This window comes from Diceros bicornis, chromosome 15 (genome assembly GCF_020826845.1).
Source record: "Diceros bicornis minor isolate mBicDic1 chromosome 15, mDicBic1.mat.cur, whole genome shotgun sequence".
Lineage (NCBI taxonomy): Eukaryota > Metazoa > Chordata > Mammalia > Perissodactyla > Rhinocerotidae > Diceros > Diceros bicornis.
The window spans coordinates 37,046,214-37,297,831 of NC_080754.1; the positions used below are offsets into that span (position 1 = coordinate 37,046,214).

At 42.7% G+C, this 251,618-nt stretch overlaps 4 protein-coding genes, 5 non-coding genes and 1 pseudogene across 27 annotated transcripts; 2 read left to right on the forward strand and 8 right to left on the reverse strand.

Moving 5' to 3' along the window:
• Nucleotides 1-5,156: 5,156 nt before the first annotated feature.
• Nucleotides 5,157-128,084, reverse strand: ST6GAL1 (ST6 beta-galactoside alpha-2,6-sialyltransferase 1). Of its 14 annotated transcripts, none has more exons than XM_058556148.1 (11): nt 127,649-128,084; nt 101,957-102,083; nt 101,072-101,138; nt 99,981-100,024; nt 99,530-99,640; nt 44,026-44,161; nt 39,584-40,241; nt 32,483-32,580; nt 12,483-12,581; nt 11,096-11,270; nt 5,157-8,423 (listed from the first exon to the last, which is right to left on the reverse strand). In XM_058556148.1, exons 7-11 carry the CDS (start codon nt 40,188-40,190, stop codon nt 8,182-8,184), a joined length of 1,221 nt encoding a protein of 406 aa, XP_058412131.1. In that variant the 5' UTR covers nt 40,191-40,241; nt 44,026-44,161; nt 99,530-99,640; nt 99,981-100,024; nt 101,072-101,138; nt 101,957-102,083; nt 127,649-128,084; the 3' UTR covers nt 5,157-8,181. The 14 variants fall into 14 exon arrangements, with proteins under 14 accessions (XP_058412131.1, XP_058412128.1, XP_058412127.1 ...); XM_058556145.1 differs by having other exon boundaries at nt 99,530-99,838; XM_058556144.1 differs by lacking the exons at nt 99,530-99,640; nt 99,981-100,024; nt 101,072-101,138 and adding an exon at nt 42,590-42,680.
• Nucleotides 128,085-170,510: 42,426 nt separating this feature from the next.
• On the reverse strand, nt 170,511-175,663 carry ADIPOQ (adiponectin, C1Q and collagen domain containing). The gene is made up of 3 exons (XM_058555574.1): nt 175,553-175,663; nt 174,015-174,233; nt 170,511-172,803 (listed from the first exon to the last, which is right to left on the reverse strand). Exons 2-3 carry the CDS (start codon nt 174,223-174,225, stop codon nt 172,283-172,285), a joined length of 732 nt encoding a protein of 243 aa, XP_058411557.1. The 5' UTR covers nt 174,226-174,233; nt 175,553-175,663; the 3' UTR covers nt 170,511-172,282.
• A 28,415-nt stretch (nt 175,664-204,078) lies between these two features.
• RFC4 (replication factor C subunit 4) lies at nt 204,079-217,308 on the forward strand. Of its 2 annotated transcripts, none has more exons than XM_058556157.1 (11): nt 204,079-204,293; nt 205,525-205,667; nt 207,598-207,676; nt 210,895-210,974; nt 212,142-212,261; nt 213,726-213,869; nt 214,051-214,171; nt 215,134-215,259; nt 216,783-216,863; nt 216,939-217,055; nt 217,139-217,308. In XM_058556157.1, the coding sequence occupies exons 2-11, from the start codon at nt 205,537-205,539 to the stop codon at nt 217,232-217,234; spliced, it is 1,095 nt and encodes a 364-aa protein (XP_058412140.1). In that variant the 5' UTR covers nt 204,079-204,293; nt 205,525-205,536; the 3' UTR covers nt 217,235-217,308. The 2 variants fall into 2 exon arrangements, with proteins under 2 accessions (XP_058412140.1, XP_058412141.1); XM_058556158.1 differs by having other exon boundaries at nt 217,143-217,189.
• Nucleotides 217,303-223,625, reverse strand: EIF4A2 (eukaryotic translation initiation factor 4A2). Of its 5 annotated transcripts, none has more exons than XM_058556156.1 (11): nt 223,532-223,625; nt 222,657-222,702; nt 222,438-222,570; nt 222,020-222,159; nt 221,055-221,223; nt 220,831-220,940; nt 220,446-220,589; nt 219,993-220,130; nt 219,655-219,744; nt 219,350-219,429; nt 217,303-218,087 (listed from the first exon to the last, which is right to left on the reverse strand). In XM_058556156.1, the coding sequence occupies exons 1-11, from the start codon at nt 223,558-223,560 to the stop codon at nt 217,943-217,945; spliced, it is 1,224 nt and encodes a 407-aa protein (XP_058412139.1). In that variant the 5' UTR covers nt 223,561-223,625; the 3' UTR covers nt 217,303-217,942. The 5 variants fall into 5 exon arrangements, 3 of the variants coding, with proteins under 3 accessions (XP_058412139.1, XP_058412138.1, XP_058412137.1); XM_058556155.1 differs by having other exon boundaries at nt 222,657-222,705; nt 223,532-223,605; XR_009222253.1 differs by lacking the exon at nt 223,532-223,625 and adding an exon at nt 218,781-218,891 and having other exon boundaries at nt 217,999-218,087; nt 222,657-222,929.
• Nucleotides 219,485-219,628, reverse strand: LOC131415104 (small nucleolar RNA SNORA4). Its single transcript, XR_009222334.1, has one exon. It is a non-coding gene; the product is annotated as a small nucleolar RNA SNORA4 (small nucleolar RNA).
• On the reverse strand, nt 219,807-219,939 carry LOC131415100 (small nucleolar RNA SNORA63). The gene has a single exon (XR_009222330.1). It is a non-coding gene; the product is annotated as a small nucleolar RNA SNORA63 (small nucleolar RNA).
• On the reverse strand, nt 220,225-220,402 carry LOC131415110 (small nucleolar RNA SNORA81). Its single transcript, XR_009222340.1, has one exon. It is a non-coding gene; the product is annotated as a small nucleolar RNA SNORA81 (small nucleolar RNA).
• LOC131415102 (small nucleolar RNA SNORA63) lies at nt 220,659-220,783 on the reverse strand. The gene has a single exon (XR_009222332.1). It is a non-coding gene; the product is annotated as a small nucleolar RNA SNORA63 (small nucleolar RNA).
• Nucleotides 222,261-222,329, reverse strand: LOC131415114 (small nucleolar RNA SNORD2). Its single transcript, XR_009222343.1, has one exon. It is a non-coding gene; the product is annotated as a small nucleolar RNA SNORD2 (small nucleolar RNA).
• Nucleotides 223,626-236,961: 13,336 nt separating the features above from the next.
• LOC131414602 (putative uncharacterized protein MSANTD5) lies at nt 236,962-237,629 on the forward strand (annotated as a pseudogene).
• The last annotated feature ends 13,989 nt before the right edge of the window (nt 237,630-251,618 follow it).

Below are 251,618 nucleotides of genomic sequence, written 5' to 3' on the forward strand. Positions count from 1 at the left end.
GAAAATACTATACCCAGCAAAGCTATCCTTCAGAAATGAAGGAGAGAGGGCCGGCCCCATGGCTTAGCAGTTAAGTGCACGCGCTCCGCTGCTGGTGGCCTGGGTTCAGATCCCAGGAGTGCACCAACGCACCGCTTCTCCGGCCATGCTGAGGCCGAGTCCCACATACAGCAACTAGAAGGATGTGCAACTATGACATACAACTATCTACTGGGGCTTTGGGGGGGGGGGAAGAAATGAAGGAGAGAGAAAGACTGTCCTCAAAAAAAAAAAAAGTTGAAGGAGTTCATCACCACTAGACCAGCCTTGCAAGACATGCTAAAGGGTATTCTTCAAGCTGAAATAAAAGAATGTTAATTAACATCATAAAAACTCATGAATGTGTAAAATTCACTGGTAATGTAAATATATAGTCAAAGTCAGATTCTCTAATATTGTTATGGTGGTGTGTAATTTACTTACAATTCTAATCTAAAAGTTGAGAAACCAATGCATTAAAAATAACCATAACCACAATAATTTATTATTGGATATCTAGTATTTAAAAAAAAAAAAAGATGTAAATTGTAACATCAATAACTAAAATGTGATGGAGGGAGAAGTAAAGTATAAAGTTCTGGTATGATATTGAAACTAAGTTGTTATTAGCTTAAAATAGGATGTTTTAAATATAAGATATTTTATGTAAGCTTCTTGGTAATCACAAAGGAAAAAACCTGTAGTAGACATGCAAAGGATTATGATAAACGAGTCAAAGCATACCACCACAAATCACAAAGGAAGGCAGCAAGAGAAGGAAAAAAGGATATACAAAAGTCAGAAAACAATTAACAAAATAGCAATAGTAAGTCCTTACCTGTCAATAATTACTTTAAATATAAATGGATTAAATTCTCCAATTAAAAGACATAAAATGGCTGAATAGGTATGAAAAAACAGGATCCAATGATATGCTGGCTACAAGACACTAACTTTAGCTTTAAGGGCACACACAGACTGACAGTGAAGGGATGGGAAAAGATATTTCAAACAAATGCTAACCAAAAGAAAGCAGAGGTAGCTATACTTATATCAGAGAAAATAGATTTTAAGCTAAAAATGGTCAAAAGAGACAAAGAAGGTCATTATATAATTATAAAGAGGTCAATTTATCAAGAAGATGTAACAATTGTAAATATTTGTGCACCCAACATCAGAGTACCTAAATATATAAAGCAAATACTAACAGAACTAAAAGGAGAAATAAACAGCAATATAATAATAGTTGGGAACTTTAATACCCCACTCTCCACAATGATGGATAGATCATCCAGACAGAGAATCAATATGGAAATAGTAGATTTGAACAAGAGTATAGACCAAATGGACCTAACAGACATATACAGAACATTCCATCCAACAGCAGCAAAATACACATTCTTCTCAAGTGCACATGGCACATTTTCTAGGAATGCTTATATTTAGGCCACAAAACAAGTCTCAACAAATTCAAGAAAACAGAAATTTTATCAAGTATCTTTTCTGAACACAATGGTATGAAACTAGAAATCAGTAACAGGAGGAAAGCTGGAAAATACACAAATACATGGAAATTAAACAACATACTCCCAGGGGCCGGCCCCGTGGCTTAGCGGTTAAGTGTGTGCCCTCCGCTACTGGCGACCCGGGTTCGGATCCCGGGTGCGCACCGACGCACCGCTTCTCCAGCCATGCTGAGGCCGCGTCCCACATCCAGCAACTAGAAGGATGTGCAATTATGACATACAACTATCTACTGGGGCTTTGGGGGAAAAATAAAAAAAAAAATAAAAAAAAGTAAAACACACACTCCTGAACAACCAATGGATCAAAGAAGAAATCAAAATGATAATAAAAAAATATCTTGAGACAAATGAAAATGTAAACACAACATACCAACAGGGTGCAGCAAAATCAGTTCTAAGAGGGAATTTTATAGCAATAAATGCACACTTCAAGAAAAAAGAAAGAACTCAAATAAAAATCCTCACTTTACATCTAAAGGAACTAGAAAAAGAAAAAATTAAGCCCAAAATTAGCAAAAGGAAGAAAATAATAAAGATTAGAGCAGAAATAAATGGAATAGAGTCTAGAAAGACAACGGAAAATATTAACAAAAGTAAGTTGGTTCTTTGAGAAGATAAACAAAATTGACAGATCTTCAGGTAGACTAACCAAGGAAAAGGGAGAGGATTCAAATAAATAAAATTATAAATGAAAGAGGAGACACTACAACTGATACCACAGAAATATAAAGGATCATAATAAACTACTATGAACAATTATATGCCAACAAATTGAATAATCTAGAAGAAACAGACAAATTCCTAGAAACATACAACCTACCAAGACTGAATCACGAAGAAACAGAAAATCTGAACAGACCGATAATGAGTAAGGAGATTGAATCAGGAATCAAAAACCTCCAAACGAAGAAAAGCCCAGGACCAGATGGTTTCACTGGTGAATTCTACCAAACATTTAAAGAAGAATTAACACCAATCTTTCTCAAACTCTTCCAAAAATCTAAAGAGGAGAGAGTACACTCCCAAACTCATTTTATGAGGCCAGCATTACCCCAATACCAAAGCCAGATAAGGAAACTACAAGAAAACTACAGGCCAATATCCCTAATGAATATAGATGCAAAAATTCTCAACAAAATACTAGCAAAGCAAATTCAATGCCATATTAAAAGGATAATACACCATGATCATTGGGATTTATCCCTTGGATGCAAGGATGGTTCAACATATGCAAATCAATTAATATGATACACCACATTAAGAGAATAAAAGCTAAAAATCATATGATCATCTCAATAGATGCAGAAAAAGCATTTGACAAAATACAGCATCCTTTCATGATTAAAAAATGCTCAACAAATTGGGTATAGGAGGAACATATCTTAACACAATAAAGGCATATATGACAAACCCACAGCCAACACCATACTCAATGGTGAAAGCTTTTCCTCTAAGATCAGGTGCCCACTCTCACCACTCCTATTCAACATATAGTACTGGAAGTCCTAACCAGAGTAATAAGGCAAGAAAAATACAAGGCATCCAAACTGGAAAGGAAGAAGGAAAATTGTCTCTGTTTGCAGATGATATGTTCTTATATAGGAAAAATCCTGAAGACTCCACCAAGAAACTGTTAGACCTAATAAACAAATTCAGTAAAGTTGCAGGATACAAAATCAACATATAAAAATCAGTTGCATTTCTATACATTAACAATGAACTATATGAAAAAGAAATAAAACAATCTCATTTTCAATAGAATCAAAAATGATAAAATACTTAGGAATAAATTTAACCAAAGAGACAAAAGATCTGTACACTGAAAACTATTAAGACATTGATGCAAGAAATTGAAGACACAAATAAATGGAAAGATAGCCCATGTCCATGGTTTGGAAGAATTAATATTGTTAAAATGTCCATACTATCCAAAGCCATCTGTAGAGTCAATGTAATCTTTCCCTTTGTAGCTTGCGTCTTTCCTCTCCCAAAGGGCTGATGAGGTAAAGAAGAGCCAGGGCCCTGTTTTCCTCCCTCTCTCCCAACACATAAACCTTAAAAAAAGCAGCAGATAACAAAGTAGGAACCAGGAGAAAGGCAGCCTGGGGAGGTTGCAGAAGCTCCTCTCCACACCCAGACACAGGGGCCCAGTGCCACCCAAGGCCCAGCCCACCCAGCCCACCAGCTAAAAGGACCTTACAGAGATTTAGGGCCGCTATAAATTTGGCAAGCACAAATCTCAGTTCCCAGATTAATCGAGACCTGTTTTTCTGTCACTTCTATTTTGAGCTCCCATTCCACTGGGATCCAGGCAAAAATCCAATCTCAGTCGATATAAGGCATTACATCTGAGTTCCAGGAAACTCACAACGCTAAAGCATTTGCTGCAAAGGTCAGGTGTTAATCTGACCACTCAGCACTACTTGGGTGTCCCTCAGTCAAGGTCTCGTCAGGAAGGGGCGTTCACTCAGCTGCTTCTGTGCCTCTCCAGGCGTGGGATCTCTTCAAGGCTGCCTAACGTCCCGTGTGCCTGGACTCAAGTCCCCAGGAAGCCTCACCATCCAAGGACTTGCAGGTCCCTCCCAGAGCTTTGGCCAGGGAGCAGGGCAGAGGGCCCTCTCTCCAGGTGCTCAGACAGCCCCATTCCTCTCACTGTTCTTTCCAGCCCCAGTCCAGGGAACTCTGTTGTAGGTGTGGAGTTACAAGTCGGGGTAGGGAAATATTCGTTTGCTAGGGCTGCCATAACCAAGTACAAAACCAGGTGCCGTCAACAACAGAAAGGTATTGTCTCACAGTTCTGGAAGCTAGAAGTCTGAGATCTAGGTTTCAGCGGGGTTGGCTCCTTCTAAGGCTGTGAGGGAGAATCTTCCATGCCTCTCTCCCCTAGCTTCTGGTGGTTTGCTGGCAGTCTTTGGTGTTCCTTGGCTTGTAGATCACTCTGACCTCTGCCTGTGGCATCCTCCCTTTGTGGTTCTATCTCCAAATTTCCCCTTTTTCTAAGGACATCATTCATACTGGATTAGGGGCTCATCCTATTCCAGTGTGACCTCATCTTAACTAATTACCTCTGCAATGACTCTATTTCCAAATAAGTTCACACTCTGAGGTACTAGGACGTCAACATATGAATTTTAGGGGGACGAATTCAACCCCTAATGGGAGGTGGGCAGTTCATAGGGAAAAGGAATTATCCTTTCTTCCCTTATTCCTGCTTCTCCTCAGGATTTTTATCCAAACAGTTTGGCTATTCCCTTGGGACATCATTCCTCTGAGGGTTTTAGGCTTTTGGAAATCAAAGTAAGGACCTTCCTTTCATTCTGCTTTCTGCCCCACTGCATCCCTTCCCTGGGGTATTGGATGAACCACAGCTTAGTTATTTGGATCCAAGCAAGAGCAAAAGGAAGAAAATTCAATAAGCCAGTCAGTATCTCAAAGATGCCATCCTGCCACATAAGTGAGCATTCCTTTCCCTGGAGTATTAAAGAGGGAGGCTAAGGCCAGAGGAGCTAGTGGAGAGGATTTGGGGATTCAGGATTCCATTTGTGTCTTCTTGGAGACAAGAGTTGACAATCAGCAGTCATTCCTTTAGCAAGTAAGGAGAGAGAGACGAGCTTTTTAAAAAACACATTTATTTTAAAATTTTATATAATCTTTGGATAATTCAGAGTTAGCTGAGACATGTTTCAGAAGTTTCTGAGATTGATGTCTTAACTCCAAAACAATATCAATAGCTTACTTGATTGGTGAAAAGACTAGAGGATCTCATGGTATAGGATGAATAGATGGCTACTGAAGACAGGATCCCGTAGAGATAACGAGCTTCCCTGCAGCACTCAGTCATAATTTTTTTTTTTTTTTTGGTGAGGAAGATCGGCCCTAAGCTAACATCTGTTGCCAATCCTCCTCTTTTTGCTTAGGAAGATTGGCCCTAGGCTAACATCCATGCCCATCTTCCTCTACTTTATATGTGAGACGCCACCACAGCATGGTTTGACAAGCAGTGCGTGGGTGCGTGCCCGGGATCTGAACCAGCGAACCCCAGGCCACCGCAGTGGAGTGCACGCACTTAACCACTTGCACCACCAGGCTGGCCCCAGTCATAATTTTTAAATTATCTGTCACAAATATTAAACAGCTCACCAGACCAACAATACCCCTATCTTATATGCATTTTACTGGAGTCTCCATATAGAGAGAATACAGAATTAAAAGCTCCATAGACCTCAGAATCACACTTAAATTAATTTGATCCCTTACATTAACAATAACAATTAAAAGCTAGCATCTACTCAGTGTAGTCTCAGGGTCCACACCAACATCTATCTCCTCCTGATGGAATGCCACTTTCCTCTGCGCTCAGTGTTCATGAGTCAAAGATTGCAATGAATGTGTCAAATCAGAACATAAAGCAAGCCAGGAATTCATGGGCCCAGAAAGGTGGAAAAGGCTAGCTCACACAACAGTAAGCGGCCCAAGTGCTCAGCCCATTCCCAAGCAGATCAGCCTGAGCTGCAGGCAGGGAGGAGGTAGGGAACCACGTTCTGCACCCTCCACCACCTTAGATGGTTTCCTGGGTGCTCCAAGCAGAGTAGCTGCTATCTCCCAATAGGACAGTTAATTACCTGATGACAGGGCCCCTTCTCTGGCCTCCCTCAAAGCAGGGTCCTGCTGGGTGTGAGCACAGAGGAGGTCCTTAGTGAAAGAAGGAAGGACACCACCATGTACTGAGCACCTGCTGTGAGCCAGGTACAGAGCCAGGACAGGTGTTTCATGGAACCCTCACAACAGCCCTGAGAGGTAGACTCATCACTCCCATTTTATAGATGTGGAAACAGAGGCTCACAGAGGAGAATTTGCCCATGGTGGCATAGTTAGTAAATAGAGGAGCAGCATCTTGCAAACCCAGGGCTTCTCACTCCAGGGCTCTTCCTACTGCATATATAAGCCAAAGGTTTGGCAGCAAATGAGTACTCCAGCTCCCACAGGGCTGGTCCGGAGCCCAAACACTGGAGGCCCTTGAGCACGTGGGTTGCTTCAGGAGTCCAGCAACCTGCATCTGGAAGCCCTGGCTCTACAGCATTACTCTGTGACCTTGATCAAGTCCTTCACCTTCTCCACCAGGGGCCCGACCAGTCCGGTGCGGTTCTCTACCAGGGGGAGGGGATTAGCAAAACCTTCGGGGAAGCATGTTTCAGACCGCAGTGGGAGGGCCTCTGCCCCGAGACCCTGACGCTGCTCCCTTGCTGGAGGGCATGGCAATCTGATGCACCTGTGAGAATCAGTAATGCTCTCTAAGGTTCTGACCTCCGAGAGCACCTTTAAATTCTAGGGAACCACATCCCCACTCCCTGAGAGGCCTTCCATGGAAGGCCCATGAGGGTCAGAGAAATGAGGTCAGGATACTTTTAAAGTAGAAAATGCTTAAAAGTAATTTGGGAGGGGGCAGAAAAAACAAGATGGCAATTAGGAGTAGGCTTGGGGGTGGGCATTGAAAAGGAAGAGGTGGACACCGTGTGCAAACCCAGCTGGAAGGACAGTGTCAGGCCAGGCTGAGCCTGGAGAAATCGGGTTGTTGGCATCTGGTTTGCCTGGCATCTACCATGGGGCTGCACTTGCTACCTCAGACATGGACAGAGGTTTTCCTCAAAAAATGATTTGAGGCTATAAGTTTAGGCAGATCTTAAAGAATAAATACGGGTAATAAAGGCAGAAAGAAAAACACCACTCAAATGATGCAGACCAAATCTGCTTGACGTGTTTCATCTCGTCCTCTAAAATCCACTCTACTGCCCCCAGCTCTGTGAAGCTGTCTATGACTCACAGACACAGTAAGCGTGTGGCCCCTTGTGGGAGTGCGGACAGATAGCACAGCCGTCCCACCTGTCTATAAGCCTCCAGTGCCCTGAGTACACTGAACCCTACCTCCCTGTCTCTCCCACTGAAATGTGAGCACCTTGAGGATGGAGACTATACCTTTCTGTACCTCTCATCTCCATATGGAGAGGGCTGTGAGTTCATCAAGACTCTTCCTCATTAGCACACACGCTTGGGACCAGCCAAAACAGCCAATGGATAGAAACATTGCCTCTCCCAGGTGTGTCAATCTTGAGAGCAACTTTGTTCTGGAGAAATCAAGCATGTTTCCTATGCCCCATACCCCTTACTTGCCCCCCAGAGCAATCTTGTACCAGGCACAATCATAATTTGGGAAAAGTTCTCTAAAACATGAAATCAATGTCTAGGTATGGACTTCAAGAACAATAGGGGTACATTTGCCAGGATAACATCATTCAGGTGGGGAGAGCAGCTCAGCTTTGGCAGCCCTGGTGGGAAAAGTGGATCTTGCATTTACCTGTGTCAGAGGAGGGGAGGACTCTGTCTGGAAAGAATGCTAGGTGTGTGTGTACACATGTGTGCAGGAGGCTTTGGGCTCACACACTCTGCAGCTACAGGGCAGGCTGGACCTGGTTCCTTGCCTCCAGGCTCCTGAAGCCCCTGGGCTCTTGCTGACAGAAGTCTTTGAATGCAGGCTGTGATTGTTTGGGAATTTGGTCTTCCCAGGCCCAAGGTGGCCAAGAGACCGGCTATAAAAGGCTCAATGGAGAAGGGTGAGGGGACCTGGCCAGGGAGCCCATGCTCAGCAGCGAATGCTCCGGAAGCCAGGGAGTGTGGCTTTTCCAAACAGGTAAATGTCCTCGTCTGTGCCCTGGTTGAGGTGTTTCACCATATTCTTCTCAAAGAGGAGTGGGTGGTAGGCACCCATCGTGCAGGCCTTGTCAAAGAACTGCTGGTGGTAGTAGCACACATCTGTCTTGCGCTTGGATGGCAGGAACTCGTAAATATCCACCTGGTCACACAGCGTCAGCATGATGATGATACCTGGAGAGGGGAACAGAGGTGAGTCTTGCCCGACAACCCAGCCCAGCACCCCGCAGTTCTGCCCAGTGAGGCCACAGCACAAATTTGGGGACACGTCTACCTGGAGTTCCTCTTTATCACTGTGATTCCCACTCTGAGTTCTTCTGGTCAGCCAATCCAGCAGGCTGTTCCTCAGGGTGCAGAGCCACTGAACGCTATGCATCTTTGCATCCCCAGCTCCTAGGCTAGGGCCTGGTACATGGCAGGTCCTCCCTAAACACTAGCAGATTGAAGGGCTCCATCAATCAGTCAATGAATTTATCAATGTCAATAAGCTATATGATGAGAGAGGACAAGGTGACTGAGGAGACAGAACCATCACACGTAGGCAGTACTTTCCAGCACTTTTACATCCTGGAGGAACCTCTTAGATGGTGCTCAACTGTGGGGAGGGAAGTTGTTCTTCCTTCAGCTGGGAGGAAGGAGAGTTGGAACAAGAGCACACCATGGTCTGTACTGATGGGCTCTGCTCGTTCAGGCAGGATATTGGAGACTTTCACTCACCAATGGTGTGGCCAGGTTGGTGCTCTGAGAGAGGCAGCACAGAACACTCAGATGCAAACCCAACGAAAGGCAGGAGGCTCCTGCTCCACCCATGCATGTCCCCACCAGGCTCAGTCATCTTGTGCAGGACATGTCCCTCTCTGGGCCTCAGGTTCTTCATCTGCCCCAAGGGGTGATCTGTCTACTCCTCTACCACACAGGCCATTGTTAGGATGCAATGAGATCTTGGCTCTAACATCCCTTTTGTCAACAATGAATATAGGGAATTTTTATGAATGAGCAGTTCTCACTAACTGTTTTTTTTTTTTATTTTTTTGTGAGGAGATCAGTCCTGTGCTAACATCTGCCAATCTTCTTTTTTTTTTTTTTTTTTTTTTGCCGAGGAAGACTGAACCTGGGCTAACATCCATGCCCATCTTCCTCCACTTTATATGGGACGCCGTCACAGCATGGCTTGCCAAGCAGTGCGTCGGTGCGCACCCGGGATCTGAACCGGCGAACCCCGGGCCGCTACAGCAGAGCGCGCGCACTTAACCGCTTGCGCCACCGGGCCGGCCCCACACTAACTCTTCTGTTCCAAAAGAGTCAGATATAGGAAAAGCCCTGCCTCAGCCCTCTGGCTGCCCCTCGTCCAACGAGGGAGAAAAGACACCTCTGCAGCTAACTGATGAAGGCACATCAGAAGTGCTTCTAGAAATTGTGGCAGGGAGAGGGCTCAGGTAAACCTCCCGGAAGCACTGGTGTGGGCCTGGCAGGGGCCAGGGCCATGAGGGATGGGCAGGAGGGGAGGATTGGTGGTGGAGAGAAGAGCCTAGGCAGAGGTGGGCAGTAGAGCCATGGAAAGCGTTCTGCAGGATGCTTTCCCATCTACCTCTGCACGGAAGGGCTCCAGGAAGAGCCCCAGTGCACCCATCCAACAACTGAAGAAAAAGGCACAAAGAAGATGTGATGCTGAAAGAGCCTCCGTCTCTTCCTATGAGGAACGCCTCTGATGTTCCTTCACCCAAGGAACATCTAGCACAGGGCCTATCCTGTGCCAGGCCCACAAGGAGGAGTCCAACACAGCGCCCACCCTGAAGGAGTCTGCAGTCTAGTAGTGGAGCAGGCAAGGAACACATTGGGGAGTGGCTGGGGCCGTCCAGTGGGAAAGTGGTCCACTGCGGGGGCCCAGAGGAGGGCGCTTCCCTTCCCACGTGCACACAGAGCCTGGAATCTCATGGCAACTGCCCAGGGTCCAGCCAAACTCAAAGTGAAAGGGAGGGAAAGGCAGATGGACCAGGAGGGCTGAGAAGTGTGGAGAAAGTCCAAGAAGAAAGTTTGTAGGCAGCATTCAGGACCCCCGTACTCTGACCCCAGCCCACCCCACATCAGCTCCCACAGCTCCATTCGTGAGCCGCTAACCCAGTAAAGCTTTACCGCTCACTCTTCTCTCATGGGCACCACTAGGGTGTTCACAAGGTTGAACAAATTTTTGAAACTTCGAGCAATGTATTATCCATTCTTCCTTTTTCCTCAGATTCCAGTATGGCTCAGCATGACATTATTACTGATTCTGTCTTTATTTAAAATTTTGATATTTCATTCATCACAAAATTTGCATTGTGATTTTTTTTTAAAAGATACTATATTAAGATATTATCTTCTCATTGAATTTTTTGGCACTCACTTAAATTTTGCGCCCAAAGCAAGTGCCTCACTTGCCTCACCTGAGCCCCAGCCCTGCTCCTCCTGTTCTCCTGCCTCCCCTCTTGCCTCTGTTCTTTACTCCATCTCCATCTGTCAGATCCGCCCCTCTCCCAGGCCTGGTGCCATGCTACTCCTCCATGAAGCTCTTGGATTGTCCACCTAAAGGGGGTCCTCTCTCCTGTTACGCCAGGTGGTCACTCCCTCCTGGCACAAACTAAATGTCACCTCAGACACCTGACTGAACTCCCTCGCCACACTCCCTAAAGGAGAAGAATTCTATCTTATTGATCTGGGTATCTTAGCTAGAACTTGGCACAGTGTACAAACACAGCAAAACCCTAGCTATTGTTTGGTGAACAAATGAAGAATGAACGAGACCCTAGAAGAAAGCTAATCTCTTCTAGAAACAAACATGAGAGGTCTTTTCCCAGACATGGACTCACCGAGCACCCCAGAGGATGGGGGGTTGGGCTGAATCTCCTCTGGGGAGATTTCCTGAATGATGTCCCACAGCTCCCATGGCATCTGGGGCCTGAGGATGTAAAAGGGCTGATCGGGATGCAGCTTACGGTAGCTCTTGTAGTTATCAAAGAAACTGTAGTCAGGCTTCTGGTACCACTGAAAAAGAAGGAAATAGTCTCCTCAAGGAGAGAAATGTGCCAGTGTCACTGCTGCCCCCAGGCAGTCATCCATATCTGAAGACCTGGGGGCGGGGGAGGACCAAGGCAGGATCCTAAGGAACAGCCCCTTCCTTGGAGCAGATTCCAGACCTCTCCTCCACATCACAGCTCTCACTTGATAGCAGAGGGTACCCAGCACGTAGCCAGTGTTCACAGGGAATTTTGAGCTTGGTGACCCTGGAATAGCTCAGACTTCAAGACCATAGAATGTGGGAATGATATCAGAGCTGAAAGCGGCCCTTGCATCGTCTAACCCCACCTCTCATTTTTAAAGGGGCGAGAAGTGGGGCACAGCTTGCCACATCTGTGGGTTCAGAGTCCTTGTCCTGATCCAGACAAATTTCAGTTCTAAGTGAGATCAGTGCAAAACTGTGGAAACTGAGGTAGCGAGCGTGCGAGGGATCACCAGGGCCTGTCAGCCTTGGTGTGTCCAACTTAAGAATGAAGGGTCCCAAGAACAGTGCTCTCTGTCCTTCCTCCCTAAAGCCATTCTCCAGGGGCCACTGCAGCCCATGTCAGGGAGAGGCCAACTGACATGCACGACAAACAGTGGGAGGGCCATTCCAGAGAGGCTGGGGATCCAGCAGCCCAAGACTCCTTCCCTGACAGAGCAGCTGGTGCAGACCTGGCCCTCTGCTCAGGAAATCAAGTCCTGGGCCCGGCGACCTCCCCTCTCCACATTCCAGTTTCCTCATCTGTAAAATGGTAACAACCATGCTTCTATCTATTTCCTCATGTTGTTATGAGAGAGATATGAGAAGAATTCTGGAAATGGGAACTGTGCAACAAGTGTGGTAATAGTATGTATAGGAATAATAGTAACCACGGTCTATTCCTGCTGATACTGATCAGGAATAATTGTATTAAATGAACATAATCATCCCAGATAGTGAGAAATCCAGCCTCTATTACTCCTGATACATACCATGATTAGGAAACAAATACATGGCAGGGCAGGGCATGGAGGGCACTGGTATAGGACAGGAACACCTCTGAACTGCTAGTCCAGACAAAGTGGATGCCCTAAAACTGAAATAGCCAGTTCTCAGGGATGGCCCAGGTCAGCCATGACTTTAAAAACCCAGGAACTCAGGAAAATCTATAGGCAAACAAGAGACTCAATGCCTCTTTCCCACGGACACCCACTTACCTTTGGGATATCTGCATGGTAAAGAGACGGGTCCCACACAATTAGGATTCCTTCATTGTACAAATCGTCTTTGAAGAAGCGCCTATCTTTGGTGACAAACTGCAGGAAGAAACAGACAGGCTGTCACTTGGACATTTACATGTAAACATTTGGCATGTAAACATTTGTCATAACTGACACATTACAGGTACCACCTGAGGCCCCAGAGCCCCGCGAGGCTTCTGAGTTTTGGTGCGGCACTTAACTTCAGTGAGAAGAAGGCAAAGATGCCAGCTGGAACTGTGTGGACCTAAACAGACATTTCATCATAATCAATCAGCCATAGAGCAGAAAAGGTTCCACTCAGACTTTGAGGTTACTGGGGCGAGGGTACAGTGAAAATGGCTCGGCGTATCGTTCCTGGCAGTCACACCTCGTGTGGGGGCCAGGGAGTGAGGTTTAAAGTCAGAATCTCGTATAATCAAAATGATCTCCAGAAACCCCTTCAATCGCCTACAAAGTCCAGTATGCAGTATTTACACATCATGCATCCAGGACAGCCAGTGTTTTCTGCAGCACTGGAACAGATGGCTGTGTCTATGGTTGAGCACCAAATCCAGTAGTCGGTTTGTGTGTAGGGGCCATTGTATATGCAAAAACATGCATTTTTAAACTAGGCTGGTGAGATGCTCACAGGCGACCTGCTAGGAAACCAGTCACAGATCCTCTCCTCCCCACACTCCCAGGCTGGCCTGCACGAGCTCATTTATTATCATTTATATGTACTCAGGAGGATTAGAGATAACCGGGATTTCAAAAAATGTCTCCTCATGCCACAGCCCCTCTCCAGCAATTTTCTTAGTATACAAAGCAGGAGGCCAGTGGCAGCAACTTCTGGCACCAAGACTTTCCCACGATCTGTGGCTTCACTGTCCCCAGAAATCCCAAGAGAGATGCACAAAGTTTTCTCCTTTACAATAAAGGACAACAACAGATGTTGTTTAATGATGCTTATTCCAGGCCAGGTACTTTCATATATTATCTCAGTTCATCTTTACAACAGCTCTAGGAGGTAATTATTAATATGCCCATTTTATAAATAAGAAAATGGACTCAGAGACACCAAGTAACTTGCCCAAGCCATACAGCTAGTAAGTAGGGGAGTCTGTATTGGAGCCCTTTTGTCTGGCTCCAGAGTCCACAATTCTAATCTACACACTGTACTGCCTCACACAAAGAGGGTAGGGTGGGACAGCCATGGTTCTTGGGAGATGTCAAAGAAAGCACTGGATGAGAGGTACGGAAGTGTCATAAGAATTTTGCTTCTTGTCTGAGCTGTAGCATGTCACAGCTGGAAGATCCTCAAGGGACTAGATCCAAATCCATCATTTTCAGATGGGTAAACTGAAGTCCAGAGAGAAGACAGACTTGTCTGAGGCTTCCAGGTTGAGTTGGAGGCAGAGCCAGGACCAGAGTCCAGAGGTCAGCTCCTACCAGAGTGTTCTTTCTGTTCCCACAGGGCTGCATTCATAAACCACAAGACATTTAAATAAGCCAGCACACTATCAGGATCCGGGCCATCCTCAGTTCTCACCATATACAATGGGAAGAGGGTCATTCACTGGAGTTACATGAAGCAAATGACAAAGTAATCCATGAAACTGAGAAGAGGTGAAGCTAAATTCTGGTTTTATCCAGAGAGGAGGAACAGAAAATGGCCAGGGCTGGGATCTGGTGGAGGCAAAGGGGAGAAGCTGGAAAAGCACTCCTTGACCTTAAATGGACACGGCTATGAACTTACACAGTAACTCTAGTGGCCCTTTATGTGAGATTCAAAGGTTTTCTCAGAAAAAGAACGCCTCAAAACTGCCCAGGAATCCCAATTCCTGCTGTGTCTAACTCACTCTGTGGTCTTAGGTGGGTCATTTCCCCTTTCCAGGCCTCATGTGCTTATTTATAGGATATTACCACCCTGTAAGGCCCTACCTGGGTGACCACCCATGCCTGGACACCTCAGTCTGTCATTTTTCCAACTGCAGCAGAAGGGACTTGGGAGAGAAGCTCTTCTCGAATGCTCCTGTACTCATCCCCAGGCAGAATATGACCTGAGTTCAGGGATCCCTGGGGCCTCATGACGAGGAGCGTAAGTCACTGCCAGAGCAACAGAACCCCAAGGAACACCTGCCAGGAAAAGGCTACTCCAGGGAGAGGGAGTGTTGCTGTTTTAGAAACCTGTTTAAAGTAAACTTTCCAGTCATAAAATAAGAAATGCTCACTGCATAAAGTTAGTAAACATAAGGAAAGAATATACACACACATCTGTCTATCTATCTATCTATCTATCTATATAAAAAGAAAATAATAACCATCCATAATTGCATTCTTCAGATATTACCATCATGAATACGGTGGTCTTCTTTCTTCCCAAATCCTTTTCCCCTTTGTTATGGACTAAATTGTGTCCCCTCCAAATTCGTATATGTTGAAGCCCTAACCCTCAATGTGACTATATTGGAGACAGGACGTGCAGGGAGGTAATTAAGGTTAAACGAGGACATAAAGATGGGACCCTAATCTGTCAAGACTCATGGCCTTATAAGAAGAGGAAGAAACACCAGAGATCTCTCCCTCCACACGCACGCAAAGGAAAGGCCACATGAAGGCGCAGAGAAAAGGTGGCCATCCACAAGCCAGGCAGAGAGTCCTTATCAGAAACCAACATTGATGACACCTTGATCTTGTACTTTTGGCCTCCAGAACTGTGAGAAAATAAATCTCTGTTGTTTAAGCCACTCCATCTGTGGTATTTTGTTATGGCAGGCCCAGGAAACTAACAAACCCTCCCTCTGTGTGTGTGTGTGTGTGTGTGTGTGTGTGTGTGTGTGTGTGTGTGTGTAGATCTCAACTATGCAGTTGAGACTTAGTGGTTTTGTTAAACTCACACAACAATTCAGGTCAATGTCTTCTCATTTATTCATTTATTCCTCACAATATTTCTAAGCCCCAAACAAGGCATGAAAAGGAGGCTCGAAGAAGTTATGTAACTGGCCAAAGATGACACAGCTAGGAAGGGGTGGAGCTGGGATATAAATCAAGGTCTGTCTGATCTTTTCCCACTAGGCAGCCTTCATTCAAAATGTTAAGTGATGATAAAGCAAAGTGTGTGCTTTAGCTGTCAGATTTGCAAAGCTATTTAGCACTACAGGAAGACAAACAAAGGAGTGGTCAGGGTCTTGAGTAGATATGAAAAATGATATGGGGGCTCTGGGCCTTAAGGGAAGGTCTGACCCTTGTAAACTGGACCTGGACAGGAGGAGCTTTAACAGAGAGAAGGGTCCCACAAATTGAAACCACCACAAACCCCAAATCAGAGGGACCTGTAATTCTACCTGGCATCACAGGAAGCCATCAAAAGAACCATCAAGTATTAAGAGAAATAAATGTGGGAAAATACTTAAATGTCTCAGCAAAAGAGATTGATAGAATAAGCTATGAAACTTAGCCACAAAGGAGTACTATGCAGCTATAACAAAGAATGAGGACGATCTCTATGAACTGATATGGAGTGATTTCCAGAAGATAGTGGAGAAAAAGCAGAGTGTAAAAGAGGGTATATAGTCCACTATGTTTGTGTAGGAAACAAGGGGAATTAAGAAAACATATATACATCTATTTGTCTTAACAGATAGAAATACAGAAGAATAAATCAGTAAACAATAAAGTTGCCTACCTACAAAGGGTGGTGGTGGAATGGGGTGGAAGGAATTTAGGAGTAACACTTCTCAAGTATACCTTTTTGGATAGTTTTGAATTTTGGAAGCATATTAATATTCTGCATATTTTAAAAAGAGGAAGGAAAAGAAAAACCTAAAACTGAAACAAAATGACTACAATTGAATTTCAAATTAATTCAGTAGTCTCGGTGAAGAGAAACCGAAGGACCGAGCCAGGTAACTTAGGTACACATTATTTGACTTTAGAACCTCCATCTTTGGCAGGTGTGGAGGAGAGCTGCAAACAAATCCTGAGCTCTCTTCAGTAGGTTTGTTTTATGTAGAGATATGCAAGGCAATTTTCAAACTGTTTTAGATGTATTATAGATTTGAGCAAATCAATAAATGTGCTGATATTGTTAGAAGCAGGATTCTCACTGTGAAAGAAGGTGAATACAAATATAGAATGGGGAAGGCAAGGAATATCTCTATGTGGATAGACTGAATTTGAAGGTATCAGTTTCAGTCTATTACTTTTAAAATAGGCATATCTGCCTGTCTACGCATGTGTCTGTGTAGATGTGTATAGATACACACACAGGTATATGTATGTATATACGTAAACGAATGAATACACGTCTATGTATTGTGTATGTAGAGGTGTACGTGTGTGTGTGTGTGTGTATACACACATATATTTCCTAGCTCTACCTGCTGAAAGGGTCAAGAAGCAAAGACACCTCAGTAGGCATGAACACACCTAGTGCCCCGATCATGGTTTCTAATACCATTTTTTACTTAAAGGAACCAGGGCACCTTGGAAAAAATGACATATCCCACAGCTAGGGTAGGATGGTATGAGGAAATAAAACTTCCCTGGATCTCTCAGTGCTCCTGCAAAAAGCCCTAGACTCCTGGGGCTCTTCATATACCATGAGAATAAAATCTGTAGCTATTTATCTAGTTAACTGCTCTACTCTGAGTCAGAACATAATAAAACCTCTCTTATTTCCCCAAGAAGCCAGTGGTTATAGCCCAGACTACTATAGGTTAATACAGAGGCATTCCAAGAGGCCAGGAACACTGGCGCAGGTGGAAAGAGTCCCAGGAACTTAGAGACATCTCTAGGTGAGTTTATTTATATACCAAAGGGCTGGAGTAAGAAGGGAACCTTTCAGGAGGGGAAGAGGACAGCTACCTCCTGCCTTTTATAGGCAGGGGGAAAAAATCACTTATTTTTTGTCCCTTGCCTATGGAGTATCTGGCTACTCATAGACGATTACTGACCTGGCTCTCATTGCATTGCCCTAGGAGTAAGGACTTTACCAACGAGGGACTAATGCATTTATTATTTACTGTAAGGTATTTAAATAAGAAATCTGTCTCTGATCCAGAACACTTTTTGTGTACATTCCACATAAAATTAATAAAGATGAAACATTAAAAGCCCAATAAATCGGTATAAAATGAACTGGAACATCTTGTTAAGCCAGAAAGCATAGAAGTGTTAAAAGAGAATAAATCGGGCCGGCCCCATGGCTTAGCAGTTAAGTGCGTGTGCTCCGCTACTGGCGGCCCGGGTTCAGATCCTGGGCGCGCACTGACGCACTGCTTCTCTGGCCACGCTGAGGCCGCGTCCCACATACAGCAACTAGAAGGATGTGCAACTGTGACATACAACTATCTACTGGGGCTTTGGGGAACAAAAGGAGGAGGGTTGGCAATAGATGTTAGCTCAGGGCTGATCTTCCTCACAAAAAAAAAAAGAATAAATGATGAGGGCATGCATGTCACAGAGAAACAAGAAACAGCTTGAAGGAACTCCCACTGGCCAAATCTGGGACAATTTGAAGACCAAAGTAACTCAAAACAGTAATGAATTATAAACCATTGAAAAAATAGGAATCCATGAGTTCTTACCAATTATATATAGGTGGGAGGGAGGGAGAAAGGGAGGGAGGGACAGAGGGCAGGAGAGAGAAAGTAAATGGAGGAGAAAGGAAAGTTCTTGCTTATAGTAGAATTCTGAGTGCCAACTGGATGATATGGAGGAGGGAGAGCTGGGATCAAAAGACTATCATTTTGCAACCATCATAGTCAAGATGGTTCAGGCAAAAGTGATCAATGAATATTAAATATAGGAGGAAATTTCGATGAGGAGCTGAATAATGGTACAGTATTAAAATGTTCACCCATAGACAGCGAGGGAAAAAGTCATTATACAGCAGAGAAATCAGACAACACCTTATCCAGGTGATCAAAATTAAAATCAGCTGAGGGGCAGATAGCAGTGGATGCCTCCTGATGTGATGCTCTTAGGAGGACACGACACCATTTATGGAGTTTTCCAGGCAAGAATACATAAACTGAATTTAATATTGAGCAAGCATCAGACAAACCCCAAATATTTTGTTGGTTTTTGGCAACTTTTTTTTTATTGTGAAATTTTTGTTGTACATTATTGTTTATCAGTCACCATATAAGTGCATCCCTCCACCCCTTGTGCCCACCTGCCACACCCCTAGCCCTTGGTAACCACCAAACAGTTCTATCGGTCCATGTGTTGGTTTATCTTCCACATAGGAGTGAAATCATCCACTGTTCGTCTTTATCTTTCTGGCTTATTTCACTTAACATAATACCCACCAGATCCATCCATGTTGTTGCAAATGGGACGATTTTGTCTTTCTTTATGGCTGAGTAGTATTCCATGGTATATATATACCACATCTTCTTTATCCAATCATCAGTCGAGGGACACTTGGGTTGCTTCCATGTCTTGGCTATAGTGAATAATGCTGCGATGAACATAGGGGTGCATAAGCCTCTTTGGACTGTTGATTTCAGGTTCGTTGGGTAGATACCCAGTAGTGGGATAGCTGGATGATAAGGTATTTCTATTTTTAATTTTTTGTGGAATCTCCATACTGTTTTCCATTGAGGCTGCTCCAGTTTGCATTCCCACCAGCAGTAAATTAGGGTTCTCATTTCTCCACAGCCTCTCCAGCATTTGTTGCTTTTTGTCTTTGTGATTATAGCCATTCTAACGGGTGTAAGATGATATGTTAGTGTGGTTTTGATTTGCATTTCCCTGATGATTAGTGATGTTGAGCATCTTTTCATGTGCCTATTGGCTATCTGTATATCTTCTTTGGAGAAATGTCTGTTCATTTCCTCTGCCCATTTTCTGATTGGGTTGTTTGTTTTTTTGTTATTCAGTTGTGTGTGTTCTTTATATATTATGGAGATTAATCCCTTGTCAGATATATGGTTTGCAAATATGTTTTCCCAGCTGGTGGGTTCCCTATTCATTTTGATCCTGGTTTCATTTGCCTTGTAGAAGCTCTTTAACCTGAGGAAGTCCCACTTGTTTATTTTTTCTTTTGTTTCCCTTGTCTGAGTAGACATGGAATTCAAAAAGATCCCTTTATGGCTGACCACAAGTAGTGTACTACCTATATTTTCCTCCAGGAGTTTTATAGTTTCAGGTCTCACCTTCAGGTCTTTGATCCATTTTGAGTTAATTTTTGTGTATGGCGAAAGAAGATGGTCTACTTTCATTCTTTTGCAAGCGGCTATCCAGTTTTCCCAGCACCATTTATTGAAGAGATTTTCCTTTCTCCACTGTATGTCCTTAGCTCCTTTGTCAAAGATTAGGTACCCATAGATATGAGGTTTTATTTTTGGACTTTCAATTCTGTTCCATTGATCTATGTGTCTGTTTTTGTACCAGTACCATGCTGTTTTAATTACTATTGTTTTGTAGTATGTTTTGAAGTCAGGGATTGTGATGCCTCCAACCTTGTTCTTCTTTTTCAGGATTGCTTTAGCTATATGGGATCTTTTGTTGCCCCATATGAATGTTAGTATTCTTTGTTCTATTTCTGTGAAGAATAACCCTGGGGTTCTGATTGGGATTGCATTGAATCTGTAGGTTGCTTTAGGTAGTATGGACATTTTAACTATGTTTATTCTTCCAATCCAAGTGCGTGGAATATTTTTCCATTTCTTTATGTCATCATCAATTTCACTCAATAATGTCGTATAGTTTTCATTCTATAGGTCTTTCACTTCCTTGGTTAAATTTACTCCTAGATATTTTATTCTTTTTGTTGCAATTGTAAATGGGATTGTCTTCTTGAGTTCTCTTTCTATTAGTTCGTTGTTGGTATATAGAAATGCAACTGATTTCTGTAAGTTGATTTTGTACCCTGCCACTTGGCTGTAGTTGTTGACTATTTCTAATAGTTTTCCAATGGATTCTTTAGGGTTTTCTATATATAAGATCACGTCATCTGCAAACAGAGAGAGTTTCACTTCTTCGTTGCCTATTTGGATTCCTTTTATTCCTTTTTCTTGCCTAATTGCTCTGGCCAGCACCTCCAGTACTGTGTTGAATAAGAGTGGCGAGAGTGGGCACTCTTGTCTTGTCCCTGTTTTCAGAGGGATGCCTTTCAGTTTTTCCCCATTGAGTATGATGTTGGCTGTAGGTTTATCATATATGGCGTTTATTATGTTGAGGTACTTTCTTTCTATACCCATTTTGTTGTGAGATTTTATCATAAATGGATGTTGGATCTTGTCAAAAGCCTTCTCTGCATCTAGTGAGATGATCATATGGTTTTTATTCCTCTTTTTGTTAATGTGGTCTATCATATTGATCGATTTGCAGATGTTGAACAATCCCTGTGTCCCTGGTATAAATCCCACTTGATCATGGCATATGATCTTTTTAATGTGTTGCTGTGTTTGGCTTGCCAATATTTTGTTGAGGATTTTGCATCTACATTCATCAGGGATATTGGTCGGTAGTTTTCCTTCTTAGAGTTGTCTTTGCCTGGCTTTGGTATCAGAGTGATGTTGGCCTCATAGAATGTGTTGGGAAGTGTTCCATCTTCCTCTATTTTTTGGAATAGTTTGAGAAGGATAGGTATTATATCTTCTTTGAATGTTTGGTAAAATTCTCCAGAGAAGCCATCTGGTCCTGGACTTTTATTTTTTGGGAGGTTTTTGATTACTGTTTCAATCTCTTTACTTGTGATTGGTCTATTCAAGTTCTCTATTTCTTCTTGATTCAGTTTTGGGAGGTTGTATGAGTCTAAGAATTTATCCATTTCTTCTAGATTGTCCAATTTGTTGGCATATAGTTTTTCATAGTATTCTCTTATAATCTTTTGTATTTCTGTGGTATCTGTTGTAATTTCTCCTTTTTCATTTCTAATTTTATTTATTTGAGCCTTCTCTCTTTTTTTCTTGGTGAGTCTGGCAAAGGATTTGTCAATTTTGTTTATCTTCTCAAAGAAGCAGCTCTTTGTTTCATTGATCCTTTCTACTGTTTTTTAAATTTCAATTTCATTTATTTCTGCTCTTATTTTTATTATTTCCCTCCTTCTGCTGACTTTAGGCTTTGTTTGTTCTTCTTTTTCCCATTCTGTTAGGCGTAGTTTGAGGTTGCTTATTTGGGCTTTTTCTTGTTTGTTAAGGTAGGCCTGTATTGCTATGCGTTTCCCTCTCAGGACCACTTTTGCTGCATCTCATATGAGTTGGTATGGTGTATTTTCATTTTTGCTTGTCTCCAGATATGCTTTGATTTCTCCTTTAATTTCATCAACGATCCATTGGTTATTTAGTAGCTTGTTGTTGAGTCTGCACAGCTTTGTCACTTTCCTGGTTTTTTCCTTGTAGTTGATTTCTAACTTCATGGTATTATGGTCTGAAAAGATGCTTGTTATGATTTCAATCTTCTTAAATTTATATAAGCATGCCTTGTTTCCCAACATGTGGTCTATTCTTGAGAAGGTTCCATGCGCACTTGAGAAGAATGTGTAATCTGCTGTGTTTGGATGGCGTGCTCTGTATATGTCTATTAAGTCCATCTCATCTAGTTTTTCGTTTAGGTCCATTATTTTCTTATTTATTTTCTGTCTGGATGATCTGTCCATTGATGAGAGTGGGGTGTTAAGATCCCCTATTATTGTGTTGTTGTTAATATTTCCTTTTAGGTTTGTTAATAGTTGCTTTATGTACCTTGGTGCTCCTGTATTGGATGCATATATATTTAAAAGTGATATGTCTTCTTGGTGGAGTGTCCCTTTTATCATTATATATTGCCCCTCTTTGTCTCTCATTACCTGTTTTATCTTGAAGTCTACTTTGTGTGATATGAGTATGGCAACACCTGCTTTCTTTTGTTTACCATTAGCTTGGAGTATTGTCTTCCAACCTTTCACTCTGAGCCTGTGTTTGTCTTTAGAGCTGAGATGTGTTTCCTGGAGGCAGCATATTGTTGGGTCTTGTTTTTTAATCCATCCCACCACTCTGTGTCTTTTGATTGGAGAGTTCAGTCCATTTACATTTAGGGTAATTATTGATATATGGGGGCTTCTTGTTATTTTATTGCTCTTTTTCCAGTTCTTTTGCATTTCTTTTGTTTCTCGCCTCATGTGTTTCAGACTACCAATTTAGTTTGGAAGTTCTGTATGGGGGTTCTCTTAGTTTTCTCTTTCTTTATCATGTGTGATTCTGTTCTAATTATTTGGTTAGTGGTTACCATGAGGTTTGTATAAAACATCTCGTGGATGTGATAGTTCATTTTTTGATGGCCTCTTATTCCCTTAGAGTAAGTCGATTCTATCCCTATCCTCTTCCCCTTCTAAGATATTGTTGTCACATCTTATTCCTTCTTGTGTTGTGAGTGTGCATTTAACATGATGAGGTTGTATGTATGCTTGGTGCTTACCTTCCCTTGATCTTTGGTTTTATAATTAAGTGTCTGCTAGTCTATTTTGATAGAGGACTGCAATTTTTCTGGTTTTGTCAACCTATTTTCCTCCTTGTTCAAAACTTTGAATCCCCTTTCTTTTTTTCCTCAGGGATGAGGGCCTTCTTGAGCACTTCTTGTAGTGGGGGTCTTGTGGCAATAAACTCCCTTAGTTTTTGTTTATCTGGGATAGCTATTATTTCTCCATCATATCTGAAGGATATTTTTGCTGGATAGAGTATTCTTGGCTGAAAGTTTTTGTGCTTCAGAATTTTGAATATATTATTCCACTCTCTCCTAGCCTGTAAAGTTTCTGTCAAGAAATCAGCTGAGAGCCTGATAGGAAATTCTTTGTATATTATTTTATTTTGTTGTCTAGCTGCCCTTAATATTTTTTCTTTGTTGGTGACTTTTGCCAGCTTTATTTCTATATGCCTTGGAGAGGGTCTTTTTGTGTTGATATATTTAGGAGATCTATTTATTTAATTCACTGGTATTTCCAGCTCCTTCCCCAGGTTTGGGAAGTTCTCAGATATTATTTCTTTGAACAAGTTCTCTGCTCCTTTTTCCCTCTCTTCTCCCTCTGGAATACCTATAATCCTTATGTTGGATGTCCTAATTGAGTCGGATATTTCTCTGAGAGTTTCTTCATTTCTTTTTAGTCTTAGTTCTCTTTCCTCCTCCATCTAGAGCATTTCTGCATTGCTGTACTCAATATTGTTAATTCTTTCCTCCATATTGTCAGCTCTGATGCTTAAGGCTTCCAGATTTGTCTTTATCTCCTCTATTGTGTTTTTCATCTCTAAGATTTCTGATTGGTTTTTTTTATAGTTTCAATCTCTTTTGTGAAGAAACTCCTGATTTCACTGAATTGTCTGTTTTTCTTGTATTTCATTAGCTTTTTTATGATGGCTATTATGAATTCTCTGTCATTAAGGTTATACATTTCTGTGCTTTCTGGGTTGACTTCTTGGTGCTTGTCATTTTCCTTTTGGTCTGGCGATTTAATATATTTTTGCATGGTGCTTGTCGATGTTGGCTTACTTTTCCTCATAGTGAAAATATATGGTTGCAGTTTCCTCTTGCTCCTGCTGGGTGTGGGTCAAGGGCTGTGTATTCTGGCCCGTCTCAATCCGCAGGCACTCTCGTTGACCCCTGGCTGATCTGAGGCGTGGCTGAGTGGAGGCTGCTGGGGGGTAAGCGTGGAAACAGCTGGAGCTGGAGCGTGGGAACAGCTGAGACTGGAGCACAGCTAGGCCAAAGCAGCTGGGGTTCAGGTGCGGGTGGGTTGAAGCAGCAGCAGCTGAAGTGACACTGGGCCAAAGAAGCAGGGGCTGAAGCACCACTGAGCCGAAGAAGCTGGAACTGGAGTGCACTGGGCCAAAGAAGGAAGAGCTGGAGCGCCACTGGGCCAAAGAAGCTGGAACTGGAGTGCACTGGACCAAAGAAACTGGAACTGGAGTGCGCTGGGCTGCAGAAGGAGGACCTGGAGTGCCTCTGGGCCAAAGAAGCTGGAACTGGAGTGCAGTGGGCCGAAGTTGCTGGCACCAAGTCAGCTGGAGCCTGAGCACAGGCCAAGCCAAAGCCGCTGGAGCTGCTGGGGCAGGGCAGTCAAGCCGAAGGAGCTGGGGCCGTGGCACAGTAGATCCAGGGAAGCTGGGACTGTCGCTTGGTCTAGCTGGAGCAGCTGGGGCTGTGGCATGGTGGGGCCTGAGCTGCCGCTGCCTCTGGTGCGGGGGCACAGGCTCGCCCCACTGCTGGTTGGGCCCAGGTGACTGGGGGCCGCTGTCTGTGGGGTTGGGGCATGGTCATGCTCCCCCTGCTGGTGGGGCCCAGGCGCCTGGGGGCCACTGCCTCTGGGGATGGGGCTGAGCTGAAGCGCCAGTCAGGCAGGCTGGGTGGGGGAAGGGCACTTACTTTCACCTCCCCAATCTCAGAGGTTTCTCACCTCGCTGTCGCTCTTTGCTCTCCTGAGGGGCTAGCTTGTTGAAACTATCCTTGCAACAGTTCCGCTCACTCTGTAGTGGGATCCCCTTGGGCTGTGAGGGGTCTTGGAGAGCGCTGGTTTTCATGTGACGAGCCGCAACCCCCGCCCCGGAGAGCCACGTGGTCTCAGTCTCTGGGTCGCAGTCCTTGGGGAAGGAAGGGAGCTCCTTTAACTTCCTTCCACTCACTCTGGGGATTCCAGCACCTCAGTCCTTGGGTGTACAGTTGCCTGGGTGTCTCAGACATCCCCTGAGTTGTGTGAATAGATTCTGCTGGAATATGAATATTCTTTTTGTTACGTCTTAGAGCGAGAGAGTTCAATGGGGGAAGCTCACTCTGCCATGATGTTGACATCACTCTTTTTTTTTTGTTTTTTTTAAAGAAGAACTTTATTCTTCAAAAACGTCAATGTCTTAAACGATAAAGAAAGGCTACGGAAATATTCCAGATTAAAAGAGATTAAGATGCATAAGAACTAAATGCAATACCAGCTTCTGAACTGGATTTTCTACTAGAATAAAAAAAATGCCATAAAAGACATTATCAGGTCAATTAAAACTGGAATGCAGACAGATTCAAGTATGGTTTCAACATAAATGTATGGAAGTGATAACGGTACTTTGGTTACATAAGACACAGTATTCTTATTCTTAGGAAATACACACTAAAATATTATCTTAGTCAGTTCCAGCTGTTATAACAAAATACCATAGATGGAGTGGCTTAAACAACAGACGTTTATTCCTCACAGTTCTGGAGGCTGGGAAGTCCCAAAATCAAAATACCAGTAGATTCAGTTCCCCAGTGAGGGCCCACTTCCTGGCTTGCAGATGGCTGCCTTCTCCCTGTGTCCTCACAAGGTGAAAGGAAAGGGAGTTCTGGTCTCTCTCCCCCCTTCCTCTTCTTATGAGGATCTTAATCCCTTCATCTTGGGGGCCTCACCCTCAAAAACCTCATCTAAACCTAATTATCTCCAAAAGTACCATCACATTGGAGGTTAGGGCTTCAACATATGAATTTGCGGGGTGGGTGTAAACTGCCTTTGTCGGGGGGGGGCTCTTTCCTCTTCAACTCAACTGAAGCCCTTGCAGGGAGGAGAACATTGCATTCTCCCACTTTTCCCCCATACCAGGCAAGGTCTTGTGGGAGCTTATTTGCTTGGTTGAATGGAATCTGGGCAGCTGGTTGCACACCAGATGGGTGGGCCACACAAGGGAAAAAAGACTGAAAGCAGCTCTGACATGTTAAAAACCACTTATGACCCAGAGCTTTGGAATAAGAAGGCAAGCTGAGGCAATATCAAGTCACAGCTCCCTCTCTGGTTCTGAAAAATATCAGTGACCCAGATTGTGTCTGCTGGTCAAAATCAAGAAGTCCTAGAACTCAGGATATCTTTCATGTCTAAATTGCAGCTCCCAATCATGATGCTAAAATACTATATCAAAAGGGTTCCATCAAAATCACCCAGCTCACCTTAGCAATTTTTAGATCTTCTTTTAATGGAAAGTGTCCCCACCTATCTAGACACCAGTCTGTCAGCATCTTGAGAAGAAAAATTGGAGCTTAAAGAAAGCATAGGGGATTTAAAACGCTGCTGGCAAACAAGCTTAGATCCAAATCCCACCTCCATCACTTACTTTCTGTACTACCCTGAGCAACTCAAACTCTGTGAGCTTAAGTGTCCTCATGTAAAATAGTGGTTGCTGATCACACCTCATAGGGTTGTCATAAAGATCAAATGAGATAAGCAATGTATGGCCCTTAGACAGTAGAAGTATTTAATAAGTATACTAGCTATTATCTCAGGATAAGCCTCACTAAGTAACCTTGGAATGCCCTCTTTGTAGTCCAGTCAGCACGTGTGCGTGTGCTATGCACAGGACGTAGGTCCTCTCTCCCCAGCCCATACAAGAGCTTCTGAGGAAGGCACCAGGCCATCTTGTCCCATTGTCTCCTCCCTCGGACCCGCTGAACACAGCAGGGACTCAGCTGACTCACATGAAACTTTCTGACTCTTAGAGTCAGAACTGAACTTACTTAAAGACACACATTTAGCTATATGGTTTTCCTGTCAGATCTCATAACAACACCTGGCACATGCATGCCTGAATAGATCTGCTGAGCTGAAACTTCACGGTATGACACAGTTGTCTATAAAAAGCCATTTTCTCAATAAGAAAACCACCTTTTTGTTTTCCATGGCTTGGTCACAGCCCAGATGCACAAAATGTTGTCTCGTGCCACGTGAGGGGAAGGGGAAACTGAACAAACATGTGCCCAGCTACCCTCAGAAGACAGCTGCTGTCAGGAGGGGCTCTCCATCTGGGAAAAGAATGAGCTTCTCAAAGGCAGAATTCTACCAAAGCCACAGCTATTCCCTCAGCAACTGCTGGGTGCTGGGGGCGGGGGGACTCAGTTTGCTCATCCAAAGAAACAGACGCAAAATAGCTAGGATAACCAACCAGGACAAGAGAGAGAGAAGACGGACTGCCAGCTTCCTAGGATATCAAGATGCGAAAGGGCAATGATGGAACGGTGTTGGTCACAGTTCAGTATCACAAGAAGCACTGTCATGGAGCTGCCCGTGATGCAAGTCTTCGAGGAACAGCCCAGATGTTTAGTGCCACTTATGGAAGGAGAGCAAGGAGGATCAGTGTGACCTGAGGAAAACTGGGAAAGGCTTTCTTGAGAGTGGACAGTGTACCCTGGGAAGTGGGCGACCCTCATTTTAGCCCTGGTAATCAGGAAGCAGAGGGAAAAATGTGCTTCATTGGAAAACTATGCCTTGTCTACAGCACTTCCTTTCTCTTTATCAGATTTTGATTCTGTGGGAGCTGTTCTGCAACTCTGTAAACTGTAGCTAACTACAGACATGCTTACTCAATCTCGCCCAGTAGAGTTTCGATTGACTTCCCTCCTCCTCCTTCCCACCTCACGGAAAAAACAGTTTCATTCCTTTATTCAAAACTTGTGCTGTTTTGACTTTTCCTCTGAACAGGTTATAACATCTGCCTGGTTCCTTCAGATAAATAAAATAGACTCTTTAACACGTGTTCATTTGTATATCTGTATGAGAGTCGTGATCTTACTTTTTTTCTGAAAATCATCCTTTGATGGAAGTCTTACCTTGCTTCTGCTAGTGGCCCCAAGCCGCATCCTTGCAGGGAAACAAGTGGCCCATTTGCCTGGGATTTGGGAAGGCACAGCGATTCCTCAACAGACAGAGGCAGGCCTTCAAGCTTCCTTAGAGACCATCGCCACCATTTACAGAGCCCTTGCTGCCTACCAGGCTCTGGGTGAAATGCTCCACACTTAGTAATCTCACTTGATCATACAAAGACCCTGCATGGTAACTTTTCTTATTCCCCTTTTACAAATAAGGGAATTGAGGTTCAGAAAGATAAAGCAACTTGCTCAAGTCACTCACATGGAGGAATTTGATACAAGTCTGTCTCTTCATTCCCAGGCAACCTTACCTTGGCTTTAAATAAAGTTCTAGAATCTTTGCAGGATTGGGATTTAGTTCTTCACTAAACACCATGAAGAGATGCCCAAGAACGGAGTGGCCTCCCCAGTCCAAGAGAATTTTCAGGGCTCTTCCATGCTCTCTCTCTCTATTGCTGTTGCCTACTGATCCGCAGATCATACCACCCCTGATGGAACAGAGCTTGATTTCTCTCTGAATTCATGCTCTCCAGCCTCAAAGTGGCCAGTGTGGCCTGGAAATCCTACTCCATTCTTCTGGGTTACTCTGTCCTCCACTCTCCTCAAAGACAATTTCAAACCTTCTTTGCTTAAACCTCCTCTACTAAAACCTCTCTCCGCCTCAGCCTCCCTCCAACACGACCTTGCTGCATCCTACTTTGCAGAGAAAATAGAGGCCCTTTCATTCATCCACTACAAACGGCCTCCAGCTACACCTCTCCCGTTCTTCCTCCTGCTGATTCCCTCCTGCTGAGGTTAATCCTCAGCTGGGCTTTGGATCAACACTCCCCCCCATCACTTACTTATTATCTCCTCTTGTTAGTAGACTCAGTTTCTCCCTCTATTAACTGATTTCTCCTCACTGACTTAAAAAAATTTTTTTTATTGTGGTAAAATATACATAACATAAAATGTACCATTTTCACCATTTTTAAGTGTATGGCTCAGTGGCATTAAGTACATTCACCCGCTTGTACAACCATCACGAGCATCCATCTCCAGAACTTTTCCACCTTCCCAAACTGAAACTCTGTCCCCATTAAACAATAATTCTTCCCTCCTCCCAGGCCCTGGCAAGCACCATTCTACTTTCTGTCTCTATGAATTTGACTCACTCCAGGTACTTTATATAAGTAGAATCATATAGTGTTTGCCCTTTTTTGACTGTCTTCCCATCGACTTTTAAACATATTCAACTCTTTCCAGTCTAAAAAATGAAAAGAACAAAAACTGGCCCTGGAACCCTCAACTCTTTATAGCTATTGCCCTGTTTCTCTCCTGCCCTTCAGAGCCAGACGTCTTGAAAGAACCATCCACATTTGCCTTCCCCACTCACTCCTCCATACTCTCCAGTCTGGCTTCTGGCTTCATCACTCTCCCACACAGCTGTTGTTAAGGTCACCAGTGGCCTCCACTTTGCTAACAAGAGTCTATGATTTTCAGTCTTCATCTAAACTTGCCTCTTAGAAGCATCTGACAGGGCTGACTACTCGCTTTCTCTCTACCCAAAACTCCTCTGTAGGTCTTCTCTCCTCTCTACACACTCTCTCTCTAGTGTTCTCCTTCAGTCCCCCTGTCTCATTGCCACACAGGTATAGACAATTCACAAATTCTCATCTCCAGTCCAGACCTTTCCACTCAACTCCAGCCCCAATGGTGCAACTGTCTACCTGACATCTCTTCATACGTTATCTAAAAGGTAGCTCGGATCAACCACATCCAGAACCACGTTTTTCTCTCTTCCTTGCTCTCTGACCCTAGGCCTTACAACACAAAACATCTTCAAGTACTTCCAATCTCAGTGACTTCTAGTCGGCCAGTTACATAAGCCAGAAACTCAGCTGCACCTTTGGCCTCTCTCCCTTCACCTCTCACATCCAGTTCAACATAAAGCCGTTGACCGCACGTACCAAATAGCTCTCAAATCCATTCTTTCTCACATTCACCTTCATTTCCACGCTGGTGCAACCACCAGCATTTCTAGTACAGATGACTGCAAAAGCCTCCAACTGTGTCTCTCCATCTACTCAGTGCCTCTGATCAGATGGAAGCCAGGAGGTTTACAAAATGCAACTCTGGTCACGCCACAAAGAATAAAACTTGATGCAGCCCCACGACTTGCTCCTTCTTACCTTCAGCCTCATCTCTCCCTACAACCCCTGCACATACCTTCACCTCTTCCTAGGTCCTTGCACTATGGCCTTCCCTACGCTGTTGCCTCTTCCTGAAAAGCTCTTATGCCACCCTTCTCATCATCTACTCCTACTTCTCCTACACAGCTAAGTATCACCTCCTTGCTTTTGCTGACTTCTCTGACTAGGGAAATTTCCCTTTTACAGGCTCTGGTAGCACCTTGACCCTCTCCTTTGAGTTATCTGTTGCAACTCCATATTTCTTTGTATGACTATTGATTGTACCTGTAAGCAATAGGAGAATAGGGGCTGGGTTCATCAGCAGCCTCTGCACCCAGCTCAGTGTTTGCACACATAAATATAACTGTAGCCAACAGTTATTGACACAAGTGCCAGGTACAAAGTGCTTTGCATAGATTTTCTCACTTATTCCTCCCAACAACCCTGTGAGGTAGGTACTACTATTCTGTCTTCTCTACAGATGAGTAAACGGAGGTATAAGTAACTTATGCATGATCATTTAGCTAACGAAGCAGAGCTGCATTTCAACCCTAGGCAGGCTAACTGCCAAGCCTATGTACTGACTACTACACTCTCTTCAGTACTGTCCGTATTTGTGGAAGGAAGGAAGGAAGGGCAAATAAAATCTCTCCAGGATATTTAGGAACCATCTTACACAGAAGCAGAGGTAAGCATTTGCACTCCCTCAGATGCCCTCCAGCTCCAGGATTTCTGTGCCTGGGGCATGAGAAGGGAAAAGAGAAAGAAGAGGAAGCTTGTCCCAACTCCTTTACCTGATTTTCTAAACTTTCCAGAGTCTGAGCAGCCAGAGGGTCCATCCTCATCTCCTTCTATAGGGCAACATGAATCCACACCCACACCCCCACGCCAGCCAGGCCTGCTTGACTGTCTCCTTCATTCCTATGAGTCTCGGTCCTGCCAATCCCACTTTCTGGAATGCCCCCCTACTGCTATTTCTCCAAATCCTGCCCATCTTTCAAAGTCTAGCTCAAGAGTCTCTTGCTGACCAATCTATTTCTTTTAACCTTCCCTCTTATAATTTATAATAAAAGTAATATAAAAACACAAAATATAAGATTGAACAATAAACAGGTATTAGAAGCACCTAGAGGCTACTAGAAGATAATACAGTGACAGAAAGTGACTTTCTAATGATAATAATAGTATTTGAGGAAGAACAGAAAACAAGATGGTGGCTGCTTGTAAAAAAGTTGAGTTCCTCAATCCCTGTCCCTGTCATAAAAAGGTTCCCATGACTGTGGACCTCAAGTGGAAAGCAGTCCATGCAGGAAGCAGCTTCTGCCCAGCTAGTAAGTTCCCGAAGGTCAGGGAGTGCAGAGATCACTGTCTGAGAGAAACAGAAGTAGAGGCCTGGCAGAGGTGAGGAGAAATGTATATTCTACTGGGACAGTGCTGGAAGGGCACTTATGATGCCCTCCAGGATTCATTCCACACCCAGGAGTCCTAGGCAAGTGTAGGGTCTAAACACTGACATAACAATAGCCAAGGCTCAAGTGTTTACTCAGAAAGGACAAACATCAATGGTTGTGAGTGAGGTGAATGGGTTTGCAGCCCTAACACGCTATTTTTGAAATGTGAGTAACCCATTTGTTCACACTAATTAAATCTATTAACAGAACTTTGTGGCAGGAGTATTTCTCAAGTTTCCATTAGTATTGAGAAATCAGCATGTGCTGCCTGGAAATACTTCATGAGACTAATTATCTAGGGGAATTCATGAGGTCATACATGAATTCAAATGCCATATTACACATAATCCTAATGGTGATGATGTCTTATAATACTTGTGTAACATTTTACAGCTTATAAAGCACTCCCACATGTATTGCGTCATTTACTTTTTCTAACACTTCTCACTCCCCCTGGATATTCTCTGTTCTGTTGTTCCTCATACAACAGTCTGGATATGACCTGGCAGCTGCAGGGATAGCAGAAGTCTGCTTTCTCTGGGCACTGGACACCTCTATTAGTGCAGACTAATGCCACCGGGGCTTTCTCATGAACACATCACCAGGTTGGGTCACGGAATCACGGTCTTCTCCTTCTCCAGTGAGGAATCCGAGACTCAGGAAAGTCAGGGGACTTAATTAAGCTGGCAGCTTTGATGTGCTTCTAGTAGATACATTCTACTTTAGAGCCCATACTGTGGCCCTTCTCTCCATATCTGCACAGAAGAAATTTTACCTGAGAGTTCATCAGGCGAATGGTGGTTTTCGTGCCCACGTCTTGTTGGAAGTTGGCTGTGGGTGCCCCATTAAACCTCATGACTGCATCATGATCATCTATAAACCACAAGGAAACAGAAAAGAGGTGATGAGCACCAGCAATACGCAGAAAGAGAGAAGGTCTGGAGGAGTGAGAGCAGGAAGAAGGGGAGGGGCAAGAGAATAATGCTTCCTAATCTTTATCCCATCATGGTACACAGGGGAAAATCACCATATTTAAATGGTGCAATCAGGTAAAGTTCATAGACAGAGATGACCACCTGTCTGCCCAGCCATTGCAAGGGCTAATGATTTTGATATCATCGAAATCCATTCAATGATATCAGTGTGCCTCAGCACAGCAGAAAAGTGAACAGGGCCAGTGGAATCACTATTCTGGTTACCAAAGAAGCAAACCAAATATTCCCTTGGTATCACCAAGCAAACCAAATATTCCCTTGGTATCACCAGTAGGTCACATTTCTATCCCTGTCAGAAAAATGAAGACACTTCCATAAGCTCAGTCTAACCCACAAGTGCAAAGTACCCCGTAGCACTCGGAAAAGCTTGCAGTGCTCAGCAATTGGAAGGAATTCATCGTGGCATCCAGGACTACTCCCTAAGCGTTCCATTTAGGAACCTGAGGCCTAGGATAGGTCACAAACCTGGGTGGTAGAAGAGATGGGACAGAAGGTCACAGAGCTAAACTAAACCCTATATTTTCTATTAAAAAAAAGAGAGAGAGAAGAAGCTCTTTGTCAGAAACAATGTCCTAAATCCAGCCAAGATCAAACAGACCACCTTGTTAAAAAATCTACTCTCTCCCTGGCTCTAGTTCCCTGCCATTGTAGCTGTTTAAGCAGAGTTTGGAAGACTTGGAGAAGTTTCTCTACCCAGCATTGACCAATCTGATGGGGAAGGGAACTGATGACTTTTAAGACCCATCCCAACCCTAGGCCTCTATGATCCTATGACAACTCATCCCAGCCTTACTTGTTCAAGCAAGTTTGGGGTTCACCACTGAAATATGCATGAGATTTGAGGGTAGCCGAATCCTCCATTGTTCTATTTCTCTCCATGTGGGTTGATTTTTGGTGGTTCTTCATCCTCAAACGTGGGATCAGGAGGAAGGGGGGGTGCTTTTGGCTCAATAAGATGATCTGAAGGGAACATACCCACAGAATTAAGAGATGAAAGCCACCCTCTTTATTTCAATTCTAATATATGTACAAAACCTCAGGAATCTAGACCTGTCACTCACAAAAACAACCCTGTCTGCAATCCTAGGACAAAATATCATTGAACTGGATTGAAAATTACATGAGATGTACATAGTCCAAACTTTATGAGCTTACAGGGCAGGCACACTGAGCTGCAAATAGGGAGGAGGTGCATCTTTATACAACTCAGATTGCAACAAGTTTTGTCAGAATCAGTCACTGGTTTCAAAAGTGACCAGTAGTAATCACACTGGGCCATCAGATCCATCAGAAACTCCACTTAGTCAGCTTCCTCATTTCACAGATGAAAAAATTATTAATCTGAGGGTCCTAGTAGAAAAGAGAAGACAAGCTCAAATGGAGTAATTGAGAGTTGAATAAAAGGACTACTTACAAAGTTGTAGGCACGGTTTAAGGAAATCAACAAGGAATGGGTTGATATCCCAGGGTTGGCTGCAGCAGGGAGCTGTTACTACCCTTGCACCTAATGTGGCAAGAGGAGCAGAGACCCTTGGCTGAAGAAGGCCAGCTACCAGAACTGTGGCCTTTAGGAGAATCCAGCTACTGCTAATGTCCAGCTGGCGAGAAAGGAATCAATACTCCCTACTCTCTTTCCTCCTTCCCTCTGACTTCTAGGCCTGAAGGGACAAAAGAGAGAGCAGACTCAGAGACAGAGAGCCTCTGCTTGAAAGGGGCTGAGACTTTCAGTCAAAGGAGAAAAGCAGCCTGTGGTCACTCTGCAAGGAGAGATCTAAAGGGACAGATACCCTGACCTCACTCTCCTTCTTCTCAGATTCACACCAGGGCTTCCATTGTCTCACCCCAAATAAAAGCCAGAGGGTGAGGAAGCCCAGCTGACAAGTCTAAGATTTCAATTTCCCAGGGCACAGAGTCAGGTAGACAAGGGTGGAAAGAGGACTTGGACGGGCAAAAGGAGAAGACCAGCACAGGAGGCTCAGGCTAGGCCTGGTGTTGACCATAAGAAGGGGGACTATTTTTGTTCATTCAACAAGTACTGATTAAGCACCTACTCTTTGCCAGGCACAGCTCTAGGTGCTAGAGACACTGACTGTGAGCAAGAAAGGGCCTTGCCCTCAGAGATCTCACAATCTACTTGCAAGGAGAGAGACAATAAAGAAGCACAACCACTTATACTCCAGGTATTACAGATTGTGATTAATACTATGACACAAATAAATTGAGCTGGGTAACAGAGACCCTGAGGGAATCTCCTTTAGCTAGAGTGATGACTCAGGAAATGCCTCTGAGCTGAGACCCAAAGCACGGCCGGGCATGGGAAAGGTCCATGGGCAGGGTCCAGCCAGAGGATGCAGCAGCGCCAAGACCCCAAGGTAGATAAGGATTTAGCTGGAGACAAGTGAGTGAGAAGAAGAAAAATAAAAGATGCATTTAAAGAGGCCAGCAGGAACCACATCACGCAGGCTGTGGGGCCAGGTATAAAGTGTAGGTTTTATTGTAAGAAAAGAAAAATTCAATCAAAGAAGAAAACCTTAAAACAGGCCAATGAATTGGGCTCATAAAGAAAGGGGATAGAATCCTTGTTTGCCAAATCGCCCTTGGCTACTGAAGGCTGAAGAACTTTTGAACTCAAATAAGCCTCTAGGAAATCAGCAGGAGAAATCCACAGTCACCGGGATCCCAGCAAACAAGACTTACAAGGAGGAAAGCTGAGAAAACAGGGGACACTCCTTCTCTTTTACTTAGAATTAGAGTGCAGAAAAAGATGCAAATTAGAAAAGGAAGAGATAAATGCACCAATGTGCAGATGATATAATTACATGCCTAGAAAATTCAACAAAATCAGCTCGTTAGTCAATTCATAAATACATCAAAACCCAGTGCCCCCACATAGTGAGTAACTCCAAACAGCTAGAAAGTACAGTGAAAGAAATTTTATCACAATTTGGGCCAAACGTTTTTTATATTTTCAACTTAGCTTAATGAATCATGTAACCATTTATGGAAGACTACATTTTGATTCTGGTTGGAGAAATTAGATATAAAATAGATCAAGGTCATCCAACTATGGCCCGCAGGCCAAATCTGGCCCCTCCTCTGTTTCTATAAATAAAGTTTTACTGGGACACAGCCAGGCCCATTCACTTACTACTGTCTATGGCTGCTTTGGCACCACAACAGCAGAGCTGAGTAGTTGTGAGAGACACTGTATGGCCTCAAAACCAAAAATATTTCCCACCTGGCCCTTTATAGGAAAAGTTTGCTGACCCCTGATATACACAATCATGCTCTCTGAGCTGCTCATTCCAAGGGTGTCTTCTCCTTCCTCACTCTACCCAAGAACTTGTCCCACCTCCCCCAAGCTCCATCCCCCTTTGCCTTCCATTGTATAATATGCTCCTGATTCTCCTCCAGCCCTTCTCGCCGGCCCTTCTGAACTTTTTTTGCTTTTTCCTATTCTTTCTCTGTTCTTTAAACTTTCTGCAGGTTTTCTCATCAGTCTCTTTCCTGGATTACAACTATCACCTCGATACAAATGACTCCTAAGTCTGATCTCCTGCCCTGACTCTTCTCCAGAATCAAATACCCAACTGCATAGATACCTACCCAGGGAAATCCACAAACACTTCAGACTCAGCACATCTAAGATGAAACCTGTCCCCCTCCAGAAGCCTGCTCCCTGTGATACGATATAGCCTGTTCCCAGGCTACAAACTCTGGCTCTCGCCTCTCGCTCAGTCATTTCTACTGAGATACCAAGTTCTGTCTCTTCTACCTCAAGATGTCTCTCAGATCAGACCTTTTCTTTCCATCACCACTACCACTACTCAGACAGGACTGGCACTTCTCACCTGGCTGTGGCAATAATCCCTAATAATAAAGAGATTATATAGTAGTCCCCATAGAGAAGGCAACTCAGAGGGAAACGAGAAAATGTCTCCAAAATGCGTATGATCCCATTGCTTCCTTGCTCAAAAGCCTTCTAGGGCTCTCTGTGGCTGAAATAATGAAACCCAAAGTCCTTCAACATTCTCTAAGAGCTGACTCCTGGCTACTTTTCTGGCCTCATTCCTCAGCCCTCTTCACCCACAGGGCCCCATATCCCAGCCAAACAGGATTATTAGTGATGTCCAAATGCACTCTGCACTTTTTCCCAGGAAGCCTTTGCTTCTTGCTTTTGCCTCAACTCAGACTGCTCTTCTCCTTTCCTCTAGGAGAGCAAGTAAGCAAGTATATCACGGGATTTCGGGTTTTTTTTTTTTTTTTGGGGGGGGGGGTGAGAAAGATTGGCCCTGAGCTAACATCTGTTGCCAAGCTTCCTCTTTTTGCTTGAGGAAGATTGTTGCTAAGCTAACATCTGTGCCCATCTTCCTCTATTTGGTATGTGGGACACCACCACAGCATGGCTTGATGAGCAGTGTGTAGGTCCACGCCCGGGATCCAAACCCCGTGAACCACAGGCCGCGGAAGCGGAGCGTGCGAACTTAACCACTATGTCACCGGGCCAGCCCCTAAAGGGATTTTTAATCTGACAAGGAATTCATCATACTAAATTTTATTATAAAGCTACAATCACTATGAGGCATGAGAGCAGAAGGGCTAAGTATGGGGGCCTTTGAGTCAAAGGACCCAGTTTCAAGTCCACATCTGCTATTAACCAGCTATATAACCTCTTTGAGCCTCAATACTTAGCTTATCAGTAAAATGGGAACAATTATCATACCCACCTCACAGGATTGCTGGAGGGATTAAAAGGGCAAGACCTGCTAGGCACACAGCAGGTGCACAATGAGCATTCCCCCTATTGGTTATAATGTTTTAAATTATGCTATTGTTTGAAATGAAAATTCAAGCAAATCTAAGATACTTTACATGTATACATATCAAAAATCATTGAAAATGACTGAGCCCACCATTAGCTTGTTTGTGGGACTGCTGGAGACCATTTTGCAATAGACAAAAAAAGAACCATAAAACTTATCTTACTTTGGCCCTCTAGCCCGACTCCTGAGGATATTTCCCTTTTTGAAGGACAGTGGTAGTCACTTAAGTTATCTGCACAAAAACCCTGTTAGCAGTACTATTTTTAAGAGCAAACAGTTTGAAACCATCTGATACATTCGATAGTCGGGAAGAGGCTGGACAAATTCCAGGTGTCCTGAGAAGGCTCTGGACCTGGCATGCTGCCTAATGCTCAGAGGCCTTCAACAGAGGGCCTCTCCTTTCCCTTTTCTCTTTGTATTCTAAGTTCTTGTTTTGTATTGTTGATGCATCCATGAATGAATGCCTTAAAATACCTGTTAGACTAATTCCTTGCCCAGAGGAAATATTCTACAAAAGGAAGAACATTTTAAGTCTCACATGCAATTTTTGTTACATCTCAGGATCCACATCCTTCCGTGGAAATACATATTTGAAATTATAACTGCAGTCTATAGAAAAATATTATCTTAACTAATGTTTATTTAAATCACTCCAAACTTTTATGGAGGGCATGAAAATAAAGATTAGAGTTCCAATTCATAGAAGTATTAGGCTCTGCCTCAAACTTCAATACAAGTCCAGCCAGGCAGACAATGATAATTCCACATGGAGAAGAGGATCAGCTAACACCAGGGATGTTCTATACATCACCATTATAGAGCAAAAATGGGGAAGAAAGAAAGAAATTTAGTGCCATTATAGATGGACAAAAACCAATCACATTTAGTTTCTAGGAAATGAAGTCCAAAAGAAATGAAAAAAGAAAAAGCAAAAGTTAGAGTGGGCTGATTATCTTGGCAGCTTTTATTAGTAAGTGCTGCCTATTTGTGGAGGCACAAACTGTGATCTCATCACTTCTTTCTGCTCCAGAGAAGCCAATTTGGGTATACCTTTCTTCTTTTGAGAGCCTGTGCTTGGTTTCAGGCCATTTTTCCTGGCAGTCATACAAAGGAAATAAAAAAGGAGACATATGACCTCACCTGCTCCGGTACCTTCCAGAGCCTGACAGAAGAGCAAGGCTTCCTGTGCCTCAATGCTTTCCATTGTGAAATGCATCAGAATAAAGAAAACACATGTTCTCAAAATAAGGGAATGAAGGAGCCTTAAGCAAATCCATAGTTCTGTATTGTACACGTTTACAAATATAGATAGACTTTCTATCTTTACGAACCACAAAGAATTGCAAGAAAAGCAAATTGATATATTCTAACCAGGTGGCTTTTAATTTTTTGGGTCACAGACTCCTCTGAAAATCAACTGAAAGCTATGGACTCTCTGGAAAAATGCATACTGATTTACACACTTACACATTATACACATATTACACACACACTTTACACACATCTAATCCACAGATATTTTTGCATGCTATTTTAGGGATTCATGAATCCCCTGAACTTGGCCCACAGCCCCCAAGTTAAGAATTCCTGCTGTAATTAATTCTTTTCAAACAGAAAAGCTGAAAATTACCCAAATAGTTGAGGCCAGAAGAGAAAATTAGTCTCTAATTAATCAGTAAAATTACAAAATGTCAGGACCTGAAGATAAAGTAGAGATCTGTGCTTCACGTAGTTTTAAATGTCAGTTATAGTGTTTGCTTACTGGTAGCGGTGGAACTCTCTTTTCTAACGAAATCTTATAGAACACCAATATCTAAGACAGATAAAAATAAAGCTATTCTAATTGATAAACATGCTGGGAACCTGGATCCCCACCCTTTCAGCTGCCCCTGTGGCACCTCTGACTCATGAAGGAAAGTTGAAAAACACTGATCTGGGCATGCTCCACTAGTCCACGGAGCCACGCTGGAGCCCCTTGTCTCCAGTCCTGTCCGTATGCCCAGCTACTCCAAAGAGCACTGGCTATTCAGATAACAACCTTAATACCCCAGAACCCACCTATTTCTCGGCCCAGTCGGGAGGACTTCAGAGATCCCGCTGATGAGACGACAGCACACCTGCCCCATGGCCCAGCCTTGGTCCTAATGTTCTCCTCAGGCAGGTAACCCTCCCACTCAGAGGTGTTGAAGGGAAAATCTGTGGCCTCTATCATGGATACGTTCACATGGTCCCGGAGGCGGCAGCGCAAGACCTCTGCACTCAACTTGACACCTGGCCCTGGCCCCTTGTAGGACACTTTGTACTTGTTCATGCTCAGATAATTCTTCCAGATCTTCTGCAGCCTGGGGATAAGGTTTTTGGAAGAGCTGTCCTTGTTCCACACCTGGAAGGTACCCTTTGGCTTAGCCTTGGCTGGGCCCCTGGGATTGCTGAGGTCCTGGCTGTTCGTGTGGGGGTCTTGGGCACTGCTTGAAGATGCAGACGGGGAACCAGACCCCGGGGCCGGAGTCCCCAGACTCCTCAACACCTGGAATCCTTTGGTTTGCAATTCAAGGGATTCATAGTAACTCCCTTTCTTCTTCTCCTTCCACACACAGATGACCACAAACAGGAGAAAGGCCAGCACACAGCAGCTGAATTTTTTCTTCAAGCTGGAGTGAATCATAATGAAAGATGTGTTCAAGGAAGCCACTCTGTGCTGAGCAGGAAAACGAGCCTAAAAACAGTGAGACAAAGCAAAAAATGATATAAAGAAAATCTAAAAGTCGTGACTGGCAAAAGGGCTGAGCAATGGATTTAGAGTGACGAAACTTGAATTCCAGCCCTCGTCTATTTCCCACCAGGTCTGCAAACTTCAGCAACTCTCAAAAAAATTCACCGTCTGCTTGGGTGAATGTTCTCAGAGAGCAGTCCTCAGATGCTCCCTTCTTCCTCTCTGAGCCCTGTTTCCCCTACTCTCTCCGGAGAATACTTGATGTATTCTCCGCCCTGAATCTTAGTTTCATGTATTCTTGGTCTAGCTTCCTGACTGCATGCTGAGTTTCTTCAGGTCAGAAACCACATCTTTTGGTTCCTAGGGTCTTACACTATCTGTTAAATGAAGGCACGCATGCTTGAAGAACTAGAAGAAAAGGAAGAACAGGCTGGCTGGTCTATATCACAAGAACCCAAACTCCCTAAAACCCTAGGGGGCCCAACATCCTTTTAAAATTGCCAGAAAAAGACCTCTTGCAATAGACAATGCCATAGATTTGTGATGCATCTCTCTAAGGGCTGTGGTGTTGGACTCCTGTGTGTGAAAAAGACCAAAGGCCAGCTTCACGACATCACATTTAGGTTTACAGAGTGCCCAGCAAGAGTGTTATCAAGTGACAGGAAGGTGCTTCACCTCACAATAAAGTTAAGAAGTCTCAATAAGATAGCAGACATGTGACCAAGTAAGGCAATGAAAAAAAAAGAAGATGCATTGAGCACACAAGAGGTTATTTCATTTAATTTTACCATAACAAGGCCACTGTGAAGCACAACTCCAGCGAGCACCATGCATATGATAGTCTAATACGAAGGGCATCTCCTGAGCTGTGCAGAGAGGTCCTGACCATCACTAGCCATGAAAGTGTTATAATCTCCATTTCATAGATTAGTAACCTGAGGATCTGAGAGGTTAAGAGAAGTGCCTAAGATCACAGAGCTGAGTAAATGGTAGCACTGAGGTTCACATCCAAGTGCACTTGATTCCATAATCCATGTTCTTTTCATGCACAGAATTGCTGAAAGTTCTGGAAAATGGATTTCACTAAGTAAATAGAGCCTGAATAGTCCCTTTTGTATCTGGGTAAAGATCTACTTCGTTTTCCCAGAATTTATTGTGTAACTGAATGGAAGGTGGAAGTACTTTGAACTCAAACAATGTCTGTATCTTTTGGAAAACATTAAACATTAAATTCTTTCCTAAATAACCGGATTTATTTACATAATGAGTCTAAGCAATCACCCCAGGGTTTGCTAGCTCACTAGGGATCTATAGTCCCTTCCCATGGAGCTCGCTCTTACAGATATCAGGGATAAGGTGGTACGAGTAGTGGACTGGGTAGTCACGAAACCTGGGTTCTCGTCCCCATTCGTGGTGACCTTGGCAAGTCACTTAACCTCTCTGCACCTAAGTTCCTGTAGAGTAATCATTTCTGCCCTGTCTCGTTCACAGAGTGCTGGGAGGACCAAACGAGGATGGTGTCAATGGGCTTTGAATGAGCTAAATGTAAAGGCCCGGGGGGTATTCTGCACAGAGACCAGAGAGCAGCCCTCGGCATGAGGGCCCTCCCTGTGGAGGTGACGCGGGACAGTGACCAATGGCAGAGTGGAGCACTGGCCATGACTCATCAACTTGAGCTTCAGGTTCTTCATCTGAGCCTCTTTAATTTAAGTGACATCCAGATTATTCTTAGAATCCACTGGCAGTACCAACCAAACCGTGCTTCTCACCATCCCAGAACTCAGGAACCAGTGGCTCTGGGAGGATGGGTTCCTACCTTGAGCTGCTGAAGTTTTCGAAGTGATGAAACATACCCAGAGGGAAAATTCAAACATGAGATCATGAAATGGGGGAGGGGGCTTGTTGCATCATCAGAAAACTAAGAAATTCAATTTCTTCAGTTACCCAACACAGCCAATCACATGACACTATGACAGCTGAAGAAGAACTAGAAAAGAAGGGAAAGCAGCATTTAAGAAGCACCAACTATATAGTAGAGTGTTTACCTGCAATACCTCATTTAATCTTTACTATAATGCTATGGGATAGACAGTAACAACCCCATTTGAGAAAATGAAGAAACTGAGGCTTAGCAAGGTTCCAGGGCTTCTCTGAAGTCAACGGCTAATCAGTACTAGAACCAGGATTCCAACCCAGGTCTGTCTGACTCTAAAAGTTCATGGTCTTTGCACTAAAGGACAGGCATCTGTGATAAGACAGTGAAAAGTCAGTGTTGACCAACAGGACTCAGAAATCAGAGTCTCTAGAGAGATATCTCAACCTACCAGAAAATCACAGAAAACGCCCCTCACCGTCAGCGCCACACCATCATTGCCCGTGTGCACTCTCTACCACTCAGGCAGCTCTTTCACAGTAATTAGGTTTATGAGACCCAGTATAACCCTGTGAGGTAAACAGAGCAAAGTTTATTAGCTCCATTTATAGCTGAAGAAACTGAGGAAAACCTCAGTAAACGTAAAAAATTTTCAAAGTTGCATGAGTGATTTAGAAATGGTGGAATTTGGACTTAACTTTTCTGTGTATGAGTGAAAGAAGACAGGAGGTACGGAGGTGGGACCTGATTCACTGTCTCATGAGCTGAGGCTCAGAAGGGACTGGTGTTCGGCCTCCTGCCAGCAGCTACTCTCCACGGTTGAGTTTCCCAGGAAACAAGAGTTCCCCCAAACAGCCAGGCACAACCTGAAACCTTTATACAGCCTCAGCCTTCAGGGCCTGTGCCCCGTCATGGCCTCAGGGCACCTCAGAGCTCTCAGGTCTCTTGACATCACCCTCTGTTGAGGCTCCAAGTCCCACTAGCTGGCTGGAGCTTCTGGTCATAGACACTTAGAGCTTCAAGACCCTTGCTCATCTCTCCAGCTGCTCTCGAGAGATAGAAACTGAAGAAGTTTCATCTAACCAGCCTAACTGAGGGAGAGAAGTAGCAAATTTTTCTCTCCAGACTCTTTGGGAAAACACACCAAGTTTTGAATTTTCACACCCCCAGACTGACTTCTTAAGCCGCCAGGCCTGCACTGCTGCTATCTCTCCCCTCATCCATTTGCCTGTCAATCAAACAGCATCACCTTTCTGCTTCTGGCCTCCTGTGGAGCCCACCTCCCCTTCAGCACTACTCTTGCTCCCTGCTGCTCCCATCTAGTGTTTAGTAATGCTGGCTTCTCATGCTGACCCCTGCTAGAGGGGAAACTCCTCCTGGCTCATTTCTGAAATTCCAGTGCCTAGCACAGTACCTGGGATAGAGTAGGTACTCAATAAAGGATTGTTGAACTGATGGCACTGTATCAATGAATCCTTACAACCCCCACGAGGCTTCTAGAAGAATGCAATAACAACTCACATTATCACCTACAAAGAACAAGCCAACACTGAACCAACAGAAAGAAAATCTCAACAAAAGTAAGGCCCCTGCCCTGGTCTACCCATCGCTACATGCCCAGTACCAAATGCAGGGCTTGGCACATAGCAGGCGCCCAAAAAAGGGGGACTGAATTACAGAATAACTTCAAATCTTATATTTATAGTTTATAGAAATAGGCAAATCACCTATCCCCACCCCTCACTGAATTAGGACTAAAAACATATATGAAGAAAACAGCAAAGCTATAGCCAGATAGCCCGACTGTGAGACCCTGTGACTTTTACCAGCACACTCTGCCATACCACATACATTTTTTATTCAGGAATGTACCCCTTGCTGCCTCCGCAGCCCACCCCTCCAGGTGTTACTTACCTGCTTCTGGCTAATCCCCCTGGGGCTGCAGGCCCTCCAGGTCCTCAGGAACCAGCACTACTCTCCATGGGAGGGATATTTGCCTTATTGGGTCTGGAGGCCAAGGCTCACTTTCCTCAGGATAATCAAAAAACATCTGCAAAGAAAAAAAAAAAGAGAGAGAGGAGGGTTAAAGATTAACAAGATGGATAGGTACTTCCCCTAGTCTCCCCCAGGGGCCCTGGCCTAGGCTATAGGCTCAATCCAGGAAGCCCTGAGGGCTCAGAAAAAGAGAGACAAGAGCCTACTACAGGTGCACTGCTCCGGGTCCAGGATCAGAACAAGGATCCTAGAAATAGACTGATACTAGATAAGAACATGCTAGAGAAATAACACAGGCACCATAGACCAATCTGGAAAAAAAAGAATTGTTTAGTCACTGGTTTGGAGATACATAAATAGCAGTTTGGGGAAGAGAGGATTTGGTTCATTCCAAAATAAACTCTAAACAGATTTTTAAAAAATTATTTATTATCAAAGAATATTTAATGATACGTGAAAGTTCAATCAGTATAACGTTAACTGAAAAAAACAGATTATAAAACTGTATATACTATCCAAATTCAGAAAAAATACATTTTTAAAAATGTACAGGTGAGACAGAGAAAGAAAAAAAAAAAATACACCCTGGATGGTAGAATAATGAGTATTTTTATTTTTTATAATCTTTTGCATATTCCAAAATTTCTAAAATGTACATGCATTACTCTTAGGGTTGGAAAAAATATTACAAAAATATAATTTTTAAAAGCTACAAATAGAATTCTATATTTGTCAGCTCTTTCTTCTTTCAGATGGAATATAGAAAAATAACAAAGGAAAAGTTTAATAGTCAGTTGCATGAAAATTCCAACTTCTGTACATGAAAGTGCCAACTTCTATATAATTCCAACTTCCTACTATTAAAAGGAAAACAAGAGTCAAGGTATGCAAAGGGTTAATAGAGTAAAAGCCTCCCCAAGTAAACAGGCAATCAACATGAACAGACCAATCACAAAATAGAAATTACAATTAACAAGCATATGAAATCATGATTGATCTTGAGAGAAACCCAAAAGAGGTAACTGGAATATTAAGATACTAAGTTTATAGAACTTACATTAGTCAACAGTTTTCAAAATGATAATACTCATTGCTGGACAGATTGTAATAAAATTGGTATATTTTGAGGGTATAATATTTCTTATTATGTTAGAAATCAAATTAACCTGTTTGGAAAGTAATCAGGCCATAGACTTAAGACTTGTGACTATTTATCAAGTTATTGTACTTCCAGGAAATAAAACTAAATAAATAATTCAAAGGAAAAAAGATTCTATATTTTGGTTTCCTCACATGTAAAATTATTCCCTACCTTACAGTTGTGGTAAGGCTTGAAAGAGGACTAATGGGATAAAGAATGAGTTCTATAAAATAATATGCACGTGAAAAAGGAAAATTGTTTTCAGTTCCAACACTATTTATAACGGTGAAAAATCTAAGGTTAACAACTAAGCTTTCCCCAATAAGGAAATAGTTAAAACTATGGTACATCCACCAGACAGAAAATATATATATAGTTGTGTATGTATTTAAGCAGCAATAGGGAAGAAAATGCTTAAAATATTATAACAAAAAAATGACACAGAAAATGTTATCTGTGCATACGTCATTGTGACTAAAAGTTAAGTATGTGCAAATACCTAGGAAAAAATGTACTTGGTCCAGACCTGAAAACAGCTGATAAGCAAACTGATAAGAGATGAATTCTCACCTTTCCGTTTGACTTTCTTTATTATTCTTATTATGTTAGTTGAGTAACTAAGGCAAAACTGTTGGAGATAGTATTGAAAATACACTTCAACCTTGTATATCAACTTGACACCCAATACTGGGCTGGCCTCGAAGCCTGTCCTGGGAGATGCAGCATTAACAGAACTAAGAGGAGGCCATAATGGCCATAAACCAGCTTCATCCCGTGAACTAGGAGGAAATCCTTCCCTAAAGGCCTGGGGTTCACGCTGGGGGAATCCCAGCTTTTCATGACTAGGAGGCAGGCAGGGAGGCAGGCTCTGGGCATGACTGACTGGGCAAAGTGAGAGGTGCCATCTGTTCTCTGTCAAAAAGTGCAGAGCTCTCTTTATCAAGTCAGAGAAGAATTGGCTCCCTGGTAGAGTCAGAAAATGTCTCTGATAGCTATCCCTCTTTTCATGTCAAGTAAGTTTCCTTTGTGGCATGAGAGTTTGTAATTATGCATGCATTCATGTTATTATTTGATTGCCATCTGTCTCCTCCTGCTAAAAACGTAAACTCCAGAAGTGGGAAATTTGTCAGCCTCCTTCATGACTATCTTCAGGGCCTAGATATGTGTTCAGCACATAGTAGGCACTCTAACTATTTGTTGAATGAATGAATGAGGGGGAGGGTTGCCAGCTTTGAAGAGGTCTATGCTTACCTCAGGTATCATTGGTAGAAAAGGGTCTTTCCCCGCATACTCACAGGGAACAATGGACAGTCACCTGACCTTTGGATGAAGCCTCTTGCCTGTGAATGCTGGTTCACTGCTATCCCCCAATGGATGAGCTGCTAGGGCATGAGACTCTTGCTTGGGTTCAATGCACAGACATCAGAGGAGTGCAGTGAACCCAGATCTTCCTCCCTCACATCAACTGCACCTGCTTGGAACAACTTGTCCTCTAAGAAGATAAAAATCACTCCCTGGTCTTGATTTCCAAACACCAACCAGTTTAAACAAAAGTGGTATAACTGTCAATCTAGATCTATTGTAGGTGGTGAGGGCCTTCCAAAAATAGTCACTGCTGCTCAGGAAATAACAGCAGTGTTGATCCACCATCAGCTGCAGAAGTGATAACAGAACCCCCAACCCTCTGGGTGAGAAACTTTAGCCATCATGACAATAAAAGCTACCATTTATTTAGTATTAGCTAAGTGCTAAGCACTGACTATAGCTTAGGGGTTAAGAGAAGAGCTCTGGAATTAGACTGATCTGGGCATGAGTCAAGACTCTGCCACTCACCAGTGACATGGCCTTGGGCAAGTTCCTCAACACCCTAAGACTCAGCTTCCTTATGTGTAAAATGGAAATAATAATAACAGAGCCTATCTCGTAGGATTATTTAAATAACCAAGTAAGATACTATACCCAAAGGGATTGCAATAGGGCCTGTGACAAATATTATCCATATCACTTCATTTACTCCTCACCATCCCCTACTCTGTGGATACCATTCCTATCCCCATCTTACAAATGGGGAAACTGAGACAGGGAAGATGAGAATTTGCACAGAGTAACTCAATTGTGGCACCTCAAATTCCCATGCTCTTTCTTGCTTTGTAGCCCTGCACGTAAAGTTCCTTCTACATGAAATATCCTTTCCTACCCTGCTCACACAGGGCCATACCTACTCAGCCTCCCAAGCCAGCTCAAGTACCCCTAGACTCTGATGCCTTTCTCGACCCCATGCACATCAACACAACTCCACAGTGCCTGTTCTGGCTCTCATCAGACTACATGACATTTATCTGTTTGCAGGTCTGTCCCAACCAGCCTGAGAGTTCCTTTAAGTTTTATCTCTGGTCCCTCGAATCTAGCTAGGTTCTGGGTTGTAACTGACAAGTGCTCAGTCATGTTTGTAATTTTATTTATTTATTTATTTTTCCCCCAAAGCCCCAGCAGATAGTTGTATGTCATAGCTGCACGTCCTTCTAGTTGCTGTATGTGGGACATGGCCTCAGCATGGCCGGAGAAGCAGTGCATCGGCGCACACCCGGGATCCCAACCCGGGCCGCCAGCAGCGGAGTGCGCACACTTAACCGCTAAGCCATGGGGCCAGCCCCGCTCAGTCATGTTTGAATGAAAGAATGAAGCTACCTGTGACATCACCCCTCTCCACTCCTCACATCCTCCAACTGTTAGAATCACCCCACTCACCCATCACCTTCAATTGCTAGAATCTCTTTTACAGTACTGTTATCACAGAAGTTCATTTCGTCTATCGGATACACTGAGTGACAGGAAATGCACCACCTCCCCAAGTCATGCATGGCTGTGAAAGCAGCTCTGCTTCTTAGAAAGGTCTTAAAATGAAGAGAAATCAGAGTGACATCAGCATCACGGCGGAGTGAGCTTTCCCGTAAACTCTTCCCCCAATAAGACACAACAAAAGGAAGAGTCACAGAACAACAATGTAATCCTAGACAGCAAAAAGCAAGATTGGAAAGATCCACACTGTTGCACATCTGAGAGAGGAACATGCTGGGCCCCCGGAGGAAGTGGGGGAACTCCTCTGCATCCCCATCAGATCAGCGATCCCAGTCCACCAGGCTCCCAGAGAGGGGGGAGGGGCGGCCTTCTGCCGGGAAACCGTAGCTCTTCGAGCTCTCTCAGCCAGTGGGAAACTCCCACACAGAGGACTCAGAACTGCTACGGGGTACCATCAACATCTGAGCACCCCAGGAGGGCGGATTATGAGGGGTGAGCAAGAAGCCCCGCACGTCAAGGACCCAGCGGGCAAAAGAGGGAGCCCCCCCACTCCCCGTAAGCAGGACACTGCAGCTCAACCGACCAGACGAGACCAAGGAGCTGGCGATCACAGTGAACAGCCGAGGCAGAGCGCAGGGGGCTCAGATTACACAGCCCCTTACCCCACACAGTGGTGGCGGGTAGAAATTGCAACCAGATATTTCCAGGATGAGGAAAAACAAAGCCAATACAGGAACCACAATGCAAAGGTATATGAAATCACCAGACCAGAAGGAAAATGACAAGCACCCAGAAACCAATCCTGAAGACACAGAAATCCATAACCTAAATGACAGAGATTTCAAAATAGCTATCACAAAAAAACTCAATGAAATACGAGACAACACAGCCAAACAATTCAATGAGATTAGGAGTTTCTTCACAAAAGAGATTGAAATCATAAAGAAAAACCAATCAGTACTGATGGAGATGAAGAACACAATGGAGGAGATAAAGGAAAATCTGGAATCTTTAAAGAACAGAGCTGACAATATGGAGGAAAGAATTAGCATTATAGAGGATAGGAATACAGATATGCTCCAGATGGAAGAGGAGAGAGAACTAAAAAGACTAAAAAGAAATGAAGAAAGTCTCCGAGAAATATCTGACTCTATTAGGAAATGTAACATAAGAATTATAGGTATTCCTGAGGGAGAAGAGAGGGAAAGAGGAACAGAGAGCCTATTCAAGGAAATAATAGCTGAGAACTTCCCAAATCTGGTGAAGGAGCAGGAAATACCAGTAAGCGAAGCCAATAGATCACCTAAATATGTCATCAGGCAAAGGCCCACTCCACGACATGTAGTGGTAAGGCTGGCCAAAGTCAATGAGAAAGAAACAACATTAAGGGCAGCTAGACAAAAACAAAAAATAACGTACAAAGGAACTCCCATCAGGCTCTCAGCGGATTTCTCAACAGAAACTTTACAGGTTAGGAGAGACTGGAATGATATATTCAAAATATTGAAAGACAAAAACTTTCAGCCAAGACTACTCTCTCCAGCAAAAATATCCTTCAAATATGATGGAGAAATAGTAACTTTCCCAGATAAACAAAAGCTAAGGGAGTTCACAGCCACAAGACCCCCATTACAAGAAATACTCAAGAAGGCCCTCAGGCCTGAAAAAAAGAAGAGAAACGGAATACAAAGCTTGGAGCAAGGAGAAAAATAGGTAGACAAACTCAGAAAAATAGTAGATCTTTACCAGAATAGTAAGTAAATACCACTTAAATACCAAAATCAAAGATCAAAGGAAGGAATTCACCAAAAGTAAATTTAACCTCATCACTGTAAACACACATCCACAACACAAGATAGAATAAGGTACAACAAGAACGACTTAGAAGAGGAAGAGGAAAGTGATTGAATTGACACAGTATAGGGAAATAGGATGCCATCAGATAATGGACTAACTCATACACAAGATTTTTTATACAAACCTCAAGGTAACCACTAAATAAATAATCAAAACAAAATCACATATGATAAACAAAGAGAATTCTAGAAGAGTCATAAGACAGAATGACCAAACTGAATTGGCAGTCCCAAACAAATGGGACAAGAAACAAAGGAAATGCAAAAGAACCAGAAAATAAGTGACAAAACAACAACATTAAGCTCTCATATATTAATAATTACCCTAAATGTAAATGGATTGAACTCTCCAATCAAAAGATACAGAGTGGCAGGATGGATTAAAAAGCAAGACCCAACAATACGCTGCCTCCAAGAAACACATCTCAGCTCTAAAGACAAGTACAGGCTCAGAGTGAAAGGATGGAAGACAATACTCCAAGCTAATGGCAAACAAAAGAAAGCAGGTGTTGCCATACTCACATCAGACAAAATAGACTTCAAGATAAAACAGGTTAAGAGAGACAAAGAAGGGAAATATATAATGATAAAAGGGACACTCCACCAAGAAGACATATGACTTATAAATACATATGCACCCAATATAGGAGCACCAATGTACATAAAGCAACTATTAACAAACCTAAAAGGAGACATTAATAGTAGGGGATCTTAATACCCCACTTACATCAATGGATAGATCATCCAGACAAAAAGTCAATAAAGAAACAGTGGACTTAAATGAAAAACTGGACGAGATGGACCTAGTAGACATATACAGAGCACTCCAGCCAAAAACAGCTGACTACACATTCTTCTAAAGTGTGCATGGAACATTCTCAAGGATAGACCATATGTTGGGAAACAAAGCAAGCCTCAATTAATTTAAGAAGATTGAAATCATAACAAGCATCTTTTCAGACCATAATGCTATGAAACTGGAAATCAACCATGAAAAAAAAACTGGGAAAGTGACAAAAAAGTGGAGATTAAACAACATGCTACTGAACAACCAATGGATCATTGATGAAATTAAAGGAGAAATCAAAAACCATCTGGAAACAAACAAAAATGAAAATACACCATACCAAACCATATGGGATGCAGCAAAAGCGGTCCTGAGAGGGAAACTCATAGCGATACAAGCCCACCTTAACAAACAAGAAAAAGCCCAAATAAGCAACCTTAAATTACACCTAACAGAACTAGAAAAAGAAGAACAAAGCCCAAAGTGAGCAGAAGGAGAGAAATAATAAAAATCAGAGCAGAAATAAATGAAATTGAGACCAAAAAAACAGTAGAAAGGATTAATGAAACAAAGAGTTGGTTCTTTGAGAAGATTAACACAAGTGACAAACCCTTAGCCAGACTTACCAAGAAAAAAAGAGAAAAGGCTCAAGTAAATAAAATCAGAAATGAAAGAGGAGAAATTACAACAGATACCACAGAAATACAGAGGATTATAAGAGAATACTATGAGAAATTGTATGCCAACAAATTAGACAATCTAGAAGAAATGGGTAAATTCTTAGACTCATACAACCTCCCAAAACTGAATGAAGAAGAAATGGAGACTCTAAATAGACCAATCACAAGTAAAGAGATTGAAATAGTAATCAAAAACCTCCCAAAAAATAAAAGTCCAGGACCAGATGGATTCTCTGGAGAATTTTACCAAACATTCAAAGAAGATTTAATACCCATTCTTCTCAAACTATTCCAAAAAATAGAGGAAGATGGAACACTTCCTAAATCATTCTACAAGGCCAATATCACCCTGATACCAAAGCCAGACAAAGACAATACAAAGAAGGAAAATTACAGGCCAATGTCGCTGATGAACATAGATGCAAAAATCCTCAACAAAATATTGGCAAACTGAATACAGCAATACATTAAAAAGATCATACACCATGATCAAGTGGGATTTATACCAGGGACACAGGGATGGTTCAACATCCGCAAATCAATCAACGTGATACACTACATCAACAAAACAAAGAATAAAAACCATGTGATCATCTCAATAGATGCAGAGAAGGCATTTGACAAGATACAACATCCATTTATGATAAAAACTCTCAACAAAATGGGTATAGAAGGAAAGTACCTCGACATAATAAAGGCTATTTATGACAAACACACAGCCAACATCATACTCAACGGGAAAAGACTGAAAGCCATTCCTCTGAGAACAGGAACGAAGCAGGGCTGCCCACTCTCACCACTCCTGTTCAACATAGTACTGGAGGTTTTGGCCAGAGCAATTAGGCAAGAAAAAGGAATAAAAGGAATGCAAATAGGCAATGAAGAAGTGAAACTCTCACTATTTGCAGATGACATGATTTTATATAGAGAAAACCCTAAAGAATCCATTGGAAAACTATTAGAAATAATCAACAACTACAGCAAAGTCGCAGGGTACAAAATCAGTCTACAAAAATCAGTTGCATTTCTGTATGCTAATAACGAAGTAACAGAAAGAGAGCTCAAAAAGATAATACCATTTACAATTGCATCAAAAAGAATAAAATATCTAAGAATAAATCTTACCAAGGAGGTGAAAGACCTATACAATGAAAACTACAAGACATTATTGAAAGAAATTGATGATGACATAAAGTAATGGAAAGACATCCCACACACATGGATTGGAAGAATTAACATAGTTAAAATGTCTATATTATCTAAAGCAATCTACAGATTCAATGCAATCCCAATCAGAATCCCAATGACATTCTTCACGGAAATACAAAAAAGAATACTAAAATTCATATGGGGCAACAAAAGACCCTGAATAGCTAAAGCAATCCTAAGATAAAAGAACAAAGCTGGAGGCATCACAATCCCTGACTTCAAAACATACTACAAAGCAATAGTAAACAAAACAGCATGGTACTGGTACAAAAACAGACACACAGATCAATGGAACAGAATTGAAAGCCCAGAATTAAAACGACACATATACGGACAGCTAATTTTCAACAAAGGAGCTAAGAACATACAATGGAGAAAGGAAAGTCTCTTCAATAAATGGTATTGGGAAAACTGGACAGCCACATGCAAAAGAATGAACATGGACCATCTGCTATCACCATTCACAAAAATTAATTCAAAATGGATCAAAGACCTGAAGGTGAGACCTGAAACTATAAAACTCATAGAAGAAAATATAGGCAACACACTATTTGACATTGGTCATAAAGGAATCTTTTCGGATGACATGCCTACCCAGACTAGGGAAACTAAAGAAAAAATAAACAAGTGAGACTTTATCAGATTAAAGAGCTTCTACAAGGCAAACGAAACCAGAATCAAGATGAACAGACAACCCACCAGCTGGGAGAGAATATTTGCCAAACATGTATCTGACAAGGGGTTGATCTCCATAATATATAAAGAACTCACACAACTGAACGACAAAAAAACAAACAACCCAGTCAAAAAATGGGCAGAGGAAATGAACAGACTCTTCTCCAAAGAAGATGTACAGATGGTCAATAGGCACATGAAAAGATGTTCAACATCACTAATCATCAGGGAAATGCAAATCAAAACAACACTAAGATATCACCTCCTGCCCGTTAGAATGGCTATAATGACCAAGACAAAAAACAACAAATGTTGGAGAGGATGTGGAGAAACAGGAACGCTCATACACAGCTGGTGGGAATGCAAACTGGTGCAGCCTGTATGGAAAACAGTATGGAGATTCCTCAAAGAATTAAAAATAGAGATGCCCTATGATCCAGTTATCCCACTACTGGGAATCTATCCAATGAACCTGAAATCAACAATCCAAAGAGGCTTATGCACCCCTATGTTCATTGCAGCATTATTCACCATAGCCAAGAAGTGGAAGCAACCTAAGTATCCCTCGACTGACGACTGGATCAAGAAGATGTGGTATATATATACAATGGAATACTACTCAGCAATAAAAAAAGACAAAATCGTCCCATTTGCAACAACGTGGATGGGCCTAGAGGGTATTATGTTAAGTGAAGTAAGCCAGAAAGTGGAAGACAAACACTGTGTGATCTCACTCATATGTGGAATATAAACCAACACATGGACAAAGAAAACTGTATTGTGGTTACCAGTGGCAATGGGGGTGGGGGGTTTGGGGTGGGCACAAGGACATATATATGGTGATGCACAAACAAAAATGTACAACCCAAAATTTCACAATGTTATAAACTATTAAAACATTAATAATAAATAAATAAATAAATAAATAAATAAATAAATAAATAAATAAAATAAAAATACAAAAAAAAATGAAGAGAAATCAACTTCCCTGTAAAAATAAACACAGTGGTTTAAGCTCTGCTCTCTGGAGCCACAAAGACTCAGAATGAGAACCAATAAGACTTGTTGAGCCTATAACTAGTGCTGAGAAGAATTTCACATGCATCGACTCATTTCATCCTCATAACCCTGTGCAAACTACTACCTACTACTTTCCTTGTTGCTGTCGTCTTCTCCTCCACCCGGAACACTCTTCTTCACTCCTTGAATATTTTAGCTCCTGGCTCACTGTAATCCTCTTCAACACTATTTCTGTCATAACTCTTGGTGATATTATCACACATCCACAGAACCATTCCAGTCCCCTGGTCTCTCAGTTCTTTGATCTCCTCTACTCCAGTGATTGTGACCTCAACCACTCATTCCCAAGGTCATATCTCCAATCTTGTCATTTCCAAAAAATATTTCCCCCTCCATAGTCTCTATTTCAGGCATCCCCTCTCCTATTACCACTCCTGTCTTTGCAGCTTAGTCCAACTGGTACCCAACTCCAATAATCTGTGGTTGATCCTACCACCTTCACGCTACCTCTCACTTCCTTCCTTTCCTCACTTCCCTTTCTACCCAGCTTAAATTCCATGGTCAATCTTTAGATTGACCTCTCTCATTACAAATGATTTGATAAACCCTAATCCTAGTTAAATCCAACTCTCTGTCTTACTCCACACCTGCAAGCATGTAGCTGAACATGGCTAGAGAAAAATCACACAACAATGCTTACTGATTTCACTTCAAGTTCATGATCACTAACTGCAAGTAGCTCTTAATGCTTCCCAGCAATCATATGCTACCTTTCCAGTCAATTCATCTGCTACTCTCCTAGAGGATTATCTGACTTCCTTTCCATGAGAACTCCCCTCATCCTCACCCTCCCCTGATGAACTTGCTACATATTCATGGAGAAAAAGGAATCTACCAGAATAGAACTTCTACATACAGGCTGCCTACCCCAGCTACCCACCTTACCTGCATTTACACCTAAATGATCTCTTGTTCCTATGAATAAATTGGCTGCATCCAACACTTGCAATATCCAACATCTGTCCACTAGATCCTACCCACTCTTGTCCACTTAAGGACACTCTTCTAGAAAATTTCCCCTTTTTCTTCTGCATCAATAGGTATTCTTCTCTCAAAGATCATGCCCATCAGCACATAGACATGCTACTAGTTCTCCTATCTCAAAAAAAAAAAAAAAAAAAACTTTCTTGATTGAGGCAGGCACCACCTGACCCTGATCAGTCTTAGCATCACTAACAGCCGGACACCTAGACAGTATGTGCCTTCTGATGTGAGGCAACATGAAGCACAGAGCACAACTTATGAAAAATTCTTGCACGAAATGTTTAATTTATATATGATCAAGCCTTTATACGTAATTTCAGTTTTTAGGAAATACAGGAAAAAGAAGAACAAGTTAAATGACACCATAAAGAAGTTATCAGACAAATTCAGAAAGCAGGCCATTCTACAGGACAAGTGAACTAGTTTCATCAACAAGTCAATGGTCATGAAAAACAAATGGCTTAAAAGAGATCACAATCGGGGCCGGCCCAGTGGCGCAAGCGGTTAAGTGCGCGCGCTCCGCTGCGGCGGCCCGGGGTTCGCTGGTTCGGATCCCGGGCGCGCACCGACGCACTGCTTGGTAAGCCATGCTGTGGCGGCGTCCCATATAAAGTGGAGGAAGATAGGCACCGATGTTAGCCCAGGGCCGTCTTCCTCCGCAAAAAAGGAGGAGGATTGGCGGATGTTAGCTCAGGGCTGATCTCCTCACAAAAAAAAAAAAAAAAAAAAAGAGATCACAATCATATCCAATATGCAAACCTTGCTTGAATCTTGGTTTGAACAAAACACCATCAGAGACAAATGGAGATATTTGAATATAAACTGGGTATTATATGATATTAAGAAATCATTGTTAACTTTGTTAGGTATAGAAATAGTATTATTATGATTATATATGTAGTTACATAAAATAAAGTTCTATGCATGTGAAGTAGAGATGAAATCTACTTTAAAATACTTCAACCAAAAATAGATAAAGCAAATATGAAAAGATGCAATGTAATTTTTTCAAATGTATTCAAATTAAGCTATGTAATGAACAAGAATGATTCACAGGTACTTCTTGGACAACATCATTTGGGAGTGAGGAGAATATGGAAGAGCTTGAAAAAAGTTATAGTAGATGATCGTTTCTGTTTTACTGAAGGAATTGACTGAAAAAGACATATGACTTTACAAAAGTCACATATTTAACCGTTGCATAAGTTCTAAATAAACTCCGTTTCCCTGTCCCTCCTGCAAAATCTCTCGACCTCATTTCACCTTCCAGCTCCTGCTCTTTCCTTTCCTTTCCAGTAAAACTCCTTGAAAGAACTGTCTATAGTCATTGTTTCCAATTTCCCTCTTCCCAGTCTCCCTTGAACCCACTGCATCAGGCCTCCCCCATCTCTACAAAACAGCTCTTGTCTACGTCACCAAAGACCTCCATGTTGCTAATCAAATGGTCAGTGTGCAGTCTTCACTTATTCAGCCCATCAGCAGTATTTTACGCAGTTGGCCACTTCCTCCTCCTAGCTTCCAAAACCTACACCCCCCTGGTTTTTCTCCACCTTACTGGTCACTCCTTTTCAGTGGTCTCTGTTGCTGGTGCCTCCCCACCGCCCCACCTCCACACACTAAGTGCCGCTGGGTTCTGTACTTTGTTCTGTCTACACTCACTCTCTACTGCTTGTAGGCACCTTGTGGTCTGTTCCCTCTCTACCCAGCCTGGAGTCTGCACTCAACACATGTTTGCTGAAGTGCACTAATATGAGTTCAGAAAGCAGGTCCTGTCAGTGAGTTTCCATGGAAAGGAAGTCCTTAATAACTTACAAACAAACAGTAGGGTGGGATGGAAGTGTGTAGAACAAAACACTGTACTTACTCACCTCACTCTTCACCCTGTCATCTGTTATCCGTAGAAGGGAGGCAGCATTGCAGGGAATAACGATGATCAGACTTAGAGCACATCAGAATTATTAAAATCACTTGTTAAAATGCAGATTCTTGAATTCTGCCTCAAGCATTCCAATCCAAGCGGTCCGGGTTGTGGCTCAGAAATCTGCATTTAGCAAGCACCCCAAATAATTCTGATGCAAGTGCCCATCTACACACCATGCCTGAGAAACAGATAGCTTAGGACAGTACCACTCAAGTGAGATCTGCAGACAAGTGCTGGTCTGAGGAAGCTTTATCATGGTCCAAGATGAGAACAGTACAGAAATTGAACGTTATCAACTTCTATAGTAATTTGAAAGAGTGATTTTATGCTTGCTGAATCTAATAATAACTTGTAAAATGGGGCTTGTATTTTGCATGTCCTTTTTATCATTTCATTATTCTGATGATTCATTTTCATTGTATTTTAAAAACTATTGATGTGTGAGAGGTTGGAAAAAAACCCAGTTCTTCACCACTAATAGTTCAAGAAGCCCTGGCTTTGGAGGACAAGTTCAGGCTGTGTTATCTCAAAAGCCTAGACTCAAATCCTGGCTTTTCTGTCAGTGATATGATGTTAGGCCAGTTAGTCAACTTCTGTGAGCCCTGTGTCTTCATCTGTAAAGTATGGATACTAATATTTTAAAAATTTTCCTCCACAGGGCTGTGGTGACAATTTAACGATAGACTTTATCACTTCGTTTCGGCTAATAATTATTGAGCTTTTACCACGTGCTAAGTGCTTTACACATGGTAAAGCTCCTATAATTCGGTAAGATTCATTTAATTCCTGAAGCAACAATAGTGCCTGAGGCAAGCATGGCTATCAACCGCCTCATACAGTCCCAGGCAGAGCTGGTCAAGGCTGTTGTCTGACTCGGCATCCCAGTTCCTAGCCACCCAGCTCTATCAGTGGGCACCAGCATAGGTCAAAACATTAATAGTTGCATCAAAACATTTCTGACAAGTCACAATTTTGCTCAAAATGGCAGCAAAAGTCAGAAACGTGATAAGCAACAGGAAACCAACTTGCAGTTGGTGAATCTGAGAAGCAAGTGAAAGGAAGCCACGAGAGATTTAAGCTCCCAAAGCTGCTGCGTATGCAAGTATTTACCTGAGGACAAGCCAGCTGCCGGGCTGATGGTGGGGAGGAGGAAATCCTGCCCAAATCAAAGCCCTGAAGATAAAGGGGCTTTCATTCCTGCCTGCCCCAACTGTTCCAGACCCAGGCTGCAAAAAGGGTCTCTTAACAGAGATTAGATCTGTTCCCAGCCAGGCAGGCATTGATGCAGGAGATTATGAAGTCCTCAGAAACACCTGAGTACATTTCCTTAAGGTTTTCTAAAAGCGTGGAAAACAGAACTCTGTGGGGGATGTTGAGGCCCTGCCACAGACAGGGCAGCTGCCCCGTGGTCCCTGACCAGAGCCAGCCCCTCTGAATGGGTAAGGAGAGCTCTGAACTCAGGATTCATGGAGCCACGGCAAGGGAAATCACATGCCATTTGCTGCTGTCTTCAGTCTTGTGCCTTCAATGGACACATATTTGCAGAAATATTTGCCTTCCTATTTAATGGGTGCCTGGCAGAAAGGAGGCACTTCACACCCATCAGCTCCCTTTCTGTATGATGCCCACTCCCAGCACAAGCAGCAGAAGCCCCAGCTGGCATCTCCCCCAATCTTACCACATTAGAGACCACAAGGAGCCAACAGAGGTTATAAGGAGGGCTTGCACCGCTCCCAAGCAACAGACGTGCCCCTCTTTTCTCCACACCCCAACTCACACCAGACAGAGTAGTAGAGAGAAAAGAAAACAGGCCCCCCTCTTCCTCAGGAAGAGAAACTGTCTCAACTCCTCCTAATCTTTAACAAAGAATTAAGTTTGTATTATGGAAGTTTTTACACAAAAAAGTATAAGGAATAATATAACGAACGCCCATGTTTTCATAACCCAGCTCCAAGATTTTGCCTATCTTGTTTTATCTATCTCCTACCTCCTTTTTTCTCCTGGAGTAATTTAAAGCAAATGCCAGACTTCCTATCAGTTCCTCCAACCAACTCTTCTCAACTGGGGTTCCTTGAGCAAATTAAGCCCTAACATCCCAAAACATCCATTTATGTAATAAATTAACTTACCTCCTTGGCATCTAGAATGGGTATTAGCTATGTACCATCCTCGGGAGAACTGAGAATAGAGGCCCTCAAATCATTTTCTATAGAGCTTAATTCTCTATAATACCCCACACACACATACACACACAGATATTAGGTTCTGCCAGAGAATATATGAGAATATATATATGATCACAATGCCATTATCACCAATCTACTTTCAATTTTTCTTTTTTTTGCTGAGGAATATTAGCCCTGAGCTAACATCTGTTGCCAATCTTCTTTTTTTTTTTTTTTTTTTGCTTGAGGAAGATTCGCCCTCTGCTAACATCTATGCCAATCTTCCTCTATTTTGTATGTGGGTTGCCACCACAGCAGGGCCACCACCAAGTGGTGTAAGTCTGCTCCCAGGAAATGAACCTGGGCTGCCAAAGTAGAGCACATCGAACTTAACCACTGGGCCACGGGGCCGGCCCCCTACTTTCAAATTTTTGCCAATTCTTTCAAAAATATCTTTTACACTAAATTCCTTGGAGGCTCAGGGAGGTTATGGGATTTGCCCATAATCACTCCACTGTTAAGAGGCAGAGCCAGGATCTCAACTCAGATTTGACTCAAGGCCCACAGGCCAAGAAAACCTAAGCACAGCCCCCTGTGCTGACAAGATGAGGACCAAGACGGAGATGAGGAAGACCCTCAGACAAGGCCCAGTCTGGAAGGGTGGCACTAAATTTCATGTGAACCCAGCTTTGGAGTCAGATGAAACTAATTTTGGATCCCAGTTTCATTATTCATCACTGTGTGGTCTTAGGCAAATGACATGAGCACCCTGGACCTCAGTTTTCCTCATCTGTAAAATGTATGCAAAACCACATACCTCACAGAATTGCTATATGGGTTAAAAGTAAGGATCATGCAGTGCCTGGCACACGACAAGTGCTTAATAAATGGTGACTTATAAACCTGGACCTGGCAGAAGTAGGGAAGGTGGGACAGGAGGCTGGGGCCTGGCTGCGGGTGGAGGAAGTCTTCATTTCTGGGAGTAGGAGATGACCTTTCTGGGAATGTCATGAGTCAATATTTGTCTTTGGTTAAACATGGGACCTCAAGGTTCAACTCAACAAAACTGATATCTGCTGCTTTCAGTGTTAACTATTTCAAACACTGCTCCACAGCAAAGAGAACCAGAATTTGGGACCCTCAAGGGAGTCAGAGACAAGAGGGTGTTACTGGTAAGGCTGAACTCATGGAAAAGCCCGAAACCAGGGCACAGATGTGAGGTCCCCCAGCTCTCCAGCCAAATCACTCTGTGTCCTGGGAAGTCACTTATCCTCTGTGTGCCTCTATGTCCTCACAATAAAAGAGGCTGCATAATCCTTCCTTCACAGGGTTGTGGTGAAGCACAGGGAAATAATAGACAAGAAGGAGCTTTAAAGCTGGGCAGATGAAACATTTGTTATTTTAAATTTCTGCAAGACAGGGGTGTGACTTCATCACCCCTAATAAAACCACAGGAAGTAGAGCTTGTAGATGAAGTACCCTCTCATTTGAAAGAGGAAAAAGAAACACTTACTGTATGACAAACTTTTACTTAAGACACTGAAGGTTTCTTCTACTAAAGTGTCATTCAATAATGAATTGAGGTGAATTATAACTGGTATAAGAATCATTTCTCTATGATCCTCAAGATGAACACACAAAATCGTTCAGTTCTCTCATAGCTTGTACACTTCTCAGAGCCTTCTGCAGATGCCTGGGGAGAAGTTCTGCTTTCATTTCCACAGAGCAGAGGGCTCGCTGCCCTCTCCCTCTGACAGGGAGTCAGCAGACCCAAATTCTCACAATAAAGCCTGCTGACTTTTCTCTGGATTTTCCCTTAATTTAGAAAACAGGCCAAACTCACTCCACCTCCCAGCCCCACTCTTGGGTCTCTTGCACCTGGAATGTGCCCAGAGAAGAAAACAGGAGATCAGTGAGGTGGTCCCAGAGTGAAACCAGGGCAGGCTGATAGCACTGAGGCCTGGGCACCCAATCTTAATTTCAGGAGAAATAATTCTCTGCCCGGTCAGCTGCACCCACACTCTGAGCTGAGCAAGTATTGTCGGATTTCCTGGCCTCACCTGTGAGCCTGAGCCCAGATGGCCTTTTCGCTCGGTGTTCAAATAACCTAAAGGGTAACCCCCACCACCACCAATCAAAAGCAGTAAATAGAGAACAAGTACTGTGGTCTCTCTCTTGGTCTGGGAACAGACAGGTTATTTAGAACCACAGCCTCATGTTCTGTTTCAGCTGTTCTCAACCTTCTGGAAGGGGGTTGTGTGTGGAGCAAGAACACATCCAACTTAGAGGCTCTGGGCCTGGGCATAGAGTGAGAGGAAGATGAGGGGCCAGGGGAAGGAGCAATGAATTAAGGCAGAGACTCCAGCTTGGCTAGGCTGCCCTGGAAAGATCATGTTCCAGGTCTGAGTTCCGCTCCAAAGATTAAGGTGAGATAGCCAAACAAACCCACCTGAAGTTCACCCCAATCCTCTAAGCCAAGCTCCGCAAGGTACATTTCCACTGAATCAGATAAATACTATTAGCAGTCAGAATCTGCTCCCCCAAGGTGACCCAATTCCCCAAGATGGATTTCCTGACTTCTGATAGCTGCCTCCATCACCCAGCAGTGATTGCCGAGCAGGGGGTCTTGTGAAGAATGAAGGTAAAGAGGCAGCGACCCAAACATGAGCAGCAATTCCCGCAGGGGGCCTTCCCTGTGCAGGAGATGAGGTGGGGGGGAAACCAGCTCTGAGCTCCTTGATGCCTCTGTGCAGGAGAGCAGGAGGTCCCTTTATATCCTGAGCCCAAGCTTCCCAAGAACAACAAAAGCTACTGTCTTCACATTGACCACTGTGCACCAGGCTTTTTCCCTACAAATCTCTTACCTCACACTCGTGGAGACCAGTAGGACTGCTCTATTTCATCAGTGAAAACATCTGAGGCTCAGAGAGGTTAAAGTTGTACAAAGTCAGTAGCTAGTAACAAGTGACAGAGCCAGGATTTGAACCCAGGGCTCCCCGTGTCTGCGTTTGCCTCTCATCTTCAAAGTGGGGAATGGGCAGGAGGCAATCAATCTCTTTTCTTCTACTCTTCTCCCCTGCCTCCTCCCTAGAAGGGTGGGGACCAATTCAATGGCAGGCTAGGGATTCAATGTCACTGGAACTCAAAGAAATACACATTAAAATAATAAGATACTACCTTCCCCCTCTATCATATTAATAGAGCCTAAAAATATATATAATATAGAGCCGACAAGGGCACTCTCATATACCTCTTGAGCAAAAACAACATGGAACATCTCTTCTGAAGGGCAGTTTGGCAAAATGTATCAAAGCGTCGAAAATGTCCATTCCTTTTAACTCAGTAATTACATTTCCAGAAAGGAAATAATCAGAGAAGCTGTCAAAGACTTTAGCTCCATCTCAGCCCAAGCATGACCTGAAACAACCTCAATTCACAACAGTAGAGGAACAGTCAAATGTCGTGGAATAGCCACAGGATGGGATATGATCAAACAATTAAAAATCACAATTATGAAGATTTCTTAAAGTATTTTTAACGAAAAATTGCATACATATACAAAACTATAGAAAGTAGTATAATGAACCATCATACACCCACTACCCAGCATCAACAATTATCAATTCATGGCCAATCTTGTTTCATCAATACCCTCCCAGCCCCCCATCTTGAGTATTTCAAGCCAATTCCAGACATCATATCATTGCATCCATAAATATGTCATTATGTATCTCTAAAAGGTACTCTTTTTAAAAATATAACCAAAATATCATTATCAAACCAAAAAATTTTTTTAATAATTTATTAGGATTTCTTAGCAAAATACGAGTTTTCATAATATAACATGAACTGATAAAGAATTTTATAAAACTATATACTGTATAATCTTAATTGAAAGAAGGAAAGAGAGGGAGGAAGGGAGGGAAGAAAGGTGGCATGGAGGGAGGAAATAAAGAAAGAAACGCTCACTCAGAGAGAAAAAGGACTTGAATATATCCAAAATATTGCCAGTAGTCTGTAGTTACCACTGTGTCATGGGATTAGATTATTTTTATTTTTGTATTTTTCTGTGTGTTTTCACTAATGGGGAACCTACTGTGTTAGATATTTATCATTTCTCTTGCTCTTTTGTTATTCCTCACATTCAAAGTTTCCCTCTGGTATCATTTCCCTGCAGCTTGAAAAACTTCCTTTAACATTTCTTTAAGAGCAGGTCTGCTGGAAACAAAGTCTCTTGGTTTTCCTTCATCTGAGAATATCTTTATTTTGCCTTCTCTCCTGGAGGATGTTTTTTTTCTAGATACCAAATTCTGGGTTGACAGTTCTTTTCCTCCAGTACTTCAAAGATGTTGTTCCACTGCCTTGGGCCTACATGATTTGGGACAAGTACGTAGTTATTTAAATAGGTTTTTCTTATACATAATGTATCATATTTCCCTGGCTGCTCTCAATATTTTTTTATCTTGAGTTTTCATCAGTTTGATTATGATGTGGTTATCGCTTCTTGGCCTTTTCGCTAAGATCAAGTGATTATGATGTGGCTGAGTAGTTGTCATTGAGTTTATCCCATTTGGGATTCACTGAGATTCTTTAATTTGTAAATGCATGTCTCGCACCAAATTTGGGACATTTTCAGACATGCTGTTTTCCAATATTATTTTCTGCACCAACATCTTTCTTTCCACCTTCTGGGATGAGACCCCAATAACATTAATTTTCAACTTTTTTGATGTTGTCGCACACAGTATCCTGAAACACAGTTCCTTGTTTTTCCAATAAAAAATATATTTACAATACATTATAAAAAATATTGTATAGGGGCCAGCCCAGCGGTATAGTGGTTAAGTTCACGCACTCTGCTTCGGTGGCCCAAGATTCATGGGTTAGGATCCTGGGAGCAGACCTACACATCACTCATCAAGCCATGCTGAAGCAGCATCCCACATACAAAGTAGAGGAAGATGGGCACAGATGTTAGCCCAGGGCCAATCTTCCTCAAGCAAAAAGAGGAAGATTGGCAACAGATGTTAGCTCAGGGCCCATCTTCCTCACCAAAAAGAAAAAAGATATTGTATAATCCTATTGATCTATCTTCAAGTTTACTGACTTTTTTCTCTGTTATCTCTATTCTGCCACTGAGCCCAACCAGTGAATTTATTACTTCAGATGTTGTCTTTTCAGTTCTAAAATTTCCATCTGGCTATTGTATATAGTTTCTGCTGAGAACTTCTATCTTTTCATTCACTTCAAGGGTGGGGAATGGTTATAACAGCTACTTGAAGTCTTTGTCTGATAATTCCACCATCTGAGACATCTCAGAGTTAGCATCTATTGTCTTTTCCCTTGAGTATTCTTCAGATTTTCCTGGTTCTTTTTATATTGAGTAAATTTGGGTTGTATCCTGGACTTTTGAATATTATGTTGTGAGACTCTGGATCCTGTTAAATTTCTCTGGAAAATGCTGATATTTTTGTCTATTTGTTTTAGCAGATAATTAGCCCATTTAGGTTCAGATAGAAAGTTCTGTGTCACGTTTGTGACTGGTAGCTCCCATGTCAGTTCTGTTTTCAAAGCCTTTGCTATGCCGTTTGGGTCTGCCTGTCACATGGGCAACTCAAGGGTTTATCTGGGACTTGGGCAGTGCTTAATATCATAGTTAATTCTCAAAACATTTGCTGTGCTTCTTTGGGTCTGTTCCATGCATGCACACCTTGCAGAATGCCCAGGACTTAAATCTGTCCATTCATGGAGTTAATGGGTCCCCTTTTCCAGTTCTCTTCTCTCAGGGATTTCCTTACACTCTCTGGCTTTCAATGGCTCCTTTTCCTGGTTCCTCTGGCTGGAAATATGGGGTTATCTCAAAGTTTTAGCTTCCCACACAATCGTGCAATTCCATGCGACAAGGGCCATTATGAGTCAAGTTTTGACTCCTGTATCCTATCTGCCTATTTCTTTTCAGAGTTCTCATGCAGTTGCTTTTTGCATTCTGTCCAGTTTTTAGTTGTAAACAGTGTTAGAGAGAGGTTGTAGTTAGATTACTTCATCTTAGCTGATACTGCCACCCTTCCTTCTCAGCAATTTTTACTTCTCAAAATTTCACCCATCTCTCAAATACATTAAAATACTACTTCCTTCTAAGAAGCCATCCTTCTTCTCCCAGCTAGAAAAATTTTCTTCTTCCTCTGAATTAGGGAAAATTCAGATTTGGCAATATTGAGAATCAAGCTTAAAGCCAAATCTTTTCATGACTATCTTTGTTCAAACATCTGGGTTCAAGGACATGGCTGGAATGAAATCAAACCTAACCAAGAAGCATCACGGTAGTTAAGCAAGTGGATTTCACCAAAATCTCAGCTTTGCTAATTGCTGGATGTGTAACCTCAGGGAAGCCACTTACTTCTATGTACCTCAGTTTCCTCATCTATGAAATGGAAATAATAATAATTACCACAGAGAATTGTTGTGAAGATTACACGAGTTAACACACAGTTGTAAAGCATCTAGAAAAATGCCATATTGTAAGTCTAAATGATTATCATCAATCTCTCACAGGTTACCATCACTTTACTCTGCCGATGAGAGAGCCCTACCGAGGAAAGACGAAAGAGCAGACGGAGAGTTGGCTCTATTCCCAGCTCTTACTATGCCCTGAAAGTGACTATAACTTTTGTTTCAGTAAATACTTGAAGGAGCCCAATTTGTGTGTCTGCATGTTGAGAAGCCATGTGGTAGAGTGGGAGGATAACTGCATGAGGCAGGTTAGGAGATCTGGCTTCCAGGACCGGTTCTCCTTTGGCTCTCGATTTTTCTGTTTTAAATCATGACTGCATAGGGTAGACTGATCTACCGACACATAGCCGACAGAGTGACCTTTGTAAAAGGCAAATGGAATCCGGTCATTTCTCAGTTTACCCTCCAATGTCTTCCTGATTCACACAGAATAAAATCCAAATTCCTTAGGCTATCTCATAAGACATTTTGTGATTTTTGCTACTGCTCTTCTATCTGTAACCTCATCTCCTGCCACTCCTCCACAGCCCTCACATTGCAGCTGTACTGATCTAAGGTACACCCATCCCACCTCACCATTTCCCACTTGCACCACTGCCCACCATCCTTGAGCTCAAACATCTCTCCCTAACATTTGTCAAACATGTAAAGGTCTCCTCTTCCATGCAAGCTGCTCCAGCACTTCTGTGAGGCTTTCCCAGCCTCTCCATTGATGCCGTTTGGTCAGCCTCTCCCACCCTTGTGGGACACAAGGGTGGGAGAGGGTATGCCAGGGTATGTACTGGGAGTGCTGTCAGGGTATGTACAGAGAGCTGTACATACCCTGGCAGCACTTTCTAGTAGATGGTAACCACTTATTTCATAGGTCCCTCTCTCCCTCACTACACTGGTATTTTTCAAAATACGTATTATTTTACATTAATGAATCTCAAAATCAGTTTAGAGCACCACCACCAGCTTTTTAAAAATAGATAAACTAGATCCAAAAATATTAGAATGTATTGCATGTAATAAGTCACTAGTATTTCACGAAATTTTGTCTCAAACAGATAATTGGAAAGATGGATATAAATGGATGACAGATAATGAATTCCCATGGACCCATGACCCAGACTCAATAATTATCAACTATGGCCAATCTTATTTTGTTTATATTCCTACCCACTCCTGTACTCTGTAGATTATTTTGAACCAAATTCCAAACAGCATGCCATTTCATTCATATGTATTTTAGTATGTATTTCTAAAAAAATAAAGTCTTTTTTCAAAAAGTCACTACAATACCATAAAATGTATTACTTATTCTTGATGGCAGTGAAAAAGTTTGTAAGACTTACAAACTCCCAGGGAGAGATGTAACCTCATTTATCTCTGCACTCTCAGGGCCTGATACTCAGCAAGGCTGAGTAATAGAGGGAAGAAGAGGAGGAAAGAGAAAGGACAGAAGGTGGAAGGTTGTAAAAGGGGGAAAAAAAGGAAGAGAGTCTCTTCTTCCTTTGTAGCTTTGAATCATCTTGAAAGTACTTTTGGCGAATTTCTCAAAAGGAAAGAAACAAAATAATAATGTAGGTTCTTCCTCCTTAATTACTTCTGAATAATTAAGGTTTCCATGTTTGTTGTTTTCCCTCTGGGACGCCACACGATTGTGCCAGTTGTTCACTGCACACAGGCATTTGGTCCCAGTAGAATGGCATCCATCCTAATAGACACCAAAGCACTATTTGGGCTACCGGTGACCCTGTTCTCTCCCCCACACTCAAGTGTCTTATGTACAGTTATCTTGGTCCACTTTCTTCCTCTGCTAACCTCTGCCCTTCCTTCTACTCTATTCTACAAAGGCCACAGGCAGAAGATTCTCCAAAAAGCCAGGCCCCTCTGAGGTATGATCTTAGTAATAGCCATAAAAGGTCACCTTTATATAGAAAGACTTTGGTATCAGGAACAGGACCTCTCTCTCAGGAAAAGTCCTGAATTCTGAGGCTGACTCAGCCACTTGCCAGTCATAGGACTTTTAGATAATATCCCTGAGGCAAATTTTCTTATATGAAAGTAGGAATAATAATAGCTCCCCTGTCTCTTTCTGAGAGCCCTTGTGAGGATTAAAGAAGGAAATGCAATGAAAGAATATACGAATGTAAAGGATATTTCAGTAATGATTTATGGTTATATCCAAAATGCAGTTCCTAAACTTCACTGCTGTCTAATGGACTGGATTGGGAATTATCCTTCTCCTAAAATTTCTGTCTTCTTTCAAAGTACAAGTCCACAAATAAATGGAAAATATCTCTTACATACAATTTACAATAACAAAACATCAAATGCCAAAAGGAAATTTAATTAAAGATAGGCAAGACTTTTTACTGAAAACTATAAAACTTTTCTGAGATAAATTAAAGAAGACCTAACAAAGGGGGACATATACTATGTTCATGAATCAGAAGGTTCAATTGTGTTAAAATGCCAGTTCTCCCCCAAATTGATTGTGATGGTAAATTTTATGTGTCAACTTGACTGGTCCACAAGGTGCCCAGATATTTTATCAAACATTATTCTGGGTATGTCTGTAAGGGTGTTATGGATAAGATTAATATTTGAATTGGTACGTTGAGTAAAGCAGATTGCTCTCCCTAATGTGGGTGGGCCTCATCCAATCAGTTGAAGGCCTGGATAGAACAAAAAGGCTGATCCTCCCATGAGTAAGGGGGAACTCCTCCTGCCTGACTACCTTGAGCTGGGGGATATCAGGTTTTTTTCCTGCTTGTGGACTCCAACTAAAACATCAACTCTGCCTGGGTCTCAAGCCTGCCAGCATTTGAACTAAAACTATACCATTGGGTCTCCAAATTGCTGACTGCAGATCTTGGGACTTGTCAGCCTCCATAATTATGTGAGCCAATTCCTTATAATAAATCTCTTTCAACCTCTCTCTCTGTATATGTGTGTGTATGTAATGTATATGTATATGCATAAGTATATATACACACAAAAACAATAGTATGAGAGTGTGTGTGTGTGTGTGTGTGTGTGTATACACACACATACATCCTATCAGTTCTGTTTTTCTGGAGAACTCTAACTAATACATTGCTCTATAGCTTCAATGCATTTTCAATCAAAAGCCCAGTGGCTATTTTGTAGATATTAGCAAGCTAACTAAAATTTATAAATACAAAGGACCTAGAATAGCAAAGGCAATCTTAGAGAACAAAGTTAAAGGACTTACATTACCAGACTTATTATAAAACCACAGTAATCAAGACAATATGTTACTGGTGTAAGACAGACAAATAGATCAATGAAAGAGAACAGAATCCAGAAATAGGCCCACACATATAGTCACTTAAGTTTCTACAGTGGTATCAATGCAATGCAGTGGAGAAAGGAAAATCTTATTAAATTATTCTGGAGTATCTGGATATCTCTACAGAAAAAAAAAAAATGAACCTTGACCTCTACCTCACTCCATCCATACAATTAATTTGAGGTGGATCCTAGACCTGTAAGTGAAAGTTCAAACTATAAAGCTTCTAGAAGAAAATATGGGAGAATATCTTCATGAAGTTAAGGGGGGTAGGCAAACATTTCTTAGACATGACACAAAAGGCACTAATAATAAAAGGGAAAATAATGAACCAGTAGAACTTCATCACATTTAAAGTCCAAGTGATTTGAAAGTGGCTCTGACAACTAATTTCAGTTTTTAGTGTGAGCAAGACTGAAGATCCGGGCCTGGAAACAACTGTGCCAGAATAAATACATGTACTCCAGATGTTTCAGGACCTCACACAAGGTTAGCAGCCTCATATCTCACCAACACAGTAGGCCCAGCATCAGGAAGCAGTTAAGAGAACAAGATAAGCTTTTTGTCACTGGGAAATCAGAGTATCACTAGGAGATAAGACTCAGAACAGACAGTGCTGCTAAACTATATCATTCTGACTTGCAATCCAAAAGTAATTCAGGTAAAGAAGAGAGCAGGCTGGACTGGAGTAGACACAATGATGGTATGAAACAGAAGTGAACATTAAAAAGCATCTGATCAAACTCTCCCCATCCCATTTTCATCGATGAGAAAACTGAGGCCCCCTGCCATAGAGAAGGCGACATCATTGGTTTATGAGAGAGCCAAAGTGGAACTCAGATTTCTTGGCTCCCTCTCAAATTCTCCTTCTATCAGTACTGTGTCATGCTACTGGCTTCAGTATCTGGCCAGGCTTCTCGGAAGACGTAGAGGATTCACTTCGGTTCTGAAAATATGAGTACTTGAGACAATATTTGTGACACTCCTAGTACAGCGTCCAGTACACAACAGGTGCTCAGTAAAGAATACTATTATTAGGTTAGATTGGACTTCCCAGATGAGCAGGGACAAAGCAGAAGGCCCCAAAGCCAATATTTGAATGGTAAATCTCATTTCACACACAGATTATTCCTACACCTGCCCAGTACCCAACTCGACCAGTTACTGCCCTCCAAGGAAAGCCAGGGGGGCTCTGGCCCTTCTCTAACCCACAGGGCACAAGGACTGAAGAAGGAAACAGTCATCCTTTCTGCTGATATGCCCAGAACCCAGATTTTGTCCAGAAAACCGGAAGGCTACAAACTGGACACGAACACAGCACAGTACTATCCTCCCCCCAAATCCTTGGCAAGGGTAAATGGCACAGATGGGAGTTGACGAGATGTTGAAAGAGAGAAGCTGCTTAGGGGTGAGAAAGAGCTGAGATGAGGGAGCGACTGATGTCTCACAGAGTACAAGGCCGTGTAAGCAAAGGTAAGTCCTATGACTTTTCCAAACATAAATATTATTGCGTCCATTGTTCCCTAGCCCAAGCATAAAAACGGCATGGATCTTCCACTTGCCTCTCTTTGCAGATCCACCTGTCATTATTATACACACACCTTCTAGCATCACAGGCAGATTTCTGCAAGTTCATCCGTTCAGCCAGCAAATACTTAAGGAATGCTATACTGTTCAGGCCTGGTGGTAGGCAGCAAGGACACAGGGGTCATTAAGGCAGGGCTCTGCCTCCAGAGGGAGAGAGACAGGTAAGAGAGAATTGCATCCACAGAATGTGTCACCATGTGGAGAGTCCAGCCACCCAGTCTGGATGGTTTGGGGAGGCTGCCTGGGGCAGACACAGCTCAACTCAAACATGAAGATGAGGAGGAGTTGGAGAGACAGGAGGAGGGGATGGGATGAGCTGTGTTCAAGTGCCTCTTTAGTCATTTGTTTTCATTTCCTAAAGGACATGTTTTTTACCTTATCATTTAGACAAATTTGATGTGTGTCGCTGAGCATAAAGAAACACTTGATATCTTCCATCAATCTGCCAGTTTCTTTTGAACCAGCAATAGCAGGAAGCCACTGAATTAATAAGTATGTGAAGTATCACCTCCTCTCTGTGAAATTATGCACTCACTAACTTCAAAGACAAGACTTCATTAAAATCTGTTAAAAGCTTCAGAGACATGAAAATGTTGATTTGCCTCTCATTTGTTTCGGGATGGCCCCAGACCCACAACATGGACTTAAAAATACACAGAAACAACAAATATGGTCAAAATCTAAGAATTACAACAGAACTGCTGCTTAGACCAATGTAAAGGGGCAAAGCTCTCCCTTTTGTCGAGCAGAAAATAACACTAAAAAACAAGGTTTTTCTTTCGGTTACCTTTAAGGAGGGCTTTTATGCGTAGGACTCTGTGCTAGATGCTCTGTATACATTATCTCACTAAAACTCCCAACACTTCTGTGAGGTAGGTGCTATAATCCCATTTTATATTTGAGATAAGGAAGCTTATTTGAGATAAGGAAGCTTAAAGCCAGAAAGGTTCATTTGCCCGAGGTAGGCATCTAGAAAGGGTGGAAACTGAGATTCAAACCCACATTTATAACACATATTGAGTACTAATTGTATGCCAGGCACTGTTCTTAGTACTTTTCCAATATAAACACATTTAGTCCTCCCAGCAACCTCATAGGAAGACATTGCTGTCATCTCCATTGTAGAAGAAGAAACAAGGCAGAGAGACTGAACAGTGTGCCCAGCGTCACACATCTCTCTGACTTCAAAGCCTGTGACAGATCTATGTGCAATCGGGGGTGTGGAAGGAAACAGGAAGGTCATCCCTTTTTGCAGGCTGTGTGCAGCTCGGAACGGAGCTCTACCCCACGTGTGTGCCGCTGTGGGAAGCTGAGACTGGGCTTCAAGGACGTGCCCCGTCCAGACTTGAAGGCTGTGAGTATTTGGGCCTTGCTCTCACCATCAGTCTGCAAAGGAAAACTGTTTAACCAACCTTCCTCCATGGAAGGTGCCCCTGCACCAACGGTGGCCTCACCTCTCCCTCTGGTTGGCTACATCAGTCGAGTTTGAAGAGGCACGTGGGGAAGTACACACAAATGGTTGGCACATTTTTACCTTTGTTAAATTTCGCAAAACTTTGAGTACATTTTCATACCCAGTGCTGGTGATTTTGAGGCAAAACTGGGGAGCTCACATATCATTTGTTGCTGGGAAAACAGAAGCAATATCTCAGAACAAATGACGTATTTTAAAATGTTTGTAGCTTTCTGCTGTGAAAGATGACATGAGTGGAACCATATTAACACAGAGCTGGAGCAGCCATTTCAGAGGAATTGCCTTGCACATCTTGTTTTCTTTATCTTCCAAACTGGACCAAGAGTCCAGGAAGTCAGTAAAGATAAGAATGTCCTATTTGTAAGGACTGATGGCACTGGACTTCGCTGAAGACTGAATCACTAACCAATCAATGAAGTACAGGTCTAGCCTTCTGCCTGATAACTGGATCTCAAGCCAGTCTATGAAGTACAAACCTAGCCTTACCTCATCTAGCTCCCATGACCTCTTCTTTAACACAACTCACCTCATCTTCCTCCCTTTTCCCCATAAAAACCCTGAGCCCCTCTCCTGTAATCGGGACACTATTTGGGTTTCTACCTGAATCTGTGCTCCCCAACTTGCAATTCTTTGATCCCAAATAAACGCTTTGTCTCTTAAAGTGGTTTCTGCTTTTGTAGGTTGACACTAGCCTAGAATTCAAAGGCTGGGGTATTTCTTACAAACAAATTTTAAATTTATAATTCTAGTTGATAAAATTATAAAAGATAGAAAAGAAACATAAGCATGAGGCTACAGGCTGTACCATCAAATATAATGTCAAGAAATTTTGAAACAACCTAAATACCTAGCCACAGGAATAAGCCAATTATGATACAGAAGTCAGTGATATCCTCTGAAGCCACTAACATACTACACGCACTATAAAGATGGAAAAATGTTTATGATAAGGAGAGAAACAAAATAAACTTCGTCCACACTAAAATTATAATTAAAAACTTTTGTTTTCTACAAAGGGACAATGATTACAAGGGAACACTGTGAAAGGAACAGTAATGTGTCAGGATGCCAAGACTTGACATGTGTATCTTTACTGCTAGTGAAATGTTTGTAAATAAAACAAGAAAAATAAACTTAAAACCAATTTGGTTGCCCAGAGGGCAGGCACATGGCCCTCTGAATCCAGTTTCTCCTCCAGTAGAATATCTAGTCTTCCGGGGAAGGGATAAAACTGGGCTGACTCCACAGGATCTCCTGCCTTGGCATAGGGGAGGGCAAACACAGACGAGCCCGGCTAGCTGAGCTCTCTCTGTGTGTTATAACCTGAATCTTCACAGGACTTCTAAAAGGAAAGTGTCTTTAATGGCCCCACATCCCATGTCCCATGAGAGGCTTGCAGAGTAAAAGGGCTCCCTTCACTTTGGCTTAGGTATTTGAAGACAATGGTACCCTCTACAGCACTTCTCTAGGATCTCTCAGCTACCTCCTCAGAGGCAAATTTAACAATGGTTTGGAAATTGCCTACCGGCTGCCGCCCCACCCACCACCACCACCGCATTGCCCCTGGGCCTCCTTCCCCTCCTACACAACACCATCAACACCAACAGCAGCTCAAACCCTCAGGGGTAACATCACAACATAAAGGCCACTGCTCACTTCCACCTATTCAATTCAACCACCCTTCTAGGCCCGGATCATGCACGTCTCCTTTCCACCAGTGTGGGAAGAGAAAGGACAGACTTGGGTCAGAATCCAGCTCAGTCACTTTCAGCTTCACGACCCCAGGCAAGTTACCTAACCTCTCTGGGTTTCATTTCCTCAGCTGTTAGGTAGTACTGTAATAAATTCTTCATGCGATTGGAGAAATACGTGAAATACATAAAATGCTTATATCTGTGCCGCCCACATGTGGTTGTGGAGCCGTAGAAATGGGGCTAATCCATACTGAGATGTGCTGTAAATGTTAAATACACACCAGAGTCTGAAGATTTCATATGGAAAAAAAGAATGTAAGATGCTGGATTAATAATTTTTATATGGATTACATGATGAAGTAAATAATATTTTGGATATATTGAGTTAAATAAGATATATTATTAAAATTAATTTCATGTTTATTTTTACTTTTTTAATGAGACTATTGCAAAATTTAAAATTACATATGCAGCCCATATTTGTGGCTTGCTTTCTATTTCCATTGAACATAGTAACTGCTCCATGTTAGTTCTTCCTCTATTTTTCTCTCCCCATTCACTGGTCGCATAGTGCTCAGCATTATCATCAGCATTGTCTAAAGTCTTGAATCACATCTGTGGTTCCAGGTGAGTCTCTTCTCCTTTCCAGGCCCCAGGTTACTCACCTGAGACAGGTGACAAAGAGTTGAAAGGAAACTAGATTTAGAATCAGAAGACTGGGCTGCAGTCCTGGTTCCACCATTACTAATTGGGTAGCCCTTAGCATGTCACTTCACTCCTCTGAGCCATCGTTTTGTCATTTACAAAACAGGGAGTAATGACATCCTGTTCATGGCATGAAAGAACGCACGTGAAAGTGTTTGATAAGCTGTAAAGAACTGTATAGGCCACGATTAAGTAGTATAATATGCACAGTAAGGAGATTGGGCGGTCCTGCTTGCCTCCTCGGATAGTCTCTGCCTTCCACTGTGTACTGTTATTTAACTATTTTCCGTGTCTCATATTTCTAAGAACAAGTTTCCCCAAGAATACACCTCTTCTTCTCACATGCCCCCCAACATAGCTAAAGCAGAGTGCTGCAGGCAGACCCCCTCAAACCACCACACCAACTGAGTGTGCCCTGTGTACCAGGCATCAAGCTTAGGGAGCTCAAAGTACAGTGGTGGAGATGGACTCACAAAAAAACTGACAATAAACACAGAATGTGCTTGTAACGGAGGAATCAAGTAAGTGTAAGTGCACCAGGGACCAAGAGGAGGGTGTATCTTACTTGGGAGAAGCAGAGAATGGTGGCAGTGGGGGAGATGCATAAAAGGGCCAATAGGAAGGACTTTTGGAGGCATTTGCAAAACAGAAGGGTGTAAAGGTCTGAAAGAGTATGGAATGCTACGGCTTTTAATCCCAAGTAAACATCAGCATATGATATACAATAGGCCACCTAACAATATGAATCTTACCATGAGAGGCCCTGGTTGACAGGTCCTTCCTGCAGATGGAACACCATTGCCTTCCTGCCTTTGCCACCTCGGCTTCTCCCAGCTCACCCGAGTCCACTCAGGGATGTAGGCAGTAAGCTCTTAGGAGCTTAAGTGCTACCCGCGGCAAGTGCATAAACCTCAGCTATTTGCACAGAAAGGCTGAGCAGGGCAGGAGCCCTGTCTCAAAACATCCTGTTCCTATTTTTAGCCAGGAAATAGCCTTTTACATCTATACTATATCTACCTCCTCCCAAGGCCAAGAAGCATGAAAAGCACAAAGTTACGCCATCGTGTGGGTGGCAGTGTGGGCTTCTCTACATTATAACATGTTTCTTCTTAATTCCAAAATAAGATGCAAATTATTTCCAGTTCTGCTAAGCTGTAAACTCTTACTTTATCAAAAAAACAATGTTCTGGGGCTGGCCCTATGGCATAGGGGTTGAGTTCAGCATGCTCCACTTGGGCAGCCCAGGTTTGCAGGTTCGGATCCCGGGCACAGACCTACACCACTCATCAGCCATGCTGTGGTGGCGACCCACATACAAAGTAGAGGAAGACTGGCACAGTTGTTAGCTCAGGCCTAATCTTCCTTAAGCAAAAGGGGAGGAAGATTGGCAACAGATGTTAGCTCGGGGATCATTTTCCTTAGCAAAAAAAGAAAAAAAAAAAAAAAACAGTGTTCTACCTGCATGACCCAGGAAAAGCAAATACACAAAGCTTCTTGGGTAAAGATCTGAAGTTGAGATTTCTGCAGCTGAACTTTTCCTTCAGATTGGTATTCAAATATTTAAAGAAGTAAAGAATCTCAGAAGACCACATTTTCACTTAAGAATGACTAGACAAAAGATCTGGAAATGGGTGTTTATAAGAGGGACAGTTGAGCAATGGCAGCAGATAAGCATCTATGTAGAGGTGGCAACTGTGGGCCTGTGGCCACTTCTGCATATATGGACAGTGGAGCCACACCTTACCCAATGGTTAGTTACAAAATCAGTGCCAGGGTCAAAAATCTCCCTCCTCTGAGAAACTACTGACTAAAAGCATTTTAAGAATTTTAAAAGTCTTATCCATCTACTGAAATATAAAGAGTTTATTTGGATCCTGATTTGAATAAACAGTTTTTAAATTTAGGTGTATGTATACACATATCCACATATCCACATACATATGACAATCGGGGAAATTTGAATATTGACTCCATATCTCATGATATGAAGGAATTGTTCATTATTTAAAAGTGATAATAGTATATTGTAGTTCTTTTTATTTTTAAAGAATCTCTATCTTTTAAACACACACATTGAAATATTTACCAATAAAATAAAAAAATAAATGAACAGCTAAATTACAAGTCAGTCAAAATAAGATCTTATTTTGTATGGACATTCATGTACAGTACATGAAAGTTAAACAAAAAGAAAGTTCTCCTACCTTAAACCACTCATAAAATACAGAATACACAGTCTGTTTATACAACCCCGAACACTCATACAAAAGTTGACTCTGAATCCAACACAGCTGGATCATCCTCCAGCCCTGGAGATTATGATTTCCTCCTCTGGGTACCAGAAGAAATCATCATCTTGAGTTGAGTACCACGTAGCACGAAAAAGGCAAATATTTCAACATTGGGATCACATCCAGCACAATATCTTACCCTACCGAGATGGAGGGAACCCCTGATTCACATCTCCCCACCTGAACTTGTGCAAGCCTTAAGTTAAGCTGACTGAGTGGTCATTAGAGTTGTGGGCACTGTTTCAATTACTCTCTCTTTCCTTCTCAATCTCTCCCTTTTTAAAAATGTGCTGAGTAGATCGAGTTGAATTGACCTGCCACTCTGTGCTCAGAGGCTACTTCCCTGAGGTGAACTTCCCTAGGCTTCTGGTATTAGAGCTGCCATTTAGGGGAAGAAGAGGATCACATCTCAACACATAGAAGTATGTGGATGATAAGGAGCATGCAGAATGGTTTAGGTCACCAAGACAATTTCTGATGAGGAAGCATAAATATGTCTCCCTATACGCAGCAACATGGAGGGCAGAGAGTCTGGTATTCAATTGTTATTGTCTTTATCATCATTGTTATTGTAAGTATCACTTACGGAGCTGCTACTCTGTGCTAGATGCTATTTTATCATAAATCTTCTGAGTAACTCTGTGGGTTGACTCTTACAGAAGAGGAAGCTGAAGCTCAGAATAACTGAGTGATTTTCCAAAGGTCACACAGCTAGAAAGGGACAGAACCAAGATTCAAACCTCACTCCCCACGCCTAACCCTGTCCAGCATGCTCCACCCCTGCATGCAAATGAGGCGGTTAAGGCACAGTTATTCAAAGAGACCCTTTATCTTCTAAAACATTAAAAAAAAAAAAAAAAGTTAAGTTGTATAACTGAAAAGCAGAGAAAAACCCCCACTCTTTGATGCCACACGACGACTTCTGCAAGTTTGCAGCCCTGTTTAGTTTCACTTCCAGCTTCTCTGGCCATCATTCCGTCTCTCCTTTAATCCATCTGACACGCTTGAGAGAAGAGAAAAGGAAATGATTTCTTGTTTGGAATGATAGAAGTCCAGGTGACCCCACAACACCCCATCTGAAAAAAAAACAGGTCCTGTAAGACAATTTTTTTTCTTTAAATCTCAAGTCTATTGGGTTATTATGGCAACTTAATAATTGAGTCAGACTGGCTGCTCATGCAAGTGAACTGACAAAGGATGTGCTCTGCCCAAGGGCCAGCCAAGCAGCAACCACAAGGACTCCCCCAGGGAGTTTGACCTTGGAATAGATTCCTTTATGAACTCCCTACTTCCATTCCTCATGCTGGTGTTTATCAAATGCTTGCAAAGGGAGCGTCCACCCCAGGCTAGATGCTGTGGGGCACACGGACACTCAAGTCAGAGTCCCAGCCCATAGGTAGCTCCAGAAGTCATAGGGAGCAGGGATAGGGGAAACAGCCGTCCTCTGTCACAGGAACCTATCCTCCATCGTCCCCGGAAGGATTAGAGGGGACGGGTGCTTTTGGAGGGGGTTAGCCAGTGCTGGCCAGCAGCAGGAACCACCTGACCTAGTAAATAGTGGACTGTAAGCCCCTTACAAGCAAGGACCATGTCTAATTTGCCTTTGTATTCAAAATTTGCCGATATTTCAAGAAAGTAGGCCTCAAATATTTGTGGTGGATATTTTAGATCGTGGTCATGTACTGTGTTTACAATTTTAAAAGACATTTATGGTGAAATACTGAAACCGTTCTCAGGTGTCACAACAGAAACTGAGGGGCTCAGATTGAAGAACTGAATTTCTGTCCTCAGATCAATTTGGCCATATGGAAGGTCAGCTGGAGACAAGGGAATCCGCTCAAAGGTGAGATCTGCTGATATCTCAAAATTATGGGCAGATCTCTATCTGTCCTCAGAAGGGAGGAGGGTGGTTGGGGAATGGAAGCCCACTCTGGCTTCTATTGTGGGAAGGTGAGAAGATGCCAAGCTCTGTGACTCAGTGGAACTCACTTCTGCCCACAAGTTCAATGCACCCCCCGACCCCTGCCTGCCCAACAGTGGAGTTATGGGAGCAAAGAAAGCAAGATGAATGCGCTCATCACAGAAGGCACCAGTGCAGCTCATATCCCTGCCCAGTATGGGATGAGGCCATCAGGTGACTAACTCATGCTTCTAAGGAAACAGGGTCACAAGAGCATTCGCTTTACTGGTGAGACTTGGGGAGGCCAAAGGAGATAATCCTAAGGTGGGAACACTGTGAAAGCTCTATATCAGGCCATCCAGGGAGGAGCCACAGGCATCCTTTGACTTAATGTGTGGAGAGAACCAGTGGGTCTGACATAAAGAGTGTTGACTATGAGGTAATTTAGTATAGGAGCCAAAGTCTCCCTGAACCCCAGTCTGAGTTAAGGGCACCCCCGGTGCCCCCACAGCACCCTGTGCAGACTCCATCCCAGCATCCCTCTCACAGTTTCTATGTCTGTCCCCTCTACAAGGGTGTGATCTTCCAGAGCACAGGAACCATTCTAGTCCTCTCTGAAGCCAGGGTACCTATCACACTGCTAGGTACAGACTGGGTCCCAAGAATGACTTGTGCGTGCCCTGAATGAATGAATCACTAATGAGGTGCCTATAGGAGAATCACACTCCACTCCAGAGTAAACAAATGCCTGGCTTGACTGCAAAGCCAAATCACAGCAAGTCCAGGAGAGGGCACCTGACTAGGTCCTACTTGCCTATCCCATATTATAAACAAATTCAACGGAAAGGTCTCGATCACATGAGAAAAAGAAAGAAAGATTTAATTTTTTATTAATTGCAGAGAAAGTCAAATATAGGAAGATTTCAATCATCAGCTCTTTGTCCAAAGCCCAAGCCCTCTACACTGCCCCCTCCCATCAGACTGCCAACATTGTTATCCAGGTTCCCTTGTACATGATGTGTGGGGCCTCAGCACCCTCAGAGGCCTAGAAGCACACCGGTAGAAAAGACCTTAGTGGACACAGTCAGGTGGTCAACCTGCCACCTGTTGAACAAATTCCCCACACAATAGCAAGAAAAAATGGCCAACCAGCCAGCATCCACTTTTACACCTATAATAATGATCCTCTTCTTCCAAGACAGCCCGACCCCACACAGCCAGATGTTAATTATGAACGACTTTTTACTTACATTGGACTAAACTGAGCCCCACCCCCCTTAGCTTCCACTTGCTGGTTCTAATTCTACTCTCCAGAGGCAAACAAATGTCTATTCTTTTTTTCATAAAACAATCCTTTAAGAGGATTATACCCTCCTAAACTTTCTTTTTTTCAAGCTAAACACTCCCAGTCTTTGAACCATTCCTTAGATAATATGATTTCTGAATCCCCTAACCTCTCTGTTCACTCGCCTCCTGGCCTACTCTCATTTGTCCACATCACTTTTTTTTTTTTTTTGGTGAGGAAGATTAGTCCTGAGCTAACCTCCATGGTGAGGAAGATTAGTCCTGAGCTAACCTCCATGCCCATCTTCCTCTATTTTGTATATGGGATGCCGCCACAGCATGGCTTGATGGGCAGTGCATAGGTCCTCGCCAGGGATTCAAACCTGGGAACCCCAGGCCACCGAAGCAGAGCGAGCAAACTTAACCACTATGCCACTGGGCCAGCCCCTTACATCACTCTTAAAAGAACTAAACAGTTTCCAGGTGTGGTCCAACTAGTATGGAACAGGAGACTGACTATGCCTCTACCATGCAACTATTCAGAGTTTCTGGTTAGTTTCTAGCAGCCTCATGCTAATGACTCTCACTTAGTTGAGCACTATATTTCAGGCAACCAAACCACCACCCGCTCCACATTTTCCATCTTGTTTACGTGAATATAAATCCTCAGTTACTGAGGATACAAAGATGTTCATTGTCTGATAGGAGAGTTCTAAGTTATCATCATAATCAACATAAATTAAGGTTTCTCTATGTTTTGGGATCACACAAAAATGTCTGGTCCTTGAGCAGATACTTGGAATGGTCTTTAAAATACAGATTATGGGGCCATATGTGTTACATTGTGCAGACACCACAAAGAGCAACTAAACTGAGGTACAAGAGGCTGGGTAGGACCGCCAACTGGGAAAGACCTTATCTTATGTAATAAGACATTATGGATAGAGAAAAGCTACAGTGCTTTCCATAGGAGCCTCAAATTAAAAGTCTCAGCTCATAGAACTCTATGTCCCATGTCCCAGAGTGAGGAGTAGTAGTGGGGATTTATTTAATAATAATTAATAATTATCTTAAGTTTCATAGTTATCACTGATTATTACAGGTGCTGTGCATTTTACATAGGTCATCTCAGTTATCACCTGATGCTGATGGTTTGTAATTATCCCTTCAGAAAATTTAAATATGTCTCTCTCCCTGGGTTTCTCCCATTCTCCAGAAGGCACTGAAGACCTCCAACAGCACTTCAGCAAAAATATTTGCAAGTTTTCTCAGGGCCCTGGTAATGCATTCAACCAACCAACTCCCTTTGATAAATATTTCTCAAGATTTTCCTGAGAATAAGACACTGTGCTGGATGCTAGGGACTCTGGCGGACTTCAAGCAGCTACATTTCTTACTTTCAGCCCTCTTTAGCCATGGGCTTCAATCCTCTCTCCGCTTTGTTGGCTGTGTGGCCTTAGGTAGGTTACATTAAATACTGATATAACGCCCTTTACCTAATGAGGGTGGGTGTAAGGTGCACGTGTGCCCAGCATAGTTCCAGGCACATATGATTCTTAATAAATATTAGGGATTTTTTCTTTCTTTCACTCTTTCCTATGCAGTCTGCCAATCTGTCTGTTTTCAGAGGAGGTAGGAGTAAAAAAGGAGTTAAACTGTTCTGCTTTCTCCCAAGACATCTGTGAATTTTATGTCATTTGCCACCATCAGGAATTATGCCTGCATTCTTCACATATCACTTTTTTTCAAAAGGAAAAAGAAGCAAGACTTTGGTTCTTGATATATCTTGCAAGTCATGCTTCCTTTTATTTGTTCCTTTCCTGACACTATTGTATTTTTACAATTGAAAGAAAACTAACTAAGATCAAAATGATCTTAGTTTTGGGGAGTTCCCAACTCCCAGGGAAGTGGCACAACTTGGCAGGAGATGAAGCTGGTTCAAAACCAGGCTCTGCCCGAGAGTGGTCTTTCTGTGCCCTTGGCCAACTCTTTTGTTCCCCTTGTTTCCCTGGACTTACCATCTGCTATGGTCTGAATGTTTGTGTTCCCCTCAACATTCATAAGTTGAAATCCTAACCCCCAGAGTTGAAGGTATTAGGAGGTGGGGCCTTTGGGAGGTGATTAGGCCATGAGGGTGGAGCCCCCATGAACAGAATTAGTGCTTTTATAAAAAAGATTCCACAGAGCTCCACTGACCCTTCCACACAGCAAGAAGGCACAAGCTATGACCCAGGAAGCGGGCCCTCACCAGACCGCCGCCATGCTGGTGCCTTGATCTCAGACTTCCCAGCCTCCAGAACTGTGAAAAATAAATTTCTGCTGTTTATAAGCTACGCAGTCTGGTATTTTGTTACAGTAGCCCAAATGGACTAAGTCGCCATCATACCCCTTACATCCGTACAGTGGGTAACATGTCATTCTAGTAACCCAAGTGAGTCGTTGAAAATTTCTCTCTTCAAACCACTGTGCAGTACAGAGAAAACCAAAGTATAACCACTTACAGCTGTTCAAACGCTAAAGAGTATGTCACTAAGGGGCGAGAAATGCCACTAGCAAATAGTCAGTGGTTCAAAAAGCAACCTCCCTACATCAGACACTCTTTATTTTGTTGTTGTTGATACAGTGACCTGTCACTAAATTCTATGTATTTTATATTGTATTCGATAAATATTTATCATGGACCTACTGTGTGTCAGGCACCGTGCTAGGGGCTTGGACTCAGTAGCAACTCTTTGGCAGGGACCAGGTATAATTTGCACTATGTTCCATTTGCCAGTCTGGATGTTATTCACTTACTGTGTCACTTCCCCACCCCTACTCTCCCACCCACACCCAAAAGATTATATTATAGTTAAAAAAAAAAATCCCCTAAACAAATCACTTCCTCAAACAACAAACTGACCTCTCCTTCTTCACGGCAAGGCCTATTAAGTTGCTTACACTTCCTCACTTTCCACTTGTTCCTCAAATAATTGAAGCCAGCCCACATCATTCCACTGAAATTACATTTCTAATTACAAAATCTAAAGATTCCTACCTCAGGGAGGCCTCTCTGGTTCTCCCCCTCTAATGCCTGACAGATGTCCTCCCAGTTTCCCTCCTCCCTCCCCATCTCAGCTTCCTCTGGCGACCAGCTTCCTGCCTGAAATGCCCACATCCCCAGGGGTTCAGCCGCAGCAGCGGGCTCCTCTCACTCTGTACCCCCTTACAGGCAGACGATTCCTGCATCCATGTGGCCAGCCCCCTCTGGCATCTCCCCCAGACTCCAGACCACATCTTTTTAAAAAAATTTTTAACTAGACACCTGTACAGAAACTTTACACTCTATACTTAACTCATAACCACTACATAACACAAAACCACTATGTGCTCAGCCTAAATCTTAGTACTTGGGATACAAGAGTGAATAAACCAGATGAAAATCACTGCTCTTAGAGCTTTATATTTTAGCAGAGTGAGACACAATGAATAAATGTAGTAAGTAAATTACTTCGTATCTTAGAAGACGCTAAGTGCTATGGGAAACAAAGCAGAGCAGAGTATGGGAAGGGGAGGATCAGAAGTGCTAGGTGGAGGCCGGTTTCCATTTTTAAAAGGATAGTCAGAATAGGCCTCATTGAGGAGGAGACATTTGAGCAAAGAATGAAAGGTGGTGAAGGAGTGAGCTGTGCAATACCTCGGGAAGAGAATGTGAGGCAGGGGTAAGGGCCCGAGCAAAGACCCAAGACAGGAGTGCACTCGTGTGTACTGGCTGGAAGGAAAGGACCAAGGAGGAGGGTACACGGAGAGGGGGTCAAAGAGGGGCAGAGACAATGGGGTGGAGGGGATGAAGAGACCAGGTGGGGCCTTATAGGTCATGGTAAGGACTTTGGCTTTTACTCTGAGTAAAATTGGGAGCCACTGCCAGGGTTTGAGCAAAGAAGCAACTGATCTGATTCAATGTCACCAGGACTGCTCAGGCTACCCTGTGGGGACAGGAATAGGGGACAAGGGTAGAAGCAGGCAGACCATCAGGAGGTCACTGGGGTGATCCCAGTGAGAGACGCTCGTGGCTTGGAGCAGGTAGTTGCAGGAGAGGTGGTAAGAAATGGATATGTTTTAGATGTCCTTCAAAAATCAAGCTTGATGGATTGGATGTGGGTGGAGAGAAAGGGTCAAGGATGATTCCAAAGTTTGGGGCCCAAGCAACTGGAAGGATGATGCTGCTTTCAACAGAAAAGAGGAAGATGAGGGAAGAACAGATCTGGAGGGGAAGAGAAGATCAGGAGCTCAGTTTTGGGTATCCTGAGTTTGAGATTAGACTGTCAAAAGGAGTGTTAAATAGGCAGCCTGATAGGAAATTATCAGGAGAAAGAGGTCAGGAGAAAGCTCCAGGCTGGAGGTACACATGGGAGTTATCAACACTGAGGACCCTTTGGAGGGTGAGTTTTTCTACACCCAGCCATGTGGTGTTTACTGTGGAGCAAGAGTTCCTGGCTTTAAACCTGACTCCACCACTTTTCAGCTGTGTGATCTTAAACAGGCTACTCAACCACTCTTGAGTGTTTCCTCACCTATAAAATGGAGAAACTAACAGGACCTACCTCTTAGAGTTGCAATGACAAAAAAAATGAGGCAATTCACGTTAATTACCTTGTACATAGTAATAAGCACTCGATATGTTAATAATTATAATCCTCTCCCTCACCATCTCCATCTCTTACTGCCTTGCAAAGCTTGATATCTTCAACTTTTCCTTCTTTCTTGCCCCATATTTAACTCACCCCTCACCCCGTGTGTTCCTGGATCACTTGTTCATCCTGGCACCTCACTGCCCCTAGAACAAGCCCTTAAAAGGTATTGAATCAAACTAAATAGGAAACAAAGTTCTACTATTTCTACTCTCAAAACATTTCTTAAATCTGTCTCCATCTCTCTTTTCTCATTATTTCTTATCTGAGCTGTCAATTTTACTTAATCCTCAATTATAGCTCGAATCAAATTAAAATACAATTTTAATTAGCTTACATGTCTGTCTGCCCTTAAAACTGTAAGCATTTCAACCACCAAGTAACAATTAGCTCCCTATCCCTAGAGCCTTTGTGTCCAGTGCCCAGACCACAGTAAGTATCTAATAAACATCAGTTGAACAAATGAAAAAACAATTTTATTGGCTACCTACTACCTGCTAGACACTGAAATTAAAATACAATCATCACTACCTCCACATAAATGACAGTCCCTGCCCTCAAGGAGTTTTGAGAGACAAACTTAGTACACCTGAGGCAGAAAACAAATTAGCTGCATAAATCTAATGAGATTCCCTATAATGAAAGAGCAAGCTATATAATATTGACCACATCCACACAAGGAGCTCCAAGAAAAGGACACTGTCTTGGCTAGAGTTAGAAATGAAGACGGAAACTGTTAGTGGACTGGCCAGCTATAGCCAGAAGCCTTCAAGAAGGAAAGGAGATGTGAGCAGGGTTTTTGAATAGAAGGTGCAGACGTGAGGCAGGCCACTGGGGGCTTTGCCAGAAGTCAGGGATAACAGAGGAGAGAAAAGGCGGTGCGTGCAAGTGCCCAGCTCGAATTGAAGGCCAAAGGAGCTGCTGGAAGAACAGACGGCAGATAGGCAATCAAAAATGGGAGTGTGGTAGAGGACTTTCCATCTTAACGTGAGTACGCAGGTGATGTAAAGCCAAAAAATAAGATCTGTTCATAGTTACAGAAAATAAAGCTTGAGTTGGAAAAAGCCCTCAAGTTTCTTTGCCACTCTTGGAGGATTTTTGTTTTCCTAATATGTCAAACCTATATAGTAGAAGATGCAACCTCCTTGTGTTGGCAGACAGATGGGGGTTCAGATGTCTCTTTATCCAAGTTAATACACACAGGTACTCTTTGGTCTCAAGCTCAAGGTTGATTAAATGATGTGCAGCTCACACTCCTTTCCTCTCACTTCATCTTCCCAACTGTCGTCACTCCTCTAGAGCAGTCCAATTCCTGGCTCCTTGCCACAGAGCCCCAGCCATTTGCAGACACATGTTCCCCAACATAGTTGGCCACCATTCTTAGTGTTAACGGAGCCTCACTGAGAGTCATTAGTAATCAGAAATCCATCTCTGCTGCAATCACCAAAAGATGACTTGAGTAAGGTCAGGGTTATCCACATTAATAAGGATTAGGGATAACTTCAAATGTGAATGTAGGGATCGGCCATCCCTTTGATACACTCTATACGTAGCTTTGCTTTCTACCACCAGTGAGGGTAACCAATCCTTAAGTTTCCTCCTCATCCAGAGAAGCAAAACTTCCTATTATTCCAATAAGGCAAAATAATATGGGCTCAATAAGTTCTAATTTGTGAGTCACATAGACCTTTGAAGTCCAACTCCACTGCTTACTAGCTCTGTTGCATAGGGCAACCTAGTTGGATTTTCTGGGCCTCAGTTTATTCATCTGTAAAACAGGGATAATGTTACTCACATCATAGGGTTGTTGGGAGGATTAAATGAGAAAAGAAATGTAAAACACCCAGCAAACAAGCAGTGTTCAAAGTGGCAGCAATTATCACAGATCTTGGAATGGAAGTAGCCAAGGCAATCATTCAGTAGGATTTTAGCAGGGTCTCATAGATGGATTGCTCTTAGTCTACAAGAAAGCTTGTGCTGAGTTTTGTCATCAAGGCTGAGGTTGGAAATAGAAGGTTAATGGACCAGGGTAGCAGTCAAGCCTTTCCCTGTGCTCTAATAGCACAATATTCCCTGACTACATTCTATAATTTATATGCTCACAGGATGGGCCTTGAAAACTTAAAAACAAAGAAGCCTCAGGGATACTGATGAGAGATAGAAAGACATCTGCCCATCATCAGTCCCTGAGGAAGACAACGTGCTCAGCACCCTGGTTACAGGACTCAGAGTCTAGAGGCTCAGAAGCTACCAAGAAGACTGCAGTGCAGGTTGCCCAAGACACAAAGCAAGGAGTGATGGCCCCAAAATATCTCCTCACTTTGGCCTCAGCCGTCCCTTCTTCCTGCTTCCCCTCCCTGAGTCGGGATCCTTCCTGACTTTGCACAGCTGCTCCATTCCACCTCCGCTGGAAACTTAACACACCGAAGCCCTCCTGAGTGCGTGCGTAAGGCAACTCTGATGGGGCACTGGGTCTTTGAAGAGCCAACCCCTCAACCAGTACACCTGATACATGGTGTCACCAACTGCTTGGCCACAAGCAACAGGGACCTTTGAAGGCCGCTCATTCCATCTGCAGATAGCTCTGAGTTTAGGGTTTTAGAATGTAGACTCACTGATCCAGAATTGACTTCTCTTGACTTCTACCTTGAAGATCTAGTTCTGAGACTAATGAACTTTTAAAAGATGAAAACCTTTGCATGATAAGATATCCTTTCAATCAATTCATACCATAATACTCACAGCTAATATTTATTGAGGGCCAACCATGAGCCACACCTTACAGGCAGGAAAGCATAATATAGTGTTTCCTGAACCTGCCAGATCCTAATACCATCCTGGGTACCTGTTACATCCACTGCTCCCCAGGTCCCACCCCAACCAGGCTGAATCAGAGTCTGAGACAGAGCCTGGGAACTGCTCTTTTAACAAGAACCCCAGGTGATTTTTTTTGTGTGTGTGTGTGTGAGGAAGATCAGCCCTGTGCTAACATCCATGTCAATCCTCCTCTTTGTTGAGGAAGGCTGGCCCTGAGCTAACATCCATGGTGATCTTTCCCCACTTTATGTGGGACGCTGCCACAGCATGGCCTGACAAGTGGTACGCCAGTGCGCACCCGGGATCCGAACCCGGGTCGCCAGCAGCAGAGCGCACACACTTAACCACTACGCCACGGGGCCAGCCCCAAGGTGATTCTTAAAATAAGCAAATTGGAGACTGGTGGCATAGTGGATCAGGTGTGGCATACCTGGGTCCATTACCTGATGCCATCATTTACTTGCTGTGTGACCTTGGGCAATTTATTTAACCTCTCTGAAGCTCAGTTACATATCTGTGACTTCAGAATGATAACAGCATCTACCTAGAGATAGATATACTATAGGGTATTCAGAGGAATAAATGAGATGCCACTTAGCTCAAGTCAATAGTGGCATCATCACTGATCCTCATGACCCTATAAAAACAGCAACCCCATTATTTTTGCCCAGTGCTACACAATTAGCAATTAAAGTGCCTGAGACCAGGATTTAAACTCAGATCTGACCATCTCCAAACAGTAAGTGCCTACACCCAGCAGCAAGGGAAGGAGGAATTCAATGGGCAGGAGGCCCAGTGGCATAGCATGACCTACACATCCAAGTCCTGGCTCCAAATTCACGCTTGGACTCAGCTCATATAACATCCTCAGGAGCAGCCATCAGGCAGGAGCTCTGGCCAGCAAAATGCCCCAGCACCAGAGCAAGGAAAGAAAGTTTGCCTTGCACTTCCTCCTGACTCTGCTGCTTCTCCTCTCCTGCGCGCCATCTCCTTCTCCTTCCTTTTGGGACCATCCAGAATCCCCACTTTTTCTCCAGGTCTGCACTCAGCCCTGCCCTAAGGCCCTCCTCTCCTGGGAGTCAGGCTGGGTACAGAGTTTGAGAGGCTGGCCTGGGGAACAAGGCAGGCCCTGCTTCACTCCACAGCTGCGAGGCCTCGCATGGCTACTTCACTCCTCTGGGACCCTCTCTCTCTCTCTGCTGCAGGGCTCATTTGCACTAACGCTCTCGGCCCAGTACCTGGCTCACCTGTCAATTAATTAATAGCACCACAGCCTTGCCTATCACCTCTCTCTCTGAAGTCCCGAGACCTTGCATTTCAGTTAAAGTGAGGCCTTCTGTGACTCATACTTTAGTGCATCGTTTATCAATGAACCCCGATTCCTTTGTTCACACAAATATGCCTCAGGTACAGGTGATACAGAAATAAAAAGGTCCAACTCCTGTTCCTGAGGCCTTAGAGGACGAGAAGGACCCATAAATTGATGAGTGGAAAAATCACATCAGGCATTAAGAAATAAGGGCTGGGCTGGTGCCAACTCCGCTAGAGGAAGTCAGAAAAGGTAATGTTCATCCTGGGTTCTGAAGGATGTACAGGAGTTTAACTGGCAAAAAAAAGGCATGCCCAACAGAAAGAACAGTAGTGCAAAGATTCAGTCATGAAAGCAGGCCCATTGTACTCAGGGAATGGTGAGAAGCTGTAGGGGTGAGGGTATGAAGGCTGCAGTGACAGGAAATGGGGTTCCACAGGATTAACTGCTCCAGACATAAGTGTTTCTAGTCCCAGTTTATCCTGCAAGGAACTGGGACTGGTGGAGTTTTCAAAGCAAGCAAGTGACATTACTTGATTATTTTCTTCAAACTCATTATTGAGCTCTTGGTCCTAAAAAGGGGCTTTGATGAGGCATGAAGAGTGAAGGGGAGCCATTTCAGTTGATGGAGGAGAAGGTGCCAGAGACCATTTTCCTTCACCCCAGGACTGGCCTGCAGCACCATCGTCTACCCCACCAACCTCTGGTCTGGCCGATACTGAACTCGAGTCAGGTCCCCACTTCAGTACCAACCTCCAGAAGATGTCTTCAGAGTGCCAGGAAGAGACAAAGATGAAGGACAGAGGAGTCGGGACTAGCTGCAGGGATACCATGAAGGTGACCCGGGGAAATATCATTTTGCGTCTGGTGGCTCACAATGTCCTGAAAGGAGCATGAGATAGACCCAGGTTCAAATCCCACCTCCTGCCCTTTGCTACCTACATGACCTTGGGTAATTCACTTGATCTCTTGGGGGCTGTTTTCTCATCCATTAAATGGAGATAACAAGCCCCCCCTCAAAGCCTAGTTCTGAGGATTAATTTCTTTCAAGTGGCCAGCATAGTGTCCACTGTCAGGAATAATGGATCTCTAAATATTACTGATTATTAATATCATTTTTATCTTATGGGAGAGGGAGACGTCAGACTAAAAGACCTTCAAAAATAGCGGGCCCTACTGCTATACCAGGATGGACTCAGCTCCCCCACGATGCCCACTGGGTTGCTGTGAATTCCTAGGTGAGACTTGGTCAGTGCCTTCCAAGTTGCTTCCTTGGCTGTTTCTGTAGGATAGGATCATATATCCCACCTGGGAGCTGTGGGCCCCTGAGAGCTGTGGGTCTTGCAGCTCAGGGCTTCTCAGAGGGCTCACATGACAACCTGGCAGAACGCAGCTGTTCCTGGCAAGGCCATTAATAATACAGGCCTTTTTCCGCAAACTCAGGCAAACAGCCTGAAGTGACAAGTGAAAACACTGGGTCCAAATTCTCACCAGAGCTTAGGGCAGAGGAGGCCAAAACAACTTGCCTTTATCAGGGCTAACTCATGGAACTGAAGCGGAGTTCTGCTAGGAAGTGGTGCTGAAGGAAACTGCCCGTGATAAAAGCTAAGAGAAGCAGGAAAAACCACGGGGAGAGGGGTGGTAATTGGTCAAGCTCCTTGCAGAATAAACCGCCTCTATTGCCTATGGGTGGTTTCAGGGGAATGTTTCAGAGACCCAGGGGCAGAGAGACAGGAGTCCACGTGACTTGTTGGCTGAGGAGTGAATTGGGCCACGGATCTCATCTCAGCAACAGCCAAAAAACACAGCAGCCACCCCAGGCAGCCCAGAGACACCTGCGACAGGAGCGAATATGAAGAGCAGGCCGATCTCCTCTCACAAGCAGGGGGACAAGGCGGATAGGGCTCAGCAGGATTTCTGTCTCGTTCGTTTATCTGTATCAGCACCAAAAACAGGGCCTGGCACCAAGGCGCTCAGTCAATGTGAGAAACCGAAGAAATACATGGTGTGGAGGGAGAACACAGGCTTTGGATCCAGCAGCACCAGTTAGTAACTACGCAAATTTAAGCAAGCCATTTGTTCTGACCCTCAGTCTCCCCACCAGGAAAATGGAGTAATGACATGTACTTTGAAAGGTTCTTATGAGAATTAAATAAAATAATCTATGTAAGAGCCCCTAAAATAATGCTTGGTAGGTAGCAGGCACTCAATACATGGACTTCTCAGAATTTGATCTCAGTCTTCAAATACAGGTGAGACCTTGAATATCAACTCTGCTTCCAATTCTTATAGTTGGGGGAGGAGGGAAGATTGAGGGAACAATAAAAAGAGAATGTAAAACAATTGAAGACGATAAACAAAAGGAAGACCTCTGAGGTCACATTGGACAAGTCATGTACTTCTCTGGGTCTCAGAATTCTCTATGGGAAGATGGGAGGTTGGATTTGATCGGTGGTCTTCAAACTGTGCTCCAGGAACCCTAGAAAGTCTGTGGAAACCCTGAAGGGCTGTCTTGGGGTGGGGAGGAGGGAGACAAGTGGGTCTCCAGCACCTTCAGGAAGCTTCCTATGGAAGGCTTTCTTCTGAAGAAACAGTTCAACACTCAACCCTTTGAAAGATACTGCTTTCTCCAACGTCACCAGTGACCTCTCAATGACCAGTTCTCTCCAGGCACCTAGTCCAGGACTAGGTAAGGCCAAGGAGCTGCCTGGGGTGCAAAATTGGAGGCGGCCCTCACCCTCAAGGTTGTGCAAGCACGGGGTTGGCACCCACATGTGAAGGCCTCTTCAATTTTGCACCCCAGGCACCTTGCTTACCTCCCGCTAGAAGCAGCCCTGAGACTCGACCCTCCTTCAGTGCCCATCCTCACTCACCTCTTCGGCATCTCTCACCACTACCTTCTATGGCACTGCCTTCCACAGGCACAGTGTTCTGCTTCTCTCTGGCTCCCCTTCTTCCTCCTGGGCACAGGGAGTGGGACGGGGAGAGAAAAGCCTGCCAGGCAAGGGCAAAGCATGGTGTGGGGAGGCCACTGAGTCTGGCTTTGGACAGGCTCAGTTTGAGGGGTTGGTTGAACTGCAAAAGGCAGGTAGGCAGGTAGGCAGGCAAGTATGGGGCCCGGGGGGAGAACAGGTGGGGACAGAGGGATTTCTCCCCTCTCCTGGCAGAATCTTCTGTCACCCACTTCCTTCCTTGCCCCACTGCCCTGCCCATGTCAAGTCCACATCACCTAACATTAGGATGCTCCCCATAGCCTCCTAACCCAGGCCCACTTCCCACCTCTCTCCTCACGCAAGATTACTCTCCCAAGTCCAGCTCTAAATAATCACGCCCCTCCTCGGAGACTTAAAATGGCATCTTCTGTTTGCTCCACTAAGTCCAACTTCCTCCGTCTAACATACAAAACTGCACTCCCAACCTTACCCCCAAGCCTCCAAGCAACAGCCCACCATACGCAAATGCACCCCTCCTCCCTGAATTTGCCCTAGCCAGCTGCCCTGACATTGTTCATGCTTCTTTCTTCCTTCAGCGCACCCCCACCCCTCACCCCAATTCCCCCTGTTGAATCTTTGTCTTGTACACAGCACACCCACTCTCCAGTCTTCCCAGATCCTGCATCTAGGCTTAGCCGAAGCCGGTAGCTCTTTGCAGATGTTGGAGAATACACTTCCCTCCTTCTGCTTGGCCAACAATCCCAGTGCAATAGCAGGTATTGCAAAAGAAAGGCGCTTGCCTTGCCCTCAATTAAGAACCACAGGGCAGAAAATAAACACCTGCCCTGCAGCTGCCAGGAGACCCATACATGCAGGTAGGTTACATTTAACAGTATCTTCAGTAGGAAGCTTGTCAGCTGCAGGGAAGCAAAAATCTCCACTTGTTTATCTCTTTATTCCCTTCTGCCCCTAGCCCAGCTGTGGGCTCCAGCAGGCTCAGTAAATACTAATTGAATTAATTAATGAGATCCTCCTGCTGGGAGCACAGAACTAATTCCAGAAAAAATAATGGAACAATTTCCATGAAAAATAATTTTCTTGCCTTTTCCATGTAAAGATGACCCCACCAATGATGGAAATATTCTAAAACTGGCTTGTGGTGATGGTTGCACAACTCAGTTTACTAAAAAACATCACTGAATTTACACTTAAATCAAGCTAATTTCAAAATATAGACTGTACCACAGTAAAGTTGTTTTAAAAAAAATCTGTATGATGATCAAAACCACCACAATGGTGCACTTTGTTGAGTCATAAGTTGACTGAGTCATGAGCACAGTCAAAACAACAGAAAAAGATGACCTGGCCCTGTAAGTTGTGGCTCTGAGCTAAGTCTCAGTCCCCATGAGATCAGCAGCAGCTGTGAATGATGGACTATGGGTAACCTCACAGAACAGTCTGGGTTGTTGGGGTGGGGGAGAGCTCTGGGGTGACCAGGCATTGGGTCAGTCTATAGTCAGGACATAGCATCAAGTGAACTGATCCTGGAGAATGTTCCACATGAGCCTCTTGAGTGGATCAAGGCTAAGGAATCAGACCCCAGGTCAGAATCACTTCCTCGAGGAAGTGTCCTCAGCCTCAGACTATGGTTCTCTCACACGGCACCACAGAACTTCCTTCACAGTAATCCCACAATTCATGTTTCATACTTGGTTGTGTTATTATTTAATATTTCTCTGTGTACACCATATGCTACCTGAGGTCAAGGTCTGTGGCTCTTGTGTTCACCATGACTGGTACAGAAGCAAACAGCAGGAGCTCATTTTAAAAGTTGGTTGAATGCTGAATGAGTGAATGGACACTCTTCACTGACTGAAGTGGAGCAAGGTACACAGATACCCCGTTTTCATGCAGTGCAGCACTGCCGTGCAGCTAGGTGTTCATGAATGTAAAAGGCCTTGAGGAAAGGAGAGGGAACCACTGTTCTCTAGGGCAATTCATTACACCACCCCCACTTAGCCCTCACAACAGTCTATACACTAGGTATTGTTATTGCCCTGTTTACAGGTGAGCAAACCGAGGCTTTGCAAATGGAACCCAGATCTGTCGGGCTAGAAAGCCCACGTTCCTTCTCAGTCATCCCTGATGCATGGGGACGGGGTGGGAGTCCCTACAGTGCAAGGTCAAGATTACTACTGCACAGGCAGGGGGTTGGGAGTCTGGGGGCCAGCCCAAGCAAGGTCAGGGCTTCCATGTCATCCTCCTCTAGCCTCTTCCCACAGCGTGTGTGAGCCAGTCCTGAGTGCACAGCAGGCTGTGCACTCTCAACATCGTTTCCCATCTCAACATCACCAAGTGCTGACACCCCCAGAGAACACCCATGGCACGCCCTCTTCCTCCTCCCACATGCTCCTGAGGGGAGAGCCTGTGTCCCTTCAGGTTCACACAGCAAGGTGCGTACCACATGAGGTTCTATCCGCCCCGGCACAGAGATGGTAGAGCATAAGGACTAAGAGGATGGACTTGGGTGTCAGACTGTCCCAGTTCAAATCCCAGCTTAGCCAGTTACTAGCTATGAGACCTTTCTGTGCCTCAGTTTTCCCTTTTATAAAATGGAGATATTAATACTACTTAATTCTTAGGGTTGGTGAGGGGATTAAATGAGTTAATATATATAAAGCACTTAGTACCTGGTACATAATAAGTGCTATACAGTTGTTAGCTACTATTATTATTTTTCCCAGTGCATTAAAGTTGCCTCTTTATCTAAAAGCAGAAAGAATAGAAGATGCTGAGCATAGGGAGGGCCTGAGGATGTAGCAACATCCCTGGGCACTTTAGACCTCCAAACATTGAGACAACAGTCATCCTGGGCCAGCTCCAGAGGTTTCTTCACCTCAGCTACCAGTAAGTACAGATGCTAGCACACAGGCACCAGGGAGGGACAGGGTGGAGAGAGAACTTACCCAGAGCACAGTAAAAAATTAACATTTACAGGTTGTTTACTCATCTATCGTTGGGGAGGGGACCCTCCCTGGAAAATTATACAGCTCTACAAAATATCACTGTCCTAGAGCCACCTAGGACAATGAAGAAGAGTCTCCTGAAACTGATTAACTGGGTCAAAGGACAAAAGAAGTCAGACTTCTCGGGCAGCTCCAGAAATGGTGGGAGGGGGACTGTCAGCACTAGATTCTCTTGCTTCTCACACTTAAAAAGTACAGGCCGTGGTGGCACAAGCAGTTAAGTGCGCGTGCTCTGCTTCGGCAGCCCAGGGTTCGCAGGTTCAGATCCCAGACACACACCAACGCACCGTTTCTCAGGCCGTGCCGTGGAGGCATATCATATAAAGTAGAGGAAGATGGGCACAGATGTTAGCCCAGGGCCAATCTTCCTCGACAAAAAAGGGGAGGATTGGCAATAGATGTTAACTCAGGGCTGATCTTCCTCACAAAAAAACAAAAATACGGGCTGGGGTCTAGAGTCACACAGCCAGACTTAAGGAGCAGAAATGATAAGAGTCACACAACTAGCAATTAGAGAAAAGCAATTTAAGACCATAATGAGATACTGCCCACCTATTACAAGAGCTAAAATAAAAATATGACAACAGTAAGTGCTGGCAGGGAGGCAGAGAAGGTGGATCTCTCCTACATTGCTGGTGGGAATGTAAAATGGTACAGCCACTCTAGAAAATAGTTTGGTAGTTTCTTTAAAAATTAACCTACTTACCATACAACTCAGCAATTGCACGCCTGGGCATTTATCCTGGAAAAACAAGAATTTACATCCACAGAAAAACCTATGCACGATTGTTCATAGCAGCTTTATTTGTAACAGTCAAAAACTGAAAACAACCAAAATGTCCTTCAGTAGGTCCGTAGTGAAACTGTGGTATATCCATAACATGGAATACCACTCAGCAATAAAAAAGAGCAAACTGTTGATACTCTCAACAACCTGGATGGACCTGAAGTGCATTACGATGAGTGAAAACAAGCCAGTCTTAGAAGGTTGCATATTGTATGATTCTGTTTATAGAACATTCTCAAAATGACAAAATTATAGAGATGAAAAACAGGGAAGGGGGCCAGACTGGTGTGACAATGAAGGGACAAGCATGAGGGAGATCTTTGTGGTGGTGGAACAGTTCTGTATCTTGATTGCAGTGGTGGCTCCACCAATCTACACATGGGAAAATGACAGAGAACTATACACACACTGTACCAATCTCAGATTCCTGGTTTTGATGTTGTACTAGAATTATGGAAGATGAAACCATTGGAAAAAATTAAATGAAGAATGCACCGGACACCTCTGTACTATCTTTGCAACTTCCTGGGAATCCATAACTGTTTCAAAATAAAACGTTAAAAAAAAAAGAGGTGCACAGACAGTACCAGGGCAGCTGAGATTCCACTCCACATCCTGCTACTCCAAAATCCCAGTTTTCCAATTAAATTACTTACAATTTTGCATGCATGATGGCCTTCTATATCTCCATGCCTTTGCACATATAATTTTCTACCTAGATTGCTCTTCCCCCACCTAACTAACTTTTAATTTCCTTTAAGACTCAATTCACATATGTTCTCCTCCAGGAAGCTTCCCTGACTTCCCATCCTAAGATCACTGATCTTCTTTTGTACTTCCTGTGCATAACGTTTATTCAACTGATTTGTAACTATCAGTTTACTTGGTACTGTCTCTACATGCAAGCCACAAAATTGGAAACTATGTTTGCAAACATCTCCAATAAAGGACTAGTCTGTAGACTATATAAAAGACTCTTACACCTCAATCATAAGAAGACAAACAACCTAAATTTTTTATGAAATGGGCCAAAGACCTGAACAGGCATTTCACCAAAGGAGATATGCAGATGGCAAATAAGTTCATGAAAAGATGATCAACACCATTAATCTTCAGGGAAATACAAATAAAACCATGAGATATCACCACACGCCTATTAGAATAGCTAAAATTTAAAAGACTGACCTTACCAAGTGTTGGCAAGGAAGCAGAGTGCCTACAACTCTCATGCACTGCTGGTGGCAATGTAAAAGGGTACAACCATTCTAGAAAACAGTTTGGCAGCTTCTTGAAAAGTTAAACATACATCTACCACATGACCTAGCCATTCTATTTCTAGGTATTTACCCAAGAGAAAAGAATGCATATGTCCCCACAAAAATGTTATCACAAATGTTTATAGTGGCTTTATTTTAATAGCCAAAAATTGGGAACAGCTCAAATGTCTGGCAACGGATGAAGGGATAAATAAACTGTGGTATTTCCATACAATGGGACACTATTCAGCAATAAAAGAATGAACTATTGATACAACATGAATATCAAAATAATTTTGCTGAGTGTAAGAAGAGCACATGCTGTATCATTCTATTTACGTAAAGTTCTAGAAAATGCAAATTAATCTATAGTGACAGAAAGCAGATTAGTGGTTGCCTGGGGATGAAGGCAGGACATAGAGAGGGGCAGGAGGAAGGGATAAGGTAAAGGAGGAAACTTTGAGGTGTAATGATTATGTTCTGTAGGGGAAGAGGGAGAATCCCCCTCTGCCCTTTCCCTTAAGGTTCTTATGGCCAGCCAAATAATTAACAAGACAGCTTAGCAGGAGAAAATAATACCAAGTTTAATAACATGTATACATGGGAGAAACTCAGAAATAAGCAGTTCGTCCTTCTGTCCAAGCTGCTTGCTTAAGTATTGTAGCTAAAGGCGAGGAAGGTGTTGGGGGTGGGTAGTAGTTTGGGATTTCAGAGGGGAAGAAGACAATTCACATGGAGATAGAAATGCAAATGTTTGTCCGACAACTCTTTTCAGGGCCACCTATAGAGAATGTGGCCAGGGAGAGACAGGATTTTTGATAAGAGGGGCTTGGTGCCTTTCCTACTGTAACATCTATTTTACATTATATTACAGCCATCATGATAATAACTCCTTCCTGAAACAGATCTTTTATTTTAAATTCTTTAGGCAGTTGGGAGGGGAAACTCAAAGGTTCTTCCTGAGTTTTCTGAGTCTTTATTGTCTTCAGCTCAAAATAACGCGCATACCAGAGTGGTGCATCTTGGGGTGGCCTGCCCTGAGCACCATCAGTTCATTAACTTGACTGTGGGGAGAATTTCATGAGTGTATACATATGTCAAAACTATTCAAATTGTGCAATTTAAATACATGCAGGTTTTTGTCTGTCAATTATACCTCAAAAAAGCTGTATGAAAAAAATAATAATGGGTACCATTTAATAGGCACCTACTTTGTGAGAATAATGTTATATAAATAATTATTAATCTTCACTCAAGGTAGGTATTAGCCCATTTTACAGGTGAGGAAATTGGGTCAGAAAAGCTAGGCAATCAAGCAGCTATGCCAGGCTCAATCCAGATCAAATGTCTCCAAAGCTGGGGCATTTTCTCTGTATAGTGATACCTTCCCCTAGTGGTGAATTCCCAGCATCCAGTCACAGGTTATAGCCCCTGGCCTAAGCCAGACTTCTAGGAAGGATTTGAAAGAAGGAGCATGAGGGGCTGGCATCACTGAGAGGACTCCATCTCCCTTCAGGGTTGCCATTGCCACAAATTCCTCCAACAGCCAAACCCAGCCCATCCCAGGTACTGGGCCAGACAGGCTCAGGCAGGAAGCGGGCTGTACCTGCTCCCCAGAACATTCTTCCCTCTGAAGCCAGAGTGGTTTGGTGTGAAGGACCCTGACCAGACATTCAGGAGAGACTCCAGTTCCACTTGTGCCTTAAGCAAGACCCTTCCCCTTTCTGAGCCTCCATTTCCTCAGATGCAAGATGTGAGGGCCAACCAACAAGCTTTCCAAGGAACCCTTTCAGCCCTGATTCACATTCTGAGCCCCCTGCTGCAGTGAGATTTTTCTCCTTCTGAAGATGATCAGGTACCACAGATGAAAAGGATTCTTGATTATCTATGAACCTGTACACTCAGCTCCCCCATCAACCCCAACTCCACAGGCAAAGACACCTCCCCCATTTAGCAGTCCCTACCCAAATTGTTCCCTCTGCCACTCTGCCTCCTCTCCTCAGCCCCACCGTCTGCAAGGATCTTCCAAAGACCCTGACCCACCATTTGTTGCTTTGTTCCCCAGTTAGCATAGTGAGCACTTAAAACTTTTCAGAGGTCTGGGAACCCTGGGACACACAGAGCAATTTGAAACATAATTTCACCCCTTAGAATTCTTGCAGGAAAGGCTGGAGATGAGAGGTTGCAAGATAATCTATGTCATATACAGTCTTGACACAGGGGAGCTCCTCCCCTTGTCTTTTGTCACACCTGTAATGTCCAAGCTGGGCCAGAATCTCTTGTCCAAACAAGCCAGGATATTTGGGTGGGCACATAGTAGGCTTTCAGTAAATATCCATGGAATGAATTAAATCCCTCTTACCAGAGGAATAATCTCTTACCCAAACATGAAGGAAAACCAAACAGATCCATCCCTCTGTTCCCCTAGAAAGAGCTCTGAGAGTCAGAGGCTGAGAAGACCCCTGCTCTGGCTGAGAGACTTATAGCCACCAGCACTCCACTTCCCCTCCTGAGGTGTCACATGAAGGAGGGGACTATGTTAAAGAACTTTATGGATGCTCCCAGCTCTGATGCTATCTTACCTTACAAGGAAGAGCCCTTGGGATTTACAAGGAACAGTGTGGCCTTTTGTAAAGCTCCAAGCACTCTGAGCTGCAGCTGTTCACATAGCTTCAGAGATGGAATGATGTTCCCTGAGGGAAGAGACCCCACTTGTTGGAACTGGATTTAGAAACTCCCGCCCATGTGGGCAAGTACTTGCTGTAAAGAGCGCTCAACTAACTTTGCAAAGCTGTGGGGGTCTCAGACAGGCTTAACTTACATCTCTGTTGCCTATGAGCTGTGAAATCTTGGGCTAGCCTCTTGACCTCTGCGAGACTCAATTTCCACATCTGCCACATGGGGATAGAAATACCTACCTCATTAGGTCATGGCAGAATTAAATGAGCTCATGCAAACAGAGCACAAAGCATAGTGCCTGGAGCCCTCATGAGCTCAGTCCACACCCTTCCCTTCCCTTCCTCATATACAAACCTGAAGGTCCTCACAATAAGATCTTCTCAGCTGGTTTCACTGACCTGGAAGACCAAGCTCCTGATGAGGAAGAGCACTTAATTCCAAGCACACCACAGGGGCACCTCATGAAGTGCACTGGGGCTGTGGCAGCAGATACAGGTGAGGGGCTGAGACAGGTAGACGCAGGGCTGGCAACTGGGGAGCATCCAGCATGTCCCCTTGCCAGTTGCAGGCAAGGGCTCAGTGATCAGGTGGCGTCCGGAGCAGTTCCCTATGACCCCCAGCCTGCCTCCCCAGAAGCACATAATTCACCTCAGACACCGATAATCACCAGCTATGTGACCTGACTGTTTAAGATAAGGGTGTGGGACCAGATCGCTTCTATAGTCCTTGCCACCTTTATAATTTTCTGAACTACAATTCTACAAAGGTAAACTGGTGCTTAACTGATGCCCCACCTACTCCCATCCCCTCCTTCAGAATACAGGAAGGAGGTGGGGAGAGAGGGCCAAGAGGTTCAGAAAGTAGAGGGTAAAGGGCAGAGGCTAGGGCTCCATTACGCTAACTTCATTAGCGCTAATCTGCTGACAGCAGGGCCTTGAAGAAAAAGGCTTTGTTTAAATTTCACATTTGGCAGGAAGTACCCCTTCTCCTCCTCCCCTCTCTCATCCCCCATTAGAGCTTATGAGTCAAAAGCTCTGATTTCAGTCCTGGCTCTCACATCCAGCAGTGCTGGGGCTTCCTTTTCACACTTTTCTGACCCCCTTGATTATTTCAGGAAGGAAATTTGCCCCAGATGTCAGTCCATAAGTGGAGAGTTTTCATCTGCATTTATGAAAGGGTGTCAGTAATTCACAGACTCCCCAAGAAGCGAGAGCCAACGGGGGAAATGCCAGCTGACATCTCCATCAACTAGGCCTCCTACGGGACCAGGAGCCTCACAGTATGCAAAACATTTCATTGTCACTACCTTATGGGACGCTCACAAAGGTCTTATGAGATAATAGGCACAGAAATCTCACTCTTATTCATTCATTCAACCAACGCTTATAGAGCACCTACTGTTCACAGGAGAGGAAGTGGAGGGACGCACAAGTGAAACAACTTACCCCAAGCCTCCCAGCCTGTTGGTGGTGGAGCAAGCACTGGAACCAGTGGTGTGCTGGTAATCTGAACCTCCAAAACAAACAAGCCCTTGTTTGTAGCAATGGCTAATTTCCACAGTATAAATTTTCCCACCATGGCCAATTTCAAGCTGCCAACGATTTTTAACAGCCAGTTTGCAAAATTCCTGACTATTTAAAAATGGGCTCAGAAGAGCCTCCGGACTAGAGGCAAGTTCTTGTGGCTCCTAATTGAGTGCTCCTGCCTCATCTCTCTACCCCCATGCCAGAGAAGTCAACATGCTGGGGAAGCTTAAAGAGTAACCTTAATGAGAACTACCTGAAGGATTGTTAACAGGGGTGGGATTTCAGACATGTTTTCTTTTCTTTCACATCAGTATTTTTCCAAATTTCCTAGGAACACATACTACCTTTATAATCAGAACATATCTAGGTAATTAAAGTCATTTTTAGTGAGCTTAGTGGAATGTTTTGCAATAACCTCTTCACATAATTTCTGTCACTCTCCCTTGGATTGAAGAGAGAGTGAGTGTATTTCCCAACAGCTCGGCTTCCCTTGCAGAACGGAGCAGGTGCACCCAGGTTACGCATTCACCTGAATTGGGTGCAGTCTTACCTGGAAGGTAAATTTATTCCCTTTGGAGTTCACATTTCACGACAATTGAGAAAATACAACTCCCTATTAAGATTCCAACAGACCTGCTCTGAAAAATCAAAGACTCTTTGGCCACCAAATTACCTTGCCTCCCAATGGGCTGAACCAGAAACAACTGCTCCTTTCCCGAGCCTTAGCGAAGGAGGTGTCCACCACTCCACCACAGGAAGCATTCTGCCCTCTCTGTCCCCAAGCTGGGATTCCAGGGGTCTTACCTCCACGCTGGACAGACCAGGGCTTGGGCAGGCTCAGGGAGGCCAGTTCATTTGAGCTGGGCTCCATGCCTTCCCTGCTTCTCCGGGCTGCTCATCACACAGCTCTGCACAGTTGGCTCTACCCTGCCTGCAGGGGAAAAAAACAAAGCAGAGTTGCCAGGTGAGCACCGGAGGCACATATGTTAATCCAGGCAGGATGCTGAGCACGCTCGCTCCTCCCACTCCCAGCCCTGGTCACTCCCGCCACTTCAGAGCCCCTCAGAACTACAGCCCTCCCCTGAAGGAGCCAGCCTCCTTCCCAGGGCTCAACCTGGCCATCCCGTTCACCCAGAGCCACCCCTTCTGGGGCTGAGCAATTTCTGAGTGAGCTGTCGATTAAGCAAAGCAAACTCCACTACAGTCACTGAATCCTTGTGCTACTTGCTATTATTCGTAAGAAAAGCAGGAGTAAGAAAAGTACCATTCAGGCCCCAAGTCTTGTGTTTAGCTAAGGCTTATAGACAAGTGATTTCAATCAACAAATACATCCAACTTGCTCGCAGTCTCCCTTTGATCTGTAGGATATTGTTTATAATGTTATAAATGTGAATTCAATTTCTAATTTATTTTGGGAGCATTTTTAACTGAGCCTAAATTTTCAGCCCATGTAGTACTATAGCTGTCTGGGTGGGTAGCACTTGTTTCTAAAGTAGTTATTGTTTTTCCTAGTGCCAAAGAAATTTATGTTCAATCTAGAAATTTTAGAAAATATAATTGTCAAAAGAAGGAAAAAGTTACTCATTCTTTCTCCACCCAAGATAACACACTCTTCCTGGTTTTATTTTATCATCCAGATTTTTTACAGAGATGCAATAAAGCTAGGCATGGTTTAGCGCTGTGTCATCAGCAGTCCTCTGCAGCATCATTTTAATAGCTACATAATATGTCCCAATGTGACTGCACTATAAATTGTACCCCACCCCCAAAGGCTGGACATTCAAGTCATTTCAAACTTTTTTTGCTAGTTACAAATAGTGCTTAAAACTAAATCTTTGGGGGAAATCCATGGTTAATTCCTTAAGGGGCCGTCCTAGAAGACAAATTGCGGGGTCAGTAGTTTCCAAATTTCTCAGGCTTTTGAACAGTCTTGGCAGGCTACCTCCAGGTCTACTGTACCATGGAAACTCCTCCCAGCAATGGAGAAATGTGCCCATCCCTCCAATGCTCCCCTCCCCCGAGTCCCCAGTCCCTACCTCACCCACATCCTTGCTCACCATGTGTAAATTTCTAGTGTAAATGAGTGCGGAGTTCCAGGAATCTGGGTTTTCATTTCTCATACTCCCACTCAGCTCAGCCCAAGTCTAAGGTCAGATCTAGGATGATAAAATGAGGTCCCCTAGTCAAGCATGGGGAGGTGGGGTGCATGAGTAAGAATTGGTAAGGAGGAGAAAAGTGAGAAATCCATTGAGGAACAGAGAAGGTGTGGTAATACAAGGACGGTGTCCAGGAGGAAGAGACCCTGAGAAGCTAAGACAAACAAGAGTCATCTCATGAAAGGGCAGGAACTAACATCAGATGAAACTGAAGCTGAAGTCAGCCATTGGAGGGGGTGGAAATGTCAAGGTCTCACAAAGATTCAGCGCAGAACAGTGCAAATGACAAAGGCATCAGGTGAGATGGAAAAATAAAGAGTCGCTTGTGGCATCTGGGCACTTGGCTGCTGTCTATAATTAATGCCAACAAAACACCAGGAGCCAGAGTCACTGTGGGGAGAGTGGGCCAAGCCGGGAAGAAATGTCTACCTGCAAATGCAGCTGAGCTGGTGGCCACCCGGGAGCCTGCCAGTAAGGAGCCTTCCCTGGGAAGAGGAGCAAGGTGCTCCGGGGGTGGAAGGACTACTGGGCTGCTGATCCATCTGCCTCCTTAACAGGAAGGAGCCCCCCCACCTTCTACCTCTCTCTAGCCAGCCTCTCATATCCCTCCTTTTAGTCCAGGCCAAATCTTCAGTGGGAGATGGATAATTCACCAAGAAATCTGTCTAAACAGACTTAATGAATTTCTGTGGTCCTGTGATCCAGGCAAAGACCCCAGGGACCCTTGCCACTCCACCTCACGCACCCTGCACTCCAGCCACAGCAATCTGCAGACTAATAAGGGAATGTGGGGTTCCATCAGCGCTTCTTAAATCCTTTGGAAGATCGCTTGCAGACCTCCAATATTACTAAAATAGGCAAGTCATTCTACCTGCCTACCCTGCTCCCCACCCACTCACACACTTGGGACTCCCCTGATGGACAGACTGGAACTTTGACTTAAAAGAAATTCACCTATAAATAAGGGAGCTGGACCAATCAGACACTTTCAAAATTGCAACTATGAAAAAAGACTACAGTCAGCTGCTGGGGTACCCTAGAGCTTTAAGGAAAAATAGCAGGGGCACCATGAGAAGCAAATGCCATGCACACGATCAAGTGATGGGGCTGTGGGGCCCTGTTGAAGGCGAGGAAGCTGGCCTGCAAAGAGAATGGAAGAGGCCCAATGAGAGGCAGGCAGGAAACCGCGTGGCCCCGGAGAGAGCAAATGCTTGGTGACTGCCTAGGAGCAGTGAGGCTTGTCTGTACTTCCTACTTTTTATTCCTATTAGCATCCCCTGAATCCCTTCCATAAACCCCTGAAGAGCTTGGTTAAACCAGCTCTGGGGTCCCAGCTAGCTCCGGCTCACTGAAATCTAACGGGGCAGAGGGGTCTCCCATCATCCAGGCCACGGCTTCGTGGGAGGGCTTTGGACATGCATGGGGGCTGCTCGAAGCCTTTTTTTTTAACTTCCTTCCAAAGTTTGTGGCGGGGCTTTTGATAGATAAAGCAACTAAACGTCAGAGTCCTGGATTGCAAGTGTAACTTGTACTTCCCCAAAACATGAGAAATAATAAGCTGTAGAGACTGTAAATTTTTCTATTAAGTGGCTTATACTAACTCCTCTATCACCCTATCCATGTTACACATTCAGCTGATCACACAGTCCCCTTGCATCCCCCTTGTCCCTGAGCCACCTACGTCCTCATGTGCTTTCTTGCAGTTCTAATGCAGCACCCATTTAATTCACGACCTCACTGTAATCTGTGTGTCTCCTGCTCCCTGACCTCCCTCGCACCCCACAAGAGTCACTGGCTTGACATCTAATTTGGTTTCACTACTTTTCTCCCAAGGCCTAACCAGCCAAAGGTTTGCTCAATTCATTCCTCGTGCTCAGGGCCTGTTCTCTGTTTTATCTCTCCCTGCCCTCACTCCTGCCTGCACTGTCCCCCACCTTACAGCTCCCAGAAGCTCCTCACCTAATCCCCTTTCTCCTCTACCCTCAGTCAGACCCAGAAGCTTCAGAAGATCCTAAGGAAGAGAGCAGATAAATGAGAGGCTGCCTTGGCCTTATTAACTCCTTCATGCCTCTAGCAAGAGTTTCCTCCAGGTGGATAATGTGTAAAGCACTGACCAAAGACCAGAGCCAGGATTTAGAGAGCCCACCAAGAACCCAAGAACCCCAAGAAGTTCCTAAAATGAGCTAAGAACACACACCCTAAGAATTTCATGGCCCAGCATCCTCTGGACCATTACTAAAGGGCTGGTCATGAGTCACAGAATGGGTTAGCCTGTCACAGGGGTAAGACTCTGGCCCCAGGTCCCTGGCTTAAATGAGCAATCAATACAAGGCACACAGGAGCCTTGGGGTAAAAGATAACCCTGTTAACCCCGGACCCATTATTCCACATTATCTGGGATGTGAGCAGTTGTTCTGATTGTGTTTGGATATGGAAGCTAAATCAGCTAAGAGCTTTTATCGATCCTTATGCATAAAGCATTCCGGGACCTGGGCCTCTACAAGTTGGCTGAGTCCTGCATTCAGATCAGAAGACACTGCACCTAGAATACAATAAGAACTTCTGCTAAAATCAGGAGACTTCCTGCATTATTTCTGTCCTCCCCTTCTCTCTCAGAGCTCTCACCCCTTCTGGATGGTTCATCTGTGGGGCCCAGCCCCAACATTATGGGGCTCCTGTCCTAGACCAAGGGTTAACCACAGTGTTGCATTTTTTTTTTAATCTAATTTTTTTTTGGCAATTACTATGCACAAGGCACTCCATGTACTAAATTATTCACTTATTCCTCACACAATCCTATGAAGCAAGGAGTGTTTTTTCCATTATCAGATGAGGAAACAGCTTAAGGCACAGAGCTGGTAACTGACTAAGCCAGAATTCCACACAGTGGCCTGTCTCCCAGAGGCCTTTCTTCCCTCCAGTGTTAGGATAGAGCCAGGCCAAACTCTTTCAATAAAAGATCTGAAATTAAAGATAAACACTGAATACATGGGTTCTGACAACAAGAGAAATGCTGTAAGGATTTATTTTCAGAGAACCAGGAAAGAGAAGCTCTTTTGTCACTGCCATATGTCCCACCCCTCCATGCCCCTAATCTCTGCTGCCCAAATGCAACGACTTGCACCTCATCTAATTCTAGAGTTACTTTAGTGTATCTAAATAGCATGCTTATATGGCTCTTGTTCTTCAATGTTCGATATTATTCATTGACTTCCTACTACAGAAAATGAGAATTTAGCTCTCTTTTACCACCATCCCACACATCTCTTCTACTTCCCACATTCTCCTAATACAGTTATACCATTTTTTATTAAGCCAACACTAGAAGTTACATTATTATGATCACAAAAATGATTGTTCACGGCTGAGCCATATAATGTGTTATGATTAATTCCTTTCATGTAGATTCCTTAGTTGTCATTTCTGGAGTCCATTATTGCCTCTTTTGTTTGTTTGCTTAATTTTTTATGTGCCTATCACTAATGCAGCCTTCAACTTTCCAATAGTGCCTTTTTTTTTTTTTAATTTCTTGAAGCTCTCCCTTCTGGAATCTTCTGTCCTCCTACTCCAACCTGAGCTGGTTGTTCTCTGGGCTTAAAGGAAGAACCCATTTCCCCCATCTTAATTTACTCCCTAATTTTGGAGGAACATGTCTATAGTAACTTCCTCAGAAAGGGTGTATGGGAGGTAAAATAGGTGAGACTTCTCATATCTGAAAATGACATTATTCTACCCTCACATTTGATTAATAATTTATCTGGATATAAATTCTCAGTTGGAAATGAATTCCTCTCAGAATGTTAAGGGTATGGCTCCACTGTCTTCCAGTTTCCAGTACTGCCATAATATCAGATTTCTATTCTTATATGTAATTAGTTTGGGGTTTGTTTTTCTTGTGTGTATAGGCTTCTCTTCTGGGTTTTTTTCCCCCCCCACAATATGCTTTGGTGTGTGTCTTTTTTCATTCATAGCCCTGGGCACTCAAGTGAGTTTTTCAATCTAGAAACCTATGTCCTTCAGTTCTCAGAATTTTTCTTGTAGTATTTCTTTGATCAGTCTTCCCCTTCATTGTCTCTATTCTCTTTTTTTGTAACTTCTTAGAATGATCCTTTCTTATTTTTCTTTTCACAGCCTTTTTTTATTTGACATTCTACAAGATTTCTTCATCTTAATATTCCAAACCCTCTACTGATTCATTTATTTCTGCTATTATACTTTTAATTTCCAGGAGTTCTTTCTTATTCTCTGAATACTCCTTTTGTTGCACACTGTCTTTATATTATTAATGTGATATCTTCTCTTGTTATGACACTAATAATTATAGTTTTTGTGAACTTTTCTTCTGATCCCTACATTGTCTCTGTTTCTTGTGAGTTTCTTTTTATGTTGTTGTTGTTTGTCTCTTTTGGTTTTTGTCTTTCATGTTTTAAACTTTTCTCAAATATCTGATGATCCTTAGCTGTCTTTTTAAATTTAAAAGTGAGACCCTAAAAAGCTGACCAGAAGCTCCACATGCATGGGCAGAGGTGCTGGACTGGTGGATCTTACCAGAGGGAGACTGAGAGTAATTTGTCCATTTTATTTGAAGAACACTAAATATCAGTATCTATAGGCCTTTTCTCTTGGGCTGTTAAATTTATGCAGAGACTCCTCTAATCTCATGACTAGGGAAAAGGGGAAAATAACCCTAGCTTGCCGACACTGTGGGAATCAACAGAAAAAGAAGGCTTGACGAGGGATAGTCTCATTGTTCAGTATGTAGACTTTTATTCATTCCCTCGGTTTTAGAATGGCATCTCGTGCATGCCTTCCTCAGCTTGGCCTGCTGTGCCTGATCTTAATCAGATCTTAAAATTGAACATGTTCTTGGAAAGATCCCTAAAAGAAATTTTAGTTACAGCCATAGTTTCAAATGCCAGACATTTAGTAAAGCATGAACACAGGTTCACAATCACTTATCAGGAATCTTTGGGACCTGGTGTCAGAATTCGGAATTCTTCATATTTTAGAAAAGTAATACATTGCCTAAACTATACATTACATAACACCTGCAGCAGGGTCAGCACAGCTGTTCATAATTATCTGAATTAATATTTATGCAGCTAAACAAATATTTATACTAAGTAGGTTAAATAAAGATTTATAAATAGCCTCACATCAGTCCAGGTCAGGTTTGCCACCAAATGGGTTAAGAATAACACTTGGTTTTCACAGATTCTTGGATTTGGAAATTGCAGATAAAGGACTGTGTATGCATTTCCTGCCACACCTCCAGTCACACTGGGGGCACTGTCACAGGGATGTTGTCACTCTGTGAGGCCGCATGCTTGCACGAGATATGGACAAAACGTGGCAGGTTAAGAAGTGGGTGCTGGGGGGAGGCCAGGCTTAATATGGAGACAGTATAATGGCCTAGTCACTTGGAAGATTTGAGTCCCAGTTCTATACTAGCAAGCTATGATACTTTGAAAAAGTTACTTAACCTCTCTGAGCCTCAGTTTCCTCACCTATAAATTGTGGGTTAGTCCAACTAATTTTGAAGTGTCGTTGTGATGATTTAGTTAAATTCAGCCAACAATTATGTATTGTGCCTATTTCTCAGGCATTGCTCTGGGTCCTAGGAAAATAACTATGAACGAAAGAGATGAAGTCCCTGCCCTCATAGAAACAACTTCCTAGTGAGAAGAAACACAGAGAAAATAAGTCAGATGGCCATATATGCCACTGAAGAACCACAAAGCAGGATAAAAGAGAAAGAGAGAGCCAAGTGTGACATGGGAGGAGGTGGGCACCAGATTATTATCTTACATGAGGTGGTCAGAACAGCCTTTCTCATAAGGTGACATTTAAATAGAAATTTGAAGGCAGAGAAGGAGAAAACAACGAGAATATATGAAGGAAGAGTATTCCAACTGAAGGGAACAGCAAGTGCAAAGGCTCTGAGGTAAAAATAAAAATGTGCCTTATGTTTAAAGAGCCAGGTTAGTGAAATGAAACAGAATGAAGAGGCAGAATAGACTAGAAGATGAAGTCTGTGAGGACCTGAGGGCCGGATCATGCTGAACCTCATAGGCCCTTGTAAGAACTTTGGCTTTGAGTGAAATGGGAAGCCTTTGTTGGTTTTTGAGCAGAAAAATGACACGACACTACATCTTTTAAAATGATCACTCCAGGGGCCGGCCCCGTGGCTTAGTGGTTAAGTGCACGCGCTCCGCTACTGGCGGCCCAGGTTCGGATCCCGGGCGCACACCGAGGCACCACTTCTCCGGCCATGCTGAGGCCGCGTCCCATATACAGCAACTAGAAGGACGTGCAACTATGACGTACAGCTATCTACTGGGGCTTTGGGGGGAAAAAAAAGGAGGATTGGCAATAGATGTTAGCTCAGAGCCGGTTTTCCTCAGCAAAAAGAGGAGGATTAGCATGGAGGTTAGCTCAGGGCTGATCTTCCTCACAAAAAAATAAATAAATAATAAAGTGATCAGTCCAGTTGCTGCTTTCAGAAGAGACCATGGAGCAAGTACATAAGCAGGCCTAGTTTTAAAGCTATTCTAAAAATTAAAAGCAGAGATTGCTCTGTCTTGGATCAGCATGAATTTGGTGGATCAAACAAGAAGTCAATTTCTTGATTTATTTTGCAAGGACAGCTGACGTGGTTGGCTGACAAACTGTAGGCAGCCTGAGAAAATGAAAGTCGAGTGACCCAAGAGTTTTAAGCCCTAGCAACTGGAAATATGAAGTTGTCGTTTACTGAAGAGGAGATGGCTGTTTTAGACAGAAAAGCGGCTGTTCAGTCTTGAATTTGTCGTCACTGAGACGTCTGTTAGACACTCAAGGAAACTTGTTGAGTAGATGATTGAATATGTGAGGGTGGCATTCAGGGGAAAGGTCTGGGATGGAGATATAAATCGAGGTTGTCAACATATGGATGGCAGGAGATCACCAAGGAGTGAGGAGACAGAGAAGAGGCCAAGTCCAAGGGCTGCTCCCTGGGGTGCTCCAAAGTGAACAAGTAAAGAGGAGCCAACAAAATAAACTGAGAAGGAGACGCTGGTGAGAGAAGAGGAGAACCAAAGAGAGAGAGGTTCCAGAAGCCAAGAGAAGAAAGTTTTCAAGGGAAATGCAATAACCAACTACATCAAATGCTGCTGATAAATTGAGATAAGGACTGAGATTTTGACCATTGGATTTGACAATATCCAAGTCACTGGTGAGCCTGACAGGTGTAGTTTTTGTGGAGCGATGGAGGCAAAACATTAGTTAGACTGGGTTTAAATAATGAGAGAAGAAGAACTGCAGGGAGCAAATGCAGATGATTCTTTCAAGGAGCAAAGAAATGAGGCAATAGCTAGAGGGGCAGATGAGGTCAGGGGAAGATGTGCATGTGCATGTGCACGCGGGTGGGTTTCAGGGGGAGAAACAACAGCCATAGATAGATAGCTGGGGAAACAGAGAGAAACATGAGAAAAAAAAGAGCGAATTGCTGGAGGCATATCCTAAATTAAGCAAGGGAATAGGATACAGTATACAAGTGGAGGGGTTGGTCCTAAATAGCAGCAGAAACAATTCATCATCCATAGTAGCAGGCAGAAAGTAGACTATATGGGCATAGATTTGGTGGTGGAAAGGTGTGAAAGTTCTCTGATTGCCATTATTTTCTCAGGTAAGTGGGAAACAAGGTTCTGACTGAGACTCAGGATGGGAGAGGAGGAGTTAAAGGTTTTGAAGAGAGAGAAAAGGTGTGAAACAGTCATCTAGATCAGAGAGAATGGCAGTGGTTCTCAACTAATGCTCCCCATTGGAACCAACTGCAGGGCTTTAAAAAAGGATGCTGATGCCCAGGTCCGCTCCACAAAGCTTTGATTTCATTAATTTTGGGTGGAATTCAGGCAGCAGTACTTTTTTTTAATCTCCCCCAGGTAATGCTAATGGAAGCCAGAGTGGAAAAATCTCTGGACCGAGGAAATGGAGAGAGATGACCTGACGGACAACTCCAAAGTCCACTCAAGGACCATGATCATGAACTACAATGGGACCAGTCAGGATGGTCATGCTTTTCTACGGTCACATTCAGCTGTTTGGAGCAGGCATGGTGGAGGGAGAGACAGCAGTATTTAGCCACGGTTAAATGAGACACCTGTACAGCACATAACATGCCTGGATGTGGTAAGAGTTCAGTAAATGAAAGCTGCTACGTTTATTTTTATCACCAACCAGGAGACATATACCATCCTTAGCAAACATAATCTTCTTTTTACCTCATCCAAATGACTCACCCCATTTGTGTATATCATAGGGTTTTGAAGTGATTTGGAAACAACTAAAACTACAAATGTATATCCTTGAATATCAAAGAGGTCTCCTCTGGTTCTTCTTTTGTGACATTGAGCACTGCACATGGGGTCATTGGGCTTCCCAACAATTGCAGAAATCACAGGTCACCCCTCCCACCCACCCTTCCCATGTTGCAATTTGATAACAACTGTTCTGTGCCAACATTTTGTGAAGCCCCCTCCAGTCCACACGACTTGGAGCCTGCATTTTAGTAGGTTCCACATTTTCAATTCCTGTCTGGTAATCTGTTCTACTCCCTCTGGGGAGTTCCACCCTGGATCCTAGCCCTGAGCTTGGAGAGATCTCTGTGATGATAAGTGCCACCTCAACACCCTCTCCCCCAGCAAGCCTGGCTGGGTCCCTCTCCATGTCCAACCAACTGCTGGGAAAAGACTGTGGACTCCCTCCTGAGCCAAACTGCATGGGCTTGAATGCCAGCAGAGGGCGGAAGCCCTGTGGGCACACCTGCTGGGGGAGCCCCTACTGTCAGCTCCTGCCCCCCTTATGGGTGGATCTAATGCCACATCCCAGTTGTGAGCCTCCTTCTATCTGCTCCTCCTGTTCTCCCCATGCCCCACCCTAACCGGCAAACTCCTCCCAGGGGGTCTCACCTCTTCTTCCCTGACCCCACACTGCCCCTTCCTCTTGCCCCTGCAGCAACTCATGCAGCTCCCATTCATCTATGCCCTGATCACACATGCCTGTCTCTCCTCCTAGAGGAGGGCTCCTCCAGGGAGAGGCTGGAGCTCGTGTATCTTCATATCTACAGTTCCTAGCAGAGTATCTGGCCCATTCAGTGACCAATAACTGAGAATGACCATTAACAAGTGCTGTGATATTAAAAACAGCTACCATTTACTGACCACTAATCTCGCGCCGGTACCAGGTGAAGAAGCACTCTATGGTACTCACACTAACACTGTGAGGTAGGAATGACTAATACAGATGAGAGATGAGAAACTGAGAGTCAGAGAAGTTAAGTTCCCAGTTCACACTGCTGAGAAGTGGCACACCTGGAATGAAACCCAAGTCTGTCTGGCTGCCAAGCATGTGGCTCTTTTCTCCCGTATGATAAGGGCTCTCTGAGAAAGGTGACCCTGCAGATGGTGACGGGGAAGGCAGATAGTTGTCTCCCAGCCCCCTCACTGTGAGTCACCTGGACTGGCTGGGGAGACAAGTGTGGCACTTGTGCAGAAGCATTTCCCTGGGAGGCGCCTTCCACCCATCTCCTGCCTACCTGTTCTTTCCTCTCCTCCAAATTTACAAGCCAGAATAAGATGTTCATTGTGTAGGGCAAAAAACAACCTGCCACAAGCCCTCGGGCAGGAAGCATCTTCTGGGGATTTTTGCCTCACACTGTCATTAGCCACCCCCAGCTCAGGCCCCGGGGCCAGCATCCTCCCAACATGATACAATTGACAAAGGCAGTCCCTGTAGGCTGCTTAGATGTGTGAGGATTCAGCCAACCGCTTTTGTCAGAGCTCCCTCATGGCCTTCCTCCCTCTCTCACTGGAGACAAAGCCCTATGACCCTGCGTCCCAAGAGGATAAGAAAAAGAAGAGCCAAGTCCCAAAACTGACTCCCAGCCAGGGCTCAGCTCCTTGGATCAGCCCAGAGAATATTCCCCCTTTCATCTTGTTCTTGTCTCTCACTCCCAAGGCCAGAAGTGACAGGGAGAAAAAGGACTGTCCGGGTGGGCAGGAGGGCAGGGTGCTCCCCACTATGGGCCCCTGCAGCCCCTACTGTGCTCTCACACGTTGACCTCCCCTGGAGAGTACCTACTCATGCTCACTGGTGGTGGGATGATTCCTGGTCTCAGTGGGCAGACAGCGAGCATCGGGAGGACTGAGCTCCCTCCACGAAGCCTCCTGAGGGCTGGGCACTGCATTGGGCCCTGGGCTGTGCAGAGAACCCAGTCAGCATCTTGCCATCCAGGAGGCCACTGTCTAACGGAGCTAACTCCATATAACATAGTAAGTAGAGTGTAAGACACAAAAGGTCTTCTCTTTCCTTAGGGTGCTATGAATTTAAGGGACTCATTCTGAGTGAGGCTCAGCTAAGGCCTGTCTTGTCACAGCAAAGATACCAGTGGGATGAGGAAGGAAGTGATCTCTTCCTCAGTAAAGAGAAGATTGCTCTCTAAAACCACCGCCACCACCCACACACACAACACACACAACAGGGCTCTTGGACCCACAGTGGCATCTCAGGCCCTATCCCAGACCCTAGAACAATCCAGATCCTTCCTGGAGCAACTGAAAGTTGCCCCAGGCCACACTAGCTCAGTGTTAAGGTCTGGCTGCCAGCCCACTCTGATGTGCTATGTCAGAACCCAGTTTCTTAGAGGCTAGGCCCTGCCTTGTCCTCATGAGTACTCCTGGAGAATAAAGACCTCTCCAACATCCCTGACAACTCTGTTCCTCCTGTCCCCTTTCCAGACCACGAGCCTCTAGCAGACAGACATGGCAGGGGCCTGTTCGCCTGGCAGCTCCCACATTCCTTCCTGTAGCCTGGCATGTCTGGAACACCCTCCTCTGCCCGGTATAACTCACCAAGCTGTTGACAGCCATCTCGACTCAACTCTCTGGGCCAGACTTTCCCAGCAACCAGCAAGGCAGGCAGGAGCATTCTCTCACCAGGCAGTGAGGAAGCCAGACTGACTGCCTGCCTCCCTCCCTCTCCGCTGCCTCCCACCACAGCCCCCAGCTGGTTATCTGAGTCAGGAGAGCATAGCTTCTTGTCTGTGGACCAAGCTGTTTGTTGCAAGCCTGCAGGGACCGTGTCCACGCCTGTGGGAGTTTTTCCAGACACCTGTGGGTGCTCTAACAGACGTCTGTAAGTTCTCAGAAGGGCAAGGGCTGTGTCAGCAATAACAAACCCTTCTGTGTGGCTCTTTTATATTCTCTCATCTTTTCACATCTGTGTTCTAATTTGAGCATAAAAATAAATCTGAGGGGTCCAGGCACCATGGCCGAGTGGTTGAAGTTCCATGTGCTCTGCTTCAGAGGTCCAGGTTCACGGGTTCGGATCCCAGGCGTGGACCTACTCCACTCACCAGCCATGCTAAGGCAGTGTCCAACATACAAAAGATAGAGGAAGATTGGTACAGATGTTAGCTCAGGGCTGATCTTCCTCAAGCAAAAAAAACAAAAAACAAAAAAACAAATCTGAGGGTAGCCAGCTCCACAATTATGATCCCGTTTTATGGATAAGGAAATTAGAGTTAGGATTAAGTAGCTTGGGGCCCCACAGCTGCTGGATAAGCAGAGGCTGCACTACAATCTAGCCTTTTATATTTGCCTAAAAATTTACCTATAAAATTTACATGTAAAATATATTTATATTTCATAGGTCCATACACATATAAATATATAAAACATATTTACCTATCAAAATATTTTTTAAATTTATTTGTATTTTTATATTTTATGTTTCACAAAGGTGGCTAATTCAAAAAAGTAACACAAATAGATATGATTATAATTAATACAATAGATATTATTTCCTTAAAGATCCTCCCAAGTTTAAGGAAAAAATTAATACAAAGGTTTGTAGTACTGTGCACTACAAACCATAGCACAGTAGAAAAACCATGGGCTGGAGAGCAGACATCTCAGGGGATTCACATCACAGTCTCACTACTGTGCGACTTTGGACACACAATTCTCTCTCTTAACTTCAGTTTCCCCATCTGTACAGTAGGCATGATTATACCCATTCTATAGGGTTGTCAGGCAGACTAGAGATGTGTGTGTCATACCTGGAACACCGTGGGCATTTAATGAACAGTAGCTGTTTTTTCATTCATCCTTTGTTCTCCAATCACAATGAATGACTCACAGTTACTCAGACATGGCGCACAGTTTCACTCCTCCAAGTTTGTGTTCCTGCTGGTCCCTAGGTCGGGAATGCCCTTTCTCCCGTTCTCAACCTATCGGAACTCTTCTCATCCTCCACCATCTAGTTCAAACACCGTGTCATCTGTGAAAACTTCCCCATTGTCCTCTGGGCCCCAACACTCAGTTGCTCATCTGAGTTACCAGCCTTTTCTTCCGCCTAGAGTTCAGTGTTACATAACTCACTCGCCAACTTCCCTATGCAAAGTCACTGTCTTGTTCCTCTATTTGTATCTCCCACCCTGCTCTCCACACCACGAGCATTAGTATTTAAGAATGCCTTTTAGATTAGCCTTAGTGGTTTTATTCAAATAAGATTATTTTTTAAAAAATCAATCAATACACAAAATTATAGAGTTAAAAATTACCCAAGATCCCTCCATCCAGGGAAAAAAAAAAAGAATAGGTTAATATCAATCTTCACATGTCTCTACATTTACATATGGCTAGAAGTATGGAGGATGCAAGAACACATGAAAGAAGCATGGATGGAATTGGTTAATCAAATAGCTATTTTTTATTTTTAAATTTTATTTTATTTTAATTCTACAAAAAAGATAAAATAAAGCTGAACTTCTAATAAATGTTTCTCCACCAAAATAGTTATTATTTCCTTAAAGATCCCTCCAAGTTTAAGGAAAAAAGTAATACAAAGGTTGGAGCCATTACTTTGACACCCTATTTAGACAGTATGAGAGAGGGAGGGTTAACACGTACACCTCCACCCACTTCGCCAGCTCTCCGTCTCCGTTATTCTTTTCACTTCATCACTTTCTATTCCTTAGCCTTACTGCCCACCCTTGCTTAGCTGTTCTCTATTTGAGTGGGTCGAGGGCTCACCAAATTACCTTTAACCATGCCTTGCTAAGTGTGCTTTTGATTAATCTTTTTCATCATCAAGTAGATTTTCCCAAGAAGGGCCCATATGTGCCATATCCCCCGACTTCTTGCACGTATAAGAATGGCTACCTGCCTTATCCTTATGCAGTGATTTAATTGAGTGTAAAAGTCTCCAGTCACACTACCTTTCCCTCAGAACTCCATAAATATTTCTTCTCCATGTTCTCAAATTTTTCCTCTGCTGCAGAGCCAGTCTGAGGCCAACATGACTTTTTCCCCGTGGCAGAGATGAATAGCTCCCAATATCCACTTTCCTCATCTTCCTTTCGGTAACGGAAGGCCTTCTCCAAAGCTGAGTTTTAAGAGGGCGCACAGGCAGCCAGCTGGAGACATTTTCCCAGCTTCCTTTGCAGCCAGGCGTGTCCAGGTGACTACGTTTTGGTCAACAGAGCATGAGGAGAAATGATGTGGGCCTCTGCAGATACCCCAGTTACCCTTCTGAGGGATCATCTTTGTATGACCTTTAGATCTCTGATAAATTTCTTTATCTTTTTTTCTCAGCATATACTGTGATCTCCCTCAAGCCTTCCCTCTCTGTTAGTAATCTAGTTTTCAATGGATTCTACTTTGTTCCTTTATTAACTTTTTCTCTAATGATGTTGTTTCTAGCCTCAATTTTTTCCTTAGCTCTGTAATTGCCCTTTTAATTTCATTCTGTAGTTTCATCATCTTGTCTTTGAGCACTGAATTGATTATTTTCAATAAAATTTATTTTGAATGAATGAATGAATACCCCTACTGCCTCTCCAACCCAAGGGCCAACTCCAACTCAGAAGTTATCTTAGGAGGGTGAGGAGAGTAGACCAAAGTTATCTCATTTTTCATTGGGTGGGACAGAATAATTTTACTCATGTGTCATGGCTTCCACCTTCCTGATCCTGCTCATCCTTAAAGGGACAGCTCCAGGCCCACTTGCTCCAGACTCTTCCAGCCCACACTGATTGCTCCCTCTCCACTCCTAAAAGGGCTTCTCTGAACTAAAAGATTCACAGATAATACCTGGGCTACTAAATAAACCAGGTACTTTTGAGAAAGGGGATGAATCTTCTCCTTCTCTCTTGTCATACATGGTTGGGCACATAAACGTTTTTTTTGAAGATTTCTGGACTACTTATTTTCTGAATGAAAAGGAGGGCAAAAAGAAGAACCAAGACTCAGAAGAGGCCTTCAACACCAGACCCCCGAGTCTCAATTCAACTGTAAGTTGGAAAACACCATGGGGCAGGTGGAAGGAAGAGGACTCAGCAGGCGTATTACACTTGAAAGATTAATAGAGAGGGAACAAGCATCTTAGCCTGCAAGCCAGACCTTCCCAACCTGCCCTGTAGGCACCGTTGAGGAGGCCAAACAGGCCCACATTCAAGTCCAAGCACCTCAACTCACTCACTGTCTGCCTGTGAACAAGTCACCGAATGTCCTTCAGCCTTTGTTTCCTCATCTATTAAATGGACAAGATAATAGTACATGCCACATAGGGAGGTTATGACAATTATATTAGATAATGCATGTAATGGTTCCAGCCTCATCTCCCACCACTTCCTGCCTTCTGTGTTCCTCTCCAGGAACATCAACCGGCTACTGGTTCCCTCGCACATGCAGCAAGCCATTCTTCACCCCACACCTTTGCTCCTGGAGCCCCTTCTCCTCCAAATGCCCTTTTCCCAGAGGTTAACAGCTACTGCTCTTTAAGACTCAGCTGAGGTATTGCCTCCTGCAGAAAGCTTTCCCAAACTCGTGTACCTTCTTCCCAACCTCTGTGCACACCCAAATCATAATATCCATCACACTATATTGTAATTAATATCTGAATGTCCACCTCCAACTAAACTCTTGAAGAAATAGAACTACAGGAATAGTTGAGTCTATGTTCTAAAAGAGAACGTTGTGCATGGGCTACAGCAAGCACTCAATGTTTGTTGAATGAAGGAACAAAGAAAGGACTCTGAGAAAAGAGGAAGAGATACAGGAAGTCTGTCTGCCACTAACTTCCAAGGCCTTGCTAGTCACACTGAATATGTGTGTGCATATCTCCAACAATGTGTGTTTTTTACGTAGATATTCCCAATGCCTAGCATGTAACAGTCACTCAATAAATATTTGATGACCAAATTAATGTTGAATAAACTTCATGAGGGAAGAAATTGTTTAAGAGCCTAGAAGCACAGCTGCAAGATAAGCCCTTAACAATGCTGATATTGAGTTCCATTTATAAGCTAAAGGCATTTAAGGTAGCTGAGCAGTGGTACCCACCAATTTGTGGCCATGCTCACTATCAGTGTTTATTCCCAGTCATAACCAGATAATGGGTATGGGTAGATATCACAGCTTTAAAGGGCAAGCAAAAAAAAAAAAAAACAAGAAAACAAAAAAAACCAGGCTTGATGTAAACAACTCCAGGCTTGATGCAAACAACTCTTATCAAAAAGAGACTGAACAAATGTAGGCTGGACCCAAATGTCATGCTATTCACACATGACTGTCCCATGAGTCTTTCATTCATATGTTCTTAGGGGAATGGTAGAAAGTTTCCATCGGCTCCTGTAAGGAGAAGTTCAGCCAAGCCCCCAGTGAAACACGAGGATGAAGCACTTCTCAGACCCAAAAGACTGAGAATTATTAGCAGTGGAAAAACTTGTAACATGACGTAGGGAAAGAGCCACACCCAGTACCAGCTTCACTACTTAGCAGCAGTGAATCTTTGGGTGAGTCTCTCCCCTTCTCTGAAGCTCAGTTTTCTCATCTGCAAAATGGAGCTAATGATACCAAGACACCAAGTGCTGCTACGAGGACTGGATGAGAGAACACACATAGTGCCTCATCAGGGCCAGGTGCACAGCAAAAGCCCAGAAGATGGTAAACTTGCCATGTTTCCCTCACCAAGACTCGGATGTGACTTAAGTCCAAGAGGCTCTTCCTCATCTATAGGAAACAAAGAGACAAGCATTAAATGTGGTGGGTGATGTCAACTCCGGCTCGGAGGACCTTCCAGAGGTTGCAAAGGGTAGAGTGTTCCTAAAATTAAAGCTGAGTGACGTCTCAGCACTGTGCTAGGGAAACCAGCAGATGGATACAAATTTAGAAAGACTGTAATGAAAAAATTTACAATCATCCTCCTGGGACATGTAGTTCTTTTCTGGTTGCCAGATTTCCTGGTCATCTAAAGTATATGTGATATATTTATTCCTGTGGAAATAATTTGTGAATATAAAGTCAAGCAGAGCTGAAACCAAGGACAGAGCAGAGGGAAGGTTGTCAAGATCCTGGGAAAACAATGTTTAAGCCTCCTTTGAAGGTTTCCATTTTTATCGCACCTTTTCAGAGAGGTGAAAGCTGCTTCAGTCTTTGTCCATAACGCATCCCACCCCCTCAGTCCTATTCTGCATTTCTCTGCTTCTAGCCCCCCAGTCACAGACTAGCAAAGTTGGAAGGGGCCTTAGCAGGCATTTAGGTCAACCTCTCTGCAAAGCAGGAAGCCTCTGATGGCAAACAAGTTCACTTACAACTTTTGCTTGGATACTCCAAGACAGGGAGTTTGCTGCCTTGTGACATAGCCTGTTCCATGGTTGGGCAGTTCTATTTACTAAGTTCCTCCTTATCTGCCATCCTGCAACATTTCCCCCACCCTGAATTGTTTCTTCCATCCACAGCAGCCACTCAGTGTGACTAATCCTTCTTCCACATGAAGAAGATGCCTCTTATTTTATCTCCTGCAGGCTAGAATGCCTCAATTTCCTCAATTATTCCACCTCCAATATGATGCCCTAAACCTCTGTCTTCCAAGTAGCTCATTTCTGAGTGTGCTTCATTTTGTCACGATCTGTATCAGACCCACGGAGGCATAACACTCCAGATGGGTCTGAACAACCAGATAGAGTGGAGTAGAACTGGCACATGCCCTCCTCCAGAGCCTGAGACCAAATACTCCTTCTTTGCTTCTCTCTCCTCCCTCGCTATCACTCAAGTTCCAGTCTTCCCACTAGGTCCCCACTGACCCTGGGAACAGAAACAAACTTGGAAGTGCCCGGGATGGTGGAAGGAGTAGGAGACGGTGATGACGCAGCATTTGCAGCCTAGGGCACCCAACTCGGCAGGCTATGTCCAAAAACAACCTTCCATCCAAACAATCAGCCTCCTAGCAGCTTCCCAGGAGCCCTTCAATCCAGCTTTCCCAGGGTGTGGTCCACAGTGTCTCTGTGCCCATTCTCTCGCCACCCTTTCCAGAGCTTGACGGACTGGCTGCGTTTAACCACAAACATTTACAACCATCGTTCCATATGTCAAAGGTATAAATACACTTAGAAATATATTTTTATGGAAATGATAGGTATCCATCAACAGAAGACTTAGTAAGTAAATAGATCCATAATATAGAAGGTGATGCAGCTATGAAAAAAGAACAAAGTATATATTGATATGGAAAGAACTCCCACACACGTAAAGTGGGAAAGGCTGGTTTACGGCAGTTATAATATAATGCATTTACTGAGCTTTTAAAATGTATCTGCACAGAACCATGAAAACACACATAAATGCACACAAAGGGGGCTGAAGGACCACAACAAACTGCAAACAGTACTCACTTCAGAGAGAAGTGGGATTGAGGGGAACAGCAAAAGGTGACGGGTTAATTTTTTACCTTATTTGAATATTCTAAAAGAAAACAGATTTCATTTAATATTTGGGTGAGGAAGCCCCCTGACATCATGTGTACCTTTCCCCCTTTGCCATCTGAAGATCTCAGAGCTGGAAGGGGCCTAGAGAGCTGAGAGTTGAGTCCCTATGGTGGCAAACCCAGGGTGGCATACATCCTGACCAAGGCCACACAGCTAGCCAGCAACAACCGGAGACTGCAAGTTGCGGTGCAGGCCCTGACATCATGGGAGTCCCAGCGGGTTAAAGAGAGGGCTTTAACTTAATAACTAAATTAAGTCAACTTTCCTCTTTTAGTTGAGTCAAAAATTCCTACACGGGTGCAACAGTGAGTTAGAAGAGCCAAGACTCATCAAAATTGGAGGCAGAAAGGGAAATCCATCTCTTCCCTTGAAGAAAAGGGGTCTCAAAGAGGCCTGTTACTTAGGCACAGCTGGCAGGGCCCTAGCTCCTCTGGGCTTCCTCACCCTCATCCATAAATCAGAGGGAAGGGGCTAAATGGGAGGGCATGGGAGAGAGATTCACAAGCATGGGGTGCTGTGTGCCAGGTGCTCTTCTGAGCAATGACCACATCTTGGGCGTGAGAGACCGGTGGCAACACTCCCTGAATGCATCTTGGTGCAGTGGGGCTGTCACTCTGTGACCTTAATTCCGTATGGAAACTCTGCCTCTCAAGGAGGGAAGGCTGGGTTCAAGTCGGATTCAGGTCCAACTAATATTGCGCTGCTTGGGCTTTCACATGGATTACCTCATTGGATACAGCCTTTTTTTCTTTTTTTCTTTTTTTTTTGCTGAGGAAGATTGGCCGTGAGCTAACATCCATGCCCCTCTTCCTCTACTTTATACAGGACGCCGCCACAGCATGGCTTGATAAGCGGTGCGTCGGTGCGTGCCCAGGATCCAAACCTGCAAACCCCAGGCCGCCAAAGCGGAGCATGGGCACTTAACCACTTGCGCCACCAGGCCAGCCCGGACATTCCCAAATTTTTACAAATGTGCTCAAAGAAATTCAGAAGTCATCTGCTGGCCTATGGAAGTTATCTGGAATACGGACAGAGATTTATTCACAAACATGTTAATCACAGTGTCGATTACAATAGGGAAAAATTAGAAGTGGTTTGACTCTCCTACAGTGGCCCTCCTCCAGGAAGCCTTCCCCACTGCTCCAGTCTTGGGTGATTGCCCCTCCTCTGTGGCCCCACAGCATCCTGCACTAGTCTCTTGTTACCCCTGCCTCCTCAATGGGAGCGTGAGCTTCTCAAAAGCTGAGCTCTTCTTATACATCTTTGTTTAGAGTGTGCACTCGAATACGTGAAGACTGAATTAATAAATGACCCTGGAGTTGCTTATTTAATTCATATGGTGGGCGGGCCCCGTGGCTTAGCGGTTAAGTGCACGCGCTCCGCTACTGGCGGCTCGGGTTCGGATCCCGGGCGCGCACCGACGCACCGCTTCTCCGGCCATGCTGAGGCCGCGTCCCACATACAGCAACTAGAAGGATGTGCAACTATGACATACAACTATCTACTGGGGCTTTGGGGGAAAAAAAGGAGGAGGATTGGCAATAGATGTTAGCTCAGAGCCGGTCTTCCTCAGCAAAAAGAGGAGGATTAGCACAGATGTTAGCTCAGGGCTTATCTTCCTCACAAAAAAATAAAAAATTAAATAAATAAATAAATAAATAAATAATTCATATGGAAACTGTTAACGTAAAGTCATTGGAGGTGACAAGGGCAGGACTAGAACACAAGGCCACTGGTGGGACCCTTCTCCCTCCACCTTAGACTTTGGATTTCTTCTAAAATAAAAAATAAAATAAAATAAAATAAAATAAAATAAAATAAAATAAAATAAAATAAAATAAAAATGGCTGGTGCTTGAACACCTGAGCATGGCAAAGGGGAAGTTAGAGGCTCCTTCCTCTACCAGCCCTCACTGAAATGATCACGGAAGTGATCAGATCCCATGGGCCACGTGACTTGGGAGATGCGGAGCAGCTGATATGGGTCATGAATGAAAAGACACAGCTTTAATGCAGATGTCAACTATGATATGTATACATGAGAAGCTTCAGCAAGAGAGGCAAGAGATAACCACACATACAGTTTGTTCTCTACCATTTAGAGAAAACAAATCCATTAAAAGAAAAAGGTCCAGAGGGAAAATTGCCAAACGTTAACAGTGGTTGCCTTTGAATAATGGAACTTTCTTCTGTTTCTCTATACTTTTTTGTACTTTCCAAACTGTCCTCAATGAGCACGTTGTATTTTTATAATCAGGACGACAAATAAAATTTGAATCATCAAATTGATTCTAAAGGCTAACCTCTTTTAGTAATGACTTAGAAAATGACGCCAGTATTTTAATGAGATGAAATTGCATTGCTTACTACGTTACTGATACAGATAAGCCTATAAAAAGTACATCTATTAGAGTCAGAATGCCATCATGTAGTTTCAATATACATGCAGACAGGCAAGAAAAATGAATTTTTCCCCAATTCAGTTCTTATTAAATAAACCACTGATACTAAGTCTGAGCAAATTCTCGGGACTCTAATGTTCCAGAAGATTACTGTGAGTTTCATTAGTGAATTATTCCTGTCATTTTTTAAGTAACCACATCCTCACATTGTAGACAGCCACTTTCTCTTTGAAGCCTTCCCTCCTCCACTGTCTCATTTACCACCTGCTCTTGATTTCACTCATGAAGAGAAGGGTCCCCCCACCCAGAGGTCAAAATTGAGGTAAACTAGATCTATTTTCTGTGGGCTCCTGAGAGTAGTTCATTTTTTTTTTTTTTTTTTTAGAAAAGAGGATTTCTTGGGGGCCAGCCCATGATGTAGTGGTTAAGTGCGCACTCTCCACTTCGGAGGCCCGGGGTTCACAGGTTCGGATTCTGGGTGCTGACAGACACAGCGCTTGTCAAGCCATGCCGTGGCGGCATCCCGTATAAAGTAGAAGAAGATGGGCATGGATGTTAGCCCAGGGCCAATCTTCCTCAGCAAAAAGAGGAGGGTTTTGCTCCCCAAAGCCCAGTACATAGTTGTATATGATAGTTGTAGAGCTGTAGCTCTTCTATATGGGAAGCCACCTCAGCACAGCCTGATGAGCGGTGAGTAGGTCCGCACCCGGGATCCAAACCTGCAAACCCCGGACCACCAAAGCAGAGTGCATGACCTTAACTGCTACACCACAGGCCAGCCCCCTGAAAGCACTTTCTAAGGGGAGATCCAAATGTGTGGTGGGGCACAGAATGGTTCTGGTTCTTTGTAACTCCAGGCCACACACAGGACTCCCCCTCCCAGCCTGCCTGCTTGTCAGTAAACATGGAATGAATGAATGGAATGACTTGAGATGGCACACACGTGAGCGTGAAAGCTCTGGTTTTGTTTTTGACTTGTTTTTTTTACTAGGTTTATTTACTCAGAGTCACACACACTTCACAACTATCCAAAGGTCCCCTTTACAGTTTGGCAGACATACACACTTCTTTGTGACTAGGTGGGGTCTCCTATTTTGAGCACAGGGCTTTTACTCTATGGAGTTAGTATTCTCCCACTATCCTTCTCTACCCCTTACAAAGTTGGAGAGCACCCAAGCCTGCCAAGAGGTCTGAAGAGGCATCAGCATGTGTCACATGACTTAATACCCACAACAACTCCAGGAGATACGTACACATTCTTCCCCTCACATTACACGACCTGGACACAGCCTGCTGGTTCTCTAGGAACAGAGGAGAGAGGAGGGAGGACCAAAGCCGCTCCTCTGACTCTCAGGCCAGAGCATCTTCTGCTCCACTAGAACAGCCTGTGCAGAGACTGCGCAGGAGGGACCCTCGTTGTACAAAGAAGGAAACTGGAGGCCAAGAAGTTAAGTAGCACCAAGAGCTAAGTGGGGTCTCTCTCATCTGACTTCTTGCTGCCTTTTGCTTTATGATTATACTCAAAGCAGCTCCTTACTGGGGAAGCACGAGGCAGAGGAATACGTGGGAGCACAGGGCAAGTAGAAAGCAAACCATTTCATAAACACTAAAGAAAACTGATCCCCGATAATATCTGTAATAATCCTCACCATATCTACCATTGGGATCCATGGCTTTGTTTAATAACCAAAACCTATTTAAACCCTTAAGGAATTCATTCTCTGACTTAAAGGGTGTTGTTATAACAACCATCATAACTTTGACTTTACTCTGGGGTACCAACAACAGCTCGCTTGATGCAACAGTCTCCCTTTCACACAAAAAGAGGCACTAAAAGTAGACACCTTGCTGTGTGTCCTTAGGCAAGTAATTTCTTCTCTCTGGGCCTCAGTTTTCCCATCTGGAAAATAAAAGGGTCTGGCCAGATGATTTCTGAAGTTCCTTACAAGGCAAGCATCCTGATGAGAAAACTATACTCAAGTGCCAAGTGGAATTACCACGAAAATGAATCACCCTGGAAACCCTAAGAAAACAAACAAGCATAGCAAGGAGATAAGCACAGGGCACGTCATCAGCTTTAGGAAAACCAGGACTTGAAGTGTTCTTTCGGTTTTCCAACTTTTCCTCTGCCAAATACAAAAATAAGCAGGTACTTCCGTGGAACTTTCATTTAAAAAAATTAAGTAAGTAAAATCAGTGAAAACAATGCTTTGTTCTCCCACAAGTGGCTCCGGAGTAGCCCACTAAGAGACACTTTCTTCCCAGCTGAGCTGATGTCAACAGCCCATGCTTATGCCCAAACAAAGGCCTCCTGGCACAGGAGTGAGAGGCAAACCATCTAAGTCTCTACAGTTGGACCTATTCCCATTTGAGGGGAAGGGGGCAGCCAGCAGAGAAAAATAACAGCTTATGAAAGGTTAGAAGGAGAGTAAGGAATTACTAAATCTATCTTTTCACAAATGAATAAAAAACTCCTGAAAGGGATAATGGAAGGGTGCTGCTTTCAATCTGAATTACTTTCTTTGTTTAACTCTGTTCTGCCTAAGGCCACTGCCTTTTAAGCCAACCACAGAATCTTGGTTTCCCCTTAGCTGCTGGCACCACCGGGTAGCGTTGGAGTTGGGGGACCCATGCTCAAGTCCTCCCTCTGTTGCTGATTTCACTCGGTTTAACCTTGGCCATGCGGCTCAACTCGCCAGGCCTTGGTTTCCCACCTGTAAAATAAGAGAGTTCACTGGATGCTCTGTAGATTCTTGATATCAGTGGTGTAGAGCTGGAGGTCAGCTTAATCTCCAGCGGTGCTGGTCGATGTGAAGCTGTAGCCCCAGCTCAGCAAGCACATCAGGCAGCGGGGCCTCCTTCCCTGCGCACCACCCACCGGCTCTCACCACCTTGGGGCTTACTCCTGCACCAACACCATCACCTGAGGGGCCAATTCATCCCCCCAACCATCTTACTGCTGCCTAAACACGCCTGATTAACTAAAATCTGCAAACCTAAGCTGCGCATATGTAAGCAAAGAAAAAGCAAAACAAACAAGAGGCCTCTCTTTCCGGACCTGGGAATTTCTCTCAAAGAAACTCTGATAGAACTGAAAATAATAGCGTCCCCACCCACAGCAAGAGGCCTCGGCTGGCCTTGCTTGTAAAAATACATAATAAGCAAAAAGGAGCCAATGACACCCGGGCTGCCTAGCCGCATGGACCTACATACAAGGCGAAGAGTAAGCCAAACCCAAGACCGCGCCGTTGAAGTGGGACTGTTCTTTCCGCAGGCTGGGGAGGCGCTCGCGATCTCCCAATAGAGGCAGGCGCCGGAGTGCAGGAACAATGGTGCGCTACGCACGGTCTTTTTTTGGAGGGGGACCCATAGACCCTTAATGCAACCCCTGTCTCTAAGAAACCTCCGTGAGGTGGAAGTGAGGGGTGGTCCAGATCACATCAAGCAATGCACCACAGCCGGGGACAGACTCGGCGTGGAGTAATCTTTTTGTAGCTGCTTTCTTGTTTCGCTTTTCCCTTTTCAAGTCTCTGGCAGCTTGGTCTGATGCCCAAGTGGTATCTTTTAAATGTCTCCGTCGTCCTCCTCCAGCAAGTGGCGCCCCCCGCGCCGCTCCCTCCCGCGAGGCTGAGACAATGGCCCGGTTCCGCAGGGCGGCTACTATGGGCTTGCGGTGAGCCCAGTTCCCAGGGCAGGGCGCACGTGCGTTTGTTATGGTGCCTGTGCCCCCACCCCTGCCGCGGGCCTCAGTTTCCTGGTTTGTAAATCCAGAAGGCGGGATCTGAAGGAACCAGGACTCTGCAATCTCCCCCCCCTCTACTGACGGTGCCATGGAGAAAGCGAGGTTCCTGGAGGGCCAAGGGCACGTGGGTTTGTTGTGGGTCCTCAGACTCGCGGAGCTCGGAAGAAGCCAGGGCGGCCCCTCTGCCGGGACAAATACACAGACATCTGCAGCCAAATAGTGGCCAGCCCGCGCAGCGAAGGCGGCTGAGGCGGCGCTGGACACTGATTCCCTGCGCCCTAGGCGCGCCGCGGGCCCCGCCTCTCCGCTCCCCTCCTGCTCCCCTCCTGCGCCCCTCCGCATCACTCCTCCGGGGGGTCCCGGGCTGCGCCGCCGCCCACCGCACCCTACTCACTCACTGCGTTCTCGGCCGCCAAGGCTGCGGCTGCTCCACCAGCTCCGCGCCCGAGCCGGCCGGCAGCAGGCTCCCTTTGTTAGCGCCGGCCAGTGTCCCCGGCGTCTTCCCCAGCCTGGCCTTGCCCAGGACTCCCCTCCTCCAGGTGCCTCCGGACTCCGGAGAACCCAGGAGCTGGGAGCCCCACGCGGGAGTCCCGGGAGGAGGGGTCTGCTGGGGAGGAGCGGGGGACAGGGGATGAGGAGTGGAGGGGATGGGGGAAGGAGGGAAGAAGAGCGCGGCGGAGGGGCGGGGGAAGCGAATAGTCCGTTATGCAAATAGTCGGGAAGACGGGGTAGGTCACCGGCCACACCGCGCCCCAAACCGGCCTGGCCCTCCGGAGATCGCTAGCGAGCTGGCCTCTGAATTAAGGGTGCCTGGTTAGAGCCTCGCGTGATGCTGGGACTCTGCTTCCCCCCAAGGAGGGCTGACCGAGGAACAAGAGGGAGGAGCAACGGGGCGGGGCAAGAATCCCCAAATGCCGGCCCTACTCCCCAGCCGGCAGGTCCTGGAGGCTTGAATCCGGCACTCGTGGACTTTTCGTCCTAACAAGCAGGAGATATAAATCCCGGCTCTGCTACTGACTGCGTGACCCTGAGCAAATCACTTAATCTCTCTGAAGCCTCAAATTCTTCTTGTGTAGAATGTGAAACATCACTGGGTTTGGCAAGAACCACCCAACCTCGGGCGTGACGGTACAAGGTGCTCTCAAAGGGCAGCCACAGAAGGGAGGGAGTGTCAGCGAACCCCTGCACACGGAGACTTCCACCCCAGCTGTCTGCAGGCTGGGGCAGGAGGCCTCAGGTGGCGTGATGAAGGGAACAGTTTTCTTTCCTTGCACTGGGGCTGGTCAGGGGCTGTAGCGAAAGGTGACAAAACTGCTTGTTGAGCAGGCGTCACAGCCGCATGCTGACCATCCCTGGTGGCCCCGCGGCTGCTTCCCTAAGACGGAAAACCACTCCACAGGAGGGCCGGAAGTGGCCTTAAGCCATCACTCTAGACCCCCCGTAGAGAGGATGCTTCTACCAAGGGCAATGATCGTCTCTGGGAAGTCTATTGAGCGTCCACTTGGCGCCAGGCTGTGTTCTTGGAGGAAAGGGGCTGAGGCAGGGGAGAGGTGACCAGGAGAATGGAAGGTAGTCTGGATCCTCCCGGAACACGAGGTCGGGTGCACACTGCGAGGGCATAAAGCCCAAGTCCAGAACTCTCTCTCCAAATGGAGGTGGCCACTCCCTACCGCCAACCTGGGAAAGGGAAGATGGCTTCCTCATCTCATCCCCAACACCCTTCTTCTAAGCTCTGCTTCCTCCCTCCCCACATCCTGGATGCTTCCTGCTGGCCCTTCCCAGCTACTGAGAATGCATTATCACTCAGTACAAAGAACTCCAGTTGGAGAGGGTGCCAAACACAGTGAATTCAAATCTCTGTGACCAACTAGCTGTGCACTCTTGTGTGAATTCCTCAACCTCTCTGAGCCTCCCTTTCCTCTTCTGTAAAACGGATATGAAAGATAACGTTTTCAGGATTATGTGAAATGATCTCTGTGAAGCACTTAGCTTAGTGTCTGGGGTTTAGAAGGGGCTCATGACAGTAAAGCATAGGAGTGAATGAGTGGAAGCAGACAAACTCATAAGACTGTTTCTGAGAGGATGCTACCTTGAATATTTTAGACTTTATTCTGAGTAAATTGGAAACTATTAAAAGATTTTGGTGCAGGGGCATGGCATGCATCTTTGTGTTTTACACTGATTTCTCTGGCAGCTTACTGGGAAATGGATGGCAGCAGCAGAGACAGCAAGCACAGAGTGCAGAGACCAGCTTGGAAGCTGCCACCGGTGGAGATATAATAGCAGCTGTGGCAAGGACAGGGAGAATGAAAAAAGGCATCCAAATAATAGCTAGCAAAAGCACGTTGCTTATTATATTGTCTCTCCTGGTCATAAGATAGGCAGTGGCCTTAACCCCACTCTGTGGATGAGGAAATTGAAGTCACCTAGGAAATGGAAAAGCCAGCATTAGAACCCTCTTCCACATTCATTGAAAGACCCAATCATCTCCTTCCTCGGCATCGCTTTTGTGTCAACACTACTTAAGAACCAAAAACAAGCAACAGAGGAGAGGCTTTTTTAGAAGGCGGTCCAGTCCCCACTCCGCAGTTCCCTTTACCAGAAGAACGCTAGTCAAATTATGGAGAAAACAAGGGAGAAGGCTAGCTCTGGATTCTTGGCTTGCAGGACTGAGATGACCACAGATGACATGATAAGCCCAAGAAGTTCCTGGGGCTCTGAGGCAGATTAGTGGGAAAGTAAGGGTGCCCCTGGCAAGTTTTCAGCTGGGGAGTTGTTCCTGTTGGAGGCCGCTCCCTCAAAGTTGCTGTCTCACCAGTTGGGGCCTTCTGACCTATAAGTGGGAGATAGGAGGCTGGATCATTAGGTGGGGGACAGTCCTGTCCTCCCCAACCTATTTATGAGGCTTCCTCACTCTCTAGGCCCCTGCCTTGACAGGTTGTTCTCCTTCGAAGTCCAGATACCTACTTTCCTTCTGAACACCATCTCACCTCCCTCCCTCCACGACCTCAGCCTTTGCCCATGAATAATATTTTAGGTAATTCCTTTCTTGGCCATCATTTTACGCAGTTTACCGGCTAATACAAATAATGCCCTACTTTATAATATTTACAACAATCCACTCACAAACAATATTGTCATAGCACTCTCGAATTGGAGGTGTTGTTATTACAAAGTCTTGTGGAGACAAAAGGAGGCACAAGCAGTTGAAAATGTCTCCCAAACCCTTCTTCCTCATCCCGCTATAGATGCTTATCAAGACCCTTAACGAGCCCTCACAGGTCTTCTCTGCACACTGTCAGCACCTGTTGTCCAATGTAAGACGAGGCTCAAGGTTAAAGGAACTGCTCTGTGGTCTGTCTGTGCCCCCTACCTTGGGCCTCAGTGCTGCCAGCTTCAAGGATAAGGATACCTATACACAGCTAAGTCTATAGAACCCAAGTCAGAAAGTAGAAATGGAGTAACAGCATGTCTGATTTAAGCACCCAGGACTGCTCCTGCTGCCCCTGCACAGATGGGCCAGTACATCCTGGAGTAAGGGCAACGGAGAAAAACACTAGAGGGCGGAGACTGGACACTAGAGATGGGTCTCGTGGGAAGACCCCAGCCACAAGACAAGGGAAATGGCTAGCCACACAGCCCCTAGCACAGCAAGCAGTGGCTTGGTGGCTCCAAGACCTCAGAGTAGAGTATGGGCATGGTATGATCAAGATAGGTCAGAGAATGGACATACTGTGTAGGCATGTGTGTGGTGGGACTGCACTTCAGTTGAAGTTGATTGATCAACTTCAGCGTCAGCCCTGTCCTAGGAGATATGAAGAGAAACCAAGTCTCCATTCTCAAATCACTATGTTTTAGCAAAATATCTCCTGGTTCATAATAATAATAATTGCCATGTACTGGACATCTACTGTGTGCAAGGAAGCCTATGTGAATGTTCTCGTTTAATCCTCACTTGGGGGGGGCGTTATTCTAGAACTCTAGTATACTAAGTCATCTTGAGCTACTCATCCTGTTTTTGCCTTAAGGCCCATCTTAGCATGAGATTAATGCATGGGGAGAAAGAGGATGACTACAAAGCTTAAACATTAAAAAGAAGATTAAAAAGTGAGAGAGGTGCTTACAGAAAGTTTCTCAAGGAGACAAGATGGTGTTACACCAAACGTCCAAAGACAAGGCTACCTAGATACCTGCTTACAACAGCCCTGTCACCAGAGTTCTGCTCCTAACAGGCACTGTGTCACATTTCTACACCTCCCTCCTCAACATCCCTCACCCTCCCGAGATGCTCCGCCAGCTCCCTTCCCCGTCCCAGGTCCTTTCCTCTAAATGTCTCCCTTAATTTTAATGTTAATTAATTTTAATTTTAATTAGCCTCTGTCAGTATGTCAAAAAGATGTGAGAAAGAAAATGGGAAGCTACAGAAAATAAAGACAGACAATTGCCACGTTTACAAATGGCTTGCACATACCTTATCCTACCTGAGCCCTCTTCAGACTCGCAATGACCCGTGAGGTAGGTACGGCTCTTCATCATCCCCATTGACAGATGAGAGCACCGAGGCTCAGAGGTAAAATGAGTCGCTTAATGGCCATTAGTGAGTGTTGAGCTGTGCCTTGAAACCCAGGCCTCCTTCCTTCATACAGTGTCTGGACCCAGGGCTGCAAAAGACCGGACAAGCCATCACACTGTCAGTGATATTTCCCAGACTGCAGCTGCCAAAACTGCTGCCCTGCCCGGGAGCAGGACGCGTAAGCGATGCCCAAGAGACCAGACGCACCCGCAATGGCAAGAAACACAGGGGCAATACAAAGAAATCAAAGACCCTTGTAACGAATTTTCTCAAAAAGATTCAGGAAATTGGCTTCTATCACGGGACTTCTCTCAGAACCAAAGAGGAAGCTGCCTCCTGTGACCTGAGGATGACTGTCAGAATAACCAGCAGTAAGGGTCAGGCTTTGCGCAAGAAAGCGTGTGGGTCAGTGAAATGTCTTTGAAATTAACAAATGTTTGGGGGGTAAAAATTGGTATTTGATGCCTGTTGGTGATTTGTCCCAACCCTGTCTCTGTACAGTCTCGTGTTTTCAAAAATCTATCTTTAATAGTTTTTTTCCTGATTTTATAGAAAGTTAGGAAATTTAGAAAAGTCAGACAAATATAAAGAAGCAAGGGGTTCATTGCAGCGTTATTCACAATAGCCAAGACTTGGAAGCAACCTAAGTGCCCATCAAGGGACGAATGGATAAGGAAGGTGTGATATATATACACAATGGAATACTACTCAGCCATAAGAAACGATGAAATCCAGCCATTTGTGACAACATGGATGGACATTGAGGGTATTAGGCAAAGTGAAATAAGTCAGAGGGAGAAGGTCAAATACCGTATGATTTCCTTCATTAAGTAGCAGATAATAACAACAATAAACAAACACATAGAGACAGAGATTGGATTGGTGGTTACCAGAGGGGAAGGAGGGAGGGAGGAGGGCGAAAGGGATAATTCGGCACATGTGTGTGGTGATGGGTTGTAATCAGTATTTGGGTGGTGAACATGATGTAATCTATGCAGAAATAGAAATATAATGACGTACACCTGAAATTCACACGTTATAAACCAATGTTACCGCAATAAACACAAAATAAAAAATAAATTAAAAAATTAAAAAAAAGAAACAAGGGGGAAAATTTCTCATCCCATCAGCCACCAGCGGAATGATCCTTTTGGCCTACTTTCTTCAAATTATTTCCTGTACATTTTTCTGCAACTTTCCATAGTTGAGATCTTAATGTAAATAAATGATATCCTGCTTTTCTTCCCCATTTAGAATATATCATAAGCTTTTCCTATATATATTTAACAATAAATTTATTCATTCACTTCAGCCTGGATTAGATGCAAGGCAAACATTCTTAGTTATTAGTGATTAGTGGTTTATTGCACCATTTGTCAGCCATACGAGAGACAATTTAGTTTAGCAGCTGAGCATATGGACTCTGGAGTTAGGCTGCCTGAGTTTGAATCCTGACTCTGCTACCTCCTAGCTGTGTGACCTTAGACAAATTAATTAACCTCTCTGCTCTGTTTCCTTACCTGTAAAATGAGGATAGTAGTACCTACCTCACAAAGTGGTTCTAAAGATTAAACGAGTTAATTACATGAAAAGTGCTTAGAACAATATATGGCATGGTAAGCACCAAGTAAGTGCTGGCTATTACCAATATGAGTGCATCGTAAATTATTCAACCATTCTCCTGCAGCTAGACGTTAAGGTTGTTTTCAATTTTTGCACTATATAAATAGTCCTGAAACAAACCATTTACTGCATGCACGAGGGGAGGAAAGGAGGATTGAAACTCCATTGTGAAGGGATTTGAATGCCAAGATAAGACATTAAGAATTAAGAAATTCAGAGAGAAGTCAAGATGGTGCATAGGCAGACTCTGAACTCAACTCCTCCCTCAGACACAGCCAATTTACAACTACTGGTGGAAAAATTACCCCAAGAGAGAACTGAAAACTGCATAAGAGGAACCCCTGCAACAAACGACAATCCTAATTGAGGTGGAAGAGGCAGAAATTCCCTTATGGAGAGAAAAAAATGCCACCTTCACAAGCCGCAGTGCTTCACAGCCGCCCAGGAGCAGCCCAAAGGTATGCAGCCTTCCCTGGAGGAGCGGGGGCCCTGAGCCGGGGAGCATGCCCGCTATAGGCATTTTTTGGACCCAGCACAATCAAGACAAGTGGCATAATATCTGACTTTGCTCTCTACTAACGACATTGGGGAATACCGGCAGAAAAGCTGGTTCACAAAGAAATTAAAGCTGGCTCTTAAAGGGCCCACAAATTCACCCATCTGGGAAAGCAACCTAAAATCACCAGAAAGAAAGGTCCACAGTCCTTTGGTGAAAAGAGACTCATCTGATAGGCTCTGAGTGCATCTTGGTGAGAGGTGAGACCTCTCCAGGGACTGGGACATCAGTGGCGGCCATTGTTGTGGCCTGGTGTGGGCGTGCTGACACAGACGCTGGCAGATGTCATTGGAGTTCTCCCTGGGGCCTGCTAGCCCAGGGTCTGCCCTACCCACTAGAGCACCAATTTAATCCAGCTCAGCCAGGGCAGGCAGCCTACCCTAGGGACTGGCCCCACCCAACAACAAGCCCTCGGGCTACTTGTGGGCCTGCATAGATTGGTGTCTGGATTCTCCGCAGCGTGGTGACTGGGTCTACCTCTGTGGGGCAGGGCGTGCACAAGGAGCAGGTGGAGAGTGTGGGGCATTGGTGGAGTGTGTGGGGCTCCTGCCTTGGAGAGACTGGCTCCACTTCAGGGCGTTGGGGTGCACATGTGGGGCAGGACTGTGTTGACTGTGTGTGTGGCCCTGTGAGCAGCGGGGCTTGTCAGCTGCAGAAGACCTGTGCTTCTCAAAGACCCGCATAGGGGATTGGCCCTACCTTCCAAAGCCTGAAACAATTGGGTGCTCCTGTGCCTGAGGCCAGCCCCATCCAGCTGCAATCAGAGAGCTGACAAGAGCCTTATAGGCTGGAGCCTTCTAGCAATTGTAAACCCCTGAGCCTAACAACCAGCCACGCTGGGGGCCTACTCACTTAACAGAAAAACTGCAACAGGAATGTGCTATTAGACCTTGCAGCCAACTGTGCTGGGGCTTCCCATACTCAATAAAGAGACTGAAAGGCCCACAACAACTACACGCAGCTGAGCATTAAACCAGCTGGACAGGGGGACAGCTCAGCCTCCCTGAGCACCTACGGGAAGAGTAACCCTGCCCCCACAGAAGGACACAGGTAGCCCACACAGGGGTCACTCCTGGAACATTTGGAACTGGTGACAAGAGGGAAGCACACTGCCAGACCTCATAAGGCATCACTTATATAAGGTCAGCTCTCCAAGATCAGGAGACATAGCTGACCTACCTAATACTTAGACACAAGCACAGGGAAAGAGGCAAAATGAGGAGGCAAAAGAATACGTTCCAAGTAAGGGAACAGGACAAAACCCCAGAAAAGGAAGTAAATGAAACAGAAATGAGCAACCTACCTGACAGAGAGTTCAAACAGTGTTAAGATTGCTCACTGATCTTGGAAGAAGAATGGATGAACTCAGTGAGAATGTCAACAAAGAAATGGAAGATATAAAAAAGAACCAATCAGAAATGAAGAATACAATACTGGAAATGAAAAATTCACTAGAAGAGATAAAAGAAAAAAGAAGTAAAAAGAGTGAGGACAGTCTAAGGGATCTCTGGGACAACATCAAGCACACTAACATCCATATTATAGATGTCTTAGGAGGAGAAGTGCGAGATAAAGGGGCAGAGAATCTATTTGAAGAAATAATAGCTGAAAACTTTCCTAACCTACAGAAGGAAACAGATATCCAGGTACAGGAAGCACAGAGAGCACCAAATAAGATAAACCCAAAGAGGCCCACACCAAGACACATCATAATTAAAATGTCCAGAATTAAAGAGAGAATCCTAAAAGCCACAAGAGAAAGGCAAGTTACATACAAAGGAAACCCCATAAAGCTGTCAGCTGACTTCTTAGCAGAAACTTTACGGGCTAGAAGAGAGTGGCATGATATATTTAAAGTGCTAAAAGGAAAAAACCTACAGCCAAGAATACTCTACCCAGCAAGGTTATCATTCAAAATGGAAGGAAAGATAAAAAGTTTCTCGGACAAGCAAAAATTAAAGGAGTTTGTCATCAAGAAACCAGTTCTACAAGAAATGCTCAAGGGACTTATCTAAGGGGGAAAGAGAAGAACACAAATAGGAAAAATTATCTACTTCCATGATAAGAGGGTAACAGATACAAATGCACAAAAAAGAGGTTAGATATGATATCCAAAACATAAAATGTCGGAGGAGGGGAGTTAAAAAGCAGAGCTTTCAGATAGAGGTCAAACTAAAGAGACTATCAATTTATATAGATTACTACATACATAGGTTACTGTATACGAACCCCGTGGTAATCACAAACCAGAAACCTATAATAAATACAAAAAAAAAAAAAAAATTAAGGGAAAGGAACTCAAACATAATACTGAAGAAAGCCATCAAACCACATGGGACGAGAGCAAGAGAAGAAGAAAGGAACAGAGAAGAGCTACTAAAACACCAAGAAAAAAAAATGTTAAAAAATGGCAGTAAGTACATCCTTATCAATGGCTAGTTTAAATGCTCCAATTAAAAGGCATAGAGTGGCTGATTGGATAAAAAAACAAAACACATATATATGCTGCATACAAGAGACACACTTCAGACCTAAATACACCCACAAACTGAAAGTGAAGGGATAGAAAAAGACACTCCATGCAAATGGCAAAGAAAAGAAAGCTGGGGTAGCAATACTCATATCACACAAAATAGACTTTAAAACAAAAACTTTAACAAGAGACAAAAAAAGGCACTACATAATGATCAAGGGAACAATCCAACAAGATGATCTAACACTTGTAAATATCTATGCACCCAACCTAGGAGCACCTAAATATATAAAGAAATTATTAACAGACATAAAAGGAGAAATAGACAGTAACACAATAATAGTAGGGTACTTTAACACTCCACTTATGCCAATGGATAGATCATCCAAACAGAAGATCAATAAGGAAACATTGGCCTTAAATGATGGACCTAGTAGATATATACAGAACATTCCACCCAAATATCAAAGAATACACGTTCTTTTCACATGCACATGGAACATTCTCCAGGGTTGATCACATATTAGGCCATAAAACAAGTCTCTATAAATTTAAGAAGATTGAAATAATACCAAGCATCTTTTGTGACCCCAATGGTATGAAACTAGAAATCAACTATAAGAAGAAAAACAGAAAGGCCACAAATATGTGGAGATTAAACAAAATGCTACTGAACAACGATTGGGTCAATGAAGAAATCAAAGGAGAAATCAAAAAATACCTGGAGACACATGAAAATGAATATACAACACACCAGAATTTATGGGATACAGCAAAAGCAGTTCTAAGAGGGAAGTTTATAGCAATGCAGGCCTATGTCAACAAACAAGAAAAATCTCAAATAAACAATCTAACAGCACACCTAAAGGAACTGGAAAAAGAAGAAAAAACAAAGCCCAAAATCAGTAGAAGAACGGAAATAATAAAAATCAGAGCAGAAATAAATGAAATAGGGACTAAAAAAAAAAAAATAGAAAAAATTAATAAAACCAAGAGCTGAATCTTTGAAAAGATAAACAAAATTGACAAACTTTTAGCTAGACTCACCAAGAAAGAAAGAGAGAAGGCTCAAATAAGTAAAATCAGAAATGAAAGAAGAGAAATTACAATGGACACCTCAGAAATACAAAAGATTATAAGAAAATACTATGAAAAGCTGTATGCCAAAAAATTGGATAATATAGAAGAAATGGACAAATTCTTAGAATCATATAATCTTCCGAAACTGAATCAAGAAGAGATAGAGAATGTGAATAGACCAATCACCAGTAAGGAGATTGAAACAGGAATCAAAAACCTCCCCAAAAATAAAAGTCCAGGACCAGATGGCTTCCCTGGTGAATTCTACCAAACATTCAAAGAAGACTTAATATCTATCCTTCTCAAACTCTTCCAAAAAATTGAAGAGGCGAGGAAGCTCCCTAACTCATTCTACAAAGCCAACATTACCCTGATACCAAAACCAGACAAGGACAACAGAAAAAAAGAAAATTACAGGCCAATATCATTGATGAACATCAATGCAAAAATCCTCAACAAAATACTAGCAAATCGCATACAACAATACATCAGAAAGATTATACACCATGTTCAGGTGGGATTTATTCCAGGGATGCAGAGATAGTTCAACGTCTGCAAATCAATCAACGTGATACACATTAATAAAATGAAGAATAAAAATCACATGATCATCTCAATAGATGCAGAGAAAGCATTTGACAAGATACAGCATCCATTTATGATGAAAACTCTAAATAAAATGGGTATAGAAGGAAAGTACCTCAACATAATAAAGGCCATATATGACAAACCCACAGCTAATATCATCCTTAATGGTGAAAAACTGAAAGCTATCTCTCTAAGAACAGGAATCAGACAAGGATGCCCACTCTCACCACTCCTGTTTAACATAGTATTGGAAGTCCTAGCCAGAGCAATCAGGCAAGAAAAAGAAATAAAAGGGATCCAAATCGGAAAGGAAGAAATGAAACTGTCACTATTTGCAGATGACATGATTTTATATATAGAAACCCTAAAGAATCCACCAAAAAACTATTAGAATTAATAAATGAATATGGTAAATTTGCAGGATACAAAATCAACATACAAAAATCAGTTGCATTTCTATACACTAACAACGAAGTAGCAGAAAGAGAAATTAAGAATACAATCCCATTTACAATTGCAACAAAAAGAATAAAATACCTAGGAATAAACTTAACCAAAGAGGTGAAATATCTGTACACTGAAAATATAAAACACTGCTGAAAGAAATTGAAGAACACACAAAGAAATGGAAAGATAGTCCATGCACTTGGATTGGAAGAATTAACATAGTTAAGATGTCCATACTTCCTAAAGCAATCTACAGATTCAATGCAATCCCTATCAAAGTTCCAACAACATTCTTCACAGAAATAGAACAAAGAATCCTCAAAATTTATATGGAACAACAAAAGACCCCGAATAGCCAAAGGAATCCTGAGAAAAAAGAACAAAGCTATCACACTCCCTGATTTCAAAATATACTACAAGGCTATAGTAACCAAAACAGCATGGTACTGGCACAAAAACAGACACACAGATCAATGGAACAGAATCGAGAGCCCAGAAATAAACCCACACATCTATGGACAGCTAATTTTCGACAAAGGAGCCAAGAACATACAATGGAGAAAGGAAAGTCTCTTCAACAAATGGTGTTGGGAAAACTGGACAGCCACATGCAAAAAAAGTGAAAGCAGACCTTTATCTTACACCATACACAAAAATTAACTCCAAATAGATTAAAGACTTGAATGTAAGACCTGAAACCATGAAACTTCTAGAAGAAAACATAGGAAGTATGCTCTTCAACATTGGTGTCAGCAACATATTTTCAAGGACCATGTCAGACCAGACAAGAGAAACAATAGAAAAAATAAACAAATGGGACTACATCAAACTGAAAACCTTCTGCACAGCGAAGGAAACCATCAACAAAATGAAAAGACAATCTAACAATTGGGAGAAGATATTTGCAAACCATATATCTGATAATGGGTTAATCTCCAAAATATATAAAGAACTCACACATCTCAACAACAAAAAAACTAACAACCCAATTAAAAAATGGGCAAAAGACCTGAACAGACATTTCTTCAAAGAAGATATACAGATGACCAACAGGCACATGAAAAGATGTTCAACATCATTAACTATCAGGTAAATGCAAATAAAAACTACAATGAGATATCACCTCACGCCCGTCAGAATGGCTATAATTAACAAGACAGGAAACAACAAGTGTTGGAGAGGATGTGGAGAGAAGGGAACTCTCATACACTGCTGGTGGGAGTACAAACTGGTGCAGCCACTATGGAAAGCAGTATGGAGATTCCTCGAAAAATTAAGGATAGAACTCCTATATGATCCAGCTATTCCACTGCTGGGTATTCATCCAAAGAACATGAAAACAGCAATGCGTAAAGATACATGCACCCCTGTGTTCACTGCAGCATTATTCACGAGAGCCAAGACTTGGAAGCAACCTAAGTGCCCCTCAAGGGACGAATGGATGAGGAAGATGTGGTGTATATACACAACAGAATACTACTCAGCCATAAGAAACGATGAAATCCAGCCATTTGTGACAACATGGATGGACATTGAAGGTATTATGCTAAGCGAAATAAGTCAGAGGGAGAAGCTCAAATATCGTATTATCTCACTCATAAGTAGAAGATAAAAACAACAACAAACAGAAGCATAGAGACAGAGATTGGATTGGTGGTTACCAGAGGGGAGGAGTGGAGGGAGGAGGGCAAAAGGGATGATTAGGCACATGTGTGTGGTGATGGATTGTAATTAGTATTTGGGTGGTGAACATGATGTAATCAATGCAGAAATAGAAGTATAATGATGTACACCTGAAATTTATACAGTGTTACAAACCAATTTTACTGCAATAAAAAAATAATTAATTAAAATTTTTAAAAAAAAAGAATTCAGAAATTCAAGATACATGACCCCTAGGACAAAAATGTTCCTTGGGGGGAGGCATCTGATTAACTTGAAAAGATGATATTTAATTCTGTTTGACAAACATTTATTAAGCACTATGGGCCAAAAAAGGGTCTAGGCTAGGTCAGGGAACACCAAGATGAATAGAAGACACCAAGACGAAAAAGGCACAGGCTCCACTCTTAAAGGGCTTTAGTCAGATTTACGAAACTTGCACAGTTACCACAAGGAGGAAATCTTCACCATGACATATTTCTACATATGACCTCTGTGGTAAGAGGTTACAAAATGCCTAATTTCAAATGACCAATACAGCAGAAGGTACGAGCTCAGTCAATCTTTCCTCATCACCTCATTGGGAAGTCTTGATCAAGAATGCCTGCCTCACAGAAATGCCGTGACATTAGGGATGGCATCCATAAAGCTCTTAGGATAGTGTCTGGTATGTGGTAAATGCTCCAAAAATAATGGCTGTTACTGATTACCTGCCACGTGCCAGGAACAGCGACAAGCACTGTTCAAACATTTTGTCATAGAACCTTGCAGCAACCCTGTTAGGTAGGTACTATTAATTTTATTATTCATATTTTATAGACAAGGAAACTAAGAGGTAAGTGACTTAACCATAGTCACACGGGAATAAGTGGTGAAGTGGGATTCTTAACCAAGGCATTTGATTAATTACAGTAAGCTAATAGCCAGTGCTGAATTCTGGTGACTTAGGCATTCAAAAGATGTTGCTATTGTTTATCGTGCTTCACCCGCAGGTATTTTACACATCTCTCCCCCAAAAGAGCTGATGTTTTATGAGAGTGGCCACACAACACAGAGTGCACCAATCTAGAAGTCAACAGGCCTGAATCCTACTCCCAGCTCTCATGATCCAGCTTGCAGACCTCAGCCAAGGCACTTCCCCTTTACTGCTTTATCAAATAAGGGCGGTTGGACTAAGTAAGTTGTTTCCAAAACAGCTTATTTACTTACTTACTGGCTGATCTTTGGAATCACCTGCAGAAATCATTAAAAATATAAATTCTATTCTCCTCCCAAGATTCAGTGGTTTTGAGGTTGACGCTGGGCATCTGCAGATGTTAACACACTCCCCAGGCAATGTTGATGATCAGCAGGATTTGCAGGCAAGTCACTAGGTTACTTGTAAGCCTCTTTCTAGCTTGTCCCAGGTGGTTAAAAAGCCACCAACCATGGCTGAGCATGGCAGTGCTCCATGACCAGGGGAGCCCTCTCTCCCAATACTGCCCTGAGTGAGGGACCCTTTGCCAAGGGATCATGAGCTTTAGACAGCTGAGACATGGGTGCAGCCTCAGCCACATTCTCGTTGATTATCACTGTTAGTCAAGTGACCACCAACAGCTGGGCAATAACCTTTGGAAAAGGCCACATATCCCCATCACTGAGATAGTTCCTAAGGTTCACGTGTCTCTTTGGGGTCTGCATCAATTTTCCAACCCCTCTTTGTATAGGATACAATGCAAAACATTTGGTAGCTTCCCATGAGAAGCCTGAACAGAGAGCCGCAGCATCTCCTACCAGGAGCTGGTGTGGGGATTGGTGATTAGAATTAACCAGTAACCAGCTCTGCTAAGGTCCTAGTGTGCAGGAAATCAGGTAGGCATTTGAGGAACACTGACAAGGTTCAGTGCAGAAAGTAGCCTGAATGATGCAGCATTATCCGTTACAGCCTTCCTTGGTGAGTTCAGTTAGCGAGCAGGTGGTCTATATTGATAATAACAGCCTGCACTTCTCTAACCTAAATAGCTCAGAGCACCGCAAGGCCGTGACCTGAAGGCCTCAGAGTGACTCCATCCAGAAGGCAGGGACACGAGGGCAGGCCCACTGAGGTAGATTTGTGTGTGTTTGTGAGTGCTTGGGGATGGGGAGTAGAAGCACTTATATTAAATATATGCCACTGTAGTAAAAGAGTTGTATCAAATTGGATTGGTGTCCCATCAAGTGGGCTGTAATTCCAGGGAGCAAGGGATACCATCTATCAAATCTCTTGGCCAGTTCCTCTGTGAGGCCTTTCTCAAACTTACAGGAAGGGTGGATACTAGGAAACTCACTTCCTTGCCCAAAATAGATGCAAAGGTCATAAGTCCACATTCAGAGTGAACTACACAGGAGGAATTTTTATTTGCAGAATCTGGGACTCATCTGACGGTTGGGTAAGGAGAAAGGGGCACAGCACATCTGTTTGATTTTAACCGACCCACTATAAAATGTGTTCCTCGGTTAGGGGACTTCCAAGGCACTTCCCCATACATATTACAATTGGTCTCTATTTTACCAGATAAATCAATTGAGGCCTAGAGACTCAAATGGCCTGCTAAAGCTTGCCTAGCTAATAAGTGGCAGAGTCTGGACTAGAGCCCACATCTTCTGACTCAGTTGTAAATGCTAATAAGGGGCCACAAGGCAGCCCAGAAAATATAGAGAGAACCAAAGACAAGAAAAGGCAGAAACTGCTGTGAGCCAGCCTCCCATAATGAGGCTCCTGAGAGGAATCTGGGCCTGCTCATTATTTTCTGACTTTCCATAGTGGTCAGGGATCATGAGGCTGGGATATCAGCCCGTCTCTTCAAAGGGCTAAGAAAAACATATAAAGCGACAAATGGAGATGGTAGAGAATGACCAGAAGCCTAGTGGAATGTTATTGTTGCTGCTGGGAAGAAGGAAGTCACTCATCTGAGATAGCTTCGTGTGAAGCTAGACTTATGATACATTTTGTTCACCCCAGGGTTTTTGGCATAAGGAGTGAGGCAGCTTTATTGCTTCTTAGATCTCATGAGCTAGAAAAAATTATAATTCTCCATTATTGATTACTGAGGTGAAATAGAGCATGTTAAGATTAGGATCTGGATATTCCAGAATGATGTGAGAGATAATAATGACTTCCTTAAATTACTGAACCAAGAACTGAACCATGTGATAGTTAATCCTCATAAAGATCCTGTGCAATGTACATCATTAACTGCGTTTGGAAACGAGGTAACTGAGACTTAAGGACCTTGAGTAATTGGCCAAAGGCCACGTGTCTTGTAATTGACAGAGCTGGGATTGAACCAACACAGGCATGACATCAAAGCCACTCTTTAACCACTATGCTCATCAGTTTTTCCTTGGAGGCAAAGTGATGTGGGGATGACTTGACTTATCTCCCATTATCTCTGCACTAGGATTTGATTACATTTTTTCATTCCTCTGAAATGCCCCTTCATCTCACTCTGCCCACACAAACACAACCCCTCCTCTAAGGTCTGGCTCGACCCTAAGCTTTTCCAGGAAGCCTTGAGTCCAAAATGATCTCTTCCTCCTCTGAAGTCTTATAGACACTTGCAGAATTTCCTGGGACCATTTTTTTCCATTTATTAAATATATAACTAAATACTCTTTCAACTAAATACACATTAGATATTTCATAGAAACACTGTTTTACGTAAAGAAATTTACAAATCAAGACAAAATTCTTTTAAAAGCTTCAGAGATGTGAATTGAATCAGTTCTAAATCTTCTCTCCTTACTTAGCCATTCCCCAAATTTGGACCCAGGATCACAGGGGTAGAGAAGTGGGGGTTCCTCCTGGCTCCATCCATGGCCGGGAAGCAGACTTGCTCCTCCTAGTTGACATTTTCCTCTCTGATCCCCTCCAAAGTCTTTAATAAAACTTTAAAGAGGCCACACCTCCATGGTGTGCCTCTCCATCAGGTTGATGACACGGCTCATTCCCTAAATAACTAATGAGACAGTAGCTAACTCTGTGTTGTAGTGGGGCTTCAGCAGGCTTTGGGGCCAAGCAAGATGGAATTTGATCCCTGCCTTGCTTTTTATTAGCCAGGTAGCTTAGAGAAAGACTCTTCACCCTTTACCCCTCTGAGCCTATAAAATGGAGTACTATATTCCTCGAAGGATGGCAGTAAGGATCAGCAACAATGCTATTATGTGCAGGGCCAGGCATCAAAGAGGTACTCAAAAGATGGTAGCTATTGTAATTATTAGATGGGAACCCAATAAAAAGGAGGTGAACAGCTAACTTTTTTAACCCTACAGCCAATTCAGAAAAAAACACAATGCTTATGGCCTTGCGTGAGAAGCCTCCTTCTTTTCTTCCATCTTTTTCTTCTCTTTCTTCATTAATCCCGTTAAAAATTAAACATTATAACTATGATTACCTACAATTAGAGATTGAATGTTTATGTCCCCCTAAAATTCATCTTGAAAACCTAATGCCCAAGGTGATGGTATTAGGAGGTAGGGCCTTTGGGAGAGGATTAGGTCATGAGGGTGGAGCCCTAGTGAATGGGATTAGAATTCCCTTATAAAAGCTACCTGAGAAAGCTCCCTTGCCCCTTCCACCACATGAGGACACAGCAAAAAGACTGCCATCTATAAACCAGAAAGCAGGCCTCACCAGACACTGAATTTGCTGGTGCCTTAATTGTGGACTTCTTAGCCTTCAGAACTGTGAGAAATACATTTCTATTCTTTATAAGCCACCCAGTCTATGGTATTTTGTTATAGCAGCCCAAACAGACACGTACTTTATGAAATAGACACATGTCCGTGAGGAAATTAGCACTGCTTTTTAGCTTCTAAAGATTCCTGCTCACATCTGGGCATACTGAAAAAGAAGCAACGTGGAGACAACTTTCTCATGTTTAACCCTGAAATTATAGGCCTTGGACTGAATCAGAGAGCTAGAGACCACAGGAGGGTCTTGTTCTAGTGGTTCCTCATCACCAAGTGAGAAAAACCTATGGCACTGCTGGGAGGTTTTACTACATCATAGAATGTCAAAGATGATCTCATTTCCCTCGTGAGGAAACGGACACCAGGGTGGTAGGGAAACCTCAACTGTGTGGCATAGTGACAGAGCTCAAAGTGAAACCTAGTCTCTAGGTGCTCAGACCTCTTTCTGCTACCTTCCACCTATCAGTTTCAAGGCATTACTCAGTAGCCCTTGTGCACTAGCTGTATGCTTCTTGGGGGTGCAAGGCAGGAGGAGGCAGGGCCCCAGGCCCTGTGCAGGAATGCATAGGATGGAGAAGCACGAGTTACCCACAGACAGCCATGAGGGAACAGCTCAAGACCTCCATGATCCAGAGCTAAGTGGGGCACCCCAGCTTTAAGTAAGTGCCATAGTACAGGAAGTATACTTGCTCTGTCCTCTATTCCATCTCCAGTGCCTAGAACAGTCCGGCTGAGGCAGCAGGTATAATTGTTAATGCAATTAATGGGCTCTAGAGCCATGATGACTGGGATTGAATCCCAGGTCACCCAAGGAATAGCTGAGCAACCTTGCACAAAGTTACTTAATCTCTCTGTGCCTCAACTTTCCCATAGGTATTGTAAAGATGAAATGAGATAATCCATATAAAGTACTTTTAAAAATGCCAGCACAGAGGCTGGCCCAGTGGCGTAGTGATTAAGTTTGTGCACTCCACTTCAGTGGCCTGGGGTTCGTGGGTTTGGATCCCAGGCGCAGACCTATGTACCACTTATCAAGCCATGCTGTGGCGGCATCCCATATAAAGTAGAGGAAGATGGGCACGGATGTTAGCCCAGGGCCAATCTTCCTCCTCAAAAAGAGGAGGATTGGCAACAGATGTTAGCTTAGGGCTGATCTTCCTCACCAAAAAAAAAAATAATAATAATAATAATGCCAGCACAGAGTAAGTAGTCAATGGACATTAACCATAATTATTATACTAACCAATCACATTATTAGAGAAGAAATCAATATTTGAGGAACATATACATATGCATACCTGATATGCTATCAAATGATATTTGATGAGTGAATGAATGAATAAATGCAATTGGAGTCAGAGAAGGAAGGGATTTTTCAGGCTGAAATTTTGCAGGTTCCTAGCAGAGACAGACCTGAGCCACGTATTTGAGGAGGTGTAGGATCTGAGCAGGACGAAAGAGAGAGAAGAAAAATTTTTACACTTTCAAAAGATCTCTTAGACAAAGACTTATGTTTAAAGTCCTTTGTTAAAATGTTATTTTTTCTGCACAATATTGGAAACAGCCTAAGTAGCCACAGAGATGATCAAATACAATTCGATGAATCCATAAAATGAATTACTTTAAATCCATTACAATGATATTTTCAAACAATAGTTAATGACAAATATGCTCAGCCTATAATGTTACAAAAAACCCCACACATTATAGACAGTATAATCTCAACTAAGCAAAAAATGTATCTGTATATAAAAAGAAAGAAAGGAAATTACCAAAATGTTAGAAGGAAGAAATACAAATAATTTTGTTTCTTTAAATCTTTCTTAATTTTTCAAATTGTCTAAAATGGGCACGCATTCTTAGAATAATTTTGTTTGTTTTCAATTATGGTAAAATACAACAATATTTGCCATTTAACAATTTTTAGGTGTACGGTTGAATTAATAACATTTTTTAAAGTCTTCTTGTATTTTTTCAGGTGGAGAAGATGCCCAGGCGCAGGACCTTGCTCACACTGCTGTCCTCTCCAAGTGGTCTGACAGACGCTATAAGGGGAAGCATGGCCATTGCTGGTGCCTGAATGCCCCGACCCCTTTGCCCTGGTAAACACCACTATGATTTTTGGAGCATGTAATTGCCTGCTGAGGGTTGGCACTTGGGCCCTCCAGTATGGAGAATAATTCCTCCCTAAAGTCAGGGTGCTAACAGGCTTGTCATGTCTGGACAATGAGAGACCTCCTCCATCCCCAATCCTCTTCATTTTGTCTCTGATACTGCTCCACACAAATGCAGTTTTCAGGCATTCCTCCATTGCTCACAAATCAGAGGAGTTCCCCTCAGGCTCCAAGAATCCCCCCAAATTCATTTGTGCCTCCTGGAAAGTGTAAAAAGTGGGTATAGAGAAACCCTTCACCTAGTTCCAAAGGCTTGGCCTCATGCTGCAGCTTGCATAATGAATCACCACTTTAGTTAGAGAAAACACCTTGTGTAATAGAAGCCTGGCCAGAGGGAAGAGCTACCTGGCCACAGGCCTGTGTCTGCTACATGCCCAGGTCTAAGGCAGAAATGCCAGCCTTATGTCTCTTCAGTTTTCCTATAATTCTACCATTTCTTATATCTATTCTCTTCCTTCTCCATTTTCATGCAGCTAATTATTTATTCAGCAATCATTATTTACCTCTTACATCAGGCACTGTGTTAGAGATGAGACACTGACACCAAAGATAATGGTAATAATCCTATTAACTGCCAAGCCCTATGCTAAAAAGCTTTACCTGAACTATCCCATTTAACTCTTACAACAGCTCCACAAAGGGATGGTTTCCCACATTTTACGGATTATAAAGCTGAGGCTCAGAAAGGATAGACATTTGCACAAGAGAACTTCTAGGTAAAGATGGCAAAAATGACTCTAGATTAGAGGATCTCTCTCCCCCAACATTTTACACAATGAACAGCAAAAATAAAAGCAACAAAATAGTAAAAAAAAAATTACTGGCAATTTCCACTTTTGGTATGGACCAATAAGCAACTACCAGACCCAGCTATCCCACCAGTAACAGCTGTAAACTCTGGACAAAATACAAAAAACAACAACCTGAAGGCACAAGAGAGTAAAGAGAAGCAGACAGAATCTGAAAGGGAGTCAAATCCAGGAAGAATGTAACGACAAGGGGTGAGTTACCCATTTCTGTAGTTTTTAGCCTGGAAACAGGCTGAGGTCAGCACCACATGAGGTGGCTAAAACTCTGATAAAAAATCCATAGTGCTTCTGGTATAAAGAAGCAGAAGATAGAATATCCTGGAAAGTAAGTGGGGAGGGAAAATATTAGAAAGAAATGATCTCAAGAGAGAAAGCCCCCAAAGTCTGTGTATAAACTCTGATTAAGCTTCTCTCAGATCCTGAAGCACACAAGCATAAGGCTGACACAAAACAGCCGAGCTGAAGACAGGGAAAGTGAGCTGAAAGTTGAGCTGTTCCCCGAAGAACAGTTTTGCAGTTTGAACCCCCCAAATTTCATTTGCTTGCTAAAACAAAACATCAACACTTCAGAGGAATATAACAGGATCTAGAATCTCCACAACATCAAATTCATAACGTCTAAGATATAATTCAAAATTCTTCAACATACAAAGAACCAGAGAATATGATCCAGGCTTAAGAGAAAAGACAACCAACTGGGACCAACCCCAATATGATCCAGATGTTGATTAGCAGATAAAGACGGTCAAGCATCTATTACAATTATGCTCAGTGAAGTCAAGGAAAATATACCTTCAGTGAATGAAAGGCAAGAAATCTCAAATGAGAAATAGAAACTATATTTAAACAGAACCAGTGGAAATTCTAGAACTAAAAAATACAATATTTGAAATTAGAAATTCTCTGGATGAACTTGACAAAAATAGAGTCAAAGAATTTGAAGACAGATCAATAGAAATTTTCCAATCTGAAGAACAGAAAGAAAATAAAACCGAAAAATGTGAACAGAGTCTCAGGGACCTGTACGACAATATGAAAATATCTACATATGTGTAATTTGAATTCTAAAAGTGGAAGAAAGAGAGAATGAAGCTAGAAAAAAAAATATTTAAAGAAATAATGTCTTAAATTTTTCCCAATTTGTTGAAAGACATAAATTTATAGATTCAAGGAGTTCAGTGAACCCCAAGCAGCAGCATAAGCATAAATAAAGACACACACAGGAATATCATAGTCAAACTGTTGAAAACTAAAATAAGGAGAAGTTTTTGAAAGCAGCCAGAGGAAAAAAATGGCACACAGCAGAAGTGCCATTTGAACATTGCTGAATTCTTATTAGAAAGCATGGAGACCAGAAGATAGTGGAACAACTTTAAGGTGCTGGTGGGAGGGACAGGGAATGCCTGGCCGCCAAGAATTCTATATTCATTGAAAATATCTTCCAAAATGAGGGCAAAGTACAGACATTTTTAAAAACTCATCAGCAGTAACAAAGAAAGAGGTTCAACCCTATGCCATGAATGTTGAAAAGAAGTTGTCTGAGAAAGGACAGAGAGTTCTGATGTGCTGCCTGCCACATGCATCATAATCTCATACTTACATTCCCCAGAAGAAGTATGCAGGAAAATAGATGAAATAGAAAAATCCTGATAATTTTCAGGAATTGTCCCACCCTTTGTTCCAATTTGAAGAGAATATTGTAAGTGAGCATAAGTGAGGCCATCTTGTTACACTAAATGGCCCCAGCTCCTCCTCTGTGTGACTATTCGCTGTTCCACACGTACTCTAAAAAATTCATATGCTCTCCTGATTTACGGCCTCTGTTTCCACGTGTACTCCCCAATAGCTTAATAAATTAAAAACTTTGTTCTATGAGTTTCTCTCCCAGAACAGGCTGACCATAGGCAGGAAACATACCTACAAGGTATCCATCACAGCCGACAGAGGAATGGAATAATGTAACACCTGGAGCCCATCATGCCTGGAGACCAACATCCCTGGACCCCCTCCTTACTCCTCATTTTCCCTGTATAACTGCCTCAAGATTCTGTAATCTTTGAAGATGGTTTTTTGAGATGTCAGTCTACCATCTTCCCGGTTATGCCAGCTAATTGAATTAAAACTTCATTTCTCAATCCGTAACTCATTGTGATTAATTGGCTCTGATCTTGGCGAGCAGAGTGAGCCCATTGCTCAGTATCAATATGACTGAGAGGGTTGAGGAGGCAGCTTAGAGAAAAGTCAAGCGAAAACACTTGGAAGCAGAAGTGCCTGCATACCACTGCAGGACTGTGATGGGGTGAAGAAGGGTACCCAGGGCTTGACAGTTTCCAGATCACTGTGCTAGACTGGGGCAAGCCTGCAGGAGTGGAGTACACACCCAGCTGGGTGGCACAGGTACTAGAACTGGACATTTTAATGAGATCTCAGAAAAACACAGGTCCCAGGTCCTCCAGCAAGGGCTACATGCAGCCCCATCCCCACCCCATGTCCTAAAACCACAGGAAAGTAGACAGCAAGCAATTCGCAGCCCTCAAGCTGTAGTTCTGATGGGAAGACAATTGAGTTTTAGATAAGACAGGAAGGGTTTCAAGGAGAAGTCACCCATATTCCGTATCAAACCAAATAATTGATGTTAATCACGGGCTAAATAAAAAAGAAACAGGGTAGAAGCTATGAAAGCACTCCATATAGAGAAAAAATTAATCCTGTCTGGAAGAAAACATAGCCCAAACAGAGGAACAGAAGAATACTCATCATGAATTCATCACTCTTCAGACATACATATTCTAATGAAGAATATGACTTTAATAAAATAAGAACGCCAAGACAAAAGGATAAAATAACAGCATGAGATAAAAAGGGAGATTAAAGTGCTAAAGAGACAAAGTACATAGCAAAATCCTACTTCAGATCTAACAAATAACTTAGAAAAATAAACAAGCAACAGAATAGATACAGCTGAACATCAGATTATCTCCATGGAGGGAAGACTTGAGATCATCATAATGAATATTGAGGGAAAGAACTCAATGAAATTTAAAACAATTAAAGAATAGACAACAAAGATAACCTAACACAGGATTATTGGTGTCCTGGAAGTGAAGAGCTACAATAATTAAGTAGAGAAACTATGTAGAAATATAATAGAGGAAAATTTCTCCAAAATGTAAGAATTCAAACTTTTATTCAAAAAGATGTACTGTTTTCCAATAATATTGGTAGAAAAAAGAGATATTTAGACATATGCTTGTTAATTTAAGTTGAAGGATAAAAAAAATAATTCATTAGATATTCAGGAAGAAAAATCCAATCACCAATAAGGGTGGAAAAATCAGATTTTCCACTGCAAAGTTCGATGGCAGAGGACGGTGAAACAATGTCTACAAAGTTCCAAAGGAAAGAAAAAGTGACCCCAAAATATTACATCCCATCAAAATGTCATTCAAGTATAAATGCAAAAGGCAGACATTCTCAAATATACAAGAACTCAAGAAATATAGCATGCATGCATGCATGAGCCCTTCTTGAAAACATAAGCTCTACGTGATCAAGAGTTGAATCAGAATTAAAAACTCAGAAATAGAAATGCTGGGGGCAAAAACCCTAGTGGTGAGCATCAAATCCATGTAAATATTAAAGCAAAATTAAATAACAGGGGAAGTTATGGAGCAGAATGGCCTGTAACTGTCATAACCTTTACAAAAGATAATACTGACCAGCAAAAACTGGTCGGAGGGGAGAAGGAGGTGGGAAACAGCACAATAGTGCTAGTCTTATGTTTTCTAATAGGCCATCAGTTGGTGGTATCTAAAATTAAAATATGGTGTTTTTAAAAGCATAATAACACCAATTTTTAATGGTTTTCATAATCCTTTTTTTTCTTTAACCTTAGCACAGGAGCCAGATAGCAAGTAATAATAGAAAACATGTACTGATTGTTTACCATGTGCTTACTGCTCTAAGCTCTGTACACATATAAATTTCTTTAAACCTGCCGATAATCCCATAGTGTATTATTAGCTTCATTTTACAAAAGAGGAAATGAAACACAGAGAAGTTAACTAACCTACCCAAAGCCCCAAAGCTAGCAAATGATGGAGTCAGAATTCAAACCCTATCTGGCTCCCCAGCCCATGTACTTCGTCCCCGCCTTTTCTTATGGCTCAGTGAGCACGTGAAATGGCCTGTGTGAGATAATAAAGGGTGGCGCAGAGATCTGGTAAATTATGGTGTCTACACCCCTGCCCCCACCAAGGCATTCAGCTTCGATTTCTTTGAATGAACTGTGTGCAACCAAGCAAGCACCTGTGTGCTTAGGCAGCTGGGGGCCCAAGCTGGGCCCCTGCTGTAGAGGGGTTTCAAGGAACCGCCAATATCCAAATATCCCCATGGTGAAGAAACACTTATCTGAATTTCAGCAATCCTTCAAATTTCACTTTTATTGTTTTTGTTGTATATTTTTTACTTTTAAACAATAGAATATAGAATATAATCTTATAATTTTTTGTTTATTCATGTATCATTCTAACATACAAATCCACTTGGAAATGTCTATAATCATGCTCACAAATAATTTTATTTCTGAATAGTAGGATTGGGGGTCATTTATTGCTTTCTTCCTTGTTCTGTATAACATATATCTCTTGGCAAAAACAAAGATTTTTGAGAAGGGGAAATGAGAAATTTGTTTAAGTTCACATAGCTTGAAGCTGAGATATGAACTCATATCTCCTAGACTTTAAGAACCAGGAACTTAACAATTTTGTTATCTTACCTCCTGCACCCTGGGGCTAAAGAACTCAATGTCTTCATGTGAATAATAAATAGATATGCTAGAAATTGTGGTGCTTTTAAAGTGCTTGACACCATATTCAGCAAATAATATATAGTAAATAAATGTTTGTGATTATAATAATGGTAATTATTATCATTCACTGCTACTACAGTACCTTATTAGAAATGTCACAATAGAACTAAGTATCTGATGGCATAGAAACATAGAGGAGAAAAACCTGCTAATCCAAAAAGGTAGTCAAGGAAGGCTTCCTGGAACAGGACAGAAGTTGACTTGTAAACACTAAAGCTTAGCCAGCTAAGCGGGGGAACCACATGATGAATTAAAATAACTAGTGTAGCTGGATGAAATTGTATGTGGGAATGCAGCTGGAGAAGAGGTGGGAAAGGTAAATCATTGTTAGATCAGAGATTACCTCCTATGCCATGCTATGCTAAGGAGTTTAGACTTGAAAGTCAACAGGAACCCATTTGAAGCAGAGAAGCGTCCCGCTGATCTCTGCATTTCTGAGTTCACAATGGCTGCCGTGCACAGGACTGGTTGGAAGGAACAACTCTAGAGACAGAGAACCGGTTATGATTATTACAACAGTCTTCCTAAGAATGATGGGCCCGGAGGCAGAGGTAGAGGCAGTGGAGAGCTGTGTAGGACTGTGGTTCTCAGAGTGTAGTCCACAGACCACTAGGGGGACTGCGAAGTCAAAACTATTTTCACGATAATATTAAGGCAACATTTGGCTTTTTCACTGTGTTGACATTTGCACTAATAGTGCAAAAGCAATGATGGGCAAAACTGCTGGTGTCTTAGAGCAATCAAGATGGTACTGATGTGCACTAGTAATCCCGCATTCTTCACCACCATGCACTCACAGAAAAAAGCGTCAATTTCTCTTTAAAATCCAAAACTATGAAACTATGAAAATTATTAATTTCATTAAATTTTGGCCTTTGAGTACACCCCTTTTTAATATTCTGTGTAATGCAATATAAAGGATACGCAAATCGCGTCAACTGCAGAGAGAAATACAATTGTTGTCTCAACAAAAAATACTTTTGCAAGTAAGTTATGAGCTGAACTGACCACTTTTTTTGTGGAACATCATTTTCACCTGAAAAAAATGACTGATAAACTAAGGTTATTCAGACTCCAGCATTGGGAGACATTTTCTTGAAAATAAGCAAAGCAAACCTGCCACTTCAAGGAAAACAACTTTTTCTTGTTTTTGTAGTGGTATTTGTTACTAGTTGTATTTGTTGCCAATAACAAAATTGGAGTTTTCAGGCAAAAATTAGACTTTTGGAAAACTTATATCCCCCACTGCGAACATGGCAGCTTCCCAAGTCTTAAAGATTTTTCCGGTGAGGTGGTTGCTATGGGTGGATTTGTGTCCCCTCAAAAGACATGTTGAAGTCCTAACCTGTGGTAACTGTTAATGAGACCTTATTTGGAAATAGGGTCTTTGCAGATACAATCAATTTTAAAAGGGATCGTACTGGATTAGCATGAGCCTTTAATCCAATCACAGCTGCCCTTAGAAGTAAGAAGACACAGACAGGGAGGGAGACCCTGTGAAGATGGAGGTACAGACTGAAGTCAAGTCAAGTCAGGTCAAACCAAGCCAAGAAACAACAAGAATTGCTGGCAACTACCAAAAGCTAGGAGATAGGCATGGAACAGATTCTCGCTCAGTGCCTCAGAAAAGGACCAGCCCTGCCAAAACCTCGACCTTGGACTTCTAGCCTCCGGAAATGTGACAGAATAAATTTCTGTTGTTTTAAGCCACTCAGTTTGCGGCACTTTGTTACAGCAGCCCTCAGAAACTAATACAATGATAATAACATCAAATGTGATTATTTGATATCGTAGAAGTGTGTCAACATCTGAAAGATGTGCATAACTTAGTGAACCAATACTTCCAGAAACCCAATGTATAATGCAAAAAAATCACACATGGGTAAAAGATCCATTCAAAGTGTGAAATAGGCCAATACATTTTAACATAGCAGAGGACAAAAAGTTCACTGCCAGGCTTCAGAATCCACATTGCAGCTAACCTTTAAGAAACTATCACCTGTGCTTTGGTGTAGAGTCAAAGAAAACTATCTACAATTATTTGAAAAGGGTACTAAACCACTCCTTCCTTTTCCAACTACTCATCAGTGTGAAGCTGGATTTTCTCCATATACTTCAACCAAAATAATGTTTGCAACAGATTGATGCAGAAGCAGATACAATAATCCAGCTGTCTTCTATTAAAACAGACATTAAAGAGATTTGCAAAAATGTAAAACAATGCAACTGTTTTCATTAATTTTTTTTGTTTTGGGAAATAGGGTTATTTTCATAAAAATATTTTATTCATGCTAATATGTGATGGGTCTATTGTTATTTTAAATATCTCAAAAGTTCTCAGTTTTCCTCTCTAATACAGTAAATATCTCTAAGTATTGCTCATATACATAGAAGCTTTGGGGATCTTCGATGATTTTTAAGAGTGTAAAAGGATCCAGAGACTCAAAAGTTTCACTAGTTTAAAAGATAGAAACTATAGAATTTGGCAAATGGTTGGTGGTGATGAGAAAGAGAACAGTCTTGGTCCAGTCCCAGGAACTATTCTCCTGTTGGGGATTATGCCAAGAACAGGCTTTAAAGGAGAAATGATGTGTTCAGTCTTGGAAATGTCGAGTTTAGATCCTCTGGGGGATGCTCTGATGGAGCAGACCATTAGACAAAGATCTATGGGTTTGGAGTGCAGCTGTCTGAATACATTGAGTTTGCATTGCCGCAGTAATTGAAGACCCAGGATAGAACAGTATTACAAAGGGAGAGAATTGCCCTAAGAATGCTCAGGGTGGAGCCCAGGCTTACACCCTCAGGAAAACATAGCAAGACAGCTAGAAACCAATCTATGAGTCAGAAAAAGAGTGTCCAGGAGGAAGGGAAACCTCGCAGGGAGGTATGTCGCAGAAACCGAGCAAGGCAGAATATTCAAGAAGGGGGGGGGCGGTCAATGGCAGCAAATACTATAAAGACATCAACTAGGTCACTACTGACCCCAGCTGCGAGCAGTTCTAGAGAAAGAGGAGTCAAGGAGGGTTTGACTTTAAGCCAAGCTGCTGCTCTTTAAGTAACAAGCTCGAGGTTGGGGGGAAGTTAGAAGTCATATTTATATGATGGGTGAGAAGAAGGCAAGAGGTGAAGTGGAAATTCTAAATTCAGAAAAGTGAGATTTAAGCAATAGAACAAGATCCCGCAAGAATGCCAGAGGATACGATTTACTAGTGCTCAGGAGACAGTGGGCTGTAGAAGGCAAGCCCCTGAGGGCTTTGGAACCAAACTCTCCCATTCAAGTCTTGCCACTGCCATTTGCTATGTGTTATAGACTGAATGTGTCCTCCCAACATTCATATGTTGAAACTCTAACCCCCAAGGTGACGGTATTTGGAGGTGGGGCCTTTGGGAGATAATTAGATCATGAATGAGGGTGAAGCTCTTATTATTAGTGCCCTTTTAAGAAGAGACGAGAGAGCTTGCTTCTCTCTCTCGTCTCTCTTCCTCCTTCTTTCCACCATGTGAAGATAACAAGAAGACAGCTGTCTGCAAACAAGGAAGCAGGTCCTCACCAGACACGGAGTCTGCCAACGCCCTGATCTTGGACTTCCTAGCTTCAGAACTGTGAGAAATAAATGTTTGTTGTTTAAGCCACCCAGTCTATGGTATTTTGTTATAGCAGCAGGATTAACTAAGACACTAGATAAGGGACTTGACAAACTACTTACATTCTCTGTGCCTTAATTTCCTCTTCTAAAAATATGGAGAGCAATAGCGTATACCTTAAGAGTTGTTTACAAAGACAGCATGAGTTAATACACAACAAGAATTTAAAATACTGACTGCCAAACGGAAAATGCTCAACCAATCATTGTTACTGCTGAGACTGAAGGGAAAAGGAAAATGATGCATCTACGGTCCATCAAAGTTCCTGGGCTGGAGGGACAGAGCAGAGATGGTGCCTTCCTGATATCCTCAATCTTTTCTGGAGTGCATATGAGGTGGCAGACGGTCCAGCTGAAGTTTAAGGAGGGTGGCATAATTCTAAAATATAGTTCAGCGGGACATAAACGCAAAATTGTTTTCTTTTTCAGTTACTATCTTCAGCCACACGCTTTCAAATCCTCCTTTCTGGTTTATTAAAAGGTAGTTTAAAACTTAAACTCACCTGTACAGGCTGGAACTGGGATTCGGATGATAACCAGCACTTCCAGTGAGGGGCAGCCAGGAGGGAGGGGGAGGGGAAGAAGGTCGGTCTCTCCTACCAGCCATTGTGTAATCACCTCTGCAGTCACTGCCTCTCTGGCTAACGCTGGCTGGCCCACTTGTACTCTGTGTGGCAGGTGTCCAAGCGCTAGTCTTCAGTGAACTCATGTGAGAATGCTTCTGAGGGCCCCCAGATGGGAGATCCAGCTTGGCTCAACTCCTCCACCCACCACTGCTCACACCCAGCAGTCGGCCCCTCTGCTGGGTGACCTAGCCTAGCGCACAACCCTTCAAGGTGAGGCACATCCGCTTGGCCTTCCTCATCGTGAGCAGGATACTCTGCTGTTTGCCTTTGACAACCCCCCATCTCTCCACCACCCTCCCTCCTCCCCAGGCCTGGTGGGAGGTTGTATGTGGTCATTGCTGGGAGCAGCAGGGCTGGTTTGTCACCTATTAATAAGCCCCATGTAGGCAGCTATACGTAATCTGACAGCTCTCTTTAGAGGGGGGATACTACTGCCTTCTGTTTTCAGGGCTCTGGTGCCTGAAGCAGCAGGAAAGCCCCCCTCAGCCTGTTAGGTAGCTGGTGGGAAGTGGGAGAGGTGTTGGCTGAGCTCAGAGCTGCAAAAGATAAGCTCAGAGGCTAGCCAGGCCAGCTCTCAAGGCACTCCCCACCCTGACCCATCATCACAGGTTGTGTTTTCCAGAAGTAGACCCTGAAATGGAGTTCAGGGGTGCGCTCTGTTTATTAGGGATCAACACCTATGAAAGGAAGAGGCAGGAAGCAGGATCAGGCCCAGGAACAGGTTAAACTATGATTCAGGCCTGACGTAAGCTCCATAAACCTGATGGGAGCACTGGAGAGAGGACTGTCTGTCCGTACCTCAGATCAGGCACAGAGGGGTAGGGCTCTGCACACTCGCTTCATTCAGTCACTGGACACAGGCGGCCAGGGAGGGGCATGGCCATCCGTGAGGCCACTGTACAGCTGAGGCAGAGTCTGAGAGAGCCGACCACTGGAGCCTGTCTGCTGACCAGTCCTGCAGCTGGGCAGCAAGGCTTCCCTTGGAGGGGCATCTAGGTATCTCCGCGACCGCCATCCTCCACTCCTCCCAGGCTTCAGGGCTTCCTGGTCAAGCCTGCTTCACCCAGCTCTGCAGAATCTGACAGCCCAGGAGGTTTGCCAGCAGGGCTCTGGAGAAGGAAGCAGGAAGGACTTCAGACTTTGCAAGTGCTCTTTATCTGTAATTATAGCCCCAGGCATCCATAATTAGGAAGGCGAATTTACTTCTAACGAAATTGCATAAGACCTTCCCCGGTAAGAGACATTTTGGGGATTTTCTGCTGTGCTAGATCATATCTGACTCCCACACCTTCCTGAAATAATCTAAAATCAAGAGCGCTGACCACCAAGAAGATGGGGGTTTCCTGAGCCTTGGATAGCCCTTGCCCATCCAGATTTGGGGCTAACACTGACCACGTCGGCCTTTGCCCAGGAAAACTTGACTTAAACTAGAGGTGGGGTTTGAGGAGTAATTTGTGTGATTATCTGCAAGTCTCCTGGAGGGTCATTACAAGAATCCAGAGACCAGCATGTTGCCAGGTGCTCAGCAGAAGCTTCATAAATGTTTGTTGAATGAAACTTCTGCACACATCAGATTCTATCATGAAACTTATTTGAGATGACCACAGCTCTCAGTTAACCACCCCAGCCTCGCTCATTAAATTCCTGTTAAAGGGGAAAGCAGATTTTATTTTCAGGAAGGTGGATGGGCAGGCAGTTAGTGGCTGAGAGAGAATGAGGGAAAGACAGAGGCACTTCCAGAAAGGTCTCAATTTATGACAGAAAGTCTTGTGTGAAAGCCCTGGGGCTCTTGCTTAATTGATAACCCTGAGCTGGTTACTTATCATTTATAAGCCTTCATTTGTAAAATGAGCACGTTCTTAATACCGAAATTACAAAGTATTGTGAGGATTAATAACATGACAGGTGAAGTGCCTCGCAAGGGCCTGACACTTGAGGTGAGGTTACTATAGTTGTTGTTCATCGTAATAAATAGAGGCTTGTGTTTCACTAATTGGAGGGAATGGCAGGAGAGAAGCCTAGGACACAGAGGCTCTTTCCACAGGCACAAAGAAAAGCACATGGTTACCAGTCATTCAGTCAAGATATTTAGTGAGTGTCTACTATGAGCCAGGCACAATTCTAGGTGCTTGGGATTCATCTGTGAACAAGACAGGTGAGGATTCTTACCCTCATAGAGCTTACATTCTAGTGGAGAAGACAGACCATAAAAATATACAGTATATTAAGAGATGATGAGTGCTATAGAAAAATAACAAAAAAGTGAGCATTAAGAGGGATGAGGACTGAGGGAGCGAAGTAGGGTGGAGGGAGGGAGGCAGGTTGCAAATGTAAACACAATGGCCAAGGTAGGTAGGTGTCCTTGAGGAAGTGAGATGGAACAAATCTGAAAGGTGAAGACCAAGGGACATCTGGGGGACAGCAGACCCACAGCTACAGCAGAGCCCTCAGGCGGGAGCCTTCAGGTGCAGCCTCTCCAGGAGCAGCAGGGGCCAAGGTGGCCGGGCCAGTGAGCAAGAGCCAGAGAGCACAAGGGCTTCCCTTGAAACGAGAGGCAGATCACACTGGCTTTGTAGCCATGCTCCAGACTTGGCTGCTCTGAGTGAAACAGGAGCCTTTGCAGGGTTTTGAACAGAGGAGTGACAGGCTCTGACTTTAAAGGGGTTATACTGGCTGTGACGGGAGATCCATAAGAGGAATTTCTACCATCGTTCTATATGGTTGACGTAAAGGAATCTGTTCCAAGATAGATTAAGTTGTTTATTCACAGCAGGTTGTTGCTGGAAATTGCGCAAAACAAATGCTTTCCTAGGTTAGAGAAACTCAAAAGGATGCAGAGCCAGACCTTTCAGGCTTATTTTAATGCATAAACCATTCATCTTCAGGAAAGAAAAGAAGGAATGTTTAAAATGCAGACAAAAAGGAAAGGATTGAGAGACTCCCAATTATTTCCCTTATTTTTACCTAATTAAGTTTTTAAATAGGTATTACCTGCATAGGATACTTCAAAAGGTACAAAAGGATGGGAAGTGTGTTTTCCCTTATGGGTTTCCTGGTCCAACAGTTCCCTTCCATAGGAGCAAACTGGTCACCATTGGCTGTGTGGCCTCCTGGAGGCATATAGAAAAGTATATTGTATAGCTTATTGTTATGGACCGAATTGTGTCATCCTCCTCCCCTCAAATTCACATGTTGAAGACAAAACCTCCAGTACCTCAGAATGTGATTGCCTTTGGAGATAGGATCTTTAAGAGATAATTAAGGTTAAACGAGGTTATTAGGGTGGGCCCTACTCTAATATGACTAGTGTCCTTATAGAAGAGGAGAGATTAGGACACAGACAGACACAGAGGAAACACAGGGGGAAGACATTGAGAAAAATGGCCATCTATGAGCCAAGAAGAGAGACCTCAGAAGAAACCAACCTTGCAACACCTTGATCTCGAACTTCTAGCCCCTAGACCTGTGAGAAATAAATTTCTGTTGTTTAAGGCACTCAGTCTGTGGTACTTTGTTATGACAGCCTGAAATGACTGACTATAAATATATATCCCTTTTTATTCACAATTTTAACAGATTATATATACTCTTATGCACTTTGCTTTTTTTCATTTAGAACTGCATCTTAGAGATCATCCCAGGCCAGTACACACAGAGCTGCTTTATTCTTTTTAAAGACTGCAGAGTATTCCACTGCATGCATGTTTAATAATTTATTTAACCCTTTCTTTATTAATGGATATTCAAGTTGTTTCAAAACTTTTGCTATTACAAAAAGTGCTACAATGAGTAACTGCATACATGTCATTTCATACATGTGTATGGATATAAGTAGGATAGATTCTTAGAAGTAGAACTGCTTGGCTGAAAATAAATGGATTTAAAATTTGACAGATACAGCCCAATTGCCTTCCAAAAGTACCAATGTACCCTCCAATCAGCTTTAAAAGTTCCTGTTTCTCCATAACATCACCAATATTTTGTGTCATAAAACTATTTGATTGTTCCTACTGTAATGAATGAAAAAATAGTAGCTTATACTTGCTACAAACAAGGCATTTTTCTTCTCCTACCCTGCATGGAGGTCTGGGCAGCATAATCATTAATCTGCCCCCAGATGTTTGTACTGTGCAGTATTTCATATTCTGTCTTCCTACAACTCATAGCATTCACCACTCCTTATCCCACAGAGTGCTTTTTCTGGCTCCTTCACAATTAGGATCACAAGGGATGATTGCTATCACCATGGTTGTCACTGGACACCTACAATCTAGCTCAGTTGACTGACGTATAAACAAATATTTGCAATTCCATATCTACCTGGAGGAGCCCAGGAAGGTTTCAAAGCGGAGGTGATACTTGAAGTACTTATGGAAGTCAGCCAGGTAAGAAGCCATTCTAGGCAGATAAAAAGGCATAACATTTCAAACATTGCACACTTGGAATATCAAGTAGTCTGGTAGGACATCTAATGGAAAGTAGGATAGAATGTGGTTGGAAGCCCTCAGCTTCCTCGCACATGTCTGTCAATAGAGATAATCACACCAACTTCTGGTTTATAGCTGAGGCTTCCCTCTGGCACCCACAAGTATGACCCACTCCAATTCTTCTCCTGGGTTTCCTCTCTCCAAGCAACCCACTCTCATGAAGAGTAATTAAAAAAGGATTTTAAAATATCTTTACTGGTTTTTCTGATTATAGTAGAAAATTTTACGTAGCCAATTCAAGGAATACAGAACAGTATGAAAAAATTTAAAAGAACAAAATACTAAATACAAAATACCCCAGAAGTAACTACTGCTAATATTTTGTTGGAAATCTTTGCAGAGGTATTCTTAAATACGCACACACACACTTGTATAATGTTAATTATGTATGTATACTACACATAAAATCAATATATTTCACGTAAATGATATAATATTTTTCACTAAAAAATACTTGTAGAATTTTTTCATGCCACTGAATATAGACCCACATTATTATCTTGATTGCTGCCTGCATGGTATTCTATTCTGTTAGAGCTACTAAAATTCATTGACTAATTCTCTATTGTGGGCATTTAGGCTTTTATACAAACAATGCTATAATCAACAGCCTTGTATATTTATGTACATCAAGGTTATTATGTTTTTGTTGTAATGATACTTTTTGATTGATCCGTTGGCTGTTGAACTGACCCTAGTTCATTACCTGTGTAGCACAACCTGTCTCAGCAAGCATAATCGGTTCAGCCACTGTGTGTTTAGTACAAATAGAGGAAAGAATGATTTGAGGGCTGTCAAAACCAATTTAATCAAAGCAAAGGTTTTCCATTGTGCTTAATATTCAGGAAAACTACCAAAATCACTTTTATTTCTACTGCTATAAGAAAGTGACCAAGTAAAGTGTCCATCTTAACCCCATGACAAATTGAATTTTTACAGGTTTTAATATAATGCAGCTGTAAGAAAGGATTAGTAAACTTACTACTCAACATTTTACAACAACAAATAGTTTGAATTCATCATCAGTTTTCCTACTAGATTTATGACATAATAATGTGAATAATGTAACAAAAACATTCAAAACAAAATGAAGACTTATTCTGCAAATCAGAAAAATAAGCTATCAAATTTGTGATCACTTAGGAGAAGGCTCTGCCCTAAATAAAATTGTTAGTGGCTCAGGAAAAGATACCAGGGCATAAAGGAGGCAACAGAAATGTACTCACTTTGAAGCATTTTTAGCCTTCAATCTTAGAGACAAGCACTACTATACTAATTAAAAGCTGCCTGAGATCCTTAAATGAGAAACGTTTATTTCTAATTTTAATCCTTTTCCATTTAAGGAAAGGGGCTTAAGTGTTGTAGAATCTTTCATGGAGAGCTCAGTGTCTCCTGTTACCACAGACAGTCCTGTGGGGAAGGAATGGATAGCAGGCTCAGGGCCCTGCACATTCCACCTTCTTCTAATTCTTGAACTTTCCATAATCCAGACACTTTCTAGGACTTCAAATTCTCTTGCCATGGCAGTCTTACTAATTTCTCCTGCTTGATTTCACTTTTGATCTCAGGAAGATTTTGCTCAGAAACAGGAGATCATTAGGAAAGTGCTGATTTTGAGGAAAAACAGGGATAAGAAAAGGATGTTTACCTAGTTGAGGAGGAAACCGGGCTCAGAGATAAACTGACAAAGGGAAGTAGTGAGTCTGGCTAGTCTGGCCAATCGACTCTACCATAAACACTTCCCACCCCTTCTGAGAAACCATAATTGACCTGAAAATTTACTTGGGTAGACTGAAAAGTAAATCAGAAAGAGGAACCAGGTTCTTATCAGCTGTGATCAACTCAAAAGCTCTTCGCCAACCAGGCACCCATCAGCCTTAGAAGACATTTTTTGAGGCTCATACTTAACCTAAATTCCAAATGCCTCACCCCCTGCTACTCATAACATCATCCCTCATCATATAGATAGCCCTGTGTTAAAATAACGTGGAGTACACTACAGGAATTTAAGATGACAAAACAAATGCATTAAGAGGCAATAATTATCAATCCAGAGGTAACATCCAAAGAGTCCTTGTAATGAAACAGACTTTCTAAGAGGAAGCAGGCTTCTTGTAACTTCAAGTGTCCACATGTTAGGAAGATCACAAAGGATTTTCCTGAATGAACTGATAGACACACCACTTTCTCAAGAGCACAGCCTTAGAGTGATAGGATAGAGACGTGTGCCAAGCCCTGTCTGTTTATTCTCTGAGTAGAGGCTGAGTCACCCACTGCCTCCCAACACACACTCACACTCCTTTCACCCAGCTCATACCAACACTTCTATTGAACGAAGCAGCAAAAGTTAGTCTATAATTATCTCCTAACTTTATAATTCTAATATAGAAATATCTCTAGAATTTAGTCTTTCCTCTGCAACTCAGTTACTACTACTTTTGTCTTCACTTGCTGGGACCCATAACAGATAGCCTCCAACCTGGCCTTTCAACATCAATAACACCAGCAAGTGACCTTAATATGATGCCAGTCTGATTATATTATGCTCCTGCTTAAAAGATTTTTGTTGGCTTCCCATCACCAAAAGATGAAGTCCAAACACTTCCTACCCCATCAGTCTCTTCTTTGCTTGTTCTTGCCACACCCAACTTCATCTCTGGTCTTCTCTTACATATGCTTCTCTCCAGTCATGCTGAACTTCTCACTTTGCCTTATCAGCCTATTTACGCTTTTTTGACTTGATATCTCTTCTTCACTCTTAGTGGAATGTCCTCCCTTGCTCCTTCTCAGTTTAGCAAATTCTTTCTCCTCTTTTAAGGCCAGTTCAAATGTTGTCCCCAACACATAGACTTCCTGACTTCTCTGGTAGCCTAAAGCATCTCCGCCTCTTAACTCCTAACTGTATTTTATTCATTTTTGTGTAAACAATTATTAAGTTAAAGGGAAATTATGAGTTTAATATCTATCTTCCTTCTAGATAAGTGCTGCCCAGTAGAACTTTCTGGATGATGGTAATGTTATTCTTTGTTGTCCAATAAGATAGCTACTAGCTACATGTAGCTATTGAGCACTTGAAATGTGGTCAGTGTGGCTGAATAACTGATTTTTTTTCATTTACATTAATTTAAACCTAAATTTAAAAAGCCATATGTGGCTAGTGGTTACTAAATTGGACAGCACAGTTGTACTCTGTGCCCAGGACAGATCCCATCTAATAGTAGGTAGTCAATACCTTTTTATTCAATGGATAAATGAATGGATGGAAACAATATCACTATTTTACATTTCAAGACCATCTAGTTATTATATATGCCTTATAGCCCTAGGAAGACTACAAGGCTTCTCAAATGTGTCTAGGAGACACATGAAAGTCAAAGTACTCATTGCAGAACACAGTGAAATTGATCTATTTAAGGTAATTATATAAATCAAGAATCAGAAAATGTTATCATATTCTATCCCGAAAATAATACATAAAGTATTTTAAAGATCATATTTTAGCAAGATAAATCCTCTTACCAAATTTATGAGAAAGTTGACATAATTTGAACAAAAAATCTTGATATCAGATGCATTCTCTGACAATCAAATGTTTATTTCCAGGACTGCATCTAGGAACTTGCTGTGTTTTGTCTTAAGGCAACATGGATGGAGTATTGAGTTTACCTAAGAGCTGACAGTGGAGGTGGGAAGTTGGATTCTAAAGGAATAATAACTGCTAGCAGCAGTAATAAATGACCCCCCCAAAATTTCATAACACAATAAATTTTAACAAGATAAAGGTTTATTTCTTGCTCTTGTCATAGTCATGAGTTGGGGAGCTCTCTAAGGAAGCTCTCCTCTAATGGGTGATTCAGGGATACAAAATCCTTTCACCCCATGACTCTACCATCATCCGTCATTAACATTTGGCCTCTACTGTCACTATGGAAGGAGAACACAGTATGTGAGAAGGCACATCAAACACTTAATTACTTCATCCTGGAAGTGACACATATCCTTGCTCACAATCCATTGGCCAGACCTAGTCATGGGGCCAACTAACAATAGGGGAGGCTAGGAAATATAGAGGAGCATGCAAGTATCAATGAGTTCCAGTAGTCTCTGTCACCATGCTTAAGGCAATAGCCAAATCTATTAGAATTACCTTGGACAATCCCTTTTTAAGAATTTTGAGTATACACAAAGTAGCGGGCTTGCATCAGTGGCTATATGAAATGAAAAATATCTATCTTTGTACAATGGATCATACTCAGTCTGGTGAGAAGCTCGTGTCCAAGAAAGATAACTGAAGAACAGCAAGGGAAACAACAGATTCACATCTTGGTTCTCAAGTTCACTGTGAGGGCTGTAATTCCCTACACGTTTTAAAGATATCTCTCTCAATAAATGTGCATTCTTCTTGAGACTGCGCTATAGTGGGAAATGATGGGGTGTAATGATAGCTTCGTTTGTTATGTCTGGGAAACTGTGACATATTTTTATCTCACATTCGATCAGGTTGCTACTTGGATATATCTTAAATCTCCATTACACCTGAGTTCCACTCAGTGCCCTTCCCTTTGCTTACTGAAGACAGGGAGTATGCTATTGCCTGGACTGTGTCACAATTTCCAGTTGCCAGAGAAAACACTCCCTCGTTGAAAGTAGTTTGGAATGCAGACATTTACAGCATTGTATCATTCCTCATAGGATCATCGTCATAAAATTATTCTGTGAAATAAAGTTTTCCAGGATGGGAAAGCAACTCAGTAGAACTTTTTCTTCATTTGTATACCAGAATTCATGCTTCCTTTTTTGTGGCTGTGATTCTGTCATGAGTAAGGAAGACAGTAAGGTCTTTGTCTTTGGGATTCAGATTTAATGTATTCATATTTACTAAAAAAAATGTGTCTGCCAAGTAAACCAGGCTATGAACCAGATAACACCTTGCTGCCAATAAGTCAAAAGGAATGTGTGAATCTGAGAAAGAGCTGCTACTTCAACTCTTCACTGAGCACTGACCTGCCCTTTGCCAGACCTCAGCCAGTTAACAGCTGTGCGTGTGCAGGAGTAGAATATTAAGGAAGTTTTCTACAAACTCAAACTAGAGAAAACAGTTCATCTCTCATAAGCTTGGATTTTATAAAGTTTACTCTGTTAATAACATCATTCAAATACATCCACAAGTCTGTGAGACATTCTCCTCATCTCTATTTTCCAGCTGTAATTAATACTCAGCCAACCAGCCCAGAGTAGAGATTTCCAAGTAATTTGGGCTCTGACACCATTCTCCAAAACAGTCAATAGTCAGGCATTTTGGCCCATCTATACACACATCTGCCAACATCTGTTTCATTTCTAGGTATAAATATTATCCAAATAAATCACTGTGATACCCTGCGATAGACTGTATGTTTGTGTCTCCCCAAAATTCATATATTGAAGCCTAATCCCCAATGTGGTGGTATTAGGAAGTGGGGCCTTTGGGAGGTAATTAGATCATGAGGATAGAGCCTTCATGAATGGGATTAGTGCCCTTATGAGAAGAGACACAAAAGAGAGAATCTCTCTCTCTCCACCATGTGAGGACCCAGCAAGAAGACAACCATCTGCAAACCAGGAAGAGGGCCCTCCCCAGAAGCCAACCATGCTGGCACCCTGATCTCAGACTCCTAGCCTCCAGAACAGTGAGCAATAAAATTCTATTGTTTTAATCACCCAGTCTATGATATTCTGTTATAGCAGCCCTGACTGACTGGAAAATATCTGTATGATGGAACATTACGTGTCCATGTAAAAATCACACTTACAAACTATATTTCATGACATAGAAAAACATTCACTTTAAAAGGCAAGGCAAACGCTGGATGTTCAGTATGATCCCAATTTTTTAACAAATTTATTGTGTAACCCAAATTTCCTATTCCTCCTATCCCTTTTATTTATTTATTTATTTATTTATTTATTTATTTATTTATTTTTGTGAGGAAGATCAGCCCTGAGCTAACATCCATGCTAATCCTCCCCTTTTTGCTGAGGAAGACCGGCTCTGAGCTAACATCTATTGCCAATCCTCCTCCTTTCTCCACCCCCCCAAAGCCCCAGTAGATAGTTGTATGTCATAGCTGCACATCCTTCTAGTTGCTGTATGTGGGACGCGGCCTCAGCATGGCCGGAGAAGTGGTGCGGCGGTGCGCGCCCAGGATTGAACCAGGCTGCCAGTAGCTGAGCGCGCGCACTTAACTGCTAAGCCACGGGGCCAGCCCCTCCTCCTATCCCTTTTAAATGGTCTGTTTCCTCCAGGACAAATACGGGAAAAGCAAAGCTTGTGTCTTAGGTGACCCCAGGTGGCCCTCTTGTGAGTGGAGTGGCTCTGCAGCTTCTCCCAGCTTTGCCATAGGCCACCTGTTCCCTGTCAGACACTTCTAAACCCAAGCCCCACAGTTGACTGTTTCCTTTCCACAAACAGTAGAGGTTGATATAGGGTAAGCCTCACCTTATTTGACTGTCGTGTCTCTTTCTTGTCCCCAACACCACCACAAAAGACTCTACTCAAGGGCTCAAGAAATTTAAGGAAACGACAACATTGCAGGAAGAGCAAACCTAAAGAAATGCTTGAAATACGGCTTTTGGCAAAGTCCAAAAGAAAGCTCTTAAGAAGTTAATCCCAGCACAGGAATCATCTTCTAGGATTAATCCCATTCTTAACCTGACTCCCTAAGGTTCTTCATTCAAACACCTCTTTTCCTGCTATAAAAATTACACATTTTGGAAAATGCCACTCTGTAAACAGATTCATCTCACTCTAAGATCCATTTACTAGAACAAAGTCGTGGAACTTCCAGTTCTCAAACTGTGAAACAGTATGGAAGGGTAACCAAATAATTAGTATGTTAGTTAAGGGGGCTTTTATACACATGTGGGGCACTATTACTGCAGTAGTGACCGCTGACTTGGTTAGCGAGCCCTTCTTGAGTGCTGCCAAAATTTCTAGAATTCAACATACGCCATAAATCCAAAAATGTTAAGAACTCAAGCCTAGGTAGGTTTTTTTTTCATTTTAATGTGGATTTCTTTTATTATTAGAGATGCTGACCTTCTATTCATAGGGATGGGGATTAGGATAAAAAGAATCAGCTATCTTTTCATCACACTTGGTTAGACTTGTTGAGAACAAAGAAAGCCCACAGTTCCTTAAGTTTTTGAGCAAGTGAACCAGGAAAGACTCAACGTGTCCTTAGGAAAGATTATCCTTGTACCATAGCAAAAGCTAACATTTATTCCTCTAATAGAGTAGGTTTTTAAAAATTGGTGTATAACTGAATTATGACATTATATTAGCTTCAGGTGTACAACATAATGATTCGATATATGTATTTGTTGCATAGGTTGTTTAAATGTTAAATGTACACTAAACTAAATTACTTTACCTTCAAACTATATTCTAAAGCATTCTGACAATTTTGTGTGTGTGTGTGTGAGGAAGATCAGCCCTGAGCTAACATCCATGCCAATCCTCCTCTTTTTGCTGAGGAAGACTGGCCCTGGGCTAACATCTGTGCCTATCTTCCTCCACTTTATACGGGACGCCGTCACAGCATGGGCTGACAAGCTGTGCGTCGGTGCGCGCCCGGGATCCGAACCCAAGCTGACAGCAGTGGAGCGTGCACACTTAACAGCTACACCATGGGGCCGGCCCCTGACAATTTTTGTTTAAATTATAGTTTGGGAGTTATCTGTGATGCCCTACCCTGTCCCCCAATACTGTAGCTTAAGAGATCACTATCAATTTATATATATATATATATATACACACAAAAGAACTGATAGAACGATATGCTTACTGTAAGAGTCTCTGGGAACTGGAATTATGATTGAATTTTATTTTTTTCTTGAAACTGTTCTGTACTTTCCAATTTTTTGCAACGAAAATCCATTATCTTTGCAATCAGAAAAAAAGTCCAAAAATATTGTTAAATGTTTCTGCCACTGATAAATGACTTGCAACTTACATAAAGGCAAGTGCTTTTAGGGGCCAGCCCAGTGGTGCAAGCCGTTAAGTTCGTGTGCTCCACTTCCGCGACCCGGGGTTCACAGGTTCGGATCCCCAGCACACACTGACACACTGCTTGTCACGCCATGCTGTGGCGGCGTCCCATATAAAGTAGAGGAAGATGGGCACAGATGTTAGCCCAGGGCCAATCTTCCTCAGCAAAAAAGAGGATTGGCGTTGGATGTTAGCTCAGGGCTGATCTTCCTCACAAAAAATAAAAAAAGCAAGTGCCTTTATACTTCATTAACAAAGCAATACCAAATGTATGATAATACCACTACTGACCTTTTAAAGTCTTCTTATTCATAGAACTGAAGGCAAAAAGAATCAAAAATTTATAAGCTAGAACTGTAATTGATGAAATGTCATTAAAACTATGGGGTTGCACTTTCAACCATGACAGAGTAATGGAATCTGGAATTATCCTCCCACCATAAGGAACTAGAAAACTGGAGGAAATAGAGGAAAAGTAAATTTCAGATATTGGACAACAGGTAGTGCAGGCCTATGATCCCTAAGAGAAGGGAAACAAATGAGGTGAGCCCTACAATTGCCCAGGCTCAGTCTTTCTGATATCATGGGGGAGAGTCTAAAACTATACTGTGTAGAGCCCGACAGTGAAGCCTATACTGTTGAAGGCAGAGTCGAAGAACAGACAGAAAAGGGTCTTTGATGATATTGTTTGAGCCTCTGGTTCAAGCCTTACCTGAAGACAGAACAGCTCTGGTATTTCCCATTATGCAAGGGAATAATTTTTTATCTTAAGTTAGTTTGAGTTGGGTTTTCCGTCATTCACAACATAGAGTCCTGACTAACACAAGGTTTACCCCTTCATTCCTCTCTAAACCCCATGTCTGTCTCCAAAAATGAAAACAAAAGGCATGTGATACAAATGCTTCTGCTTTTAATGCTGGATGGTATCTTTACTTGTAGAAAATAATGATAAGCAAGCATTTTGAGACAAAGCTTTACATGTAGAAATAATAATCTCTTAATGAACAGCAGTACACATATAAAAGGGAATCATTCAGAATTTAAAACTGTAAGCAAAAAAAATAGGTTTTCCACTTCTATATTTATCCAGAATGCTATTAATTCTGCTTTTGCTAAAATCTTTGAAGAGTATTACTCAAGCTATTGTCTCCTGAGAGGAGGTTTATTACTAGCAATGACCTGTAATTCTTTTTTTTGTTTTCAAGGAATATTTGACAATAAAAAATTGCATATATTTAAGGTGTACAATTTGATGATTTGATATAGATATACATTGTGAAATAATCACCACAATCAAGCTAATTAACATATCCATTACCTCAGATAGTTATCATTTTCTTTTTCTTTTCTTTTTTTTCCGGAATTATTAAAGAACAAGAATAGATTCAGAAGGCCCAAGTCTTCCCAGATCCTGCTCGTACTCAAGCAAAGAATGGTTTCCAAATTCCTCTGTGGGTTTTGCAAGCTCAAGCTACCTCCTTGAGGGAAAACTCTGTAAGTGCTCTGGAAAGCACTGTCATCCCTAACCTCAGTGGAAAAGATCAAACTGTTCAGGGGAACAAGGATTGGATACTCACAGTCAAGGAGTTCCTAAAATAAAAATGTTTTTTGTGGATAAGGATTAGTTATATGGAGAGACTGAAATGGAGTTAATTTTGGGTAGATATGAGATTCAGGAGACTGATCTTCATGAGGCATTTATCAAAAACCTGCCAGGAGACTCAGAGGTGAAGGAAACACAGTCCTTTCCAGGCAGTTGTCCCTGGCCTGGTAGGAGGCTGTCCCCCATACCCAGGACTCTCATCCAGGGTCACACGTGGAGGGGCACAGGGGCACAGTGTGTGAGGAAAGTGTGCAGGAAAGAGATATCTCATCAGAGAATCTTCCTGACCAGGTGGCCTGGAGGAACAGGGAGGATTTCAGCATGTGGAGATGAAGTTGGCTTTCTGGCCACAGGGAAGATCATGAGGAGAGACACAGAGAAAAGGAAGTGAATAATGCAGGGGCCATTGAGTTGTCCAGCTGGGATGAGACTTAGTCATAGAACCACATTCTCTGAGGGAACTCTGCTCCGGGAAAGGCTTAACGCAAGATAAAGGCAAATTCAAAGGCCCTCAGGTGAGCTGGGTGGGAGACCCCCACCAACACCTCCAAAGAGGCCATATACTTTGTAGTCTAGTGGAAAAGATCCATGGCCCTGGGTTTGGTTTCTAGTTCTGCCACTTAATACCTATGTGACCTTAGGCATTCACTTAACTGTCTCAGTCTCAGGACCCCAAATGTAAAAGAGGGAATAATATCTTTCCTGTGTACCTGACATGAACATGAGGAGAAACGGTGGGCACAGAACAGCATTGTCAAATACTTTCTTGTACTTGTTTATCTTGTCATGTATGTGAAATTTCCCACTAAATGCTCTCATCCTTTTATTGCCACTACATAATAGATTCTTGAGGCCAGGGAACATGTCTTCTTCAGAACTGGGAACAGAGTATATGGTTTTTTTTACAAAGGTACTCGATGAATGAATGAATGAATGTATGAGTAAATGAATGAATAATATTCAGAGGCCTCCAGCTAGATAATAAAATCATTCTCCTAACTACAGTGAAAACCTGTGGACTGTTCTGTGACTTTTGGGCTGTTTGGCCTAGTGGAGGCTCTGAGTTGGTGGTAATCAGTAGGTGTCATGGTAGAGAAGGAAGCCTGTGAAGGTCGAGTCGTTGACATTATCGGCATAGAGCCCATTTTGCTCTCCATCCCCATACACCTGGAGCCAGACTTCATCACCCTTCTCCAGATGGAGGAGCACAGAGCCTGAGGCCTGGTCCAAGTTCTTGTCCTGGTACTGGTCATAGGTGAAGAGCACAGCCTTGTCCTTCTTGTAGAGGCTGACCTTCACATCCTTCAAGTAGACTGTGATGTGGTAGGAGAAGTAGTACAGCCCAGGAATGTTGCAGTGGAATTTGCCCGTGGTGCCATCATAGTGGTTTTGCTGATTGTAGAAGATCTTGGTAAAGCGAATGGGAACATTGGGGATGGTGACTCGGGTCTCCAATCCTACACTGAATGCTGAGCGGTATACATAGGCACTTTCTCCAGCTTCTCCTTTCCTGCCTGGGATTCCTGGAAAGCCTCGGGGACCTTCAACCCCAGGCACTCCAGTTTCACCGGCATCACCCTTAGGACCAACAAGACCTAGAGAATGAGAAGACTTCAGTGACTACAAGGAACACAACTCCCGGCTCGGCTGGTTCCAGCCTAAAACACTGTCCTTACGGCCCCTCCCCACAACCTGCTTGACTTACAGAGCAAGGAACCAATGGGAGCTCCCAAAGTGGAGAGTTATACCTCCTCCTTCCACATCCCTCCCCGCAGGCTCCCACGAATTCATCGCCAACCTTATCTTCTATAAGTCTCCATCATAGACTCTCCACCCTGCTAACCTTTTATGTGCTGGCTCAACAAACAATGCTTTTGCTCTTCTGTCCCCTCTGCCTAGGATGCCCTCCCTCCTTTATTCTGTCTACCTATCCTTCAAGGCCTAGCTCAAGCCCTGCCTCTTCCATACAGCCTTCATTGTTAATCCAGGTCTGCAGTGAGGGCATTTTCTCTCTGTTCTATACTTTGGGCATTTGTCCACATTGAATTTGGCAGATTTGGAGTGGACTTTCTTGTAGTAACTTCTAACAGAGTCTCCTGCATTAGATTTATCTTCTTAACTAAACCAAGAGTTCTCCAAGAGAAGGATTGTGACCTGCAGGAGGTGTGCATTAAGTCTGGTTGAATGCCACTGGATGTAATGGGAATTAAGTGGAAGTGAAGGGAAATAGGAATATGAACACATTGGGAAGAGGGTTGGATGGAGATGGGGATGGGAAAGGAGATGGGGAGGGTGATGTGGATAGAGCAGAGTCAAGGGTACTGGTTTTACAGGTAACACCTATTCTCACCACCAGGAGGCCAACCCAAAATTCACTTGAGGTTGCTTATGGGTCACATAAAAATCTTTGCTTCTGGGACTCCGCTACTGGCGGCCCTGGTTCAGATCCCGGGCGCGCACCGACGCACCACTGCTCCAGCCATGCTGAGGCTGCGTCCCACATACAGCAACTGGACGGATGTGCAACTATGACATACAACTATCTACTGGTGCTTTGGGGAAGAAAAAAAAAAAGGAGGAGGATTGGCAATAGATGTTAGCTCAGAGCCGGTCTTCCTCAGCAAAAAGGGGAGGATTAGCACAGATGTTAGCTCAGGGCTGATCTCCCTCACAAAAAAAAAAAAAAACTTTGCTTCTTCCCTGTGTCTAGATCTGAGTCAATAACTAATGCTCTCATCTAGTTCTAGAAGCCCTCCTCTACCCAGGAGAAGTCTGTGATGGAGGAGGCCAAAAACCTTGTTCTTACCTGGATCTCCTTTCTCACCCTTCTCGCCAGGGGTGCCATCTCTGCCATCACGGCCTGGGGCCCCATTGTAGCCAGGATGCCCTGGGACGCCCGCCATCCAACCCGCGCAGGCCCCCTTGGACAGGGGAGGCAGGACTCCAGGCCCCTCGGTGGTACCCTCGCCGTGACTGGGCAGGACTAGTATCAATAGAACAGCTCGGAGCAACAGCATCCTGAGTCCTGGAATTCAGATCTGCACTGTCAGCCATGAGATAGCAGACCGCAAACAGCACACCCGACCCAAACACACACATACACATACACGCACACACACATGGCATAACCACTATACCACCGGGCCAGCTACTGTTTATTTTTAAACACAGTGGAAAACATACTTTACGTGAAATTTTATTCCTCATCTTTGCCTTGTCATTTTCTAGTTTTATAATTGTTATTTTAAATGTGCTAGTCCATCAAGTGGATATAGCCAAAATATAATTAACCATTTCCATTTTCTTGTACTTTTAGCTTATTTCCACTTTAAAATATTATTTTAAAATCTATAACAAATATCCTTAGGTGTATAGTTTATCCACAAATTATTATTCTGTTGTGACATATTCCCACAAATAAAATTACTGGTCCGAGAGGTATGAACATTTTTAAGGCTCTTGATGCCTATTCCCTCATTGCAGCTTGTTATACTGTTACCCAGCAGTATGGGACTCTGTGTAGAAGAGGGCCTGTCTTAACTGCTCTCACCAGCTCTGGATATTATCATTAAAAACCATTTTTGTTGTTGTTAGTTCGGTGGACAAAAGAAATGGCACCTCCCTACTTTGATCATTAATGAATTGTACATTTTATGAAAGGCCTATTTCCTAATTTAATTTCCTATCCTAATTTAATTTCCTCATTCATGATATATCTGTCAGTGTTTTTTGTCACAATTTATTAGGGACACAATGTTCTTTCTGCATCAATTTGTCTAAGCTCTTTACACTAACACTTTGTCACATATGCTACGATTATTTTCTCTAGTGTGAAGATTATTCTTTTGTTTTGTTTATCCTGATTTTTAGGTGACAGAAGTTCTAGTTTTTATATAGTCAACTCTTGATATTTTTCTCTGCTTCTAAGCTCTGAACAGTCCTTATCTGTGCTAGGGTTTGGCATATATTCTATTTTATTTTCTTCTGTTGTTTGATATATTTTAAATTTCACTCTTTAATCCATCTCTGATATTTGATTTTGGTGTAAGCTGTGATCTAAAATACTCAGTTTTTCCCTATTTGAAGACTAACTGTTTAAAGACACCTTTAATGAAATTAATCTTTTCCCCCTCTATTGGTCTGATGCATCATTTATCAACTATCAAGTTCTAATATGATCTTATAAGTAAAGTGAGAATAGAGAACGAGACCAGCAGACAGAGAGGAGGAGAGAGAGAGAGACAGAGGCAACACAGCAAAGGAGACAGGTGCTGATGGAGACTGATGCTGCCCCTGACTCATACCCTTGGTGGCCATGAGTCTCTAGTCAAGGCTCACTCTTACCATCTACATGAATCTTTGTTGCCCTCTACTGGATTTGGAAGGCTCAGGAGGGTGTTCCCAATGGCTGCTGGGAATAAAATGAGACAGAGCTTAGGCTTGGCTTGTCCCACGATAAGAAAAAAGAGATGAGTTAAATGAGAAGCCAAGGAGGAGAGATCAGCCAAGCCCCGTCTGTATTTAGGAAGAATACTCATTCTGAGACTTTTACGATTTCATACATCTTTAAACGTTCCCCGTATTTGTCACCTCCATCCTTTCTCCTTATGGAGTTAGCAATAAAACTCCTGAGAAGACCTCTGAGAGGCTCTGTGCTTGCTTTCTCCAGAGACGAGGAGGGCAGAATCTATGAGGCTGTGTTCTTTTCCACAGGAAGACAGGAGGAGAGAATCCAGAACATGAGAACTGGTGGAAGAAGCTGTGGAGGACCTCAAAGATAGAGGGTGATTGGGGGCTTACTCCAAACCATTGGAGGCAGTGCAAAGTCAGAAGGTCTCCAGAGTTCTCCGGTTCCTCCTTCTCCTTTAAAAATCAAGATTCTATTCTCCCAGCCCAAGAGAAGGCATTCTGTCCTCAACACTTCAGTGTAGAGGACAGATTTCTCCACTAACAGGGACAATCAGTCTGGTTTCCATGACAGCGGCATGGGGTGGAGGTACTAAAAGGAGGGGTGCAGGGAGATGAGTACATGATTCTAGGAAGTGTCTGAAGCTAAGAACAGATTCTGTTGAAGAAGAAGGTTGTCTTCCAACATAGCTCTGGATGGGAAAATCAGCAATTGATAACAATTGAAGGGCAGTGCAGAGGGGCCTTATTTTCAAAAAATTTATTCCAAAATTATTTGTGCTCTTTGTTTAGATATAGCAGCTGTTACACTTTGATTTTGAAAGACTTCTATTTCTATAGGAGAAAACATTATTAAATGAAACTGTAATCTAAGACTCAATTGTGCCTATAAAGAAACCTTTTACATGGATCATGAAGCTAAATCTCAAGTTCTACTTACAATTCTTTGTCTTTGTAGAATGTCATTTGTAAAGTCCTTACCTCACTTGATATCTCATTTAATTCTCACAATCATTTTGAGAGACAGTATGAGGGAGAATAAGGAGCACATATTCTGTGACCTCAGTGCCTGGTGAAAATAATATGTTCTTACCTGTAACATGTTTCAGTCACATGTTTGTTGGAGGATTAAGTGGCATAATCCATATAAAGCACTTAGAACAGTGCCTGGCACATGTCAGTGTTCAATAAATGTTAGCTATGACTGTGTCCATTTTAGAGATGAGGAAAGTGGGTCTCAGGGAGGTTAAGTGACTTGTCCAAGATCCCAGAGCTAAATGTAAAGGAGCTGGAAATCCAACTCTGGTCTTACAAAAATGTATGAGAAATTCCACTTTGACCTGCTGATATTTCAGTAACAAGAGCAGACTCTTGTGAAATGCAAGGAGGGGGCCTCCTTTGGGACTGGCAGCAGACAGAGCAGAATGGGGGAAAGAGGTCACCAAACCCGTTGCCAACCTCTCCAGCAGGAAAGGGCATTAAAGCACAGCTCACAAAGTCCCTGAGGGCCGAAAGGGACTCCAAAAATCATCTCACCCCTGCCCTGCTTTTACAGATGGGAGGCTACAGGGAAGGAGAAGGATGCATTTATTAGAGCCTCAGAGATCTAATATCTAATATCTCCAGTTCCCAGTGGAGTTCCCAGTGGGAGTTTTACACATTACTTATTTTAATCTTTACAAGAATTCCATGAAGCGAGGAAAATGACCCCAACTTTAGAGACAAGGAAACTAAGAGATTAAGGCGATGATTCCTGAGAGATTCCCGTTCTGACTTCCAAAGCAGTGAGCTTTCCACCACATTACACTGCCTCTAAAAAGGCTTCTCAGACTCAGATTCTTAATCTGCTAAACGAGATCAAGGAAGACTAAGGACATGAGAACACTTTGAAATTGGCAAGGGTACTTTGGAGTATAAACTGCATGAGGCACTTTCCGATCTTTTTTCATTCAATCTTCCCCATAGCCCTGCCTTTGACTCCACTCTACAGGAGAATCTGAGACTCCAAGAGACCAAGATGCTGGCTTAAAATCATGCAACTCAGGTTGAATTATATGAAATTGCCATTTTTAAAGGTCAAAAATGGTAGAATATTTGCAGTTTCTCATGGTGCAACCTAATGATAAGTGGCAGAACCAGGAATCAACTCGGCTCTGTCTGGTTTCCAGGAGGATTACCTGACAGCTTTCACTCAGCCCTGGGACAGCTGTCAGCATCTCCATGCCCAACACACACACACACAGGCATGCACACACATACACATATTCTCAAGGAACTAGTAAAGCAGAGCATCCCTCCACCGCATTTTTAGGATCATTCTCTCCCGTGTGAAGGAATACCTGATTGAAAGCTTCTACTCTCCAAAGCTTCTACCTCCTGACCTCAGCCAAGTGTCTGGGGCCACTGGTCTCCTGGTTTGAAAAGGAGTAGGTGGAAAGTTTATCCCTGCAGCCACTTAAGAAGGAACAACAAGCAAGGCCTGTGTCGCTCCTCAAGAATTAAGGGAGGGAGGCAACAAGAACTGCCAATTAAGTGCAGGGTTCCCTTTCCTTTGCTCTGCTTCAAGAACAAAGCTGACACCCTTATGCTTCTTTGGGCATATTCCACCAGTATAAAGGGCTCCCCTCCCCCCAGCTTTGTCCCCTAATGGAGGGAGTCACCAGGAGTGAGGTGGCTGCACCCCTTCTGAAGCTTGATCTGAAAACCAGAACCTCTCCCCACCAGGGACCTGCATCCTCTGACACATGAGAGCTGGACTGATCTCTAAAAGCCCTCCCACTCCGACCTTCTGCATCTATGGCTGAAAACAAGCAGGACGCCTCAAATGCTGGGCTCACTGGGGCAAGCAGCATTGGGCTTGGCAAAGGCCCAGCAGATCTGGTTGTTTCTGTCAGAAAATGTCTTCTAAAAATACGGTTCTTCATAAGCTCCAGTACCTGCCAGGCCCCTTGCTCACTTTATCTCATTTGAACCTCTCATCACACTGTGAGTTACCCCACATCCACACCCCGTGTAGATTTCCCCATATCTACAGATAGCCGCAGATCTACAGATAACAACCATGTCTCCCTCATCTTTGTATCTCATGAATCCAACCCTGTGTCTAGCCCGTAAAATCTGCTCAATAAATATTTGCTGAGCGGAATCAAGTGGTAGAGCTGGCTTCCTAACTCAGTCTGAGAGCAGAGCTCAGGCTTTTCTCAAGCTGCCACTTCATGTGCTCCTTCTTTGCCTCCCTGGTCAAGCTGAGAAGCAATTTATCTTCTTCTTCTCTTATCTAATTGGACTCTATCGCTGTACCATCCCTCCCATCTCATCAACCCCAACATTTTCTCTGGGTAGGCATCCTGCCACAGAGTGAATTGGGCAAAATTCTGGATGGTCTCTGGCATTCTGACCAGAGGAACAACCCTTTTCTCTTGGCGCTGTGGGAGAATCGAGGAAGAAGCCCAAGGCGTACCTGCCTCCACCGGTGCTGCCCTGGCCAGAGTTTTGCCTGTATCCATCCCCACCCTGCTAAGACAGGAGAGCCTGGGCACACCCCAGCTTGAGGCTTCGCTGCAGGACAGCAACTCCCAGCCCAGCCTGGAACTTTAATCGAATTGCTCTTACCCTCAGTGTGGAGTCAGACCACAGACTGCAGTCGGAATAGAAATGAGGAGGAGAAGGTCCAGCCGCAACAGCCTGGTACTCATGATGGCCGGCAGTCCCCACCTCCCAGATGTCCCTTCCCATTGGCCAACTCAGTGAGAGCCAGAGACCAATGGGTGGGCACTTGCCCCTGGCAGCTGCCTCAGGTCTCCACCCCAGGGAACCTGGTGCAACTGAGCTTGGAGAGCCAAGTGGAGCTTCAGTCATAACATTCATTGTGACAGGGCCAGGCCTTGGCCCTTATCTTTGCCTCCTACAATAGCAACAGAAGATGGGCCAAGGGTCAAGATCAGAAGTAGGAAAACAAGATATTTCTGTATCTAAGGGAGGAACTTCCTCACGTAAAATGAATTGCCCAGTGGTCCAGGAGAACTCCTGTCCCCATAGATCTGCCCTATTAAGTCAGGGGTACCAATTACCACCATCACACTCCTGCTCATTGATTAAGTGCATGATTAAGTGTGAGATTGTGTGGTTCAGACACCGAGCACTTAAGAAGGGAGAATGGTCAGAGACGACTACAAGAGAGTAAGAAATAGAACACACCCTCCACTCTCCAGCCTGGACCCCAGATTTGGGAAAGACTTTGTGTGTTAATTCTGAAACTGAGATGAGGGGAAGTTTCTAGGGTGGTGTGGGACAGGGCCAGATTAAGACCCTTAGAGGCCCCGAATTCCAAAAGATTATGGAACTCCCACTCTTATGTAACTCAAATTCAACATAACAGAAAACTTACATAAAATGTGATATTAGAATAACATCTTTGAAGATTTTCTCATTACAAAATTCAAGATAAGATTTTAAAAGCTAATTTTTCATGTGTGTGTGAGTCTTCATTTTGCCAACACCTTAAGCATATGTGTAATCCACCTCTGGGTTGGGAGTGGCCTGGAGAACCACAGGCTGCCACCACTTAGGGTTCCTAGAAGGCCTAGGCTTGAAATGGCAACATTCATCACCTGGGACTCTTTCTTGGCAAACCCAAGTTCTGTTTTTGAAGGGCAGGATCAGAGCTGGTTCTTGTAAGCCACGAATTCTGATGCACTAAATCATGACCCCAGCAAGGGCTCAGGATCCCAGCAACAATGTCTAGAAGACCTTCAGGAACAGAATGTTCTCAGGCAGAGGCTGGACAAGCATCTTTCTGCCCCCAAATACCACCTCTATTGGCCATACAGAGCCTAAAATTCCACCAGGAAAGTAAAGTAAAAGTCTGATCTAAGGCATTGGCCTCCTGCTAATAGGCAAACATTTCTAGAGAAGTCACATTGGGCCATTGATATTGGAGTCATGAGTCCCTTTCCAAGGGCCCACTGGCTTAGATAAGGGGCCTGTGAAAATGAGGTTCTAGACAGTTTACCAGGTAGGTTGGACTGAGGAAAAACCACAGAGAAACTGCAGCAACTCTCATTACATTACTGCTTTATTTTTATTGTGGCATTTTCTTACTTATTTTTGGTTTGTGTTACTACCTGTTTCTCCTTACTAGAATGTAAACTTGATGAAAGCAGGCACTTTGCCTGTTCAATGTTGTACCCCCTCGCCCCTAGAATAAGATCTGGTACAAGGTAGGCAAGAATAAATGTTGAATCAATGAATAAGTGAGTGATCCTATTTCATCTTTCCTTGGAGATAGCTATGATTGTCTACCAATTTACAAATAAAGTATCTGGATTTCAATGAAGTTAAGGGACTTGTCCAAGGCACACATCCAAGATTTGAACCCAGATCTGTCTGACTACAAAATCTGTATGCTTTCTAATACTTCATTTCCTTCACCTCTCCTGATGGCCTATGAGACCCTAAGATCCATGCGTGTACTTCAGGGTAGCTTTGGGGTTGGCATAGAAAGTATTTTCTTCCGACCTTATGCGCATGCAGCTAGTTACAGCAGACTTTTAACTATTGCACAAGGTGAAATGACTTTAGCCACAAAATCACACCAAGACTGTACTGAGTCCGGCTGTCAGCCAGTGACATTGTGAAATCCTGTCATTTTGAGGCCTCTGGGAAATATGCCATCCACCACAAAGGCCCTCAGATGGAAAGAGGCAATTCTGCGACATACTGGTTTAGAGATTGTAACAGAAAAACGTTCAGCCAGAAATGCCTCGAGGCTACTCTTTTTCTCAGTACAGAACTGTTAATACCTAGAATGAAATAATCAAATAAATGTAATTGTTTCCTCCAGGGTATCATGGCTATAGTTCAGTCCCTTGTCAGTGTGTGACGTTGAACATCTTTTCATGTGCTTCCTTGCCATCCATATATCCTATTTTGTGAAATATCTTTCATGTTTGTTGCCCATTTTCTTTTCTTTTTTTTTTTCTTTTGGTGAGGAAGATCAGCCCTGAGCTAACATCCATGCTAATCCTCCTCTTTTTGCTGAGGAAGACCGGCTCTGAGCTAACATCTATTGCCCATCCTCCTCCTTTTTTCCCCCAAAGCCCCAGTAGATAGTTGTATGTCATAGTTGCACATCCTTCTAGTTGCTGTATGTGGGACGGGGCCTCAGCATGGCTGGAGAAGCAGTGGGTCAGTGCGCGCCTGGAATCCGAACCCAGGCCGCCACTAATGGAGCGCGTGCACTCAACCGCTAAGCCACGGGGCGGGATTTTTTTTGGATTTTTTTTTTTTTTTTTTACTGTTTAGTTTTGAGAGTTTGTTATATAATCTAGATACAAATCCTTTGTCAGATATATAGTTTGCAAATATTTTCTCCCAGTCTATATCTTGCCTTTTCATCCACAGCTGGAGGCTCCACCACAGCACCGAACAGGAGCACTGAACAGGGACTGGGGCCTCTGACACTGTCAGGGGCACAGCCTGAAACACAATAGCTTCTCCCTTCTGTCCCTTTCAATCTTGCCCAATTGTCTCCCATTTGCAGAATCTAACTGGAACTCATCTGGCAAGGGAGTCTAGGATATGTCATTTCAGGCACCAAGGAAACAAAGCTAATAGCAGGAAGGGGGGGGGCAATTCTTAAAAATAAGCATAATTACTATATTTAGAGAGATAACAGGAAATAGCATACATGAAAATAATTAATGAATATTCTGCCACAGTAGGAAATCAAAATAATTTTCTGTTCTTTAACTCATTAAGTTGTGGTCATTTGTTATGGCAACCCTAGGAAACTAATACAGAGAAGGAGAGCTAGGCAAAGAGATCTTACACACGACACCAAAAACACGGTCTGTTAAAAAAATGGTAAATGAGATTTCATGAAAATTAAAACTTTTGCTCTGTTCAGTGGATGAAAAGGCAAGATATAGACTGGGAGAAAATATTTGCAAACTATATATCTGACAAAGGATTTGTATCTAGATTATATAACAAACTCTCAAAACTAAACAGTAAAAAAAAAAAAAAAAAATCCAAAAAAAATCCCGCCCCGTGGTTTAGCGGTTGAGTGCACGCGCTCCATTAGTGGCGGCCTGGGTTCGGATTCCAGGCGCGCACTGACCCACTGCTTCTCCAGCCATGCTGAGGCCCCGTCCCACATACAGCAACTAGAAGGATGTGCAACTATGACATACAACTATCTACTGGGGCTTTGGGGGAAAAAAGGAGGAGGATGGGCAATAGATGTTAGCTCAGAGCCGGTCTTCCTCAGCAAAAAGAGGAGGATTAGCATGGATGTTAGCTCAGGGCTGATCTTCCTCACCAAAAGAAAAAAAAAAGAAAAGAAAATAGGCAACAGACATGAAAGATATTTCACAAAATAGGATACATGGATGGCAAGGAAGCACATGAAAAGATGTTCAACGTTATTATCCACTAGGGAAAGGCAAATTAAAACCACAATGAGGTGTCACTACACACCTACTAGAATGGTTAAAATTAAAAACAGTAAAAAATACTATAATGGTAGATACACGTTATTATACATTTGTCAAAACCCATAGAATGTACAACACCAACACCTACTGTGAACTATAGACTTTGGATGATTTTTAAAAAAAAAGAAGATCAGGACAGTAGAGAGCACAAAACTTTTTAAAGATAAAAAATAATAAAAAATAGTGAGACTATTAAATTTGGAAGAGGACACAATGAAAATGGACCACTCCTACCTTGCCAGTGAGAATGGAAAATGGTACAGCCACTCCGGAAAATAGTTTGGCAGTTTCTTAAAAAATTAAACAGCAGTCACCCTCCTGAACAGTTATCCCAAAGAAATGAAAACTATGTCCAAACAAAAACCTATACGTAAAAACCTGAATATCCCCGAATATATGCATCTTTGCTCATTTGTGTGAGTAAATATTTAGGATAAATTTCTAGATGTGGAATTGCAGGACCAAGGGTATGCACATCTTAAATTTTGATCGCTGTTGTAAATTGACTTTCAAAAATTCGGTAGTGACGTATACTACTCCCAACGTGGTATAAGAGTACCTTTCCTTATACCTTCATCATTATTGGATACTGTCAAACATTTAAATATTTGACATCCTAATAGATTTTTAAAGTATCTCATTTTAATTTGTATTTCTTCTATTAAGTGTGAGAATGAGCTTCTTTTCATGTGTTTTGTGGTTATTTGTATTTATTTTCCTGTGAATTGTGTTTTTATTTCCTTTGTTTTTCCTATTGAGTTATTTTTGTTAATTTTTAAAAATTCTTTGTACACAAGAAAATTAATCCTTTATTACATGTTTTGAAAATTTATGTATCTTTTGCCTTTAAAAAACGTTTTATACAAAAGTTTTTCGCTTCCTGTTTAGCCTAATTTTTTAACATTTTCCTTTTGGCTACTGGACTTTTGTGTTTTGCCTGAAAGGTTCTTCCCACGCCAAAGCTATTCTTTACAATGTTTTCTTCTAGAATGTTCATGATCTCATTTTCTTTTAATTCACTGTTTGACCAACCTGTAATTATTTTGTCAAAAGAACAAAGATCACCTATAGAGTTAATCAAAGGCTGTTTATTCAAAGCTTACTACTGTAAGGGAATCCCTACCATCACTTTCATTCCAGTAGAGACTGGAAGGAAACTGAAAGGAGAGTGAGTTTTATAGACTGAAAGGAGAAAGTCCTAAGACAGTCTTTGGTGAGTGTTCTTTTTGGGTGGGAATTTTGTAAGCAAGGGAAGCTTTCTGATTGGCTGTCAAGTACATCTGGCAGTCCACCAGCTACTATAAGTGTGGGGTTTCCAGGCTGGGTAGGGTCATGTGGATTTTCCTGCTTCAGGGAAAGAAAATCTGGTCCCCATCTGGAGTCTTGCATAAGCAATTCCTCATGTTTTAATAAATGAGGTAAAATGCAGCTTTATTTTTTCCTATATTCTTAGTGAACCCAACACTTATGTTAATGCATATTTATCTTTTCAGTTCTAATTTGAAATGTCGTTTTCCTATCCTCACTTTTCAAATGCACTGGGGTCTATATCAGGATTCTCAACGCTATTCATTGTACGTGTTTATTCCTCATCCAGGAATGTACTCTCTTGGCCAATGAAAGTAGCATGATGCAAAGCTATAGTATATGACTATTAAAGTCATATCTGAAAGTTTATCCATTAACAAAGGCTGATACTAAAGGTAATCATGTAATTAGGAGACTGTGTTTTATAAAACTTTCCATCCTCGTACTGTAACATGGAACCTGGCATACAAGAGGTCTCCACATATATTGGCTGAGTAGAGAAATGCTAGTGTGGCAATGAGAACTCTGAACCAGGAGTTGGAAGAGTTGGATTTTAGTCCCTGCTTTACTGCAGACAGATTGGGTGGCCATAATACATACTAATGGCCTGGTAGCTGGAAAATGGCCTGCATTATTAGGGACTATAGATCCTATCTCTCCTTGAAGCTAGGAGTGACCATATGACTAACAGAATTCCAGGCTAGGTCTTAAAATACTGCACATGGGATCCTTCAATTTCTTATCTACCTGTGAACTAGAACACAAACATTATCGTGACCCAGTTTTAGGGGGAGATTTCTCATGGTGTGTGTGTGTGTGTGTGTGTGTGTGTGTGTGTGTGTGTCAAACTATTTCTTTCCATTTTCATTGAGGAATAATTGACAAATACAATTGCATATATTTAAAGTGTACAACACGATGATTTGCTATACATATACATTGTGGAATGACTACCAAGATCAAGATAATTAACACCTCCATCACCTCACATAGTTAACTCTTTTGGTGGGGGAGGGTAGTGAGAGCACTTAAGATCTACGCTCAGCAACTTTCAAGTATGCAATACATATTATTAACTATAGGCTTGTGACCCAGTTTTGACCACACGAAGATGCTGTTCTTGGAGATGGTGGAAAAATCAGATGGCAGAAGCCTGGGAATCCTGAATAAGTGTGTGAAGCAGAGTAGTTTCCCTACCTGCCCTGGCCTGTTGCATGAGATAGAAATAAACTTACTGCTTAAGTCATGATATCATTGGGTTTCTTTCTTGCAGCACCTTACTAACAGACATGGCATGTGGCATTCCACAAAGAAAAGAGTTCTGCAGTCAAAGAGTTTGGGAAATGAAGGGGTTAATAAAAGTATGCAGGTTTCCTTCCTAGGATTTCTGTGCCTGGATAAATGTCTTTTTTCCTGTGTCTCAACTTGAGGGAGAAAATTCCTCATCTCTTGTATTCTTTTACTGGTTCTCAAGAACACATGTGGAAAATGCTGATTTAGATGATTTTTATTTTCTCTAAATATTGCATAATGCCCAGCTAGTGTTTAGTACGCATTCAGAACACCACCAAATTTTACAGAATCAAGGCTGCCTTTAGCCCAACCACTTCAGTCAGAGACGTTATCTCCAGGGGACAAAAGGCAATATTGTAAAACCATGGAAAATATGAATAATTCTTCTAAAAGTTTTAGGAGATACTGATCTCATTGTTCTGTATTCTTTCCCGTCTAAACAAATGGAAAGATGACAAAAGTTTTACACACAGAAGAATCATCCTTTATTTTTGTTCTTACTTTCAAAAGGGCTTTAAAAATTTACTGCAACCACAATGCATTCAGCAACTATTTCCTGAGTGGCTACTATGTGCAAGGCCCTGGAGAAGAGGACACAAAGACCACTGGGGCAAAGTGGAAGGTCAGAGTGGACCACACCTGGGGGCAGCACCCCAGAACATCAGCAGTGATGACTGGTATTGAAGTGGCTCCTCTGGTGGCCCAGCCAGGACAGGAGGTTTGTGGACAGGTTCCCCCTGGGAGGTCTGGGCACTCTGCACTCTGCCAGTACCATGAAGTGTGGCCATTTTCATAGATTCACAAAACGACTGAGGTCCAAAGGATTGAGAAAGCTTTAGGCCATTTCTGTAGTGGGCAGCTGGCTAGTCAATGGTCAAAAGTGCTTAAGGGATCCAAGTGATGTGTTTTCTGACTGTTCTAATAGTCAGAACCCTGAAGATTCTTCTGTCCAGCTCTAGGTCTTACATATTCACCTTGAGAAATGTATATATTGTGATTATAAGATAATCAGAGAGACCAAAGCAGAGAAGTCTGCTGAGAACCCTATATTCAAGACTGACTGTATGAATATGTATTATTAAAAATGTGAAAATATGCCATCATAGATTGTGCAGGACTATACTTTCTTTCGACTGGGCAGACACGTCCAATGCTGTTAATGCAGCAAAGGGCTTTGTGTGCTTTAAAAAATCCCATTCTGTTGAACTCACAAGTGTGGGTTGGATCTAAAGCAGGTTCCCCCCATTGGGAAGGTCATCCCCATACCCTTTCAATAGTTGCTGAATGCGGGTGGAGGGGGTCATGACTGGTTACGCCAAGAGCCCACTCCCCACCGTGTGGTCTGCAGAACACCCCTAAGAGATCCCGCAGCAGCTCTCCTCCACTCTGCCCTTCTCTGTCTCCTTTGATGTCTCCTGTGCTTCACAGCTGGCTTGTCTCAACCCTCCTCCTTTCCTATAGATGTCTAAGAAGCAGGAATCAAAAGGTGGAGGAGGGAAGGACTCACCTCCAAGGTTAAGAGGGAAGGACGGGATGGACCAACAATAAAGCCAAGAATAAACTGGAGAATTCCAGTAATGGCAAGTCAGAGGGCCTTGTGAACTGTGGTTGGAACGGTAAGATCAGGAAGAGCACTGACTCCCGAGATTGCTTCCTGCTCCCTTCCAGACTGGCTGTGAAGACCAAATGAGGCCACGTCTGTCACGCACCAGGGCCAGTCTTTAATGTCAGCGCCCTTCCGAACCCTGTGGCTCAGCGACCTCTGTCAATGCATCCTCCCCACCATGCATAGCTCCTCTGTGCCTGCGCAAGACCAAGATGCCCTTCTCCTTCTCCACCTGGAGAAAACACTTGCTCCGGGAGACCCAGCTCAGACATCACCCCTTCCCTGCCTGCCTCAGGAAGAGTCAGTGTCAGGGTTCTGAGTCCCCACAGAATCCTGTGATGTTGTGATGATCTGTTTCCACATCTGTCTCCCCCAACTGGACTGAGAGCTTCTCACTCATCTTCACACCTCCCTGGTCTCTCATGGTGTCTTACGACCAGGGTGCTCATGAAACAGGTTTTGAATGAAATGAGTGAATACATACATCAACAAATAAACATTCTTATGGTAAAAATGGTGGGTTGGACAATAATACAGATAGAAGGAAATAAGATTTCCTACCGATTTGGGAAGAACTTGATTTTGTTGTGCAAATAAGAATTGTAGTCTACCAGTTTGAAACAAACCCTATCTCCCAAGAAAGATATTTTGTCATTTGGACAGGGGGTGGGCAAGGAGAGGATAGCCCCACAACACTGCTTAACTGTGATAGTCTGGTTCCATTTTTCATGTCTGACTACTGAGAACTTTCAAACCCCACCTCTCTCTTTCCCTTTTGCCCCACATCTGGGCAAGGTGATAAGAAAGCCTGCCCACTCCTTCCCTTGGTGCCAGAGGGGAAGTTCAAACCCCATGAATCCCAGCCTGTGCATGAAAACCCCACTCTACCCCAACCCCAACCACATAAAATGAAAGCCACTCACCTGTCGCTTCACCCAAGCCATTTCAGAACAGTTTGGCTTGGCAGTTTTGGACCATGCCTGCCCTGCCCTCCCCACCAAGACCCATCCTGTGAGTAATAGACCTTTTCATATCCTCTTGATTCATGTGTGGCATCATCATCAGTCTGGACATCAGAACCAATTTGTGGGGAGGGGTTTGATTCTGCCCTCCACAGCGCAACCACAAGACATTAACTTGCTGAAAATTTTTGAAATACACTCTGTATCTATGAACAAAGATATTTCGTTGTTAGGAAAGGGGGTAGAAGGTGGCCCCATAACATACTTTAAAAACTTTTTTTTTCATACTTTCTGAAAAATTTCAAAGAACAACACTCTGCTGGACAATTGTGCCAAGGAGCCCCTCCCTGACAGTCTGTCCCTTAGTCTCTGCCCTTTTTTGGTCACACATTCAAATGACTTCTTCATGAACAAAGTGAGACACTTATTTTTGTTTTTCTTGAATTCTAAAGTGATTTTCTCGAGTCTCATAGGAGACACTCCTCTCAGTGTTTGTTGACCCACTCAATTCCAGAAACAAATCAGGGGACTGAAGACTCAGCCAGATCACACATCTAGTGAAAAGTGACCCTAACAATTCCAAAACTAACTAAATCCAAAACTAACTCTAAAAGCAGATAACCCCAGAGCTCAGCGTGCTGGTCACTGGCTCTATTTCTCAGCTGCTGGCCCACCCTTCTGTTCTCCGCCTCTTGGTGTGGGGCCGCTTGCCTCCTTTGCCGGCTGCTGCCTGTCAGGCTCGGCCCGTAGGGCAGACGGACCAGAGGCTGGAGGAGAAAAGACCCTGTGTGCCCTGTCAGGCTTGGCCCGTAGGGCAGACGGACCAGAGGCTGGAGGAGAAAAGACCCTGTGTGCCGGGGTTCCTGTCAGCCTTCCCCAGCAACTGCTCTTCACCCCAAGAGCAACAGTTGGTTCCAGTAGCTGCAGTCTGCCATCTTCCCAACACTTCCATAACCAGCTCTCCTCAGAGACACCAGCACAAGCTGGCAGCGCCCCCTCCTCAGAGCTCTGCATCCAGCTCCCGGCTGCGTGTGAGCTCCTGGGGCACCTGTCCCATCAGGCAGCGCCTCCTCCTCAGAGGGCTGACCAGAGCCACGCGGGGCCACCTCCAACCTCTCCGCTCTGTTCCCTCAGCCCTCGGGCTGGTAGCTGCTTCTCGCAGTTAAATCTCCATGATACTTCAATATTTTTTTTTTTCTTTACCTTTTTAGTTCTCCAATAGCTGAGTAACAATTCTTTAAATAAATATATTCAGTATGGTGTCTCTATCAGTGATTGGACCATGACTGACAGTAATTCTAAAACCAAGCAATTTTGAAAATAAAGAAACTTTGAAACTAAATAAGTAAAAATAAAGAACAGGGGAAATTTAAAAATTAAAAAAGGAAAGAAAATAATTGACAGTAAATGGCTCTGAAGATAACTCAAAACTAAATAGGTAAAAACCTATGACAAAAATTTCAGAAAATAAAAAAATCAAAAATTAAGTCTGAAAATAAATAACTCACAAAATAAGAAACTAAATGTAAAAATATATAGCTAAAAACTACAATAACTAAAAAGTCACACTGAAAATAACTCAAAATTAAATAACTCAAAAGTTAAACAGAAAAAATAGACAAAACAAAAACAACGTGAATAACTCAAAATTACAATAACCGAAAAAACAAACTATGAAAAAGAAATAACTCAGACACTAAGTCTAAAAATAAACAATTTTAACTAAATAATTCTAAAAGCTATTTAATCCAAAAATAACTAAAGATAAGTAACTAAAAATGAACTTTGAAAAAAGTAACTTTGAAAACAAACTGAAAACTACAAAATTAAATAACTGGAAAACAGCTAAGCATAAATGAAAATTATTACTAAAACTGAAAATAAGTAAATCAAAGTATCTCTAAAACTGATTCCAAAACTAACATCTCTAAACGTAAATCTCTCATAAATTAACTTGAAATCAACCCTCTCTGAAACTAAACAGTCTTTGCGCTAAGTAACTGGAGCATAACGACACACTCCGGCGGGCGCGGGTCACCGCCCCAGCGGGTTTGCTTCCTCTGGGAGCGGACTGGGGGTCCTCCGGGGCTTAGCTGAGCCCTCCGGGGCGTGGCCTCCGCGGGCGCGGGTACCCAAGTGCGCTGCGCTTGCGCAGGCGCGTGTAGCGCGTTTCCGAGAGTCTCCGCGGACGCGGGCACCGAAGGCCGCTGCGCTCGCGCAGGCGCCTGTGGAGCGTCTCCGAGGTTCTGCGGCCCCGCGCCGGAATGGGTGGGCTCCGCGGGCGGGACGTGGACCGTCTTCTGGCTCCAGGAAGGCGGCCCTGTCGCCCCCTGCCCGGGCAGCAGGTCCGCAGGCTCGGAGGCCCCTTTGCTGCTTTCTGCTTAAAGGTGGGCCGCGCCCTCCGCGCCCCCAGCCGAGGAGCCGCGAGTGTCACGAACGAGTGTCGGTTCTCCGGGGAGGGGGCCTCGGGCATCCTTCCCTCGTCCGCACTGCTTTTGCCCGGAAACTAGTCGTCTCCCCAGGGGCGAGCGAGCCAATGGACATCCCCAGTTTAGTTTGTTGCCCTGGAAATGCGAGAAGAGAAGCACTGGCTAACACATTCGCTTACTGTTCTTTCCTCTTGCACACTCACGTTTCCTCTTCATCACGTGCTTTTTCTCCCTGGATGCTTTCTCCCGTCTCCAGGACAGATTTGGAGGAACAGGTTTCATAACTGTCGTCCAACTGGAAAAATCTCGAGAGCTGGAAGGGAGGGGACAGTGGTGCACCCTCAGAGTTAGCAGTGCGGGGGATGCCCAGGCCTAAGCCAGGCCCACCCTGCGATTCCCGCTGGCAGGACGGGGGTGGGGCCCAGCCCAGCTCTCCCACCTGGTCACTCTGGGTCTCAGCAGGAGCCCCCTAATAATGACCAGAAACCAGCGCATGCTGGGCTGGAAGGGTCTGAGCCACTTTGCAGATCCAGGGACCTCAGCTTCCTGGATTAGGCCAGGTCCTTATAGATGAGACTCATGAAAAGGAGGGAGAGGGGGAAGGGAGAGAGGAAGAGGAGGCCGGACAAGCTGATGACTAGGAGTGAGGGAGAGTGTGAAGGAGGGAAGAAGGAAATAAAGGAGAGCACTGCTCTCCTTTTCCATCTCTTCTGCACCTTCACAATCGTCAAAGGTTTCCACGGAGATAAACTCCCTGCTGGAGCAGCCTCGGGGAAAGAAGGGAAGAATTTGGGCCTGCTGTCAGGGCGAGGGGGTGGGAGGAGGGGCCCTGCTGCCCAGGGCAGGATGTAGCAGGCAGCGCCTGCCGCCTGCCGAGGAAACCATTCTCTATCCACATTCTCCATCTCTAGTCCTGCTTGCCCAGGCCCTGGACTGCTCCACCTGGGCTTGGGGGGAGGTGGAGGGGTGGTCTGTGATCTCCAGGTTCCCTTTTCCAGCTCAAAATTCTGTAACTGTGACTGAGAAGACATGTCCACATGGTGTTCACAGCCCTACCTCCCTGTCCTCCAAGAAAACGCTCATTGTCCTTTGTGCTTGACCACCGTCCTGCCTTCCCTCCTACCTCCCCTCCCTGCTCCCCGCCCTCCTCTCGTCCTTGCCTCCGTTCCTCTCCGCTGATTACTGCCCATTTCCCATCTCCTTGCAGGCTCTGCCAAATCTCACTGCTCTCCCCACGGGAAAATCAGAGGGAGGAGCACATCCTGCCTCTCTCTCCAGTGACTTGATTAACCAGTCACGCGACTGTGCACCAGTTACATGCTGGGGACTGTTCAACTGTGCGGAACAGCAACCCCCACAATACTGCGCGCGCTCAGTGCCTGCCGGGATGTCAGCCTTTGTCAAAAGTTGTCTCACACAACCCTGCAAGGGCCTTAGCCCCATTTCACAGATGAGAAACTGAGATGAGAGGGGAATGCTCACTTGGCCAAGTTCCCTTGGCCTATAAGCACTGCGGCTGGATTCTACAACATTCCTGCTCTTTCCCCCACCCGTAAATAAGACGTGGTCTCTGCCCCCACACTGCTCACAAGTCAGGTTAGGGAGGCAGCATCTGCAGAAAGATCCGAAGAAAGGCAGCCCCAGGCTGAGGGTCAGCTGAGTAATCGGATTGTGCAGGAGTTTCTGCTGGGAGAAAATTCAGGGGAAGGGGGTTGCGGCAAGGCCTTGAAGGCGGGCAGGGGTGGGGAGGGAGGGCATTCTGGGCAGAGGAATGGCCGAGGAGAGGGAGAGGAGGAGCCTGCAGTTGCCGGTGGGGTGGGGGCACAGTTAGCTCGGGAGCAGGAGGCAAGCAAGTGGAAGCCCCCGACCTGCTGCCCACAGGCCCCCCTAGCTGCGTTCCGGGGCCCGGGGCCCTCCCCAGAGCAGGTCAGCCGGGGCTGTTTGAGCAACACGGGGAGCAGCCGGGCAGCCCCCTCCTAGAGTCCTCCAGAAATCCCACCTGACTCCTGAGGGTTTCCAGGCGGAGGGACACAACGCAGTCCTCTCAGATTGAAGCAAAGCCTGGTTTAATCCCTGATCCCAGGAATTGGTAGGGGTGAGGCGGGCATGGCAGACGAGAAACTGGCTCAGGGAGGTGCCTCCCACCGCCCCCCTCCGGATGTGACTCGGGGCATCCGCAGTAACCCCCAGAGACGCCTCTTTAGGGGTCGTCCAACCCGGGCCCCTGACACCAGGAGGGACAGTGAGGATGGAGGAGTGGCGGTCCCGCTGAAAGGCTGTGAGGGAGGAACGGACAAGCAGTGCCCTACCCACCCTCTGCGTCTCCAGGGTCCGTGGCCTCAGCGCCCCAGACAATGCCGGGTGCTGGGGACCCCAGAGCCACCGCGGGGAGGCTGGGGATGGGGCTGGGCCCTGAGGCCTCCGTCAGCCATAGGACACTCCCAGCCTGGGGTGGGCAGGGCTGGAGGCAAAGTGGGAACTGAAAGACCTGACACGAAGGTCAGGCCGCTCCGCAGGGTAGGTGGCACCCGGGGTAAATCGATGACCTGGTGCTGGCGCCTGCTCGCCTCTCCTGTGGACCCTGCAGGGGCGGGAGGGGACTTCAGCCTAGCACAGGGCTGGCACAGAGGGGCTCTCACATGCTTGGCGACTTGACTGCACTATTTCAGGGTCATCTGGGTCATTCCTGCCTCCAGGTAAGGATTTACCTGAGCTGGAAAGAGGGACGATCTCCCCAGCGCCGTCAAGACCCAGATGCCACCTCCCTGCTGGAGACTGTCAGCGTACATGGCCTCCACAGGTGAGGATGGGACCCCCATTTTAGTCTAGAGCAGAGTTTTCCTTATGTCTTAAAATAAGGTGTAAAGTTTACCTCTTGACACAGCATACACACACATGCAAACACACATATTAAAACAAGTTTTACACAATATTACCCTCACTATGAGTGATGCCCTTTAATAGTTTATATTGTTATTTCATTTTTTAAAGCTGATCCAGACTCAGGGAATTAACTTTATGACCTACTAATGGATTAAAATTCACAGCTAGAAAAGCACTGTTCTAGGACAAGGCAGAGGGAGAAAGAAAAGAGAGAGAAGCAGAAGAATAATAGTAGGGACATAGGAGGAAGGACAGAGAAAGAAGGCGGGGACAGAGTGGAGAATGGTGTTTCGTGGGAGGTGGTGGGAGGTCACACAGACGCCTGCCATGACCCTTCCAGGGCATCTGCTCCCACATACACTACATCCCACTCTGTGTGTGCCCACAGTCCTCTCTTTCCCGTTGAACTCTGGGCTACTTGGCAGCAGAGACAAAATCTTTTCACCTCTGCAAACCCCACAATTCCTAGCAGAGGAATTCTTAGAATCAGGCAAAACCCTAGAGAACATCCCTTGTCAAAGCTTCTCATTTTCCGGGGAAAGAAACTGACTCAAGGGTCAGCCAGCCAGTCAGTGATTATTCACCACTGTCAGGCTCTGGACACAGCCTGGATTTGCTCATGGCGGGTGTGGGGGATCAGAATTGGCCACCCAAAAATGTGTCTCTTTGGCTTGATTATTTTTAAGGACAAAAGACTCTGAAAGAAACTTTGACCTTTCCCCTAACTACCTAAAAGAATTTAAGGTAGAAAGCCTGTCCCAGGACAGGACATCACCATAGATAACTCTGGGTATGGTAGACAGGGAGGATCTTTGCTAAGCCCGTGTTTATCAAAGTTCTCCCTCTCTCTCTCTCTCTCTCCCCCCCTCTGTCTCTGTCTCATGACATTGTCTAAAGATGGCCCCAGCAAACATGTGTTTATTAAACATTTGCCTTTCCATCTCCATGTGAGTTGCCTTTGAAGTCCCAAACTACCACCCCAACATCCTCCTTTGTCTTTAGCTGAAGATGGTATTTAAGGTGGTGCCTTCGGCCATTTTGGCAAGTTACTCAGATTTCCTGTGTTTCTCCCATGTATACATGTTATTAAATTTTGTTTGATTTTCTCCTGTTATTCTATCTCATATCAACTTAATTCTTAGACCAGCCAGAAGGACCTAGAGGGTAGAGGAATAGTTCTTCCTCCCCTACACAAGTCACAAGCATTAGTTTTTCATCTAAAGTGAAGATAATATCTATTTTAGAGGGTTAGTGGGAGGACTAGCATTGTGTATGTACATCAAGAACGGTGCCTGGCACATCACAGAAGCTCAATAAATAGCACCTGCTATTATTATTGTTAGTAGTAACCAGAGTAGTAACCAGAGTAGTCTCAGAACAGCACTGGCCACTTCAGGTATGCTGCTGTCACTAACTTTTTGGGGAGGCTTGGCTGCCAATGTCTTCATCCTAGACAAAATGAAAACCCTCATAGACACGTAAGGAAATGACCTTAGAAATAAAAACAGAGGAAATACGTGCACACATATACCAGCAAAAAATGAATTCAAGCACACAGGCCTTAATGAATATTCATCTTGGGTACACCAACATTTTAAATTGGTGTACATTTTTGAAAAATGAATGGAATGATTTTATTTTCCCACTGATTTCACTCAGTATTTGGGGGAAGACATAACCTTCAGAGGCTCTGGGCTACTCCTAGACTATGTGCCAAAATAAATGCAAAGAGCGCTGTGTAGGGCCGGCCCAGTGGCACAAGCGCTTAAGTGCCCGCACTCTGCTGCATCGGCCCGGGGTCCGCCAGTTCAGATCTTGGGCGAGCACTGACACCCCGCTTGTCAAGCCATGCTGTGGCAGCGTCCCATATAAAGTAGAGGGAGATGGGCACGGATGTTAGCTCAGGGCTGGTCTTCCTCACAAAAAACAAAAAGAAAAAAAAAAAGAGTGCTGTGTAGAGATGGATCATATAAACCGGGAAAGCGGGCCAAAAAATCCATGATGATAAGAACTGGAGAGCGTTCTCTTTTCCTTCCACAGAATATCCTTGAAGCTCATAGTTTGTAAATATAAATGTTTTAGGGAACTTAGTTTTAATGCTTAATGTTTAGAATACTGGGTTGTTTTGCTTTACAAAAGTTAAATGAATCTATTAATAAGTGAACTCAGTAGAGTTGAAATTATACTAATCAGAAAACACTTTTTTGGTAAATTACAGACGTTGACAATGAAATCCTACAAGCAATTATTTTGCTCTGAATTTCTCTTTTCCCTTCTTGTCCACTGGATGGCGGAATAGACGCACTCTGGATCCTGCTAGTTCCGAGGCAGCTCTCCCGGCACAGATTTTAAATGGTCAAACTATATTTCCGTTTTGGTTCCTTACAGATTTTTCTCTCATCTAATGGAAAATAAAGGTAAACATTGCCTATGCAAATTTTAGGGTAATTTCTACCATATAAACAGAGTCACTTTAACTGGAGAGCTGGAGCTGCCGTGCTTTCTCCTCTTCCTGCGGAGGAACGCTGGGCGCTACCATTGCACTAACAGGAAAGTCCGTGAGCCAGGTGCTGTGCTAGGAGCTCTATGTCACTGAATCTTCACTGGGAGACTATAAGGTGTCACCTCCACTTTGCAAAATACAGAGATTAAAAATTTAAGACACATTGAGGGTAGATAATTGGTCCAAAAGGGCAGAGCTGGGCTTGAGTCTGGATCTCTAGGACCTCAAGCACTAGCGCTTAATCACTGTGCTACAGCCACCTGAATGACTGCCCCCTGGTGGGCGTTAAACCACAGGGCTAATTTCTGCCTCATCGGCCCGCCTAGCAACCTGGATCTCAGGAAAGGAGTCTCAGGATTAGTCCAGGTTACTGGGCTGGATCACGACCTTTTGCAAAGTTTTGCTCTGTGAACCAGAGTTTAAACTTGTACATTTAGACGAGTATATCCTGAAGTGTGTATCTTTCTTATAAAAATCAAAATTACCTTGCGGTAAACTTAGAAAATCAATAATCAACATAAACTCTCAAATATCTGATATGAAAAAAATAGTATTCCCCAAGCTAGCAATTTTTGCATGCTTCATACAGAAGCTTATTTCAGGCTGAAAGAAAAAAATCAGCACTCAAATTGAAGCCAGTTTTAATGTATTTTACACACACACTTGAGTAAGCAAATGTTTCATTTCTTTTTTTTTTTAATTTTTTGTTTATTGCAGTAACATTGGTTTATAACATTGTAAAAATTTCAGGTGTACATCATTATACTTCTATTTCTGCATAGATTACATCATGTTCACCACCAAAATACTAATTACAACCCATCACCACACACGTGTACCGAATTATCCCTTTCTCTCAATGTCCATCCATGTTGTCACAAATGCCTGGATTTCATCGTTTCTTATGGCTGAGTAGTATTCCATTGTGTATATATACCACATCTTCTTTATCCTTTCGTCCCTTGATGGGCACTTAGGTTGCTTCCAAGTCTTGGCTATTGTGAATAACGCTGCAAGGAACACAGGGGTGCATGTACCTTTACAAATTGGTGTTTTCAAGTTCTTTGGATAAATACCCAGCAGTGGAATAGCTGGATCATATGGTAGTTCTATGCTTGATTCTTTGAGGAATCTCCATACTGTTTTCCATAGTGGCTGCACCAGTTTGCACTCCCACCAGCAGTGTATGCGAGTTCCCTTCTCTCCAGGTCCTCTCCAACACATGCTGTTTCCTGTCTTGTTAATTACAGCCATTCTGACCGGCTAAGGTGATATCTCATTGTAGTTTTGATTTGCATTTCCCTGATAGTTAGTGATTTTGAACGGGTAAGCAAATGTTAAAGAAACAAGCCCACCACACACATAAAGCACTATAACCATGTACTTAAATGTACATAAATGTATATATTTTTTTTTTTTTTCCTTTCATACATTCAGAAAACATTTCTGCAGTCCTGCCTCACTGGGCCAGGGCATCCTCTCCCACTTCTCCACCCGTCGTGCTGTGTTCCCTGAGTGCCTCGATTCTGGATCCATCCAAGTTTTAACAGCTAGCTCTGTTAATGCTGAGTTGAGCAATATGAGTGTGCCCACCATTCTCTATTCTTCCACTTGTGCACAAGAGAATAGAGATGAACCCAGACTATGTAAGTTGGTGGAGAAAACACACATCCCCAGGACAGCGATCACATTCTTTGTCCAGGTGTTGTCCCAGCTGTGAGAACACCACCAGGTCTCACCTCCCTCTGTCTGCACCAGCACACAGGCTACATCCTCAGCCTGGTATCTGAGGCCTACCTCCCCTCTCAATCTCGTCTCCTTCCACTCTACCCATGAACCTCTCAAGTGAGGCTCCGAATCATCACTGATCATGCTCCCTTAGAGGCAGCTCGGTGATATTCAAAGGTTCCTGGGTCCTCCTTTCATTACCCATGTGACTAGCACAAGTTGCTGAGTTGCTAGGATGGGCCTGCGGCCCTGATTTCTGGCCTCGTACTCTGGCTCTCTGCCAGGACTGGGGCTTAGCCTTGTTCCCCACTCACCGCACTGTGCTGCTCCTGCAAAGCTTTCTGCCACCAGAGGCTTCCCCGGGGGGCTGATCTTTTCCCCAGTCTCCCTAGGCCTCAGGTCACAGGTGATCAGGCTACAAATGAAGAGGTTGTCCCAAACCACAGTGCCTGCTTCCCTCCTTGACTTGTCACGCTGCTGTGTCCCCCCCACTGGGTTACACTCTACTCTTCCCTGCCCGAGCCCTCTCTGAATCTGTAACTCCCTCTGGGCACAAGACCCCTTCTGCCCAGCTGTCGCCAGAGGCCCTGTCTCCACATCCCTCAACGGCTCCCATGTCCTTCCTGTCACCTTAGAGGCCCATGTCGCTGGGGTCCCTGTGTGCCTCGCCCAGAGTGTACAGAGTTATCGTGCCCAGCAATCCCAGGTTAAAGGCGGTGTAGGAATGAACCGGGGTGATAATGTCGTATGTGCCAGAGCTTTATAAAGTGCTCAACAGATATAAGGTCCTGATATTCCTGATCTTAGAGCCTTTGAAACCTCCCTCCCCTGGTGCCTGATGCCCCTGAGTCTGCATTCTGCCAGGCATTTGATGGGGATGGGAGGATATCTCCCAGCTTGCCCCAAACCACTGGATCCCTAAAACCTTCACTGATGGGGTGGTCCCCTGACTCTTCAGTTAGCTTTTTTCCTGCCCTCCAGAATGCATGTGTCTTAACCAGTCTTCCAATGTATTTGCCACTTCTCACTCATCTGATCATTTATTAATGATGTGATCATTTATTAACCACGTGGTCTTCTGCAGAACGTCCAGAAGGTCCAAGTCCTTGAGACTATATTATGGCAGAAGGCAGATTTACCATAGCTCGAAGGCAGCACTGCGAATGTATACTGTGTCCTGTCCTATGTGAATGTAAACTGCTCTGGTCCTCCTTCCTGATGAGGATGGAAAAGAATACACTTATATTGATGGCCGTGTATTGTGTATCCAAGGCCATTTTAATCTGATCCAGCAAAGATAGCACATCTGGATCACAGCTGCAATTGAGAGGCTACAACTTGGTTGGGTTTGTGGTAACTGACTCATCCTCCAGGATACATCTAGCTGTACACGAGATGCCATACTGATGAATGGAATAGGCGTATGATGAGGACCCCCAGTGCTGCCTACTTTAGGTGTCTAAGGGTGGCACTACTTTTTGCCTTTCCCCTTTGTATGGTGTTGTTTTTGATTTACTATCTTGGCTGGGGAGGGAAGGGTGGTTTCACAGGCTCCTACCTGGCTTTCTCCACTATGATAGCCCTTACCCCACAAGTCATGGAACCAATGTGAGTTCTGCCAATATAGTACCTAAATATGGCCATTCCAACTATTCCTTTGAGAACCATGGAAATGACCAGCAAATGAGTCTGTGGAGCCAGTGGACCTACCATGAGCCAGACAATTTATTAATTGACCCCTTATCCACCCACTACAACAGGGGAGTTATGAGGATGCTTTGGGTCCCTGGATATCTCAACTCAGACCTGGTATCCGATAGTCCTTGAAAGATTTTATATTTCTCTTTCCCTCAATATACAGTTACATGAGTAAATGGCTTTGGGGAAGGACTGAGGAAATAATTACCTTATATTTTTGCCATGGTGTTTGCAGGGTCCTTTTTCATGAGGACCTAGCTTCTCCATCAGTCAATGGGATTTGAGTGGAAGAACTGGCTCAGGTCTGGAAACTTAGAAAGTGATCACGACTTTTTATTATCTTGGCTGCGGTCAGCCTCCTGATCATCCACCTATGATTTATTTTGGTTATATAGATTGAGCAACATTCTTGTTTGCTGCCCACCTGTCATGTTGCTCACGATGCAGTGCTGTGTAAACCATCTCCCGAGCTCTCTGAGAGTCAGATCTCCCTTACTGCCTTTCTTGATGCCTTGCCACTCTTGATGACAACTGTACCTACATTGCTTTTGAGAGTTAAGCATTGCTATCTGGCATCTATTATTTGGGAATTCTATTGTCCCCATCAGAAAATATCAGAAAACCCTGCTCTGTCCCAGCATCTCCTACCAGCAGCCTTGGCCTACAGAGGACAGCCCATCTCTGAGCTTCTTAACAATGCTGGAGCCCCCTCATCAGCATATTCCTTGTCACTTTGGACGAGAAGACTGTATCCCAAGAACAGAAGGGGATAATGGTTTTTGGCCTTACATAGTATATCCCACTTCTCTGAGGCTTTTGATTTCTTCCCTCAGTGCTTACCACTGCAGTTCTGGCATTTCTACTTTACTTAGTGTGGCCATTGCTTTTTCCAAGTTTCCAAGGGCCAATCAAATACTACCACCTGGGGTCTTTGCCAAGCTATTAAATCCTGTGTCATAGGCTTATTCTCTCTTTCCAGCTTTATGTTCTATCCCCCTTAATCCAGCACAGTTTCATAGGTGCTCTCCTGCTTTGCCAGTTCATGTTGCCCAGTCCTGCAGCTCCTTGAGCATGTAGTCCTTTTCTACCTTCAGCCCGCCCAGCATTTCTCCTGCTGGGCTACACTGTGACTTAATCCTGGCTATCGCTCTGGTGGTTGGGAGCTGAAAGTGGAGCAGACCATTAGGGAGTAAGGGGAGATATGTATTGTCTCACAGAAACCTCTACCTCATCAAGCTAATACATGCATCCCCAAGAGAGGAGCATCAGCCTTTAACAGGGAAGAATGGGTTACCTCTGTAGATCAACAGTGTTCAGGGAAATATAGAAATTTAAGATTTTCGAATGCATCAGCCCAAGATCGCTCCAATTCAAGTCTCAGCATCTTGACTTTTTCCCAGTCAGGGCCTTGACCTTGGTGTAACAGACTTGTGTGGGGCTGAGAATTTAACCTTCTCTGGAACTCTGCTACTCCTATAATTTAGGTTTCGGGTCTGGCCCACAGATTTTTTTGCCCTCTGGCTACAGGATATGTGAATCATTTTACATGCTCCCAGAGAGACCCTCTGGCTCTCACACTTGGTCTGATATTGGCAATTAATCACCCTCAGTTTTTAATTTTCTTTCTTTAATGAATTAATGAGCCCCCTCCAATGGCCTTCCAATTCCAAAGTTCTCATAATTACTATTTCCTAAAATATTGCATCTGCTGGTGAACTCCCTTCCACTGGCATCCCATTCCAGTTTGCCACTGATGAGAGTTTTAACAACTGCCATAGCATTCCAGGGGCTGTCGGTGCTCCACCACCACCCGTGAGGGGGTTCTCATTACCAGCAGGCTGGCAGGTGATCCAACTTCAAAATTTCATCTTAGAGTCTTTTTCTACTACCACTTCTTGTACCAACCCAAATGGGTTGAATTCCTTAGGAAACAGATTCTGAGATTTTGAGATTTGCATGCAGGTTTTTTATTGGGTGGTACTCTCAGGACCAGCACCTGAGAGGAGTCAGGGAAACAGGACCGGGCAGAACAACAGAGATCTGGAGCTGGGACAATCCATAGTTGTGCTACACAAGGCAAAGGGGCTAAGCCTTTATACCCCTCCTAGACCAGTCTTTGGAGGTGGGCTGCCCCCAAGGAAGGAATATGACTTTGGGCAAAGCGGATCTGTTTGGCTGAGGACAATTGCTGGAGAGGACTCAACTGAGAGCTGTCAGCTGTTGACAGTCCCAGCAGCTGAGGGAGTGAGTGTCTCAGTCCTGAAAGGTGGCACACTAGAGCATCCGCTACACCGGCATTTCCTGATTTTAAAATTGACACTGTCATCCGCTATCTAATCCTTTCCACTCCTGACAGCAATTTTTAAAACTTTTTCCATCCAAGTCTTTTCCCTTTCTAGCGGACCCATAAAACATAATCCAGGTACAGTTCTGTCTTGTCTGTTTCAAAGGGCAACACACTAGGTAGGGTTATACTCAACTTTTGAAAGCTCTCTTTTAACATTGAAAAACTTCCCAAATCTCCACATAATAGTAACTGAACGAATACTCATTAAAAAAATAACAAAAGGTGTTATAAATTTATTAACTGGTTTAATCACATGAGCACCCATGTGTAACACAAAAAAATATGTATTTATATAATGACATTTTTTGTTCTGGTAACAGAGACAGTGCTTACTGCTCACATAAACTCGTGAAATACCTGGGTTGCTTGCTACCTATAGCTGTGTTCAAGAATGGAATGGCCGGCTGAAATCCAGCCCAACCTCTAATCACCAAGTCTTTCATGCCATCAAGGGGCTTAATATACCGAAGGAACGTGGCACTTTTTCTAAACCAATTGCCCAAACAGCTACCATTCAGGTCTCTTTTTTTCCTACTTAGGATGCAGGCACCTGTATGCCAGCCCTGGACCCACCCAGTGATTAATGACAAGCCTTAACTCTGGAGTCGGACAGTCCTAGATGTGGATTCTGGCTTAGTTGCTTGTTTGCTGTTAACCTTATCGATCAAAGCCTCAGTTTCCTTATCTGTAAAATGGGATTATTATATCTCCTTCTGTGTGGTTGTGGTGTTTGTTCAGGTAGCAAATGAATACCATCTACCTTCACAGATCTTTATCAACTTTATTGAGGTATAATTTACATACAATAAAATGTACAAACATTAAGTGTACATTTTGATGAGTTATGACAATGTAAACCAGTGATCAGATAGGTAACCTGTCTGCTTTTTATACTATCCAGAGATTGTACCAGGCCCTGTGGGAGTTACAAAGTAGCATAAAGTACCCTTAGTTAATCTGGTTAACCCCTTGATTAGGTTAGGCCTGGGGTGTGTTTTCAGAGCATAGTTCTTCTGCATAACACGTCACATTGTCTGTTACTCTCCTAGGCTGTAAAGCTACTTGAGGGCAAAGACCTTCCAGCTTGTTCCCTGCTGTATCCCCAGCACCTAGAAGTGTGTGGGTATTCCATAAGCCTATGTCGAAAGACAAATCATGTAAAGTTAACAATGAATATCATGTTGAGTTTGTGCCAAACAAAACTTAGTCATTCATTTGGAGAAGACTCAGATCAACCTTATGGGTTAGGGTAATTAGTAAAGGCCTGCACAGAAGGTAGCATTTAAGATGGGTCAGAGTTCAATAATAGCTACAAAAAATTCAGAGCTAAGACAGCAATGGGGAAAGATAACGGGTGGCCTCGGACAACGGCCTAGAGCCCACAGTGCCTGTACCCTGGTGGAGTTAAACATTATTATCAGTCTTCTAACTTTTACTGAGCGTCTGCATCACCAGATTTCTGGGCAGCGCTCTGGGATTAGAAGAGAACACAGCTGCATGGCAAGGTCCTCCCTCTCAACAATGGGCAGACACTAATAGAGGTATAAGCCATAAGCACTCAAAAGGGGAAAGAAAGGCATCTTCTTCAGACGTCTCTGCCCTTAAAGCACAAATGGTTTGCTCTGCGACGACGGAGCCAGAGAGAGAGGACTGGGACCTTCGGGGTGGCATCTTCTGGTGAAGGATCAGCTCCACCCTCCCCAATCCCCGTCCTCTGCGGTTGAAGCAGGCTGCAAGCCGAACTGTGTCGCCGCAGAAGTGCCAGCGAGATGCCCCATGACTACCAATGAAGTTCACAGGGCGATACGGGTTGTACCCAGAAAGCGGGCCTTCTGAGATGTTTGGTGGCCCGCGACCCGCACGCCGCTCTCCAGCCGCCCTGGCGGGCGCGCGGTCCCAAGCCCCTCCCCGCCCACGTTCTCTAAGCACCCGGTTCGCGGCCCAGCGTCTCCTGGCGCCGGGCACGCTCAAGTGTCCCACACCCTCCAGTCGGAGGAACGCACGGGGACAGGGTGGAACTGTGTTTACACCTTCTGAGTCATTCTTGTTCCAGTCTCTGCATCCCTAAAGCCTGTGTCCCCTCATCTGTTTACAAAAAACCGCGAAGGAAGAAACGGCTCCCTGAATGGAGGGCGCGCGCGGCGGCCCGGAAGTGACGCGTTACGTGCCCGCGTACTCCCGCCCTGCCCTTCGCCCGCCGTTCCCTGGCGGGAACTGGGGCCACGGTGCAGACGGCGGCGAGTCTAAGGGTCACCCTGTCCGGCGGCTCGAGGCTTCCTGGGCCAGATATTCTCCGACTGGGAAACGGAGCAAGGACTTCGCGACCGCCTGGCCCTTTCCCTCTCCCGGAAACCCCAGGAACGAGCCGGCGGCTGAGAGGCCCAGGCAGTGCCCGGGCACACGCGCGGGGAGCCGGGGATAACAGGTGACCAGCCGGGGAAATTGCGAGAGTTGCCTTCGCCTTCCTCTCCTGCGCCCGTGATGCCCCTGTGATGCCTTCCCCCTCCCCGTCTTAGCGCGCACAGGGGCCGAACCAGCGCCTCCTTCTCGCACCCCTTCCGCGCCCCTTCGTGCTCGGTACAGCAGCTTTCAGAGCCCTGCTGTGGGCTGTATTACTGTTTAGCAGCCTGTGGCAGGGATATAGTAACGTGAAAAACCTTGGCTGTTTACGGATGTTAACAGTATGCTCTATCTATTGAGTATATACTCATTTGCCAAGCACAGAACTATATGTTTGCATAATTCTTTTATTTAACTCAATTGCCTTATGGAATAGACCTTAGCTCCTTTTACAGAAGGGGAAACTGAGTCTCGTAAATGATAATTCAGTCACCAAATACGGAGCATCTACCAAGTACCAGACACTGCTCTAGGGTACAGGGAAGAGGGAGATACAGCAGTGAAAAAAAAAGAATTGCCGTTAATGCTGGGAATTTTCAGGCAAGCTAATGATGCTTTTCTCTCCCTGAAAACAGCCTTCTGCTGCCTAGAAGAATATTTACCTGAATTTTAACAATGATTATCTTTTGAGTGAGATTTTTATATGAACTTTTAAAACTCATGCTTTTCTGCATTGTTTTGATTTCTTCAGATAAGCCTGTTATCAGAAGAATAGCTCTTTCCATTTTAACAATAGAGTCCCCAGCCCTCCCTTTCCCACAAAAAAAGCCTCTGAAGGCAGTCATTGGCTCTGCCAGTCAAACAGGCCCTTGAGTGGAGCTCCAAGCTCAAGAAGAGAAGTGGAGGTTCTCACTTGTGGTCCCAGCACTCCTAATTGCTGAGTCCATTCTAAGGTCTGAGCTAGCGCTAGGCCCATGACTGAAATGGAAGAGACTGTAGAGGTCCATGTACAGTTGGGCCATTAATGACATGTTTATCAAAAAGTTTGGAACTCGTAAAAAATTTTCTGACATAAGGTTTATCTTTGTTCTATAACTCCATCATTATAAATAGAGTCTAAGTTCCTGAAGCTCTTTGGCTTCTTTTGTCCCTGTAGCCCTCAGTGCAATGCATTCAGAGCGTGCTGGGTCATGGGGTGATGTCCTTTATTTAGTAATTATTGAATATCTTTGCACAAGGTTAAGTGTGCTTTCAGGCTGTACTTCCTCATAATGTCTTCAAAAGAGCTTTTCTTTTTCTGTCTTGCATTTGGTCAGGGTGAAGCAACCATGCAGGCATTTCTAAAAGGCACGTCTATCAGTACTAAAACACCATTGCCCAAGGATCGAGGAGTAGCTGCCACTGCCGGAAGCAGTGGAGAGAACAAGAAAGCCAAACCTGTTCCATGGGTGGAAAAATAGTAAGAATGCTTGTGTTTTTGTTGAAATAGTTAATAAATCACCTCTCTAACCAATTTTGAGCACTTTTGTTACTTAAGGGGGGGTGATTTGCTCTGTGTAGATGTTGTCCTTGAAAATCACCCAATTATGTAAGTCAGAATCTTGGAACTGAAAGTTACCTTAGAATGAGCTAGTTGATCATTAAGTAGTAGATAATAACAACAATAAACAAACACATAGGGACAGAGATTGGATTGGTGGTTACCAGAGGGGAAGGGGGGAGGGAGGAGGGTGAAAGGGATAATTCGGTACATGTGTGTGGTGATGGGTTGTAATTAGTATTTTGGTGGTGAACATGATGTAGTCCATGCAGAAATAGAAGTACAATGATGTACACCTGGAATTTTTACAATGTTATAAACCAATGTTACTGCAATAAACAAAAAATTTAAAAAATAAATAAATAAATAAATAAATAAAGCTTATGTGCTTATGGGAAGGTAAAAAAAAAAAAAAGAAAGAATGAGCTAGTTGAATTCCCTTATTTTATAGATGAACTGAGGTCTTCTTTGCAACTCAGGTCTATGGTTTTAGGGACTGGGATACAGCAGTGAAGAAAACAAAGTTTCTATAAGTTGTCTATAAGCTCTTGGTCAGGAGTTCTACTTAAGTCCAAATAATTTGTTCATCTTTTCGTTACTGATAGGTGGAAATTATTGAGTTTTTTGTTTGTTTATACGTTTTTGGCAGAAACAACACTTGACGTACCACTTAAGCTTCAATCAGCTAAGTGAGACTATGGCAAGTAGTTGTGACCCCTGGTATAGCCTCAGTTATTACCAGGAGTTTACAGATTACTTATAACCCAAATAAGGCCCTCATATGTTTTGTTTGGCAGCAACAGTGCTTTTAAAAATAGGAAATTTCACATAAAAATCTAGATTTCTTTTTAATTAAAAAAATAAATTATACAAGGGGAAAAATAAAGATTTTCAGCTTCTTAGGAGATTAGGCAACACGGGGTCCAAGTTCTTACATGACAACAGTTAGTTGGACTTGAATACTGCTTCTCATTTTGGAAAGGTCATATGTTCCTCAGTTCACCATAGTCCATCCTTTTTCTCTTGCCTTACACTCTGCCTTCTTCACTCTTGTTGTCTGCCCAGCCTCTGCAGGTATTTGCATATGACATCCTGCTTTATAACGTGCACTAGTTTTCCTAGAAAACATTATCTGACATAAAATTCCTCCCTGGCATTGACTTGATTAATTAGAAAAGTATGGCTCAAAGGAGAGTTTTTGATTAGTTAACTAAGCACCAAGCCTAACCTTAGGGTTGGGGATATAACTTTGTTCTAGCTTCCTTTAAAATCACTAGTTAATGATGTAAGATGAAAATTACATATTATTATGCTTCATGTTGGTTAAAATTGTTAGTCAGCCCTCAATGAAGTGAATAGGTCTGCATTTTTTGTGCAGTTAGGTAATGGAAGAAATCGGTATTAACCAATTAACGATATAATAACTATATATATTTAACAGTATTAACCAAAATAGTTACTTATCCCAAGGTTACTAAATAGTTCTCCTATTTCAGCTTAGGTGTAGGATCTTGTCAAAATATAATATTACTTTCTAGGCAAGTGTTCACTTTAAATTTTTTACCAGTTGGCATATGGGGTATAATAAAATGAAATCCTTTTGTTTAATTTTTGTAAGCATAACATGTAAACAATGTGTCTGGAAAAGTGAAAGATTATTTTATGCATTCAATATGTATTTGCTTAAGGTAAATACAAATGGGGTTTCTACCTTTCAGTTATGAAAGTTTCTCATTTCTTTACGAGTATATAAGAATACTCATTAGTACTTTAGCAAAAGGAACACTTGAGGCTTTTCTGTGGCTACTATAATATACTAAATAACCTCTCTCTTTTTTTTTTTTCCCAGTCGCCCAAAATGTGTAGATGAAGTTGCTTTCCAGGAAGAAGTGGTTGCAGTGCTGAAAAAGTCTTTAGAAGGAGCTGATGTGAGTAGCAGATGATGTTTAATGCCATTTTGAGATTTAAGACTTAATTTATTCACCTTCTTCCTTCCCTTATAACCTCCTGCCCCCTTTAAGTACTATGCTCTATATACAGTAGACCCTTCATAACTGTTTTAACATTGATAGATTAGTTCAACAAATATTTATTGAGCATCTCCTATTCTATCCTATGGCATTGTTCTAGAGTACTCAAGTATAGACCATTGAGCAAGACAGACTGGGTCTCTTTGTTCACGGAGCTTTTTTTTTTTGGTGGAGAGAGACAGAGAATAAACATGTAAGCCAAATAAGAGAATTATAGACAATAATATGTGCTATAAAGAGGAGTCAGAGGTCTTTGAAAGTATAATTGCTAATCCTAATTTTAAGATTTGGTTTAAACTACAATACAAGAAAAAAAAATGGAGCATTTAATTCTGCTTGTGGCGTTGTGTCTCCTGTGACGTGGGATAAAATATCCTTGAGTGACATGCATTTTAGACTATTTAGAGACAAGGTAAACCCATATGAAGAACTGGCAATTTAAAATTGTGTGGTGATAAAGTGCTTTCAGAACTCAGTGAAGGAAGGCGAAAAGTTGCAGATGAAAGTGGGTTGTGGTTTCTGCTCTGTTCCCAAGATTTGCTTCCTTCCTCAACCTGGCTGCTTTAAATTAGAGGCTATTTTGGTTTTTGCTGTTACTGTTCTCTTCCTGGAATTATATTACAACAGCACATATTTTGAAAGAAGTTATATTTATAAAACTATTTAAAATCTTTTTCTTTACCAATATTTGTTCATATTTGCTCCAAATGCCTTTACCTTTTAATTTTATAATAGTATACAGTTTTAATTGCATAGTAATATTTACACAGATGGCAGAACAAGATCTATTTTATTTATTTATTTTTATTTTTTAATTTTATTTTATCTTTTTGGTGAGGAAGATTGGCCCTGAGCTAACATCTGTTGCCAATCGTCCTCTTTTTGCTTGAGGGAAGAGTGGCCCTGAGCTAACATCTGTGCCAATCTTCCTCTATTTTGTATTTGGGACATTGCCACAGCATGGCTTGACGAGCAGTGTGTAAGTCCACACCCGGGATCCAAACCTGTGAACCCCAGGCCGCCGAAGCAGTGCATGCAAACTTAACTACTACACCACCGGGCCGGCCCCAGAACAAGATCTATTTTAATTGCTAGTATTCTCAACTGTTTAGGCACACGTAGTGGGATTATGATCCAGTTCTTGACTTTATACCGTCTAATTTACGAGATTGAATTAAGAACTTTTTTCTTTAACCTCTTAATATTTTGTGTTTCTTTTCAGACTCAGTTTTGTAAAACTTAAAGATGAAGTAATTTTTTTAATTCTAAAGAGTAAAGGAAAATAATTCATCCCTTCATTTACGTTAAAAGGTTTTAAAGTAGAATTATAATAGATTTTTTCGAGAAATCAATTTTAAGAACTGATATTCCATATACAGTTCTTGAATACACCATATATATCAGACTGATGTAAGGTTTAATAATTTTACCATAATTTTAATTATGGTAAAATTCAATTTTTTTAATATTTAATTTTAATTTTTTTAATATTTAATTTTAATTTCAATTTTAAATAATTGAAGTTATTGTATGTGATAGTGACCTGGATAAATCATTACAAATATTGAGGTACGCAGGGATCAAAATAATAGTTACAACCTCAAAAACTAAGAGGCCTAGGAGATTTTTGTTTTTGTTTTTAAGTAGTGAGTCTCATAGTTTGTATCTTAAGCTATATGTTACCAATGTAACAGTAATAGTCTCTAATTAATATATTTATATGTTGGTTTATTTATTTGGCACATATTGAGTATTGCACAAGATGCTGAGAATAAAAATTTGAATAGAATAAATAAGGTTCTTGACCTTCTTAAGCTTACCATCTAGTGAAGTAGATAGGTATTTTACAGTTAAACCCAACCGTTAAATAAATAAATGCAAATTGCGTCAAGTGCAACAAAGACTGGTGAGAGAATAACAGAGGAGACTAGACCCACTTTAGATTGGGTGGTCAGAGAAGGCTTCTGACTTGTGATACAGTAGGAGTTGGCCAGGCAGAAAAAAGGAGTCAGACCCCAGCTCATAGGGGACAGCATGTGTGCAGGCCAGAAAGTGCTTCAGTTGTTGGAGGCGATTGTAAGTTGGAGCCTAGAAGGTGAAAGAGGTAATGAGCAAATCATGGACGTCCTTGTAGCTTATGGTAAGCAGGGGTTTTTTTGTTTGTCTGTTTTTGTTTTTCTAAGTGGAGCGTGAAGCCAGTGAATAGTTTTAAGTAGCAAGCAGAGTGGCATCTGGTTTAGGGTGAAGAATGAATGGATGGGAAGGGAGAGAGTTAGGCAAGAGTGGAATCAAATAAGCCATCCGACCTAATTTCCTATGTGCAGTGGTGGCTGTGCATGAAAAGACAGACTGAAGAATGTACAGTTTCATAACAGAGCTCATTAGACTTTAGTGTATTTATTAATCTGTACTGCAGGTCAGTCACCTGTTTGATAGGGACCAAGCTAGCTAGACTTAAGGTATAAAAGAAGATAAATATTTATTTAATCTTATCCTTTCTTCCTCTAATGAATTCTCCCTGATACATGTGAGCCTCCCTACAGGGTACATAATCGTGATGTGGAGCACTGCCTGGCACTTAATAGATGCTTAGTTTTTAAATTTTTCTGTTCTTGAAATTTAAGCTCATTCAGAGCCCTAATATGTTTGTTTTACTCTTTTTTCCTCAGTATTGGCTAAATCCAATTTCTTCTTTGGTCTGTTTGCCCTTTGAAGCAATTGACATCTTTATAAAATATAAACTCTTGCCCAATCTTGAGCAAAGAGATGGGATAGGGAACTGCCAGAAGCCTGGGATTCCCTTCAGAAATAAGAGGTTTCTAATTCCAGCTTTGAAAATTCCACCTAACTACATTAGCTATAGACCAATCATAAATATTGATTCAGCTTAAGATATTAGAAAGACATCTTAGGAAAAAGTGATAGTATTATGTGAAAAAGCAGGATTTAGAACTATTAATACTATGATACCAGTTATATTAAGAAATCTTTATATTCAGATATGTGCCATCTCTATTAGGGAAGTCATTGTACTGTTCCATACACATTTTCAATCATCATTTTCATCTATTTGTGCCAGAATACAATTTCTAAAAAGTAAAATTTAACTTCTGCAGCTCCCTAATCTCTTGTTTTACGGGCCTCCTGGAACTGGAAAAACATCCACTATTTTGGCAGCAGCTAGGGAACTCTTTGGGTAAGTTGAAATCTCGCTTTTTTTAAAGACCTGACACCAAAAATTTCTAGTACTGCTTTTCTTTCTCTAAGAATTTGCATTTGGTTTTTCTGTGAAGTTCTTGGGTTTGTTTTTGCTTCTGAATTTTTTATTAATCCAGTGGCCCATTTCCAATTTCTCCCCTCCAATAAATTAGCTTTCCTACATCTTTTTTAACTTTCATTTTGAACCTTGTTCAAATGTTTGCATGTATTACTACATGGGAGCCTTGTAATTTTTTTTCATTACTTTTTCCTTATGCTTTTGGAGCCCAGAGGACCCAGCCTATCACCAGTCATGCCGATAGTTTTACCACTCTGTTAATGAATGTGTTCACACCTGTGTCACTGTATGATAGAATCTGCTGTGTCTAATACTACTGACCCACACCCGGAATGTGAAAAAAGACAAAAAGGGAAGCTGATGTGACCCTAATATTTTATTTATTTGACAGCATCTTTTGTTTCTCAAGGAAATTACAGAAGAACTTTTTTGATTATTCCACAACTCAATCAGTTAGATCCAAACTGAACCAGCCAAAACAATGGTTTGGCAGGATGTGCCAGTTGTTTTAGTTTTCTTTTGATTTCTCTACACGTAGTGAGCTACTTTTAATAATTTTTTTTAAAACTCACTTAAAGAAAGGTGTTGATGTTTCAATCTGGTAATTTTCCTTATAGCGAGCTACCCTATGGAAATAATTCAAAATATGCTATATTGCAGCATTATTTAAAATTGTAACATTTAAAACTATCTAAATGTCTAACAGTAGAAGAATGTTAAGTAAATTAGGTAAATGATGGTACAATCATAGGACGGACTTTCATATAGCTATTAAAATGGTATTTACGGTGGTTCTGATGACATGACAAGATGTTTATGATAAAATCCTAAGTGGAGAATTGATTTAAAATTTTATACATTATGTGATATCATCTACCTATTTTAAAAATGCATGGAGAAAAGTCAAAATGTTAACTGCATGTCTCTGCAAAAGAGAAAATATAGAAATGATTGTGTGCCTTCTATCCATATTGTTTACTAGGTGGATTTTAAACTACTGCAAAATGTGCAAATGTTAAAATGTAGTTTAAACCTGGGTTCCTTATATGCTCTATGATGTTTCATATTTGTTTCATTTTGACATAGGCCTGAGCTTTTTCGATTAAGAGTTCTTGAGTTAAATGCATCTGATGAACGTGGAATACAAGTAGTTAGAGAGAAAGTGAAGAATTTTGCTCAATTAACTGTGTCAGGAAGTCGTTCAGAGTAAGTAAGCTTACATTCCCTTCTCCTTAGCATGTCATTATATTTGTTTACAATACATGCTTCTGCCAAATTTTCAACTCCTTTTTCATGTTAGGTCGTATTTTTATCTAAATTATTTAAACCCAGAAATGACCTTTTCATTAAAATAACTAATTTTAAGTTGTTTAGCTGTCAAGATTTTTTAACTGATGTTTTGTCTAAGGAGTATTTATTAATCAAATTTGATAGTTTGGTGGTATACTCGTAACAAAGATCCTGATTTTTGCTATTGTGTTATAAAAAAGTTCTGTCAGATATCTTAAGCTTCAGTGTATATTTCATAATTAGGGTGACCATATAAGTTCTTGTCCAAACTGGAACACTTTTAAAGTGAAAGAGGAGGTATGGTTAATAATTAAAATAGGACTGCCCTGAGTTAAACAGGGATGTTTAGTTAACTACTTATACTCCTTAGATGGCAAAGTTCTAAGATTAAATTTTTAAATTTATACTTGGCATATATTTAAATTTACATCAGAGCACACTTAAGAATTTGTAGAAAGTGAATGACTAATTTTTGATACTCACCTTGGATTGACATTGCATATAAATCATAAATCTGATAAGGAACTTAGATCAAAAATATATTAGAAAAAACTCTTACAACTCAATAGAAAGACAATGCAATTTAAAAATTGGCAAAGGATTTGAATAGACATTTTTCCAAAGAAGATATACAGATGGCCAATAAGCACATGAAAAGATGCTCATCAACATCATTAACTATTAGAGAAATGCAAATCAAAACCATGATGAGATACCACTTCACACCCACTACGATGGCTATAATCAAAAAGACAGAAAATAACAAGTATTGGCAAGGATGTGGAGAAATTGGAACCCTTGTACATTGCTGGTTGGAATGTAAAATGGTGCAGCCACTTTGAAAACAGTTTGGCAGTTCCTCTAAAAGCTAAACACCGAGTTAGCATATGACCCAGCAATTCCATTCCTGGGTATATACCCAAGAGAATTGAAAACATATATCTATTCAAAACATGTATGCATGTTCATAGCAGCATTTTTCATAATAGTCAAAACATGGAAACAACCCAAATATCCATCAACTAATAAATGAATGAATAAAATGTAGTATATTCATTTGCCACATTATTTGGCGATAAAAAGAAATGAAGTCATGACATACTACAACATGGGTGAACCTTGAAAACATTATGCTAAGTGAAAGAAGCTAGTCACAAAAGACAACATACTATATATTCCATTTATTTGAAATGTCCAGAATAGGCAAGTCTGTGAAGACAGAAAGTGGAGATTCATGATTGCCTATGGCTGGGAGAGTTGGGAGAGAAGGGGAATGACTCCCTAATGGGCACGGGGTTTCTTTTTGGGGTGATGAGAATGTTCTAAAATTAGATTGTGGTGTTGATATGTGAATTATAACTATGTGTTTCTTTGAATCAGTGGGAAACCATGTCCTCCTTTTAAAATTGTGATTCTGGATGAAGCAGATTCTATGACCTCAGCTGCTCAGGCAGCTTTAAGACGTACCATGGAGAAAGAGTCTAAAACCACCCGATTCTGTCTCATCTGTAACTATGTCAGTCGGTATGTATATTGCCCCGAAGATAGCTTTTTTTTTTGATGACCCCAATTAGGGAGAGAAAAAATTTAAATGATTTAAGGCTTCATTAATTTCTCCCATCAAATCTTGATTTGTTCTTGATAAAAATGAGTTCTTTGGGGGAAATTCTTTAGACACTGACTTGTTTTTTCCAATATTTTACAGAATAATTGAACCTCTGACCTCTAGATGTTCTAAATTCCGCTTCAAACCTCTGTCAGATAAAATTCAACAGCAGCGATTACTAGACATTGCTGACAAAGAGCATGTCAAAATTAGCAATGAGGTAATTGATTAGTATTACAATTATTGTAATTACTAATTCCTTTAATGAATGCATATGAAGAAGCCCTGAAGGTCATATGTGTGTTGCTTCAATCTCTGTTGCCAATTCTTCAGGCAAACTTAAGCTAAATGAGCAACAGTTGGAATGTCTAGGAATTACAGGTTCAGCCTTTCTGTTACTATCTGTCAATATCTATCTGTTTGTCTAATGAATATCTATCTATCATTGAATATCTATCAGTATTTCAGATTTCATACATAAAATGCAAATTATGGGGCTGGCCCAGTGGTGTAGCAGTTAAATTCGCGTGTTCCGCATCAGCGGCCCGGGGTTCTCGAGTTCAGACCCTGGGTGCAGACCTACTCACCGCTCATCAAGCCATGCTGAGGCAGCATACCACATAGAAGAGCTACAACTCTACAACTATGATATATAACTATGTACTGGGGCTTTGGGGAGAAAAAACGAAAAAGGAAGTTGGCAACAGATGTTAGTGCAGGGCCAATCTCAAAAAAGTAAAAAAGCAAATTCTGCAACAACAAATCTCTGCATAATGACAAGATTTTAGTCTAGCTAATCTTCCACTTCAAGAACTAATTTGGTATGATGAAATTCTGATACAGTGATAGAATATATAGGCCTCTTATTCACTATAGTAGAATTTAACCATAATCTGAATTTTCTTTGCTTTATGTAATCAAGAAAATAGGATAAGTATGGAACATCCCTTGTTTCTGCAAATTTCTTTCAGAGGCAAGAGATCTCTTCTCTGTCCTTCCATTGGACTGATGCTGTCCATGAATTCTGCTGCTGTGGGATTGATAATATTCCCTCAAAAAAGGAAATATTATGTTTTTCCTCACTAACTCTAGGCTAAAACATAGTGTTTCTCACTTTTCTTTATGAAAGTCAAAAAGGCTTAATTGGCCATCATAGGTAAAAAAACAATTCTTTCTCTTTAGGGAATAGCTTATCTTGTTAAAGTGTCAGAAGGAGACTTGAGAAAAGCCATTACATTTCTTCAAAGTGCTACTCGATTAACAGGTGGAAAGGAGGTCACAGAGAAGGTGATCACGGACATTGCTGGGGTAAGAGCACTAGATATTCTGAAATTCTTTTAGTTGGCTTTTAGAAAATTTTCATCCAACAAATATATATGGAATGCTTACTATGTGCTGTCTTAGTCCATTCGGGCTGCTATAACAAAATACCATAGACTGAGTGGCTTATAAACAATAGAAATGTATTTCACAGTTCTGGAGACTGGGAAGTCCAGAATCAAGGTGCCTGCAGGTTAAGTGTCTGGTGAGGACCCACTTCGTAGTTCATAGGCTCCTAGTTCATAGATGGCCTTCATCTCACTGCATCTTCTTGTGGCAGAAGGGAGCTCTCTGGGGCCTCTTTTATAAGGGCACTAATCCCATTCATGAGGACTCCCCCCTCATGACCTAATCACCTCCCGAAGGCCCCACTTCTATGTGATGTGGTATTCATCACATTAGGGGATTTTTAACATGTGCCAAGTACTGTGCTAATAACTGTAATAACAGAATAATCTGGTAATCTGGGAGTATCAGAATGCTTCATGGATGTGGTAGTTAAAATAGATTTAACAGATAGCCCTGTTCTTATAAATGAAAGAGTCCTCTATAAGCGAGGGGCATATCCAACTTACAGAAATAATTTACTTAAAAAAATGGAGTGCCATACCTCTGTGTTGGGGTTCTCCCATGTCAGAGCTCACCTCAGAATCACTACTATTAGCAACTAGAAGGATGTGCAGCTATGACATAGAACTATCTACTGGAGGTTTGGGGGAAAAAATAAAAAAGATGTGAGTGTTGCTATATTCACCAATCCTAAATTACTGTCATAAACTTTAAAAAAAAAAAAGAATCACTACTACTTTCAAAACGTTTTAGTTCCTAAGTATTTTCCATACTGTATTGAACTTGGTAGCATTAGTCCCTTTTCATTTTCTGGGTATTATGGGCTTTTTAAACTCAACAGTCTTGTTAGTGGCATCTTTATTGGGAGAAAGGGCACATCCCCTTAAAATCATTTTTCAAACTGTTTGGCAGATTTTAACCGCTGCTCTGAGGAATTTTTGTAGTGGGGTGGGGGGGGGCGGGGAAGAACTTCACCTATTCATCCACTGACCAGACAGCTGTTCTTGTCCCATCATATGCCCAGACTTGAGAGATGTTTAGGAAATTTTGTGTACTTCCTAAAGACCCATTAGATCTTAAAGCCAAGTTTATCACCCCGGTTGCGTGGTAGTGACTGGACTAACCTAAGATTGGCATCGTCAAAGCAAGAGGTTATGGTTACCTGGAGAGCTTAGCTTAAGTCCAGTAGCTTTCTGGATCAGCTATCTGGAGCTCAGAATATGAGCATAAGGCTTAAAGATGGCCCTTTTCCAGCTCTCTCCCTTTGCCTTCTCAACTCAGTATGGATTCATTACCAGGATAACAGCTCCCTGTCCTAGGCCACCGGGCACCTGTCATCTTTTTACAATGACCTACCTAAGCATAACAAAAGGGAGTGGGTATGGGCTTAGCAATGTCCAAACTGTCTTTACCCAGAAACTATATCTTTAATAACTTTTTAGGTAATACCAGCTGAGACAATTAACGGAATATTTGCTGCATGTCAGAGTGGCTCTTTTGACAAACTAGAAGCTGTGCTAAAGGTAAAAGCACTTTACTAATTAGGGGGGGAGGGAAAATTACACAATCATACCAAATGTTCAATTTTCCTGTTACAGGATTTAATAGATGAGGGTCATGCAGCAACTCAGCTTGTAAATCAATTTCATGATGTTGTTGTAGAAAGTGATAACCTTTCTGATAAACAGAAGTCTGTTATTACAGAAAAACTTGCTGTAAGTAGACATTTCTGCACATTTCAGCAAAATATTTTTATACCTGAAGGAGGTATTTTTTCTAATTTTTCATTTTCTTGTAGGAAGTAGACAAATGCTTAGCAGATGGTGCTGATGAACACCTGCAATTGATGAGCCTCTGTGCTACTGTGATGCAGCAGTTAACTCAGAATTGTTAGAACCATATTCACTATGCTGGTTTTTTCAGTTTTTGTAAATATGATAAAAATAAAATAACAAAAGCACCTTTAAAGTGAATATACAATTTATTTAACATTCAAACTTCATTAAGACATGTGCAATATGGCAATTTTACTGGGGGTTTAACCCTACCTAGGATATGATTGCTTGCTGGGGCTTAGCAACAGGGTCCAGTTCACACTTAGCACTAATTAAATACTTTATTGAATAAATACAATACCAAACAAAATGCATTCAAATGCTTCCTAAAAAAATCAATTTTAAAGGCCTTTCTAGTTAGGCTAATGACAAACACAATAAAGGCAGATATGCTAGTTTAACATAATTGGCTGATTTTATACAGCACTTATATCTTTTAGTCCACAAGTATATTATTAAATGATAGAGAACATCTAATACAACCATTTCTACAGAACTAGGAAATAAATTTCTACGAAAGAAAGATTTTACAGACCCCATCTTTAATACCCAACCCCAACAGTCTAACTCTAAAGAGGATAAAGCCAATGACTTTCCTCACAAGAGCTCACGACTAAAGTCGCTTTGCTATCAAAATCTGTATTTCTGATCCGTTATGAGCATTGAGACAAGATTCAAATATTCCCAAAGAAAGAAGCACAATGCACGTTGTGATCGCCTATTCAGCAACAGCGAGCACTGCATTCAAAACTATCTCATCCCAGGAATTAAATAAGGTCAGCCACATTCATTGGCATTTCCTCCACTGTAGTATTGTAGAAAGTCTCAATGTCACGAAGAATCCTCTTGTCTTCTTCAGTAACAAAGTTTATAGCCACACCTTTCCTCCCAAATCGACCCCCTCTGCCAATTCTGTGTAAGAAAAAGAAATCAGCAATTAGAATGTGTTACTTCTTGCATATTGCATGAACTAATGAACATGATGATCCACTTGTTAACCATCAGCTGCTGTTTACTTATCAAGGTTATAGTTCGTGCTTCTAATTGGAGCACTAGCTGCTAATCAATATCGAGAGAAAAAGATCTTCCTTTGCAGTTAGTGCCAAAAGGATTCAAGGCTTGTCTGGCTGCAAAATGAGATTTTATCAGATGTCTTGAGCATTATTATCTTTAAAGCAGATGACAGTATTGTGTTTGGGGTAGTGAAATTAAAGCCCATACCAAAGTGGGCCAGCCAAGAGCAGATGTCAGCCTGGGACAGATGTAAATACCAGGGATAAAACAAAAACAACAGTTATGTAATCCATTTCGACGCACTTCTGGAACTGTAAACTGTAAACACAAATGCTGCAAGGTTAACTATTGTCTAAAACTTACAACTTCTTCCAGTGGGAAAACCAGTATTTGGTATGGTAACCCAAACTTATCACTGCTTTTTTGCTCAGTTTCACACGTTATAACTCAAGTTACTCAAACGTGTTTACCTCCAAAACAACTTTCTACCTTCCTGACAGAAACCAGACAAAACAAACCACCTAATATGCCTTGGCTGGAGCTACTTAAAATATCAAATAATCATGACAAAAGAAAAACAAATATAAATACCGACTCGCTCTTTATTCAAACAGTGTGCTGTTTCGCTTATGATTCCACGTCCTAAATTACGTCAACGCCGTTTCTGAGCGCCATCTCGTCATCAACTGCTGCTATCGACTCCTGTATTTTTTAAAAAGTCTTTTTTTACATCATATAACAAAGTACAATTCAATTTATTTAGGGATAAAGCCACTATAACTAAACCAGGGACTGCTCAAATTGCTACCAGACAACACCAAGAAAATCCCAACTATAGAGGAATCACCAAGGAAGCACATGGACACAAAAGCATCACTAAAAATAAAGCTCAAAGATAAGCTAAGACCAACAGATCTAAAACAACCTCATTTGTACATATTAAGTTCACAATTTGGGCATCATTTACAACTGTTTTCCCACTGTATGACCAATCTTCCCAAGTACAATTTTAATTTCATCTGACCACACTACCATATCTTTTTACTGAATCAATTCCCTGATTTGAGCATTACCTTTCAGACAAATCAGTCAGTAGAAAAAAAACAATACATGAAATTCATTTTACCAATACAGTAACAGTCAAGATGCCATCTACTCACCTGTGAATATAGTTTTCACGATTGGTAGGTAGATCATAGTTTATAACCAATGATACTTGTTGCACATCAATCCCACGAGCCTGAAATACAATGGTATGATGTTCAAATTCTAATTAAAAAACTAGACACCTATGTAATGTAGGCCACAAAATAGTAGTGAACTACATTAAGTGGTATAGCCCACTGTGGAGTGTGGTCTTTTCTTTATTCTCCCAAACAACCGAAGTTGGGAAAGCTTATTAAAAAACCTTCCCACAAAAAAAAGGGTTTTTTTGGTATATTAAAAAGAGCAGTAAGAGACTTACCAACAAGTCAGTAGTGATCAGAACACGGCTTGACCCTGATCGGAATTCTCTCATGATAACATCTCTTTCCTTCTGGTCCATGTCACCATGCTGCAAATTAACAGACCTTAATTCAAGAATCACCAGTCAAATCCATATTTAATTTTATCAACATGTATGAGACCAAGCGTCCCTGGCTGCTACAGGGAGTATAGCAGACAGGTATAGTTAAGAAACAACTTTATTTTGAGCAGGGGGAACGACAACACAGCACTTAACAGCTATATTGTAGTCTGAATCCTGCTTTAACGAAAATACAAACAGCATTATTAACATTACTAAGTTAGAACACCTCTTACCAGAGCAGAAACTGTGAAGTCCCTGGCATGCATTTTCTCAGTGAGCCAGTCCACCTTGCGCCTTGTATTGAGAAAAATAACAGCCTGCGTAATCGTCAGTGTCTCATACAAGTCACAAAGTGTATCCAACTTCCATTCCTACAAGATTTCATATAGAAATTCAGCAGTCACTAAAATAATTTAGTTTCCAACTTACATTCATTAGAAATTCATCTATTAAGTTAATCTAAGGACATATTGCACCAAATCTTAAGACAAAGGACACTGGACATTAAGAAAGAGGTCCACCCCAGTCTTTACAATCCAGTGCAGTTACTTTTCTTCTTGTGTATACTCTGCTAGCATTATTACAAAAACCAAGATGTGATCCTAGTTTCTGCAATTTTAGCACAGTGCTTATACAAGAAGGATAAAAAAAAAATCTGGCTAACATTTTTATGTTAATTAAATTACCTCTCTTTCAACATTAATATAAAATTGTTTGATTCCTTCAAGGGTCAATTCTTCCTTTTTCACCAGAATTCTAATTGGATCTCTCATGAACTTTTTGGTCACTTCCAACACATCAGTTGGCATTGTGGCAGAAAGCAACACAACCTAAAAAAGACAATGATTATCTGTCAAACAAGTAATTATCATAATATTCAATTTCACAATACTCAAAAAATGTTTGAGACCAAGCGTCTGTCTTACTATGGAATTGTGCTAGACAGAGACAGTTATGCATCAATTGCTTTAAGCAGGGGGAACGACAATAAAACACTTCAGTTGTATTGTAACAGTACCTGCATTAATTACACCTGACCTCCGCTATAGGAGGGAGTGAAATAAAGCTCACCTGAATACTTGTATTTAATTTTTGGAAAATCTCATAAATTTGATCCTTAAACCCTCGGCTCAACATTTCATCAGCTTCATCCAAAACAAACATTTTGATCCATTTTGGAGCTGTTAAAAACAAAGTCATACTATCATCTCTCGATTCTCAGGAATAACATTGGAAATTTTTAATTTTAGCAATAGTAAAAACAAACTACACTCTCAACAGACAGCAATACTTACAAAGGTATCTTCTGTTTAACATATCAAACACTCTCCCTGGTGTACCAACAACGATATGTGGTGCTTCAGCCTGCAGTTTTTGCATTTCATTTCGAACATTGGTTCCACCAATGCAGGCATGACAAGTTGCTCCCATATAGTCTCCAAGTGCCAGAATTACCTTTTGGATCTAAAAAGCCAAAAGCCTTAATTATCATCCAACAGAATTACAAGCTCTGTGACTAATCTTCCAAAGCATAATGGCAAATATCTAGTCTGCAAACAGCTTTTATGCATGCACAGCACTCAACTACTTCCAAGCTTAAAATGCAGACTGATCCAACTGCCTCAAGATAAAATTCCCTTTACATGTCTTTTCTTGTGCCTTGTCAAACTTGGGATCCTGCTGCCCCAGATACCACCGAGGTTAAAGAACGAAAAACATTTCCTACATTTTCTCTTCATTGTGTAGGAAGATGCAAATAGCAAACAAGCTCTGCAATTACAGCTAGGACAAGCTGTTGATACTTTCAATTTTTCCCACAAGGTACTGTGACTTACATAACCTTGATCTTAAAGGAAAAAAGCGCCTAATTTTATTAGCAAGGTTTACTTCAAAGCCAATATAGCAGTGAGCTTTGAAAACACAGCATGCAACAGATGCATCACAAACTACTGAGACAGTCAAATGATAACATGTCACTGCAGTTTTCATGTTGCACAACTGCATTCAAACTCAAAAATGGGAACAGATCTAGTCCACCCTGGATAGCAAGCTTCCATTTCTCAACATTACACAACGCTGAAAAACATACCTGCACACCCAGTTCCTGCTGAACTTTCAATAAAAACTCCCTGCATGCATGGGTAGTTAAAAGGAGGACTCTGACAGGACCAATTTATACTAAGTTGTAAATTCTTCACAGTTGTGAAACCTGAAACCTATGCAACACGCAAGCAGTTTTTTTGAACTACACTATCAATACCTGTTGAGCCAGTTCTCTGGTGGGGGCCAATACTAGTGCTTGGGTCTCCTTGAACTCAATCTCCAACTGTTGCAGGATGGAAATAGCAAATGTGGCTGTCTTGCCAGTACCTGACTGAGCTTGAGCAATCACATCATACCCTAAAAAAAGTAGGATACATATTTACCGATCCCACATCAAACCGTCACTTCTAGTTCACACCATGTATTCCATTTGGAACATGAATTATGCCCAAATAATCAAGTGATCAGCAATGAGTATTCTCTTCATTTCAGGTCAGTCCCGAAAGATGATTGCCATCATTTCACTTAAAGGAATACAAACAGGTGCTAGTCCCCCAGAAGTTATCTCCCCTTTTATGGTCCAGGTCTATGTAGGACACTGAATTCATTTTTTAAAAAGTACCGAGTTCTTTTACCTTTAATACAAGGAATAATAGCTCGCTGCTGAATAGCTGAGGGCTTCTCAAAACCATAAGCATAGATGCCCCGAAGAAGAGACTCCTTTAAATTCATATCATCAAAGTTATCAACAATCTCATTCCAGTTGCTCTGCAAATTTAGAAGAAAAAAAAATTAATGAATGAGACGAACCAACTCACCTTTACAGAATTTCAAAATCCACCCACATCTCTTACCTCGATGACACCATCGGGGTCCATTCCCTCTGGGCCGCCATGTTCTCTGCTGACAAGAATAGTTCCGTTAGAGCACATCCCTGTCCCAAGCCAACTTAAACGGCACATCAGGGGGACAGCGCTTTCAGCACCTGTCACATCAAGTTAGCCTCCCCCGCACGTGTGCACTTCCTGAAAGAGCAAAGGAAGCTGGCGGTGCAGGGCACGTAACGTACCGGGCCTGCCCAGAGATTGAGCACCAGGGACGGCCAGAAAGGCCCCACGGACACCGGCCCTTCCCCCCAGGCCCGAGCGCCCGGCGCTCCCGTCTCGGCGGCGGCCCGTCTCGCGAGAGCTCCACGAGCTGAGCTCCGCCCCCTACACTGCGCAAGTCGGGTGATTGACGCGGGCCGAGGCCTGGCGAGGGCTATGCCAACGGTCCGCCAGGGCTCCGTCGCGGCGCGGCCCCATCCGCCTTCTGCAGTGGCGAGTAGGCGCCGCTGTCACCTTCCCCCGCCCCGCCTCAAGTCTAGGACCTCAACTCGCGCTGCTGGCCGCCCTTAAACCCTCGGCCCCGGTTACACTGCACCGAATGCGGGCTGCGCCACGCCTTTAACTAAACGTCGTGCTCCGCACGGGCAGGGAAACTGCAGAGACTTCAAAGCATCTTCAGGAGGAAAAATGATACCTTTAACCACTCCGTTTCCGTAGACTCGTTTCGTCTCCCCGCAATCCAGGCCCCTACCCACCGTGGAAGCTTCTCGAAGGACACAGGGGTATTGTACCCCAAGAAAACGCCTATGAACCCAAAGTTCCCTGCCTCCAAGCCATCTACTACAGTCTCCTCTGCAGCCGTATGACCCTCACCACAAAACACTACCGAAAAATAGCCATACCTGTTATAATCCGCGGAGCCACCAGACATGATCCGGAGAACCACTCAGCGCCCGACTGAAAAGACAGCAGGACCTCGCCGCCCGTTTTTTATAGGCTCGCGGCCGGAACCCGTTTTCTGCGGAGGAATTGACTCGTCGCCCTTCGGTCAGCCACAAAATTGTGACCCTGAGGTCCTTACCTCAGAAAATACCCCAAGCCTGTCGGTGGGAAAATCCAAATTTGGTTATTTCGCAATATTACAGGGTCGCTGGAAATCCCAGGACCCTGCGGGAAGTTTGGGACTCTTTGCATTGCGGCGGAAGAATATTGCAGCGGGCTGAAGCCCAGCCCCCGTTCCCCGCCCGCCGTGCTCCTACGGGGTTTCCGCGTCCCCGACGCAGAGGCGGCGCGGGGAGCCGAGCGGGACCGGGAGGCGGAAGGAAGCTTGAGGCGCGCTGGACGGCCGGACTTCCCAGCGGGCAAGTGGGACCGGTCTCGCTGTTCGCACCGGCGCTGGATGCCGCAGAGGCAGGCACGTCCGCATTCTGCACGGAGGGGAATCGCGTTATTCCGCTTGTTCCCGCCGCTGGTTAACGTGATGATAAAGAGCCGCCTGGCCTTTAGCCCGCGGGCTTAACATGCATTAAGGTCTTGAAAGTGTGCAACTCCTGCTCGGGGAAATGCCGGCCACCCAGCACGTCCCAGAAAATCTGGTTTACCAGACATTGTGCAGGGCGAGAAAAAATGTGTAGTGTCGTGTGGAAAGATCTCTGGAGTGGCCAACTCTATTCTCCTCATGTTGCCTCTGGTCTTGCTTTTTTAAAAAATGCTAATAATTTTAACAGGTGTAAGGAATGCCTGATAAAATCATTGTAAACTTTTGCAAATGGATAATACTAAGGAGGAGTAATTTTCCTTGTAACACAAGGTTTTAAATGGATGCTTCTGGCAGATACAGCTCCTTGCCGCTTTGGGACCCATCTAGTCTATATTACTCTTTTTTTCTGGTCTATATTACTTATTTTTTTTCAAAGCACTTTGAGTTTTAATTGCCTATATATAATGAATGCTGATTTATCGAAATTGAGAATACAACCCTTGCTGCTTAAATAAACTGCATGATTCTTTAAGCCCCAGATGTTTTCAACTGTAGCCCTAACCCAGGCCCATTGATAAAAACAAAACAATATTTTTAGTCATTAAACTTTAAAATACAATACTACCCACGCTGCAAGATATCATCACAAATACTCAGAAAAACATCTTATTAATTCAGAAGACCAACCTAAAGTCTGATAACTGGAAAAACTAACTTAATTTTCTATATTTGTATATTATATTTGATATGATATTTGGTTCTAAATACCACATATATTTTTTTCAAAATACCATTTATTTATTTGAAAATTATTATCGTGCCAGGAACTGTCACAAAAACTAATACCAAGAGATAGAGTGGACTTGGCTGTCAGTGATGCTGCTCCTTATCCCCCTGTAATGTTCAAATCCATATTTGAGGTAATACCAGACATTTCGGAGAATGGCAGTTAGGGATCTTGATTGTCTCGTCCAAAACCTACTAAAACTCTCCTGGGAATCTGAGAAACTGGAGAAAATATTAAATCAGAAAAGTGACCAACCATTTAGTCTCACTTGAGTCCTTAGGGTGAAATCAATCAACAATTAACACCTAATTGTTGAGTGTTTTCTTTAGGTTTAGCACTACTGCTACATGCTGTGAGGATTTCCAGAGTTTCTTAAGAGGAAATAATCAAGGGCTAAACTCTGGTTTATGTCACAATTGCTGAAGGGGTTTCAAGGTAAGAAAGCTTCATAGCCTAAAATCCAGTCAAAATCCAGACCCACATTGCCTGCAACTCTACAATGTATTTCTAATAAACGCTGTGCTTACCATGTTGCATACACTTACTAAATACCATTAATAAGTAATAAATGAGTTAAAGATCCAAAACATTCATATTAACAAAGTTTTGCATATCGACAGACACAGAGCATACACTTATGGTTAATATAAACTTTTCTACTTACCTGACATCTAAAATTAGATAGCCTTCTCAAAGTCAAGTATAAGTGCTTCTTTGCCAACCTGGAGCAAGTGAGGCCTAAAATTTATACTGCAAATGATGCTAAAAATCAGATTCTTTCCTTATGTGAGCCACCTAGTCTAGTTTTTTTTTTTCTTTAAATGAGGAAGATTAGCCCTGAGCTGACATCTGTTACCAATCCTCCTCTTTTTCCTGAGGAAGATTGGCCCTGAGGTAACATCCGTACCCATCTTCCTCTACCTTATGTGCGGGACGCCTGCCACAGCATGGCTTGATGAGTGGTCCATAGGTCTGTGCCCGGGGTCTGAACCCACAAACCCTAGGCCTCCAAAGTGGCGTATGTGAACTCAACTACTACACCACCGGGCCAGCCCCACATATTTAGTTTTGATCTTCAATAGCCTCAGCTGACAATTCTAAACCCATCTAGCAACTGTAAGCCAAGGTTCGCCAGAAGAATCAAGGAATTAGTACAAATTTGTTAGTATGACATGGAAAAACAATAACAAAACCTTGAGTATGCTTTATGCTGCTAGTGACATCTTCCTATGGAAAGTACCATGTATTCTCATTCAGGGGGTATTGTGTGCCATCTTGAGGTTCTTACATTATTTTAAGTCCATGAGTTGATATTAAGTGATAGCTACCCATTTAAAGCAGTATCTTGATAAGCTATTGATATGCAAAAGTTTGTGAAGGTATGTGTTTTGGATCTTTAACTCATTTATTACTTATTAATGTCATTTAGTCAATAATGTCAATAATAATAAATTATTAGTAGTAATACCATAGTAAAAACACAGTATAATATATGCTGTCCCTTCATTTATAATTTAAATGTTTAAAAAGAATTACTTTGAGCTGGATAGAGACTGTAGTGCTACTCACTTCTTTATTATTCGGTTGCTAGAGGAAATTAGAGGCTAGATTCTGCTTGAATATAAGCAGTGTTCTCCAAAGCAATTAGGAAAGTGGCACTCACAGCCACATTTTTCACAATGACTTTTAAAACCATTTGTATGAAGATAAGTAAAGACGTTAATAGCGTTGAAGTAAATGGAGAAAATTGAGGAGGACTGTGGAAGGGACTGTTGAACTATATAAGGACTGGGTTTAAATCCATTAATCCAAGGTTATTAAACTCTATTGTGGAACCAAGATATGGAAGTTTTTCTAGCTCCACCCTTGTGAAGAGTAAAGTAAGTGTACATTATTGTACTTCAAATCAGTACATCTAAAACTGTGGTATGCATAAAAATCAATGGGGAGATCTATTTGAAATGCAGATACATGTGAACTCAGCCCTCCCATTCAGATTCAGTAGATCTCATCTGAGGTGGGGCCAGCTTTTATTTTGCAGAATTCTAGACCTGAAAAGAAGTTCCAAGAATAAAGTAATGAATACCAAATGTTTGTCACGCTTACCAATTGTTAACAGTTTACTGCATTTGCTCTCTCTCATATTTATCTGTGACTTTTTCTGAACTTTCTGAAAGTTACGGACATAGTAGTGACCACTCCTAATCAGCACTACATCCTAAAAACAAAGATGTTCTCCTTTACTAAAACCACAAAAATATTATACCCTGCAAATGTACTATCGATACAATAATATCTACAAAACTATGTTCAACGTTTCTCAGGTGACCCAATAATGTTTTTATAGCCTTTTAAAAAAAGAATCTAGGATCCAATCAAGGATCGCACATCATATTTAGTGGTCCTGTCTCTTTAGTTTCTTTTAATCTGGAACAGTACCCCTGAAGCCGGGTACCTGAGGGTTACTGTAAATATTGAATAAGATTACCTTGTTATGAAAAGAAGTTAATCTTGTCAATTTCCTGTTTTCCTGTTTAACCTGAGGGGTAACTCAAGGGTCACAAGGATTTATGAGCTTGTTTTACAGAATAAAGAGAATGCCTTCAAGGACCACCTGAGAACCAGCCCCAGCTGCCATTGATGCCCAGAAGTCACATTGCCCTGGGGTTTATCAGGAGTGAAAGAAACACGGATTATTCCCTTTGCTTCTCTAAAACTCCTCCTGCCACACCCCTTACCTCCATAAAACCCCCTGCTTGCTTCTCTTGTTAAGGCAGATTTGAGAGAACCTATACTCCTACCTTCTCATTTTTGTCAATTTGAATGAACACTTCTCCATCTCCAAGCACCAATGTCTCAGTGATTGGCTTACTGGGCATCGGGCACATGAACATGAGATTAAGAGGTTCAGGATCACCTCCCCTTTGGAAAAGACTTTTTCTCATCAGAAATTCTATTTCTTATATATGTATGTATAAGTAATGTGCGTGTGTGTTCTGTGCTTGTGTGTCTTCTTACCTTGTTAATCTGGTTTTGGCTGTTTTTCTTGTCTTTTATAACACTGACATTTTTGAAGATTCCAGATCAGTTTTGTTTTGTCTCTTTGAATTTGTCTGATTCTTCCCTCATTATTAGATTCAATTTCAATATGTTTGGCAAGAATATTACATATAGATGGCGAAGCATCCTCCTCTATACCTCACATCAGGAGGCACTGATGTTAGATTTCCCATTGATACTGAGCAATGGGCTCCCTCTGCTCAAGGAGATCTGAGCCAATTAATCACAAGTTAGAGGTCAAGAAACGAAGTTTAATTAGATTAGCCAGCAAATCAGAAGACAGGTGACTAATGTCTCAAAGACTCATCTTCAAAGATTACAGAATCTTGAGGCAGTTATACAGAGAAAATGGGCAGTAAGGAGGGGGTCCAGGGATATTGGTCTCCAGGCATGACAGGCTCCAGTCGTTACATTGTTCCATTCTTCTGTCAGCTGTGATGGATACCTTGTAGATGTGTTTCCCCGCCTGTGGTCAGCCTGTTCCTGTAGAGAAACTCATAGAACAAAGTTTTTAATTTATCAAGCTATTGGGGGGTACATACGTAAACAGAGGCCATAAATCAGGAGAGCATGTGAATTTTTTGGAGTACGTACAGAGCAGCAAATAGTCACACAGAGGAGAGGCTGGGGCCATTTAGTGTAACACGATGGCCTCACTTACATTCATTTACACCATTACCCCTGGGTGATTTTGAATCAGGTTAGTCTACAAACAACACTTTTAAAAACGCTGCTTTTAAAACCTTTTCAAATTTTGTGTTTTATTTGAAGTCATGTTCTGTGTCAGAGTTCTGTGTTATCGGCTCTAATTCTTTATTTGAACTGCTAAAACCATCAAGAACAAATAACTATTAAGGTATATGGCGTGATGCTGGGTCCTTAGACATCAAGAAAATGGAAAAGGGCATAATTCTCACTTTGGATCCAATGGTGAAAGTAAAATAAGCATATAAAAACAACTTAAGAGAACAGTTCTCAACCAGGTGATCAAAGATTAGAAAATTTGACAATACTCAGTGGGAAAAGACATACTCTTCTGTTGGTGGGAGTTTAAATTAGTGTAACATTTTTGAGGATATTTTGGCAATATGAAGAATTAAAATGCACATGTCCTTTGAGCTAATAATTTCGGCTAGGAATTTTATCCTGTGCATATAATAACACAAGAAGCCAGAACTCTGTGTCCCATCCTCCCACCCTCCCACTGCTCCAGCAATGAACAAGGATATTTAATCCTTTTCTCATTATTTTAGTAGCAAAAAAACTAAAAACAACCTGAATGTCTATCAAAAGCAGATTGGTTAATAAATTGTATGCCATGCATATTACTTAGCCATTAAAAACATTGAGGTCCACTTTCACTTCTGGGAAGGTAGAATTAACACATTTTCCCCTATTTCTCCGGCTGAGCGCAACTAAAAATCCTGGACGTTATATATAAAGCAAACACAAGAAGACTGAGAGGTGGAGAAAAGAAAGCAGACTGGCTAGGAACCTCGAGACAAACATGGTGGTGAGTTCTCTGGGTTTTCCTCTTGCCTCGTGTATCCGGGATTGGAACTGAAGAAGTCAGCAACCCAGAAAGGCTAACCGGCACAGACCAAAGCTCCAACAAAAGTCTGTTCTCTCTATCCAGAGGCCCAGAGTGGGAGAAAATATTCGCACACCACACATCTGACAAAGTACTAGTATCTAGAGTATATTAAAACTAAAAAATTCAACAGAAAAAATAATCCTGTTAGAACATGAGCAAAAGACATGAGATATTTCACTAAAGAGGATATATAGATGGCAAATAAGCACGTGAAAAGATGTTTAACATCGTTAGCCACCTGAGAAACGCAAAGAAAAACCACAAGGAGTTATCACTATGTATGACTATCACTATGAATGGCTAAAATAAAAAAATAGTGACAACACCAAATTCTGGCAAGGATGTGGAGAAACTGCATCACTCATACATTGCTGGTGGGAACGTAAAATGGTACAGCCACTCTGGAAAACAGTTTAGCAGTTTCTTACAAAACTGAATGTGCAACTACCATATGATGCGGCAATTTCACTCCTGGGCATTTATCTGAGAGAAATGAAGACTTATGTTCACAAAAAACTTGCACATGAATGTTCATAGCAGCTTTATTTACAATAGCCGAAAGCTGAAAATGATCCAGACATCTTTCAATGGGTGAATGGTTAAGCTGTACTACATCTATACCATGGAACACTACTCAGTGATGAAAAGAAAGGATCTGTTTATTGATATACACACAACCTGGATGAACTCTAGACTGTTATGCTGAGTGAAAAAAGCCAATCTCAAAAGGTTACACTGTATGATTCCATTTATATAACATTCTTGAAATGACAAAATTATAGAAATGGAGAAGAGGTTAGTGGTTGCCAGGGGTTAAGGAGGGGATGGGGCAAGAGAGAAGTGGATGTGACTATAAAAGGGTAACAAGAGAGATCCTTGTGGTGATGGAAGTGTTCATATCTTGACTGTATCCCTGTCAATATCCTTACCACTGGGGAAAACTGGGGAAAGAGTGCAGGTATTATTTCTTACAACTGCACATGAATCTATAATTGTGTCAAAATACAAGTTGAAAGTTTAATTAAAAAATAAAGAGAATAATTGCTAAATGTAACATGGTATTCTGGATTGGATCTTGGTACACTAAAATGACAGTGGAAAACAACAACAATGAAGTCACTAGATCTGTGCGTACCAATATGGAAAGATGTTCAAGGTATATTGTAAATGGAAAAAATCTCATTGAAGAACATTCTATTTAGTAAGAGCCTATCTGTGTTAAAAATAGATATATGCACAGTTCTATTCAGAGAACCATGTTTTCTTAGTCTTGTTGAGATGCCATAACAAAGTGCCATAGACTGGGTAGCTAAAACAACAGGAATTTATTTCTCACAGTTCTGGACACTAGAAGTGCAAGATCAAGGTGCCAGCAGGGTCAGTGTCTGGTGAGAGCTCTGTGTCTGATGGACGGCAGCCTTCTTACTGTGTCATTACATGGCCTTTCCTCGGTGCATTTGGGTGGAGAGAGGGAGAGAGAGAGAGAGAGAGAGAGAGAGAGAGAGAGAGAGAGAGAGGAAGCAAGCTCTCTGGTTTCTCCTCTATAATTACTTCAACCAACCATTTCTAGAAGGAAACTATTTCCTCTAGATAGAGTGAATAAATGAGAGAGAAGAAAACTTTTATATTTTACTTGACATACTATTATTCAGTTTATACTTTTTTGAACGATGAGCATATATTATACCCATAATTTTAAAAATAATAATTGCAATATGATATGGACAGAACTGTGTTCCTCCAAGATTCCTTTGTCGAAGCCCTAATCCCAGTGTGACTGTATTTGGAGACAGGGCCTTTAAGGAAGTAATTAAGGTTAAATGAGGTCATAAAGGTGAGGTTCTAATCCAATGGAACTGGTGTCCTTAGAAAGAGACACTAGGAGTGTGGCAGCACAGAGGCAAGGTCATGTGAGGACATAGTGCTAAGGCATCTGTGTGCAAGCCAAGGAGAGAGGTCTCAGGAGAAACCAAACCTGTAAACGCCTAGGTCTTGCACTCCCAGCCTCCAGAACTGTAAGAAAATAAATGTCTGTTGTTTAAGCCAGCCAGCCTGTGGTGTTCTGTCATGGCAGCTCTAGTAGACTAATGGATGTCATTCTTCAGGTTCAAGCAAATCTAACTATGTCTTGCTTAATATAAAAGATATGTTAGGGCATGATTATTTTTTCATTATAAGAGTGTTTCCTTTACCAAATGACTAATAGTAGGTTTATTTTTAGATAATTTATTATGTGATTTAATTTACAAAAGTTATGCCATTTCTCCATCCCTTTTACGTCTTAAAATTTACTAATCCTCTTAGGATCAGTTCAAAAGCTTCGTCTTCCACTATGCCCTTCCTAATTACCCTAAATATGAAGTGCTTTCTTTCCTTGGACTCCCATAGCCTTTCTGTTGTACCTCTCTCACGATATTCATCATGTTCCAGCTTATAGTTTAGTCTATGTGTTTCATCTCTTCTAAATTGTAAGCCTCTTGAGAGGAGGGATTATGTTTTATTCATCTTTGTATCTCCCACACCATGAAGTCCAATGCTTTGATGCTTCTATTAGTTTCTATTGCTGTTGTAACTAATTAGTACAAATTAAAGGCTTAAAACAACACACATTTGGGGCCGGCCCAGTGGCGCAAGCGGTTAAGTGCAGGCACTCAGCTTCAGAGGCCCTGGGTTCGCAGGTTCGGATCCCAGGCATGCACCAACGCGCACTGCTTGTCAAGCGATGCTGTGGCAGTGTCCCAGATAAAGTAGAGGAAGATGGGCATGGATGTTAGCCCAGGGCCAATCTTCCTCAGCAAAATAGAGGCAGATTAGCAACAGATGTTAGCTCAGGGCTGATCTTCCTCCCCAAAAAAAAAAAAAAACCACACACAAATTTATTATTTTACAGTTCTGGAGGTCAGAAACCTGAAATGGCTCTCACAGGGCTAAAATCAAGGGGTCAGCAGAGCTGTGTTCTTTCTGGAGGTCCTAGGGGAGAACCTGTTCCTTGTCTTTTCCAGCTTCTAGAGACTGCCCACATCCCTTGGCTCCTGGCCACATCACTCTTCTTCCATTATAGTCATATGTTCTTCTCTGGCTCTGACCCTCCTCCTTCCCTCTTAAAAGGACTTCGCAGTTACACTGGGCCCAGCTGGATAAACCAGAATAATCTCTCCACCTCAATATCTTTAAGTTAATCACATCTGCAGAATCCCTTTTGCCATGTAAAATAACATATTCACAGGTTTGGGGAATTAGGATGTGGCTATCTTTGGGGGGATATTATTCTGCTTGCCACAACAGCCAATTAACCTTGTTAAATAGTGTATAAAATAAGAACTGAGGGGAGACGGTAAAGAAATTGTTAGAAGAGAGTCGATCCAGAAAAGCTTCTAAGAAGTTGTGAATTTTGATCCAAAAATGGTACAATGATTTTTCTACTTCTTTTACTCTTAGGTCAAACAAACTGATAAGAAGATTTTTTTTCATTGCTAGCAGTACGTCCTTACACATATAATAAGCACTCAAATATTTTTGAAAATGAATGAATAACTAGAAGAATAAATAGCAGGACTACAAAAATGAAGGGATTTTATCTATTTCCTAGAGTGATCATAATGTTGATATTGTTTTAATTTTTTTAAAGAGTATGTTACTCCTTGTAAGTCATATTCAAAAAAGACACATGCTGATGTTCCCTCCAGCTTATGTGACCATTTTTATCCCCTGGACTTGTAGGCCTTCATTTACTTACTGAAATGGTGATGATTTACAAAAGGTGCTTTTAACAAAGAGCTGTTTTAAACTGTCTAGATTGTAAAACAAATTGCAGTTCTACTTGCAGTTTTTTATCTTACTTTTTTATTGCAAAAACAATACTTTAAAAACAATAAAAGACATTTAAAAGACAAAATTGCTCCTAACCCGACTACATTAAGGAACACAGCTCAGTGTGACAGAACATTGCCTCCTGTCGCTGCCCCGTTAGTTGCTTTGGTATTATTTGTGAATTTTGTATGGTGAATTTGCCCATATTCGAAGCTGGGCCTGGAACATGGGCTGGTGGGTGGTGGTGGTCCTTGGATCTGGTCCTTGCATCTGAAGCTGGGGTACAGTAGACTTAGAAGTAAAGCAGCAGTTTACAGACCTTGTTTTCTTGGTATAAATCCAGCCATTCTTCAGTTATTCAGACTTCATAACTTTTGTCATACTTGAGTATCATCTGAATTATTTACCTAACTTTTTACAAGTCAATTTACATTTACTTCACTTGAGTGAAATCACAGATTTAATTTGTTGTGTTTTTCTAACACTGATTAAAATAATCACATAACTATCAAAATAAATACTGTGTGTGAATATACTCCATCTGAAATCTTCTGACCTTTTGGGATATACTGGTACAGACAGATTGTGGGCCTACCAAAATCTGTAGTCATTAGCCAGACCATGGCAGAGGCAAATTAAATCTTGGTTTCCAGTTTTGAATTCCAAATGATGAGCCTGCTGAAGTCTGTGACTAGCCAGATAAATATTAATTGTCAGTTGTTTCTGGTGAAAATTATTTTTGATTATGTCAATAGGACTTCAGCCAAAAAAAAAAAAAATCTCCTAGAACTGCCAGTCTACATCTTCCTGACTCCCATTGAAAGGCGGAGACGAGGCATAACTAGCCGGCGCTCTCTGAGAATGTCTCTGTTTGGGAAGGCCTTGGAGTCTTCCCTGAAAAGAAAACAGTTGACGGGTGGTGCCACCTTGCTGGAGGTTTTTATTTTTATTTTCCTTTAACATCCTTTTGAAATTTAACTTTAAAATTTTACACTTAGCCTTGATCCAAATAAAAGAAATTATATAGGTTAAAATATCTTTCAACAAGCTTTGGGGTCAAGAAACCTACTATGTCAAGTACTTGAAATTTTGAAAGCATTAGGCTGGTCATTATTCTCTGCAGTAAGTTGAGGAGTTAGGGATCAAGAATATGTACAGTCTGGTGATATCGAGAATAAGGAGATCAGACCAGTGGAGAAAAGGTCTTATTTAATTGTAATTTATCAGGCTCTATCTCTTGTTGTGTTCAATAAGAAACAACAAAAATTTTCCTAAGGTGTCCAGCCCTACTTACTTGTCTCTCCTGGGCTGTTCATTCACGTTTAATCTCCCTTCTATTGCAAAACAATACAACTTTGCGGTGTTTCTTTAATCTACAGAACACGTTTGCAATAGAAAATAGAATTTGTTCGCTTAAATTGTTGATGAACTTTAATAGCCGTGCTTTAAGGTGACCTATCTTTCTATACAACCTGATGTTTCTTCTGTTAGTCGATGAAAAAGACCTCAGACCCTGTGTCTAGCTGTCTTTTTGCTAGCCGTGCAAGTAAAATAAAAAGGTGATTCTAACCAACTAAACCTCAAAACCTGGTTCCTGGACAAGGTGGTGCTGGGGTAGACTCAGTTGGCGAACTCCCTCCAGAGGACAAAGGAGATGCTCCAGACTGAAACCCCGGACACACCAAAGGAAGTGAAGGCAGAAGGTCCTTGGGGGCCTTCAGTGGGAAGCTTCATGTCTTTCCTGCCTATGTCTAATTTGAAATTAGCTGCTGAATCTTGACAAGAGATTTTCACATATTGAAGTATATGGGATAACTGTTCGGGTTCAAAACTGATTCAGCTTGAACTAAAAAGCCTGACTTATGGCCTATCAAACATACATTGTACATCTGCTTAACCATTAAAGTAAAGAATGCACTCTCTTAAGATAAGAATGCTGGAGGCCGGCCTGGTGGCATAGTGGTTAAGTTCATGCGCCTCACTTTGGTCGCCCGGGGTTAGCAGGTTCAGATCCCAGGGGTGGACCTATGCACAGCTTATCAAGCCATGCTGTGGCAGGCATCCCACATATAAAATAGAAGAAGATGGGCACGGATCTTAGCCCAGGGCCAATCTTCCTCAGCAAAAAGAGGAGGATTGGCATCGTATATTAGCTCAGGGCTAATCTTCCTCACCAAAAAAAGATAATAAAAATAAAATAAAAATTTAAAAAATTAAGATAAGAATGCACACGTCCCCTCCTATGCCCTATTGGTAACACCCTATTGGTAACGCCTGGATTAGTCCCTTTCCTGACCTCACAGTCACATTGACCTGCTAATTTGCAACTGAATACCTCTCTGAAATTTCGATGAAAATGTACTCTGGGTGTGTTTAATGTATGCTCTTTGTTCTAAAAAGATATAAGACTGTACTGAAAACCATGCTTCTCAAGAACACTTTGTAAGGCCTTCCGGGGTTGTAATCCTCACTCTGGCTCAAGTAAACTCACCTTATTTCTCTTATCTGTAGAATGGTTGTTGGTTATTTTGTGTTGACAATCTCTTAGATTCATTAAAGTACGTGATAAAAGGAAATCGATTAAATGAACTAAATAAGGTTCCCAGATTAAAAAGTACAGTCAGGGAGTGCATCTCTATATGAATGTAGATTAATTAGATCAAAGGCTGTCTGACAAAATAGCGATTTACTTATGGACAGTGGGAATCACTGCAGGATAGATGCTCAACAGAGTACAGATTTAGGCATAACTACTAAATTTTCCTCTGGGGGACCTATTTTCCAATTTTGGCTGCCTTTCTTCTTTGCAGTGACCCTGGTTCCTAGAGGTATAAAATGTAGAGGGGGTTGGATAGTACAGATATTTATCTCAAAATGCTTGCATTTGAATGCTTTGCTTGTGTGAACTGAGATGAGAGTTCCCCTGGGCAATCCCTTAGACTAACTAGTGTGAATTGAGGTTTCAAAACTTCCCAGGGAACTCTGCATAGTTTGTGGATCTAGGTGGATTCTTAAGGCTCCTAGGGCATCAATGGCCCAACTTTGCTCCACTCTGCCCTCCCCCTTCAAATGCGGATTTTTGTCCCCATATATTAAAGTCTTGATTTTTGGTTCAAGTTGGAAGATTGATATTTAACCTCTGTTCTCTCTAGAAAGCTCACTAAAATAGTGGCAAAAGTCTTGTTAAAAAGATTTAAACACTCAAGAAAATTGGAAAAGAGACAATAGCCCACAAAGCTTCTTAAATTGGAAAGCAAACAGGAAAATGATGACAAGATTAGCAGATGGGAGAACGCTTAGTCTTAAACTGGGAGTGGGGAAAACTGAGGAGCAGCCTCGTTTATATCACAGAACAACCAAAAGACACAAGAGTTGGCAGCACCATGTTCCTTTGGACATGGGAATGTGAGACTAAAGGATGAAGACGTAGAAAATCTGTTGAAAAGGCAGTTAGAGACTGCCAGAGCAGAGAAGAGCGAACACATTTCTACCCTAGGGCACCTCCAGACTCTGCTGAATTACAGCAGGGCAGAGTAAGTGCCAGCTGTCTGCTGGCCGTGGATTAGAACCCTGTAGCTGCAGAGAAAATTTAGAAATAAAAATGGAGAAAGTGACACTTCAGGTTGAAATTACTAGAAACCCCCAGGAGGTAAAGAAGGAAAAATAAACCCAGGGATCAGAAAAGTCCATAGGCCAGTTAATTAAACCTTAGAGTGACCAGGAAATCAAGAGTTTACTACAAAAATGGGAATTTCTTGAATGTGAGGAGGTGAGGAAGAAGAATCACATACAATCAAAAGCAATTGCCCAGAGTCTCAAGCACAGGGGCCTAAAGAAGAGTGGCAACTGTGTCTCCAGATGCCCACAAATTTGCAGGATTTATACTCTACTATACATGAGGCCAACCAGAGGCCAAGAAGTGAACCCTGGCCCTCTCCTGATAGAAAGGCCCCTCACAGGACCCTGGGGTATAGACGAGAGGACAATGTCTTCTCAGGTCTTCCTGGTGCACATGTGGCCGACCTCCCACCTCCTGAGTCCCAGCCCCAGACCTGTGCCAATCATACTCCCTTTGGGGAGCCGCTGTGGGCCCCTCCACATGTGATCTATATGGAGTATCCTCAAGTACCCTGATGGGAGCCCTCAAACATGAACCCTCCAAGGTCAAGTCCTTGCCTGTTTCCTGCCTTTCTCCTAGCAGCCCTCAGCTCCCAGCAGCAGCTGATCTCCTCTGACTCTGATTCAGATCTTGAACTTAAAGAAAATTAGAACCTGGATCCCAATTCTGTCTGAAAAACAAAGGAATAGAGCAATTCTATATGCTCATGTGTAGGGGAGGAAGAGAATTCCTGTACCCTCTAGGTCTTTCTGGCTGGCCTAAGAATTAAATTGACATGAGACAGAATAACAGGAGAAAAATCAAACAAAGCTTTATAACATGTATACATGGGAGAAAACCAGGAAAACTGGGTAACTCTGCTAGAATGGCTGAGGTTGTCATCTTAAACAGCATCTTCAGCTAAAGACAAAGGAAGGTGTTAGGGGTAGTGGTTTGGGACTTCAAAGGCGAGGAAGGCAATTCACGTGGAAATGGAAAAGCAAATGTTTGGCAATCAAAACGTTGATAAGAATGGGCTTAGCAAGGACCCTCACGGTCTACCTATACCTAGAATTATCTATGGTGATGGTCTGTCCTGGGGACAGGCTTTTTATCTTAAATTGTTGTAGGCAGTTGGGGGAAGGTCCAAGTCTCTTTTAGTGTCTTTTGTTCTTAAAAAATAATGAAGCCAAAGAGACACATTTTGGGATGACCAATTCTGATACCCCACACATGACTCCTTCCTTTCCCAGACCAATGTAATGAGAACAAATATGCAATTAAATAAGAAAAAAGCAGTTAGACTTCAGAAAGTCTTTCCTCTACTCCATGTGGTTAGGCACTTCACTCCAACTAGTCTAGAGGTCTATTCTGCAAAGATAGTGAAATAGGTGGTCTCTGGATTGAGGGCCATCATGAAACCGAGCTTGAAATTTGATGGTCAACATAGAGAACTGCGGTTTTACCGTCTCATATAGTCACACTTGGGGAAGGGCCACATTCACACTCAAAGGTCTACCTACTATCTCACAAAGGGGCTCTGCTATGCCACAGTGATCTACTTTTCTGTTCTGTTTGCTACTACTTCAGCAGGCCTGGCCAAAGCCTACCACAGGCATATACTGGGTGACCTATTCTATTAGTATTGGCATCAATCAAGAGTTCTGCTTGGGTCATAATAAGTTTGACATTGGACTGGGCCGGCTCGGTGGCAAAGCGGTTAAGGGTGCACTCTGCTTTGGCGGCCAGGGGTTTGCAGGTTTGGATCCCGGGCGCGCACCCATGCACCACTGGTCAAGCCATGCTGTGGTGGCGTCCCATATAAAGTAGAGGAAGATGGGCATGGGTGTTAGCCCACAGCCAATCTTCCTCAGAAAAAAAATAAAATCATCAGACTAAATAGTATCACCTAGGGAGTGAGTATAGAATTATAAGAGACTGAGTCCAGAGCACTCAACAGTTAAAGGTTGGCAAAGGAGTAAGAGTCCACAAAGAAGTCTGAGGAGAGGCCAATGAAATAGGAGAAAAAAGAGGAGAGTGTGACAAACCAAGAGAACAAAGGGTTTCAAGGAGGATGTGCTCAACTGTTCAAAAGCTAATGAAAGGTGGAGTTCATGATTACAAAGAGTTGACCACTGGGTTTGCAAGATGAACGTTATTGGTAAGGTTGACTGGAGCAGTTTCAGCAGCAGGGATGAAAGCCTGATTTGTGTGGATTAAAGAGAAATTGGGGAGTTAGGTTCTATGTGTAGTGGAGTGATATGATCTGAAAATCCACCTATAATAACACCCAGAAATGCTAGATAAATTATAACAAAAATTATTTTAAATTCATAGCTAAACTTGCAAGGAAAAAGGCATATGGCAGATACCAAAAATGAAAAAGGAAGTGAAAACAGGACCAGTAAGCATCCAAGCTGACTCTATGGCTACCTAAGGGTTAATTGCTTTTAGTAATCTAGGGGCTTCATTTTTTAAAAATCAACTTTTTATTTTGGAATAATTTTGGGTTTGCAGAAAAGTTGCAAAGACAGTATGCCAAGTTCCTGGATGTACCCCTCACCCAGTTTCCCCCATTGTTAACATCTTAAAGTCCATTCCTCATAGAGGTTTGGAGTTTGAATTTATTTTACCGGTGAAGTCCTCCAAACCCCAAGCTGAGAATTTAACATAAAAATGTGTCCAAACACAGTCACATCCTGAGACTCTTGGCAGAAGGCAACAAAACACGGATCTGCCAGGGTGCAATGAGTTCTCTCATGAGAAAGCAAGCCCTGCTACAGATGAGCTCATAATCAAAACATACATGGAAACAGTTCACCATGCGTGGAGGGTCAGTACTTAGAACAAGCAGTGGGATTCAGGGGCCATGAACTTGGGATAATGGAAAGACTATCTGAAAGAGAACATGAAATAAGAACATTTAAGATGACTAAGACACAGAATAATTGAATCCTTAAGGAAAGAATAAGATACTATACAAAGAAGAACGATTTGGACGGTGGATGGGTGGGTGGGTGAACAGAGCTCCTCCTTCTCCTTTCCTGTCTTTGGTCTTTCTCCACCTTCTCTCCCCTCTCTTGTCCTCTCTTTCCCTTCCTCCTCTTTAACTACCATAAATGTGAGAGAAGAGCCAAAAATCCTTTTCTAGCTTAATAAACAAAATGCACAAGTATTTATATCTTTCAGAGAAAAAGAGAAAATAATTTAAACATTATTACCAGATCACTAACTTACTAAGAATGACAACCAGTAAGAAATCAAACTTTAGACGATAAATGTAACTTATACAAGACATAACAACAATCTCTGTGCTAATGTATTTCCAACTTAATATACAATTTTTCAGCCCCTAATTCCCTCAAAGTCTACTAATCCATTTATATAGGTTTTAGCTCTCAGGGAGAGTACAATTTGACAATTTATTTTTGCCTACAAGATTTTATTCTTGTGATTTCAGTGTTATGAAATATCTTCCTTTAATGTGAAGATTTTTGCAGGCATCTTTTCCCACTGGGACATCAATATTCTCCCATTGATATCTTCTAATCACATCCAATTTCACTTCTAGCAATATCACTCTTCCTTTCTTTGCTGCACTTTCATCTTTGTTGAACAATTCACTTTCCAACGTCCATTTTTGTAAAATGTCACATGGGTTTATCACTAGGAGACAAAGAGGCAACTATAAATTTTGCTACACTGCGTGAGCTGAATAACAGATGTGCAGTGATTAATCATCAACAGACTTTGAAAGAATTGATGTGACTGGCCAATGACCATGACACACATCTGTTATGTCCCTAGTGCTTTGAGGACAGTGAAGTTTGTACTATGTAATTACTCATAGGTAATATACTGTGGGGCCGGCTCCATGGCTTAGCAGTTAAGTGTGCACGCTCCGCTACTGGCTGCCCAGGTTCGGATCCCAGGTGCGCAGCGACGCACCGCTTCTCCGGCCATGCTGAGGCCACGTCCCACATACAGCAACTAGAAGGATGTGCAACTATGACATACAACTATCTACTGGGGCTTTGGGCGGGGCGGGGGGGGAACTTAAAAAATATATATATATACTGTGGTAGCTGAAATTTGCACTGTGTTGTTGGGAGACTGGCCTTAATTTTACTAGACCATTGTAACTGAAATTTGTGCGTATCAGAACTACGCAACTGAGGATTGCCTATACTCATTTGCTGACGAGAAAGTGATCAAAGCAGTTTCTGGCAGAAGAGGTTGTCAGTATAGAACTTCTATGTTAATCATTCTGTAGTCTTTGGGACCAGCTCAGTTAGGTCAAAGATGGCCAAGAGCAAACCCTGATGCATAGCAAAGGTAAGTCTGTACTAAAGAGAAACAAAGTACAATCTAGTTTCTTAGTAACAAACAAGTAAAGTTTGAACCAAGACCTTTCTGTTAACAAACAGGCAGGTTGAATGTCCCACTGGGAATTTTCCTTTCTCTCTTAGTTCTTCCCTTCTCCGCCTCAGCCCTCCACCTTTAGTCGTCAAAACAATTTGTTTAGAGCTTCTTAAAGTTTAGCTTTCAGAATCACGTACGAGTTGCTAAAACATAGATTGCTAAAAATTTGCATTTCTAACAAGTTCCCACGTAATACTCATGCTGCTGGTCTGAGGACCACGCTTGGAGAACCACTGCTTTTGATGGTAGGCTCAGGAATGGAATTTAAATCTTTTCTATTAAGTGGATAATTCACAAATTTTTTGACTATCAAAACATTGTGATCAAGTGATAAAACAGATAAACACCTCCCTCAGGCTATAATTTAAGTAGTCCCTTAAGCCAAATCCACAATCCTACAGCATGCCACTTTTTCTAATAAAAATTCAGTCTGCCTTATTGTACACATATACGAAAATTTTGAAAACTTCACAATACTATCTACCTATTTTGAACATTTACAAAAATATTTGTGACAAAAAGTTAAAATCTAAAGACAAAAAATACAAAATTTTTTGCTGTGTAACAGAAAGAAATAACGTGTTTATGTTCCTACTAATGGCTTGCTTTTTGGATCAAGTAGGTTTTGAAACATAATTTTAAAGCTCACAGGAAATCAGAACAAAGTCTGTAGTGCAGTTAATAGTATTGTACTGATGTTAATTTCTTAGTTTTGATACTTGTACTATGATTATGCAAGATATTAATATTAGGGGAAGCTGGGTGAAAGGTGGCAGACAAAACTATCTGTATATTATTTTTGTAACTCTTCTGTAAGTCTAAAGTTATGTCACAATTTTAAAAGTTAAAAAAAAACTCACAGGAAGAAGAGCACTCTGATATATACGTGTACTCATACATCAAAAAATTTTCATCTATGAAAAACTACCTGAGTATCCTCATTTATCTCCACAGAGTAGTTCAGTTGCGATGTTCTTTCTGTTGCACATAGTCTCAGGATATTTTCAGAAATTGTCTAAATGGATTTTGTTGGGATACGAACTGAACTTTGGTGGAGGTGTAGAAAATGCAATTTTGAAATTGGTAACATTTTACTATTATCTTCTAAAAATTTTTATTTTTTGAATAGGTAATATACTGACAAGATTTAAAATTTAAAAGGTACAAAAGTATATGAAGAGTGAAGAGTCATCCTCTTACTCTTGTCTAACTGCCATGTAATTATTCTCTCCAGATTAAACCAATGATATTAATTCCTTCTATATCCTTTAGATATATATGTTAATGCACAAGCAAGGAAATGCATGTCTATTTTACAGAAAACAATAGCAAGCTTTACTTTTCTGCATCTCTTTTTTTTTTTTTTACTTAATATATTTTGGAGACATCATTTCCGTATCAGTGCGTAAGAGGCTACTTGATCATTTCTTAGGTCTGCATTGTATTCCATTGTATCCATGTGCACAGTCCATTTCACGGATCCCCTTCAATGGACATTTAGATACATCCCATCTTTTGCTATTACACACAACACTGCTACGAACAGCTTTGCAATATCATTTGCACATGTGCAGATATATCTGTAAGAAGTGTAATTCAAGGGTTAAGTATGTGAAGTTGTAATTTTGAAGAGGGTTATTTTATTATATTCACTTTTTGATAAGCAATAATACACACTGTACAAAATGCAAAAGAACAAAAAGGTAAATAATGAAGAAGGCTTCCTCATACCCCTTTCCCTCCAGCTCCTCTCCCAAGAGGTAACCACTGCTACTTGCATCTTTGCTGTGGGCACTATTTCTGGCCACTTTAATCTAGTTTTTTCAAAATCCTCGACCGGTCGGTTGGTCCCTCCTTCCTCTCTCCATCCACCTCTCTGCCTTCTCCTCCTCCTCCTCCTTCTTCTTTAAGATTTCCATTTTGACATGTCATTACCCCTGACTGATTTAAGGTGAAAGAGTCAATGGAAGCATTGATATAAATGTAAGGCCTTAAAACAAAATTCTTTTACAGTGTATCTTGTAAAGTGTATCCCAACTATTGTTAACAGACAAGGGTACACCAAACCTGGGAATACATTGCCTTTTAGAAGTCTTTTGCGGATAGTCATTGTATCCAACTTTCTACACAGACCTGTTTCTGTCCATCCTCAACAGGTGCTTGTAATCACCGTGTTCCTATGAACAACTATTCACTAGGTGCCCAAGGAGGGCACCTGCCTCTTAGTCTTAATATCATTTTCAACACTGAGGGGCTGACAAAAGAGGGCAGCTTTTACAAGACTGGAGAGCAATTCTGGGAAAAGGCTGCAGCATATAAATCATGCCTATTCACTCCTGGACTCCCCTCCTTGTTGGCGAGTGCTGACCTGGACAAGGTGAGGGAGCCAATCTTTGTCACTCTAGGGAGCAGCAAAGACAGTGGGGTGAAAATGACATCCTGTAAGTGCCCAAAGCTTCTGAATTTGGGGTCAAATTGTGGAAATGGATAATGCAAGAAAAAGTAGCCCTAAAAGACTGGACAGTTGATAAAAATAATAGCAAAGGTGCCTGAAAATTAAAAATGGATATTTTGTAACAGCCACACAGAGCTCACAGTGGAAATTGTAATTCTTTAGCAGTGTGGAACCTGCGTTGTTTTTACATTTGTGTACTATCATGAAGTACTCAAAAGCTTCACAACAATCAGTATAAATATTGGCACACTTGTGAAAAGTGACGGTACACACTCAAAGGTGTGACAACAATTTCTGCTACCACGTCAGAATACAATTTAGGCAAAGAACTTTTACTTGCCCTATGTTGACAACAGATGACATACCTAGAGACCAATTTTCTTTTCCCAAACTACAAGTCATCTCTCCTCTGTTATATATAATTTTAAACAGTTCATTAACTTTAATATAGCTTTGGTATGTACATATGTGTACACATACTTATACAGTTGTATAAGTTTAAGTGACAATACTTAAAGCTTTAAAACAACTTTATCAAGTACATCATAATTTTATGTTTATATTTATTTTATCTTAATTTGAGTAACCTGAAGGAAAAAAGTGTTCATGTGTAAATAAGAATACATATATGAAGACATGCCTAGATGTTGTGTAGGAACTGTATATATTGTTTTTTATTTCTTTCTGTGTTGGGAGACAATTCTCCATGGGTTCTCATGATTCTGCACGTCTTAAGAATAGAGGCAGGGGCCGGCCCGTGGCTTAGCGGTTAAGTGCGCACGCTCCGCTACTGGCGACCCGGGTTCGGATCCCTGGCATGCACTGATGCCTGGTTTCTCCGGCTATGCTGAGGCCGTGTCCCACATACAGCAACTAGAAGGATGTACAACTATGACGTACAACTATCTACTGGGAGGCTTTGGGGGAAGAAAAAAAAAAAGGAGGAAAATTGGCAATAGATGTTAGCTCAGAGCCGGTCTCCCTCAGCAAAGAGAGGAGGATTAGCATGGATGTTAGCTCAGGGCTGATCTTCTTCACAAGAAAAAAAAAAAAAGAATAGAGGCAATGACTAACTTTGTTCTGGACTAGCTTTCAAAGATGTCTGTACAATGAACAGCCCTGGGAGACAGAAATTGTGTCTCCCTCCAGAGCAAAGGGCAGTTTTATTTGCTGTCTATTATAATAAAGATAATGTCTCCTTCCAGCACAAAGGTCAGGCAGGCTTACTGCTCATTATAAAATATTTGTGTTCTTTAAGCGCAAGGTTCCTTTCCTGTAATGCAATCCACTGGGTGTGCCATGCAGGTATCACCTGACCCTCTTTGTGTCACTCTGTGGGAATTGGGGCTTGGGGAATTGGTGAAATGCTGGGATGCTGTGAGTAATATTGTCTCAGACCCAGGCATCTTGTGTCTTCTGCCAGTATCCATGAAACCGTGGAAGGCTAACTTGTTAGCTTGAAATTACAGTAAAATCTTAGATTCTTCACAGTTCTTGGCACTCTGAATTTTAATTTTTTTTTTTTTTGGTGAGGAAGATTGGCCCTGAGCTAATGTCTGTTGCCAATCTTCCTCTTTTTGCTGAGGAAGATTGGCCCTGAGCTAAAATCCATGCCCATCTTCCACTATTTTTTGCATGTGGGATGTCTCCACAGCATGGCTTGATGAGCGGTGTGTAGGTCCATGCCCAGGATACGAACCCACGAACCCCGGGCCGCCAAAGTGGAGTGCTTGAACTTAACTACGCCACTGGACCGTCCCCTGAATTTTAAGATTTTTAAAAGTCCTCAGGTAGATATTGATTATTAACTAAGCATCTCAATAATCTATTAGTCCAAGTTTCCACAGATAATTTGGGATTTTAGAAAAATACATCGTTAGCAATAAAGTTCAATATAATACTGTTTTTAGACTTTTAGCAGTGAGATATCACATCTTTTAAGTGGACACACAAAAAGTAAGTGGAGGAACTCTATGGATTCTCATACACTGCAATGCTGTCTGAGGTTTTCGAGACAAGTTTCTAACAACACCAGACATTGAAATAAAACCTCAATCGAGTTCTACGCCCATGTTTGTGTTTATATACTTTAAAATATTAGTGTAAGCAATAATTTATAAGGCAAGTGTTGAGAATTTTGGGACTTTCATTTACAAAATGCTAAATTTCTCATATGAAACAAAATGTTTTGTTTGCATTTTTATTTCTCACATGGCAAAACCAGGAGAAGATATATAGCTATCTTTCACATCCAAAATACATAAAATAATTTATCAAAGTATTTGAGTAGTATTACATAAACTTGATTTATGTTTTACTTTTTATTCATGTATTTTAAAAGTAATATGAAAACCCTATAAATCTTGGTTAAAAAGATTTCTTCAAGTCCTTTCAATTGGAAGCTGTGTATTTATAATTAACCATTTTACAAATGAAAGGGGTCTCCTGCATTTGTTTTTCTTTTCTTTCTGTTTTTATAACTACTAATTGTTGGTTTGATGTCAATTTGTCTATCTCTATTTTTTATTTTATAGTTAAGGGGGGCACCAGGTCTTTCAATGCAAGTTAAATTTTCCTTTTTCTCAGGGACCAGCCTGGTGGCATAGCAGTTAAGTTCGGATCCTGGGCGTGGACCTACACACTGTTCATCAAGCCATGCTGAGGTGGTGTCCCACATAGAGCAACTAGAAGGATGTACAACTATGACATACAGCTATCTACTGGGGCTTTGGGGAGAAAAAAGGAAAAAAGGAGGAAGATTGGTAACAGATGTTAGCTCAGGGCCAATCTTCCTCAAAAAGAAAAAAAAGTGTTGTAATAAATTTAAAAAATTTTTTCCTTTTTCTCATCTAAAAACATTTTTGAGAGTGTTTATATTAGAAAACAATAGACATACTCTTTAAATTTTTATTAATAATTTAGTTATCTATCATAATTTACATGTTTTTAGTTTTATTTTGGTCAGATACAGTTTTAACTCTCATCTAAACTTAAACTTTTCCACTTGGAAGTCACCTTTTCCTAGAGAAAAAAACCCTTTTAAGTGTGTCTTTTGAAGACTAACTTTAACCTACTTGCTGCATTTCTATGAGCCAGGATGTAATCTTACTGCTGGGTACTCACAGACAGAGCAACAGCTGGGCATTTACCTTTCCTCCAGCCTGGGGAAGTTTTCTTCAGGCTAGTGTCTCACTTCTCTTGAGAATCTTTATGATCCTTTCTCTTAGCTTCTTACAAAGTCTTAGTGGTCTTCTGAAACCAATTATAGGAGCCTCATAGAATTAGAGATATCTCCCTGGACTTTATTTTCTAATTTCCTCCATGGGTGAGTTATCCTATATAATTCAAAGGCTTCTACCAAAGGAGGCCCTGTCCTCTGTATTTGTGGCATATCTACATCAGCCCTCCAGGAACAGAAATCTTTTACTGCCAAGGCTGTGGTCCCTTTTGGAGTCCTACATCCTCCCGGGTACATATGAACTTTCATATAAGAAAAAAAAAATCACAGCCAGATAACAAAAGAAATTAGTAACCTCTTAGGGAGGCTGGAATTATATAGCAGCCCTGTAAAAACAAGGAAAAAAAGGATGGAAATGTATTCATGAAGAAGAGAAGACCCTTTCTCCCAGCAGCCTTGAGTTTCCTATAAAGACCTTCACCAGTGCATTTATCCTCTGGGGGGCAGCATTTCCCTGTAAAGGAGGGAAGATAGGCTTGGGAAAGGAGTTGGGCGTTTTGGAGTCCATTTCTCATTTTGCTAGCACTGAGAGAAAACTTGCTTCTTACCGGGGCTGGAATCTCACAAAGGAGCCTCACTCATCTGAGCAAGATTTAAGCTGACTCACCTCTCATAAGTATGGAAACACGTATTCCGAAAGTAAGGCCTGTTGATTCTCCTTCTGAGTCAGCTTCTCACAGGTGGGTCTCCACCTGTTTTATGGATCCACCCTTCGTAATATCAGCCACAGGGCAGTACAGTGACAGCAGCAACAAATACCATACTTACTGAATTTTCTCACCCACTGCAGTCTTTCAGCACTGTATCATTATTTAAAAGTATTCCTATATTTATTATAATTATGAAAGATTTATGGGAATCAAATCTAAAGACATAAAACATGGTCATGATATATGCTGAGTAAAAAAAAGATTATCATATTTACAGCATGATTCCCTCTTTGGAATACACATACCTACAGATATTTGGAGAAAACATTTCTGGAAAGTTATAACCAAAATTTTAACAGTAGTTTCCTTTGGCTGAGATTACAGTAGTTTTTATTTTCTGCTTTAAATTATTCTGTATTTTCTAAATCTTCCACAGTAAAAATTAAAATATAAAATAAAATATTTATATATTTATATATTTATATAAAATATAAATTTATATAAAATATAAAATATAAAATAATAGATAGAAAGAAAGAATACACGTATTAGAAACCTTAGAGAAAAATTAATAGTGAATTTCAACATTTAAATGAATATTTTTAGATAGCCTCAATCTTCCTGTAGGATAGCCTACATTTTCCTGTCATATGTTCTGGCTTTTATTTATTAAGATTTATCTAGCACATACAACTAGCATAAAGCTGGTTTGGGGTGGATAAGATTTCAGAACTGAGCAGTAGATGTTCAAAACAGAGAGACTAAATGCAGGAAACAGGCACTTGCTCATTATTCTTTCAGGGCAACTCTGAGCAAATGTCATGGCACATATCTTTCTCCTTCTCCTCTTGGTCCATCAGGTTCTAGATTGCCTCATTACAGAATTCTAGACTCTTGGAGGGGCGTGGGCCACAGCTGTCGTCTCATCCTGCCCTCCTACCCAGCTCAGAAATCCTCCCACAATACCTCTGACTTCCAGCCTCCACTTCAGCGCCTCCAGAGATGTGGAGCTCAGTACTACTGCCTGAAATGCTTTTCCTTCTCTGTCTGCCTGGAGAACTTCTACTCATCATTCAATATTCATATCAGGTGCACTGTTTCTGTGAGCCCCATGAGGCACAGTCATTGGTGGTTATGAGTCTGGTTTCTGTGGTCAGAGAATCCTGCCTCTCCTATTAACACTTCCTAGGTGATCTTGGTCAGCTTATTGTGCCTCTCTAACCCTTAGGCTTCTTACCTGTAAAATCAGGTTCACAGATGTGATAATGTGTGGGATCTTCTGATGGTCTCTGGCACATAGCAAGTAATAAATGGTAACTGCTACTGTTCGTCACACCAGTGGTTTCAACCCTGACCTGCACATTAAAATCACCTGCAGAGCTTTCAAAATGTAACTTAATAGGTGTGGGGTGATGCTCCCGGCAAGGAATGGTTTAAAAGTTGCCCAGGTGATTCTAACGTATAGCCAGACTGAGAACTATTACACCAGCAGTTCTGAGAATATGGTCTCCCAGGAGTAGCACCAGCATCTCCTGAGAACCTGTTAGAAACTCAAATTCCACGGCCCTACCACACACCCACTGAATGAGAAACTCTGGAAATGCACCCCAGCAATCCGGGTTTTAACAAGCCTTCCAGGAGATTCTGATGCATACTAGTTTGTGAACCACTGTACTAGATTGTAAGCTAAGTAAAGGCATGAACTGCGTTTGTCTTATTCAATGCCATATTCCTAGGCTTAACGCTGTGCTATACACAAATTCAGTTCAATTGAATTCAAGAAATGTTCATCCACAGCTAATTCTCCTTTAAGGCACCGTGCCTCGGCCCTGGGAACATGATGCTGTATGAGACAGGTCCTTGCCTTCTCAGCTTCTTACAGCCTCTCAGATGTGACACTTCCTGCTCTTGCTGCCCCTTAAACCTTCCTCTACCTACCATTGTAATGTTTATGCTGATTTATGTATACTTTTCTACGTCTGTCCTCCCCACTAAACTGATCTCCTTAGGGCAGGAACAGCCTCTACTCATTTTCTCAGGAGATGCTCAAATGCAGTTGCATTGCTGCACCTGATTCTGCATTGAAAGCAATGGACTCCGTTCGCCTAATGTAAAATGAGAGGGGAAAAAGGCTGGTATGTCGGCCAAGATTTGATCAGGGAAGCAGAACCACTAGGAGTATGACAGTACCAGGGATTTATTTATTTTAGGAATTAGACCGTACACCATTGTGAGAGGAGCGAGGAAGTAAGATCCAGGGAAATGAAGTTGGGGGATTGGAGAAAAATTACCAATCAGCCTTGCTCAGGCAGTGGTGCTGTTGGAGAAATCAGAGCTTTTAGGGGAATCTGGACAAACTCGTCCAGCTGCCAGAGAGACTGTGAGGAGGAGTTAGCGAAGATGTGTGGAAGGCCGTTGCCCTGGTGGGCCTAATGTGGCAGTAGGTCAACACGGCCAGCAGTGGGAAGAGAGCTGCATGCAAAACAGGGAGGACGGGGACAGGCTGGAGCCCGTCAGCACCTCTGCGGCATCGCTCACGGCATCTCACCCCGTGGCTTTCAGAGTCATGGTGCTGCTTCATTCCATCTTCTCAATCACACACTGATCTCTACTTTGAACAACTCTAACCTAGAACCATACAGGAAAGGAGCTTCTTGGGAACATAATTCCTGTTTAGCCAGGTTGACACAGTACTAAATCACTCATCTGGTAAATATTACTTACTTAAAAAGCTAGTACTTGTATTTTTTCCAAGAGCTACTGTTTCATCCATTTTTAATAGCTGTGCTAGGACAGTGTTATTTCCACACACTCAATATGGTACCATCTCCAAATGCCATAGAAAGAAGATAAAAGACAGAAAAGCTGTTATAACAAAGGTCTTTTGTTGGATTCGGGTTTCTAGTTCAGTAGGAGTAGATGTTAAGATTACTTTCAGGGGCCGCCCCATGGCGTTGTGGTTAATGTTCGATGTGCTCTGCTTTGGCGTCCTGGGTTTGCTGGCCTGGATCCCAGGGGTGGACCTACACCACTCATCAGTCATGCTGAGGCAGCGACCTGCATACAAGATAGAGGAAGATTGGCACAGATGTTAGCTAAGGGCTAATCTTCCTCAAGCAAAAAAAAAAAAAAAGAGGAAGATTGGCAAAATGTTAGCTCAGGGTAACTCTTTCTCACCAAAAAAAAAAAAAGGGTACTTTCAGAGAATAATTTTTTCTTTTATGTTCTTTTTGATATGATAACAGTCTTGTAATTGCAGTGTCCCATGAGCTTAGTCGATGAGTATCTAATGATACTCTCCTGTTTATTTAGCACACGCCGCAGATATTAGAGTAGACGAAATGATTTGTGATGCGATGTAGTAGTGTTTTGCACTCCATTTTTATATTGATTTCATATGTATATTCAGCTGTTAAATTATGTGCTTAAATTATGTGCATTTTGGGTCAGGCTGTTTATGAGTTACTAGAAAGTGCAGACCACCTCCCAGTTTCCTTGTTTGTGTCAATGGCATTACCATTCCCTTAGGTGCCTAGACTGGAAAACTTTTTTTCACCTTTGATTTATTCCTGTCTTTAATTCTTCATACTCAATAAGTAATTTGTTTATAAGTCTTTGAAATGCCATTTATACCCATCTTGTACTCTCCATTCTTATTGCGACAATCCTAGTGCACATAATACTTACAGTCATCTGTCTGTCCTTCTGTCCACCCATTCATCCATCCCTTGTGAGTTTCATATGCCACCTACTTTCAAAAAGATTTGAAAGAGTTAATAAAGTGGAAAAATGTAAAACTGGAGAATTAAGATTAAAAAGAGAACAGAGAGGGCCTAAAGCAATTGTTGTCACCCTTGGATGCATTAGAATCAATGGAGAGCTTTTGAAAAATCCT

Excerpts from the sequence above, each read along its gene's own strand:
- ST6GAL1 (XM_058556140.1), bottom strand. The coding sequence starts at position 40,190 with ATGATTCACTCCAGCTTGAAGAAAAAATTCAGCTGCTGTGTGCTGGCC. Across the intron at positions 32,581-39,583 it reads CCGACTGGGCCGAGAAATAG|ATGATCATGATGCAGTCATG; the intron begins GTGGGTTCTGGG and ends TGTGGTTTATAG. Across the intron at positions 11,271-12,482 it reads ACCATGCAGATATCCCAAAG|TGGTACCAGAAGCCTGACTA; the intron begins GTAAGTGGGTGT and ends CTTCTTTTTCAG.
- ADIPOQ (XM_058555574.1), bottom strand. The coding sequence starts at position 174,225 with ATGCTGTTGCTCCGAGCTGTTCTATTGATACTAGTCCTGCCCAGTCAC. Across the intron at positions 172,804-174,014 it reads GGGTGAGAAAGGAGATCCAG|GTCTTGTTGGTCCTAAGGGT; the intron begins GTAAGAACAAGG and ends CTCATTCTCTAG.
- RFC4 (XM_058556157.1), top strand. The coding sequence starts at position 205,537 with ATGCAGGCATTTCTAAAAGGCACGTCTATCAGTACTAAAACACCATTG. Across the intron at positions 207,677-210,894 it reads AGTCTTTAGAAGGAGCTGAT|CTCCCTAATCTCTTGTTTTA; the intron begins GTGAGTAGCAGA and ends TAACTTCTGCAG. Across the intron at positions 216,864-216,938 it reads AACTAGAAGCTGTGCTAAAG|GATTTAATAGATGAGGGTCA; the intron begins GTAAAAGCACTT and ends TTCCTGTTACAG.
- EIF4A2 (XM_058556154.1), bottom strand. The coding sequence starts at position 222,764 with ATGTGCCGTTTAAGTTGGCTTGGGACAGGGATGTGCTCTAACGGAACT. Across the intron at positions 221,224-222,019 it reads CCAGAGAACTGGCTCAACAG|ATCCAAAAGGTAATTCTGGC; the intron begins GTATTGATAGTG and ends TTGGCTTTTTAG. Across the intron at positions 219,430-219,654 it reads TGATCACTACTGACTTGTTG|GCTCGTGGGATTGATGTGCA; the intron begins GTAAGTCTCTTA and ends ATTGTATTTCAG.